Genomic DNA, 212,904 nt, shown 5'->3' with positions numbered 1-212,904 from the left:
ATCTTTTGTATATTATACTGTATATAGAAAGTCGTCGTGGCGCAGCGCCACAAGGGTGTGACTGTAACGCGACGGTTGTGAGTTCGATCCCCACTCGAGGAAATGAAATATTTATTTACGTTTATATTTCCATTTCTTAGCCCTGGCGTCGAGGCAAAGCCTGACGTTGCCACGCAACACGGAATCGCTCCAGAATTCGGCGGAAAATGGGGAACGGGAAGTGTCTTCATCAGAACGGGGAGAAGATTCCCTCTGCCTACCTACCCTGTCACGTACGTGATACAGCAAGAAGCTAAAAAATTACTATTGTTAGATCTCTAGATTAAAAACAATAATAAAAAAAAATTAAAACATACTTCTATAAGCCTCACATTTCTTTACATTCACCAAGTAATAGTGTTACCTGGGCAGTTACTCCTGACATGGCACGTGGATTGACTGCACTGAGGTCTCTGCCATCCACTTCAGCTAACAGCAAGCCTAATCTGAAAACATCTTGTGCACTCCAACTATATGCCTTGCCAAGTGCCTGACAAATTTAATAGCAAATTTACACAAATATGATTCAATATCAATTTATCCTATAAATTTTATTATCGGATATCATTTTAAGGTTTTTAATGTTGCATTTTTTAATAAATATATATAAAGGAGTGTAGATGTGATTAAGAAGATAATTCTTGTTAAAAAAAATTATAGCATACATAGATGTACCAATTACACAAATAATACGTACTTGAGTCCTTGTCATCATAGCAAGATAAAATCGGCGCTGTAATGGATCGCATGCTCGGATATGGTAAAACACCTATATATACATAGAGATACAGATATATATAAGATTATATATATTATTTTCATCTAAAAATCAAGATTTTACTTAAAATTCAAAAGTTTATATCTCTATATGCCAAATTTCAATTTTCTAAGTCCTGTAGCTTCAGCGCAAAGCGTTGTCTGTCAGTCACCTAATATCGGAATAGAAGAAGATTTTATATAATACTAGCGGCCCGCCCTCGGCTTCGCCTGCGTGAACTACGTTATTATTAATTTCTATCTCCATGAGTACCTACGTCCTCCTAGCATTTGTAGTAACGAAGTTTCATACAAACTTTCAACCCCAAAAACAACCCCTTAGATATCGAATATTGCAAATTCCCATCTTAGCGAGCACCTACGTCCTATAAATAACTCCTATGCAAAATTTCAGATTCCTAGTACATGTAGTTTCTGAGATTTCGTGATGAGTGAGAGACCTTTCGATTTTATATATATAGACTAGCGGACCCGGACGCGGCTACGCCTGCTTGAAATATAAGAATATAATTTCTATAAAAATATAATTTCAATCTAGATGAAATGCTAAAAGTGACTATTATATTTATTTTCATAAGGATGAATATCAAAATGACGCGGTAACGAACGCGGTCGCGTAGCGACGACGGTTGTTATTAACATGGCAGAATAAATTGCATGTCAAATTAGAAAGTATTTTAATTTATTAGTATATATGTGTAATGTAATATTATATAGCCTATAGCACTTCTGAAGAATGACGCTTTCATACAAAACAAAAACAAAGTAAATCGGACCAGTAGATCCAGAGATCTTAGCGTTCAAACAAACAAACAAACAAACTCTTCCGCTTTATTATATTAGTACTAGTGGACCCGGACGCGGCTACGCCTGCTTCAACTATAAGAATATTTATTAAATATATTCATGAAATTATTTTCAATTCTCAATAGAATTAGTAAGAAAATATAAGCTCAAATAATCAAAAAGAATAATAAGTAGATACACATTATTAGAAAAAAATATCTGAGTTATTGAAATGAACTAACAAAAGGATTAAAAGTAACTAAAGGATAGGTATTCTTAATATTAGAAAAAGTACCTAAAGTTTTCCGTACGTGCGTACATAGATATCGACTCTACGAAATAACTAAACATTTCTCTCTATTAAGTAGGATAATTTTAGCGGGCAATATCAAATAAAATAAGAAGAGAATCAAAGTGTATTTTAAATTAATTATAAACAACAAATAAAGTTCGAAAATGTATGAAAATTTATAAAACCGTCAACGTCATCTGCCCGTTCGCGTCGGTCATACTGTGCCGCCCGTAGGCTAGGTCATTTGGAATCAGTGACATCTCCTTAATTATTTATTAGTATGTTATACAGTAAACTATAATTTCAATCTAGATAAAATGCTAAAAGTGACTATTATATTTATTTTCATAAGGATGAATATCAAAACGTCGCGGTAGCGGTCGCGTAGCAACGACGGTTGTTATTAACATGGCAGAATAAATTGCATGTCAAATTAGAATGTACTTTAAAATATATTAGTATGTATGTGTAATGTAATATTATATAGCCTATAGCACTTCTGAAGAATGCAGCTTTCATACAAAACAAAAACAATGAAAATCGGACCAGTAGATCCAGAGATCTTAGCGTTCAAACAAACAAACAAACAAACAAACAAACAAACAAACAAACAAACAAACAAACAAACAAACAAACAAACTCTTCCGCTTTATTATATTAGTATAGATAGGTATTTACTTATATAGATTGATATTTACTTATTCATCGCTTGTCTTATACTAAACATATATTATACATATAAATATTTATGGCAACCACACCTGATGAGACAGTTGCAAGTATGTGCTCACGGGGAGCTGACGCATGTATGTCATGGGGACGCCGCAAAGCAAATTATTCATTAGATTCAAATATTTAGGTTGAGACCAACTTTTGTTTATTTCAATGTATTTGCTGGCTATTACTCCTACCTAGAAATTATTGAAATTTTAATTAGATGATAAATAAAACACTAGGTTCCCTCTGCCCACCTTTGGTATGCGGGATACAGATACAAATTTATATATTTTTGTTCAATTATACAATCTGTTTGTTATTTATATGTATAATATGTTGTGTTTTGTTCAATATTCTTAATTAATAAAGAATGCATTTCGCTTGAAATAACAGAAAAATATTGCTACATTTCCTTAAATAATAAAAGAACCAACTTGATGTCTGTTCAACCCTTCATGTGTTCCAATATAACTCAATATCCTATCATTACTCAGATTTAGCCTCGCTAACTCTCTTCCATTGATATATTTAAATAGTGGTCTGTACTTTTCGAGGGTTTCATACGTTATGTCAATTGTACGATTCGAACCCCGCACTACTTGCCACGTTGCTACTAGCTTCTCTCGTGCTATTTGCATCATAGATATGGCTCGAGACTGATTTAAAATATAAAATATTATTTAAAATATAAAACCTAAGCTATATATTATTTTATATTATGAATTTCAATTTATTTTCCTAATTAGATTTTTATTACATAATTAGGAAAGTAAATAATATTATTTTTATTATATATTGATATTTGTCTATAAATTCTATCTAAACGGTTATCATATTTCAGATATATTCTTAGTTTTTCAAATAACTCCAGAAATCTATGAATGTATGTTGACAGAAATTGATGAGGCTAGCGCGGTGCAGGGACTCAAGCGTGTGACTGTAAACGGAAACGAAAGGTTGTGGTTTCGATCCCCAATCAAGAAGATAAAATACCTAATATTTCCATTTCTACGCTCTGGGTGTCAAAACAAAGCACGACGTTGAATTCCGCCATTCAACTCGAAACAGACCTAAATCTTGCTAACAAAATGAGCTTAACTTATACCCATTGAAAGATAGGAGGGAAGGGGCTTTGTAGAGGGGATGGTTAGAATATCAACATGAAATATCAACAGATATTGTATTTTTCTAATACTCATACTAACAGATCGTAGCACATAATCAGCTGGTAGCCTCTGAATATCGGCTATCGATCCATAAAGGAAGATAGCAAACGCGTTGACCGCGGTCTGCATGAAATCTTTTGTGATCTCCAACTCACAATATCCACGATGCATCAGTTCTGACTGTGGAATGTGGACACCACTTCTGTTGTTGAATAACTCTGAACTAAAAATATCTACTTATTAGATTACGTGTAAAATAAATAGTTATTACATAAAATTAAAAGAAAATCTGTATGGTTACACAATACTCGATTTCATATATATTTTTTAAGAAAAGCAAAAAGAATCAAGTGTTAACACATTATTCTTTCCGCTTTCTGTGAAACTTTGACATATTCGTATACTCTGTAGATTCTCTCACTCTGTATATTTAAAATATGGACAAGATTTTCTTTAAAAAAAAAACTATTTTGTGTTAACTAACTGCATAAAGTCTCCCATAACGTAATGCAGCAAGCTGTCCGTGTTATTTTTATCTTGCTCAGGTAACTTTGATATGTTTTTCAATGAATCTATAAAATATTTTTCACATTTTTAAAATGTTATTCCACACTCAAAAAAGAAAAATACTTATAAGAAAACATAAAAATATGAACTTAAAAAGCTTTGAACTCGCGCTTCTTAGATATCTTCAAATGTTCCGACCACTAAGTCACACGATCTCATCTAGCTACGTCGCAATTCTTATATGCTCGTTACAACTTAGTTATCTACAATGAGTTTTCTCTATTAACCTCGTTAGATATACGTAATAGGAAAAAATAACCTACCAATTTCTTCTATTTTTTCGCCATAGATAAATGCATGCAGAAATCTTTGAAATATCTCAAAAGGATCTAAAATAATATATTCTTTTAATATTCTAGAACAACATTTTAGATTTTTTTTTAAAATTATATTGACATTGTATTGAGATATCGACTCGAAATTTAGATCTACGTCCCTTGATTTTTCTAAATTGTATTTCTACATTTACTTAAAAAGATATGACCAAAGATATTGCCATTTATTTTGCAAAAAACGTTTCGATATTATGGTCAAATGGTTCAAAATTAATAAGGTACTTCCGGTTGACCTAGAATTATGAAATTTGATAACTAGTATATGCAGATAGTACTATTCCAGGAAAAAAACCTGAAAACTATACATTTGTGGTTAATTCCTAAAAAAATCCTAGCCTTAAAAGCGGGGCAACGTTTGGTATTAAAACTGTAGTTAGTTAGTTCAAGTGAGGTATCTAAGCTTGAATTTCAGAAAAAGCTCGAGTCCTCCAATGTTTGTACGGAATCCTCGATAGACGAGCCAGACTCGTGCTAGTCCGGTTTCTATTTTTCTATGAAATCCTAAATTGAAACCCATTTCATGGTCTATATAAACTAAGGAATTATCTACTATAAGATATTCAAAATAATAAAATAAATAAGATATAATTATACTTTGAATTATCGTTTTAGTTAATTCTGTAGTTGATTTCGTCGTCGGTTTCAAAGCATCTTTTGGTAAAGCTTCACCATTGTTATAAATAAACGCAATCGATTTGTTTTGCACACCTTCATAAACAGCACAATTGTATTCTGCAAAAGAAAGTAAAGTAAGCCTAAGGATTTACATTAAAAAGGTATATATTATTATTATTCTTAGCTTCACGCTGAATCGCGTACATAGCGGGGTAGGCAGAGGGAACCTGGGAACCTAGTGTTATACTTACGGTCTCCACTTTCAGTGGAATTCTGACGGCTTTGCGTGTTGAGTGGCGGAACTTTAAGCCGCGGCTTGGAAGAAATGATAATATAAATATTTTATTTCCTCGAGTGGAAATTGAACCCACAACTTTTCGCCTCTACAGTCAATATGGTGATAATAGTTTTATATTATACTCAACACAAGAGTAAATATGAGATTTTACGTCACTAAGTTAGTTAGTATTAGCACTAAAATACAAAAGACGAAAAAATAATACCTTGAGGTTTGCTGTCATCAATTGATGATATTGTAAACAATTGGTTCTTATAAGAATTCACCATAGTAAATCCTAAGCTTAATATGAAGAATGATTTTAATAATATTTTCGTAGGAGACATATTTAAGTTGATATAACATCTGAGCCTAGATTAATCTATAGGGCTATGTATATGTAAATTTATGTAAATATTAATTAATTATAAGTGTATAATTATAAGGGAACGGAGTGTTTTAACTCTAAGTTCCCTCCGCTAACCTGCTGTGCAGGATACAGCGTGAAGCTGATTTATTTATTTTTTTAATTATCTTTAAGAAATCATGAAATAAAAGTACCTAATTGAGCTACTTAGAGAGAAACACGGCCTAGTTTCAAACACAAAATTACTGCGTTTTATTATTAAACTTAAGAAGACAGCGGGAAACCGCTGGATTCAAAGGGCGCAGGACCGGACGGAGTGGCGAGCATTGGGGGAGGCCTATGTCCAGCAGTGGACCTTAAAAGGCTGATGGATGATTATTAAACACCTATGTCCAGCAGTGGACCTTAAAAGGCTGATGGATGGATGGATTATTAAACACAGATAACAAATAATAAAAATAATTCAAATATTTTACTCAAGTGACATATATGTCAATCAATATAATAATATGTTTATATACCATTGTAATAACAAAATATTTCAGTAGTTTATAATAATAATTTAAAAATTTGAAGTTATGTCCTCATCAAATTCGAGTGAAAATGAAAATGTAGTTATTTACAGTAACTACAATACAAACGAGAGAACTCCGTGGTATCCAATGTTTGGTCAGCCATTAATATACTTTTCTCAGATTGTAAGTCATTTTGAGATTATAAAAAAAATATATAAGTTAAAAGTTTTTAACTTTCATTAAATAAAAACCTAGTTTTATTTTTGCTAAAGTTACAAGGAAAACATTCAGATAAACATCTAAATAGGCGAACGTTTTTATGTGTCAAAATAATTGATATGTATCGTATACTAAAATAATATTGGCAAAAATCTTTTAAATATACTTGTTTGATTTAGGTTTAATTTTTAAATTATTATTTTCTACAGCAATCGAAACGTCATAAAAGAAGCAAAGAACTGAAAAAGGACGCGCCTAATTGTTTTGTAAAAGCATTTCAGTGGTATACTCAGGTAAAATGGATTTTAAACGTAAATAAAACCAGGTTTCTAATGAAGCGCATCTAATTTAGTAAAATTATAATTAAGTATGAAATTAACAAAATTAGAGGAGGTGGTGATTGCTCAGAAAAGTACTTTAATATTTATTATCTGCACGTTTATTTACGAATAAAATTGTAATATAATTCTTATAAGTATTTGAATTTTAAGTAACAAATATTATAAGTATTTGATTAAAAACAAATAGACATAAATCTCCTACTAGATATTTCATTTTGAATTGCAGATATAATTTTCTGATCAAAATTTACAATAAAATACAGATATTACATAACATAATAATTACATACATATATCGTTAGATAAATTAAATATTACATATATTATTATATCCATAAATAAAAAAAACTCCTAAAATATTTATTGTATGGGAATATTATGTAAAAATGTATGTTATTTGCAATATTCATTATTTCAGGAACGAGTTCCCAAAAATAGAAATAGTAAAACTAATGATATGAAGGAATTTGCAAATTGGCTGGACGACAAATACGATGAATTCTTACAAAGTGGCCGTAATCAATATATTTTGAGGGAGAAATCTACTGTTGGCATAGTCAATTCTTTATATACTAGGTACAATTTTATAATAAAATATAATGTTTGCATAAATTTGAACGCCATATTTTTTTTAAGTTCACTCTGTATCCCGCAGATAGCAGCTTAGGCAAAGAAAACATGGGAACCGCGAAATTTTTGAAGCGAGTTAAGTGGCAGCGCTCAACGCCGCGCTTTCCCTTGTTACCAGAGCAAAGAAAAATATTAAATATTTCATTCCCCCGAGTGCTTTTCGAACACACAACCGTCGCATTTACAGTTGCACGCTTGTGTCCCTGCGCCACGACGGCCTATCTCCATAAATTAAATGCGTGCTTCTATGTAAAGCATTAAGAGCTTAATATAAATGTAGCAAAAATGCATTGATATAATAATTTTGATATTTTTTTATTTATAGACCAAAAGGAAGTAATTTTAGAACGAGAGATTTTAGGAAAAATTTAAGAGCCAAGAGGTAGCATTTTTTTATTATATTTTTATATTATACCTAAAAAGTAATATAAAAGTAATTAATATAAACAATAGTAATAGATAATAGAATAAAATCTAAGGGAAGCCTTAATTTCGGATCTAACTCGGATTTTTGGAAACTCAAATAAGAGAACATAAGTAGTATTTTTTTTAAATTAATTACATCAACTGCTCTCTTAAAAATGTATGTAATGTAGGTACTTACGATCTCATTTCTTAATACTTTTTATTGAAATCAAGTGGAATTAGCTTTTTATTTTTTTTAAATAAATGTTATTTTTTTAACAGATCGAATCAAAGTATCGAATTTATTTTAAATCCCAAGAATATATCGCGTGCTGCGTCAGACTCCTGCCAAAGGTAGGTTTTTTCACGACAGAGGTACATACCTCTAGGTACATACCTATAATTATTTAAAAGGACAATCACAAAAATACTATAATTGACACCTCGTTCTCCACGATTCCACTTCCAATTTATAAGTTAGCTTTGTCTAGCCAAAAGTAAAACGGGAACAGAGTGCCTTAACACTAGGTTCCCATCTTAAAAAACATTTGCCATGAATATTTATATTATTAATTATTCAATATTTATGTAATCGTTATTTTCAGATGTAAATCGCGTAACTATAATGACACAATTCAATCCGAGACAAGTGTTTTTGATAAAAGATTTAAGCCTAAATCTCAGAGTTTGACAAGTATTATTAAAGAAAGGGAAATATATGTGATTCCATTTGATACTATACCCGATGATAAGGTAGTAAGAGCTAAGTTTTTAACAAATTTCGCATTAGTTAGCGTTAGTTAAAATCTACTTTTTTGGAAATTGTTTATATGAAAGATCGTTTAATAAGTTATTTTTATATTGTATATTTTTGAATACTAGAGGAATTGCGTGTTAAGTGGCGGAACTCAACACTGCGCTTTGCTTCGATACCAGAGCGAACAAATGAAAATATTAAATATTTCGTTTCCTCGAGTAGGAGTCGAACCCACAACCTTATTGCCTGCCTCTACGCTACGACTGGTCTCTAATTTTGATACTTAAAATAAATATTATTACTATAAGATATCAATGTTGTCATGGGGCAGGTGAGATATGTTTAGAATGTGCGTCAAGGGCACAGCGAAGGCTTTAAATTTTTCAATATTAAAAAAAAAAACAATCTACATAAAATTAGAACGGAAGGCTATTTTACTAAATATGTAAGAAATGTATTATAGATAAAGAAAAATATTTCAAAAACAAAAAAAATAAAAATAAAAGAGAAATATTTATATTATATAATCACTATTATGGTGTACGACTCAGCATTAGTGCTTATGTAACAAAGTAAATGAAGATAATTTTACGCAAAATATTTTACAATAGATAGCTAGATAATTGATTTTTAATTTTAAGGAAATTACTGAAACTAAAAACAAATCTCAGCGCGAATTATCTAAGAAAGATTCTATAGTAGCTAATAAGAAAAAGTATAACAAAAACGTTGCTTGTCAATGTGTCTATACTGAACCAAAGAAAACTGACGCTTCGAGTCAAATTGGCGAGAAAAAGAGTAAATCTAACATTTCTTCGTATGACGATATGAAACCAACGGCCTTGCGAAAGGTATCTAATTTGCTTAATTACGAAATTATAAAAGTTTACTATGTAAGTATGTCAATAATAACTAAGGCTTTGCTCGTATTATAACATGAAAATAATTTATGTATTTGACCGGATGTTGGTTTGTCAATATCTAATACTTAATATTTATGTAAAACATATCACAGTTCAACTATTTAATTTAACTTTTGGATATTTTGATATAAAGATGTGAACGTTCTAGTTTTTTCATATTTTCAGAAACAAATTGTTCTCCAACCGCATCGAGTATCAATCCATAATGAAATTAATAGAAATGAAGAAGAATCGAAAAGAAAAACAGATACAAAGAATATTAATGAACCTTTAAATACTGCTAACAAGACTGGTGGCGTGCAAACTTCTGATTATAAAATAAACTTAGTCCAGGTAACTTATTAGCTAATAATTTTTACTTTAAAACTGGATCCATTTACTTAATATTTTTAATTTTTTTTTTAGGATATTGGTAACCCAATTTTTTTGAAAATGATTTGTACAAACAATTGCAATAAAAAAACGTTATAAAAAAATCATTAAATACAAAAACATAGTTTAAAGAGGAAAGTCAAACAATATTTAATGTACAATTATTCTGTATTTATTTACAATAAAAAAATATTTACAAATAAAATGGCAACAATTTATTTAACGAGGCACACCGTATGCTGCGGCAGGCTTTGCTTGAGGTAAAAATCCAAAACTACTCGAACTCAATGACCCACTTGACTGACCGCCGCTTGAAGAAGACGGTAAACCATAGTTGTATGACGGACCTGACACTGATAATGACGATGACGACGATGATGATGAGGATGATAATGATGACAGTGAACTTTGAGAAATTGAAGATGATTGCTGACTAGATCCTAAGTTCAGTGGAGAATTGTGTACGAAAGATAAAATTTCTACACTAGGTTTCGCGTTTTCTAAAGAAACTCCCGAAACTAGTGATAAATAACCAGCATCTTTGGCTGATGAGTGTTCGTTATCTTTTATAATGTCTTGTACACGTGACACTACTACGTCGTCCAAGGCGTCTCTGTGGACTTGCGCTTGCTGTCCACTGTATTGATTAGAGTCAGCTTGATAGCTTGATAGACCAGAGTTTAGAGATTGACTTGGAGCTGACTGCTGGTATGAATAGCCCTGTGAAATTTGTTGAGATTGAATTTGGATGGGGGCTGGTTGTGGCTGGGCTTGGATTTGCAATTGGGGCTGGGGAATTATAGCGGGAAGTGGTTGTATCAATTGGGGTACTCCATATGAAGTACTGGGTGGGGAGATGGGCTGTTGGAAGACGGGTAATGGTTGGGGGGCAATAGGTTGGGGCTGAGGAGCAATAGGTTGTGGTTGGAATATTGGCTGCTGGAAAATTGGTTGCGGAAGGGGCGCAATGGGTTGTGGTTGAGGAATTAAAGCCGGAAGGGGCCTGATTGGTTGAAATTGAGGAACACCGTATGACTGACTAGGTTGGGATATGATAGGTAAAGGCTGAGGTTGAAGTGGTCTAAATTGAGGAGCGGGTTGCGGAAGTGGTTGAGGATAAGAGGGCAAGGGTTGAGGTGCAGGTCTTGCTATCGGTTGGTATACTTGTTGGGGTTGGGAAATGAAAATAGGTTGGGGCGCAGGCTGGATTTGTGCAGGTCTTGCGATGGGTGCTGGGTAGCTGTAGCCGATGGTGTTGTATTGATTTTGTGAAGAACCTTGGCTGGCGAATTGAGAACCTTGTTGCGAATAGTTAATAACAGGCGCACTGGGAGCTGGGCGTGGTATGTGGTAGGGTGCTTCAGCCACGACAGCCCCAATCAGCGACAATAAAACCACCTGGAAAGAAAAAAAAACTATTTATAAACTTATTTATATTAATTAATAATAGCCCTATATTTATATTGTATTATTTAACCTGCACATATTCATATAACCAGTTAAATGATCAAATCTGACACACATCCAAAGATACGACAAATGTATTACTAATTTACTATTTAAATAGGCGGAAAGTTGGTCACGGTTTGTATTGACACCTAACGTTAGTTTTCACTTTCGATCGCAGTCACTCACCGCGTTCCTCATGTTTGGTCTCCTAAATGAGTGTGCGATGGAAACAGGCTCATCTCCTCTTTATAATGTCCACCTCTACATCAACTGAGATAGCGTTGCACAAACCCCGTTAGACTTGTCGGCTACTAGTTTAAGAAGATATTAAAAACACAATGTATTGTTATATAGTAAGAGCCTTTTATCGCTTCTATTCTATGGACTATGTACTTTTTTATAACAATGATTGTTTTTTTTTTTTAATTTGCATATCGGATTAGTAAAAGAAATCCAGTAATGAGACAATTTAAGTTTTACGAATAATCTTATATTAAAAATTTTAATATTTTCGCTTGAGATGTTTGAACCATCGTAAACAAAGCGTACAATGTAATGTATAACAACGAATTCAAATATTTCAGGTTTTATATTCTAATTTTATATTGTTTATTAAATTGGCCATGAGAGTATCCTTGCTTAGCGGAAGCTTCTGAGATGTCCTAAATACTAAGCATTTTAGATTTTAGAAATAATTTTAAAAAAGTGTTAAATGTTGATGATAACTTTTTTTAAAATTTTAGTATTAACATTTGGGAATGTTACTATTTCTGCCTACTCCGCGAGGAATTCAAGGAAATTATAATTCTAGAAAGAGATTTTAAGAAGTAGTATTTCAAAAGTTAGTATTTCAAAAGTAAACTAACCTTATTTTTACATAATGTCAGCTAATTCGTAAATACACAAAACAGTCTCAACACTCAAAACAAATAAAATTAGAGATTTTTCTCTATTTACTTATCACATATACCTACATATGCGTACGTAACAACACGTTGCTGATGTTGACAAGTTAGTTCATGATGACCACTCGTAAGTTTATTCTAAATTCCGAATTACATTACTAAAAAAATATTTGCAAAAATGAATATAATTTACTAAATTTGTGGCAGAAGTACTAGATTAGAATATTTAAATATTAATTAATTTAATGCATTTTAATATTCCTAATTAATTTCTCAGTATGGTAAATTCAATATTTTCTTTTCTTTGCTGGTCCTACTAAAAAACTCATAAAGTTTTTGAATTATGCTATTTATTTGCTATAAATATCATATTTACACAGACAAAGCCAGGGCCCTCTGATACTATATAATAAAACAAACTACTGTACTACTATTATTTCGCATTAACTCGTCATTATCGTATAATACAAACACTCCTGACCTTCAGAACAAGCAACAGTACACATCTATTGATTAATCCCAAAATTTCTCAACAAAACTTAGTAAAGGAAGCTGATAAATACACAAAGAAACAAAAAGCTAGTTTTATACAGGCGCTTTCCTCTATTTTATTTGAATTTAGATGAAATTCGTAATCATATGTGAATAGAGGCTAAAATCGTTTAAATACAACTTAGCAAGTCAAAGGTTGCAAACAATGAGGTAAGAGTGAAATTTGAGCGACACACGGTCACAATTTGCACCTTTGTGTACTCCCAACTTGAATGTCGTAAGTCAGATTCTTAGATAATAATTCACTTCTGAATACTATTGAGTGTTTCAAAATTTTTCTCTAAAGTGCAAATTATAATAAATATACCGCCATTGGACGCAGGTTACGTTTCTATTCATCAAGGTTGAATTAGCATCTGTTAAAAGTGATAAAAATCTCTCGTTTGTTTCCTTAAAAAGTTACAGTAGTTAAAGTCTACTGCCCTACTGCCAGTCATTATATTTCTACTAGTCAGTAGAAATATAATGACTGGCAGTAGATTTAAATATACAGTACTAGCGGCCCGCTCGCGGTTTCACCCGCGTGAACTATGTTATTATTAATTTCTGTCTCCATGGCTACGTCCTAGTGACGTCCATGCAAAATTTGAGACTCCTAGCATTTGTAGTAACGAAGTTTCATACAAACTTTCGACCCCAAAAACAACCCCTTAGAAGTCGAATATTGCAAATTCCCGTCTTAGCGAGCACCTACGTCCTATAAGTAACTCCTATGCAAAATTTGAGATTTCTAGTACATGTAGTTTCTGAGATTTCGTGATGAGTGTGTGACCTTTCGATTTTATATATATAGACTAGCGGCCCGCTCGCGGTTTCACCCGCGTGAACTATGTTATTATTAATTTCTGTCTCCATGACTACGTCCTAGTGACGTCTATGCAAAATTTAAGACTCCTAGCATTTGTTGTAACGAAGTTTCATACAAACTTATGACCCCAAAAACAACCCCTTAGAAGTCGAATATTGCAAATTCCCGTCTTAGCGAGCACCTACGTCCTATAAGTAACTCCTATGCAAAATTTGAGATTCCTAGCACATGTAGTTTCTGAGATTTCGTGATGAGTGAGTGACCTTTCGATTTTATATATATAGATTACTAGCGACCTGCCCTCGGCTTCGCCTGCGTGAACTACGTTATTATTAATTTCTGTCTCCATGAGTACCTACGTCCTATAAGTGACGTCCATGCAAAATTTGAGACTCCTAGCATTTGTAGTAACGAAGTTTCATACAAACTTTCAACCCCAAAAACAACCCCTTAGAAGTCGAATATTGCAAATTCCCGTCTTAGCGAGCACCTACGTCCTATAAGTAACTCCTATGCAAAATTTCAGATTCCTAGCACTTGTAGTTTCTGAGATATCGTGATGAGTGAGTGACCTTTCGATTTTATATATATAGAAAAGCTTAGAGCGAAAAGTTTAATATTATCTTTTTACACCGTCGCTTGTCGCGTTAACGTCGTCGTCGTGAAAATGATTGACCAAATACGAATAATACGCCTTGAAATGCAAATTAAAGAAATGTTTACATTCATTTATTTTTAATTCTGTAATTTATTTGGACAAAATATATGAAGCAGCTTTGGCTTAGCTTTCATTTAATATTAACATAATTATCAAAAATAAGCCACATACTCGTAGATTGCCTGTATTTTTAATTGATTATCTATATTTTCCTATATTAATTTTAGTTTAGTTTATAAAAATAAATTGTTTGTTATTCCTATTTTAATAACATTTAATTCGACAAAAATCCTCGTGTATATAAATATTGAGATATCTAGTAAACCAAATAAAACTCCACAAGTATTTAAAAATGATTTATTCAAAACACTTTTCCTACTAACTTAAAATTAGGTTAAAACATCAATATAATATGCATATTCAAATTTCTAATCGATAAATTAATTTAACTTTAACTGTATCTTTATTGGGCAAGATGTTTCTTTTCGTTTAAAAATCTAATTTTAACCCATTAATAGATAATAAGTGGTGATCGAAGAACTCTTAAGAGCTCATTATATTTCAATCGATAGTACTGGGTACAAATTCCATAAACAAAAAAAAACTATATTAAAAATATAGGTACTATTCTGTAGTACGTTTTCATAAAATTAAGTACGAATATAACGAACATCTAAGTAATGTCTCTAACAATATGTAATAGTTATACAAAATTTAATCAACGATATTAATTTAGATGAAGTTAATTTTTTTTAGGTTCCCGCTCTATCCCGCACCTATCAGGGTAGCCAGGCGCAACTTTTTATCGAATATTGGAGGCTATTTACGTGTTCAGTGGCGGAACTCAATCTCACACTTTACCTCTTCACTAGAGCGAGGAAAATAAAAATATTAAATAATTCGTTTCCTCCAGCGGGAATCGAAGCCACGACCCTAACCTCAAAATGAAAGTTCTTAACATAGCATTATTATAATTATTTGATATAAGCATACAAGGCTGTTTGACTTGAGACGTGAAGAGCTTAGTGTATGAAATGCTGTTCATGATAATATATAATAATTAATTTCAATATAATTATATGGAGGCCGGTTGTGGCGCAGGGGCCCGAGCATATGACTGTAACAACGACAGGTGGTGGGTTCGATTCCCACTTGACTTAATAATTTTGATCTGGTAACAAGGCAAAGCACGGCGTTGAGTTCCACCATTCAACACGAAAATTCGATGAAAAAAGGGGGAACGGAGTGTCTTAGTACTAGTTTTCTTCTGCGTACCCTGCTCTGTGCGGGATACAGCGTGATGCTAAAAAAATAAAACTAATTACTAATTATCTCGTATTTCTCTTATGTTGTGTACAAAGTACTCGTACGTGCATTAACTTTCGACAGCATTACGCGTGGCTGGCGTAACTGATTGTTAACTAAATGATGTTTCAAATTCAAATCTTACCCATATTCAGATTTCAACCCAGAACCCCAGATACTGACAGCAGTACATTAACTAAAAAGGCTGTCTTGGCGTAGTAAAACAATAAAAATGTGCATGTATTTTTTGTTGTTACGATATCTAGTCTTATTATCATGAAGTGGTAGATTTGGCTGGATGCGCTAATCTTAAGAACTAATGGTTAGAATTTAGAGAATACTTTTGTCCTGGATAGTCCGTCTATTGAGAAAGGCTTATATTAGGATTAATATTATATTACGCTATGATCAATGGGAGTGGAGTAACGTAAGTTTTCTATATTACAAGTAAGTACGTAGAACATAATAAATTAGAACACAAATAGAAATCAGTGTATTCAATAAACAATTATGAAGTTTAAGCAGGCGAAACCTCGGAAGGGTCGCTAGCATATACATACATTTATTGCCACCATTTAAAACGCGATGTCTGTAAATTAAGTGATAAATAGAGAAAATGTCTAAACACTATAATGCCTTTGAATGCTCTGTTAAGTGGGTTAAGAGTGAAGGTGACAAAAAAACTAAATACATATACACAGTCAATATAAAATTTAAATTAAATAATAACATTAGGTTTTTTTGCGACACTAGTATTCTTTGTAATGGGGTAATCTCGGACTGGGGGTGGCGGAAGCTTGCCCCCTTTCATTTCCGCGTCGCGCTGCATCCGTTTAGCCACAATACGCTGGTGAGTCCTCTTCATCTCTAAGATTTCTTTCATTTCTTCTTTATCTTCATCCTATAAATAGATCGTGTCGTGACGTGATGTCACGTTGTTATTTTTTTTAAAGTTTTTTATAAGTTAATGTTTTGTGCGCATATATCAATTCTTGATATGATATTTATTAAATGTATAAACTAAATAACAAGCAATTTTTACTTTAACAATTTTTAATATTTTAAAAAAATCATCTAAAACCTAAATCTACTACTACCTACTACTTGCCAAATCAATACTACTTGCCTTCTGATTAATTCTAAGAACAAGAGCTCTTTTCCCACTGGCCATTGGTTGGCTGTACGCCAGAAGCTGTTTCAACCTTTGAGCTGGTGGCACACCTCTTTCTACCACCAGTACTATGCGGGCCCACTGCCGTTGCCATTCGTTTCTGGTCTCCGCAATTTTCTGATACGTGTTTCCCATCATGGCGATTAACATGTTTACTAGTAATATCGCCACTATTATCATATAAATTACGAATAGCAGCTGGAAATATAAAATATATAAATAATGTTATATAATGTTATACAAGCTGCTGTTACATAAGCTACTACTAATATTTTAATTTCTTCGCTTCGCTTCGGTAAGAAAGTAAAGCGCGGCGTTAAATTCCACCGCCCAACATACAGCATCTCGAAAATTCGTGAGAAAATGGAGAATGATGCTATATGCCGAATACAGCGAGAAACTAAAAACAAATTATATAATATGAAATATATCTGTCAGTTCTCGCGAAACCATCTACCATGCTTATTAGCACAATGCTAAAATAAAAACTGTATTTTAAAACACTTCCATATAAGGGTCATAATCAGAAAAAGTGACCATTTTGTGTCTTTTCTTGTCCCGCTACTTTGAATGCGTTTTAAAAATACAATTTTAAAGATAGCTTAAATATTTTGCCATTTAAGATAAATTTACTTATTAACTTAAAGATTTTTGTAATATTTTAAATGTATTATGGCTAATAATAGTATTTTTTGTTAGTTGCAAAAATCCTTTCAAAATGCTTCCATACAATTTTTCGTGTCCCATTCACCACTTTACTTTTTAAAAATAGATTTGTTACGAATATTTATGGTTTTATTTGATTTCAGATGTGTTTATATTACTTTACATTATGCATAATATTAAATAGAACTACTTTTATTGATATATTATTTAGTAAATAGTATATATTAGTTAAGTAAGTTTGTCCCAAAATATTGTCTTTTTGTTACTCAGGGCTAGTAACGTACAATTAAATTATGAACGCAATTATTTTGAATGATATTTAATATTATTTTTTATTGTGGCACCATAATTCTTAAAGTCAATGCTGTCGTAACTACAACCAGTAGTGTTCTCGCAGCAGTTGAGGGGTTCAAATGTTTTAGAGGGAATGCGTGAAATTACATCTCAGGGTTATAAACGGCTTTTGGTAAGTATTCTATAATTTCGTTTTCTTGTTTATGTTATTTGCGTCTTTTTACAAAATCTCAAAAAAGAACTTCAGTGCTTGCACATGCAACACGTGGCTTATGAGCAAATATTTAAAAAGGTTAGAATTTCTCAGATTTTATTCTCAATTTTGTTATATTTCGTTACGTAACGGAACTGAGAAAATATGAAGCCTAGTTCATAATTACGTTACCATAGGAAGATTATGTATATAAAAAAAAAATGCTGGCATATGAAAAAAATAATTAGTGACTTTTGATAACGTGAAGTAACCAAAAATAATGATTTTTAAGTTTTTTGTCTGTTTGCTTGTTTGTTTAATGTGTTTGTGCACGCTTATCTCAGAACGGCTTAACCGATTTAGTTAATAACATTTTTTTATTCTTCCTGAAATTAGTTGTGATTTTGTAATTTTTTTTTCTCTGGAGATAGTGCATTAATAAATATGTAGCTCAAGCGGGTGAGGCTTTTATTTAAAAACAAATAGGTTCTGTACTAGACAATATACATGAAATATTATTAAATACCTATTGATAACTATTTTTTATTTTCAGTAAGCGTCATGGCTCCTATGTCAAATGCTGATAGACAAAAAAGATATAGAGAACGTCTTAAACAGACCAATCCTATTAATGAAGATATGCGAAATAAACACTTACAAAGAATTCAACTTAATTCCCGTGATAACGACTCAAATTTTGATATATTTTAAAGTGGGTTTAATTTTATCATTAACTTTGTGATTTCTAACTAGAAATATAAGTTTATTACGTTACGAACTAGCGTTATTATATAGTTAATATTGTCACTTTGTTATGTTTTCTTACATTTATAATCTATTAATTCAACGATTGAATCTTTAAAATTTTAATTTGTGTCTCATTAAATAAAAAAAACCAATAGTTTTATTCATATAATATTCTTATTTTGTTGTGTATAATGCCTTATAACATCAGTTTCGTAACAAACATTATCAGTATTGTTACTTATCAGTTACGTTACGAATTCGAAAATGTCCACTTTTCTGATTATGACCCATAAATTAGACTGTTAGTTTGAAACAAAGATTTAAAAAAGATTTACAAATAGAACTTTAGCTTTGACCTTTATATAAGATTTTAAAAAAATATTAATTAGGATCAATTATTTCATATAAAAAATATTGTTTTAAGCATAAATAAAGTATCTTTAAAAAAAAGGGCAAATATAACTAGGATTGTCACAAGACCACTTGCCGTAACAACCTCTCCAAAGGGCTCTTCAATGGTTGTTATTTACTCGTTCTATAAGAATACTTGACTTCACAAAAATGACAATGCGCATGGAGTTATAATTCTAGTGACCTATTATTATCTTTTTGGTAAAGTTTATACGTTTGTGTATTTGTATGTGAAAAAGATGTAGAGTTTGACCATTAATCTCTTTGCATAAAACAGTTAATCTATTCTAACTAAATACATTTATAAATAAAATTTAGTACAAAAGATATTATAAAACGTAAAACACAAAATATAGAATTATGAAACAAACCGAAATATCAAATCATTTTCACGCTGGATCCCGCACATACCAAGATAGGCAGAGGGAACCCTAATTTTTAGGGGCGCCTAATTTTTCGAGCCATAGCGGGTTGAGTGACGAAGCTTGAAGCTTTACCTTTGCAGCAATTTCATGATCCGTCCGTTCAAACGCACCAAAGTAATCAGAGAAAGAAGTCAGGGACATGAGAAACATCGCCATGATACTCTCCATTGGCGACGGCATGGGGTTCGATATGGAGTCGTCCACGCCCTCTGGCGTATTTGGATTGTCAAATGATAAGAAAATTACGTAGTATGCTAAAATAAGTTTTTAATATGAGTTATATTATATTTACACTTATATCGTAGGTTATACATTGTACATACGTGCTTTTTCCCGCATACGAGTATAACATGAAAAGGAGAGAAATCCTAGTGTTAAAGCCCTCTATTTTATCTACTTTTCGCACTAAATTTCATTGTGTAAGAGATATTGCGGAACTAAACGCAGCGCTCTATTAACAGGGCGAGGAAATAAAAAAATCTCCTATAGTCAGACAGGCAGTCATATGTAGTTTTATGATAAATAATTATTTACCTTGAGAAAATCCCATAACAAATACTAAATAGATACAGACAAATCTTAACAGATCTCCCATCACCATTCTGTATATCATTACTACGAAAGGACCAACTGTTTTGAATCCTCTGTAATAAATAAATGTGTTATAATTTTATATATGTATAAAATAAATTTATTATATTATATTCGCATATTAGTAATTTTACTGTAATATACATATTCATATATTTATATGAATATGTATATTTTAATAAACATTAATTATGTCAATAAGCTGTCATAACATAGAACAACAAGATTATCAACGTTGATTTTAATTATAATATTCTAATTTCATGAATGATTAGATGCGTAAACAGCTTTAAATAAAATCAAGATGTAACATAAATATGAAAAATTGCAAAGATTCAAATAATCCAGCAATTTGCATATCTAAATAAAATAATTATTATCAAAATATTAGCACTGGTATCGAGGCAAAGCGCGGCGTTGACTTTCGGAGCTCAACTAAAAAACTCAAAATTCAGCGGAAAAAGGGCAACGGAGTGTGTTAACACTAGTTTCTTTCTGCCTAGCCCGCTATGAGCAGATACAACATGACACTTTACAAAAATATAATAATATTAAAATATTAAAATTAATATAAATAAATATTTAACTATAGTAAACAAATTAAGCACATACCGACAAAAGAATAAAAAGTAAGGTGCCGTTGTAAGCATAATAATGACGGCCAAGTGGTCCTCCTCCTCATCAGCGCACCACAGACGTAGCGTCGGCAACGCGATCATCAGTAGACATGAGAATAAAAACATCACTCTGGAACAATTGTACTTTTAAATTAAATTTCAGTTTTAATAAAAATATATTTTTTTTGTTGTGTTTAGTAAGTAAGTTATCTAAGTGTCTAGAGATATTTTGTCTTCAATTATATTTTCTATTTCTTTTTATATAAAACTGAAACGTATTTTTTTAGCTAGGCTATTTTTAGTTACAAGTTAGAAGTTCCTTCTACCTAAGTGAAGCTATAAAAACCTAATAATAACTAACATTATTTTATGTATTTGTCTAAATTAGATATTATTATAGACTACAGGTTCATATACATGTGCCAAATATATTTTTTTTATAGTGTTAGTATTAAATCAACGGCACATTAAAATTTCCCATGAGATTATTTAATTTAGATCAGCATGGGTTTATCAAAATAATGTGATTTTTTGTATTTATATTCCAGTATCTATAGGTTTGTATTTTATATAACTTACCTGGATGGAACTGTGCTCAGGTTTTCAATGAACATTTTTATGCCTAAAAATCTAGCTTCGCGTAAGGCAGCTCCTATGTACGCCAAAGCGCCTACCCACAATAATAATTCAGCACCTATACGTACCTGAAATATATAATAAATAGCTTCATGCTTTTTCTCGCATATTAGCAAAGAGGAAACCTAGAACTAAGACACGTACACGAAGTTAAATGGCAGAGATCAACGACGCAACTTGTCTTACCAAAGCGATGAAATTAATATAATGCCTTTCCTCGAGTAAGAATCGACACCACTGAAACGCTGTCTCGCTATGCCACAAGGGTCTCACAAATTAGTAATTTAATAACATTTTATTATGAAACCGATATCTATTTTTCTTAATATAACGAAATGTTAATTTTCTTTTCTTACCACGGAAAATTTCGAAGCAATAACTAAAACCATTTTAAAATATTGACCCTGGATGAAACTTACTTTGGCTTGCCAAGTTTCAAAGTTCATCAACCTACACTCTTCGGTGAGATCCTCCCACCAACCCTCTACATCATTTTCTTTAGGAGCTTCAGTTGCTATAAATAAAGATTATTTTTATATTTCATTAAAATTTTACGTTGTTTTAATTGAGTTGGCTGTTATAAGATATTTCAGAAATAACACGAGCAATGGATAAACTAAAAAAATGGTGTAGAAAATGCTTAAATGAATGATGTAGGTATAATGTTAACTCATCTGTAGAGTTTTTTATAAACTTTCCGCTACCCAAAAATAAAAATGAAATAATTAAATTATTATTTGACAAGAGAAATTTAAGTGTTATTATTATTACAAAATATTTTTTAACTTTAATGTTGACGTATATTTTATTTTATATTTGTTTATATTAACCAAATATATATATATATATATAAAATAAGATAAAGCCTTGATATCGATGAATTGAATAAAAAAAATTGTCGCATTATATTTGAGTAAAATGAAAACGTATTTTTTTAGTACGAGTAAATGCAATATCTTCTAATGTTATTTCAGAGTAAATCTGAACTTACGTTAAAAGATACTGCTGTTTTTTAGTTAAATAAAAATAAATATCGAAATATAGACAAATATAGATAGAACAGATTCATTCTTTTAAATAAGTCATATTGTTAGTGTTAGTCCTAAGTTATTAACATCGTTAGAGTTTTGATACAAAGAAAAATTTTAAATTGCAATTTTTAAAAATATGTATTAATGATTAACTAATTGTTCCTATAAGTAACGTACGCTTCTCTTTTTCCTTCGGATGACTTTTGAACCGACTACAATGAACAGATTTTGTCGCATTGAAAACTTCCACAGAACCTGGATCAAAATCTATGCTAGACTTCGATCCTGGAAGCGTACAATTTTCTAAAACACGATTTTCTGAAAAAATATATTTTTAAGGCCTTAATCTAAAAAAAACACAATACCTACAGCAAATTACATTTGATATTTATAATAAATATTTACGTGGTGATTATATAATCACCATAATTTAAAAAAATTTGGCCGCTCTGGTAGATTGACAATATCTCAAAAATGGTCGTAAATTGGGGAACGGAGTGTCCTAGCACTTTGTTCCCTCTACTTGGCTTTTTATATGTTAAAAAAACAATAAACAAAACAATATAAATCACAACTGCTTACCCACATCCGGCAGTTCTGTATCATTACCAGAGCCAATTGTAGTGTTGGCGACTGTAGCATTCAAAGAACGATCAGGCGGCCCCGGACGTAGAGTAAAACACACGAGAGAAACGAGGAAGTAACAAAAGAATAAGAAAAACTGTCGATAGAAGCGAAATTTGACGAACGTATTCCACTTTGTCTTTAGTAAATCTATCAACATGCCCTCTAATAATTCGAGATGTTCATCTTTTTCCTATAAGAAAAAAAAATACTAAATGTTAAATTTTTTGAGCGATAATAGAAAGGCAAGAAGTACGAAATTATATGAGATTTCCAAATAGTATATTTCGTGAAGTAGTTTAAAATAATATTTTGGAACACTGAGACCATCTTCATACTTTTTATTTGTCAAAATGAGCACCCAACGTTCCTTTATACTGGGTGGTCACACAAGGCCTGGTAGTATTTTTTTAACTTACTTAAGTATCACCAATAAACCTTAAATAAAAACATTTTATCAATCCTAAGAATGAATACTTACTCCAAACACAACCAAATTCAAAGCGGAATCTTTGCTTATTAACCCAGTTTCCGTGTCAATGGTATCAACTTGTCCTAACGGGTAAGCAGCACAAGTAGTTGCACCTATTTGCCAATATATTTCTCTCTCAATATTTAAAATATGAAAAAACAGTTCCACTCGAGCCAACTTGGCAGCGAGAGTTAAAGGTGTTAAGTTCTGAACATTGCGAATGTTTAATGATGCTCCAACTTCGTACGCCATATCAAAAGTGCTCTAAAACATTAGGTTAAATGAACATAAACTAGATTCTGAACTAACTTCATCAGTTAGTATGAAAACATCTAATGCATATTTTATCCTAATAAACCTGTAATAATATAATTCGTTAATATTTCCTGGCAATAGTGTTAGTTAAATTAAATGGAATCTACTTTTAAACTAATTCAAATATATTTGTTATCTATGGAATTCTTCTTGTGAGATTTCAATCCATCATAGGTACCAACATACGAAGAATAATAATGCGGAAAAGCTCTTACTATTTTATCATAAATAATAAGCATATGCAACACAGTATTCCCATTAGTGTCTTGCTTGTCAGGATTAGCTCCCCGAGCTAGGATCAGCCTGTAACATTCCTCTTGGCCTAAACAGGCTGCGAAGCTTAATGGATATTCTCCCCAATACACGTATCTAGTAAAACATGCATGCATATTAATTTTTTTATTGTTTTCCATGTATTTTTAAATAATAAATATTGTAGTGGATTCTGCTGCCTGAGAGACCATAATCCTAAATTATCATAGATAATAGAATAGAGTGATACATCTCACTCACTTGTCACTCAGATAATATTTCTCGTTATAGTATTTTTTATAGCTTTACGCTATATTCCGCACATGGTAGGAAAAGGGAACCTAGTACTAGAATAATAGGAGCACCCCCATTCCATACTTATAATTATAATTTTAAATATAAGTGTTACATGGTACTACTTGAATATATTATTATCTTTTTTTATCCGTCGAAGTGTGTAAAATAACTCACATAACATCTTATAATAGTACGATATAAAAAAAGACAGCATACACAATTTAAATAAAAATATCTATAATATATATTAAATTTTAAAAGCGAAATTAAACTAACACAACTATGAAAAATTTAAAAAGTAGAATATGATAAAGAAAGAAGAAAAACCAAGAATAAATACAAACCCATCATAATTAGTATCTGGCTGTACATTCACCCATTCGTGATCAAATGAGTCTGTTCTTGAAGCTTTTTGGTCTTCCGGACACATGAAGTTTCCAAAGCACCGTTCGTGATAGTCAGCGCCGGCGTCCAGAAGAAATTTAACCATTGTAGGATCTTCATTTACTATTGTCATATGGAGAACACTCTCTCCTAGAAATTAATGTTTTTTTAAATTGCTGCGAAAATTTTACGTAAGTCTTTAAATTGATTGAGCTTATTATTATAAAATAATCTAACTTTCTATTAAGCTGATTTAGAATCGGTCTCGCATTCATTAGTTTAAAGTTACTAATGTTTATTTTTCTATAATCAAAATAGTTGATAACAACATTTTTTTTTATATTTGTATGATTAAGAACTAAAGTACCATATACTTTGGCTTCTGGCTTAAAAAACAATATTAGCTTTTAGTTAAAACACATTTAACCGCAATCTTTACTACTAAAATACAGAATGGAATCCAGAAAGAAATTCCTCCGTGTTTCATCCTAAATTGATGTCAGGCTTAAGTCAACATGTTTTTTTTTTATAGGAACAAAAATAAGTCCTGGGAGAAATAAGCCTACTAATCCAGGCTATAAACTAGACGAGCTCCAAATGTCATCCGATTCTATTTCCTTTTATTTTTTGTGAATGAATCATTTAATGAATATTCAAATACAAAAACTTTCATATTTATAACACTAAAATAAAAGATTAATTTTATGTCAACTTTTCCACAACAAAATGTCAAACGGGCGTTAATTTATACGGACGTCTAATACATCAATTTAAATGCTACAAGGCGGATTGTATAGTGTATAGGTTTCGAATTCGCAACAACATGAATAGAGTTTATAAAAAATGGGCGTTGCGATACACGGTCGATGGATTTGAATAGATTTTTTTTTTACTTAAATCATAATGGCGTAACTGTTATGGCAATAATAGTGAATGCATAAAGAACTACATATGTATTGTAACATGCAATTACTCATACTGTCAACAATACTCAATTTGTCGTATGTGCAAATGGAAGGGTCTAAATGTCCGCGGTGGTCACGAGGTCACATCTCACTTTGGGTTTTTTAACTTCACGCTGTATCACGTCTATAGCAGTTAACTGCGTGTTACATGATAAAAGTCATTTCTTGTTAACATTGGGCATGAGCGTGTGACTGCAAAAGCTATAAGTGTGTTCGATTCCCACTCGATTCCCGATTTTAAGAGCTCGATTCCCACATGAGGAAATGAAATATTTACTATTTTCATATTCACAATGGTTCCGCAGCGGATGGTGGACGGATGAGGCAGAGCGCAAGCGTAGAGTTCCACCACTCAACACGCAATGCCTAAAAATTCGACGGAGAGTAGTTCTCTACCAGACCTGTCTTAACTGCACTACAATCAACATGGCCGACGACTACCAACCCGAATATCGACACAAAGGAAACTATAGACCGATCTATATTCACTTAGCTTTTAAAAAAACCAAAACTTAAACAAGCAAAATGTACGAACAAGAAAGATACAGACGACTAAAGTCTATAGTGTAAGGCAACAAAAAAAATAGGTTCCCAGGTTCTCTCTGCCTACCCTCCTATGTGCATATATAAAGAAAAATTGAGATATAACTTCAAAACATTACAAGATATTGAAAAAAAATAATCGAACTAACTCCCTACGAATTAGAACTACTAAGCCCATGTGATTCGTTAAAATTAATATAATAAACAACCAACAAGGCCACGAGTTACGCAAGTTGTTTTGGCGTCATTTTGTCTATCATTTTATATATTATTTTATATATTATATTAAAAAACGATGTTATCTAAAACAATATGGATGATATGGGTATCGTGAAGCGTTAAATAATAAATCACTGCCAGTTCCCATTACCAACTTATCCGGTACTCTAGCAAATGAACACGAGAGAAACTATTAATTTGATAGAGTATATGATATGCTAGAGTGTATTGAATATGCGGACATTTTCTAGGCCAAATGTTAAATATGCGAAAAAATATATGAGAATATACCTTTATTGCTATATGTATGTATATTGATATATTATGCAGAATTTACTATTAGGCGTTAAAGAATAATGATTGCGCAAACAAGCATATATTCACTTAAAATTTGATATTTATGTCTGAGAATTATTGTTTTAAATAAAATACACATTTTAAGTAAAACGTAGAGTTTTTTAACTTAAAAATACGTAATAACAATATTTATATTTGACAGATTATAATTCGAAGAACTGCTCGAGAAAATTATTATTTTTTTTTGTTATGGTAACAAGAGCAAGAAAAGTAAAATAGCAATTGTAATATGGAGATGCTTGGGGAACAACTACCCTGGTCTGCTTACCTGCCTGTCTGCTATAAATGGGATACAGCATGAAGCTCAAAAAAACTATGGCAAAGAAAGAAAAGCTTGCAAAGAGTAGAGCTAGAGTAAAGAAAAGTTCTTAGGTGTCGAATTACAAGAAATAATCGCAGTAATAATTACATCACTTTAGATTTCATTCAACATCTTAATGATAGAGCATGACGATTTAAAAATTTAATTGGAAACAATGTTATTGATTGATTTGCTCTACCTACTCGCTACCTATTGATGTGGACAAGTAGGCCCGCGTTCAAAGGTCGTTGCGTAAAGTTCGTTAAAATGTCATCAATTGTGTAAGAAACTAAAGGCGGCCATCGACGGCCATGATTTTGAGGCTAAACCTAGTTGATAGTTTGCAAATTTTAACTAGTTTATGTCAAAAATCCGGCCGTTAAGAGGCCGTCGCAGGCGCAGCAGCACAAGGGTGTGACTGTAACGCGACGGTTGTGGGTTCGATCCCCGCTCGAGAAAGTGAAATATTTCCATTTCTTCGCTCTGGTATCGAGGCAAAGCCCGGCGTTGAGTTCTGCCACTCAACACGCTATGCCTCCAGAATTCGGTAGAAAGTGGAGAACGGAATGTCTTAACACCTTATTCATCCAGAGGATGTCCTGACAATGTGGGCATACGGGTACGCGACCCCGGATCCTCGAGCCGCCACTCTTACATCCTCATCCAGTCCGTAAGAATGGTGTCCTAACTCCCCCCCTTCCCCTCCTCCTTTCCTTAGCTCCCTCCTTTTACCTATCCTACCCCTTCTATTTTCCTCTCCCCCCGGTTTTTCCCCACAAAGGGGTTTTGGTGGTCAGACGGCAGTCGCTCCATGTAAAAAACCGGCATCCGCCGACATAATGAAAAGTCTCAGAAAGAAACTGGGTACGGCTAGGGCGTCGCCGCTAAACGACGCGCAGGCACATCGCCCTACACCTGCGATAAGTGGGCAAGGGCTACCGTGTCAAGTACGGGCACGGTTAAAGACGCGAGTACCCAGGCGGAAACTCCGCTTTGCAACGTGGAATATTGGCTCTCTAACCGGACGATGCAGGGAACTCGCAGATGTACTCATGAGACGTCGGGTCCAGTGTGCTTTCCTCCAGGAAACTCGCTGGAAGGGCAATAAGTCCCGTAACATCGGACAGGGTTACCGGCTTATATACACTGGGTCACCTTCAGGTAGAAACGGTGTAGCGGTAGTGCTTTCTGAAGAGCTTCAGAATGGGCTCCTTGAAGTCGACCGTCGCTCCGACCGCTTGATGCGAGTGAGGGTACTGATTGAGGGCGTTATCACAAACTTAATCAGTGCCTATGCTCCCCAGGCGGGATGTAGCGCGGCCGAAAAGGAGACATTCTGGGAGCAGTATGAAGGGGTGCTACTTGCTGTGCCGTCTACCGAATTGGTCTTAGTTGGGGGGGACTTGAACGGGCACGTCGGTAGGGCTGCTGAGCCGTATGAACGTGTTCACGGGGGTTTTGGGCACGGTCTTCGCAATGCAGAGGGAGAAAACATTCTGAGAACCTGTATTGCGTCTGATCTGGCCGTCGTGAATACGTTCTTCCAAAAGAATTCTCAGCACCTTATCACGTATAAGTGCGGGTCCCACTCAACTCAAATAGACTACCTATTGACCAGACGGTGTCATATGGGCAGGGTAACTAACTGTAAGGTCATTCCAGGCGAAAGCCTAACGGCCCAACATCGTCTTCTTGTCATGGACTTTAACGTCACTCCGAAGAAGAAAGTAGCCGAGAAACGTAGGCCTCGGATCAAGTGGTGGTTGCTGAATGGACCGATGCAGACCGACTTCCTGGCAGAGGTGAAAAGTCATAATCTTTCGACTAACACCGAGACTGCTCAGGATGCTTGGGATCGGGCTCAGTCGGCAATCATTGCGGCAGGCAGGCGAGTTCTTGGCGTTTCTAGGGGAGGACGTGTCATCGACAGGGAGACATGGTGGTGGAATGACGAGGTCCAGGAGGTGACTCGTGAAAAGAAGGCTGCCTTTAAGAAGTGGCAGGAATCCAACTCTCCTGAAGACAGACTGGAGTACACAGTAGATAAACGTGCCAGTAAAAGAGCTGTAGCCAGAGCCCGCAGTGAGAATTTGTCACCATTGTATGATAAACTTGAAACTGTGGAGGGGCAGAAGCTCATTTACAAACTGGCACGTTACCGGGATAAAGTGACGCAAGATATCGCAAAATGTCTTTGCGTCAGAGATTCCCAGGGCACGCTGCTCTGTAATCATGACTCTGTGAAGGAGAGGTGGAGAAGCTACTTCCAGGAGTTGCTGAATACTCAGCACCCATGCAGTCTTCATCACGACCCACCGCCTAACCTCGGACTTATTGCCCCAATAACCCTTGACGAAACACGTAATTGCCTTCGACGCATGAAGAACGGAAAAGCGGTGGGACCTGACGACATTCCGATCGAAGCGTGGAAATCGTTGGGCTCTCTTGGTGTGCTCATGCTTACTGACCTTTTTAACCATATCTTGAACACTGGTAAGATGCCGCATCAGTGGCGGCTTAGCTTTATTACCCCTATTTACAAGGGAAGGGGCAGTGTTCAAGATTGTGGTAGTTATAGGGGCATTAAGCTTATGAGTCATACCATGAAGCTCTTCGAGCGCATGATCGACCTCAGGCTCCGCCGAGAGTGTACTGTCTCTGAGTCTCAATATGGATTTCAGCCAGGATCGGGCACCATGGACGCCATTTTCGCCCTCAGAACTTTGATGGAGGCATACAGGGAAAAAGGGAGAGCTCTGCACGTGGCCTTTTTAGATCTGCAGAAGGCCTTTGACTGTGTGCCTCGTCAGTGTATCTGGTGGGCATTGCGATCCAAAGGGATCCCTGAGGCCTATATTGAGATTATCAGGGGCATGTACCACGATTCCGCTTCTATGGTTAGGACTGCTGTTGGCGACACTAGACCCTTCCCGATTACAGTGGCGGTTCACCAGGGCTCGGCTCTTAGTCCGTTCTTATTCAATGTAGTGCTCGACACTGTCTCGGCTCACATCCAGGACCAGCCTCCATGGCTGATGATGTATGCCGACGACATAGCACTCATTGCCGAGAACCGACTGACGCTGGAGCGTAAAGTGAACCTCTGGAAGGGTACGCTTGAGAACGGCGGTCTTAAACTAAATGTGTCGAAGACAGAGTACATGGCCTGCGGGAGCCGGGACTCGAGCACCATCCTTATAGGTCCTGAGCCAGCCGTTAAGTCGGAGAAGTTCAGGTACCTTGGATCCGTTATGCACGAGTCTGGAGGCATCGACCACGATGTCCATGGCCGGATAAGCGCTGCCTGGGCCAAATGGCGGGAGGTCACTGGTGTGGTCTGCGACCGCAGAATACCGCCCAAGCTCAAGGGGCTGATATACAAGAGCATCGTCCGACCGGTTCTTTTATACGGCAGCGAATGTTGGCCAGCACTATCTCGGCATACTCTGGAGCTTCACGTCACGGAAATGAAGATGCTGAGGTGGATGTGCGGCGTAACGCGGTCTGACCGCATACGCAACACATTCATTCGAGGTAGTCTTGGGGTCCGTGACGTAGCGGATAAGCTCCAAGAGCGCCGCTTGAGATGGTTTGGTCACGTTACGCGCCGGCCTAAGAACTATGTCGGACGCAAGTGCCTTGCTATACTAGTTCCTGGGGCGCGACCTCCCGGACGCCCAAGGAAGCGCTGGTTGGATGTCGTGATGCAGGACATGAGAGCCAATGGTCTAACCACCGAGGACGCAAAAGATCGTGCAAAGTGGAGTAGGTTAAGTAGGAAGGCAGACCCTGGTAACAGCCGGGATTAATGCCAGGAAGAAGAAGAAGAAGAAGGAATGTCTTAACACCTACAGGTTCCCTCTATCTACCTTGATGTGCGCGGGATACAGCGTTAAGCTATAAATTATTTCAAAAGTATGGTAATTTTTTATTGAGTAGGTATAAAACTTACCATAATATTCATCGCTCATATAAATATCGTTGATCAGTTTAGGATAAAATCTAAGCAACCTTTTAGCCAAATCTGCCAATAGGGATGTAGCGTTAAGTAAACATAAATGAAGAATTGTTTCACCTACAGCACCTCGTTCCTGTAATAATGTGTCAAATAACAAAAAATATATTATAATAAGTTTTAAAATTAAAATATAATTTTAAAACTAAATATTTTAAAATTAAAATAGTAAATTTTAAAATTAAAATAGACACCACGTATATTCTTAAAAGTTAAGCTTTGAAGTTTAGCATCTAGAAAGCAATGAGAATGAAACTTTCTTCAGCTATATTTAAGTAATTTTGTCTGTTATTTAACTTTACATTGAGAATATATTATATTAACTAAATCTAGGTACATTTACTAATACTATACAAGTGAATATAAAGCGAGCATTGATCTACATAACACCTTCCAGACGACGTGCCGGGACGCTTAAAAACAATCCATTGTTATAGCAAGTATTGTTATTCAATAGGTCATTCCCTAGTGGATAACTTGCTTAAACCCATTAAATAAAATTAAACACGTTCTTTCTATAATCTTTATCAGGAGTAAGTTAGTAATAGTAAATTGACAAGCAAGGCGAACAGAGAGCGAAATCATTTCTTATGCTATCTCTAATTTAGGTAGATATCTAAGAATTGCTATAAAAAAAATTATAAAGAAAAATTTTTTATAAATAAAGTAACTTTTCTCTAAGAAATGAGGATATTCTTTAAAAAACAAAATCATTGAATGCTCAGTTAATTACTTTTAAATCCCAACATAGTTCCCTGTAAGCGGAAGGTTTAGCGTCGTACTCCTCTTGTAGAACCGCTGGCCAATCCTTCTCGATGTCGAATTCTTCATCCGGATTTTCCATCCCACGCAAAGGTGGTAACTGGAAATAAAACAAATAATATCTTCTTTTATTATTATTATCTCTTTCATATAGGCTTTTTATTTAAAAACAAAAATATATTTTAATACATAGTATTTCAATGTACTTAGAAACATAATTGTACAAGTGAATTATCACTATTATAATAGGGATAACTCTCTCTCTCTCTTTATCTAACAATAAGAAATAGGGAAACAAATATTAAAAAAAAAATACATATCAAGCTATTACTTTAACGTGAACCACTTACCAGCTTGTGTCGAGATCTCTCTTTATTTCTCAGTAGAACCAGATGTGATATCGGTATGTATCGACCTTTGCCCTTATTATACAGAAAAGGTTCAACTTTAGTTTTTATAGCGTGATCGATCTCCGCATATTGCTTGTTCTGCACTGCCCTCTTCATCATATCCACAAGTAAGCCACCACCTAACAAGAAGTTATGTCTTTTGTATCTAAGTCAGTGGCTTTGGTCGAGAATGGTTATATTATTGTATGAAAAGCATGTAATCTCTATTTTATTTTGCAAGCTACAATTATTTATTAAGATTTTCATTTCTTTGATCTGATATCGGCGTTGAGATCTACCATTTAACTCAACACCTTAACAGGGAACCTAACCCTCTTCTCACCCTGTGTACGGGATACAGCATAAATCTGTGTCTAATAATTATTTTAACTTTAAAATGCATATAAATTTGTAAAGAATTAAAAACTTTTTTATACTTTACTTACTAAAATCACCTCTTTATCTTATTCAAATTTTAAACTTAATACCTATGTTACCTTGTTAAACTTAATAACGATGTTAAACAATGAAAATGTACGACTAACATAGTACTACAGTCTACAGTCCAATTATAATTATGCCTGAGCAATCCCTGAGGAGAAAACTGGCGAGCAGTATCGAATTTTCAAACGATAAACTGCTCTCGGCATTAGCAAATGTTAATTAGAGATAATTCTCTAATGAACAAATTAGTTTGAAATACAGTTTTTGGTATGTTGTAAAGATATATGGTAAAGATATTTAGTTTCTATCTTAGTATAAGATGTATATTAGGGAATTACGATACGTATCAGATATTATTTATTTAATGTGGAATGGATGCCATCGAATCAAGCGTCTCTTGTGTGAATAATTAAAAACTTCTTTGGCGGCGTGTATTGAGTGGTGGAACTCAACGGCCTTACCAGAGCAAATAAATGAAAATATTAACTAATCTCTCGAGTGAGAATCGAACCCACAACCCGTTACAGTCACACACTCGTGCCCCTACGCCACGACGAGTTCACTATTACGGACTATTGATAAGAAAAAAATATATAACCAATGCCAGTCTAACCTTTAACGTCGATAAGCTTATAGAGTTTTTGTTCTGATGTTCCAGCTTGCTTCTTAACTCCACTCGTCACGTTACTTTCTGTATTACCCATTTTCAAATAAAACCGTAAATTTGAGCTAAATGATATTTGATTTCCTATGCACTTATATACTTTTTAATACTAATAGTATATATTCGTTTTTACTTTCGAATTCCTATATAAGGTAAATGCATAGATATTCTTAAGGCCTTTTCGTATAGGAACTACCCAACCTTGGCGAGATCGACAAAGCGAGTTGGTTGCTATAACAATAGCGGCGCTATGAATAATCGAGCAAACAAGATTTCCTTCTAACCTCAATTTATAGCAAACCTGCAATTATATTTTATACTAACCTAACTTAAATATTCATTAGTTGGGAAATTCGAAGCAGAATATGTTTGTAGAATAATATTGTTTTTTTTTAAAATCAGGATTTGAACATGGTCCATGGTATGAATATTTCGGAAATCAATTGTTTTTCATATTATAAAAAATATATACGAAACATTATGTAAGGAATTTATTAATAAAACAATAAATTTAATATAATTTATTTCACTTTCTTAACATAAGATACAATATTTCTGCCAAACTTAATATTGACGCACTAAAAAATAAACCCACCATTCCTCCGACGGTTACTGCAATAAAAAAAACTATCAGAAGTTTTTTTTTTAATTTATTTAACCTTTTTTAATTCATTGGATTTAAAAATGAAAAATAGATAACTTTAAAAAAGCGACGAAGCGATGTGAAGCTGATTTATTTATTTATTTTATTTTATATTGTGGTTATTTAATTTTTTTATATGATACTTACCGACTAAGTCAGTATTAGTACGTAATAAATTTTGATGGAAACGCAAAGTAGGTAGTGCTAGCATTTTGATGTTCACAAGACTCCCTTCAATTGTGCTGTTACGTCGTCGTCTAAAATATTATTAAAATCATTGGAAAAATCGACAGAAACCTATTGTTTGGCTATAAGCTTCTTCTTCCGTCATTATTATATGTATAGACATAATTTAATTATCATAATTTCTATTATCAAACCTTCAAAACAAATCTTGTAACTTATGCCCGTAAAAATCTTAATTTATGGTTAAAACAGTAACCGATGGTTATCTTGACAACACCGTATTATAAGAATCTCTCCATCAATGCCATTTTTTAGGCATTAAAAAATTAACATATAAAATGATCATAAAATCAAAGGTTACACTAAGCTTGTATAACTTCTTAACGTTTTTCTTTTTATAATTTTGATAGAATTATTAATGAGCTTGATGTAAATTGTTACAAGACGTATATTCTAGGCTTTAAAAATTCGTTGCCTAATTCTATGTCATTGGCAACTTATTAAATTTATTTCATATTATGTCTTAGTATAAAATAAACTTGTCACGTTTGTCCTCATTTCTGTTTCGCCGTTACTTCTAAACCATGCAATAATGAAACTTTTTCGCCGATATGGTAGACAATACGTTTATTGACGTGCTTTTTAAATTAAAAAATATAAAATTTAATAATCAATAATGAAATTAAATTATACAAAATAAAAAGACTGTATATGAGTTATAATATTTTCATTTGCTCGGTCTGGTAATAAAACGCGTTAAGTTCCGCCATTCATCACAACGTCGCGAAAATTCATCGACAGGTGAGTAACGGAGTGTCTTAACACTAGGTTCTTTATTAAAAAATATACTTCGAGATATAAACGGTGGTAAGTTGACTTTCTACACACGACGGCAAGCAGTCCTCGGGATCTTCAAGATCTTCTTTGCCCAATTTAGTTCTTAGTGCTGCAACATGATTTTAACTAGTGTTATTGTATTATGAAATATACTTTAAACACACTTTTCAATAAAAAAATCTTTTCGTTGTCATGAACAAAAAATCTTTATATTGGTTATGATAAAGTACATTTTTTTCAACTCATGAAAAAAACCGGATAAGCGGGAGTTAGGCTCGCCCACCGATGATTCCGTACAAATATTGGATTTTCTCGAAATTTTTCTGAAATTCCACCTTACTTAAATTAGCGGCTTTAATACTTAATTTTACCTCCCTTTTAAGACAATTATTTTTAAGGATTTAACTACAAATTTATAGTTTTAAGATTTTTTCCTGAACTAGTACTACCTGAAAGATGCTAGCTGCCAAATTTCATAATTCTAGGTCATCCGAATATACCCTATTATTTTGATTCCTTTTTTAGTGTCCAAATACGCATTTTCTCCGATATAAATGGCCATATATTTTTGTTTTAAGTAAATGTTGAAATATGTTTTTTTTTGGAAGTCATGGGGCCGTAGATCTAAGTATATGATTCGAATTTCAACTCGATTTCTTTACGCGTTCTAGAGATAAAGGCTCTTGACACACAGACAGGCGAACAACAAAGCAATCTTATAAGGGTTCCTTTTTTCCTTAAAAGATACAGAACCCTAAAAATTGACGCTATTATTATATTAATTTCCAATAATTTAAGGAAGAAATAAAATAAAATATTAATAAAACTATTCATTTTTAGTAAGTACCTATTGAAAATATAAAAAAATATTAACAGAGAGTTTTTAACCTTTGAACAGAGTATATTGCTTGTTTATACAAAATATTATTTTAATAAAATGTCTATAAAATTGATTCCAAACACTATAAATATTTTAATAACTACTGTATCTTTGTTATTACCTTCGTAAGTAACTAAACAATTCAAGCCCGTGTAGTTGCAGTATATATTTTCATCTGAAAATTTTAAGAATAAATTACATTAAAAACACATATTGATTATTGCATAAAATTAAGCTAAACTTCTAAGTAATACATACCTAGCAATAATGGAATTTTTGACAAATGAAAATAGATTAAATAAAGATTAAATAAAGATTGTGAAAGATATTTATTAGGCGTGTAAAACAATGACCTAGTAATTCGACTACTAGTAGTTTTAAATTAAATTATTTCAATGATATAACAAATCTTGAAGCCAATCGTGGCGCAGGGTTGCGATTACAAAGGCGACAGGTTGTGAGTTCAATCGCGACTCGAGGTTTAATAGTTTCATTTCTTTACTTCGGTTTTGAGACGAAGCGCAACGTTGAGTTCTCCCACTCAACACACAATGCCTTCAGACTTCGGTGAAAAATGGGTAACGAAAGTGTTTTAATGGAAACACAGTGTCGTAACACTAGTTTTCCAGGTTCCCTCTGCCTACCTTGTTATTTGTAGAATGAAATTGAAAAAAAAGAATATATCTTACAATCTGTATCTCGTACTGGATGAACACAGTTGCATTGATCGAATATTTTTTTAATATTGTAAGCCGATCTACAAGCACCATATGAATAAACCTGTTAAATCAATAATGAACACTATATTTGTAAATATTTAATTCCATTCTGCATTTTATTTTTTTGTTTCCATTATGTAATTTTTATTTATGCATTCGTGAGGAGAAACTACTTTATATATTATCTGTTTAAATTCAGGAATTATATTACTGAAATATTTTAAATTGACTCCCAAGTCTAACTTCTGGGAGGTCTCAGAGGCCTCAGAGGTCTCCAGAGCTCTCAAAGATCTTAACTTCTCAGCAGATATACTGACGCTTATAAGAATGTATAACATCCCAAGATTTTCATGTCTGATTACGAATACAGGTTTGTGTCTACGTTTAAAACAATAACTCACCTTATATATATGCAAATGTTTTCTCGGTATTTCATCGTTGTATCGACATTTTCGTATGTTAATTTCTTCGTCTCTCAATAATGGACCGTTCTCTACTTCAATTATAGAGAAATAGTAATGTACATACCCATCAAGATTTGTTTGTACATTGAATCTTAATTTCTTATCTAAAACATTCGTTCTAAGTTCTTCCGAGCTATGAACTGACACCTGGTACATAATAGTTCATTAGAATATTTTATTTTAATGTTAATATTTAATTTTAAAATTAAATTTAAAGTCTAAAATTTATATATTTTAGATTAACTTAAGTATTTATCTTATGGGTAGGTACCTACATAAAATCTTATCTTTAAGGTTACAAAAATGTTACAATTTTTCAGAAACTACCAAAATATAAGAATTTTATTTTTTTTCTTTAACTACAATAACAAATATAAAATCTTTTTTTTTTCTATTATTTACTTACCTCAGAATCACTGAGAAGACGAAAATTCAATACTCCTGGTCCAGTACTTCTATTTACAACGAATTGATAATTATCACTATATCTATAATACCAAATAAGGAGGATTAAGACATCACTATAATTATTTACTGTTTATCCGAGCTAAGCCCAAATACGATCATGTTATCATAGCAAACAATGATATCAGCTGATTATATGAAACACGAATGTTCTACTTTCAGTATAAAAAGTACAATAGAAGAAATATAACGTCTACTGTAGTTTACCTATGAAATATTTAAAAATAATATGTGAAAAGTAGAAATAAACTGTAATAATAATTAATAAAATTTTGTGTTTTTGGCGTTAGTGAAAACTAAAGTGTTTTTATAAATGAAGTGAATAAAATACTTACTTGCTTTGCAAAGTGTTAAACGAGAAGCATGTTCCATATTCAGAATCAACTGCACTGAAATGGTTGCAGCAGGAGATGTTTTTATTATTAAAACGACAATTGGAAATCAGTTCATCGCACTTTTTGTGAACCTAAAAGTAAGTATAATGTTATAACCGTATTGATTCAGATACTGTAAAAATTATTACGGCTTCACGCTTTATCCCGCAGCTACCCTGCAGGCAGAGGGAACCTAGTGTTAAGACTCTTCGTTACCCATGTACAAGAGCGAGAAAAAGGAAAACAGTAAATATTTCATTTCCTCAAATGATTATCGAATCCATAACCTGTCGCATTTACAAACACGTGGTTGTGCCCCTACTGGCCTCATAATGTTATAATTACAAATTAATTATATTTTTTTATAATTATAATATTTCTTACGTTGTCTATTATTTCTCTCCAAGTGACATTACAAGGCACTAGAGTGCCACAAGGCTTACAAGTCGACCGACTGCAGGAACCTCGTCCGTATATCAAATCTGCCACGTATCGCTTAGAATCGAAATTTAGTGGCCCCATCAAATCTGCTATGGGATTGAATAAAAAAATATTAATTGAATGATTGACATTTTCAAAAACAAAAATAAAAACAAGAAACAATTTCTTAAGTGTTTCTAAATTTATTATGATTACTATTACTAGTCAATTAATTATTAATTCGTTATGCTCATTAATAGTATGTCTTCGCAATTATTAATTATTAATCCTACCCTCATTTCCATTAAAAAAAATAAAAAAACAAGTTAATAAAAAAAATAAAAACTATATACACATATATTTAAATTTAAAAAATCATTATATAAATAACATACGATATAAAGCAGACAATTTCTTTAGCACATTCTTAGAGGAGTATACTTCACAGATCGTTACTGCTGGAAATGTGGTAGTCCACCGTAAGTAGCGGGTGTCTGGCGTGACATTCACCGTGTCACCTCTCTGTACCACCGGCGCTAATTGTAGGCACATACATGCAGTGAATAACAGCATTATGAACAGCCAGATACATCTAAAATGTTTTAGTTTGATAATAAAACTCACTCTCTGTTCAAAAATTATCATATTTTTTTTTGTTTTTATTATATTGCATTATTCTTGGGGCCATGGCGTAAATAACAGGTTAGGCACATGGAACCTAGTGCTAAAACACTCTGTTCCACAATTTCCGTCAAATTTTGGAAACATTGTGCGTTGAATTGCAGAACTAAACGCCGCGCTTTATCTTCTTTCCAGAGTTATTCATCCCCGAATCGAACCTAGAACTGTCTGTCAGATGCTGTACCATTGTCCCATGATGGTCTCTATCATTTTTTGTTTTTCTTAACTAACATGACCAAATTTGATTAAATAACACAATTATTACTATTTCTTTATATAAATGTATATAGACGTTAACACCTTTATGTGTTGCTCTACTAAAAAAAGTATAACAATAATTTAAACTTACTTGCTTAATTTTGTTCCTTTTTCTTCGAAAACATATTTAAAACCATGAATAGTACTTTTGCGACCAAAAAATATAACTCTTTTAAAAACATTTGATATTAATTTGGCTAAAGTATTCAAGCACGCCATACTGTTACAATAAATCACAATAGAGTAAAAGTGATAATTACTTACGGTTGTGTAAAATAACTAATAGAAGGTTTAATTTAACTAAAAGCTCATTTACTGTATAAATTGTACTGAGCACTTTATATAATATACTTTAGTTAAAGTATCATTTTTAATTGAACATGTTTCGTATATAAAATGTAGGTGATTAATTTTCAAGTAGTAGTAGTAAGCAGATTTAGCAATTTTTTTTACAATGTGAATATTTAAAATATATATTAATTAATTCATATAATAACAATTATTGCCGATATTATAAAAAATATCTTTAAATATAAAATTAATTTCTTAATTGACGGATTTGGCATTTACAAGTTTTAGCTCAATTTAGAAATTAATTAAAGGTTTTGAAGAGATTTGATACATCCACTTTTTACAAGAATTAGTGATAAAATATTTCAATTTAATACATTATAAAATTATATTAGAAATATAATGTAAATAGTAAGTTAAGAGTTTTATAAAACTACAATACAAATAATGTACAAATTAATGTATATAAAATCGAAACTACTAGTATATTTTCATTATTCTTTTATAGGAATAACAAAATGATTTTCAAAAAAGATTTCTTCATATTCAAGAAATTGTAAGATATGAAAATAAGAAGAGCTTTCGAGTAACGAGTGCTACTCAGTTATAAGAGTGTAATACTTTTCTGTCTTCAGTTAATATCTACTCGGTGTTTTATGCTTAGGATTTTCGTGAAACTTACAAGATGTATGAAAATTCAAGTTCATTTTTTTAGTATCCCGCACATAGTAGGGTTAGCAGAAGGTTAAACCATTACCCATTTTCCATCGCATCTTGAAGGCATTGCGTGTTCAGCGGTGGAGCTAAACGCCGCGCTTTGCCTTGACATCAGATCGAAGAAATGGAAATATAAACGTTAATAAATATTTCACTTTCTCGAGTGGGGAGCGATCCACTCAACACACAATGCCTCCAGAATTAGTCAAAAATGAGGAATGAAATAATCTTAACACTAGGTTCCTCTGCTTACCCTGCCATGTGCGGGTTACAGTGTGAAACTGAAAAATAAATAAAAAATATAAATTGTACTGAAAATAATTTATTAACACTTATATAACATATATTTAAATAAACATTGATAACTTATAATTAATATTAAAAATTAAAATAAACTAACAAGCCTCCAAAACCAATTCTTTGCCGTGGTAGTGGTGACAGCACTGACTGTAGTCGTCTCGTCGTCCACAAGATCGGGATCTCCGTACGCTGACGTCACAGTGGGTTTGAATTTAGTGGATTGATCTAAACGGAACCCCTGACGAAGATCTCGGAGCAAATCGGGCATCAGTCGAAGACTTTCGAACTCTATAAAATAAAAATAATAAAATAAAAAGAGCCTTTATTTTCTCTGACCTGTTTACATAATTTGTTTTACTTATAACTAACATTTTACACAATATATGAAAATATTTACTAACATAGAATAGAATATTAATTGTCCTTTTTTCCAAATGTAATTTATTTTTTATTTTTTTTTTTTTAATTTAAATTTATTATTCATTATTATTATTTCTGCTAGTGTCAGCTACGAGGTCAGGCTGTCCCACGACATAGGCCTCCTCAAGTTCCCTCCACTTGTGCCTATCTAGTGCTGTCCGTCTCCACCCCTTTGGCAAGTCGTCTTCCCATCTTTTAATCTGTCTCCCTCTCCGTCTTTTTCCATTTCTTGGGTACCATTCTGAGACTTTTTTGGTCCACTTTCCTGCATGTGATCTCATTATGTGACCAGTCCACTTCCACTTAAGAGTTCTTGTTTTTACTTTGACATCCAACACTTTGGTAATGCTCCTGATTTTTGTTGCTTTGCATTTGTCTTTCAATCTTAGGCCCATCATGCTCCTTTCCATTCCTCTTTGGCATACTCCCAGCTTGTGTTCAATTTTCTGTGATAATGGCCAAGTTTGACAGCCGTAGATGAGGCATGGGAGGATACATGTGTTAAATATTTTTGATTTTTCTGAAATGGGCACTGATTTATTCTTCATTATTTCACGGAGAGACCAGTATCTTTGCCAGGTCTTATTTATTCGTCTGTCTACTTCCTTATTTGGCAGATCCTTTACTGATATTACTTGACCCAGGTATATATATTCGTTGACATATTCAATCTCTTCCTCTATTTCTATTTTGACTTTGGTCATGTTAGTCATTAATTTGGTTTTGCTGATATTCATTGATAGTCCTGCTTTTTTGCTTTCTGATGCTAGTTGTTGCAGCATTAGTTGTAGGGTGTCTGGATCTTCTGCAAACAAGACTATGTCATGACTATCTCAGATGGTGTAGCTTTTCTCCATTGATATTGATGCCGAAGTTGTCCCAGTTGAGTTGCCTGAAGATGTTCTCTAAGACTGCGTTGAAAATCTTGGGTGACAGCGGGTCTCCTTGTCTAACTCCTTTCTGAATTTGGAATAGATTTCCTGTTTTTTCTAGTTGTATTTTTGCTGTGCTTTTCTCATATATTTGCTTTATTATTCTTATATATTTTTGCTCAACCCCTTGGTTTCTCAATGAGTCCCATATGTAGCTATGCTTCAGGGAGTCAAATGCATTATTATAGTCGACGAAGGATAAGTAATACGGGCGGTTGTATTCGTTGCATTTCTCTATTACTTGCTTGACAGTGTATATATGATCAATTGTTGAGAAATCGGATCGGAATCCAGCTTGCTCTATAGGCTGATTACTGTCTAACTGTTTGGTCAGGCGTTCTAGTATAATTTTTATGAATATTTTATACAAGTTTGGGATTAAGCTGATAGGTCTATAATTGTTTATATTACTCTTGTCTCCCTTTTTATGCAAAAGTATGATTGTTGAAGATGTCCATTGACAGGGTATTTGTTCTGTGTCTAAAATTTGGTTACATATATGAGCAAAAGGTTTTATTATTTGTTCAATGGTTGCTTTTAGTAGTTCATTAGTTATCATCGCCAGGTGATTTTCCTATCTTTTGTGTTTGAATAGCCCTTCTTACTTCGCTTTGCAGAATCTGTGGGATTGGTTCTTGGTTTAAATTGTCCTTAAATGTTGTATCGTCTGTTTGTTCCTTTAGGTTGTCTGTATATAATTCTTTGTAAACGAACTCTATGATTATAGTTAAATATATATTTTCAAGGGCTATCAGCAGGGTAGACAGAGGGATCCTAGTGTTAAAACACTCTGTCTAATGAGCAATATTATTTACAAGTGACTGTTGTGGGTTATGGGTTAGATTCTCACCCAAGGGAACGAATTATCGAAAATTCTGCTGAACTAAAGAACGGAGTGTCTTAACACTACATCCTCTGCCTAAATTGCTGCATGCGGGATACAAGGTGTAGTTAAAAAAAATACTTACGACAATAAGGTTGTTTTTCGGAAGTCAATACAAAATAAGCGCCATCAGCTCTACGTAGACCGCGACCCCCTACAGACCTTATGCCCATCACTGAACATGGTGATATCAATTTACCGCATGGTGCTTGTAAACTAGTATTTACCCTGAAAAATTGTTTTATTTTATTTTAATAGTAATATATGTACCAATATTATTTAAAATTTTTGAGAAATTACATTTTAAATGAATATAAAAAGTATAAGTATTATAATGTAAACATTTACAAATACAATTAACACACAATTGTTATATTATTAAAAAAAAACATATTGAATTCGAATCTACTACAAATAATTATAAGATAAATAAATTTAATAATTAATTAAAAGCATATCCTACCCTTCATACGTTAAATCCCACTGGTGAGCTCTGAACGTACAGTTATCATTTATCAATGATTCCGTAAATAGCAAATACGCACGGCCGTGACTACATATTGCCTGTTGAAGCCCTATACGAGTGCATTCAATAAATTATTTAAATAAACATATATATATATTATATTAATAAACAATACTTATTAATTTAAATTAAACATAATGTTGCATATAGCCCAATAAGCTATAAAGTTAAAACAAAGACATACAATAGAATATTAATAAATAATAATACTATGTAAGTGTTTCTCTATTATAATACAATTTTCTTAAGAATGAAATATTCTTTATATTTTCAATAATGTTATCATGTTCAAATTAAAACCAACGTTAATGAGCTAAAAGTCCCAATTAAATATAAAATTTCGCCTTTTCTACTACTATTATATTTCAGTATATACTATTTTCACTTACAAATAAAATAAATATCTTACTTGACGGTGATATCGGCCACACTCTCGCCCATATAGAATTGGTTTTATTCCCACAGCCAGGTTGTTGCATACCGCCGTTAGGATAAAAGTCTGCGTGGCCTTAAATCATTTGAAAACTAGATTTTTTAATAAAAGAAATTAGATATTTTAAGTGTGGATAAATCTGGTCTAGAATCCAACTCTTTTCTACAACATAATAAATACGCAATGTTTTTTTATGTATACAATCAATCATCCATTTTGTCTAAGACATTAAAAAGATACGTGGGCGTTGGAATGTGGGGGGTGGGTAGGCCTTGCCCGCCTCAAAATAATCTGATGCCGACCCCAGAACTTCTAATAACAAAAAGTTAAACTTGAATAGTTATATAACATTTAAATATACAAAAATATTCGTTTTAAATTAACATAAATGTGAATATAAATATTGTCTGTAAAAATATGAATCCACAACCATCAATAATATTACAACTGCCCCACACAGTGGTTTTCAATGAAATAGTATTTTTATAGACCTATAGGATCAGGTAATCCAAAGCCAATTCTCTGCAACAGTCTTCCATTTGTATGTATGACGTCTACAAAATCAGCGTCCGTTTCGTCTAAGCGTTCACTTCTATCCGACGTTCTAAAACATGGCTGAGCTGGATCTAAGCCTATAAATAATAAATATAAAATAATAATAATAAATTATTCGTTTTTTTTTCAATTAAATAAATAATGATAAATTTTAATAATGTGACAGGTTTTTATTAAGTATGTGTAAGTTTTAAGTATTAAAATATTTGAATTCCATACAGAATAGAGTAACTCTCTTTACCATCAAACATAAATTATAATTTCAATATTTAACTATTAGGTGTCTTCAGAAAATACATCAATAATAATTATAACCCTCTTTTCTTCCATTCCTCGTAGCTATTTATAGCTCAGTCCTTAAGTTTGTTAATTATTTTAAATAAGTCAATATTATATAGAACCTATTTTATAGGAACTTTACCTGTGATCCTCGCAACTCTTCCAATATGAATCGAAACGTACGAAACTATATGAGCACCCAAACTATGTCCTACAAAATGGAAATCTTTCACTCTAGCTCCAGTTGCTGATATTAGTTGCTTCATAAACCTAATAAATAGTTAAGTTTATTTAATTTTATAGATATTAGGTATCAGACTGCAGGGTATATTAGGATTACACCACATTACTTCTAGTACCATATAAACCACTAAAAGTAGAGCAGTATAAGAGCAGTATACATGCAGACATTTTAGACACTAACTTAAACGTCTAACGGTTATTAAATAGACTCAATTGTAAATATTTTTCAGTTCCACGCTGGCAACTTTGTTAACTTTGTTTGCATTAACACCGACTCAACTGGGAATCGAACCGACAACCTATCACGCTTACGTTTATGGCCCTGCGCCACGCCTATGGCTCTTATATACATGTTTTTAGTGAAAAATTAATAATATAAAGAGCTATAACCGTGAATCAAATGTGTGAAAATGTAAATAATGGTTCTGATTATTAATATCAATTATAGGGAATGGTTATTTGCGGCGGTATATTGATTGCGTCACCAATGCAAATTAAACAAAAAATAACTATACAGTTTTAAAACACGTACATATATAATGTACGTGTTTTAAAGCTGTAAAGTTATAGTGTATTTAAAAACAAAAACGTAAATACTTAAAAAAAACTCAAAAACAAAATCTTTATCCGTTTTCTTCAAATTATATTTATAGTTCAAAAATAACCCGAAAAAATAAAGTGTATATTGCTTTTTACTGTTTATTATACCAGAATAAGATTTGTTAAATCATAATTATTTTTTAAAATGCAATTTTATTTATAATTAAGAAATATTATCATATTTACTTTGTGATATCAGAGCCGACCTGTCGTGTGTTTGCAACAGCCCGCCAATATTTCCAGGTATTACCTCCTTTGCTCCAATCTGCTGCTATTACATTCACATCTTCCTACAATAAATAGATAAACCTTTACTTAACTCAATAATTTAAAAAAATACTTTTAAATAAAATAATCTAAGTGGGGAACGGAGTGTCTTAACACTAGGTTCTCTCTGCCTACCATGCTGTGTGCGGTATAATAAATAAATTAATATTCTATTTAAAATGATGACAATGGAATTTTAAAACATATTGAATATCGTTATACTAATCCTACTTCCTAATATTATAAATGGAAAAAATTAAAATAATTATAAATTACACAATTTTAAATTATTATTAAATTAGGTACCCATTCTAGAAAGGCTTTCGTCATGTCCAGTACCCAGGAAGCATTGCTGTGGCTCATGAAACCGTGGACTATGAGTATTGTTCTTCTATTTGGATTAAAATCAACCCATTCTAACCCAAACTGGGATCCAGGATATACCTGTAGGAATTAGCAAACAAATATAATTATCGTTAAATATGAAATAACAACTATAATTATTATCGTTAAGATTAACAAAATATTACTATACTATATTATATATAATAATTATCATGAAAAGTATAAACGAAAATGGTAGGTATCTTACCTGAACCCTCTTAGGTCTTAAACGTGAGGAAAAATAAAAATGTGTATCAATATCATCCGAAGAATCCGGTCGCATATTAAACAGCCATACCTGACGTGTTATAGAGCCCAAGCCAAAACAATCTACTACGTCTGGAACTGGAATAACAGTGGCCGTTTCCTAAAATAAAATATAATGTACTATGATTTAAAAATACGAATATTTTAAACATATATAAAAACTAGCGGCCCGCCCACGGCTTCGCCTGCGTGAACTACGTTATTATTAATTTCTGTCTCCATGAGTACCTACGTCCTATAAGTGACGTCCATGTAAAATTTGAGACTCCTAGCATTTGTAGTAACGAAGTTTCATACAAATTTTCAACCCAAAACAACCCCTTAGAAGTTGAATATTGCAAATTCCCATTTTAGCGAGCACCTATAAATAACTCCTATGCAAAATTTGAGATTCCTAGCACATGTAGTTTTTTCGTGATGAGTGACCTTTCGATTTTATATATATATATATATAGATATACACAATTGGAAGCATATTAATAAAAGAGCACGACTTGTTGAACGTACGTTCTTGTCTGCTAGATGCTATGAATTTGAAATATCTTTAAAGAACATGTTACATCTTAAATTAAATATAAAAAAGAGAAAACAAGTAAGATGAATCTCACTTGAGCCATATTGATGTTTATACTATTTCCAAAAGTATATAGAACTTCTGGAAAAGTTTAAAGTGTTAAACATCGTCATTCAATTGTTTGCTAAATATAAAATATATTCTAAAACATTTTCCAAATTTGTAAAAAAATAGGTATACCACACTCATATACCTCAAAATCTGCATATTGCACCTCAGAAGCTGGTGTCGTTGTTGCTGTCTTGTTACTTTTCGCGCTCCATTTCAAAATCTCATTTATGTCTTCTGGACTAATATGATTTTCGACTAAAATTAATAAAATAATAAAAAATGTAAACACCGTCATATATAATAGGTATATATGCACACTATGGACTTTGGTCGTGGGTTCGATTTATTCTCGCAGAATGTTGCTTAAGTATAAGCATTAATTGAATTTATTAATGTTCTTCACTTTCATTATCATTATTGTAATAACCAATTATTATATATACTCGTATATATAGTTAATTAATTAATGATTCACATCCGTAAATCATTGTATATTTCCCAATAATCCAGATTTTCGCTGAATACGGCCATGTGAACCGGCCTTGGCAAAAAACCTCAATTGTCACTTATTTGTGTGAAACACCAAGCACGCCCAGTCAAGTACTTTTTCCTCGAAAGGATAAAATTAGCTTACTGTGACATCTGATCCTGACTTAAATGCAATACAGTGCTGGAACAATTTTGATATAGTCCAATGGATTGTCAGTATAAAAGAATCGAAGCCGTACACAATGAAATGATATTGTTAATAACTGTAACACGAACTGGTTGTCGGAAATTATGAAGAGTCAAACAGAATGTTGACCATAAAATCCAACGTTGAGTTGAGTATCTCTTGGAATCCTATACAATATACCGTTCCACATTCGCGGTGTATTGGAGGAACATAGCCCTCGCGTAACTATACCTAAGTATATAATTTTAATATGTTTGGCTTCTTCTTCCTATATATTTCGGGATAAAGGGTAACCTGTTTCCCCGCAACTTCTTGTGCTTCAGTGAAAGTCCCATAAACAAACAAGTCCAGTGATTCCGATATTTAGCCCGGATAAACAGAAAAATTAAAATCGTTTTTTGTCTTTAAATATTGTATAGATAACTATATTATGCACTTGAAAAACATAGTTAATCACGTACAGACACTTAAATTTTATTTATTAGAGATACATCTATAGGTGTATGGATTATTTTTAACCAGAATATTATTTTTAACAAACATTAATATTTTACGCAATTACGTCTTTTTACTAAAACACGTTTTTAAATAGCATATTAATGAACCACAAATATTTTAATTTTCAAAATATATTCTATCTACACGAAAGAAGTTATGAACTCCATTACTCGTTCTATAAAAACAATACCAGTACTGAAGGCCAGCCAGTTGTGGGTTCGATCCCTACTCGAGGAAATGATTTTTTTTTTTAAATTATATTTTCAATTCTTCGCTCTGATATCGAAGCAAAACCGCGGCGTTATATTCTGCTACTCAACACACTATGCCTCCAAAATACGGCAGAAAGTGGGGGGACAGACTGTCTTAACACTAGGTTCCCTCTGCCTACCCTGCTGTGTGCGGAATACAAAGTGAAGCTGGTTTATTTTTATTTGATTTTATAAAAATACTAACAATACATTATATACTTATGGCCCTAAAAACACTATATGACCCACTTATATATTGGGCAGTAGGTATCTCCAAGGTAACCCATCAACTTGGCCTAATAAACCCCAATAATCGCTCGCCAGCGTCACCGAGTGCACGCAATGTATTGTTTTAGTTAATTAAAATGAATCAGTGTTTTAGTTAATTTAATAGTAAACTGGGAAGGTCATGTCACATATAACAATATTTAGGACTTCGCAATATGGCAAATTCCAAAGTGATCGTATTTTTTGCGATGGAAAATTTTATACCTGTCGATGTTTATTATAAAACGCTTTTCCATCATTTAATAAGGTAAATATTTTTAATAAATATTTTTCTTATATTATTAGGTATTGTAAACATATGATATTGTTTAACAAGAATTTTATAAATAAATTCAACTTTTAGTGAATTTGTTCAAAACTTAGAATAGAATAGAATATATAAATATTTAATATTGTCATTTTCTCGCTCTGATCACGAGGCAAAGCGCGGCGTTGAGTACCACACAACACGCAATGTCTCCAGAAATCGGTGAAAAGTGGGGAGGGAAAGTGTCTTAATGGGAACGGAGTGTCCTAACACTAGGTTCCCAGGTTATACTGCTATGTGCGAGATACAGCGTGAAAAATATACCTTTATTATGATGAATATTTAGAAAAAATCAGCATCTCGTATTTACTTACGTTCATCAGTCGTCACCCAGATTCTCCCAGCTCTAACAATATTATTTCCAATCATTAGCAATATACACAAAAAAATAATTTTCTGATAAATACTTTCCATCTTGTTTCAAGTCACAAAATATAAAAAAATAACGCGAACACGACCGCTTCGGTCTAGCTATTGAAAAGTATTTCTTTTAATGAAAAAAAAAATGGCATTTTTTCCTTAAATTACACATTTAACCATTCCGACATCATTACATACTAATTGAATTCGAACAATGATTAAAAGATTTATTTGCAGGATGTACTCCTGGTGGAAACCGACATTTTTTATCAAATTGTCTGTTTAACAGTAAATTTGTTTTTCTCTTTGTTTTTTTTTTATATAGTAAATTCCAAGGATATGTTTAAAAATCGTACTTAGTTCCAGTCCAGTACATATAATTAAATTTATTCTGTTCATAATATAACAATGAGGCCGTCGTGGCTCAGCGGCACAAGGGTGTGACTGTAACTTGTCGACGCAAAGCGCGGCGTTGAGTTCTGCCACTCAACACGCAATGCCTCTAGGTTCCCTCTGCTTACCCTGCTCTGTGCGGGATACAGCGTGAAGCTGAAAAAAAAATATAACATGACCTTAAAACTATTATATTAAAATTAGATTACATAATTAAATACTTATTAATTATACATAATCATTATATTATATACATTATCACATACCAAAGGTAAAAACCATTTCTAAATTAAGCAGTATATAATTAGCAGTATGAGTTTATAATTATATATAGATTATTTAATAAAGCAAAGTAGTAGGGGAGACCGAGTTAGGTCGGTTAGTACGGAGTTGAAACAATTGAAGTTTTGCTACATATACAGGGTGAGTCATATTGAACTTTCCGGTTTTGGAAGGACGTTGCACGAAGAAGGGAAGGAGTAGAAGGGTGGGGATGGTGTCATTAGACGCGCCATGACATGCAGTTTTAGTGTGAGCAATGGCTTGGTCGGGACAACATCGTGCGTTCGTAGTTGAAGAGTTTATTAAAAATGGCGGCTCCGTGATCACAACACAGCGTGCGTTCCGTTTACATTTTGCTATTGGTCGACGTGATCCCATTCCCACTGGACCAACAATCAGAAATTGGGTATCAAATTTTAGAGCAACATCATCAGCATTAAAAACAAGACCACAAGGCCGAATTAGGACGTCAACGTCAGCGGAAAACGTGGATAAAGTGCGGGCTTCAATTCAACAATCCCCTCGGCGTTCTGTTCGGAAACATGCCGCTTCACTAGGATTATCTTTCAGTAGTGTCCGCAGAATACTGCATAGAGACCTTAAATTTCACCCATACAAGATTCAGGTAGTGCAAGAATTAACAGTTAGAGACTTAGACACACGAACAAATTTATGCCGCGACATTCAGCAGATCCCCCGCACTGCTGTTTTGATCTTCAGTGATGAGGCACATTTTCACCTCGCCGGAACTGTCAACAAACAGAATTTTCGATACTGGGCTGAGAATAACCCACGAAACCTACACGAACGACCACTTCACAGCCCTCGAGTGACAGTGTGGTGCGCTATTGCAGATTTTGGTGTGTGGGGTCCCTATTTTTTTGAAGAAGATGGTCAAGTCGTCACAGTTACCTCTGCTCGGTATTGCGACATGCTTGAAACTTTTCTGAAACCGAAATTAGAGGAATTAACGCAGAATCATGACAACGATAACATCTGGTTCCAACAAGATGGTGCTACAGCCCATACATCCAGGCGTTCAATGGAAATCCTGCGACAAATGTTTCCCGGTCATCTCATTTCTTTGCGAGGTGACGTTGGGTGGCCGCCGAGATCACCTGATTTAACCCCCTGCGATTTCTTTCTCTGGGGTTACCTGAAGGAAAAGGTGTACACGCATCGTCCCCGAACCATCGATGAACTGAAGGCTGCAATCACGGAAGAAATCAATGCTATTCCGCTGAATATGACTCGACGAGTAATGGACAACTTCCGGGAAAGGCTTCAGCAGTGTGTGGTCAATGGAGGTAGACATTTACAGGATATCATTTTTAAAACCAACTAAATTAAAACTGCATGTTATGTGCTTTCAAACAATAAAATAATTTTTACTGCATGTCGCTTTGTTTTTAATACACACCTTATTGAAATCGGAAAGTTCAATATGACTCACCTGTACAAAATATTATAAATATATATTATAGTGATTTTTACATTAAACAATACAATAGTTCGTTTCTAAATGTATATAAAGAAGATAAAGTTTCTTAAACTTTTAATTTGCTATATTTGTACTTATTTTTTATATCGAAGGATTTACTATATTTAAAAAGGTAGCAAGTAGCAAGTTAAATAATAAATAATACATATATGATTGTTACCATAAATAATGTTTTGTAATTGACATAACACTTGTCATTGATTTGGCGTTTAAAATATCCGTCTATGATTTGGTGGTTAAGTAATGGAGTACTATAGAATTATAATTATATTTAATAGATTTATAGAGTTAATGGTAATTAAATAATAAAAAATACATATATGATTATTGCAATAAATAATATGTTATAATTTATATTTGACACTTGTATAATTATTATAAAATTAATTAGTTTTGACATGTTCTAAGTTTGAAATTAAGATGCTTGATTTGCGTTTGGGTGTTTCACTTGTTAAAATATGTGAACTGTTTAATAAGCAATTATTTAAAGTGAAGAAAATCGTTAAGTCATTTATGGTAATGAACGAATACAACGAAAATTTTTCAACTTTCACATTGTATTATTTTTATTAGTATTACGGTAATGATAATCATGATATATCTTTTTGAAATCCTCGTATTGAGCCCTTTTGATAAACATATTGTGTTATTCAAAAGTTTTTAAGTTTTTTTTTCACTAACTCCAATGGCGTCCCACAGCCGCTATAATTATTTTTTATCCTCATCAATCTAAGAACACTTGGGCTGCTACAAATTTAACGATACCTCAATTATGTAAATCCATTTAGCGGTTCTAGAGATATGACGTAATAAAAAATATTACATACATACATATATACAAGATACATGCGAAAGCATAAGAGTTATGTTTTCGCAGCAGTCAGCCTTAGCAGTCGGGAATAAAAGTGTGTTACATTTTGATGGTATAATTATTAACATTCAGCATCTTCTTTTCCTCTCGCTATCAAAACGTAACAAGCTTTTATTATTTATTTTCATTTCAATTCATTTTATTAACAAATAATAAAGGCTTCTTTCTGAAAAAAGTTTTTTTTTATTTATTAACATTATTTACAAATATACTAACAATAAACTATACAAAAGAACTGTTCATCAGCTGTATTGCCAGCTGCGGTGTTGACTCGTAAAATTAAGGATTTCTGTCTGCCAAATCAATTTGGCATTTTATTTTATTTTTTAATTAATTTGGTAATGAGAAAAAATACCAATATTTAATCACTTTGTAAGTTTGTCTTACCTAATGTATTTCCTTATTGTCTATTGGCCAGGACAAAATATTTACTATGCATATTACATACCATTCTGTAAGTTATAAAACAACTTGGAATTCACGTATACTTTAAATTTACTTATTTTTTTATTAACAGTTAGTACATTTACAAATAAAAATTTAAAGATATGATAATTAATCACCTCAAATTGTACTGCATAATATACTAAATAATGATGATACATATTAAACCTGTTTTAGTTTTGTTAATGATAATAAAATTGACATATTTTTTTAAACGTTTATTTAATGAAACGTTCATTTAATGAAATGTTATTATCTGTCTTGTGACATACTACTGTGGTCTAAATTCTTATATAATATTTAAAAAATAGCAACATTTTTACAAGAAACAATTTCTATTGGGTGAAATAACATACCGTTAAATATAACTTAACTGCCATTCATATTCAAACGTCTTGCCGTTTGCATTACTTGAAATCTTCTTTGTAAATCGTCAATCGTTGTTGCTTTTGCTCGTAATTGTTAACTGTTATATTTTGTTTTATTTACATTTTAAGCTAATTCAAAATGACGTCTATTAAAGAAGATGAAAAGAAAGAAATTCCTGAAATTATACACGATCCACAAACAAACAGCACTTATCAAAGATTAAGATTCTTCGGAAAGGTTAGTTAAAGTTGTTAATGGCAGCCTATATAATGAATATATTATGCAATTAGTTTTATTGCAAATGAAATGTGTGCTTTCACATTTATTCGACATAAAGGTCTCTAAAATATTAAGATTGATTCTTTCAAAAGTATTAACGGCTTCATGTGTTGCAGTTTTAGTAATACACTTTAATTAATTTTAGTTATCCTCCAGCATAATTTTTGTTATATACGAATAATTTATTTTGCTAAATACCTAATAGGTCATAAATTAGTATATTTTTAAATATGTTTGTAACCAAACTTGAAATTTCAGGGTGGTTTTGCAAAATGCTACGAAATACAAGACATAGCTACAAACCAAATTTATGCTGGCAAAATAGTATCGAAACAACTTATGGTGAAACCAAGTCAAAAAGAAAAGATGGCACAAGAAATTTCTATCCACCGATCCCTGCTGCACAAACATGTTGTCGGCTTTCACAGCTTTTTTGAAGACTCTTTAAACATTTATATTATATTGGAACTTTGCAAAAGAAGAGTAAGTATTTATATGTTATTATATGTATAGTAGTAAATAAAACATTTATAATTCTAAATATCACTTTTAATTTGATTAATGTGAACAGTTATCATACAAGTCATGAGACATAAACTGGTATTTGATTTATTAATTGGTTTCATTGTTACTAATATCTATGACATAGATAGTAGTATTATAGATTCTATGTAACACAATTTTTTATGTTATAACAGTCGATGATGGAGTTGCACAAACGTAGGAAAGCTATTACAGAGCCTGAAGCACGTTTCTATATGCACCAAATTCTCCTTGGAGTGCAGTACTTGCATAGCAAGAGAATCATACATAGAGATCTCAAATTAGGAAATCTATTTCTAGATGATGATTTACATGTTAAGATTGGGGATTTTGGCTTAGCAGCTAAAATTGAATTTGAAGGTAATAAAGGTTTGATATATTTACTTAAATTTAAGCAGAATTTATAGGATGTTTTTTTCATTCCTTTTAACTTATATAAACACAACAAGAATATATCTGTACCCAGTTTAATAAGGTTGATAAGCGACTTGCAATCAATAACTTTAGAATTGTTTTTAGGAGTGAATTGTTAAAAATAATAGTTGATCTGGGTAGCAAAACAGACCCATTGATTTACTCATTTGCTCATTCTTAAAATGTATTTTAAGTTTACTTGTTTATTTGTCAACTTATCAATACCTGCTATATTCAACTTACATCATTTTTTATTAGAAGCACTATAAAAATAATTATAGAAGTATATAGTGAATCCTAACTTTAAAACATATGTTATTTTACTCAATTAAAGAAAATAGAAAATACTAACAAATCTAAAAATCCATTTCAATATTAGTGAAATGTTAACATTTAATTCATTTACAGGAGAGAGAAAGCAGACTTTATGCGGCACACCAAATTACATAGCACCAGAAATCTTGACAAAAAAGGGCCACTCATTTGAAGTGGACATCTGGAGCTTGGGCTGCATCATGTACACACTGCTTGTTGGCAAGCCCCCATTTGAGACTTCAACACTCAAAGACACATACAAAAGGATCAAGCAATGTGAATACAGGTGTGTAAAATACTGTAACAGATGTTTTATACTTAAATTAAATTTAAAATTGTAATTAATTTAACTTATCATATGATTTGGAATACTTCAAAAATAAAACAATAGAATTTAAGTGTAAAATTAGAAACCAATAAGTTTTTTTATTATTTAACTTACATGCTTATTGCATAAAGCAGATTAGTAAAGGGGTATTGGGAACCTATGGTTAAGATACTACATTACCCAATTATTATTAATTACTTTCGGAATATTAGCTTATTAAGTGACAGAACTCAATGCTGCACTTTATCTTATTGCGAGAGTAGTGAATATACTTAATTCCTCCAAATGAGAATCACACTAACAACTGTCACATTTACAGTTACAGACATTTAATATATAATTTGAAAATTTTTATTATGTTAATAGAATAATAAATGTAAATATAGAAGTTTAAATTGTTTCAATTTCCCAGTGAGGGGATAAACCTAGCTCTGCATGCATGTTTTGCTGGGCCATGGCAAGCTATTGGTTCTCGATACGCACAGGCTGTTATCAACAACAATACAATCAAACAGCGTTACAGGTTACAAATGTGTTGTGGTGATGGACAAACATACATTTTTTTTGTGATGTTAACATGTGTTCATTAATTTTCCCTTAATTATGTATAAACCATTAAATGCATTTGATTCTTTAAAAATTCAGAGCCAATATTATTTGTTTCTTATTCTTATTAATTATTATAAAGTTAAGTTTAAATCTTGTAGTACAAGATATACTATTACTATACTTTCTTGAAAATTTTGGTTTTCTTTGCTCAATTAGTGTTTATTATAATATCATATTATGCATTCCTATCGTATATAACAATAATTATTGTCACTTATACAGCTTTAAGTATATGATGTGGTTATTGTGTCACTATTTTCATCTGAGTTTTTGTACACAAGGCAATAATCATGTGTTTTTTTTATTTTATTTTATATTTGAGGCCAATAGTTTAGTGTGACTGTAAATACGACGGTTCTGAATTCGACCCCCACTTAAGAAAATTGATTATTTTCATTTCCTTGCTCTGTTAACACCTCTCAACATGCAGTCACGGAAAATGGACAGAGAATGGGGAATGCTATGCCTTTCAAAAATTTGTATTTCTTTGCTCTGGTGTCCAGGCATAGGCACCCTCTACCTACTTATAAGTACATACATAGTTTATTAAAAAAATGTTATTGCTAGTTGGAGATGTGTTATGTATAATGAACATCACAACACAAAATATTAGAGGCCGTTGTGGCTCTGTGACACTTGTGGTTTCAACTTCCACTTGGGGTGAATAAATTATTGTCTATCAATTTGTCTGGTACTAAGGCAAAAGCGCGGCGTGATTACCCCTATTCAACACGCAATGCCTTGAAAGTTTGGTGAAACATGGGAAACGGAGTTTATATGTTATAAATAATGATAAATATGTTCTTTGATACATTATAAACCATTGTGTATTATCATGTCAACTAGAATGTAATTTTATGGCTGCCTTGATATAATTTTAAATTTATTCTTTCCAAATTTATACATAATCAACAATTGCAGTAAGCATGTCTATGCCATATGAAAGTTTTTAATTCTTAATTAGAATAATAAGCACTATATATTTTTTTATTGTATGTGCAGAATACCATCAACACTCCGTAAGCCTGCCATATCGATGATTGTTCTTCAACTCCAATCAAACCCGACGAGCCGTCCATCCGTAGACAAGCTGCTCCAGCATGAGTTCTTCACTGCAGGCATCATGCCTGCAGCGTTGCCGCTGTCCTGTCTTACCACAGCGCCTAGGACCGATCAGCTTGAGTGCCTGTCGGTGCATAGACGGCCGCTGCTTGAAGTTAATACTAACGGTTGGTTTATCTTTTTTTGCACTCAAAATATTTACCCTAAAATTTTTTTAAAAAGTCTGATTTGCTCAAAGCTAAAGTCCAGGTACCCCTGGAAAATATCAGTATATATGATATCTTCATACTAAGTTTTCTCAGTGAAATAGGAAAAATAGAGTGAAGCTGTAAAATAAATGTATCATTTATATTTTTATTTTACGAATTTAGTTTACATAATTAGTTTACGTCTAGTACAGTTTCTAATATTTGTCTTAAACCAACAGATGCAATGGCGGTAGACTCACCAGTTAAAGGCGCGCCCGCCGCCGAGCCGCGAGCGGTTGAATCCACATCCCACAGACAGAATCTCATCGCGTTGCGGGATCAGCTAACTGCGTTGCTTACTAATAAGGTAAATTGCAGTTTATTTATAGGTATATGCTTAGTTATGTAATTTGTTAGTTTATTTATAGATGCTACTCACACCACCCACCATTTGGATATTTTCACAATTCTTGTTAATTAATTTAATTGAATAATGAAACCTTATTCAACAATTTTGTTGTTGCTTAAAGTACATAATTCTTATTGAGTATAATATTGATGTTGTCAGTTATAATATAAAAATTAAAGAATGTCTCCAGAGGCATTAGTCCAAGAAGAAGAACTATATGCTTATCTTTCTTTCTGTAGTGAGATTACCTTGAGACAATATAGATTCATTTTAAAAACATCTGAATGTAACTGTCAGTGAAGTGAGGTGAAGTTATATGAAAGTTTATAATATTTTTTTTAGTATATGTAAATGCATTAAATATAAAACCTAAAGTAAAAATATCAATTTCCAGCTAAAATGCCGTTACGAGTCCCTGAACGATGATATGTGCGATCCCGCCGCTCAGCCGCTAGTATGGGTGGGCAAGTGGGTGGACTACAGCGACAAGTACGGGTTCGGTTACCAGCTGTGCGACGAGAGCGTTGGAGTAATGTTCAACGATACCACTAAACTGATTATGCTGGCTAATGGAGTGTAAGTAGTAAATAAATAGTAAGTTTTAGCACCGGTTTCACTCATGTGATGGCCATTTGCACTAACATAACAAATAAGAAGTTTTTTTTGTTCCTTTTTTATCGTCATTGTTTGTTGTTCATACTATTCATTCATTTTTTTAACACACTATTGTATTAAAGATAATATTATTTTATATTTGCAGAAATGTGCATTACATCAACCGCCAGGGCCAGGAGCAGTATATAACAATGCGTGAATATCCACAAGAGTTGGACAAGAAGATGAAGCTTCTGACCTACTTTAGACGTTATATGACTGAACATTTAATGAAAGCTGGTTAGTACTCAAATTTATATTAATGTATATATATTTTAGTTAAGGGTTCAACCCCTACTTGGGCAATGAATTTGTTTTAGTTACTTGCTCTGACAAGACAGAGAACACAGTGGCTTGACACTAGAAAAGTGTTATGCTGTTATATATTATGTATAAACTGTTTATTTTTTTGTATATAAAATATCTTCTTTACTTTACTAGGTGCATCAGTGCAAGTGAGAGAGAGTGACGGTTTGTCTCGGTTGCCGCACTTACACCAGTGGTTCAGGACCACATTGGCTGTTATTATGTACCTGACTAATGGAACTTTACAGGTAAACTGACTAATAAATTTATACAATAAACATTTTTTGTTTGGATTCAAATCAAGACTAATACCGATAACTGATTAATATCAATTTTTATATTTAATAATATTTTAGAGAATATGAGTTATACAAAAATGTGTTTATATTTTCAGATTAACTTCCAAGATCACACGAAAATCATCTTATGTCCATTGATGCAAGCCGTTACGTATATTGATGTTGAGAAGAACTTCCGAACATTCCGTTTCAACACAATTGAGAAGTATGGCTGTGATAAAAAATTGTACAACAACTTGACGTATGCACTAGAGAAACTTAAGAGTGTACTGGCAAATAAATTATGCTAGCTACCTATTATAAAAAATGACTGACTCAGCATGTATGAATATGATTAAATGAATTGATTTGCACAAATATAAATAAAAAGCAAAATTTTGTTTATTTTGTGCACTCTTATATGTATTCTAATCATTTTGCATTGTACTGGATTCATTACCAACATCTCTATTTAAATCAACCAAATGCACTATATCCTAATAGATGACTCGAGTTCTGTTTGTAACAGTCATTCATTTACGTACAAGATGTGGTGGTGAATATGTGGTACAATTCATTATTAAGAAAGAAGAAATTAAGAACAGACCAATTATGATATGGCTGAAAAAATATCCGACTCTGGTCTATATCCGAATAGAATATTTACACTTGCAATTAATTATCGTACTTAGAATTATAAATGCATTCTGTATGCTCTATGTGCCAAAATTTTTAACTTTCTATTGAAATATAACATTCTATGTTATATTTCAATAGAAAGTTAAAAATTTTGTTTGGTTTCTTGTTTGACCATTGCAAAGAAGTAGTACCATGACTCAGCGGCCAGGTGCTAGCAACTTTTGATTATTTTCTATCTTTTTATTTAGTTTTAGAGATATTTTTAAACATTATTTTCGTGCTTCAGTAGCATCGTTAAATTAGAACAAAAACTTAACTGGCATAAAAGATTTTATTCCATTTCTTTTCTTGTGTCATAGCTACATTTTATTATAATGTGTTATTCACTTATTTAAAAAGTATCTAATGAAATATACCTACTACAATGCAAAATATCTAATGCTATATTTGCTAAAAGTATCTTTGTCAGTATTATATGTTATAAATTTGATGCTCTTGAAGCACTACAAAATTTGTAACTTAACTGCATGTAACATTTCACTTCTCATTTCATGTAACATTTGACAATAAAGTTTTAATACAAATTCAATTATTTTCAATCATGGTCTTAATCCTTATTGTTATTATATATTTTAAAAGGTGGGGTTATACAAATAAAAGAATAAACATAATTCATATAAATTATTTATTTGAAAAAAAAAAAACAACTTCACTTGCCAATTAAAAAAAAAGTCGGCTTCACACTGTATCCCGCACACACCGTTCACACACACACACTCCGTTCCCCACTTTCTGCCGAATTCTGGAGGCTTTGCGTGTTGAGCGGCAGAACTCTAATGCCGCGCTTTGCCTTGACACCTGAGCAAAGAAATGGAAATATAAATGTAAATAAATATTTCACTTCCTTGAGTGGGATCGAACCATCCGTTACAGTCTCACCCTTGTGCCGCTGCGCCACGACGGCCAAATCTTTACTAAACTATTTTTATACAAACAGTGGTTCGAGGCACTGTCAGAAATATTAAAGTAATAAATAACATTGAATAACAAAGGTTTTGAGCTAGATGTCAATATAAAATCTGCATGTAATAATCTCTATATATAGTTCATATTTACACAGATATAGATGCTTTCACAAACTTAAGAAAATGGTAGCAACAACATGAACATATGGAATTTTAAAGTATAATTTATAAATTGCCAGTTATACATTAATTTAAATTGATTTTAGATATGTTAAAGCTATTTTACTTTATACTAGCCATATAGCCAATTTTTATCAATAAATAAAATTTTTGGTGTAATTTATAATTTAAGGGAATTCTCAATTATATGATTTTATTTTCATATATGTTGGTGTTATAAAAACTCTTGATATAGATAAGTAATTTATCCCTAGCTTAATTTCAAAATGCAAAATAGTAAAGGAAATACAAAAAAAGAATATGAATAATTTATTTACTTATCCAGGTTGTCATCCATAAATATATTTAAATTATTGTAATAATTGTATGTACAACTTATAACTCAGTGTGTATTGCGTTTTGCATGTGTAGAAGGTTATCACTGGGATGTATAAAGAGTCCTTCTTGTGCTTGCCAGTCTGTATATGCTCCATACTGACCAGTAACTCCAACCACTTCTCCTTGACCACTAATAGGCCTTCCAAATGTTCTTCCTGAACCAGCAAGATACCTGAAGAATAGGAAAAAAGATTTAATTCAGTAATTTATTAATTTATATAATGTCCCCAGAGCTTAGGAGAAAATTATTTTTGTTAGCTTCACAGTTTGTCCTGCATGAAGCAGTGTAGATAAAGAGAATGCAGTGTTAAGGCACCATTATTTGCTTTCTGCTTAAACTATAGACACTATGTGTTAAGTGGCAAAGCTAAACATTGCATTTTGTCAACCAGAGTAAGTACTGTCCCATTGCACTTGCATTTTAAATGGCCTTCTTGAATAGAGCATGGATGAGAAAGGTCCACTAAATATAAATATTTTCTTGAATGAGAAAAGAAATTGAATGAGAAAGAAAAAATCAAAATGATAATGATAACTTTACCAACCCACAATGGCATAAGTAGTGAAATTATATTTTTTAATTTTACTAAGTATAAAATCAATACCAAATTTATTACAATCAAGCAAACTTTATATTAAATTATTTAAACTTTAAAAAACTCACGCTGCAGTATCAACATGTCTTAATTTAACAGCACTATCCCTCCTCCAGTAGTCATTGTTACAGACAACAGTCCAATTGTCCCCACTATCGCCTTCTCCATCTTCATCTCCATAGCAAGATACCTCTTGGTTCCCAGACAAGGGTGATGTAAAATAGTGTGAGTGCAAATTCTTTTTGGTGCTTACATGTTGCAATCTTATATTAGTATTACATTTGATCGGAGCTCTAAAACAAATATATACATTTTACTTACTTTATTACATACTTAATGCAGACCAAAAAAATATTCTATATATCTTAATTAAACATCTCACCCTCTTTTACATGGTTCTCCCATACCAGGTCGAACTAACCAATGACTATTGTGATCGTCAGATAAATCGAGCGCAGTAACCGACTGTTGACCTGATCCTGAACCATATTTTACATCATGTGAATGAAGCCGCAACCGCAAATCTGTGTTCATTATTTTTAGAATAGTCCCACATGTTACGAATTCTGCTTTCGAGCCTGTTATAAGAAAACAAAAGATTAAAGTATTATAAATAAAAGATGTGGTTTAATTTCAGAACTTCTCCTAATCCTCCCATAATATTAGGCCACGTAATTGTTAAGAGGAGATAAACAATCCCAATGCAATAGCAAAAAAATCATAAATGACGACCTCTGTTAAAATAGTTACATAAATGATAAATACCTTCAACTGTTCGTGTTGTCCATAAAAATATTATGAATAATAACACAGGAAAGAAAGTGTAAAAACTAAAATTCAAAAATGCCATTTTATATTTTCTAATAGAGCACCGTGCGTCGTGACAGATTGATCATTGACCGTAACTGACAATTGATAATTTATAAAGAAGAACAGAAGAACAATTATAGATAAAAATATACATTAGATTAAAAACAAAAAACAAATACTATAAAATAAAAATTTGCTTAATTTTTATTAACTTTATTTTAAATATGACCAATAAGGCAAAAAGTTAAAATTGAAAGATAAAAAGAGACACGAAGTAAATTTAATACTTTTATTTGATTTTAGTAAGCAATTATTTGTTGCATTATGTATGTGTAAAATTTTGGGTTCATTACTCTAAGCAAAAAGTTAAGCTGTGTAGTGTGTTTGTCAGATTTAAAACTCGTGTTCACTTACTATTTTTATAAATCACATCAAGTACACTTCATAATTGAAAGTTGTCATTCAATTTGACAATCGACGTATTTGCACTCAAGGATTACTGCAACTGCAATTGCAACATTAAAGTTAATGAAATTAACGCTTTATTTACGCCCTAATGAAAAATCATTAAATTTAGTAAAGTATAACTATAAAATAATAGTAAAAACCATGGAGAACTGTGATAGTGCTTCAATTACTAATAATAAAGGTATGAAAACCAATTAAATCCAGACATAAAGATAATATACATTAAAGTATATTTTCTTTAAGTAATTACTTGTTGATATTGTTTTGTTTTTCAGTATTGTACGATCCCGGTTGGAATGATCCACCAAAATTAGCTTACAATAGTCTCCAAACTCCTCCAAATCGTCCAAGAAACTTTCTAAATAAAAGAGTTGCTTTTCCTTTATCTGGTGGCGGTTCTGCTACCAGTGCGTCGCCTTCTACCAATATGCCGCCACTGCCTACGTGTCCTGTTCCTCCTGTTCCAAGTATTACATCTGAGATAAATTCTCAAGATAATATAGAAATTGACAGTGAAAGTACACTGAAGGAAGTGAAAGACATTTTACTATCATTATTAGATTCAAGTAGTGAATTAAGGTCTAAAGCTGATAATATTAAGAAGAGGATAGGAACAATGGAAGACATGTGGTTAAATGGAAAACTAAATAATGCAGTCCAAATACAAATGAAAAATTTAGCATATGGTAAGAACTTTATCTTTAATTAAAAATTGTCAAAATTGTTACATTAGTCACGAAATAATGTTCCAAAAAGGTTATAAATTACTTATTGTTAAAAAATTGTGTGACAAATATCTCTGATATGTTATCATTCTTAATAATTGATATGCAATTTTTTAGCTTCACTCTATATACTGCACATAGTAGGTTAAGCCGATTAAGATATTATGTTCTCCATGTTCTGCTGAATTCTGCGGACATTGCTTGTTCCGTGGCAAATCCTGCTTTGCCTTGACAACAGAGTGAAGAAATTAAAACATTAAAAAAAAAGTATATCCTCAAGGTTAATCAAACCTACAACCTCTCGTGTTTACAGTCACATGCTTGTCCCCTGTGCCACAACTGTCCTCATTATGCTTTATTTTAAATATTAATGATTGATATGCTATTAATATTTTAAAAACTTTCTTTCAGCACTAAGAGATAATACCCCTAATAAAGCTGATGACATTCATAAAGCTTTAATGGTAGACCATGTAAGTGCTGTCAGTGCATGGATGCCGGGAGTAAAACAACTAATATACCACTGTATTGCCCGAACAGAATTACTTGAAATGGACAAAGACTAGATTATACTATTCAATATATATATATTTTAATTAAGTAGAAAAGTGACATTATTCTAAAACACTAATTTTACAGTAAGGGCAATTTTTTAGTTCTTTTTTTTTTTAAGTTTAATATTAAATAGTGTTGGATATAGTTTTAAAGATATTTATCAAAAATTGGATGTTATATCTATTTTGCGTTTTTCATTAAAGGAATAAACAATATTCTCAATTCTCTTTAAATAAATATTGTGCCATCCCATGTTGTCAAATCACATTTAAAGTTGTTCTTCTTTTGAAAGGACAACCACAAATTAAAAATAAAGAATATTAATAGGCTCCAAAATATTCATTTTTCTATAAAAGTTGTTTCATCTTGGATGACAATTTTCTTTAACAATTTATGTTCTGTTATATTGTCATATTGCAACCTGTAGTAATTTTTCTATAGTCAAATTTATGGTTAAATATAAAATTTTGAAAAAAACAACATCTAGTAGATTTTGTGCAAGTCTTTTATCAAACAAGGCACAAACTGTTACTGTAAATGCAATTGGTTGTAAGATCGATCCCCACTTGACGGAATGAAATATTTATTGAATCTTATATTTTCATTTGTTTGCTCTGGTGTCGAAGCAAAGCGCGGCGTTGAGTTCTGCCACTCAACAAAGCGGCGGAAAGCGGGGATCGCAATGTTGTAACACTAGCTTCTCTCTGCCTACCTTGCTGTGTGCGGAATACAATGAAGATGATGATGATGATGATGATTTATCTTTTATCAAAATAAAAGAATGTAGGCTCATGTGTTCTAATATTAAGATTTTCGAAAATTTTAAATGATGTCACTTTTCTATTTAATTGATAGTAGTAATATGGTATTATTATTTTACATACCTAGCCTAGTCACATGTGATTTTATTATGAATATGTATGTATAATTCATATAAAATATATTTGTATATGAATTTGTGATTTGGTAATTATATTTAACCATCTATCTGTGTGAGCTTAATGGCGTGCCATTGGAGAGGCCTATGTCCAGCAGTGGACGAGGACAGGCTGATGATGATGACGATGATCTATCTGTGACTTCTGCTTAATAAATAAGTATAATTCAAATAAAAATAATAAATAGCCATATTCAAAATATTATGGGTATACATTGTAAATATATATACACAAGATTACTTAATATACATTTTATTTCAAAACCTCTTTATTACATAGACCAATAGTAAGTTTACTGTACAGGTTATAATAATGAATTGAATTTTATTTGATTTGATCACAAATATTCTTTTACTAAATGTATTTTTTTACTTAACATATAATATACTTAAAAATATATATGAGATGTTTTTCGTTATAGTGTTAAAGTCAAACGAAGAAAACAATTACTATACTACTAGATTTTAGAATAGAAAATATTTACTTTTTAATATTAATTTTAAAAAAGTTAATGCTTTACAAACGTCAACGCCAACGTCCATACCACGTTGAACACAATTTAGATTAATAAAATTAAGACTAAAGTGCAAATATTAACTAATATAAAAAAAAAAGTGTCTGTACAATCAATATATTCGTCAATAAACAATGTACGAGGGCTTAAAATAAGTAATAGAATATAAATCTAATTTTTAATTTTTTTGTCTGTCTGTTGGTACATGCACATCTTCCGAGTTCTTAACTACTAGACCGATTTGAATGAAACTTTTTCACTTTGTGGCTGTTATCTGCACACAATCTAGGCTATGTTTGATTTTGAAGGCTTATTTCAATTAAACTAAAAGAAATAAAGAAATGCATGCATAATAAAAGTTGTTGAAAACTTATACACAATTTTTTTATACAATTAATAATAGCCATAACCTATATGCCACGTTTAATAGGTTTGGGAGCTACAGTCACCCGGACAGGTCGACACAGTTCCACCAACGGTGCAGCTTCTCTACTACCACCCTCATCTACAGCCAGACATACTGATATATCAACACCACACGGTTCCGTCCACACACCGTGTGATATGAGAACTTTTGTTAGAAGACGCACGTTTTGAGTTCCATCGTCGTCTGGAATAAAAATGTTTATTTAAAGAAGTTGATAAATATCATACTTTACTCTGTAAGATTGTAGAAGACACATATTTACTGTTATCTTAAAAATAATACATTTTCTTCTTGTTAGTAGCTTAGTCATTTCTAGCACAGAAGGCAAACTTCACGCAGTGTTAAGACTTAAAAAAGAAATTAAAAAAATCTTGTTTATAGTCAGACACTCGCACCCTGTGCCTCAATGTATATCTTATTTGTCTACTAAAATGAATTATTAGAAATAAAATATTTAGTATTTTCATTTCTCTGCTCTGGTGTAAAAGCAAAGCGTGATTTTCAGTACTTAACACGCAATGCCTCCAGAATTCATACTGGATTACATACGGGATAAAGCGTGAAGCGGATTGATTAATATCAAAAAAGAAGTGAAAGTCCAACACATACTAGAGTCAGTATGGTCCAGCCGGCGCAGGTGGTCGCGCGGCGGCACAAGCGCGTGCACGCGCGTGTCCGGGTAGGCGACGCGCACGCGCAGCGCGGCCGGGTCCCGCACGCGCTGCACCTCCGCTTCCAACGCCACGCCCGTGATAAGCCCCGCGCAGAAACGGAGGACAGTGTCGTTATCCGTGGCCGGCTCGATGATGCTGGCTGAACACATTCGGATCTGTGAAGAAGAGAGAGAAAGAGAAAAAAAGTGAGAAGAACGAGAGAAAAAAAAGTATTTTTTATTTATATAATCTATTAGTTAACACTGTCTCATCTGTGACCAGTACGATGATGCTGGCGAGCACATTCGGATCAGTGGTATTCAAAAGATTTTTTTTATTTATATGGGTATTGTATTAGTTAACACTGTATTGCTGTGAGTGGTCACCTCTTTGATGCTGGCCGAGCACATTCTGATTTGTGGATATTTTTTTAAAAAAATTATATAGTTATTTTATTAGTGGACACATTAGTGTCGTCTGTGGCCACCACGATAATGCTGGCTACACATATTCTGATCTGTACATTAAAAAAAAATAAGACATTACTCATTACATTACATTACTTTTTTGATAGCAGTGTAATTTGGTTTAGGGGAGATATTTATGTATTCTATTTGACTAGCACGAATAGTTTATATCGCGTCTTTGTTATATTACCTTTGATTACTGATTTGTAGTTTTTAAAAGAAAACCTTATTGATAATCTGATGTAATATAATGAACAATGGCGTGCTTATAAACACGTACAAATAATAAATATCACTTAAAATAGACAATAATCGAAAAATCATACTTTAAGATTTGGTTTAGGTATAACAGGCAGAGGAGCCGACAGTAGCAGAGGTTGCATCGCCCTCGCAAGAGCTGAAGGTTTGTGCTCGCCACTTTGAGACAATTGCTGGAACACTGCTATTGTAAACGGATCAGGTTCAGCACCTGCAAAATAAATTAAAAGTAGTATTGTTATAAATATATTTTATTCCGAATTTAAGTATTATGTAAGCACTAAAATAATAAAATTTGATAGTAAAAAAATACACACTGCACATATTCTCTGATCAAACACAACTCAGTTTAAAGGAAATTCAACATACTAACTATTAACAATAATATGCCACTCATATTAACATAATTAATATGTTTTTAAGAATATTTATATAAAAAATATATATTTATTATTACCAGACTCTTTACATGGGCCTTTACTTCTGCCAGACGTCCTAAAGATTATTTAAAATTGGGGCAAATTAGTTATAGGTACTACACCCAACCCAGACCAATCCAATGAGTCAATGATCCTCCCAGACTTAGATATAACTTTATTTGGAGCTACCTTCAAAAGGGCCCCACTTTCAAGTAAGTAAGTACACATTCAATCTTAATTACATATTAGACTAATAGTCCTCAAAATTTCAGCTTTGGTAAAATTACGTAGGTCTGGGGGCACTGGGATTTTGGGCTATAAAAGATGAAGCAGTTCCATACCAGCGGACGCCAAGATCCTGTCCAACAGCTCGGCGTGGTGCGTGAGCGCGGCGGCGGCGGACAGCGCGCCCGCAGTCGGCGCGGCGCCTCCGCCCGGGACGGTCATGGGCGCGGCGGCGCTCTCCACCGCCGCCACCAGCCGAAGCGCGCACATGCGTAACGCTAGCTGCCACACGCATGCGTTCTCTTGCTCTGTTACACCGCTGAATTGGTGTTGTAATCTGTTAAAACGAAAATATTTTTTTAGTGTCACACTGCTTCTCGCAGACAGAGATAACCTAGTATTAAGATACTCCATTCCACACTTTCCATATTCTGAGGCAGTGACGGAAGCCAACGCCTCGATTTGCGTCGACACCAGAGCATAAAAAAAAGGAGAAATATTTCATTTCCTCAGTCCCGCCACGCCACGACGCCACTAAGATGAGGTGAGACAGCTTTAAATTCGGTATGTTGCTTCTGGACACGTTTTATTTGTTTTTAGCTTCGCGCTGTATTTAGCAGCTTCCCGCATTTAGCAGAACACCAGAGGAAACCTAGTGCTAAGACACTTCAATCCCTACCGTTTAATTTATCTAATAGCTATAGTCGAATCGGACAGCGGGATCCGATTCGACTATAGCTATTAGTTCATATGTAAGAATGTTAATTCTTAATGCTTCTATATAAATTGATTAAATGTGGGGAACTGTTTACTTTAGAATTATATCTCTAAGCCTAGTCAAATTCTTTGGCTATTTTAAAAATTGGCTAGGTTAAAAATATCAAATGTCAATATATATATATAGCCTGTAATGAATTAAATGCATTTTAATCTAATATCTGTACCTAAGACAATCAGTGGTAAGCTGTTGCAGAGCATGCGCTGGGGGTCCGTTTGTGGAGTTAAGCGTCGCGTGCAGAGAGAGCACACAGCGCGCAAACAGAGCTGTAAAATTGGCTGCCCCTGACACCATTGGCTCCATTTCCGACAATCTTTTAAGAATGAGAAGAAAAAAAAATGTATAATTTAAAACAACAATAATGCGTCCAAGTTTTATTGTAGACTAGCGGACGCGTGCAGCTTCGCATGCATATTTAAGGGTGAATTCTAATAATCCATGAAACATGTGTTCAATGAAATATTTTTAAGAGTCTAAATTTCAAATTTTATAAAAATCGGTGGCGATTTAAAGATTTTTTCCACACAAACTTTCAACCCCTTATTTGCACGCTTAGGGGGTGAATTCTAAAAAACCATGAAACATGTTCAATTAAATATTTTTAAGAGTCTAAATATCAAATTTTATAAAAATCGGTGGCAATTTAAGAATTTTCCCATGCAAACTTTCAACCCCTTATTTACACCCTTAGGGGGTGAATTCTAGAAAACCATGAAACATGTGTTTAATTATATACGTTTAAGAGTCTGAATTTAAAATTTTATAAAAATTGGTGACGATTTAAAAAAAATCTATACAAATTTTCAACCCCTTATTTGCACCCTTAGGGGGAGAATTCTAGAAAACGATGAAACACGTATTCAATTAAATGCTTTTAAAAATTTAAATTTCAAATTTTATAAAAATCGGTGCCGATTTAATTTTTTTTCCATATAAACTTTTAACCCCTATTTCACCCCTTTAGGGTTAAAATTTTTCGAAATCCTTTCTTAGTGGATGTCCAGATTACGAAAGTAAACTTTTGTCCAAATTTAACGTTTCTACGCACAGCGGTTACGGCTGTGCGTGCGTCTTACCTCAGTCAGTGAGGACAAGTCCTTTTATATATATAGATGTATATATCTTAAATTTATCGAATTAAAGATACTATTATAATATATATAAATTTACGGAATTATTCTTTAGGATTTAAGGATTCATATAAATTATTAATCATCAAAGAATAAATTTATCCACAATTCTGTTTAAAAATAGAATTACTTATACAAACATAAGATACATTCGCAATAATAAAAAAATATATATTGACAAAAAAAAATCTTGACGATTTAGATTTTTTTGTCAATATATACGTACATGTTGCCTATAAATGCAAAAGCAAAAGTTAGAGTAGCTATCTCTATCAGCATGTATAGAACGACATTTATAATATTTATCAATTATATGAATTCAGTAACAAATGTATTTACTTATTTAATTGTTCCTCGGCCGACTGCAACATTTTTAGACGCACTGTAGTAGAGAGGGTTACGTTATCTATATGTTGTAAGACCGAATCGAAGAACCTTCGCACGGCACTATCGTCCATTTCTGCCTCCCTCTTTTCGCCTCTTGATTGTTGGGCGTCGCCTAAAAATATATATTAAATAAATTGGCTTCACGCTGTATCCCGCACACAGCAGCAGAGGGAACCTAGTATTAAGACACTCCGCTTCCCATTTTCTGCCGAATTTTGGAAGCATTGCGTGTTGAGTGGCGGAATTGAAAAAGAACTCTTTGTTCATGACATTATGGCAGAACTAAACACCGCGCTTCGCCTCTACACCAGAGCGAAGAAATGGAAATATAAACTTAAATAAATATTTTACTGCCTTGAGTGGGGATCGAAATCACAATCGTCGCCTTACAGTCACACCCTTGTACCGCTGCGTTTATAAAAAAATTATAACTGTTCAAAGTTTGACTAATAAACAACACAATTAAGAGATTTATTAAAATTAAAAATAAATTTAAAATATATTTTGTCTATTCATATGAAACATAACGTTTGTCACATACTCAGGTATGTATTATGTAAAATATACACGACTTAATTATTTAAATTTGAAATTATTTTCAATTATTTGATTAATAAATACCACCTATTGGTAGATAAGGCACTAAATGTGGCATGGTGTCCCTCAAGTAGGTGTAATGCTTGACAGTGTGCTCTTCAAACAGAGGCAACATCGTAGTGCAATGCTGTGCTGCGTTCAGTACTAGTATTAGTACACACATATCTGTTTTTTTTGATAAATTAAGGATTATTTTGTTATATATGTAGTTTATTTACTGTATTATTATAGTAATTAATCAGGAAATTTATAATTATAGTTTTTGATGTGTGTTTCAATATAAGAGATAATAATTTAAAGGATTAAAAAATCTATGAATTCCCAAAAGACAATCCTATATTGCCCCGTTTAGAATAGATGTAACTCTAAATTTGGAAATTGTTATAATTTTGGGACATTATCAAAGTTTTAGAATAAATTTCTAAATCAAAATCTATAAAAGTATTTTCCGAAAAATGGAAGTTAATACTTATATTACTGAAATTCAGGCTTAAAGCTAAGCAGAGTTATCTTATAAGGGTTTCTTTTTTCCTTAAACTACAACCCTAAAAACTATGCATTACAAAATTATAATTATACTTCATATCATACAAAATGAGAGCATACTCCCCCTTAACTTAAATTAGTCAACTTTCATAAGTTGTACTTCTGGTTGACCTGCAATCCTGACAGGAAAACCTCGATGAGCTGGTCCAAAATCAAATATTTCATCATAAAACCACTTTAAAAAGGATACAAGCTGGATCCTCAACATCTGGTTCAGGCATATCGAAGAATGGATGTACTGCAAGTAGACGCGTAGTCAACGGCAGCACTAGAGTCGCATGTTTGCTACCCATTTGCTGTACACAACGGAATGTTGAACGCTTGTCCTAGAGATAATTGTATTTTTTTATAATTATGTTTTTTTAAAAATACATGCTGATAAACTGGTGATCATAATATAATCAAAACATGTATTTTAGTTTATACAACCACTTTATTGTATTCGAGACGCATGATTAAATTAAATTTAGTATAATTTTCATAATAAATAAGCAACTTTTGTTATCTAGTAATAAAATATAGCATATAAGTCGTACTTGCGGGTATCGTTTGACATTCTCTAATATTTTATCGATACACATTTCGAGGCATGTTTTTGAAGCAACAGTACAGGAGCCCAACATTCTGTGTAAACCTTCTCTGACATCCATTGAATAATCCTAAATAACAAAAAAAATATATATTACTCATATTATAGATTAGCAGACCTGACCGGCTTCGCCCGCTTGAACTATACGAATATTTATTAAATATATTTATGAAATTATTTTCAATTTGGGGGGTGAATTCTAAAAAATCGTGAAATAAGTGTTCAATTAAATATTTTTATGAATCTGAGTTTCAAATTTTATAAAACTCGGTGCAGATTTAAAAAAAAAATCATACAAACATTTCCAGCCCCTATTTCATCCCTTTAGGGTTAAAAGTGTCAAAATTACAAAAATCAGTGGCTACGGCTGTGCGTGCGTCTTACCACACAGTCAGTGGGAATATCTCCTTTTTATTACTCACATTATAGATACATATTTATAGTTTTATACTAATAAAATTTGTATGTAAATATAATAAATAACAGCTCTAAGCGACTAAGGTTTAAGTGACACTTAGTGACTGTTTTTTGATTTGATTATCATGAAAAGCTTACCTCTAAAGCACCTAAAATAATTTCCAACTGATCCTCTCTAAGTATGATATGATGGGATATTCTCGTTAGACTGTCAATAGCCCGCAGTCTAACATCTTCTATTTCGTCGTTAAACATATCCACAAGGAAATCTAACGACGTTGTCGCAAAGACTGGATACTCCATCGATAGTTGGCAAACCGCTTCCACCGCCGCCGTGCGGACCTCTATAATAAAATATAAACACAAACTTATATTACAGTACGGTTGACGAAACGTGGCCAATTTGAGCTTACGCTTTGTTCTCATTGTTAACAATGAGATTGGGGAGAAAATAATCAAAAGTTAGAAAAATTCTAAAATATGCTCTGAGCAGAAAGTTAGAACAACTTTACAACAACAATTTTAGAGCGGCAACGACTCGTTGGCCGCCTGCTCATATTTGATTTTAGGAATTTCCTTACTTTTGACTATTTTTATTACGAATAAACAAAACGCAAAAGCTCATTTTTTTTCTTCACGATTAACACGAGCCACAAATCGACTCACCCATCAGTTCATCTTCCAGCCCATGCACAAAGGCTCCGGCGGCACCCCCCGGCAGCAGCTGCACGGAGGCCTCCTCTATAAGCTGTCCGGGCGCATCATCCGCCCACCGCCGCCCGCTCGCCCACGCGCCCGACCTAACCAGTTCCGCTCCACGCTCGTGGGCTGTACGCTTTTTCTGGGGATAGATAGTTTTTTTAGTAGAAGGCAAAAGGTAGGAACACACGTTCCGTTCCTTACGTTCCCTTCAATATTCAGTTCAGTTCTTAGTTTACGGCGTTTCGAGAATGCCAGTTGAGCACAAATCCCTTGTCACGTTGTATGGTAAATCTTAATTCTCAAGATATTGCGTGTTGAGTGACGGAACTCGGAACAAAAATAATTTAATTTCCATAAATGGGAATCGAACTCTTATTCATCGCGTTTACAGTGTGACGCCATGCTGCTGCTCCAGGGGTATTTTAATTTACGGAAATTTTGTTAAGTTTATTGTTATAGGACTATTAATATATATAGGAATATTTTTGTATCTATTTAAATAAGATATTTAAATAGATATAAAATATTCTTCAATAGCGATAATAGAATCTACAGTTACCTTCATATTACTCATAAGCTGTTTATCCAGTGTTTGTAAAAGAAATCTATCTGACACTGCTCTAGTAGTCCCCAGAAGGGTGCACGCAAGGGCTCTCACTTGCATGCATAGATCGTTAACCGCTGAGCATATGCGGATGAACGCGTCGTCCACTAAACGTATTGTTGTTTCGCCATCTTGAAGGGTTGCTGAACTAAATTAAGTAATAAGTTATCTTCGTGCTCAACCAAGAATAGTCTAATGCCCACTCTAAAAATTTTACTAAGAAAAAAGAGCCCCGTAAAATTCAAAAACAATATTGAACATGAACATCTGTACTCTGGCTAAGGCTAGACTAACTTCTCATCATCATTAGAATCATAACCGTGTCTATAGTGTTTTCCCAATTTCTAAGCTACAAAAGCTTAGTTCCTGTAGCTTATAGGAATAAAAAAAATGATTTTTTTAATACAACTAATGCATGCAAATACATTACTTATTAAATCTTATATACTATTTATTTTTTTATCGTTAATGTATTTAGTTATATGTAGAGTAAGTTCCCTAAATATGGACCACCATGTCGTTTTCTTTTAATGAAACACAAATGTATAAAGATAACTAAATGGTTTTTAGTTAAATAATTAGATAAACTATTCGAGAATAACAATTTTACATCAAAAAGTAATAAAGGTACAAATTTTCTGACGAACTTACTAATTGATAGACGCGACGCGTATCAGATATACGCGAATTAGGAACTTTAACATACTTTTATTTATACTTTACGTATTAAAAATGGACCACCTAGTTTTTAATATGGACCTTATACAATTAATATGGTCGACCGTTACACACCAAAAGTTTTCGGCGCTTACCCATTATTTGCTCTTTTACAGCTAGTAAAGCCATAGTTATCGAGTCTTTGGTCCATTGCTGTTTAGTAGGTAACTTCTTTCGTTTATCTATAAGGAAAAAAAACAGTCTACAATTTGGACCATATGTTTATAATATGGACCACTGTTCCATATTTAGAATCACTTCACTAGTCCACATTACAAAAGGGTGACTTTTTGAGGTTGTTATATTGTATTCAAATTTTGAAACTAGGTTCTGCTACAAGTTACATAAGAAACTCCTCATACTATACCATCCCAATACTATGATGTTTGAAGTATATGCATCATTATAACTAAATAAATAACAACAACATTCTAATATTCTTAGATATAGACCAAAAATCTAGTTATGTTGCCTCATGGCGTGCGAACGGTACCGGTAAACGCCTAATCAGCGTTCGGCGTATGTAACGCGAATCCCCTCATGCCATGGGAAACAAACGTAGTGTTTTAATATTAATTATTCTATATTTTATTCTTTAGTCGATTAGAGCATGCACTTCTGCTCGGTCGATTCACTAGTTAAGTTAATTTTAAGTTAGTTATAAGAACATATACCTTTGTTCTTATTTTAATTAAAGTAAATTTAAATATAACTTTCTTAGTTATTTCTAAAAGCCCACTCGCGCTCCCGTAAACTTGTCTATCTTCATCAAAATTGTAAACAATAAAAAATTGCTGTGAAAAAAGTTGCAAGGGGATTAAGAGGTAAGGTGGCGATACGTATCAAAAGAGGATGGCGGTCCATATTATACGACTAGTCCATATTTAGGGAACTAACTAGGATATTCTAACTTTATCTATGTTTGACAAATCTGCCACATGGATTTCATTCAAAATCAATCAGTTCTAAGTTAATATCTTGACTAATGTAAATACTACCAAAACTTACATTAATACCAAAATAGTAGTAAATATTTTCTCAGATACAAAAAATATTCCATAATTGTATATAATTATATAATTTCTACTTACTTTTCTGGATATTTATTTCCAAGCAACCAAACCAGTTTCAGGGCAACTTCCCGTACTATCTCGTAGTCGTCGACAAGTGCAGCGCACGCCGGCTCGTACAAATCCGCACTAAGCATGAGACCGCGCTCATGTAATGTCAGTAAAGATTGAAAAGACTCACAACGTACCCTCGCATCCTGTAAGATGAAATTAATTAGGCTATAGTTAAAATTATTATGAAAATTAAGTTGTTAAAAAAGGAATTTTTCATTTCAATTTTTTTTTGCATAGCAGGCTAACGGTGTCTAGTGCTAAAAACAACTCGTTGTTCTCATGTTCCCATTGTTCCCATGCATCATCCAATTTTATTCTGTGCCGCTTAAATCCATGAGCGCTTTATCTAACAGAGTAGAGAAATTAATATAATCTATCTATATATATAAAAGGACTTGTCCTCACTGACTGAGGTAAGACGCACGCACAGCCGTAACGGCTGATGGTAGAAACATGAAATTTTGACAGATGTTTACTTTTGTAATCTGGACATCCACTAAGAAGGGGTTTTGAAAAATTTTAACCCTAAAGGGGTGATATAGGGGTTGAAAGTTTGTATGGAAAAAAAATTAAATCGGCACCGATTCTTATAAAATTTGAAATTCAGACTCTTAAAAGTATTTAATTGAACACATGTTTCATGGTTTTCTATAATTCTTCCCCTAAAGGTGCAAATAAGGGGTTGAAAGTTTGTATGGAAAAAAAATTAAATCGGCACCGATTCTTATAAAATTTGAAATTCAGACTATTAAAAATATTTAATTGAACACACGTTTCATGGTATATTAGAATTCACCCCTAAATACGCAAGCGAAGCTGCGCGCGCCCGCTAGTGTATATATAATTATTTCCTCGAGTAGGCAAAAGTTGACCCACTACTCCACAATGGCCTTCAAATTAAGTTGCCCTTATGATTTTTTTTCTTGTGACAAAGCTGAGTAGTGTGTAAATAAATGTTTTAAAAAAGTTGTTAAAAAAAAAACAGCTTTACACTGTATTCCGCACACAGCAGGGTAGGCAGAGGGAACCTAGTGTTAAGGCACTACGTTCCCCACTTTCTGCCGCATTCTGGAGGTATTGAGTGTTGAGTGACAGAACTCAACGCCGAGCTTTGCCTTGACACCAGAGCGAAGATATTAAAATATAAATTTAAATAAATATTTCACTTCCTCGAGTGGGGATCGAACCCACAACCGTCGCGTTATAGTCACTCACTTGTGCCGCTGCGCCACAACGACCTCAAATGAAAAAAAACGTTGTGTGAATGTTTTAAAAACAAACAAAGTGGTGTTAGGTTACACAATTTTTTCAGAAATAAGCAGAAAAGAGAAAGAAGAAATCTATCTAACAAATAAAAAAAACACCATATTTATAGTTTAATGAATAACATGTATGGATAAGGGTGATTACATTGCATCTTGGCATTTTTGCAGATTTATATACAATCGAAAATTTTGAGGTTTTTAAAAGATTTCTTAAGAAATTTTCTTATTCAATTTTCATAAGAAATTAATGATATTTTTGTTACATATAGAAGGATATTTTCAGATTATTATTATAAAATATTAAGTATGTATTGTTTATGATATGCATTATTGGGATTTAATCACAATTTTAGAATTTTGATAACTAATAAATAACTGAGTGTGTGACTGTAACTGCAACTGGTTGTGGTTTTTATCCCCACTCAATAAAATGAAATATTTTCATTTCTTAGCTCTGGTATAGTGACATAGCATGATGGTAAGTTCCACCATTCAACTCATGTCAATGCCTCAAAAATGCAGCGCAAAATGGGGAATGGATTGTTTTAACAACAAACATAATTGTAATTGTGTGAAGCTGAGAATATTAATAACTGATTTTTGTTGTACATATTGTGGCCAAGAACTAAGCTGTTTTGTTATTTAGATATAATAAATAAATATTATAGATTATTTAATACAATGAAGGGATTTGGAAGCCTTAGTCATGCAACAACTTAACATCTAACTATAAATGCAACAGCCTCAACTCAAAACTTTCCCCTACCTACCCTACTATATAAGGAAATAGTGTCAATAAAAGTCTTGAAAAAAGACCATAAGTTACCTCAGCATTACTATAGTCTCCAAGTAATTTAACAATAGCATTAGCCTCATTTATAATTTCTGTTGTTCTATCCAGTTCTGGTATTATTGGATAAAGTTCACTTATAAGTTGCAAGCATCGGCACTTCACTTGATGGCTGGTGTCCTTTAGATTGTCTTTCGCAACTGTCACTAGTCTCATCATGAGAATTTTGTCATCACTAAGCTTGTTGCCTAATTTAAGTAATGTTGCTATACCTTGAGCTATAACCTTAAAATAGGAAATATTATTTGATTTAATACCAGTATGATAGCACTGCAAGAATTAATCATTATTAATATATATTTTCCTTAATTAAAATAAAATCACAATGGCAAGTTCACACTTTTCTCTGCATAGCAACTTTGTGTTATCTGAACACTAGGTTGCCTTTAACTCAATTTTCAAAACATTTTACATCTAGTGGTGGAACTTAAAGCAGCACTTTGGTTACCAGAGGAGGGAAATGCAAAAGATTTAAATATCATCATTGTCCCACATGCCATCCCACTGCACAAAACATGCTCATCCCTGCACTTTGCCTTACCATAGTTGAGGTGGGAAATGAAAATAATGTTTATTAAAATAGTCAATGTGAGCCAATGGCAGACAATGATTAGTGCACAAGGCCACACCGCAATAAGATAAATTGACCAATGCTCCTGCAGCCATTGTTATAATTGTTGGCAAACAAATCCAATGGGCAGTGCGCATTTCATTGATGACTCCCTTCACAGTGGCAAGATCAGTGCATTTGCCGCATACAAATGGAGACTTGCTCAACAATATTTTGTTATAAACATCTTCTGCCCCAACAATTATAGTTTTATAATTCTTAAAATTAAAAAAATATAATATAATAATAATAATAATATTTCTTACTTTATGTGAAGTTTCATTCTTAATCAAATGTATTGTTTCATCGAGCAAATTGTTTAAATTTGCTCCAGGGCACTCTAGTCCTATATCACAAAATAACCATAAGATTTTAACCCTAACAACAGATTCTTCTTGGCTTTGAAAATGCTCAGATAACTTTTTAATAGCCTCCTCGACATCAGATTCTTGAAATTGAAGACAATCAGATATTCGTAATAGCAACTGCAATGCTTCGTCGCTCGACTTGCACTTTTCTAAAAGGCCAACAAATGCTGCCGCTGAACTACCTATCAATGGCTTCTTGGCTAAGTGTAGTTTTTTGGAGGAAGGGCCATCCTATATATTGAATATTAACAAATATTAGAAATAATAACTTTATTAAATAAAGTTATTAGCAGATATTAGAAACAATAAATAAATAAAAAAATTTCAAAATCACCTGAAATGATTTATTGTATTCTGCTAATGCTCTTTTTTTTAAAACTGCTGCCATTTTAACTAAGGTTCCAAATATAAATAAAGAATATTTTATTTATAAATCGTAAATATACAAAACGTAAATAAAAAGCAGCAAGGAACATAGACTAGACAGTTTTGAGTTTGACTTTTGACAGCTTGGAAAGCCTTTCGTGACTAGGGATGCCCGATGATCATCGATTTTCGATTAATTTGTTTTTATATTTAAATCCAGAGATATTAATATTAACCCCAATTAATGGAAATCTTTTTAATTTTAAAATTTATATTTTGTCACAGAATCACAAGTATCTATTGATATTTGATATCCAGGTAATAGGATCTGTTGATTAAACTGTCAAAGTTATGTCATAATTAATAATTGTCATTAAGTTATGAAAATTGTTCAAGGAGTTTTAAATTATAAATTCCCAATTCGACTTGAAATAAATAAAAAAAACTAAACATATCTTTAGTTACAAAGAGTTCATATTTAATGCGACTACCTGAGAAATTGTAAATTTAATAAAATAAACTCCATAAATGTAGGTTACCCGCAAAGAATGAAATTGATGAGGACAGAAAACAGTTTAGTTTCTTAAACATAATTATGTGTTAAAATATTTTTTGCAAATTAAAAGTGAGTAACAAAGTCTTTATTCGTAAAATTACATTTTTAGTTCTGCAAAATTCGTCATAAGATGTAATTTTTTCGGATATTTTATTATGTTTGCTTCTTATACATCTTTTTATAACTATGTTATAATATTTTTATAACTACTTATTCTGTTACTATTTTCTTATTAATTTTAAGTAATATAGAAATTAATTATATTTAAGGATGGCCTATATCAAATGATTTTATACAAGTGATTAAGCTATAAATCTGATATGTCAGAGCGCCAGATACTGGAGAGAACCTGTCTTAATGAGGACAGAATGTCTGTCCCAGTCAGGGTTAATAAATTTCAGCAGCATTGGAAAGAATTTGTATGTGGTGGTGGTGCAGCATTTTGTAATATTCTCATTAGTTACCCTCTCAACAAACTTATATTTAGACAGGTAACTAAGATTTTTTTACTTAATAATCTGTGTATCACAAATTCAATGTTTATTTTATATAATAATAAATATATAATAGTAATTATTTTTAAAAAAATATAATAATATAGCTTTGATTTATTTGAAAAGCTTTTCGTTAGTATATATATTTTTGTATGAAATAAGTTTATATTTATTACAGATGATGCATGGAGTGGAAGCAACATTTGCATTGAATCAGTTACAAAAAGAAGGGTTAGGGTACTTGTATCGTGGTATGCTACCACCGCTATTACAGAGGTCTATGTCAATGTCTCTCATGTTTGGTGTTTATGATGAATGCTTACAACCTTTGTTAGAGTACAAGACTAATCCATATGTTGCCAAAACCATAGCAGGCATGGTAGCTGGCTGTTTTGAAGCAACACTTTCTCCTTTTGAAAGACTCCAGACCTTATTGATTCATCCTAAATATCACAAAGAGTTCAAAAACACTGCCCATGCCGCTAGTCATATTTCGAGATACTATGGAATAAAAGAATTCTATAGAGGACTTGTGCCAATCTTGTTAAGGAATGGGCCATCTAATGCTATGTTTTTTATAATTCGAGATGAAATTCGTGAAAAGTTGCCTAAGCAAGATAATATTCTCTATGATAGTTTGCAGAATTTTATAGCTGGCGCTTCAATAGGTGCTTTTTTGAGTACATTGTTCTATCCTCTCAATGTAATTAAAATCACCATGCAATGTCAGCTGGGCGGTCCCCATAGGACACTTATTTATGAATTTAACTACATACTTCAGAAGCGAGGTTCTAAGTTCAAAAATTTCTACCATGGTGCTCTTTTAAACATTTCTAGAGCATTCCTTAGCTGGGGTATAATAAATGCTTCATATGAAGTCTTTAGGAAAATTTTATATTCCTAGTCATGCATTGTTTTTATGTTAAATGTTATTTGTTTTATAATATTTATTTCTCATCAAATGTGTATATTATGGTTTATTAATTGAGTATTATATATAAAAGTTGTTTTAAGTAGAATTTTATAATTAAGATGTACAGCATTTACATGTCTATAATGTGTAGAGCTATTTATTTGAATAATTGTGATAGTTATCATGGAATTATAGCTTGTGATAAGATTTTAAATGTTACGTGAATCAATCTTAATAAAATCTGTTATGAATCTATTTATTACTATCAAACAATTCTTATCTACAATTATAATTGCAATTTCTTAATAGGGGATAAAAAAAATTTACAATAATGTAAAACAATAGCCAATGAATGATTTGCAAGCATACTAGTTACTATCTTGAATATTATTTATGACTTACTATTTCAGTAGAACCTAAAAAGAAATAAAATTTCTTGCAATTAATAACGCGTTTTAATAACTTTTCTTAACATGTTAATAAAATGGGTGAATACATGAGTGTGTGTGTGTGTGTGTTAAAGTAGAGAGTAATGAAAAACTATAATTCTAATAATATTCGATTTTGTATTTTTTTATTAACTTTCATTATTATTGGTAAGAAATTTTACCTAGTATTGAATTATATTTTGTAAGAATATGTATATGTATAACAAATTACATTACAAGCTTAGCTAGTTAGTGTAACATCATCATCCGCGTTTGCGGATTAATATTGTACTTGATAGAATCATTGTATTCTAAATTTGGAAAATAGGATTTGACTGAATCAATTATAGTTGTGTTTTATTTCATAATGAATAAATGTCTACAAAAATATATATTTTTACTAACAGTAAATAAATGATAACTTTATAATGTTGTAACAAAATAATTTACAATAGAACAGACTCACATTTTTTTCTAAAGTATTTAAAATAAACTAGATCAGCTTCATGAACTCATAGCAGAATCGAAGAGGCCAAACTTTCGTGTGGACTATAGATACGAGAAGGCATTTGGCAATTTTTACAAATTGCATCCAGAAGCTGTAAGTTGGTATCACGCGCGTATGAGATGTGAGGCTGAAGGGACTGAGCTGCTTGTTCCGGAGAATCTCGATGAAGCTGATAGTGTACCTTTGCTCGCCGCTCCAATCTTAAATAAGTATAGCGGGGTATATGTTGGCATGCATGATTTATATTCTGAAAGAACTTTCGTCACCATCAAAGGTAAATAAATTAATACAAAAAGATGGAGGTAAGTAGTTAAATGAATAAAAAAGTGTAGATTTTGGCAAAATCTAATATTAAAATAAAACTACGGAATTAGAAAAAAATATCGGATACGATAATTAATTTAAATTTACGTTTTAGGTAGTTATTTACAAGACAGCATCTTGGAGTTACTATGGGAACTAAAGCAGCCCTTATATGGCAGCGGACGGTGTGTAGCGGCGCGTCGTAACGGAAGGCTATTTGTGAATCCTTGCTTAGATAGTCTGCCTTTTGTGTGTAAAATTAAAGCTTCTAATATAGTATATTATCCGGACTGCGATACTTTTGATTCACGTAAGCAACATTTTGACATGTACTAAGTTAATATAGATACGTGTAATTGTTCTCTTTTTCATTTTTTAATATTTTATATAACTATCTACTACTAATGATTACCCCTTATAACTTTATTTGCGTGGAGATTTTGTTGAGCTCTTAGGGTTTGCATATATAGTCTCTATGTTACCGAGGACTATATAACAAAAGTTTCATCGCAATCCGTCCAGTAGTTTATTGCATAAAACGCGATCAACAGACGAATCAACGCTAAGGCGTTAAGGTAAGCCTTTAGAAGTATTTCGTCTGTTTTGTGTACGTTTAGAATTTACTTATTTTGCAGTTTAATTTATTATATCTAAATATCTTGTTCTCGTTTTACTTCATTATATTAATTAAACTTTTTCGCATGGATAAACCTATAACTTGAATGTTAATAGTAGTGAATATGTAATATACATATTTAAAGAAACCTATCAAACGTTAGACTTACCTTTTGACTTACCTTCACGCTGTATGCCGCACATAGCAAGGTAGGCAGAGGGAAATGTAGTGTTAAGACACTCCGTTCCCCACTCTCTACCGAATTCTGGAGGCATTGCGTGTTGAGTGGCAAAACTCAACGCCGCGCTTTGCCTCGACGCCGGAGCGAAGAAATGGAAATATAAATAGGGATCGAACCCACAACCGTCGCGTTACAGTCACTCCCTTGTGCCCCGGCGCCACGAAGGCCTCACTTATTGACTTATTTTTTAGGCTGGAAATTAGGGTTCAACACAACTTGCTATATAACACATGTCGAACCACAAACGTGGTACGAAGCGTATGCAACCTGCTATTCGGCGGGGGGACATCTCGCCATATTGAACTCGAAAGAGGAAGCCGAGTACATTCGTGATGTGTTCAAACAAGTAGATCAGCATAAAACACCAGGGGACTTTGCTTTTCTAGGGTTCAGCGATTTATTTCAAAGATACCACTATCGAACTGTTCTTGGTAAATTTTTATTTTTTTTCTTATTTTTACTTTTATTTTAATCTCTAAAATATTGAGAGAGTCAACGATATAAAGTGTATATATAGAAAAATAGTTTATTTAAAGTTAGTAACATCCGTACAAAAGATGAACGATCGATATAATTTTGTGCGTAAATGACAACCAGAGCACCTTTAAAAAATACTTATTGTATTTATTTTAATAGTATCTCAATGTTACATCTGTGTTTATTACTTAAATATATTACATTAGGTACCTACATTCGAATGATTCATTTTTATTCAATTTTTTAGTACTTACATCTTTAAATTTCATTGGCACTACCTCGCATCTTCTAAGATTAATTTTGTTTCTTCAAGGATTGTCTGTGAGAGATTGTTAGCAATAAGACCGCCTTTGCATGCTCTGTATTTGTTTTTAATAACTTCTGCATTTTATTACATTGATTTTGAAAGCAATAAAGTTTATCTATCTACTTCAACAAGGTGAACATCTAGAAGACAGCCAACTGGATGGGGATTTCAAGTGTCCTGGTAACTTTTCGTCGCCAGAGAAACGTTGCGGCGGATTCAAGCGAAGTGGTTTGCTAGCGACTGGAATTTGTGACGTACCACACATGTTCTTTTGTGAAAAACCAGCAAGTGGCAAATTTAATACAAGAAACTTACGCAAACGACTCCCTCGTCACGATGACTATGAAAACGTTCCGGATTTCCCTTAAGCGGAAAATATTAATTAAAATTTGTATTTTGTTGCTGTTATTTGTGGTTCTTTCGATTTGATATACCTTTGTTGTGAAATTTTGATCTGTTTCTTTGCTTAGCTCAGCTTCACGCAGTATTCTCTGTGTAGCAGGCTAAGCGTAAGTGGCGGAACTCAACGCCGTACTTTGCCTCATTACCAGAGCGAGGAAATGAAAATACAAACTGTCAGGTTTATAGTTGCACGTTTGTGCTTCTACGCCACGATAGTCTACGCCACTTCTACGCCATGGTGTAAACATCAAATTACTAATATTATGAATTTAATTAATAAAATTCTATGAATAGATTACAAGACAGGTATTAATTTATTTATTGTGTGTAGGATTAATAATTATCAAGGAAAAAAATAACCTCTACCCTCCTGTTTACGGGATACAACCTCAAGCTAAAAAAATTATATAAATATTTAATTAAATAAGAATAAATTAATAAAACATTCGATAGATTTCTTGACATAAATTTCTTGTAAGTATATTTAAAAAAAACTGAGTATATTTAAAAAAATATAATTCTCGATACAGAATTATTGGCGTTGATTATCTACTTTCCAATAAACACCTTATCATATTTTGTTCCTAAATTAATGATTTCTTAAAAGTATTTTCCATAATGTTTGCTTCAAATGTATCAATTGGGCCCAATTCGCCAAACGGATTGTAATTTTCTAACTTAAGAATTTTAAGAGTTAAATCAAAAAATTTGAGTGCCTCTTCGTCGTCTCTGCATTGTTGACTAGGATCCTTGATTTGGCAGTCGCTAGAAATATTATTTTAACAACATTGTATTTTGCAACCCAATTGATGATTTATATAAATATTATATCAATCTATCCAAAAGACTATAAATAAGGTAATAGGCATATTTGTGTAGATTTCAAGATCATAGGTCTAAAAGCGTTGATTAACAACTTTAGCGGAAAAGGCCATGAGTTACAGTATTTGCTACAAATAGCCAAAAATTTTCTTATTTTACAGTTTCACGCTGTATCCCGCACATAGCAAATTAGGCAGGGGGAACCTAGTATTAAGACACTCCGCTCCCGTTCCCTGCTTTCCGCCGAATTCTGCAGGCATTGCGCGTTGAGTTTCGTAACTCAACGCTGCGCTTTGCCCCGCTACCAGAGCGAGGAAATTGAAAATATTGAATACTTCATATCCTCGAGTGGGAATCGAACTCACATCCTGTCGCGTTTACAGTCACACGCTTGTTCACCTGCGCCACGAATGGCCTCAGTCAAATAGCTACTTACTCATAATAATGGCCACTCTGGTTATCACAGGCTTCATCTACAGCACAGTAAATTGTGGTTTGTGCTCCGCATTGAGATGACTTTACGAATATACCCATGATGTTATTGTAGAACCATGTGCCGCCTGGTATTATTGTTTGGCTGTAATACCTGCTGAGTTCCGTACGAACTATTCCAGGGTGTACGCTGTATGTGTTAACGTTTTCTATTGAATGTTCCTGTAATATGACAGAAATGCTATAATTCTTTAAAATTTAGAATATTTATATATTTATATAATTCTTTATCTACTAATAAACACGATTTTGATAAGGGAATGAAAATAATATCAAGTTAATAATTTCAGATTACTGGTAGAATATATGTACCTATATACGTTTAGGATTTATGTAATAATAGTACCTACCATTTTATTTAGATTATACTTAGGTATACAAAAATATCTTCAATAATCAATTACTGAGTTGTTGTCTTTTATTTTTGTTCCCACCTCCTTTTTAAGCAAAGCTATTAAGGATTAGAATTTAAAACGACCTACTAAACACTCCCTTTTATTCTAATATCGATTAACTTTAATACTTACTCTTAATTTTAGATGAAGGGCCCGCGCAAATAAAATATTTGCAATTTTACTTCTCGCGTAACATTTAGCTGCTGAATACTGATATTTTTCACTATTTATATCATCGAAATGCAACTTAGCAACTAAAATTTGATTAGTTTATTATTAAATTAGAAATATTGATGTCCAAAAAATGTATAAAAAAATTTCGTTTTCAGCGTTTTTGAAATTTACTTACTGCCGCACATTTTTCGCGCATAGTGTTTTCTTATCGGAGTGAGAAAATAAAATTTATTAATTCCCCTGAGTGAGAATCGAACCCACAACCAGTTCGCATCGACGACGACGGGTTCAAAATCAATATTTTACTCCTTTTAGTATATCATAGCAATTTACTATTAACACAACTATATAGCCGGTAAGCTCATCTCATATTATGAGATTTTTTATCACGCTATTGCTATTATTAATACTTACAGTTATGTGCAACAGAAGATAAATTTATTATTTTGGAAGGTGCACTCATTATAATTCTTGGTAGTAGCAGTAAAGTTAATAATGCATGGCCAAAATGATTTGTTCCCATTTGCATTTCAAAACCGTCTTCAGTCGTATCTTTAGGGCACATCATCACTCCAGCGTTATTGATTAGTATATTAATTTTATTTTCTCTCCTTAAAATACTAAATGCACACTCTCTTACGGATTTGAGGCTACTTAAATCGAGTTTTTCAATTGTTATAGAACCCTTATGCCCCTCAAAATACACTTGCTTAATTATATCTTCTTTGGCTTGTGAAGCTTTTTGTATGTCTCGGCACGCCATTATTATATTTGCACCTGAAATTATATTTAAGAGTTATTATATTTCGATCTGTGTTTGGCATTCGCAATATGCATTGTCTTATAATTGAAAGAAAAGTGGCGAAAAGAACAGGGGTGTAGGAAGATTGGACGGGCCATTTGGTTCGTGCCCACCCCAGAATAGTCTGGTGTTGACACCAGAAAATTTACTAACAATAAATTTGGCCCAAAAAATTAAAAGTAAACAACATTTACAAGAATAGTCCTCCCGCAGTAAATATCTCTAGATACACGCCCATGGAAAAGTGTCTCTTAACTCTGGCTTCTCTGGTTTTTCTGTTTATAGTGTTGCGAGGCTGTAAATAAATATTTAAAATTTTTATTTAACAAGTATTCATGATTCTATCTAATACCTCTTTTATATAAATCAACACATGTATCCTTTCCAATCCCTGTGTTGCATCCAGTAACGATCGCCGTGTATCCCTCTAAACTTCTTTGACTTTGACACCAATTACAAAAGTAATCCATGTTTTTGAATAAAAAAAATACCTGAAAATAAACATTAACTCAGAATTTTAAATTATAAAATGTTTTCAGCAATTTTGTTACACCTACTTAAGTAATTAATAAATTATTGCAAGAAGGATAATAAAAAAATATATACCTATAAACCTTTTTAGAATATATCAAAATATGTTTGATAACTGATGATGTGATATTTTGAATAAATTGAGAAAGTAGGTATAAAAGAAAATTCAACGTTCTAGTTTGTATTGACAGCAGTTTATACTGCCATCACAGAATTCCTTTCGTAAATAAAGGAAAGTTAAAAGTATAAATATGCGCTTGACATATGATTATCTTCTGACAGGTCAGAAGGTATACTAATAATATTTTATGTTATGAACTTTAAATTATCAATAACTAGCGGCCCGCCCGCGGCTTCGCCTGCGTGAACTACGTTATTATTAATTTCTCTCTCTATGAGTACCTACGTCCTATAAGTGATGTCCATGCAAAATTTGAGACTCCTAGCATTTGTAGTAACGAAGTTTCATACAAACTTTCAACCCCAAAAACAACCTCTTAGAAGTCGAATATTACCAATTCCCATCTTAACGAGCACCTACGTCCTATAAATAACTCCTATGCAAAATTTCAGATTCCTAGCACTTGTATTTTCTGAGATTTCGTGATGAGTTAGTGACCTTTCGATTTTATATATATAGGTGGGTCCATGTACCTATAAGTAAATGTGTTCTGTGAAGACAACATTATGAAAATGTGCATGCACACGTTATACCTACTTAGGTCAGTCCGCCCGGCCTAAACTGAGCTTTGCATTTGTGTGAGTACGACTTGGAGCGCAGCGCTCCTCTTGGGTGGTTTAAACTGGTTCATGTTGTTTTTTGTCTACCGACCTGAGGCGCGCGCATCCCTTATGTGACCTAACTATACCTTATTCCTATCGACCGTAGTCACAACGCAGTTCTTGATGTAACAACAAAACAATCGCTTAGAACCTCATTAATCAAAAACTGAACTATACACAGACATTTTTTTTTGGTGGGCCCCAGGCTATTCTGGGCCCCCTTCTTCGTACGCCCATTAGCTGAACTGAAAACGAAACATAACCAACAATATTGACGGGAGTGAAAATAATAAAGATGCAAGTTCGGTGTAGAAGAATTGATATACCGCTGCTGATTCACTCCGTTCTCCTTAAGACACTTCCGTTTCTACTTCACGCCGAATCCTGGAGGCGTAGAGTGTTGAGTGAGTTGAGTGAGACTTTATTAATGACTAATAATAAATTTTATTTCTTTTTTATTCTTTTTCTGTCTCTACCTCTGTTTTTTTTATTACTCACACAATTGCAAAGGTTAGCTTACGCCTCGTGTATTTACTTCAATTTAGTTGTACGGTGTTGAACTTATTTTTTTTTTCTTTAACAATATTTTAATATTATATACCTTTATACCTTTAATGATAAAAATAAATGTATCTGCCATCGTTAGTTTTACTTAAGTATAGTGTCACCACCAATTTTCGTTAAAAGCTTGACTCATAAAACTAATTTAATAAATTTATTATAACTCTGCTACAGTTACCTTACCTTATTAATAATTTGAAACCCTTACCTTACTAATAATTTGAAATTGTAATTCTTATTTCTTAACGAAATATTAACTTCTTTATTTACGTTATAACTTTATTTTTGACATTGACATTAAAACGTATCGACACTAGAATACTTTACTCAAACTGTGAGAATCACGTAAATGGATTAGGATAAGATAAGATTCCATTTTAATATTACAGACTTATACATAAACGTAATTGTTTGTGACGTAAAAATATATACTGGCGCGGCGCTCGCGGCTTCGTCCGCTTGAACTATTATTTGCTAACTTATTATTAGAACGAAAGTTATGCAGATTACTTTCGTTCTAATATTAATATCATTTTAAAAATAATATCCATACCTTGAATGAAAAAATTGAAAGTAAAGGCAAAGGCAAAGGGAAATTGACCCTCAACAAATGGATGATCCAGAATTGATTTAAAAATGTTTTTATAAAATGATAAGAAAAACGGAAAAAAACAGCTTACCTTGCTGCAAGGAATAATACTATAAAGTGTCAACAAGTGCAAGTCAACTGTATATATAGTATGTATATCACACCGGGGTCAGCAATGTAGGCAAAGGATCGGAATCGGGATGACGATAATGATATGAGACTTAATTATAAAGAATATAAAAATAATGTTATTTATACAATAAATACATTTCGTATTATTAAGCCACAAAACAATAACTGGAAGTAATTTTAGTCTGACCCATTCAATTTAGGACAATAGGTACCTACATGCTTATAAATGTTTCTTTTAAATAATATTTCAGGAGTGTAGGTTGACAAGAAGTAAAACTTATTAAAGTTGACGAATTTAAATAGGCGGGCGTATTATACATTCATTTGTATGAAAAGAATGGCAATTAGAACTTTGCAATAGTTTTTTTCTGCATTATAAATATAAATATTCATTTTTAAGGTACCGTACTGCAAAAGGCAAAAACGGTAACCTTATAAAATCACTTTCTTACCCGTTTGTCGAAAGCATTTATTTAGAGATCGCGTGAATGTATCGATCTGAAATTATATCAAATATTCAGGTCTATAGTCCCTTAGAGCACAGAAAAAATCAAGCTTCTAAGTTAATGCAATCACAAAATACGTTTGGCTTTTATGCGTTATTGCTGCATTATGCATGAAATTTGCCGCGTAATGAAAAGTCTTAGTTTCTTTTTAATAACTAAATTTTTAAGATGGGTACTTAATCTTTTTGCAAAAGGGTAGGTACTTTATTACATTCACAATTATAAAATTCAACCATTTTATTTTATATATTAATATATATTCTATTTTATTATTTTTCATTACTTTGCTGTTTTATTGGTCACGAATCATTACCACGTTCTGTTTCGATTTTTATTAACTATTTAGCTTGCGAATTTGTCTGCATAGGAAAGTAAATTTAAAAAAAAATCGGTAAAATTATGATTTATTCTGTCGTTGTTAGTATACCATCATCATCATAGGTGCGAAATTTGGCAAAATAGTAAAATTTAGCTAAATACTACGTGGTTTTTTTTTACTTCTTGTGCTGCAAAATAGATACTGGATTTTTTTAAAATTTCATACTTTAAAAGAGAAAAACTTTAGGTAAAAAACTTTAGGTAGTAGGAAATTTCACGTTGACTGGTAGATAATTTTGAAATTAGGTAAGAGATAAGTAGGTACTTACGGTACAAATAAGAAGGAAATTGAAAAATTTTAAGCATTTTTATTACAGAAAAAAAATATTACAAGATTATGTCTGTAATCTACTCCGTACAAAAAGAGTACAATAAGTACTTACACCTGCAAACTTAACTTTGTCAACTTTTATAAATTGTACTTCCCGTAGACCTATGTTTCTTAAATTAATACGGGCACGAATCCATCTCGCACTTGATCGGTTTTCTTTTGTTTTTCATCATGCAAATATTGAATTTACAGGATATAAGTAGGCATATCGACAATTAAAGTTGAAATGATTGAAATCAACTAAATGAAATAGATATTATATAAGAATTTTGACCAGCAAAATATTTTATCATCATTCCATCTTTTTCATCTATAAGGTGATCGAAATAAAAAACAATTAAAACCATTATTTTGATTTCCATTATATTGATAACTGCAGAGCTTAGTTATAGTGGATTTTCTCGTATATCTTCCACGTACAAACATCAATCAGTTACATTTTATGATAAGTATTGATTAATATATCGGTGCTTTTTTACAGTTAACTATAATGCTATGCTATGGACTTGGAAGCGACTCACTACAACATCATAAGTTGTTGACCTCGAATTCTTCATCTGTGGTTCTAGTTTTAATTTCAAACTTATTTTTTTTAAAAGTAAAAATCACCTGTTGGAGAACGTCACTTGATCGGTTTATACAGTTTTATTAAAAGTTATTTAATAAAAATAATAATCATGCCTTTTTTTAGCGGCCGGTGTTATAGTAATGCTAAATTAGTAGGTAAAACAGCTATCGTGACGGGTTGTAATACTGGAATAGGAAAAGAAACTGTATTGGATTTTTATAAAAGAGGTAAAAAAAAACTTTATTTAATTTTTGCGTGGAGTTTTTATAAAATAATATTTATTGTTCGTGAAATGGTTGCTTGATGTTAAATTATTCTTTAAATTTGTATTTGTTATTTATAAAATAATTAAATAACTAATATTATGTTAAATTGTTTTTTTTTCAGGTGCTAAAGTTATTATGGCTTGTAGAAGTATTGAAAAAGCTGAAATAGCAAAATCTGATATAGAGGAAAGTTGCAAAGCCCTACCTGAAAAAGGAAATATTTTAATAGAGAAATGTGATTTATCTTCTCTTAAATCTGTTAGAGAATTTTCGAAGAAAATCTTAGACACAGAGCCACAAATAAACATTCTAGTTAATAATGCAGGAGTAATGATGTGCCCTAAAAGTTTTACTGAAGATGGCTTCGAGATGCAATTTGGTACAAATCATTTGGCACATTTTCTTTTAACTTTATTACTATTGCCAAGGATAAGACATAGCACACCAGCAAGAATAGTAACAGTCTCATCAAGAGCACATACTAGTAAGAATATACATATTATCATAATTATGTCCACTTATTTTAAAATATATCTATGGAAACTCTTACATTATAGTTAGGTAATAAATGCAAGTCATGTTTCTAACTTATTGTTATATTTTTATTTCAGGATATGATATATTTTTTGATGATTTAAACTATCAACAGAGACCATATAATGCTGGCGAAGCTTATTCACAAAGTAAATTGGCTAATGTTTTGTTTTCAAGAGAGTTGGCCAACAAGCTAAAAGTAATGTATATATCTCTTTAATTATTTTACAAACAGTAATTGAAAAATCACATACATTTTTACAGGATAGTTGACAATTTATCCTTTTCCTTATAAGATATTGTAGGTGTGGTCATTTCAACTTATATCATCATTGTCCTATAGTCCTAGTGCTATAGGCACAGATACGAAATGCACACATCCCATGATATCTTGATTTTTTTAATTAATTTTACAAAAGTATTAAAGTGGAAAGGACTGTCTTAATGGTCTCTTCTACCTACCATGCTATGTGCGGGATAAGAATAATTTAATTTATAATTTTTCTATATGACTATAGGAACAATTAAGTCAGAATTACCTCAGCTTTTTAACAGGAATTAATTTGATTACCCCATATATGATTTAAATAATTATAAAATAAATGTAATATATTTTTTAGACTCATAATATTGAAGGTATAAACACATACTGCTTACATCCTGGAGTTATTAAAACTGATCTTGGCCGACATTTAGATAAAGTGTTCTTCAGAGGTGCAAGAAGGATAATAGGTGTGATGTTTCATCCGTTCATGAAAACACCAGAGTTAGGTGCTCAAACTAATATATATTGTTCACTTGATGAAAAATGTGCTAATGAAACAGGATTGTACTACAGGTAATATTGTTTGAATGATTGAAATTTATAATATACATATTGAATGATTGAATTTTATAATATACAAAAATACAAGTAATATATAATACAAAGAATATGTGACTTCTGCTAATAAAGGTATTGCATGATTCAATACTCCATAGCATGCAATTGCGGTGTTTTGATGACCTTTTCCTTATAGTCAAATGGCCTTTTGTCTATTTTAAATTCATAATAAAATCTTATGTTATTATTACAAGTTATGTTTTATATTTATTATTTAATTGTGACTATTCATGTAACCCTTTCAATTATAGAATAAAAGTATTCTTTATATTATTTATTGTAGTGATTGTGCTGTAACAACGCCCAATCAAAAAGCCTTCAATGAGGAATATGCAAAGAAATTATGGAAAATGTCAGAGGAACTTGTCAAATTAGGAAACTATAATCCATTTACTGCAAGTGATCCTGGGAATGTCTCTGTGTCTCAATAATATTTCAAGAATTATATTTTAACATAACTAACAAAGTGCTATTAGATAGCAAATATACCTTTTGTATTAAATATGTTATTAATAACACTACACTCCGGTTAAACCTATTGTCAAAAGCTAGGTGGAAGAACGTAATAAATTATTATACTTTTGTTTTTTCCAAATATATATAAATATTTAGTAAATATTTAATTTATTTTACTTACTGATATTAAAAAACACATTACTTACAGATTGACAAATATTTATTCACATATAAACATATAAATATTTATTAAGGGAAATTCGAAAATCTGGTTCAAATAAGCAATAATACTAAATGCATTATACCTTAGGACATCTACTAGGAAATGTTGGTAAAGCACAAAACACTGCTTAGTTTCGTAATCATTAGCAATACCCGATTTTTGGAGTTATCTGAATGTTTTGAATAAATGGCTAAGTATTTATACTTCTTGTTTCAACAGTCTAAATCTTGCTTTAAATATTAATATAACTTTATCCTCTTCCAAGAATAAGTAGATATGATAATTTGTTTTTTATTTTAAGATTATTTAAATTTTATAAGGTATCTCAGTAATAATACAATGTTTAATTAATTTTTTATCAGGAATAAAGAATACGGATATAATTTTTGGTGTTGTGATTTTTTTATGCTTTATATCATAATTCATATTATTAAATAAATTAAAAGGAGATTGCACAGTTACGTTATTAATAAATGTACATTTTTTAATTATGTGCTATATATATATATATATATATATAGCACATAATATATATATATAGCACATTTATATATATATATATATATAAATGAATTAAGACCGTCGTGTTGTACCGGGTGTAAGCTTGAAGATTGTAGGTTCGATTCCCATTTATAAGAATAAATTATTTTCATTTCCTTGCTCTAGTAACAAAACAACGTGCGGCATTCAATTTGGCCACAAAAATTTTGAGTCTATTGGGAACGGAGTGTCTTGAACTCTAAACACTAGGTTCTCTTTGCCAATCATGTTATGGCATAATTTTCTCTTGAGTGGTGATCAGACTAACCACTTTCGATTGAGCAATCCAAATATAAATTTATAATTTAAACGTTAGTACGGACATTGTGACGAAACACTAATGCAGAATTACTTAACCACTATTATTTAAATCAAAACGAGAAAAATAATTTGAAATGTAATCATTTCCTCACAGTGGAAATCGAATCATTGACTAACTCAAATATATATAAATACTATTTATATATTATTAAATAGCATAAAGTATAATTATAAATGGCATCAAAACAACTTTAATTAACGTCGATTAAACAATTATAATAATAAGTACACTTGTACGAGTATATCAAAATGTCAAATGTCAATGTCACTCGTGATATGCCTTTGTGCATTGTTAAAATATTATTATTTAAATTTTATCAAAGAAAACGGGAGCGTTAAGCTTAATAATTTTATTATAAACGTCGGGTATCTTTTACGTAATTGTCTATATCTCACAACATTGAGAAATTATACTTGTAAATACAATACGTCAGAGTATATAAACTCATAAAAATGAAAGTGCAATATTGGTTTTAAGTAAAATTTCTGTGAATTCCATAGAAAAAATTAAAAGGAAAAATATAGAATACTAATATAAATATAAGAAATGGAATATGACAACGATGATACATGGCGAAGATCGAATTCGCCAAAGGAAATTTGTCATCCTATACCAAAGAAATCAACAACAGCAGCAGTGATTGTATTAGGTTTAGCAGTTTTAAGCTGTCTCCTTGGTTACTGTGTATTAAGCGAAACTTTACCTTATGAATCTAAAACTTTACGCTTAGTTATTATTGTAAGTAAAAGTTACAAAAGTGTATTATGTTTAGTACCTAAAGAGTATAAACTATACTTTGTGTATTATTTTTTAGTTTTTTCGTCATGGTGCACGAACTCCCGTATCTTCATATAAAAGTGATCCTTTTAAGAACTATCAATGGCCTGATGGGCTGGGTGGTTTGACAAATGTAAGAATCTATCACAATAATATTTACTCAATATGTTATGTTATTTTACTATAAATAATAATTTTATAATGTTACAGTTAGGTAAACTCCAATTATATGAATTAGGAAAGAAATATCGTAGCTATTATGCCAATTTTATCCCTGAGGATTACTATGAAAAAGATGTGTTTATTCGCAGTAGTGACAAATCTAGGTGTATGATGAGTGCATACACTTTTTTAGCTGGTTTATATCCTCCTTCAGAAAAGCAACTGTGGCATCCGGAGATACCTTGGCAGCCTATACCTGTACATTCACTGCCAAGAAATTTGGATAATGTAAGAATTATGTTTACTAAGCTCCTTCATGCAACCATTTTTTAGTGTCATGCTGTATCTCTCATTTAGCAGAGTTGGCAGAGGGAACTTAGTGTTAAGACACTCCATTTCCCACTGAATTTTCAAAGCATTATGTGTTCAGTGGTGGAACTTGACACGGCTCATTGCCTTGTTACGAGAGTGAAGAAATTACAATATTAATAAATAATAATTAATTTCTCACTTCAAGAGTTTAATCCACAACTGTTGTTTTTACAGATACACACTTGTGCCATTGGACCACAGGCTCAATTATTATTTTTAATTCTAATACAAACACTTAACATTATTATTAACATTAACATACATTTTAGATAGTTGCAGCAACTAAACCATGTAAGATATGGAAAGCTATGTACAATGAATTATTAGAGGAAACAAATTCAGACTCTAAATTTGCTGAACTCTTTGAATATTTGACCAAACATACAAATCAAAGTGTGCGCAGCATTCTTGATGTGGATTATTTATTCAGTACTTTACAAACACAACAGGAAGCTGGTCTAAAACTCCCTGAATGGACTAAAAATGTTTTTCCTCATAAAATGCATGTTCCCTTCATGTTAAGTTTGGCAATGCTCTCATATAATGAAACATTAAGAAAGTTTCATACTGGTAAGTATTGTAATAAAAAATAGAATTAGATTTTCTTATTATATTTTGGACATTTAGATTGTAAGAAGCGATGTATTTGATATAATATAATTTAACTAAAAATAATCAAAACAAAACTATAATAAAGACAAAAGTAAAAAATGAGACCATTGTGATGCAAGTTGTGTGTTTGATCCCCATTTGAGGGAATTAATTATTATTCATTAATATTTTCATTTCTTCGCTCTGGCATCAAAGCAAAATGTGTAGCGTTGAGTTCAAAAAATTCAGTTCAAAAAGTTTTGTTGAGCTCAAAAAATTCGGCAGAAACTGGGGAACAGTGTCTCAACACTAGGTTCCATCTGCGTACCCTGCTATGCGTGGTATGCTGTATACCTGAGAAAAAATAAAAACTTAAAAATATCTAACAAAATTCTGAAATTTCATACTTTCATTTCTACTTGCAGGTCCATTTCTTAGTGAAATAAAGCAAAATCTCAGGGAAATTGTTGAACATAATAATGATGATCGATCATTGTATGTCTACTCTGGACATGACATAAATGTAGTGTCACTATGGCGTGCATTCGGTTTTGAAGAATTGCTTCAACCAGATTATGGGGCAAGTCTAACCATAGAACTGCATGAGGAAGTGGAACAAGATAATTTTTTCATAAGGGTATATTTTATTTATTTATTAACTTTCTAAAATTCTTTAATTTTTTTTAGCCTTACACTATATCCTACTTCTAGCGAGTAGTCAAAGAGCTTTGTACCAACAAACTCAATTCTCTTCACTTTCCTCCAGAAAGCATTGTGTGGCGGAACTCATCTCCACACTTTGCTTTACCAAACCAGCAAATGGTGATTTAAACTATTACCATTTTGTTTATAGTCAGATGCTGATCCATTGCGTCATGATGGAATATCATAATAATAATAAAATATCATTATATTGACAGGTTTTCTACAGAAACAACACTAAAGTCGAAGTTCCAATGGAATTAAAGCTTCCATTCTGTAATGTTCCCTGCACTTACACCAGGTTTGAAGAACATTTGAACACTATGATTCCAAATGATTGGGAAGCAGAATGCCTAAATAAAAATAAATAGATGATATTAAATTTAAAAATAGTAGGTAACTTTTAAAATCTTATTCTCACACATTCAATATATGAAATATATAAAAATTACAAATTAAAAGTAAAACTTGCACCCTATTAAACAAAATGTAGCAAAATTTCAAATGTATAACTGATTATAAAAACAAAATATAAAAAATTGTAACAGACATAATAAATGAAATCTAAGCTCTTCTTTAATCTATTCTTGCTACTAATTATATTTCTAATATAACAGGGGTATCTTATAATCATATTAATGTTTAACATATAATTTAAATTCAAAAAATATTACTAGTTGTACTATATACCAATATTAAATTGTGGTGAGTACTTAATGATACTGTAACATTCCAAATATACGTAAATACTTTAGTAATTAATTATTGACATATGGTTCTATTCAACCATTTTTTTTACATTCCGAATTTACACTATACTTAATCTATTATTATCTGTGATGACTATTTACTCTTGAAATGAAGTGCAACTTAGTTTAATTTATAAATATTCAATTTTAAAAATATAGTTTTTCTTCAGAGTTTGAATTATTTTTTCTTTTAAATTAAATAGGTGTTGATTTTTATTAATATTCAACTCTATATAATTATTCAACTATACAAATCTTTAAATATTGATTTTATTGCAATTTTAAAGTTACCAACAGTTCTTTATTGATTACACCAGTAAATTTTCATATTCCATTGTATAGGATAGCCAAATATTTTAATAAAAATATTTAATGTGCCATAATGTTATTGTTAATCTAAAATTTTATTTTTTATTACAATATTTAAATTATAATTTTATATCTATATACAATGTCCATTTTATTATAAAATAATGATTAAATTACCTTTTAAACTTAAAGCTAACATTTATTAACGATCATTAAAATATTTATATTAATGAGAACTTTAAAATGTTTCATATTATAGTTTACGCTGTAATAGATATAATAGATATATAGATTTTATAGGTTTTGTTATTGTATATACAACTTGAACTTGAATATGGTTGATATTAAGATATTATTGTAATAATTGTTGTTTGTCAGTGTTGTATTTCCATTTACTTAATTAATACTTTAATATAGAGGAACAAATATAATTATTTAGTAAAAATAATTTTATATTCTTAGTGATACATATACATGTATATCTTTACTTCTTTTCTTCGACTGAGGTGTTTTAGTTTGTACTAAATAAGTGTCAAATCGTCTTTTACACACCATAAAGATTCTTATTATTCTATATAAGTATTTACTGTCAAATAACGGTTTATACTTATTATTTACATTATTTTTGCTTTGTAATAAATATGAGACATTACTCAGTCAATAATATTAATACGTAAGATTCAGAAACATGTAAAAATCATTTATTCAAGTTATATAAGTTTGTAAGTTCTTTTAATGTGATTCATATGAACTATGTTAAATTTTTGCTATTTATATAATATACATTGTAATGTTATTACGTGTTGTAATTTAAAATAAACGGTTTTATGCACCATTTTTTTCTGTATTTTGTTTCTCCCGTGTTTGTATTACAGTGAAACTAATATTTTTTGTCCTCTTTTTACTTCGTTTAACCGATCTGTGACAAATTATACAAACATGAAACCAAATTTATAAAGAAGGCAACAAGCGGACAGAAACGGACAAATCATTGTTTCGTGTAAGGTCGATGAAGAGAACCTAGTGCCAAGAAACTCCTGATTCAAGACATTTCTTCTTGAATGGTGTATATATAATGTAAGATATGCAAATATAATATTATATAATTATATGCAAATATAATATATTTTGTTAAATAATTTACGTAGTTTTGAATTCATTATAAACTAATATTATAATGCTTAAGATAAGAACATACAAAAAAAAACAATGATTTTAAAAATAATTTATTTCAAAAAACATGGACGGCACAATTGTTACTTAAGTAATTCATTAACCTTAAATTGTAATATTTAAATAAGAATATGTAAAAATATCTATCCTATAAAATTGTAAATTTAGGCACATAACGAAATAAGAGGTGGTATAAAGCCTTAACTACTATATGGATAACAGGTAAATGAATGTGTCGCGTTCAGTCTTTGAGGTTACTATTGTAAAACTTAATTGACCTAACTGTGGACTGGTATTAATTAATTGATTGTTAATACTATTTATTTTACTATGTTACTAATATAGTTTTACAGAGGTAGGCATAAGGACCCTGTCATATCACTCTGACGCTCCACACACTGCCCAATTTTCAAAATATTGCGTTTTGAGCGACGGACCTCGACTCCACTCTAGTAACATTAGAAAATAAAAAAAAATCATTCCTCCGAGTGGTAATCGAACCTACTCTATACAGTTAGCAACTGTGCTTGTGTCCCTGCGTCCCATCAACCTCAATTATTATTAACGTACTTAAAATAAATAATAAAATAAAAGTAGTTTCATATAAAGTACCTGAAATGGACATTAGTAAGTACATAATATGTACAGATGTCCAAACAATAAAATTTGAGTTTTAGTGTTTTATATTATTTGGAACTTTTAAAATTATAATGGTACCAAAAAAATATGTCGTACTTTAATATAAAAATGCCATGATTAGAGCAATTGCTAAAATGTGCAGTGGTATGAAAATAATAAAATATGTAAGTACGAAAATGTACTCTTAATGTCTATATAAATATAAATGCTTTTTCTAATAGAAAAAAATTGTATATAAGTTATGTTAAAAGACATTCACAACAGTGAATGTCATTTACTACAATATTGGTCACAATCTATTCAAAATATACATAACATTTTGATATATGACTATTAATTGTATACAATTAAACTTATAAATTATATAATTCTACAGAGACATGACATTCGGTCAGGTTCATTAGTATACAATAAAATACAGTAGTCGACTAGTTGTGGCCGCCCTGAAGGTAGCTGCAGATTTTTCGTACGGGGGAAGCGATATGCAAAAGTTCGGAAACCGTAACTTCAAGGTGGCCACAACACATCGGACATACTGTTATAATTTAATTTCCACAACATGTTAAAACATTTCTTTCCCTGTATGCTCTTAAAGCTGTGTGTACAGAAACAACTATCCATAAAACAACAGATAACCAAGAAGTAAAAAGAGCAATTTGTAAAGCGACACCTGTATTTATAAAGTCACCTCTCCGACTGTTTGGTGCATCTTTCTGGATATAGTCCATAAAGTCATAGATCGCTTGGCAGTTCAAACGGAAATGTATTGCAGTGGCATGGTCTCCTGTAGCATGTAGTTCCTGCGTAAAAAAATGTTTTTTGGTATACTTAATTTCTTTTCAGCGTCACACTTTATCCTGCATATATATCTCCTCTCAGGGAAATATAAATAATTCATTGCCTTGTGGGATGAGCAGAATTGAACCTAACCACTGGATTTACAGATAGATTTATTTTGTACTAAATATTAAAAATATTATTTCTTTTTATTCAGGCCAGTTTGAGCATGACTGTAAACACAGGAGATTGTGGGTTTGATTCCAACTTGAAGAAATGAAATATTTCATATTTCCATTCTCTTTGAATTGATGCAGTGGGATTTCAAAAAACTTTACTAATATTTTCAACATTTTCATTCTGTAAATCATATTAATTATTAAATAAGAGAATATAACATTTTCCATTGCACCATATTTTTTTTACAATAAATGAAATAATTATCAAAAGATTGCTCTTGGAATTATATCATTGGTTACCTTACCCTTACTAAATAACCTCTGTATTGAAGGCATGTTTTAAAGAATCCATCAGTCACAATAGCTGCATGTACAAGATTATAAATAGCAAAGATAGCTGCAATACTTGAAGTTGGTATCCAACAGTATATCACTGCATCATTCTGTTGAGATATCCTTGCCCTGGATGTTACTACAATTGTCTCACCTTCTCTGAAATATAATAGTTGTATTTTGTTTTAGCTTCATGCAGTATCCCGCATATAAGAGGGTTAGCAAGGCAAACCTAGTGGTAACACACACAACTCAAGGTATTATTTTTTGAGTGATGGTACTCCAAGTCGCGCTTGTGTTTTTAACAGAATCTATTTTCCCACTTTCTGACTAATTTCTGAATTACTAAATTTAAATTAATTATTATAATTATGAATTGCTTCTCATTACCGAAATGGGTAAATGAAAATATTTCATTTCCCCAATTTGAGCAGTAAAAATTTGGTATTACATAGTATAGTATATCAAATGGTCTAACCATCGAAGATGCAAAAGACCGTGCAAAGTGGAGTAGGTTGAGTAGGAAGGCAGACCCTGGTAATAGCCAGGATTAATGCCAGGAAGAACAAGAGTGTAGCATATCAAATAAATGGTGCATAACTTAAGCTTTATATGATGAAAAAACAAATGAATTTTTGCAAATATAGAATAGAAGTGTTTATGAGAAAAGGTTAGGTTTTTTAATTATATGTAAAATATTTTTTATAATGGGTGTATCACTTACATTTCTTCCATGGTTGTCGATTTTTCTCCTTCATATTGTCCAATATTATTAATACATACTCTATACATATGAAATAAAGCCATTACTAGTGCATATACAATTAAAGGTAGAGGTGCAAAGATAGCATAAAGGCAATAGGAATTTCGCCCTCCATTGAAATACTGGAATGTACTTATTCCATAAAATATGCAACCACAACTTAAGTTTTCGAGCCAACTTCCTGGGCAGACATCTAGAGTGGCTCTCCAGTGGTTATAAGGTATTGCTATACAGACGACCGACACTGCAAGTGAAACTGCTAGAAGACTGTAACACCAGCTTAGGCGACGCTCTGTTTCATATTGATTCATGTTTATTTACTAAAAATAATTCACATTAAATAGAGTACTCTCCAATAATAGATTATATGCTATTTATTTGTATTTTACATTATTCACTACTTACGGCTTATATTACTTTCTGTATAAAAAGATAACTACAAATAAGAAATTAGAAAAACGCAAACATTTTATATTCTTATCATTAATCACAGATAATACGATTCAACACATACTCGTAGTCGTAAGTCGATAAGAGATAAACTTTTAATAGTTTTTGCTATAGGTACTCTCGTATATAATAAACAACAATTAGTTGGCTCACTCAACCGCCTGACATTTTGTTGTTATCTTTGTCTCTTTGGATATATGTAATGTATTCTGTGTGTGATTCTGTGGTCCTTACTCTGTATAGGGATGCCCGACGATCATCGATTTTCAATGAACATCGATGTTAGTTAGCAGTTAAAACATCGATAATTTTCTTCCGATTTTTATCGAACATCGATGCTTTGGCTCCGATGTTGACATCGATATTTTTCTACCATCAGATATTCGTAATTCTGTATAATTTGAAGTTAAACACCAGTCAGTGACATTAACGTTTAAAAATGAAATAAAATAAATTCTAATTGATAAATAAAACATAAATCCAAGTAAATTTTTATATAGTTGAATTGAATTTAAGAAAATATACTTTTGTATATCCTAACTTGCCCATATATATAAGTAGTAAATAGATAAGAAGGCAAGATACATTTAATAAACGTCAAACTATTCTGAACACTGGCAAGTGGAAGTTTCAACCCTAAATATAATGTCAAAAGTTCAAAATTTCAAATGAAAACAAAAAAATCAAAATCCTACTTTGTAGGTTAAGTTTATGTGAAGTGAAGAAATACTAAAGTGTAATAGGAAAACAATAATTTAAACAATGGTCAAATCTATCATCATATTAAGAGTTGTCGCTTAAACTGCAAAAAATCTATAAAATAAAAAATGAAACTTAACGAAAATACAAAAATACTTACCACTAATATTATATTTGTTCCATACTTGGAACATCATGTTTTAAAGTATGCTTATCAATTATACACATTTTTTTAAATCATTTTTTATAAATAATAATGCATACAAATTATTACAAATTAAGTTTTTTATAGGTACCACAACTGGATGAAGTCAGAAGAATTACAGATGCTTACAGCATCTGAACCTTTATCATTAGATGAAGAATACAATATGCAAAAATCTTGGAGGGAAGATGAAGACAGTAAATGAACATATTAAACATTTTTTAACATTTGTTTAGACACTAAGGATCGAAAATATTTTGAAAAGTGTATAAGTATTTAATGGAGCTTGTACCCATATAACTTACCACTAAATTATATGTTAAAATTTTAATTCAGTTTCTGAAATATATTACTATAATAATATTTTGTTAATAATATAAACTTTGACTTTCATAATATTAAAATTCTGCTGATAATTAACCATTCACAAGTAATAAAATGTAATATCTATTTTCAGAATGTACTTTCATAATATTAGATAGACATATTTATCAAGATACACAAAATGAAATTGGTGAGCGTAGCATAAATTAAGCTGCAATTAAAACTTATATCATTTTGAGATATAATCATCTTATATCTAAAAATTTTATACACTATAAAAATATATTTTTTTACTATTACAGAATCTATGATTGGAGATGTAAATATCTTTATAACAAATAAAGAGGATTCTATTGGTGAAATAGAAATAATGGTAGCTGAGAAAGGTGCTCGTGGTAAGAAACTTGGTTGGGAAGCAGTCATAGTAATGCTGATATATGGGATAAGATATATTCACTTAAAAATCATAGAGGCAAAAATATCTAACACTAATGACAAAAGCATTAGATTATTTAATAAATTAGGTTTTTTAGAGAAGTCTCGAAGTGAAGTGTTCAAAGAAATAACTTTAGAAAAAAATGTCACTGAAGATTGGCTCAATTGGCTTGAAAATCAAGTAAAGTGGGAATTAAATACCTATCAGCTATTAAAGTAATTGTATTTACAAATATGTTATTTATTTATAAAAATTATAGAAAAAATCTATAAGCATAAATATAAAAAGATACTTAGGCCCTTTTTTATTTTTATGCTTATATTCAATAGGCGTTGAATTGAATTCCATCCAATAGGGAAAGAAAATATTTTGCCGCGTCCATATATTTAATTGTCGGAACACGACATGTTCCCTGGCAGTTCCCCTAAAACTGTTATTTTTAACCAAAAAAATTGTCATTTTTAAAACCAACGTGTAAAGCTGAAATTTTGCTGAGAGGTAGAAGCTTAAACGTTGTAATGCACGTTTATTAAAGTGGCATCTATGAACTACCCCTATTTATTAAAAAATCGAATTTGCAAAAAACCTGTTAATACGGACAATGACACTTAGTGTAGAATAATGATAAGCATCTGTCCGAAAATGATGTTGTGGTACCAACAATGATATATGTATGTAAAGAATTGAAATTAAATACTTTCTTACTTAACTTCACGCTGTATTACTAGTGGAAAAACAGAGAGCTTGGGAATATAATATCGATGATATAGACAAAGGTCACGAAAAAACGTGAGGAACCCCCGCATGACATATATAAAGAGATTGATGAGTGGTAATAGTGAACGAAGTGAAACATACAGAGAGCAGAGTTTTAAGCACCTCGTTCTCTCTGACTACCCCGCTATGATAAAGTGAGATGTTAAAAAATAAGAAAATGATGTTAAAGAAAATAATAAAGAAATGAAAACAACTTACCATTACCCCGCAATTTTATTCACTGGAGTGAATAAAATTGTGGGGTGAATGAATTACTGGAGTAATTCGGTAGTTTAAATTGTTGCTTTTGATTTGTTATAGCCCGTTTGTGAAGGTTTGCTGAGCTTCCACAAACAACGACATGTAAATACCTCGTGGCTTGTAATGGCTTGCTAGAGCTTGTCGTTGATCCTGACCAATATGGAAGTTGCCACAAACGGAGTTGGAAGTTTGTGAAGGTTTGCCGAGCCATCACAAATATTTAAACGCGGTGCTACATTATTAAAAAAAAACCATTAAAAAATTTAATTTTCTGATTTCTGGCAACACTGATTATTTAAAAAATGTCATTATCTCACTAATGTCACTTGGTCATTGTTTTATTCAATGAACATCATCATCATCTAGTATATATTATGTTCCTTGGTGAACATTATAGTATAATATGATTTGTTATTTGCTGAACCTTATAGGAGAACACTGTTTGTAGGATACTCTGATTTCTGAACTTCTAAATCAATTAAAGCTCTCCTTGGGTAAAAACCCGTAAAAGTATTTTGTAATTTGAAACGTTTTGAAAATTGCTAAATATCATATTTATTTTCGATTAATTTTATTCACCTCATTTATATAGAAAGTGCTTACTCAAATAATAAGTGTGTATAAATAATTAATAGTTAGCCTTACTACCTTATTATATTCAAATATAAACATGGCTTCCCGGCTGAATATTGTAAGTTACTTTTTATTATGTATTTCGATCGTTTTATGTAATAATGACGTTGAAGTAAAAAATGAAGAAGATTTAGGCGTAAAGTATGCCAATCGTTGTGAAGTTTGCAAAATATTAGCTACTGAGCTACAAGGGAGACTAGAAGAAACAGGCAAGATTCATGATGTTATTGAAATAGGATACTCTTTAGACGACGTTAAACCTAAAAAGAGAACAAAATATCAGAAATCCGAATTGCGGCTCATAGAATCTTTAGAAGGGGTATGTGAAAAAATTTTAGAGTACAATATTCATAAAGAGCGTCAAGACAGTACAAGATTTGCAAAAGGTATGAGTCAAACATTTAAGACTCTTCATGGCCTTGTTGATAAAGGTGTAAAAGTAGACCTAGGTATCCCTCTGGAACTTTGGGACAAACCATCAGCAGAAATAACAAATATGAAAACTCAATGTGAAAGTCTTTTAGAGGAAAATGAAATGGCTATTGAAGACTGGTATTGGAAATTTCAAGGAGAAATAGATTTAAAACACCATTTGTGTACAAAAAATGCTTTAAGAAATAATGATGACTCTTGTTTGTTTGAAGAACTTAAAGGTGAAACAAGTGAACGCAATGAATTGTAATATGTAAAACAAGTGTATTAAAATCTTCTAAAAATTTGTGACAATTTTTTTAAAAGTGAATCTGAAGAGCATTTCTATTATTGTAAGTTTATAATATTAATTATGTAAATCATGAGTAGCACCTCTATCATATGTTAGAGTTTATATAAGTTACATATAATTGTATAGACATTATTTTGTATACTTGTCGAGACTTGTCAATAGTTGTCAGTGAGTCATATTATTTAACTACCTGCTTATACTATAATTGTCAAAGATTTCTTATGAAGTGTTTCTAATTTGTATGTCAGTCTAGTCTGAGACGTAGCAGTGGACGATCGAATAAAGCTTTGTACTGAATTGTACTTTTATTCTGAGCCCCTTTATACATATTACATGAGTAACAAATAGTGCTGACATGTATAAAAACATATAATAATTAGTAAGGAATTTGAAGTACAATTAATTAAAATATATGTATGTTGCAATACTCAAATAGTCAAAATGAATTGTTAACAAAAATAACCATTTAAACAGTTCAGTTGAAGATAGATGTACTGTAAAAGCTTCTTATTCAGAGTACCTATTTTCATTGTTTGTATTTACCATAATGCAGTGATATGTAAAAGAAGCATTTGTAACTTTTACACCCAGAAAAATTTCTTCAGGTAAGTTTTAACAGAAATCGACTTAGCAGAAATGTTAAATTTGCAGTCATGAAATTGAAATCTTACAAACTTATAAAGAATATCTTTAATCTTAAAAATTTAAGTGATGGTTTACAGATTGCAAATGTTTGTACTTTCTTCATAAGAATTGATGTATAACTTAATTAAAAGCTTTTAGTTTATATCAGTATTTATCATATTATACAGAGCATAGAAGAAAAAAAAATTCTGTTATATTTAATATTTACATGGGATTTACCTCACTTAAATAAGGTTGCCAATTTTGGAAAACAATTGAAATTAACGAAAATCCGAATATTTGCTTTCCTAAGAATACTGATGTAATATAAAAAATATAATATGTTTTTTATATTCATTGTCTAATTTTAATATAATATGCATTGTAATCAAATCAATCAATCTTTTAGTATTTGCAATCTAGTATAATTTTCAATTATAATTTTATTACTCTTTTTTTTATCTATATTTATTGTCAAGATTTCAAAATCTTAACAATCTATTTTGCTTATTTGTTATTTTTATTAAAACTGCATGACTGTTAATCTATGATATATAAAAGATATAATGTGCAAGTATAAATTAAAACTTGTAATATTATACTTCTTTAAATTATTCTGTGTATATTATTCATTTAATATCTATGGGAATCCCTGTATTTGTAAAATATATTAACACAATCTTAATTATCAATATTTGTGAAATCAAGCATATTGTTATGCATACATATGTCCAATATTCAAGACATGGCATTCAATCAGCAGAAAAAAAAGAAAATAATCCATTCCCTTGAGTGGCAATAGAACCCACAACCATCGCCATTTTACAGTTAGACATAGTGCTGCAACTACAACGGCTCATACACTAAACAGAATTGTAAAGAAAACAAAAGTTGAAGGACAAAAAATAGACAAAATATCATAAAGCACCTCTTTAATCAACCATCAAAAAGTACTATACAAATAATATCTATCTGATACTCTGCACTTCACGGTGCCAACACAATTGCAGGCATTCTGCAAACACATATCTAACAAACAAAATGTACAATAATAATAATAATAAAGAAACTATAAATAAAAAAATGATTACAACTAATAGGATTAAATACATTCACTCATTATTTGGTAGAGACATAAGACATACAACTCGAGCAACATTTAAATAATTTATTTCGATGAGAAATGCAGTGCCTTTTTGCACTTTTATGTATTATTTTCTTTTATCTTTTTTCCTATAAATATGGTGTTTTTTCTATAGATACGGGCTGGTGTCTTGGTAGTCGTCGTCGCTGTCCGACCCGTCGTCCGTCAGCTGGCGCTGTGTGGTCTCTTCCGGGTCCCCAACGCATTCAGAGCTCGATGCATCTGTTATTTATTATCTATATTATATTTTTTTTCTTATAACAATATTATTCTAGGGTCACGCAGTATCGGTGGTAGGAAGAGATAAATAGAGTTAAGACACTCCTTTCCCCCTTTTTCCGCCCGATTTTCGAGATATACCGTGCTAGGTGGTGGAAATCAGCGACTTTTGTTACCAGAGCAACGAAATGAAAATAATTAAATCCCCTGAGTGACAATCGAACCCACTACGTCGCGTTAATATGATTAATGAGACACTGTCGCTGAGCCAATCATTAAAACGCATACATAGTAGTTATTACGACGAATAATTGTATATATAAAAATCATTTGTTTATTATATGCATGTGCATATTAAGTATTTAGTACATTTTATTTTTTAAATAAAAAAAAATAGGTATTTTTATAAAATATGTTAGAAGTTATAATTTTACTAAATCAAAATTAAAAGTTGTACTCGCTTTTCTAAATTATACAATAATCTCCATTGCAAAGTACTACAAAACTACTTTCTATAATATACTTTAGCAATACAACAGTTCCAAAAACTACCACATGGTTACTAATTACGTGCAAAATATATATAAAATGCGTATAGCGTGTTTTTTGTGTTATATATGTATATTAATTATGAAAATGGAAAGCATATAAAAGCTACAAATAATTACCCAGTTACCTGCTTGGTGTTCCCACAGCTCGTCACATCTTCGCGACTTTGGTGGTGGTGGTGACGGAGACCCTCTAGAAACAAATAGAGAAATTATTAACTATCAATTCTATGTTTGTCAATTAAAGTAGGTCATCATATTATTCATTCATAATTAAAAGCAATGAATACCTATGCTCAGGCGAATCATCTCCATTCTCGCTGGGCGGCGGTGACGACCTCGGCGAGGGCGGTTGGCTCAGAGCCTGCATCAACCTCCCCTTGGACTCGTTCCAGATGTTGGTCAAACGGCCATCGGGACCGAAGAGCAGAAGGAACGCGTCTATCAACTCGCGCGACTTCTCTTCCCATTTTGTTAATATATCCACTTTCTTTTCTCCTATGTTCGTCATTACCTGATTAACAAAGAAAGTAGAGTTAAATTGTTATTTTATCAAGGTCTGACTAAAAGGTCTTATGGTCTATAAATTAAATTACGGTCATTGTGATTATCTAAAACGAACCTAATGAACTCAGACTATGTACAAAATTAGTTCTGAATTTTATATATAATTTCGTAAAAGTAGAAAATAACGTCAACTTAAGACACGAAGCCATAATTTTAATATCTTCACTCTATCGAATTAACGATAACAATAATATCGTGTTAATGTTCTAACCATATCATTTTATGTTTATTAATAATTCACCTTAGCTACGATCTTAGACGATACAAAAACTTAATTTTATGTCAGCTTTCCACTTTTAGCAATATAGTAATTGTAATTCCATTGCTTTTATAGATACTCTACACATTATTTTATTTAGATTCGTAATTACATAATATATGAACTATATTAATTTTTATTATTTTCATATGTTGCAACTACTATCAACAGAATACTTCCTCTGTTATCTGTGAACGAGCTTAGCGGAGGCGGACTTATCCGTTATTACTTTACATAATTAGAATTTATACCACACCTATCACATTATCTGACAACCAAGTATTTTGTTATATATTACGGTAATAAAAAAAAAAGTTTTTAATAAGAATTGTAGGTCCATATAATTAAGGTATGTGCGAATAATACAAACAATTAACCCTGTATTCCGCATATAGCAGGAGCACTTGGAACCTAGCGCTAAGACACTTTGTTCCCTACTTTACGTCGATTTTTCGAGTCATTGCTCGCTAAGTGACGAAACTAAACGCCGTGTTTTGACTTGTTACCAGAGCGAGAAAATGAAAATAATATTATTTTCATTTACAACACTGCACAATTAAATTTGAGTGGAAATCGAACCCACAACTGCCCGCGTTTATAATCACACGCCACTACGCTACGACGACTTCGTAATAAAAACACAAAACAATAATTTTATAACATATATAAATAATATGCATTGTTTTGTATAATTTATTGTATTAGATATCAATATAATATAATAATTTATTATTTTATGAATTATACCAAATATGTACTTGGCCAATGTGAACGACATTCTGCTGTTCAATTGAAAGCGTATTATTGAACCTATTGAATTACAAGAGGGTATCAAATGCATACTGCAAACGAGCATGACATGCGTTTTATGTTGCTATACTTGAATAACGATGAGTTCCTGAATCATTTTCATACTAATTCTATTAAATTATATTTAAATAATAAAGAAATTAGCAAAATAACATATTTAAAAATTAAACATTTAAATTATTTATTTGCGACAACAAAATGTGAAAAAGACATATGTTATATAATAATTTATAATAATAACTAATTAATCTAACATAAATGATATAAATGAATCAATGGTTAGCTATATTTGTATACACACTTTGCGCGTCAATAACAAGATTAACTTACTTTCTTTCCTTTATCTTTGAGTTCGTCCATTTTGTTTTGCAACCTGAACTTCTTTTCATTTAGGAAGGACACATTGAGCTCCTTAGCAGAGTATCCTCTAGCGAGATTCCGCCTCACATATATGTCGTAGTCGCGCACTATCCGCGCGACGATATCTGACGTGGACACACCTGGAAATTACATATATTATTATTAATATTATCTTTTTATTTTCCTTAGAAATAGAAGTAGTAAGAGAAGATATCGAAGTTAATTCACAAAATCCCATATATAGAAGGGCAGGCAGATTTCCGCACAATCTTCCAGATATTGTGTTTTATTAAGGAGCGACTCAACGCCGCGCTTGTCTTTTTATCTGCGAAGAAATTAAAATAATTAATTTCTCCAAGGTGAAGTCAAATCCACACCCGTCATGCTCTACAGGTTAATGGACTTTATTATCGATATACGATGCTAATATCCTAATTTACTTCCAAATAATTTAATTAAAATAGGCTAAAAAAGCGAATTCACGTGTTTTTATAAAAACTGTTCATATCAGGTTTTATAATTTTTAGATAAAAAAATATAAAACAAATATGAGAACACATCCAAATATATTCACATATAATATTCACATAATCTTACGACATAAGGTTAGGGTTATTACATACATAATTAACTTATTCACATATTATTACATATATAGTAATAAAAGTCGAGTCATCCAGACCAGGCTAGCACTAATAGCACGTTATTTATGGCTAGTGTCGCTTAATCAGCATTAGGTCACACGATGTTCGATGTCGCGACCTAGACTCAGTTAGGTTTTGTAAACATATATGCACATTCTGGGAAACGTACCTACTATCTATAGGTGGATACGCGAGATGAATTAATGACTTTATTTTATATTTTTAGAGATGAATTAATGACTTCATTTTCTACTTTATTACAAGAACAAGTCTGAGTTTTAAAATTTTTTAATTTTTGAGTTCATCGGTCGAGGCGTAAGGTACAAGCGCAATGGCGACAGGTTGTGGGTTCGATTGCTACTTCGATTGAAGAATTGAAACATTTAATCTATATATTTCCTCGATCTGTTAATGAGGCAAAGCGCGGTATTTCCACCACTCAACACGTCATGTCTCCAGAATTCGGCGGAGAGTGGAAAACGGAAGGGTCTTAACACTATATTCCCAGGTACCCTGTCCTTACCCCGCTATGTGCGATACAGTGTAGCGATATTTCTTATATCCCAAAAATGTTAAAACATCCGATCTAAGAAATAAAAAAAATATTCTGCCTAACGATATAAGCATAACTTAATCTGTGCAACGGATACTTATAACCGCCGAGGAGACTCACATAAGTACAAAGAACATATCACAGTCTAGGAGAATTATGTTAAGTCTAAGTGAATTATGTTTAACTTTACTTTTAAATAAAATAATAAATATATTTCCTGCATTAATAACTAAGACTTACAATTTTTTGCACAAAAAGCTAAAAAAAATTTCCAAAAATGCTTTTCAATTCAAGGTGTCAAAAGTACACACACACACACAATTTTTATTTTTTTTCTGTTGGCAAGAACAATAGTAGATAATAGTATGTAAAATTATTCTTTAACTAAATTAGACGACCTTCAACTTTTGACGTCAATAAGAATGTTCATTATCAGATTCCGTATGTAAATAGAAACTAAAGATGAAACTTCGCGGTTGTTGCGTATTACCTAATGTATATCTTAATTATCACGTGCAGCCTAATTAACGCAAGGGGATTCAAAATTGCTCTATATTTCAACATTTTTGTAAGAAATGTTGAAATTTTATTACCTAAGTTTAGAAGTAATATTTTAAAATATTTCATCTAAGAATTCTATATTTCTGTTCTTTCGTGTGTGCTGGAAAGTATGATTATTAATAATTATTATATTCTATGATTCGTAAGAGTGTTCCAAATTAAATTAAGATAGATTAACAAAGAAAAGTATATTCATTTATTGATTTAAAATAATTTAAAATATAGTATTAGTTATTACCTAAATAGACAATACCGCACCAATATATGGAGAGGTTTATTTCGATAACACGATATGACATTTTTCACTCAATAATAACAAACATCGAATTAAACATTACCACAAAGCCTTAACTCGTAATATATAAAAATAAGACATATCTGTTACTTTTATGTATCGTATCGATCCAGTCTTACACAGTTGACACAGTAACGCGAGCTTCAAGTGTTGGTTTAACATTTAGATGCTTTCTCCGGTTAAATTAGAAAAGTGCAGCATTGTGTTACATATATAGTACTCTATTTAAAGAAATAAGAGTAATTTAATATGAAGTTACCTTCCCGAAACAAAAAAATGACAAACTTTTCCTTAAATATGAGGAAAACCTATATAGAAATGATAATTCATTAAAAAAAAATATTCGTAATTATTTACTCACCCTCCGTTCTCTCCGTCGCTACGAACATGTCCTTAGCTTTAATCATGGCATATATATCATCACAGTCCTCTGTAATGTAGGGTATGTCGTCGTGCGCTATGAAATCAATTTTGTGCTTCTCTAGAAACTCCTCGTCATACTCCCAGGGCGCGTCTCGTACAACCTTAGGTGAAAGAATGCAACACTTGTAATTTTAACAAGATAACGCCTAGTGTCAAGACACTCTGTTTCTGCTTTTGTGAACATTGAAAACCCATCGCAGCATTTTATTTGGCCAGAAATAAAAATAATTGTTTCCTCAGAGTTGGATCGAATCCACCGTCATACAATGTCCGCTTACAACAAAACGTTGGCTACGTACTTATCTACCATTTTAACAGCATTATAATTATACTTATTTAGCAAAAACATATAAAATTTTTTAACGTAGCGGGATTTGAACCCGCGCTTCTTAGAAACCTTTAAACGTTTCCTAAATAAGTATTTCTCGTTTCTAAGTGTGGAATAACATTTAAAATAATGTCGAAAGCATTATAATTGCAACTGTACATGGAAAAATTACAAAGAAATACTTTAAAAACTGTGCAGTAACTCATGTAAATGTGTTCTGGTTGTCGTTGACAATGTCCGTTGTAATATCCTGTTACTTAACAGGTAACACGATATCATACCGCACATTAACGATAGTAATACAAATTTTATATTGGAAATTCCCTATTGCAAAAACACAAACAATTATTTTTGCAGTTTTTGTTAGTGATGAGATAAACAAAAAAAATGGTCTAAAGCCTTAATTCAAAGTTAATTAAACCGACGTTTCTTATAGTGTACTTAATTTCTCTAGGCCTTTTCTTTATTTTTTTTAACTAAACTTATTTTTTTTAACTTTTGAATAAAGATAAACTAAATATAATATTTTCGATCATTAATACGTATAGCCTACTGCCATATATATTTTTCTAAGAATATCTTATTTACGCGTAGGTACACAAGATCTATTTAAAGCGTAGGTAGTAACGACGAGCATTCCTCAATTAGCGACAGAGTGTAAAATTGTTGTTTCGACGGTGTTCAGCGTACTACTTCAGGTAAAAACGCTTACAACGTATTCTGGCACGAACAAAAACAAGGTCAAAGATAAACAACCTAACACACAGTTCTATGAATTGTGTCCTACATATTTTAGCATCGTGGCAGAATTAGGTGTAACTATTTAAGTTTAACTTGACTATTTTCATTTCCTTCCTTCTAGTAAGGAAATAAAGCGCGGCGTTTAGTTCCACCACTCAACATGGAATTTCTTGAAAATTGGATGACGCTTGGGAAACGAAGGGCCTTGACAATAATAGGTAATCCCTGTCTACTCTTTTATATGCGAGATACAGCGTGAAGCAAATATAAAATAAAAGCAACTATTGGACAATTCTAAATTTAAATTGACCACAAGCAAAATCTTATATTGAAAAATATAGTGTCGTTAACTTATTATATTAACAAGAACTAAAAGTTTCTATTTCACATTGTACTTAATTTGTATTATTCCTATTAAAAATATCTATTTGAAATAAAACTTGTGTTAGAAAAAAATATATATATGTAGTTCCATAAAATACCTCATCAACATATCTGCAGTGTCGGACGGCCTCGTATCTCTCGTCTTCTGTCATCACTGTGCGCCCCTTACGGCTGTGTGTGAGTTTATCGTTGCATACTGAAAGAAAAAAAATAAAACGTATAGCACATCTCTATTTATAAATTGTTTAAAAAAAAAACTATTGACAGATACTTAGAAATCGTAACCATTTATCAACGTTCATAAAATGCAGATTTTAAAATATCTTTATATAGCTTATCATCATTGACTTTATAAATTAGTAATTTTCATAATAAATTTACCACTTTCGAAATGTAATAATTAATTTAATACAGAAAAATGACAACATTATATACAATATAACCTTCCACGTGTCCATTTTAAAGTACAAAAAATAAATATTTGACAACCTTGGAATGTTATTGTGAGAAAAGGCCGTATTAACTAAAGTATTTTTTTTATTTTATTTTCTGTTGTAATGTATAATAAGTTATTACAAATATACGTTATTACAGCGCTCTCAGAAGAGTAAGCAAAGGGAACCTAGTGTTAAAAAACTCTGTTTCCCACTTTCCGCCGGATTCTAGAGGCATTGCGTGTAGAGTGGAGGAACTCAAGAGCCGCGCTTTGCCTTCACACCCGAGGGTTTTTCGCTCATTAAAATATAAATTTAAAAAAATATTTCATTTCGTCGAATGGGGATCGAACCTACAACCAGTCGCGTTTACAGTCACACTATGTGTCTAAATAAGACGACTGGTCTAAATAAGACTATTTTTATATTAAGTAATAGTCCTTATATAGAGTTATATTAGTTTAAAAATAATTCTTATAATATGTAGTATGTGTGTCACTAACATTGACCTACAATATAATTATATAAAGTTAAGTGTGTCAACACTGATCAATAACAAGCAGTGCAGTGTCTGAACTCTGAAGCATCTTTAACACCGATTACCCTTAATAGCTAATATACTTTTATGCATTTAGCGAATTTAATGATAATACTAAAAGAGGGACATACATTTTTTTTATAGTACCTACATTATATATTTCACTTCCCTTTATAATAAAGAAAATAATATACTGATGGTATATTTATAATATACATTTAAAAAAAAATGTATTACACGAATTTCACTTCCTATAGCGATTTTTTTACTATCTGTATATATTATACAGTACTTTGAAAATAAATAAATAATAATAATATAAAACGTTGTAATAATGCTAGTTAAGCTATGATATTTATAATCTTTCATGTTTATATCTGTGGGTCTGATAACAACCTTTACATTATCCAATATAGATACGTAAAACATATTAGTTTAGCGGCTTTAGCACAAATGAGGTTCACGTGCTGCAATATTTTGTTAAAGACTTCGAAAAGGAGATTCCCAATTGATATACTTTTTGTCTGTACACCGATTCACACAAAATTCAATTCAATTTGACCCAGTAGCTTTTATTTTACGAGCATTTTTCTTAACTTGGATGATGTAATTTTCTTGAAACATTGTTTTTCTGTACACCGATTAAATAAAGATTTCTAATCCGATTTGCGTGATTGTTTTTTTGTTATAGGTAAGTATTGGAGATGTCTATAGACACGTGGGGGGTTTTTTTAACAAAATACATTACACCTTGCGTAATAAAAAAAATCAATTTGCGCTTCTATGACGCTATCTTATAATGCAGTTGGGGTTTTTGTTTTTTTAAATATTTTTTTAATTGTAACTTTTTTGTTAGGATCCATTACGGTAATGATAATCATAATATACCTTTTTGAAATCCCGAAAATAATACAAATAATAGCGATAACAAAACAGAAATAATTACTAAACAGAAATCTATTTTAAATTTAAAAAATTATTTCAAATCTAAAAAACAGATAACCACAACATGTAATTATCAAGCCGGGGCCGCTCATCGTCTCATGTCAGCACCAACTTATCAGGAGTACACAGCAAGGTTGCTCGATCACCGCGATAACATAACAATGTCTACACAATCGAAGATAATGGAATTTTGCGTATTTCGTAATTAAAATCGTACGATCAATGAGTCCAAAGTCCTATATCGTTAGAATTAATAGCGCTAACGCACATCACTAGTGTCACACGTAAGGAATGTGCTCACGTGGGCTTGACTATGCGGTTTGAATGCAGCGCCATTTGATAATAAATAATGTATATCACAAACTTGTAATATTTTAATATTCTATTGTCATTAAACATGTCCAATACATTATATTTAGCCTATCAGCCTGTTCGGATCCATTGCTGGACATAGGCCTCCCCCAGGGTGCGCCAATGCTCCCGATCCGCCGCCTTCTGCATCCAGTCGAAGCCTTTTATTTTCGTTTACTAATTTAAAAATATATTTGCGGTACAAATAAAATTCTCTAAGTTCTCAATTCACTCTCTCTTATCGCCGTCATCAAGTGTGACGTGCATATGAAATCTATTGGCTGAGAGGCTATACATATATCAAGAGATTTATGCAATTAAAATAAAACCGGCATTTCGAGATTGCAAAACAAGCGGGTGGAACGTGTTCTGAAAAACCTGTTTTATGTCCATGAACAATGGGTCCGCTTCTATTTTGCATAACAACTGTTAAAACACAAAAGGCACTGAAGTACGCGTTTGCAATGTTTCATTACAGTAACGATATTTGTATAGCACGTTCCGTACCAATTCATGCTCTAGATAACAAACATTATGCTATATATAAACTATAATAAGATAAATCGTGCAGATTTACAAAAGTGGATAAAGATTATATAAAATACCTAAGAAATCTTTAGTATGAGGTAATTTTTTTTAGAAAATTGATAATTATTTGTTAACAATTTGTCAAAATCGGTATGTATTGATCATAGATACTAAAATCAGGAAGTTACCAGATTATAATTGTGTAAATATCAATCAGCAATGGCGACTGGTGACTTTTGTTTGATATAATTCGTAGAGATACGAACGATCGCATTAACACTAACTCTTAAATAAATTAATTATACAGTTAAATATCTCACCTCCAACTATAAGATAGACATTGGGGAATACTGTCTTGGCTTGCTGCAGCTGTCTCGCATGGCCCTGGTGGAACATATCGTATATGCCATCCGAGTATACCCGCACTTTGCGGGACGCCGTGCCCGCTAACGCCAACGCCCTGGGTATACGGCCGTATGCGCATCTATCCCTCTCCGCTACCGCTGCGAAGTCCGTGCTGAAGGGAGCCGCTGTCCTTAATGACTGGAAATAAATGGATACATTTATTTTTTTTATTTTAAAAGTTAGCCAGAGAGCAGAAATGGGGAACGGGGTGTCTCAATATTAGGCCTATTGTCTTGTCCCGCGAAGCTTTAATCTTAAATTAAACAACTAAAATGATTTGCAAGACTGAACAAAATATTAATTATGTTCCAATATATTGTAATTTGTAACTATATAAACCACTGGATGCTGTACATACAAAATACAAGAACACGCAAAGTGATGGGTTAAATAATTATTTACAAGGAAGATATTTCAGTGGTTTCTAAACCAATACGTCAGCAGTACTGTGCAATATGTATAGTTATTTAACATTTGTGGTTTTAAATTAACGTCATTTCCTCAATAGTAAAAATTAACTATATTGTTAAATATGCTAACAAAGTGTAAAAGTGGGTAGATTTAGGTGAAAAAGACAATAAAAGCAGTGGAATTGTTTCAAACGGACACAGTTGCTTGTAGTCGGAAGCCCTGATTGAAAGGTATCTAGTGTGTAGTGTTGTTCTTGAGTGATACATGTCACTAATTGTAATTACGTGGAATCTGTGTGCGAGTACGTTGGAAACATATAGAGGGTATGTGTTTTTACCGTGTTTATTTTAAAAACGTTAACTTCTTCCGTTTTCTAACAATATCTTATATATATTATTGGTATATTATTACTTTCTGTTATGTAATAAGTATTATAAATTATTCGTTTATAAGACGCAATTTAATTATTAAATAAAAATTTTGTATAAAAAAAAGTAAGTAACCATCATCATATTTTTGTATGCCCTTGTAAAAGATATAGTAAATAGAAAAAACTTTTTCAAAGTTAAGCTTACGTAATAAAAACAAATATTTCATTAATAGATCCTGCATTTATTTATTACACCTACATTTTTTAAAATGAAATACAGATAAACTAAAAATATATTGAGTAGGAAGTGATAGCTGCAAATTAAATATAAAACCTAACTTCCTTTTTTTTTGTAGATACTATTAAAAATTTTAATTACATAAATAATGAATCGAAATTACTTTATAAATAGTATATTTGTTCGGAATACAGAAAAGAATTATAACAACGAAAATACCGTCGGTAATTAGCAGTATACTGTCTATGATTCATATATTGCGATGTCAAGGTTCAGGCACACTCGAGCGATAGTGGGGTGGCGTGATGTGACGCGAGCATCGAGCCCTATCACGCGTTATCACGGCGGGCCGTCCGCCTCGTGGTTGCAATGCTTGCAATAAATGCATGACTGTTTGTGCAACAAGTACCTACTTAAGCTTATGAGACAACCTACGTTATCATTATTGTTATCTGTACAAAACTTAAGATTAATTTTGTAAGTTGATCATACGATTTTAAGTTAATTTTGAGTTTCTTGCCGGCTCTTCTTCAGCAGAACTGCCTTCCGAACCGATGGTAGTTTTTTATTTATATGTACATTCGAAGATTCAAGCGCTAATAATAGTGTCTCTGTGAATAAAGAATATTTTGAATTTGAATTTTAAAAATAGAAATAATTGAACACGATCTTGTATTTATAATAATTATAAATAAATTTTAATGTGAATATTTTTTTAATTTATTTATTAAAGTGTTTGTATTAATGTTAATACGTTCTAAGAATTTTAATAGTATTAATAACTTTTATCAACTAATTATCCATAATGAGTTAATAGCGTCATTCCAAATATAAGTAGGTTAGGTATGATTTATGACTAATATTTAATTTGTGTAATAATTAGTAAACAGTAGTATTTCCGACATGAAGATATGAATGTAACTTATCATTCACTTTTCAAATGTTAAAAATACCATGAAGAATTAACAAAATATTAATTTTTGGGTAAACGCGTTTTGTAGGTTGAGACCGCGCCTCGGCATGCGAAGTGTTCCAATGTTCAGTGAGGTTTAGGACGACCTTTTTACTTAAATTGATTCAAATTCAAAATTCAAAATATTTTTATTCAAATAAACTTATAGTAAGCACTTTTGAATCGTCGAATGAACATATGAACAAAAAGCTACCACCGGTTCGGAAGGCAGTTCTGCTGAGAAGAGCCGGCAAGAAACTCAACAGTTGCTCTTTTCAAATTGGATTGGCAGAAGTTTCCTTTTTTTGAATTCCTTTACGCCACAGTTTCCTTTAAGTCATCCGTGCCTTACTTTTGTTTTTTAAGTGTGGGTTAAACATACTTTAAATTCAATAGATACAATTTAATTTTAATATACATATTATTATAGAATTCATAGAGTAGAAAATATCTACACTACAATCGTATGAAATATGTGGAACAACATCGGCAATACATGCCAATTATGTTTTGCCACTCTGAAACGACATTGAATTGTTTCGCAATCGCTCTATTTTCGATAATCACTTATTTTGTTAGTTCTACAAAGTAGTAAAATATGTAATATCACATATATTTTAGTAAAGAAAAATCACTAGCTAACTATTCGTATGTATTTAAAATCTAAATATTTTTATATTTAGTTTTTTTTAAATTTCACGCCGTATCCTGCACATAGCACTTTCCGCAGAATTCTGGAGGTATCGCGTGTAATGTGCCGCGGTTTACCTCGTTAGTCGTTATTAGAGTCAGAAAAATATTAAATATTTCATCAGCTCGAATGGAAATCGAACCCACAACCTGTCGCGCTTGTACCTCATATATTTAATGTACATAAATAAATTTAATGAGCATCATTAAAGTACATTGAAAAGTGGTGAGTAATTGTCGTAGTAATTAACTATATTAATAATTAACAAGCCAAAATTAATTACGAAGTTCAAAACCTGGCAAGTTCCTCGAATAAACACGGTAGAAACGCTTTTCGTGTCACGTGTTCCTCTGGTAAACATACTACTATATTTATTTTAACCGTTGCGTTGGGTCAAGCGTGTTGCCAATTAGTACGAGTTCGCGATGTGGTAATTTTAATACATTGACACATTTCATATATGCCTGAGCCGCCTAATCTTAACATATTCTTATGAATATGTCGATAAAGAGATCTGGGTAATATTATTAAATGAAAAATATATTATTCGAGCATATCACAGAAATATCATGAAGAAAATACTTTTTTAAAGTTTTTTTTGGTTTGTATAATAACTTATCATATATACACATTTATGTTTATTGAAATTATAAGCTTGAAGGTAACATAAGCTTCAAAAGGTAAAAAAGCTTCAAAATAATTACAGAAATACTCGTTACGTACGTTAGTTATTATTTACATGAAAAAATAAACTTTAATTATTTTAACCTTGAATGCGTTTTACGTCAAAAAATTACTATCCAAAAGGTCGCCATTCACAATTGAACTCGACTGGTGTTGTTACATTGCACATGTTGTTCATATTAATAAAAACCATTTACGTGTGTACCTAATTGAAAAAATATATATATTTTCATTTCCTCGCTCTGGCAACGAGGTAAAGTCAGGCGTTGAGTTTCGCCACTCAACCCGGAATGCATCCAGAGTTCGCCGGAAAGTGGGGAACAAAAGTGTCTTAACACTAGGTTCCCAAGTTCCAAAAAATCCTATTATATAGTAAATTGTGTAGTAATCCTCCGCATTATTATAAATTTCATAACAGACTAAAATACATTACTTTATAAGTTTGTCGAATTTTATCGAATTGTTTATTAAAAACATATGATAAATAATATCCTACGGTTAAAAGTTTATCATTAGTTTTTGTAATAAGATTATCAGAAGAGCGGTTCAAGTACCGAGGGTAATGTCCGGTTTGATTAACCGCAATGGAATATCGAATGTTAACTGTGTAGGGTTTCATACATCCATGTTTACAGAGCTATATTGTATAGAAACTTGTTAATATCAGTAGTATTAATAATATGTATAAAATAGCTTCACGCTGTATCCCGCACACAGCAGGGTAGGCAGAGGGAACCTAGCGTTAAGACACTCCTTTCCCCACTTTCTGCCGAATTCTGAAGGCATTGCGTGTGAGTGGCAGAACTCAACGTCGCGTTTATGTATAAATGTACTAAAAAATATACAATTATTTAATATAAATGTTTTCTACTATATTTAAAAATAATGACATCAGAATTACCTAAGAATTACTAAACTAAAACAGTTATAATACCTGTAGGTAGCATGTACCTTTTGTTGACACACAATACCATGAATCATGCATATGATAAATAAAATTAAATTAAAATCATACTTATTCACCGATATTAATATCGGTGAATAAGTATGATTTTAATTAAGTTACTCGAAGTTTCGAATGCAACTGAATGAAAAACACATAATGTTTAATGAGAAATTTACTTTTGTACATACCTACAACATTTGCAAAACTAAAACGATTCTAATGACGCAAGAGAAAATTGTTTATTTAAAGCCATTAAAAGTGAATAAATGAGATAACCAGAGTAAACATGGTAAGAATGTCTTTTATCAGCTATAACTAATTATTAAACTGTTTCATGTTTCATTTCTGTAAATCCATAATGTATGTATTTAAATGGTTTTGCGCGCTCAATGTTAAAAGGTCTATTAAGATATAAAAATTAATTCTTTTTTAATAAAAAAATAAATGTATATTTTTATATAAAAATATACATTTATTCATATTCCATTCTTATGAATATTTTAAAAGTATGTGCATTAGACGAGATCCATTGCCAGTCACTTATTTATTTTGCAATGAGTAAGTGACTGCAATGGATCTCGTCTAATGAACTCCTAATGTAAGTCGAACAATCGTTTCGGAGAAAAGCATTATATTTTTAATTAAAAGTGCTAATTTCCGTCAATAGGTACCGACTCTACCTAATGTAAATATTTTGATTTTAGAAAACTGACGCAGGTGTGTAGTTCATACAAAACTTTCTATGTAACTGTGCTGGACACTACGGAAAACACTTTCACTCATCGTAATGTAAAAGATGAAAACTCTTTTTTTCTTTAAACATATGTAGGTATATTTTATCGCACTTTTAACGCTAAATTCCCGTCTCACAATAAAATTTTGTTACATCATCTTTATAAACGAAGATATTTCAGTTCTGATTTTAGTAATAAAGCTTTCACGAATTTAAGAGGTATGTGAAAAGTATTATTTCAATAGACACTTACGCTACTAGAGCCCGGCATTTCTGATTTGACGTAACCATTCTTCCGGTAGCCTTTGGTGCCGTTCTCCAATTTTCCGTTAAGCTGTCCATTGGTCAGTGTCGTGGTCAGGGTGAGAGATGACATCATTAAAAATTATATCAGTTCTTTAACGATTGGGACACTATAAGAGTTCTGCTAGCACATATATTCACTGATCGACTGTCGCATCATTGGCGAACTGTCCAAATTATAAATCGAAACTGTCCTCGAAGTTAAAATTATATTTGTACCGAATTTTGTTTAAGCTATGTTGATTTGACAGAGATTTGCCGTCATCCAACATAGATTTATGACATGAACACTACGCGTACCCTCACAACAAGGACGTTGCACAGCCGACTGACTTTAGTTAGGTTAGGTGATGTGAAGTGAGTAAGCGAGGATTGTGTAGCGGTGGCGGGGCGGGCGCGAGCGGGTGGTGCGCGGGGCGCGGGGAGGGCGCCGGCGGTGGCGCGACGTCGACGTGGAAGCTCGTCAGACACGCGATGCGCCACGACCACACTCACGGGGGACGCTGGCCGTCCTCGACTAAATGTCATATAATTGAAATGAAATTATTGTTTCTCTGAAACTTCATCGCTAATTTGCGTATTCCTTTATCACTCTATTTATTTAATGATAGCTGTCATATATTAAGCTAGTTTCTGTTTCTACTTAAACAATTATACTCGTTGTTATACGGCAGCGAAACGTGGGCATTACAGAAGAATGAAAGAAAGATGAATATCGTGGAGATGCGATCTCTTCGTAGGATATGCGGAGTCAGCTTAGCTGATCGAATCCGCAATGAAGAGATACACAGAATGGCAAGCTTGAATTTCAGTAAAAGCTTCGCGACCTTCAATATTTGTACGGAACCTTCGGTGGCCAATTCCAACTTGCGCGTCCGGTTTTTGCATGATGCTTTAGTGATTATTCGTTCGATGATTTAAAAAATAGGTATAAAGAATATACCTAGATAGGAATATAAATTATTTATTAAAATTTGTGAAAATTTATTTATCATAATCATAGCATGGTATTCGCTTAACTTAACTTCACGCTTTATCCCTAGCGGGGTAGTCGGAGAGAACGGAGCGCCAAACGCTACGGTCTCTACATATCTGTTTCGCCTCGTCCACTGTCATCAACCTCTTCATACAAGCCCTCCGGGGTGCTCATGCTTTTTACGTGACCTTCCTCCAGTATCTTTGATACTGCGTTCGAGAACGAAGCTACAAATAGCTTAAAAGACACATTTGTTTAATAATCAATTTGAAAGTAAAACGTTAATTAATTGATAATAACAAGGACGCTTATTATCAAAAATTACATACAGTGAAAATTTACAAAAAAAAACTATATTATTTGAAGCGATGATCCTTTCTGTATTTTATTGAAAGTTTTAAGTGATAAATCTAAATGTTAGCTTTATGCTGTATCCCGCACACAGCTCTGTAGTCAGAGGGACCTGTGAACTTGGTGTTAAGACACTCCGACTGTTCCCATTAAGACACTTATAATATTTAGTATAGAGGTAGCTCTCCACATACCATTTCGAATATATTTTTAAATGTTCTTCAGTTACCACATAGAGTCGCGCTATGGTAACATTTACCTACGTGATAATAGAGCGCTGCGGTAATCTAGCATTAATATAACGGAGGTTATAACATATGTAGTAGCTATGTCTTATTACATTCAATTGTATTAAAATTTACAATTTTTTCACATTTAAATATGATATGGAAGTATGTATGTATTTCCCTCCTTTTAATAATAATTTATACTAACTTTCTATATTATATTGATAATTCGTGTGTTTATTCAATTTTTGAAACGAATAAAAGTGGCACAAATAAAGGTGGTACTTTATATTTAAAAAATAAGAAGATATCATGTAAATTTATTAAATAAAGATTTATAAGATAAATAAGAAGATATCATATTAATTAGCAACGTTTTTTTTATATTCATTCCATGTTTTAAGTAAAACTATATTGGCAATTGTAATATAGATATTATGTAGTATGATTATATATTGTAAAAGCTGTTTGTTTCCCAATATAAAATAAATAAATCTCAGAATTCGGCGGAAATATTTACAACGGGAGCGGATTGTATTAACACTAAATTCCCAAGTTCCCATCTGGCTACCCTGCTATGTGCGGGAAAAAAAATGTGACTCTTAATTACCAACAAAGCAATTATTATTTAAAACGTGTTTTTTAGTTAAATAGTCTTTAGACGGTTTAGGCAGTCTTAAATTGCGGCACGTTCTAGCTGTATTCGTATTTTTTTTCTTTCCTCTTAGCTGAAATGCGCAAAATTCTAATACAAGAGCGAGTTTCCTCCTAGTGCGACGTACATTTGGGTAAAGTCGCTCTCGTGTTATTTTGATATTTGCAAGATCTTGCAAAGAATTGACTAGACTTGTCTCCTAGTACCGTTTTATAGTGTAATACACGAAGATACGGCTCTCATATATTTTTTATTAGGCGAAAATCTCCATTGATTTTTTCTTAAATTTGCAAAGTCGCGCGCATTTTTTTTTGATCCTTCCAAATTTTGAAAGGAAATAAATAAATGAAGTATTCTTAATTCAAAATAAGAGGTAGCCAAAGTTTATTTCAAAATTTACGAACATACGAGGTGCATGCTATACAGGACTATAAAAAACTTTGTCCATTAATCATGAGACCGGTTTATTTTATAAATTATTTGACATCTTTTTCTTTTTTTGCTAATATTAAACAAGTTTAAATTTTTTAGTTAGAAAATATTAAGAATATTAACAATAATTTCTTTTAAACTCTTGTGGATTTACTAACTAGGTACATTTTTTTTAATAAGAAGCAGAATTTTTATGGCAATATTAATACTGATGAGCCATATCATTAGTATAATAAGAATATAGTTCATCATTTATAGTATTATATAACACATATAAAATATTTTAAGCCCCCTTACATACATTTTTTTGCAAATATATTTAATGTACAGGTAATCACACAATCATGTAAAAATTAATGTATCTCTCGCCTTAAGACGTAGTACGTAACGTCACATGTATATGTAATATGTATTTTAAACCTACTTCTACGCACAAGTAGACTGGCGGTGGCATGGTCAGTGATCACGCCACATACCTGGCGACGAGCCCAAACTCTTTGCAATTGGCTTTCGATTTTATATAGCATATAAGAACTGATAGGTTTATGTTGACTTTTTAATACTTTTGTACTTTCAATGACTTTTTATTTTCTTTTGTTTAGCTTCACGAATCCACTCCATATCCAACAGGGTAGAAAAAGTCGGCAAAGAGAATAAGTGTTCAGATTCCGTTCCTTGCTTTGCGCCAAATGGGAAGGTAAAAAGTGGAAAATTATCATAATTACATTGAGGAACTTAAGCATTACTCCCAAATGTTATAAATAATATGACCCAATAAATATTGTTATTTTTAATGATGACAGCATATTTTATATGTGAGTTTCAGCTCTTCACTTCTCTGGCTGACCAGTACCTGTGACTGGCTGACATGACATTGACATTCATTTGCTTATTTTGTATTATAGCACTTAGGTCAGTTCTTCCTCATACATGATCTTAATTTCACATTAGTATAGATCTAAAAGTTTTTTATACTAGCGGCCCAAATGCGTCTCCCCCGCTAAAAGTTATTATTTAATTATATCCAAATTATACTAAATGTTTACACAAATTGTAGCCACTGTGTTATTCTAATGTTAAAAGCTATACATATTACTGTAAAGTTTTAGTTCAGTAGTTTTTTGACGGTAGAACAAACATTGAACCTGACAAGCTTTCATAGTAATAATATTAGTAGGAAGTAGGATAAAAATAGCCACTATAAAATAACACTATAAAGTATTTATGTGTGGTAAGATGCAAATCACAAACATTATTAACAATACACAATAAATACTTGTTTCTCAATTTCATAATTTTGATAATAATTTTGAACATTTATTAGCCAGAGCATTTCAACAGTTTCATTTCAGTCGTCAGTTTCATTACAATTTTTATATGTTTTCTAACCTTTTTGTGGTGTGTGTGCCAAATTGATATATCAATGTATATAGATATTTATACAAAGAAAGACATACTTATAAATACAGGCACCTCATAATATAAGTTAAATGTTCATATTCATTATTAAGAATACAATTTTATATCATAAAGGTGATATACTTTGTTCAAGTTTTTCAAATGAAAATTAAAATAATAACTTTAAACAAACTCAGAAATTTTACTAAGAGTTAAAAGATTAATTGCTATATATTAATTGCTTGCTAGCTAGTAGGAAATAACTTTTAATATATTAACCCAAAATTTTCTTTACATTTTGTTATAAATTTTTTAGTTTCACACTTATCCTGCATATGGCAGGGTAGCCAACAAAATTTAATGTTTAAGCACTCCCTTCCCCATTTTCTGCCAATTTGTAAAGCTTTGCAGCACTTTCCTTTGGCAAAGCCTATGGTGCTACACTGATTATTAAATAAACTGAATGAAAAGAAAATTTGAGTAGTATGACAAAATTATGAGTAACATGTAATATGATGGGAAGTATATCACAGAAATATAAAGTAAGGAGCTTAATGTTGTTATATTGGATTTACAGAGTTAAAAAGAAATTTACTCACCTGGTTGGACTCCAGGCATACTTCGCTGCTGCTTTCAAAGCTCGTGACACTCCCGTTTGGTCCCTCCCCACTACCTGTTACTAACAAGTTTGTGTTCATTTCCTCTTCTTTTCCAAGGCGTGAACGCTTACGGGACATTATTTCATGGCACGCCGATTTATTAAGTGGCGCACATTTGATATAATAATTTTCTCAGTAAATGAAATCATAAGTACTAATTGTTTTAAATGTGTTTCACTTGAAAACCAATTTATTCACTCAAGAACCCAATGACTCCATAGCGTTGTTAAAATAGCAATATTATTGTGTCATAACCTCTTATGGAAAAAGGTTAAAATAATGCAGTGGACAAGTACATAGATTTTTAAACAATTGAATGATCATATAAATAATTATTGTAATAAGAAATTTTATAATTTAACTGTTTTATTTTGTCGTGTTAGACAAAATAACGTGACAACAACAAAACACGAATATAAATCTAAAATGAAATACACAGGAACAGACGAAAATAAAATAAACTGTCAATGTGACAGGCACGACGATCATGCCAAAGATAGAAAAGAAAACATAAATTACTATTCTTTCAAATTGAGAACATAACGTAAGTACTACTATGAAATATACAACACAATTAAAAATAATCCAATGAGGTTGCAGACTTACAGTTAGTAGTTTTAATATTCGGACACTAAGTAATTTTAATTATTATATATCGTGACTAGCGAGCGACCCTTGCGGCTTCACCTGCTTATCATTTATATAAAAAAACAAAATCCAACGACGCCAAAAAATGGAACCTCCTTTATAGAAGAACCTATCTCGCACACAGCATTCTATTCAGAGAGATCCTAGTGACAAGACACTCCGTTCCCGACTTTCCTCCGAATTATGGAGGCATTGCGTGTTGAGTAGCGGAACTCAACGTCGCGCTTTTGCCTAGATAACAGAGCGAAGAAACGGAAATATAAATTTAAGTAAATATTTCGTTTCCTCGAGCCCGGGCCTGATCCCAGTCAACAGATGCAGACCTGTCACTCATTTTTACCGTGGGAGCGTTTGAAAAATCTGATAATTCCTAGAAGCTACGACCTTCGACGACAAATCTTCGACTCCTTGTACTCGTTCAGGGTGGCTTTATTTGGCCACTAATGCTTTGCACTGCACTATTTGTCGTGAGGGGTCTAAGACTCTGTCTTGCCAGCGGCTCGAAGGTAGATCGATATATGTTCGTTTCCAAAATGTTCATATAGACGACGTTGACGGTTTTGTAAATTTTCATACATTTTCGATCTACTGTTAATTTTTAACTCCTAGATTCACATTCTATTGGTTATTTTAAGCCTTGCATATTTTTTTCATAAATATATTTAATGTACAGATATATTTTTTTTACTGTTTTATTATGGTAGGTATATTATATTTTGTGTTACTTTTAAATATTTATTTTACTTCGATTATATCTATACTTAAAATAAAATCGTAAGAGGGTCGGTGTCTGTACAAGGAACATATTTAAAAAAAAATGTTGTGGGGAGTCTTAATTACCGTAATAGAACCCAAAACAATGATTTTCAAAATTTTTGTCTGTTTGTCTGTGCGTTTGTAATCGCTAATCTCAGAATCGGCTTAACTGATTTAGATACGGTTTTCACTATTGGATTCTGGCTTCCGAAAACATTTAGGGTTTGTTTTATTACAATCGGTTCATAAATAATAATGTTGTCAATTTAAAGTTCTTAGTTCGACAAATTTGCTAATTGCCGTAACAGTTATTTTAAACAATTGTTGTACTGAATTAACTGAATCTTTAGTTTTCAATTTCTTTATTAATATCTCTATTTCAAGCGGGCGTAGCCCCGCACGGACCCGCTCGTTGATAATGTGGCTGGTTGTATTTTTATTATTTTTCTTTGGTTACGTTCACTAATAATTAAAAAAAAATAGTTAGGTATTTTTTCTAACATTAAGAATTTCCTTTAGTTACTTCGTTCGTTCGTTAGTATAGTTCAAGCGGGCGAAGCCGCGACTTACGCGTTTAAATAAAACAACCATTCAATGCCAATAACTTTTATTTTAGTTAAACAAAGAAATGTATATGTAATATTATATATTTTAATGAATAGAATTAATATGGTTCCTTACAAACAGACAAGACTCGCCCATTGCGAGCGAGAAACAGCTACCAATATCCCAACGCAGCCGAAATATGGCAAAACAAATTCAGGAATGTAATGGCCCAATTTTACTCATGACCTTATATATAGATGTGATCACATAATATAATGCAATGATAGATGAATGTGATGAATTAAAAATATTACATATAAATAAGCTATTAAAAGTATTGTATGCAAATATATGCATTTAAATTAAATAATAAAAAATACAGATTATATATATAAGTATAAAAACATAAATTGGACCATCCATCCACCAATTGCTTTTTAAGATAAAATATTGACATTAGAAAAAACGTTTAGAAATCACGGTAATAGAAATTATAGTGGAGCTACTTTCTTATGGCTGATCATCAAAATTAGTATAAAATATATCACAGCAATTTTTAACTCAAAAGATGAAAAGTTTATGAGATCGAAGAAGATAAAACAGAAAAGGAGGAGTAATATACAATTACAATTGCTATAATTATTATATTTTATACCAGTCATTTTATGCACTAGGTCCAAATTTATCTAGACAAACACACAATGTGTGTAAATATACAAACTTTTTTTATACTTTTACCATAGAGTTAATTACCGAACAGTAAATATTATAGTTTTATCATATTTTAGGCAGTCAAAGATACGTCAATCACAGGGTAGACACAGGGCTTGTGAACTGGCGTCGAAGGAGGCGGTGCGAGCGAGAGCGAGGGGCGTTTGATGAATAAATATAGATAACAAGTTGCATTGGCATTAGGTTGACAGCGCCAATTTGAGGGCTTCCTTATGCTCATTGCTTAGCGGCATCACGCATGAATTAAATAGGTCCGTATTACTCTGAAAAAAAAAAAAAAAAAATCTTTATAGATATTCTTTATTGCAAGTAATAAGTACACAAAGACATAATAAAAATTGTAAAGATAGTTTACAATGGCGGGCTTATTTGTCTCTATAAGAGATCTCTTCCAGCCAACCCATGGAAGTGGATGAAAAGCAATACTATGTTTTATGTTTATATATATATATATATATATATATATATATATATATATATATATAAAAAGATACTATGTTTTATGTTTATATATATATATATATATAAACATAAAACATAGTATCTTTAGAAAATGAACTATACATACAAACAACCATACATATTTACATAAATATACAATATACAAATATAATTATCTATATATATATATATATATACATACATATTCATACTAAATATAAATATACGGGTATATATAAAAAAAAACATGATCTAATGAGGTAGTCAAATTAAAGAATACTAAACGAGGTTAATCATTCACACTTGCTAATAAATGTATATGTTAGTTGAGATTTAAAGGACATTAAGGAAGGACTTTTCTGACACATGAACGGGAAGAACGGTAAAACGGGAACTCAGGTAAGCAAGAATTCTGGTAGTTGAGTATTTTAAAAAGGAATGTACGGATGTGCGTATCACGGCGAAGACGAACTGGGAGCCAATTAAGTTGAGCTCAAAATTGAGAAACATGGTCATACTTACGCAAACCATAAATAAAGCGTATAGCCAGATTTTGAAGGCGCTCTAAGTTTTTAAGTAACTCCTCAGTCACATCCAAATAGCAAAAGTCAGCATAGTCGAGAATTGGAAGGAGAAGACATTACGCTAAAATAATTTTGATTTTATGGGAAAGAAAATATTGGAGACGCCTAAGAGAATGATAAGAGAAATGCATTCCCTTGCTGATAGCATTGATATGAGGCATCCAAGACAAGTTGCAGTCGAAAATAAGACCTTAATTTTTTACTTTGTCACAATAAAGAATAATCACTCCAGAGTATTGAATCGGAGGGACGACATCCCAGTTGATTTTTTTGGGTTAATTAACAGACCGAAGGATTCGGCCCAAGTTTGAATAACAGCCAAATCGCTATTAAACCCCTCAATAACATCAGGCAGTTCGCTTAAATAACAGTGCCAGTAAAGTTACAAATCATCAGCATTAAGTTGGAAGGGAGTAGTCATGACTCTTGAGATATTGTTAATAAATACAGAAAAAAGAAGTGGCACACCGCCTTGGGGGACGCCAGCAGTAAGTTCAAGGCATTTTAATGTGACATCATTAGCTTTTAAACATTGCCGGCGACCGAAGAGATAAGATCGAAACCAATTTATAGCTCAAAAGAAACATTAAGTGCCCGAAGGGTGCCAAGAAGTATATCGAGGTCAACAAAGTTGAAAGCACTGCTGAAATCCAACAGTATCATAACAGTGACTTTGGTATTATCCATTGCACACCGTATGTCGTCAGTAATATTCAGCAGTGTTCCGACTGTGCTGTGGAGCAGTCGGAAACCGGATTGGAAAGGATAAAGTAGATTGTTGGATAAGCGAAAGGAATAAAGTTGGGTGTTAACTAAGGATTCAAGAACCTTAGATAGGACAGGGATGACAGACATGGGACGGTAATCTGTGACATTAGAAGGATTGGTAGCTTTAGGAAGTGGGATGACATGAGCACTTTTCCACTGTGAAGGAAAGACATTACGAGTCAGTGAAAAGTTAATGATGTAACCAATGTGGTAACCACTGGTGCAATGCTCTCCAACACAGGAAGAATCACATACCAAGGCTGAGATTTTCACTACCGAAGGCTTTGGAAGAAATGGAGTGCATACACTTATTAATATCATCCTCGGACACAGCGTTAAATGAAAAGGAAAATGAGTCTGGAGTGTCAATAAGCATGTATATATAATATGAATAAAATAAATAAAATAAAAAATAAAAATATTATAAAAAATAAATAAATATGTAAACCAAAGTAAGAAAAAAAAATAGAATAAAATAAACAAATAAAATAACATATTTATATAAATTTATATGAATTAAATATTTAAACTATAAAAAATATCCACGTGCACAAGTTGACTTTTAGAAAAATTTACACTTAACATAAGACAATAAAAAAAGGATATAAAAGCATAAAGAACAAAGATAATTAATGTGACATAATAACTAAATTATCTGTGAAAATTATATTATGAGTTTATGACTTCTAAGACATAATAACACATGTCAACTACTTAAGTGATTTAACAAAATAAGCAAACAAAATTAAGGTTAAGAGACAGATGAGATGACATTCCACAAATTATTACATATAAACCAAATAAGTTGACACGGTATAAACAAATAAGGAAACCGGCTATTTATTGACAATGGATTTTATAAGAGGATTTTGTTCTATTATGTTGTTAAGTTCCGACAAGGAGGAAATTTTGACACGGGATTTGCTTGAAAGAAGTATTACGATCATACCATCAGCTGACCAACAGTTTCTTATTCCGAAATGTTTTCGGGCTGCTATGAACACTTCTTAACGCGATTTGGTTAAAAATTCGGTTATCGTTATTTTAGTGCCTTTCAAAGTAGTTTTTGCGTTCCAAACGCTGGAGCGTACTTGCAGACTCGAAAACCGAACAATAACAGGCTTGGCCGAATCTTTCTTCGCACCAAGTCTATGGCATGACTCAATGGAAGTAGATTTTATATTATCGGACAATTTCATATGCCTGGACAATATTTCCAATGTCTTCTTTAAAATGTCCTCATCACTTTCCTCCTTGATGCCATGAAGCAGAAGCACCTTACGCCTTGACTGGGTCTCTAAGCGGTCCAAACTGAGTACGACCAGCTCGACTTGCGACTTGAGTAGGCCGAGAGTCTTCCATACAAAAGCTTTAAATGTGTTGAAATCAACAGTTAAAGCCTTTAACGTGGGCGCGGGGACTGAACTCGGCTGAGATAAGTTCTTTTCAAACTCACCGATGCGATAAGAAAACATTGACGAAGAAAGTTCATTCATGCTTCTTAACAGTTGCTCCACTAGTGTTTCCATGGTTGAGTTATTTAGTGAGAAAATAATGTGGGAAAGATAGTTGTAGCCAACTTAAGCACAGGTATTACTATTTTAAGAACACTAACTATTTTAAGACATATATTACTTGATTAATTAATTTTAATTAAAATAGGTTATTAGAGATGTTAAAAACACGTCAATGCACTTTCGTATCTACCCGCGAAAAAAAAGCAAATATGTATTTACTAGATTCTGTTATATGTGGTTTTCATAATACCCACAACTTATATTTTTTTTTATAACAAAAGTAACATTAAAGTAGGGTAAGTTGATATAATGCTCTTGTCATTAAATCAATGTAATAACAGTGATTGAGAATTAAAATAATGTGTTTAAATATAATAGTGGCGACGAGATAAACTTTTGTTTTCGTAAAATTCATGTACAAACATGACGCATTTACATTCAGTTAAAACTGTGTTGAACTGTATAGCGAAAGCAGGTTTGCGGTTAAATAAGGATAAATGTAGATTTGCTCAGAATAGTGTGGAGTTCTTGGGTTTTGTTATTGACGCTGAGGGCATACGTCCTGCGCCTAGTAAAATAGAGGCAATCGTGAATACTCCAATGCCTAAAAATGTGCAGCAATTACAAGCATTTTTAGGGCTTTATAAATTCTATGAGCGTTTTATTCCTCATAAGGCAACTTTGCTGGAACCATAGATTATTAGATATAAAAAAAACTAGTTGGAAATGGACTGAAAAACAATAAGATGCTTTTGATATGGCTAAGAATCAAAAAAGTATGTCAATCAAATACGTCAATATGTCAATCAAATACGCTAAGACATTACGATTACATAAGCCATTAATATTAACTTGTGATTCTTTAGAATATGGCATTGGTGTGGTGTTATCTCACGTTATGGAAAACGAGGTTGAAAAACCAATAGCTATGGGTTCCAGAATTTTACATCCACATGAAAGACGATATTCTCAGATAGACAAAGAGGCCAAAGCATTTTTACGATTACCTTATGGGTCGAGAGTACTATCATCACCGATCATTAGCCTTAGGGAATTTTTAATCCATCGATGAAAGTACCTGATCTGTTCTCACAGCGTTTAGTACGTTACTGCCTAGCATTGTCTGCACATGATTACAAGATCATATATACAAGCCGGGAAAAACAATAGGAAACGCAGATGGTTTAAGTCGTTGGCCGCAACCAATGGCTGCCAATAATGCTGATTTACCTGGAGAAATTTTATTAATGGCAGAGTCACAAGATCTACCTTTTGACATAGATGAAATGACTAAGGAAACATCAAAAAATGCCATTCTGAGTCGGGTTATGCAGTATATATTAAGAGGATGGCCAACACGAATGCAGAATGACGATTTATATACATATTGGTTGCATCGTATGGAGCTGAGTGTACAAGTTGGCTGTGTTTAATTGGTGATTGTGTGAATTTGCCACCTAACATGAGAAAAGATATTTTGCAATTATTACATCAGACTCACAGTTGAATAGTACATATGTGTGGTGGCCACATATGGACAAAGACATCGAGACAATGATTAGTTCTTGTGGGGAATTGTCTTGAAAGCACTAAAATGCTAGTGAAGACTACCTATGTGTGGATATCGCCAGGACGACCTTGGTCACGTCTACACATTGACTTTGCAGGTCCATTCCAGAATCAAATATTCCTAATTGTGGTAGATTCTTTTTCAAAATGGCCAGAAATAAAATTAGTAAATAATATGACATCGGCAACGGTTATGATACATTTAAGATACATATTCGCACAGCATGGATTATGTGAAACTATCGTGACTGACAATGGAACACCTTTGTGTCAAAAGAGTTAAAGATTTTTTTAGAAGCTAATAAAATTAGACACATAACAACGGCTCCTCATCATCCAACTACCAATGGCCAGGCCGAGAGAATGGTACAAACTGTTAATTTTTTTTTCTTTTTTTTTAATTTAAGGTCATCATACGATCAGTCCGAAGACTATGAGCAGATTAGTTGAAAGATTGTGGCGGGTGAAGCTTGCATCGCATTAGATAAACCTTCGCATAGAGTTTAACTACTGTGGCGCTTGTAAAATGTAGCGTCTCTTTAGCTGGCTTGTCATGTTCTGGCTGATTAACTGGGTAGCCAGTGGATTTGGGTGTTTGAACAATCTGGTTTTATATTTAGAAGATAAAAATAAATTAATGAAAATGCTAAATATGCCTTCGTACATAAACTCCCTAAGATTTTGTTAAGTCTGCGAGTTACTCCTTGTTCAGCTACAAACAAAAGTCCAGCAGAGTTATTTATGAACAGGCAATTAAGAACATTATTAGATACTGTACATCCTAATATTAGTAGAAAAAGGAAAAGAGAACAGCAATTTGAAAGGAATGTGGAAAAAATGCAGAGAGAGCTAGACATAGGAAATGTTATGTAGGAGGGAAAAAACACAATTACATGCAAGAGCCCCTTATGATAGACCTTCGAGATGATTGTATGGTGTTAGTTATTATATATGTAATTGATATTATAATTTAAAAGTTAGTGATTATTTCTATGAATGTATTTATATTATTTGTTAACTTGAGGGAGAGATATGTTATATATGGTTTTTATAGTACCCACAACTTATGTCATTTTTTATAATAAAAGTAACATTAAAGTAGGGTAAGTTGATATAATGCTCTTGTCATTAAATCAATGTAATAAAAGTGATTGAGAATTAAAATAATGTGTTTAAATATAATAGATACAAAATTAAATTAAAAGAGTTTTTTATTTTTAACATAACCAAATAAAGCTAAATAGTGCTGAGGATCGAGTGTGGTGGCGAGAATTGGGGAAGGCCTATGTCCAGCAGTGGAGAAAACATGCTGCAAACAGCTGCTGATGATGATGATGATGAACATAACCAAGTTTTGAATTTTAGTTTTAAATGACCATTAGAAAAACTTAGTGATCATAGAATTAATTACTTGTATTTGTCTGACAAGGGCCACCATTTGCGCAAAAACTGGGTTATCATCGGGAACAGCATCTCGTAAGAAGGCCTCTGCTATTGTAGCTATAACCCTTTGAGGTGCATCTGGAGTCGCAAGAGCTTCGTGACCACTCGCTACCAGCTCACAGAGTAATGAGTAAACATGAGGCGCTTCTTCTGTATCTTCAACAACTGGTAGCCATGTCAACCTATATCATAAAATTATGAATATAATTTCTACTCAATATTAAAATGGAATATTAATTGTAGTATATATATTGTAATCTTCTGGTGTCGAGGCAAAGCGCGGTCTTGAGTTTTGCCACTCAACACGCAATACTTCCAGAATTTGGCACAATGTGGTGAATGGAGTGCCATAACACTAGGTTCCCTCTGCCTACCCTGCTGTGTGCGGGATACAGCGTGAAGCTGATTTATTTATAATTTTTATTATAGGCAGTAAACTGAAAAATAAAATACAAACTTACCAATGCCTAATAATTTCGTCCCTATTAATTTGGGAGTGGTTATATTTAATAATCTTGGTAACAGCGGAGATGGCATTTTCAGTAGCATTTAGATTTTCTACGGAACGAGAGTCCGGCTCTGCAATGAGGGCAGCCAATAGCGGCACAGCTCTAGCGCAAGCACTCGCAAACTGTGGTCCACCAAACTGAGCTAGTACTCCACATCCGTAGGCAGCAGCTTGTCTTACTTCAGGTTCAGGTTCGCGTAGTCCGTTTAGCATAGGTTCGAGAAATATGTCTTGATATTTTACACATGCAGGACCTAAAATATTTTGGTATTAGATAAATTATAATTTCTGAGTTATCGAAAAAAAAAGCAAATTTTATTTTGCTATTGTTAAAGAAACATTAAAGAAAATCTCAAAATATTATTTGTTAACAACAGTATAAATTTACCTCCAAATTCAATGACATCATCGAAAATACAAATAGCCCATTGTCGGTCAGCATAGGGGCGTCCGGGTCCTAGCAGCTGTACAAGGTGTGGTAGAAGTGATTCAAGGTGTGGGAAGAAACTTTCGTGGTATGCGGACATGAGGGCGTGAAGAACATCGGCTACACGGGACAATCCATATACATCTTCATTGTCTTCATCTGCTAGTTGTTCTTCCACTACCTACAAATTCAATAAAAAAAATATTGGTTTAGAAATGTTATTAATATTTTTTTTCGTGTTTAAATCTTGTTTATCTGTCTTCTTCAACTATTCAAATATTGGTCACCTTTAAGTTTAACTTAGTTCTTTTTTTTCACAAAGACTCAAAAATTCAATATCTTACAAATTATATTTCTAATACATCTATATATATATATATATATATATATATATATATATATATATATATATATATATATATATAAAATCGAAAGGTCACTCACTCATCACGAAATCTCAGAAACTACAAGTGCTAGGAATCCCAAATTTTGCATAGGAGTTACTTATAGGACGTAGGTGCTCGCTAAGACGGGAATTTGCAATATTCGACTTCTAAGGGGTTGTTTTTGGGGTCGAAAGTTTGTATGAAACTTCGTTACTACAAATGCTAGGAGCCTCAAATTTTACATGGACGTCACTATAACGTAGTCATGGAGACAGAAATTATAATAACATAGTTCACGCGGGTGTAATCGCGAGCGGGCCGCTAGTATATTATATTTTTTATAATTGAAAAAAAAAAAAAAACTTATCATACCTCATCATAGTCTTCATCAGCTCGTTTCTGGCGACGTTCAGTGGCACGCTCGAAATGTTCTGTGAGAAGTTTCTTTAGGATACGAAGAACTTCAGCCATCATTTCATCTGCTAAGCATCCGCCACCCAATAATTCTATACACTGCAAACATCGAGTCAGTCAGTAAAAAAAATACAAAAATAGTTTATTCTATATAAAGTAGATATTTCATTACTTTAGCTAAACTGTTGAGTAGCTCCACTTGCACTTCTTGTTCTGGTTCAGAGTCGATGGCTTTCAATAACTCCGGCAGTATATAAGCCCACATACCCTGTATGTACTGTGGGCCACGAATGCGGGCACACTCTAGCAGATAGGGGAGGGACTCGGCGGCCGCCGTGCGGACGTTGTCGTGGAAATAGAATTTAAGCATAGGCACCATTAGCTTTACTACATCTTCAGCATATTCTGCAAACGCCTCTTTAAGTTCGCGGGCATAGCACACTAACATGTCACAGGCAGAGGCTTTGTCTTCCAAACCTAAAACACAATGTTCATTATTTAGTGTAAAATCTTATTTCTTTTAGCTACATGCTGCATTTCGCACATAGCAGAGGGGATCTGAGTACCTAGTGTGAAGACACTTGGAAACCTTCCGCCAAATTCTATGGCATTTCACGTTGAGTAGCTCAAGGCTGCACTTTCCATTGACAACCGAGGGAAGAAATCAAAATATTAAATATTAACACAAGTTTGTGCCCCTGCACCATGATTGGCTTCAATCTTAATATAATTTCCTACAAGACCATAACAATTAATTATACATTTTAAACAAATATGTGCCAATGTAGCTGGAGACTTTATAGATATAAAAAAAATAGTTTTTATTTTTTTTATCAATTTAAATTACGTAGTATCCCATAATAAGTAATTGTATATAAATTTCAAGTCAATTCTAAAATATTTAAGGCATATAGATACCTCAATCTAAAATATTTACCTGCAGTTTTGATGCCAAAGTTTTGCTGTTCACCTAATGTGACAAAATGCCAGTCAAGATCTCCCTCAATTACCTCAAGATCGTCATTGTCTAGCAAAGCCACCTCTGGTTTCATAGCAGCAGTACGCATTACTGGATCCATAACCATGGGCAGGTACTGCGCAAATTTTTTGCCTGTTTAATTAAAAATATTGGGTCATTAAAAATAGACATAAAAATTATTACAATATAAAACTTTATACTTCCCGATATCAGAAAACATATTAAAATTTAAAGTAGCAGGATTTGAGCCCGTTTTTTAAAATACACATATCTAAGGCGTCGAGTTTTGTTCACATCAAATAGTGCTCTAGTATGTATCTTACCCATTATCCTGCAAATTCTGGACCATGCTGAAATAAGGTAAGATGTCTGTGGATCATCAGCTGGCAACTGCTCTCCCTCTGTATGTGTTTTTAAAAGTAAATCCATTACTTCAGAGGCATCTGACATAAACTTCTCTTCTCCTACAGCCAAACCTAAAAGTAAACAATACAAAATACTTTTTATTATCAATGGCAACAGTGGCGATTCCTTTCTATTCAACAATATAATTCCGGGCCCTTATGTCATGACACATACTTTGCGTTTCGTACTTCGATTTTAAATGATATAGTATGTTCTATTTAATTATCGGAATCTAAGAAAAAAAGGAAAAAATAATATTCATTTACGTTTTTCTGTTAAATAATAATAAGAATTAAGAACAAAATAAAAAAAATAAAAACCTAAATTTCGGGCCCTAAAAATTACGGCCCCTAGGCAGTTGTCTATGTCGCCTAGGCCTTAGTCCGCCCCTGAATGGCAAATATTATTATGTATAAAAACATACTTAAATTTTATGAATATTTTAATATCTTATAAAATTATTTTCACTTTTTGCTTTAGAAAAAATTAATGCCGTAGGTTAAGGTAAGTACTCATTTTAAGAGACCCTTTACAATAAAACATGCGAGTTTTTGTATAAATACCGTATTGGACTTTGTACGCGTTATACAATATCCAAAAATATACATACCAATAAGACTGACACATTCAATAGTTTTCCCTCTTAACATTTTGAAATCATCAGTTGTTGCATTGGCGATTATATATTTCAGGCATGGCATCAATCTGTCATAGTAATCCACAAAGTCTTTCTCCACTGTGTCGGCAACTGAGGCTATTGTGGTGACAATTTGTTCCAATACAAGCTTTGTGCCACTTTCTACTAACTGAAATAGTATGAATTTTGTTTATTAAAATGTTACTATAACATATTTAAAATTACTATATATATATATATATATATATATACTATAACATAATTAAAAGTAAACATAATTATTGTGTGTAAGTGAACTGAGATCCCTAACTAAATATAAAAGATAGAAAGGGAGCAAATGTCACTATTAATTTTCCAATGTTATGGAAATGGCCAAATCAAGTTATGTAATTAGCCATTAACGAACATTGGATAAAACTAAAGTATATAAAAACAGTGATATTATATAACTATTAAAGAATTATATAAATTCAATCACCTCTTTGAATTTAGCAGTAAGAATAGCTTCCAGCTTGTTCATCAATGGGCCTAAATACTGAGTCAAGATAGGCTTTGGACAGTCTTCACTAAAGTTTACCAGAGCAGCTGCTGCATGAGCCTACAAACAATAATATATTAAAAATAAAATACAATATTTTAAGGAACAAAAATGTATAAATAATATGACAAATCATTACCTGCACGCGAGGATTCGCATTATCTTCAAGAACCATCAATAACCCAGGCACAACTTTGTCGTGGAATTTTTTTTCAAATATTGGTGCAAAGTCAGTTGACATCTGACCTACTGCATTACATGCAGCGTAACGGACTCGTGGGTGCTATAACAGAATATTCATATCAGTTTTTAAAATAAAGTCTTTTGAAAACTTATTCACAAAAATATACTTAGTAAGATAAGAGATAACTTACTGGATCAGTTAAGTAGTTAAGAACTGCCGAGACAACTTGGTCAAGCATTTGTTCCATCTGTTTGTGGCATCCCTCGCCAGCAGAGGAGACCGCCATCAATGCCGCGTGGCGTCGTTTCCAGTCTTCCGAACTCAACATTTCAGGTACCTGGCCTACAATAAGTCCCAACATAATCTTGCCGCCAAGCCCACAACACATTCTGTCTAGAGCTGATTCCGCAGCGACGTAATTCCTGTTAATAATTTAATATTTATAAGCATTTGGGTTGAAATTGGTTTTATAAAGTAATGTATAATAAAGCAGGTTCACAATTTTTCCCATGAAGCATTGGCAGGAAAAATCTTTTAATTTTAAGATATTTCCCATTTTCCCCCTGCTTCATACTACATGGCATGTTGACGGGTAGAATTCAAGAAAATGATAATAATCTTAATATAATTATTGTTATTATTCCCCACAGTGGGGATTAACCCACTACCACCTTATTTACAGTCAGATACTAACCCGCTCAGCCAGCTCAGCCAGCTCAGCAGATGGTCTCAACAAATTAATGTTCAGTAAATCATGTAAAAGTTATTATACCATTATCAATTGTACAAAATTTAAATATTTAAAATATAAATATCTATATAAAATATATGTAATCAAGGGACTGACATCCAAATGTATAAGGAACATAGGATGCTAATTATCTTGGTAATTGCTCTTGTAAGACCCTTTGTAACCTCATAGCATGTACTTAATGAAGCTAATTGAATGAATCTTACTAAATATGAAACAAAAATAAAACCCAATTATAAGAATGGGTATATGTATATTAAAAGAAATAATCTTTAAAATGATCTCTAACATACTAACAGTTCATTGTCATCATCAGCAGCATTGTCTTGCACAGACCAATCAGGTTCTTCATCTAATTCACACATCATCTCCAATATAAGTGGAGTGAGGACACGAATTGCATTTGGTACAACCTTTCGTACCATTGCTGGTGCTGTCTCACATAATGTTATAAGAGCTTCCAGAGCTAGCTGACGCCAGTTATCTTCTTGATCAGTGTCGCCAATTAGCTATGACAAATTGTTCAATGTATTTATTTTTTCTAGCTACACACTGTGTATAGCACAATATTGGCAAGAGGGGATTTAGGATTAAGACATTTCATTTCATATTTTCCTAGACATTGCTTGTTGAGGGTTAAGAACTCAACAGAGTGAGGAAATGAACATCTGTAATTTCTTATATACATTCAAAGATAGGTTTCACATAATTACAAAAGAGGATTATTACATATGCATAAACTTATTTTATTTGCACAATAAATTGTATTAAAATAATATAAATAGTTACTATGGTAATACAAGACTTGTTAAAAATAAGTTTAACTATCTGTAATTACTCAATATTAGTATGACTGATTTATGATTAGTATGACATTTCATACTAAATATTTCACATAAATATTATGTACAAAATAAATTTGTTTGGATAATATAAAGAATTTGACTTACTTTCATACAAACTTGGAATATAGTTTCCATTTGTGGACGCAAGAATTTAGGTGCCGATTCAGTAAGTTCAATAAGGACTTTAATAGCTGCATCATCATCAGCTTTTTCAATTGATTGAACTACAACCTGTAGAGTATATACTAAATTGAGTAAAAAAACGTAAAAATATAATATTTCTTAAATCATTTTTGAAAAACATTTGTTTTGAGGGCTACTATCAAACTCCGATCTATAGCAAGTTCGGTGTTAGCGAAATCCTCTATTTAATATAGCACACTATGGCAGTATACAAATTATAACAAAATGTACACGTAGGAGTTTGTGTGCTAAAATAAATTAATATTATAAGAACAAAATAATAATAGATCTTATTGATTAACACTGAATATGTTAATACATTATAGGATAATTCCTATATCACACTAAAAAAGTGAATTTGTTACCCAAAACTTTTTAACATATTTTTAAACATATCTTCAAACTTCATTCATGTTATAACATACCTGCATAAAAGGCAAGAGCAAGTCACTAAAGTGTTTCTGAATAGCTGGCTCCTTATCGTGCAGCAAGATGAAAGCCCCCACTGCCTTGACCGCTTGCATGCGCAATGCTTCAGACTCTGTTGGCTGTAGTGCTGAGAGCAACATTCTCTTGATGACATCTAAATTTTCATTTTGACGATTACCAAAAACTCCTGGTACTGATCTGTATTCGAGTAATTTCCCATTAAGATTTTTTTTCTCTATTAAACAAAATATATTAACAGTGAAATTTGTGTGAAATATACCAATGAAGCATTATAATACTTCACACTGTATGCCACATTACCCTCAATTTTTGAGACATTGCATGATACTTGTTGGAACTCAACTTTGGGCCTTGTTTCATTATGAGACTATGGAAATGAAAATAAGTAGTACACATGTGAGTGGGAAACAAACCCACACCTGTCATGCTGTATGTGCCATGATGGCCTCAATTATTTTTATGTTTTTATAAAAATAATAAAGTATTAACTTACGTAAACATCCTAATGCCAGCTTCTTTAATATTAGGATCTTGTGCACTAGCACAATTAAACATAAATTGAAGAAATTCAGGCCATTGATTAACTCCATCATCGTCAATGTGATTTCTTGCTAACTCTGATACTACATCACATATCTAAAATGAGGCATAGTATAAATATATTATTAGTAATCAACCAGATAGCTATTATAGGCCAAAATTAGATTAAGGTATAGGTGCTCACCTATTGAAACACATTTTATGAGTCATGTTTAAATTAAATATTTGCATTGAGAGATATTGAAAATAAGACCAACATGGAAATGTGCAACATTAAAGCCTATGATTTCGTTTTAAATACATACAACCATTTAAAATAATAGCACAATATAATACATTGTTACATCAGTATAAATATCATTAATTGCAGACATAATTGTTTAATGAATGTAACTAGACAAGACAATATATTTTTATGTTTATAAGCTTTATTAAACCAATTTTGGATTTAATTTGTTTTTAAAATATAATTAATTACCTTTCGTCTTAAGCTTTGGTTAACATCCATTTGTAGTGTAAGGAGAAGTTGTTCTCTGAGCATGGCTTGTTGTTCAAAAGGAAGTTTTGGGAAGAATTCAAAGAATTCTGCACTAAGCAACCGCCGTAAGAGTACGGCAGCTGTTTCCCTACATTCTTGTCCAAGATCCGCATTTTGTATAGCACCAACTAAATGGACTACTTTTGTTTCTGTTGGTATATCATTGTACACTTTCTGTCGACATTAAGAAAAATGTTTAATAAAAACTGACTTCAAAAACTAGATGCATTAAAATTAAAATATTAATAAACAAACTTTCTAACCAATAATTTGGATTTTTGTGTAAGTAGTCGTATGTAAAATTCAATAAACAGTAAATATAAAAAAAAAAACATCAAATAATTCTAATTATAAATAGTTTTGCCTTTCAATCAAATTAACCATTTCAAAACTTAGAAAACCACATGTACCGACTTGCCGCTAAGATTTGGCTAACGTGGTAGAAAGATAGACAAAACGTATATATATGCGTATTCACAAATAAAGAAAAAAATTATAGATATAAAAGAATAGCGAATGAATAAATAATGGATATACTTTAACATGAAAAGTAATTAAATTGTCTATCCTCCATGACCACGTTTTGACACGAGGCCACAACTATCAAGTTTTTCCTTTTTTTCATATAAGCATAGTTTTAACCATCCAAATATTATTTTATTAACCATTAATATAAATAATACTCACTTCTGCCTGGGATCTGATGTCATTATCTATAGACAATATTGTATTTAGTAATTGGTAAAATTGCGCCTGATCTCCTGCCATGTTGAACCTCTTCGAAAAGGCTCAGATTTTTTTTATAAAATTTTATGCGGTCGGCACTATTTAACGTGTTGCCAGTACGATTTTATAACAAAAAGTAAATAATAAAAATAAATATATTTATAAAATAAATTAAACACAAAAATCTATTGATTGGCAATATTAATATCTTTAAATTAATTATTATATACGACAACCATTAAATTTATACTATGTAATATGTTTGAGTTTACATGGTTAGATCTAAACAAATAAAATTTAATATTATAAACAGCTTTTATTAATAATGGAAAATTACTGTAATTAAATTCTTATATTCTTGCTTTTAGTTTCAATCTCTATCTTGAAATAGTTGTAAGCTAAGCTATAGGTAGATCTATGAAAGATGATATCAAAATTCAAATATACAGACGTGTGTATGTATGTATATTTGATTTTTGTATGTTTTTTTAATATAGTAATAGGCTACACAGCCTATGACCTAATTGTAGAAGAAAACATATTTAAAAGCCGTATAAAAATGCACATAAAATTAAAACTACCGTTCTTTCAAACTCTTCTCAGATTTCCTCCTTTCCTTTCTTGATATTAGCGCCATTTCGATTCGAATTTTGAACTATAATTAAATGTCTACTAACGGACACTTTTTCCGATGAAGTCTGAGATGAGATAACGCTCTTTACCTTTCATATTACAAATTGCTATTTATTTTTTAATAAAACTACATTTACTTTTTATTTTTTATACTTTATACTATTTTAATTTTATCTGCAGCAGCAGATAAAAATAATATAAATAGCAATTTATGATTGCCATAGTGACATTTAAAATTTCACAAATGTCAGATTACTTAGAAAATTTAAGTCACATTTGTATTACGCACATTTTGTGATGAAATTGACCAAATATATAAAATAAAAAAATAAATGTATGAAATTAAGTGCTTGTTATATTAATTTATAAATTTCGTTTCAATATAAGATTTTTAAATTAGTTTTATGAATTATTATATACGTAATGGTATGTGATATAAACTTCAAGGGAACTTAAATATTACTAATTAAAGTATTTTCAATTAAATAATCAAAAAAAATATTTATTTTCAGGCTAGCTCTATAATCTTAGCTGGCTTAGGTATGGCAGCAGTAGGTTTTGCTGGTAGATACGTTATGAGACAAATGCCCAACGCTTCCGTTAAATTTGCAGAAGCTATGAAAAATCTCCCGAAGTTTGATACTGAAAGTTTAGCAAATTCTAAATATTACAAGGGTGGCTTCGAGCCAAAAATGACAAAAAGAGAAGCATCTTTAATTTTAGGTGTTAGTCCTACAGCTAATAAATCCAAGGTTCAAATTAAATTTTACATTTTTTTTTCCAATTACAGATACGTAAATATATAAAGTATAAATGTAAATAATTTATATTTTCTTTTAGATACGAGAAGCGCACAGAAGGATAATGTTGCTTAATCATCCTGACAAAGGTGGATCCCCATTAATTGCTGCCAAAATAAATGAGGCCAAAGATATATTGGAAAGTGGAAAATCATAGCTCTTTACTTGTTGTAGTTCTAAATAATGTAGATATCCAAAAAATAGATCCTCCTATGTGTTACAAACAAAGTAAACATCAACCTTAAGAGTATTGTGTTTATGCCTTGTTCCTTGAATAATTTATATTCATAATAATCAATTTTAGTACAAGAAAATAAAGATAAAATCTAACATCTCAATAATTTATTATATTATTACAAAGAATTCACAATTTTACATTTTATAGCATGCTAAAACATGTTAAGGAAATCCTCACCATTAAACAAGCTAAGCCTAAAACATCAAGATTTATAAAATTGACTGATAAGCGGTGTCTGCAATTATAAAAATAAATACAACGCAGTTGTAAATATGCATAAAAAATATTCTGAGGTTAGAGTTGTTTTTCATTTCATATTTTAAACAGTACAAAGTACAAGAGTACAAGTTCAGTTGCATTAATATGTAGATAAATATAGAGAATGAATAGTTTGGAGTATAGAGTGAGAGTAGTTATTATAAGTACAATTAATAAATAAAAATAGTTCTTTTATGAGGTGTTTTGGTAGTGCTTTTGAATTTATATAGTTTATAATCAAGCTATAATGGATCTCACTCATGGGAAAACTTACATAGAAATAAATACATATTTCTTCTATAAATAATTGGTATTATGTAAAACAAAATAATTGAAGTATTTTATAATTACACATCTAGATTCTACCTGATAAGTTGTGTTCTGTAAACTTAAAAAACACATTATAAATATGTTTATTTCAATCGCACATTATAATGTGCAGTTGGAATAAAAAAGGAGTTTGCTTATAAAAAAAACATGGCTTTATTGGCCTTATATAAATTATAAAAGTAACTTAAATTATAAACACATTTCAAAATTATATGACATTAAACCATTAATACTATCCTGGTCCATAACCACAATATAATTGTCATAATAAATATTATAATCAATAAAAACAAAAGCTTTTATTTTTTCATATCAAAAAATACTAATTATAAATAGTACATAGGACAATGTTAGCCAAAATATAGATGACATATTTTAATACACTGAACATTTATGTACTATATTCAAACAAAAATAATAACTACTTACAACTGTACCATGTGCAGTGCTTGATAAGGGATTGTCCAAGTAATTATGTAATACGAGTTTTGTTAATATATTTTTATTTAAAAAAAATGAAGTTTGCCTCATAAAACAGAAATGAAAATGCAACTGGAGAGATTTATTTCCCTAGTTTTAAATAAATAAGAACAATGTTGCATAACACCTTTTTTTGAATACTTCTCCAGTTTCTGTAACACATCATAATGTTTTACAAAACTGCTCGCTTTCTCCCAAATTGTGTTACATGAACAACCTCTTAAAATTAGTACACAATTATATAGCTCTGTTAGGTGGGTGACAAAAACATACATATACAATATGAAAAAGTTTGATGTTAATAAATATAGTTTAGAATATTTAATTCTAGTATTCTTTATTTGGGTATTTTAATCTATATCTCTGTAATAAATAAAAAGATACAAAATAAAAAGATTATAGAATTTGGTAAATTATTTGAAAAGATGAGATCAAAAGTTTCTTGGGTCACATTATAGCTCAGTTTTTCGCTCACCGAGGCTCTTTTTGTTGCTGCTCTCGACGTTGCTTCGCAAAACGGGATCTCAATTTTAGTATTGTAGCATTTGATAAAGTCCCAGGTACTTTGAAAATTGACTAAAAATACACAAGTAATATTAATTATATATTTTAATACTGATTTTTAAAATAGTGTGCCTAATGATTATTCTAATTATTAAATCTTTTATATATAATAAAATATTTTTTAATAAGACCAAAGGCTTTTTAAGCTGTTCAATGAATAATAAAAGTAGAAAAGAAATTATTATAAATGCTAATATAAAGCTAGAACAGAAATATTGTCTTGTATATACGGACTATAAAAGTTAAAACAATTAGTTTCCTGCTATTCTAAACAACAAATGCTACAGACCATGACTAACTGGTTTGTAAATCTCGTAATTATAATCATAAATGGATATTTTAAAGTCAGTATAGAAGTATTTACATAAATTTTATACATTATTATAAAATATATCTTTTAATTATGTTTTTATCATGTTACCTGCATAAACTCATGGCAGTGCAATGCACTAGCATTTTTTACTATGGCCTTAAAACATTCAGCCAAGGAAGTGAAATCATTACAAGCCATTATGGAAGCTCTGTTGTTTTTTATGAGTGTTAGACAAACTCTAAATAAAATTTTGGAGCCCTCGTAAAAAAGGCAATCCCATATGCGTAATACGGTTTCTATAGGTAGTACTTCAGCAAATAGGCAGACAAACCACTTGGTAGTTATAACTGCCCAGGGTAAACCTTAAAAAAAATGAGTTTGTAATTTAAAATATAATATAATTTTGAAAGTAACCATCCAAATAATTTTTTGTCCATATTCACCAATAAAATGCACTATAATAAACTCTAAAATGTATTTATCTCAGACAAGCAAGGAAAGGATTGTAATCAAGATCATTTTCTACAAAATATTAAATTATTAGAAATAAATGTCATTAAATAAAATTACATTAGTCACTTAATTTTCAAATATTTTAAACAAAATAATTACATCTCTGTAATAATTTAACTATGTAATTATAATTACAGAGTTATAATTAAATTATAATTGTTATTATATAAAATTGCTGGTGTCATTGGTTCTTTAAATATAAATCATATTGATAAAATCAGCATTATACACATTTAAATGTTATAGCATCAGTTTTTTCCTATCAATGATAGACCATGAGTAATCTTTTATGATAAAGAAGATAACAGTGTTGCAAAATATGAGTACATACCTAAGTTAATCACATGTTGGTGGACATCAGGGGCCTTAGATTTCACTAATTCAGACAATACTTCGATATCAACAATAAGACCATCCATAGTTTTTGTATAGTAGTCAGGGAGTATTTTTTCTACTAACACCTTTAAAAGCCAAAAGGATGTCTCCTCACTTTTTGTAGCCAATAAAAGCAAACCTTTAAAATAAAATGTTTCATAATATAAATAGGTGTACCTACTTGTTTCAAATTTCAATATTCATGCCTATTAAATATTCTAAAAATTAATCATAAAGTAAGATCTACTTTACTAATAAGGCTACTGTCTAAAGCACTACTGTAAACACTATTTATATTGGTAAAGTAATTTATTACAATGTTTTTACTTAAAAAAGTTATTTTAAATAAATTTAAAAAGAATGTGTACCAGCAATATAATTCAATCCTTGACAATATCCAACTACTCTGTTATTATGAGCATAAGCAATAAGAACATTGAATAAGTGAGCTTGATGGTTAGCTTCTTTGGAAAAATATATATTATCAGGAAATGTACGGGGCAAATCTGTTTTCACAAGATCTACTAATTCCTTTTCAAAGGGACTATCTAGAATTTTTTGGTATAAGTCTGGATTTTGATCTTTCATTTTGTCTGCCTCTGAAATTGCCATCCATACAGATGGGCGGTGCTCACCTAGATAAAAGAAAAAAAAGTCAGTACAAATCTTAATTAAAATAATAGAGCAACAACTTTATTTTATAATTTAGGGGAAAATGAAGATACATTTGCTAATAAAAAATGTCTTAAAATAAATGTTAATTAGTTAAAGTGTATATTTACTTGGGATGCCCTTGCGTACATATCTTTTAACCGTATTTGTTCGCTTGACCGACTTTCCTTCTCCCAATAAAAGAGACCATTTTTGTGCTCTAGACGCCAAAACTTTTAAGTAAACAGACATGAATTCTTCATAGCTTTCATAATCAAAATCATCGTGTCTCTCGAAACCGTATTCATCCACAGTACTAAAACATATCATTTTATAAACATTGTGTTATATTTTGAGCAAACACAGTGAATCATTATGAATTTTACCTGAAGCTAGAGTGAGCCATTTCTGTAGTTTTATAAATATTTACTTGCTTGTGTCAAAGATAAGCATACTCCATGATTATTGTTATTTTTAAATTGATAAATGTAGCTACGCCCCCAAAACACCCCACTTGCGCTGTCGAAGATCGAAGTATCACGGATCAGCCCAACATGACAGCTATCAGCGATGAACATTGCCCAATTTAATAGCCTTTACGCCTTATACCTATCGACTGTTGACATTTATGACACTTAACCCATTGACGGTTGATTGAAAAAATAAAATGAAAAAATCAAATATTATATTTATTTGATAAAATTTTAAATCAAGATTAGAGATATAAAAAATAAGCTAATTATAATAATTAAAAACTAAATTAGTATTTTTAACAAAGACGTTATCTTTGCTACCTATCGTTTTCAAAAGTAGTAAAATTTAATTCAAATAAAATGTATTATTAGCTTTATTTGACATTATTATGTAAATATGTAAACGAATTATTTTATATTATATTTTATTATGGTTTTATGTTTCATGGTTCTATATAATTTAATTACGGTTTGGAGTTACCTACGGTGCATGTTCAACCCTAAATCCTTATTAGTAAATAGATGACAATTCTTTTGACATTTGCGAATTGACAATTTGATTTGTTATAAATATCAGGCAAACAGTGTTGTCAAACATTTTTCAATTTAAATAAACTCAATTATTTTAGAAGAAAATATAAATCAATTTCTTCAGTATATACATTAATTTTTATACTAATGGGGCCTCCACCTGTTGTAACTGGAATTTCCCCCAAAGAGGGGCCCCCTGGTACTAGAGTAACAATCCGAGGGGAGTTCTTAGGAACAACTACAACTGATTTGATAGGTATCTCTTATTCGCTGTACTATATAACATAAACGATAGCCGAATTATTTTAATGTGCATTAAATGTTCTTTTTTAGGCTTAAAAATTTGTGGATGTGACTGTTTGTTATCAGCAGAATGGAAAAGTAAAAACAAGATTATAGCTAGATCTGGTCCATGTAAAGGACGTGGAGATATCATTGTCACAACGAAGTCTGGTGGTGAAGGGACATCTACTGTACAATTTAGAGGTATACTAAATAATAATTAACTTGTTATTGTAAGAAAAGAAATTGACTAAAATTGTTTCTTATCTTCAGGGTATCATGAGTCTATAGGGCCTGTGAAGGAGAGTGCAGTGTGGGTGGAAGAAGCTGCACCACCATCTTTGCCATGGGGTAGGAGACCAATGTCACCAACAGCTTACACTCCCCCTGATCCTCTGGGTTTGTCTACAGAGGGAGAAGACTGTAAATTTCCAGAAGAAGAACTACATGAATTATTTCCTGATGGGTAAAATTATAATTATATACACTAAATATAAAAACCTATATATACAAAAAATCATATTTATTTAAAATATATGTATTTTAATATATGTACTTTAAGTGCTGTTAATACCAAATAAATATAAATTATCTATTTACACATGACATGTTATATGAATAGGTACTACCTAGGCAAGCATGCTCCACCTTCATCCGCACTGTTCGGCACTTACCACCAGGTGAGATAGTGGACAAATGCTTGCCTATCAACAATAAAAAAAAAAAAAAACATTGGAACAGAAACTATAAAATCTGTAAAAAAATTCTAAATAAAATCAATCACAAGTAGTTTTAATTAATACTCAAATTGAATGTAATTGAAATATATTTTAGATCAGGAAATCTGTCTGATGAAAATTTTCAACCTGGATGGTATCTGTTGGAACATCATAGCAATACATCATTTGAAGATCTTAAGGCTGGGATGGTGTTTTTACAAAGGAAGGTAGAAAATTTTAATAAAATTTAGTACATATATATAAGTAGCCGGCCAGGCAGACATTTTCCAGAATGGAAAAGAAGCCTAGTTTCAATTTTTTCTACATTTTCTGTAGCTATTACAGATTATATAATCTCAATTACCTATAGTTACTCAGAGATGGATCTTGGATAATGCCTAACATTAATAGATTTTTATATTCTTTAAACGTGTCTCTATAATGTTGGACATGCCTTCCAAAAGATTGAGTTATTTTGAACCCTAGGATTTTTAAAGGGTAATATAATGATGCAATAAAAATTATATTCTTTTAGGTTGAAGGTCAAAAAGAAGGTCAACTTAGTTTTTTAAAAGCTAACACAGGTGCTGTTATGGATCAATTGGACAGATTAGTTCTGTTAAAGAATATGTATGAAGATGACCAGAGAAAGAGCGGGAAGGAGCCCTTACCTAGCCTTCAAGCTGCTATAGAAGGTTTGTTATAATCTTTTAATTAATTTTATTAAAGTATAATAAGGGCCTTGCAACATAAAAATAAATAGTGGACTTGTACAGTTTACAAAAACAATTGTCCACAACAGTCGCATTTACAAGCAGAAGCCATGTTGCTGTGCCACAACTGCCACATTTATTTTGTTTCCTTTAGGTTTGCTAAATTTAATATTATATCTTTATATATTTTGTTATTACAGAATCTATTTCTCTCGCTGATTCGTTATTTTCCGAGATTCTGTCTCGAAAAGAAAATGCAGACAAAACTCGGGAAGCTCTCTCATTACTTACGCGACATAAATTTCTTTTTCAACTTCCCGCTTCAATTGACAAGAACATAAGAAAAAAGGAATATGACTTGGTAGTCAATGATTATACAAGGGTGAAGAATTTATTTGGCAATACTGATGTTAAGGTATGTTTACTCAAGGAATGTTTTCATTGTAATGAAAAGTTTAAAACATGTATTAGGGAAACACGGGAGAATCGGAGCCACGGGGTAATGAGAACTACTTCAGTTAATGTATATGTGAATGAGTTAGATCCTGTTTTGCTATTACATATCATAGAAGGACACATATCATAGAAGGACACATACCATAACTGTTTATATTATCGATAGTTATCTGTAACGGTGACTGATTACCATGCTGGTTACGGGATACAATGTGAAGCTGATTTAATTTTAATCTTTACAATCTTATTTATTTACATTTATACAGATTTTGTACAAATAACAATATTGCATATTTCTATATTAATAATCGTCATAATATTACGATATAAATTAACTTTTTAAAATTAATCTTTGTAGCTTTTTCAAAAGATTCTTGTTGAAATTGATAAGAAAATAGAAGATTTAAAAGAGAACTTACACACTAGAATGAAAACAATGCCTGTAAATGTTGAAGAACAAACCAAATATATAAGGTATGAATTATTTGAATAAATAACTTGGTCACTTAGTAAATAACTTAAAGACAATGTTTTACTGCCTATTAACTCATGTTTTGTGGAGTTATTTGTGTTTTATTTGTATTTTAAACCTTAATTTATCAATATAAATAAAACATATTTACTATCTTGTTTTGTATAATTATTATTTTATTGTTTTAAAATAAAATTGTGTAAAGTAATTTACGTATATGTAGAAAAACAGTTTTAATACATAAAACAATTGATAATATTGAGCTTTAGAGTTTCTTTTAACAACGAGTTAGGCGAATAAAAGCTTAAGCTTCTAATGCTTATTTTATAGTACAGTCGACAAGTGGTAGTCGCTCTTAAGTTAGGCTTTCTGAACTTATTGGCACATTATTTACTCGAGAAGAAAATTCAAAAACAAGAAAAATTTGAACTTATTGGCACATTATTTACTCGAGAAGAAAATTCAAAAACAAGAAAAATTCAACTTTCAAGAATCAACTTCATTCGGCCGCAATTTTTAGACGACGAGTCGCGGCTTTCAATGTTCAAAAACAAATTTGATCAAAAACAAAATTGAACTGTTCTAGGTTACTTATTAGCCTGAACTTCGAAAAGGACGCGGCGTGGATCGCTATCACTACTCGCAAGGACTATCTAGTTAGTCTCATGAATAAAGTGAAAGAACATTTCAAACAAAAAGAGGAACAAGAATCTGGCGACAAAGGTATACTATTATAAAACGGTTAAAATGTTTCTATACATTAATGTATTTGAGAGAAAAATATGTGAAGAGATGTAAAATGCTAATACAATATGTCGCTCTGTTTTTCTTTTTGTTTAGTGAATAGAAACGCAACGCAAAGTGAATTGTATATGGATTTTTTTGGAATTATTAGATGATTTTGAATGAAACGTTTTTACATCACAACTATTAAACCTGGATAGGATATAGTTTATAATTTTGAAAAAATGGCTAAAAGGTCAATTGCATTTTAAAATTGTGAAAGGTAAGCGGAAGCGCGACGCGGACAGCGAGGGTGCGCACAGTGCAACGCGCGCGGCGTGGTGCGGCGCGGCGTGCGGCGCGCTGGCGGCCGAGCTGCACGCGCTGTGGCCTCTCGCTCGCCGCTACTTCGCGGGCGAGCTGGCCGGCGCGCCCAGTGAGCCGCAGCGGCATGCTGATCTGAAGGTATTGAGTTCAACCGTGAAAGTTAGAGATTTCAAGAAAAGTTACTTCCTTGAAATGTATTTATTACTTGAAGAATAAGTCAGACGAAAACCAATACAAAACATAAAAAAATATTTACTTTTTAAATAAAATTATTTCACTCAGAGAATGAAATATTTTAAATTTTCATTTCCTCGTTCTGGTAACGAGCGCAATGTTGAATTCCGCTATTTAAAAAAGAAATCCTCTAATATTTTACGGAAAATAGACAAGGGAGTGCCTTAACACTAAGTTCCCTCTGCCTGCCCGGCTATACACGAAATAATAAAAAATGCCTTCAAAACTAAACTAATCTGCTAAATAGTTGAATTTATAAATAACTTCATGACTGGGGCATAATTATGTTTACTTAAGTACGGATTTTTCGACAGTACGTCATCAGTACTGCATTTGATTAAATCATTTATCTATGATCACCACTACTATGTTTAGTATAAATAATGCATTAAAATAAAATGAAATGTTCAATTATAAATAAAAAAAATGCATTCTCTTGTCAATTGATCATTCTTAGCAATTATCTTTAAAAAACGAAAATTTGTAAAAATCTCTAACAATTTAAACAGTACATACTGTAAAAAGCGTATAACAATTTCGACGTAGCTTAATAAACCATTTGGTCCATTTTCAAGAGGCATGGATGGGATGAGGTTCTACTAAGTTTACTAAAAATATTTGTGAATATAATAACATATAATACGTATACCTAATTATAACATTTTTTTTTAGGAAATGATAATAGCACTAGTGCAACAGTTCTCAGAACAAATGCGGACATGTCTATTGTCCGGGGGCGCGGCACCCAACGCTGAGTTGTTACGCTCGCGCCTCCTCGCCAATCTGCGTAGTCTCCGGGAGGCCTATGAAAGCTTGCTTAAACTGGATTTACCTTCTCAGGTATAATGTATATAAAAAATAAGAAGAACTCAGTACTCCACGGTTCTCTTTCCACCACATATAACCTGTCGCATTTACAGTCGCCCGCGTGTGCTCAGCACGACTGGCCTCTGGCTTCAAAATATAAATATAATACCATAATTTTGGTTAAACGATACTTGCATTCACTTTATTTAATCATTACATATATACTTTAAAATCTTGATTTGTAGAAAATACAAAAAGTAATCAGCAATTTACTCTAATTTTTAACATTCTTATTATCCTACCAGCCACTAAGTATAGTAGAGAAAATAATATTCGACTACCGAGTGCACGGTATGACGGTGTTCCTGCAACGCGCTCACAAACGAGTCAGAGGCTTACCCGACAAGGAGACGTGGAAGATACAAGAGTTCTCTGATTATGGAGCTATTACTAATTTGGTAATTTGCTTATCTATTTTTTCACGCTGTATCCCGCATGTAACAAACAGACCTAACCTAGTGTTAAGACACTTTGTTGCCCACTTTCCGCCCAATTCATGAGATATTAATGAATAATAATGTAGTTCAAGCGGGCGAAGTCGCGAGCGGGTGGCTAGTTTACTACAAATCTGTTATTTCTATTTACAGCCACAGCTACTTGAGACATACATAAACGATGCATTGTCATCCATTCATAAATGTGTATTCACAAGCGGTAGACGTGAGACAGCACTTTTGGCTGAAGGTAGTGAGCCATTGGCGGTTCTGCAAAAGCATATACAGCAAATATTGCTTACATTTGTTAATGTATTGCAAGATCTCGCTTTGCAACACGATAATCAGGTATGATTATTTATAATTATTTGAATTAGGAACTCTTGTTTTTATTGTATTTCTGCTCGAGTTGACTTTATTTATTATTTAGTCATTTACTCATAGTTTTTTAAAAAAAACTGACGATATGTTTTTTCACGACATGAAATTATTTTACACAATAATAAAATAAAGAATTTAAAATAATTAATGTAATAAAACTGTTCTATAATCTTATAATTATAATGTTATATTATATTAATATATAAAACATTTGATAATTACAGGATTTCAACAATACAAGTCTATCTGTAGCTCTCGACCAGCCATTGGAAGAGCTGACCCACTCTCTAGGAGATAATAAAGCTAGATCTTGGCAACAACGTTTACTCATAGCAGCTGCTAACGCTCAGTATACGCGACGTGTTATATTAACTAATATAAATAATTCCTTTGAGAGGTGAGTTGTGAAAATATTTTGTTATAGTTGGTGGTACTTGTCTTTCAATTTTTCATTACGAGAATAAACAACACAGACGAAGAAGGGACTGTTGTAGTGCAGCGGCACATCATATGACTAAACCCAAAGGTTGTGATTTCAATTTCTATTTGAGGGAATAAATTATTTTCATCTTCTCGCCCTGGTGAAAATAGCTATACGTTACTACGTTAAGTTCAGAACATCATATTTTCATTCATCTCTAAAAACTAACTAAACTAAAAACTAACTAAAATTTCCTTGTATGCAATCTGTCATCATAACTATATTGTGTTCAGTCAGGCCAAAATAATGAAATAATAAAAACGTGCATGTCTAATAATAATTGAATGCAAGTAATATGTGCTACAGTATAACTTACGTTTTAAATGTAGTAAAATTAAATAACTCCAAATGACCAAATTCCATTATTCCAGCTACGAGTTCCCAAAGCCAACATTAGCAATGCAGACCACCAAGGAAGCACTAAGTAATTTAGAATCAGGGATAGCAGAAACCTATTTAGAACACAAGGGTGATCCTTTAGTGGGGACGATAGAGCCTAGCATGTATATGGGCAGACATAGGATAGACCCAGATGCAATTGTAGACGATGCAAGGCCTTATGTATATGAAATAATTAATAATTTGATTGCTGTTCATGCTGAGGTGAGTCTAATTTTAGTAGTTTAAGTAAATTTAATGATAATAATATTATTTTTTTTCTTTTATATTTTTCATGAAATGAAAAAAAAACTATAAATATTTTGTCATAATATGTAATGCAAAGAATTAATAGAAAAGTGATATATGTATAGTAGTAGAAGTAATTTCATTTAAAACTAAATGTTTTAAATATAAAATTAGCAATATAATAATTATTATATTTAAATAAATATAATTTTCATTCTCATAATGAAAAAATATAACTTACAAATGTTTCAATAGATGGCGTTAGTGGTAAGTTAAATCGCGATATCGTTTGGTTGCAATGACTACAGATATAGTTTTGGCGTCCAAAAATGAATTAACTTTGCGCAGAGGCAATATCGTAACCAATGAGGTTAATCCGAGGTGCGATTATTGCTAGTTGAAAACTTTACCAATACCCCGCCTTGTGGACGTGAAATACCGTCCGCTCTGGCAATTTTTGAACGGCTGTAAAGGCCTAATGAATAAAATTGAATAAATAATGAATAAAATTGTATAAATAATGAATAAAATTGTATAAATAATGAATAAATCCATAAAGAAAAAGGGGGAATCTTTTTTAAATGTAGATTGGGTTATAATCCGCTTCACGCTGTATCCCGTTCCCCCACACAGCAGGTATAGGCAGAGGAAACCTGGTGTTAAGTTAACGGAGTGGCGTTCCCCACTTTCTGCCGATTTCTGGAGGCATTGCGTGTTGAGCGGCAGAACTCGAAAATAATGAGGACAGTCGTGCTGCTATGATGGCTTTGAAAAACCAGTAATAATATGTAAATCGTCAGGTGGACAGCATATGCGGCGCGGCGTGCTCGCGCTACGTGCGAGACATCAGCGAGACGGTGTGCGAGGAGGTGTCGCGCCTGTGCGCCTCCCCCGCGCCCGCTGCACCCCCTTCCCCCGCCGCCGCCTTCCGCGCACGCCTCGAGACCACGCTGCTGCGACTCGCCTCCGCCGCGCACCTCACTAGGAAGGCTGAGTTAGTGCTGTTTGTGTACTGTTGACTCAGAAATATAGTCTAGTTCTGTAGTCTAGAAGAAAAGTTTATTGGGTTAGCTACAAAAGCCGCCTTCCGTGCGCGCCTCCGGCCCGCCTAGTTACGGTTTGCCTGAGTCGTGCTTGTGACTAGGGAGCCATCTTTATGTACTGTAAAGCTTGATACAATCCACAGAATTAGAGAATAGGGAAACTCCCAGTCCGCTCGACGACCGCAAGCCGAGGTTCGAGCCCCGCAGGGGGCGCCCTTGCGTCGTCGGCACTACCCACAGGCAGCCACACAGTGCCTGCATATTTTCAGGGACAGAGTACCCTCTTCCCTACCCACCCGGTGTCGCTGTAAAGGCCAGTAAGGCTAACAGCATTAAAGTCAAGTCCGAAAAAAAAAAAAACAGAATTAGCCTTTTCTTCTTTTTCTGATTTTATTTCGAAATTCGAAGTGAGACGTGTTAACTCGTTATAGTTACAGCTTGTCATTCGTGGGTTTGTCAACGACATTTGTGCATAATCGATTATTTCGCTTACACAATGAATTGAATTCAAAATTGAATTTTTTAATACGGTTTCTTTTATTGCTATGATAACAGAAATGTGTTTTATTTAAAAATACAATAAAATAATAATCCTCCTTTCAGGAACTACCTAATTGAAACATTAGCAAGTATTCCGCCGCTAGAGACAGATGAGGAGAAAAAGTGAGTATATCTTTAAATCTGTGTTTAAAGCATTTTCTTTTTTTTTTAATCTATTAACTTAACCTAGCCGCACGCAGCGGGGTAGTCAGAGATCGGAGTACCAAATGCTACGTCTCTACATACTTCTTTCGCCACTTACGTCAACCTACCTTCCTATAAATGCCGTCCGGGCGTTCCTAATGTTTTTTACGTGACTTTCCTCCAATATCTCTAATACTGTGTTTTCGAAGGTCAACCGAGGTCTCACCCTATCTCCCTTACCGCTCAATTTCATCATAAATCTTTTTTGCCATTCTTTCATCACTCATTCGTCCCACGTGCCCAAACCAGCTGAGCACGTTCTTCGTTCACACCGCTATATTATAGTTTAATTTTTCATTTTAAATATAAGTCTAACAATATATAGCTAATTGTGAAACAACAATTGGTACTTTATTTATAAAGACAATCTTAGAATTAATTATGATCTATTATATTTTAGAATTGACGTTATGACACATTTTATTTTCAGACGTATGGACAACATCATACAAGGCTTTAAAAAGCGAATGGAGTTACAATTGGCAAGCCTCAACTGCAATATAGAGACTGTATAGTAAGCTCTTTTTGTCCAAATAAATATTATATACAATATCCGAGTCCGGACTATTTAGATACACTGTTATATTAATTTATTTTATTAAATTAAATTATTTTTATCTTAAATATAGTTATGTAAGATATTTTAGGGATTGTTTGAAAACGTCGTCGAAATGAATGAAACATAATCGTGCATTAACTGTTATTATTTACTCAATTAAACATATATTATGTTATATTTAAATAATCAACTACAATAATCGTGAATACGAAATATATTTATAAATATTGTTAATTTTCTTGTTTTATTTTAATGTAATTCTGTAAAGAGATAAAATATTATAATAATTATAATATTTTTTACAAATACATACTTTAGTATTAAATATTGAAATTGTTTAAGACAAATACTGCAAGTATTCTTAGCTCACTTGAAAAATATATGTAGTAATACATGCTTATGCTAACAAAATAATGTTTTCGTCTTACATTCATAATTTTATAGCGAAATTGTGTATTGACTTACATCAGCGGCCAGCTTATGTAGCATTTGTGTCATGCCAGAGCCAGTTTCTGCGACCATTTTGCGGAAATAACCCTTTTTGTTTTGCAACAGTATGTGCGGATGATCGAACTCTACGAGATGACCCGCATCGAGAACTAATATCTGTTTAACATTAAAATCATTAGCATAATATACAGAAAATATATAGAAAAAAAATATATATATGGATACTGGATAACGTATATTTAATGATTGCTAACTTCACTTTTGTGCCATAGTATTTTTTTTGAGGATAATAACTCCATTTAACAGGGTATACATAAGAATAGTGTTCCGCCCAATTTTGCAGACATTGCTTGTGCAGTGGCGGAACTAAATAAAACGCGCCTTGACGTGTTAGCGAAGCAAAAAAATGAAAATATTTCATTTCCGCGAATGGAAATTGAACCTACATCCATCTTGTTTACAGATACACGCTTACACCACTGCCCCATAATGCCCCCACTAAATAAATGTAGATAATAATGAAAAGATTACGATGTTACATGTATGACCCTGAAAAGTTTAGTAATTTTAACCTTGGCTTTATTGTTATAGGGTCATCAAATTTTAAGAAAGATTTGCAAAAATTAATCGTTCTATTTTCTCTAAAATTAATAAAATTTGTTCAGAATTAACTCGCCGTTATAAAATAACGATATAAATAAATACCTTATCAGAATCTATAACAGTGTGCAATCTATGCGCTATAGTAAGCACAGTGCAAGTCTTGAAGTAATCTCTAATAGTGTTCTGTATCAGGGCGTCAGTTTGTGCGTCCACGTTGGCCGTGGCCTCGTCCAATAGTAATATTTTGTCATTATTGACTATAGCCCTCGCCAGGCATACTAATTGTCGTTCACCAACACTGAAGTTTGATCCGCAATCTGATACTTGTTTGTAGAGTGCGTCTAAAGATATTTGTCATTTTGAGTATGTTGAATTTTAAGATTTATATTTACATAGGGTAGAGGGACGTAGTGTAAAGGCACTAATTTCCCCACTTTCCGTCGAATTCTGGAACCATTTTGCCTCGACACTAGATGGAAGAAATGAAACTGATATTTTATTTTGTATTAAATAAAAATAGAATTCTAAATTTTTTCTGAAACGACCTAATTGCAGGTTTTAAAAATTAATATTAAATAAGCTTAAACTAGCTGGTTACGATTACTATTATATTATATTTTTCATTCGATTATTCATAGTTCGTTACCAACTCCGCCATCTTCTGATAAAAGTTCTACTTTGTCAAGGGCTCTTAGTAATAATTCGTCCGGATACTCATCAAATGGATCCAAATTCTTTCTTAGAGTTCCACTAAATAATACTGGTTCCTACAATTGTATATTGAACGTAATAATAAAGCCAATTTTTGATAATTTATACTGTATTGGGAAAATTACTTATAGCTGTTATACATTATAATGAATATCACGTTTAACGTAGTTTATATTATTTATTTGTATATTTTGTAAGTACCTACTTTTTCGCCTTTGTGATCTTTAAACATAGATTTATAAGGCCTGCGGGGCGTAGGGGAACAAGCGTGTGACTGTAAATGTGACAGGTTGTGGTTCGATTCCCACTAGAGGAAATTAAATATTTTTATTTGATAGCTCTGGTGTCGAGAAAATGGACAGCGAAGTGTTTTAACACAAGGTTTCCGCATGTAGCAGTATAGCTGCTACATGCGGGATACTATACATGAAGCTGAAAAAAAAAAGATTAAAAAAAACAAATTTATTCGTTTTCTCTAAAATATAATGTTAAATACATATCAATATTTTAATGATTATATCTACATTATTAATTATAGACAGAAGATACCAAGGCCATTTTAAATCTCATAAACTATGTAGTACATATTCCTTATTATGTCTTTATATAAAGATATTTCGTCTCACCTGAGGAATGATTGATATTTTTTGTCTTAGATACTTTAAATCTATAGATGTAATATCAATATCGTCAATAGTGATCGTTCCATCCAAATATGCCAAACGGAACAACGCTTGTATTATAGAAGACTTGCCGGCTCCGGTTCTGCCCACTATGCCTATCTGTTAACATATTAACTAATTATAATTATGAGAACACCTGGGCGTGGGGATAGAGGAGGCGGGTGGTTAGTGCTCACCCCAGAATCGTCTTGTGCCCATACCAGACGTTTAACTAATAAAAAAATAGCTCTGAAAAATTTAAAAAACATTCGTATCAACAAACCTTTTCTTGAGGAAGAATGTTAAATTCTAAACTATTTAAAACGAAATCCCCATTAGGAATGTACTTTAAACTTAAATTGTTGAAACTTATTGCACCTGCTGTCGGCCAATTTTGTGGTGGTTTTTGGGCAGATATCTGAAAATTATATTTATATACGACTGATCTATTATATTTTCTTTCTAAAACTAAATATTAAAAGTTTAAAGAAATTTAATTAGGTAATTTGCAAGAATTTTGTGAAATATATAGGTAAATATAAATATATTTTATACTAGAGACCGTCTTCTCTTAACTTACAAACACATACAAATAAGTGTATTTTTATGTGTTTCATGATATAGTTAACTTTTAATTTTTAAAATGTCATACAAAAGCAAGTAAGAAAAGGAAAATATCCAGCTATGTAAACAAAATAACGTAGCATAGTATTACAGTAGACTCCTTAGGTAGTTTTGTGTATTCTAAAATTCTTTCAACACTCGTCATCTGGTTCTCCATTTCAGCGGACTGTCGCATTCCCCATTGGAATATACCAGTGAGCGATATAGACTGCGTTATAATAAGGCCAACATGGCTGCCTTCGATATCTATTAATAAATATTTAATTATTTATTAACAAAATTTTAATTTCTTTTACTTGAATACAAAAGTAGGATGCTAGTGTTGAGGCTTCCGTTCCCCATTTCGGCGAATTCTGGAGCCATTGTGTGCTAAGTGGCAGAACTTGATTTTGCGCTTTGCCTCGAAGCGAAGCCAGAGCGAAGAAATGAAAATATTAAATATTTCATTTTCTCGAGTAAAAATCGAACACGACAGGCATCAACTTGAATTTAGTTAAAGAATAAAACTTTCTTAAAACTTATACAAGAGATTAAGCCTAATAAGTGTGACTTTAATTGAAGTGATTAAAAAAGTTAATAATATCTAAGTAAGTTTCAAAAATGTTTTTAAAATAGAGTGTAGGTATATCAAAGCCGTACCTGTCTTCATTAAGCAAGTGAAAGTAACACATATTATAAACAACAAGCATATGACGTCAAGGAAGTATCCAAATGCGCGGCTACAGGTGATGAACAGGTACCACGCTGAGCTATGGAGATCCTGGTGGCGGTCGAACTCCTTGGCAAGAAGTATTTCGGCCCCAAATGATCGAATTGTAGGTAAGCCCAGTATTGTTGCATTGACATGTCCAAATACAGGACTTCGTGCTTTGAATTATGAAATACGGAACTTTAAGAATATATATTTAAAAAAAAAATGTTTTTTCTATATAAAATATAATTGATCATTAAGATAATTATGATGCCAGTTGTGGCAGGGGCACAATGTGCGAGTGCAAACGTGACAGTTTATGGATTCAATTCCAATCTGAGAAATGAAATATTTAACATTTTCATTTCCTCTCGTGGAAAGCGCGACGCTTAATTCCGCCACTCAACACGCAATGCCTTCGGAATTTGGCGGAAAGTGGGGAAAGTCTTAAGGGAAACGGAGTGTCTTAACAGTTCTCAGGTTCTTTTCAAGAATGAAGCAAAAAAAAATCTGAAGCACAATTCTTGATGCAATGGGGTCTGGTCCGTCCGTAATGGTGATGGATTCGATTCCCTCTTGAGGCAAAGGATAGTTGCTCTGCTCTGATAAGATAATAAGTGTGCCGTTGAGTTCCTCCACTCAACGGCCTGAAAGGGGACACAATACAGCGTGTAGGGGAAAAAAAACTTGAAAACTTGAATTCCAAACTAACTGATTCCTTCCAGGCGTTTGATAGCACCCGTCGTCCTTACGTAAATCAAGCGGAATATATAAAATACTACGAGAGACGTCGCAATTGGTATAAGTAAAGCAACTTCGGTCATTAGAATGATCACAACAACACCAACTAAATTAAAAATTATCTGTGTAGAAAAAGTATAAAATTATCTTTAAAAATATATATTTAATAGAGACCTACTCTAAATCTCGAACTACTTTTGGTCACACCATAAGGAACTGCTAACTGATATTCATTAATAAATATCTCTAAATATTTAGATTTAAATATAAATATTTTTTACTTGTAAACAATCTAGCATAGCTTGAGGAAGCAACTCGTCAACTGAACCCATATCTTTGCTAAAACGGTTCAGAATTCTTCCTGAAGGATTAGCATGAAAAAAGCTCATGGGCGATAGTGAAATACATTCAAACATCATATCGTGTAATCTGTGGAGAATTAAAATTATCATATTTATATAGGGATATTTAAGGAAAATATCTTATATTCTTCACTATGGTAGCAAGACAAAAGCCCGGCGTTAAGTGTAATAAACACCCCATTCCATAGTAGGTTCCCTCTGCTACCTTACTGTATGCGGAATGCAAGCGCAAAGCTGTTTTTTTTTATCTATTTATTTCTATTTTAATCAATTCTTAAATTTTCTATTTTTAACTTTGAACTTCAAATATATACAATCTATATTTCTTATACAAGTTGATATAAATATTTACATTCTTTTAGCTTTACGCTGTATCTCCTATATAGCAGGGTAAGCAGACGGAATCTAGTATTAAGATACTCCATTGCCAACTTTCCGCAGAACTCGAGACATTACGGTCTGAGTGGTGGAATTCAACCCCGTGCCTTGTCTTGTTACCAGAAGGAAGAAATGAAATTATGAAATATTTCATTCCCCCGAGTGAGGTTGTGGGCTTGGGCCACTTTTATTGAAATTGGTGTTACTTACTTTATTGATGACCTCATACACAATGTGAAGAACAAAAAAGCTCGGATCAAAGCAATAGCTACTGTTGCAACTGTCAGAACACCAAAAATAATGACGAAGTCTTTCCGCGTCAATCCGTACTGCGACCATAGCAAATTATCCATAGTCGCGTCACCGGTTAAGTGGTCTTCTGCATGACTCCTAAAAACAATACAGAGTTTTTTTTATTATTTTAATAGGAGTTATATTGATTTAATTTACATATTTTATATATATGAGGCCAGTAGTGGCGCAGCGGCCATACGTATGTGACTGTTAACACGATTGGTTGTAGATTCGATCCTCATTCGAGAAAATGAAATATATTATATAAATAATTAGTTCCACTCAACACACAATGCCTCCAGAATTCAGCGGAAAATGGGGAACGGAGTGTTTTAACACTATATTCCCTCTGCCCACCCCGCTATGTGCGGGATATAGCGTGAAGTTGATATTTTACATATAAATAATTTTCATGGTAGTTCTTTGTTCGTAGCTTCTTAGTTTTCGTAATCACAAAGTATTTTTATTCTATTTACCATCGACATATCCAATAATCGCTCGCACTAGCAAAGAATTGTGCTAATACGAACATTATTAGAACAATAGAGAACAGGCAGCAGGTTGTATCGGCCAAGAAAAAATCCTTGTAGATTGAGCCTTGTACCCTTCCGAAAGTTTGAATTTCCGCCTCTTGCTTTTGGTCCTGCGAGGAATATGTCCATTAATTTAAACTTTTGCAATTATTCAATTTCATTTAAAAATTAAATATTAAAATTAGCTTCACACAGTATCCAGCATACTACAGCGTAGGCACAGGGAACCTAGTGTTAAGACACTCCATTCCTCAGTTTCCGTCAAATTTTTCGAGGTATTGCGTGTTGAGTGGTGGAACTCACCGAGTTTTTGCTTGGTGCAAGAGCGAAGAAAAGAAAAAAAATAATAAATAATAATTCATTCCCTCGAGTGGGGATCGATCCCACAAATGTCTCGTTACAGACACACCATTGTGCCCCTGGGTCATGACGTCTTCAATTTCATTAGTTGTAATAAAATATTTCAGTTTAATTACAGTAAAGTTGAACATCAACGACCAATGAGACCAACGTGATGGCTTTAAGCTTATACCACTTGTGGGTTGTATCAGTGTGATAGATGATGAATCTTCTTTTCGTATTTCGTGAGACTTGTCTTGCATTAATTGTACAATAGGTAACTCCAGTTTCTATAACAAAAGAAAGTTATTATTTTATTTGATGAATTTATTGTTTTCATCATACCTATTATGTTCTATGTTATAAGAATAATTACAGAAAGTTCATCATAGCTTCCTTCTGCAAGAATTAAACCATTCTCCATCACAACTATTTGATCTACAGATTTTATAAATTGCAGCTGATGTGTCACCAGTATAACAGTTTTATTTCCTAAGTATCTGGAACCATAATATATGTTAGTTTTAATTATCTTTTAATTGTATTAAATAAAATCGCATGGTTAGTTTTCCAAAATAAAGTATTAACGATGATTTTTCTAAATAAAGGCTTAGAATAAATAGAAAAGATTTGCAGTTTTGTTTCTGAACGGAGTTTATGGAATTGTTAAGTGTTAAGTACCCTTTAATGCAATTTTCAAATATATGTCTTGCTACTTGTGTATCAACAGCCGACAATGGATCATCTAGCAAGTAAATATCAGCCTGTAATTACAAAGATCTATTAAAATAGTATATTGTTTACGTGCAATAAATGTCGTACCTATCTTTGATAATAATATGAAACTTTCAGTATAAACAAAGAAAATCCGAGAATTGTAAAATGAATGTAGAAAAAAAATAATTACAAACTAATATTTGTAGCTCATTTTGTATCTCCCTTAATCTTAGCATCTTTCCCCTATATATATCTGATAAGCGAAATAAGAACTCTTTCCTACCTCCTTGTAAACTGCTCGAGCTAAATTTATTCTCGCCCGCTGTCCTCCACTTAGAGATACACCACGTTCGCCAACTATGGTTTTATCGCCGTGAATGAACAATGAAATGTCTCTTTCAAGCGCACATACTTTACACACTTCCATATATCGTGATTTTACAAAAGGCTGACCAAATAAAATATTCTGGCGCACGGAACCTTTTAATAGATTTTTTTTAATGTAAGAACTTTAGAGGTGTGGTCCACAAAACCACACAGAATTCCTCATAACCTTGGTTATAAGGAATTTTGTGTTAACGTTGATAGGCTTACCCACAAAAAGCCATGGATCCTGGCTAGCATAACTGACACTGCCTATCACTTCCATGCTTCCCATTAGACAGGGAAGCTCGCTGAGAATCATGTGTAATAAGGTTGATTTGCCCGAGCCAACAGCTCCAATTATTGTTGTTAGCGAACCAGAATATACCTTGTAAATTATGAAAAATATTTGAAGAATCTATAACATGTGCTAGGGTAATAACTAGAAATAAATATTAAATGTTTTTACTTCCAGGTTAACATTCACGACATCGTTTTTCTCTGATGACATTATCCAACGACTGCATGATCCATCAAATTTTATAGCTATCTGATCTTTACGCAAATCTATATAACAATTTGATTATTAACGTTATTTGCTACAATTAATGTTATTTATATACAGTAAATTTATTGATTGAAAAACCTTTAATTTTTTCTTGACTTTTAGATGAAGAAGCCCGCGGTTCGTTTCGCGGTGACCGCCTAATCGGTGGCCGTACGGGATTGACTTAAAAAATATTTTATTAAATATAAATTGCTGAAATTTATTTATGTTAGATATATATTGGTATGTATATAAAATATCTTACGCGGAATAAAAACACGTTTCTTAGGTTTTTCTTGAACTTCTTTAACGTCAACTAGTTGGTCTCTAGACGGCAACTGGCACTCTTCAATTAATAGGAATGCATTAATTCTTTGTATAGCGACATACATTTCAGCGACCTACGATCGAATAGTCAATATTACTTTTGTTAGAGGCCGTCTTGGCGCAGCGGCACAAGGGTGTGACTGTAACGCGACGGTTGTGGGTTCGATCCCCACTCGAGAAAGTGAAATATTTATTTACATTTCTGGTTCCATTTTTTCGCTCTGGTGTTCTGCCACTCAACACGCAAAAGCTCCAGAATTTGGCAGAAAGTGGGGAACGGAGCCTCTTAACACCCTCTGCCTAACCTGCTTTGTGCGGGATACAGCATGAAGCTGATTTATTTATATAAATATTTCCTTGTAAATTTCCTTCTTACCTGCCCTACGGCTTGCGGAAAGAAGAGTGTCATCGTTTGTTTCAGAATGTTATAATAGCATGTAAGGAAGAACACATTTTCGACTGTGATACGGTTGATATACATCACGTAAAGTAAAACTGTGATGAAAATACTGAACCGTGATGTAAACATTATGAACGACATCACCACTCCTCGAATGTAGGAAGTCATTTTAATAAAATACATTTCCTGTCTGATAAAAAACTAGTTGATAATTATTTTAGTCTATACATATATCTATGATTATGATTATTTGTAGAAAAAAAATTGCTTAGAAAGGATAGACAGATGTTCTGAGCCGCAATGGCGTCAGGCAAAACTCATTATAAGATACAGATATCTCTTCTGAGCGACATTCAGTTTTAGGTACTTGTACAACATTATATTTGTACTTTTTCTTAATATACTTTCCTTTAACCCGAATATCTATTTATATACATTTTGCCCATATTTTGCAATTTGCTACAAAATTTGAAAAGGATTGGCACACGTGTCTATTTTTTACATAGTATGAATGTCTTTACAAGGACAATCGGAGAAACAAGAAAATATTTTAACCTATCAAAGTCATATATTCGATTATAAGCAGAAAATATAAAATAGTTTAATAAAAACTTAATTGTACCGCACCTTCTCACGGTATCTATAATCTTTCTGAACGGTTTCTCCCAAGTGTACATTTTTATAACCTCCATGCCCATTATAATTTCTTCCATTAATCTGACTCGTTCATCAGACTTTAACGCTGTTCTTCGTCTATAATATGCCGTACGTGTGCCAAGAAATACTATAAAATGATTAATTATTTATTCATTAATACAAATTTATTTTTATTGCTTTAAATTTAAGTATCTTGTTTTTCATTAAAATAATATTTACCCTGAAATGGTACAACTGCTATAACAATCAGAGCTCCATACACTGCCGATATACCCATTTCCCGATATAAGTAAAAAGTCATCAGCTATAATAAAATGTCATTAATTTAGTATAAGTAAAATTATTGAAAGATGCTCCCATAAAATATTTTTTTATCTTGCAATGAGTATGGCTTACCACGGTCTCTAAAGGTCCTATCCAAAGGTAATGAATAAAAAGTGGACCAGAGTCAAAACGGTTTACGTCATTAGCCATAAGATTTACCACTAGGCCTCCACTGTTTTCAGACATTGCTTGAAGATTAACTTTTAAAGACTAAAATTGAATTATGTACTTTAGTAATTATTATTCTTTTTATCGCTATTTCCATCATGTAAATAAAATCACACCTTTCTATAAATAAGACTGCAAACTCCGACTCGCATTTTCATTCCTATATGCATTACACCCATCATGAACGGATGCTGGACCATAACATTTATCATGCTGCAAAAAACTACTCCAAAAGAAAAAAATACTGCCTCTCCCCAAGTCACGCCACTGGACATCTCATAATATTTATACAAACGAGAGAAATAAGTGTGATTTGTTCTAAAATAAGAAAATACATATTTAATTTTGAAGTAGTAGAAATGAATAATCATTTAAAAATAAAAAAATACTCAAAAGTAACGTACACGTTGTTTTGTAAGTTCTGTGCTGGACTGTAATAACGAAGCAGTAGACCTAAAAATAAGGGCTGCTGCAACCTGGCAAAATAACTTTAGCGTCAATTTGAATATAATATATTTTTACTTGTGTTCAAATAAGCTAATTAAGTATATAGTTACCTGAGTATAAACTCCATTGCCGCCAAAATCAAACCGTATAACATTAGTTCACAACCAAAAACTTTTGTCAATGCTTTCATTAAACTAGGCTTGCTATTATCATCACGAATCCTATGAGTTTCTACTTCTTGCTCCCAAGCAGCTTGCAGTGTGTCGCCTATTGGGAAATATTTATACTAATATTTTTTAATGTGAACAAAGAAAGACGTCACACGTATATAACTAGAAATTAAAGTCTAAATATACCTAAAATATCAGATCGGTGTTCAGGTAACGGCGCATATAGATCTTCTTCTTTTATATCTCTGGTGTAGCCCAACATAAACGTTTCCAAGGTCCATCTGAATATTAAAAATATAAATATGTATATAAAATTAAACAATTTTCAATATAACAGAGAAAAAAGAAACTCCTTAGCGTTCCCTAGATTTAAACGGAGGGGTTCCAGGCCCATGGGAATGTAGGTAGACAAGCTCGGAGAAATGCTTGAGATTTATGATCAAACACATTCATCAGCCTTTCTTCGAGTGGGAATCGAACCCTTTTCCTATTGCGTTTACAGTCATGCTTATCTGCCTCTGTGTGACGACTAGCCTCAGTAATAATGTACCTAATGGCCACAGTAGGAGGTAATTATTAAATTAACGTACCCAAAAGTGAGAATGGAAAATAAATTTGCTTTGTAGCGTGGATTTACATGACGTCTTTGTTTTGGTCCAGTATCCATTTTACTTCAACAAACTAGGTATAGAAATAGTTTAGACCTAGATATTTTTCACAATAGATGTCTTTGAAAATATATGAAATATAAAATCGTGTTGGCTGCGGTGGCGTTAAATAATTATACAAAACTTAAAAATTATAAAAAATTATATTAAAAAAAGTCAATATTTTTCCTGGCAAGAGGTGTCCATGTGTACACATGTATGTAGCATTTTTTTTAAACAATGTCAAGTATGGTAGAGGTTTAAATTTAAGTTGAAATTTCTTACTTTACAACAAAAGGCCTATTGTTGTTTTTGTTGTTGGTTGGTAGAGGAAGAAGAAAAACAATAAGGCCCTTGATATATCAACTTACCTATACCATATATAAGTGTAGACAGCGTTCGCTTTACAACGTATACCGTTGTCAGGAAATACCCACAATAATGTATAATGATAATTAACTGTACGTGCAATACAATATGCCAAACGTTTAGGCGATAGTTACTTACGCAATAAAGTAATATAGCCCAGTAAGCAGACACACAAAGGTTTTATCAATCTGAAGAAATATTTTTGTAATTACTAAAAGCCTCAAGCCTATATATAAGGGTGATTATTATAAATATTGTGAAACGTACAGTAAAATGGGTCGAAAAGGCTTAATTACTCTTTCGTGCTTATTTGTTTTTATAGAGGTGAGTTAAATAACAATAGTTTTTGCAAACTTAACCAATTTTTATTTAACTTAACCAATTTAATTTTTTACCAAAAGAGTATGCGATAATGGACTTATTTATAAAATTATAAAAAAAGCTCCCTTAGTTAATAATAAAACCAAGTAAACATTCAAATTATAACAATATATTCTACGTTCTTGGCAGGTTTCTCGTGCACAATGTTACGGCAGAATGAGAAACTTAAACCAACTACATAGAGATCCTTACATTTGTACCTGCGAAGATCTATTGTCCCTGATAAGTCTGACGCGAGGCCTAGAAGAAAAAGAGACCGTTCCAACTCAGACTCAACCAATAGGATATCCAAGTAACTTTGAAGAACTAATAATGAAATTAGTTAATGCTCTAGTTTACACTACAACACAGGCGACTCAGAACAAGTGTCATTGCTCACATTCGTCATCAGCATCTACTCCTCCAAAAAATGGTCACGGAAGCTCTGGTTCATCAACATCAAACAACTCGGGCTACTCTCAATCAGGCGGCGGATTAATTGACCTCGGTCTTCTAAATTCAAACAAAAAGAATAATGTTTTGAATCTGGACCTTGGAGGGTCACATGTTTTAGGTGTGGGTTTGGGAGGAAGAGATCATAATGGTGGCCCTCAACGTTCATATAATAATGGGGGGCGACATGACGATAGTGGCATAAATTTGGATCTTCTAAATACAAATAGTAAAAATAATGTGGCTGAGCTCGACATTGGGAGACAAAATGTTTTGGGTGTCGGATTAGGAGGAGATGACAGTCGTAATAACAACGCAAATGCAGGGAGTGGACTTGTTGATTTAAATTTGTTGGATCCAAATCAACAGGGTAATGTTGTTGACTTAGATATTAATAACCATCATGTATTAGGTGTTGGATTGGGAGATTAAAGATTTTAGTGTCACATATGTTTATAAATATTATAATATTTGTTACTCTAAATATTATAATATTTGTTACTAATGTGATATATACTTAAATACGTGTTTCATTATTTAATTTAGTTGTATCGACAAAAAATATATTTATGTGAAGACTTAAGTCCTTTGAAAATTTAAAACGATAAATTATTAAACGGAATTTTTTATACAGATTATAAATAAATAAAACTTTAACAAGAGTATTTTTATTTAACATTATTTAATTACAAATAAGGGAATGTGTCTATAGTGATTTATTGTTGTTATTCTTTGTTACTAATCACTTCGCCAATATAACAGTAATTTATAAATTAGAGAAACGACTACAAAATTTTTCACTATTTTTTTTTATTTCCATTATCTAGATATCCATCTAAGGAAAATCCTCTTTTTGCAACATAATTACAGCAAAATATTGTGAATTTTATGAATTTTGAATGTGTTTAGTTATTTATTAATAAAAAAATAACGATATATTTTATAAGATTTTGTAATAAACAAAGGTCGCTTGAATGCTACTTTATAGTTTATAGTTTTATACTTTATGCTTATTGCTTATAGTATATATTGTTGGCAGATGTCAAAAATTCGATTTGACGTTTTCGTACGTTTAATATTTGAAGATTGTTTTGTATTCGAACAAAATATTTAAAATTTTGTTAATAAAATGATATTTATAAGGTAGCATATATTTCAAAACTTTAAGCTTACATATTGACTACCTCACGAAATAGTGACAACATCATGGCTTCTGAAATTGACGCTTTAAAAACAAATGAAGTTTTACAAAGACGGAAGTTAAGACTACAACAAGTAAGGTTTTATATTACTAAGAAGAAAAATATACATCTTTCAACGACAAAAAATAATTTCATTTGATTTTAGGTTAGGGAACAATCAAAAGACATTGCTAAGAAGATTAGAGAACGCGCTAAAGTAGAAAAGTTGCGACATGTAACAGATATTGATGCTAAGAAAGAAAAAGAATATATTGATTGCCAAGAGAAATTAGTTCGACGATTAGAATTATTATATTCTAAAAGCTTAAATAATGTGGGTACCAGTCACAAGACTGCTTTGGATGTGAACAGTCAAGGTAAGTCATTTCATGTCATCATATTTAGAATAGTACAATAAAATCTGGCACTGCCAAACTGGAGGGTATCAGATACTAGAATGTTTGGATTATATAGTAATTACAATAATAAATAAAATAAAGCACTTCATAAAGTTTTACAGGTTTTTTATATTTACTGTAAATTTTAAAATGATTATTATTAGAGAAGTCTGTTTATGTGCATATTAAGCAAGCAAAGACTTGCTTGAAAATTATCCCTTACATGTTTCAAAGAATTATATACAAGGGACAAGATTATTTTATTTTTAAATTTATTAATGTTGAATTAGCATATAAGTATCAATTACTTTTATTATATATTTTAGAAATTCTAAAAACAAAAGATTTATCAAAGTTACGTGGCAAAGAAGCTGTTGCTGAAGTAAGAAAGAAAAAACAAGCACAATTAGATAAGCAAAAAAAAATTTTAGATAGAAAATTGCAAGCAAGGTACATTTCTAAAATTTTTATTATTTAAAAAGCTGTCATTAAGTAATATTAACATTTATTATTGTTATTATAAGCATAAATTGAAATGTTACATTGATTTTTCCAGGGAAGTTGCAAATGAAATCAGTAGAGAAAAATCATCTGCTGTTGTTAAAAATCTAATGAAACAATCTTCAAAAACATCTGAGGAACCTTTGAATAAAACAGTTTCCAATACTGATGACATTGAAAAGGCAAAAGATTTTCAAATTACAAATATTACAGGAGATAAATGTGATAAAGAGAAAGCCGATATGGGTACCCAATGGGAGTGTGATGAGCTACTAAATGAGTGGGAACCGAATGTACCTCTTTTATCTTTACCTAAAGAGGATAGTGCTAAAGAAACTGCAGCAGAAAATGAAAGATTAGATAAAAGTAAAAGATTAAATCTTTTTGCTTTAAGTGATGAAATGCCCTCAAGTCTCCGTGGAGGCATAACAAATGTTTCCGGAAATATTCCAATTAAATCATCTTTGACGCTAGTTTCTGAATATTTACAACATAGAAATTTAAAGCTAAGACAACCAGAGCCATACAAAAAGTCAACAGATGATTTGCAAAGTATAAAACAGACAATTCAACATACTAGGTCGTCGAGAATTGATGGTAGTATAATTGATAATGTTTGCCATGTCCTTAACGAACAAATTATGCCAGTGCCATCATGGCATGCTGAAAACTCTTCTGGCCCTATTCATAATAATATATATACGGATTGTTCACACAACTTTAAACTACCTTTAAATAAGATATGCACTTCTACATTTTCTAATAATAATGTTCAAAAAAATAAGCACTTTAAAAATACATGCACTATACAGAAAAACTGTAAATGCAGTATTTATAGCCAAAAAGGTGACAAAATTATAGTAGATGTAGTAGATGTAGTGTTTTAGTGTCATTAGTATTAATGTCACTTTCCATTTATATTTTGTATTTCTATACATTTGGTTTTTGTATTTGATCTAGCTGATGTGTAATATAAACATTAATCATCTAATTTAATTAAGAAAATTATTTTTGTCAACTTTTATCATATAGATGTAATTTTTTTTATTTATTTTATTATCCTGCAAAGCAAGGTAGATTATCAAACACTCCAGTAGGTTGTTTCCAAGATTTTGTGTTAAGTGAATGAACTGATTGTCGCACAATATCTTGGTGAAACATGGAAATGAGAATAACTCATACATCCAAGTGGAAATGGATCTCACATGCCTCACTGAGCTACTGTGGCCTCTTTATATTTGAAATTAATAATTATAAATATGTTTTTCTGTTACAGATAAAGACAAATCTTCTAGATGTACTGAACCTGAAATATCTTTAAATAGAAAGAAATCCGTATCAGTTTACAATCATAATACTAGGGATATATTAGACATACAATATAGAGAACAAAACTTAGTTCAAAGAGATGGTAGATCTGAAGAAGATGCATACTCACAAGCTTTAAAAGAAACTGGTAACATAAATGATATTTCAAAGGAACAACTTAATAAGAGACAGGAAAGTCTAAGGAACAAAGTGGCAGTAACAAGGCACAATGTTGATAAAGAATATAGAGATACTCTAGCCTTTTTAAATTCTTTGCCTAAAGACGAAGGGAATAGACCTATTGTAAGAAATTATATTTAATATATTTATTATCCCTATTTATATAGGTTAGATAGCTTGTTTACTTTGTAAAAAGAAAAAAAAAACAGACACACACACACAGAGTATACAATAATACTGTATTCCTTATGCAACCCAATCCAATTTTTCAAAAATTGTGTGTTGAGTGGTGGAGCCTAGTGTAGCATTTTGTCTTGTCAGAGTGAGGAAAGGAAATCAATTTCATTCGCCTTAGTGGGGTTGAATCCGCTATTTTTTTATGTAATCATTAAATGAGTATTTTTAAGTTCAGTATATTATTATATAAATTCAATTTATTATTTCCACTCCTACTTTTTGTCTTCAAAAAAATACTATATAATTTATATGTAATAATATTCCACATATAATTTTAGACTTAAGTAAAATATATTATTAAGCAAAGCTTACCATTCAATGCTACTATAATGATACTGTTAATGTTCATTTGTAATGCTAATGGTGGTTATACATCTATTGTAAATTAAATTTGGAAAGAGCAATAATTTCTTGCTGGTTCTTCTCAGCAGAACTGCTTTCCGAGCTGGTGGTCCTGTAGGACTAACACTACTTAAATTTCTAAGCAACTTGACAATTCAAAAGTGCTTGTAATGGCATAATTTTTAATATTGTAGAGAGTAGCATATATGGGAGATGAACAGCAACAGGCTTTAAATGACAAACATCAAAGGAAATTGCAACAAGAATATAAAAATATTGAAAGAGAACACTTGAAACATAAGTGTTGTAAGGTGATATATATATTTTATATTGCATAAAAATATACATATTATGTGAATAGTATCCATATACATACATAAAATATAAAAAAATATATATTTTGTAAATTGTTTTTCTTTAGCATTCAAAAAGAAAATCACCAACATTAGGAAATGTAAGAAGTAAATCAAAATCTCCAGTGAACACACAAGTTGGTAGAGATTTTGAATATTCCTGGATGCCGGTACCGGAAAGCGATGGAAGCCTTGCAATACATACTATACCTAATACTAGAAAACAAGGGAATTCCGTGAAATTCAGCGGAACTGACAGCTATCATGAATATAGATCGCGCCATAAACACACTCCACCTACAAAAGAATCAAATGCTGATAAATCACATAAGAGACTAGTTGAAACTGTTATACTACAAAATGATTCTGATTACGAATCTTCGTCACGATCTGAAACAAGTTCTGTAGAAAACCTGAGTTTAGATAAGACTACATCGAAAGTTAATTCTAATATTGAGGACGCAGAGAGAATAATTATCTATAAGATTTTGGATTCAAAAAAAGATAAGAAGAGTAAAACAAAAAATGGTAATTTGTCTAAAGCGGGCAAATCTTTAAATAGTAAAGGTGATGATTCTAGACGAAAAACTCATGATAGCATTAAAATACCTCAAACTATAGAAAATACTAAAGGTATTTCTGTTGAACAATTACATGAAGGTAGGTCTAGTTCCTTTCTTACTATTTTAGTACAATTTACTTATTTGACCTTTGTGAGTTCACAGAATAGTTTTCTATAATTTTATTCATGTAAAATTTTGGTCTGTGATAACATAAATTAAGTTAATTGTTAGTTACCATACTATTCTTGAAAAATGTTTATATACAGCCAAATCATCATTGATCATGTAAATTATTTATTTAATTGACTCAGTATTAAAATTTTAATCACTTTTTGGTTCTAGGTGTGTACAAAGCTGTGAGTAATGACGGGTAAGTTATTTTTTTTTTTACTAATATTATTACTTTTTAATCCAGTCTTATAAGAGTGTTAGGTATGTAGTAAGCAGAGACATGTAGTTTCAAATCAGTCCATTCTTCACTCTTCACCCTAATTTGTGACATTGTGTGTTAAGTGGCGGAAATTAACGCTGATCTTACCAGGGCGCGGAAATAAATATAATTAATTACAATTGATTATGGAATTGTACCCACTTCTATTGACTTAGAAGCTCCCATTGTGTCACAATTTTCCAATCTTAGTCCTGTCACAAATATAGAATTTTTTTTCTCTCAAGATCTTTTAGCGTATAGCTTTAATTTTTTCCCCTGCTATCTTTTATCTATTATTGCCTTTGTTCCTTAGACTAACATACAATGTGACAAGTTGTTACACAGCAAATGTAGAAATGTGGCAAACATCCGCTGAACATAAGCCTTGGTGGTAATAATATTTAATATACTACAGTATATGTACTAAAGATAACTCAAATATTGTGTATTAGTGTTACGGGGTTTTTCTTAAATTAAGTTATATGGGTGTAGCCAGGAGCAGAGTGTCATAACACTAGGGCTCCTTCTGCCTTAAATTATATATGTCACTATTTTTACTATCTAGTTTTGGTAAAGATATAAACGCCGTTAGGTTCCGCTACTCTACGCAATGACTCGAAATAGGGCGGAAAGTTAAGGATGTAAAGGGTTACAACACTAGGCTGTCTCTGCCTACCTCGAAACTAAAAAAATATGTGAATACGTAGAACTCATTCACTCTTTACTAACTTTTATGTATTAGAGAATACAGACTGATAAAAAATTATTGTTTGACTGAAAACTCATATGATTAAGTGAAAATAACGTGTCAGTCAGGCGAAATATATGTATAACATATTTTTAAAAGTACTTTTTTTAGGGACAATATAACTTCCATGTACTTCCCGGAAGATCCAAAGAGTGACTTCAGAAATAATTGTAATGAAGATGAACAAAGTAAGGCAGCTAGAACTGAACAGTGCAATTGTGGCAATATCCTGAATAACAAAGGTATTTGTTAAAATTACTTATTGTTTACTTTATTCCAGGCGAGGCCAATCGTGGTCGGTACAAGCGCATCAGTGTAAACGCGACAGGTTGTGGGTTCGATTACCAACCAAGGAAATGAAATGTTTAACATTTTTCATTTTCTCTCTCTGGTAAGGATGCAAAGTGCAACATTGAGTTCTACCGCTCAACACGCATTGCTCCCAGAATTCAGTGGAAAGTGAGGAACGGAAGAGACTTAATGGGAATAAAGTGTCTTAACAGGATCCCAGGTTCACTCTGCTAAAAAAAAATCCTACTACTCGTAACTGAGAATATGTATTTAAATAACTTCCATTTTATCATTGAGTAACATAAATCTTATATTTTAAATTGTATTTTGAACTTTTTATTTTTATTATGCATATATCCGTTTTTATTTATGTTTTAGATCTTACAAAGGAATGTGGAGATAATTTTGAAAGGTTAGTATAATTATTGTATTTATCTTTGATAAAATAATATTTTATAGTATTACATTTCCTTGAATATGTTATATAAATACAATTATTGTTTTAGAACAACATCCGTAAATAAATGTAAATGTGCAAACGAAAACATTAATTTAATGCAGTCATCAGCAGCTACATCCACCACATCGTTTCAGACTGCACATAATAAAGCTCCTAATGCCATCTCAGATAACGGTTTTCTTAAATTATTAGATGAAGGAGGTTTAGAAACGGGTAAATTTTATATCGGCGCCTCTGGGTTTATTAAAGACGATAATTACGAAATGGTTATACAGTTAAGAAAGAAGGAAGCAGAAAAGGTAACTGATAAAATTGGACCGCAAACGGAAGCCTCTATAAGAACAACAACAACTGATGAAAATAAAACACAATCTGGAAATCATGAAAATAAAATATCAAAAGTGGATAATATGACCATACCGTCGAATATTACAGTGGATAAGGAAGTGCTCACAGAGAAAATCAGTGCAGAAATAGTATTGCAAAAAGAAGAAAACAATGAACAGAATGTAGTTGAATCAAATCAAACTAATAAATGTGAGAAGGCAGTGCATACTTCTTTTCAAGATAGTTACCCAATTCCTATAGAGGAACCTAAAGCCGATCCTATACAAAGGCCGGCCACATCAACTTACACCCAAACTTCGTTTAATTCTTCAACTCAGCGACCGGTTTTCATGCACATGAGTTCATCAACTTCTACTGCATACATGAGTCCACCAGATATAATTCTGCCCAAGTTCTTAAGAAACAACTATGTTTTAAGTCAAGAGGAAATGTATGAGTCAGAAAACACTATTAGTCAATTAGATTCACAGTACGAAATTATAGAAAGTAGTAATTGTAAAGAACACAACGAAAATCGATTGAAAAAATGTACATGTCCTAAAAAGATCATTCGAGAGAGAAATAAAATCGATACCCCACCAAACACGCCTAAGAAACTTAAAAGTAAATTACTTAGTGAGCCCACTGAAACAAAAAAGCGGAAGTGTAAATGTCATAAGTGTAAAAGTCAGAGTGAGACAAAAATATGCTCTAAATCCCACAAGAGAAAATCGAATAGTTCTTTATACACAAAATCTTCAAAAGAAGTTTTCCATATTAACCTAAAGTCACCTGCGTCAACATTGTCTAAACACAAAATTTCTAAATCGTCTACAAAAAAACAATCTGACCAAAAAATTAACCCTCGTTTGAAGACATACATTCATAAACTACTAGCTCTTAATGAAGAAGGATTAAAAGCAATAAAAATAATAAATCAAGATTGTAGCATTCCCACAACGCCAGGCAGTTCTATAATTAACTTACCAAGCAACAAAGATAAGCAGCCACATTTAGAAAAGAAAATATCCCTTGAACAAATAAAAAATACTCTAAAGAATCAAATTTTAAAAGATAATCTTGATAAAAGCCAAGATTTTACGAAAACATCAAGTACTAAAAATACTGAGAGTCAAACTGATAAAGCTCATATAAAATCGACGAGATTAGTGAAAAAGAAGTCATTACATAAAGTTAAATCTCTTAATATTTCAAGGCACATACAGAAAAAGAGCAAATGTCATACTCAGCGATCTGCAAATTGTTCTAAGACGATGACATCGACTTCTTCATGTACAAGAGAGGGTAAAAATATTGAAAAGAATATTCAAAGCAGAAGTAAGTCTTCCCCTACACCAAGGCCTTATGAAAACACCGAGTACAATAATAGTACAAGTTCGGATATGGCAGATGGACTTCATATAAGAACGTACAAAAAGGTTGGCAAAAGTCGAAACGTTCAAGCTGGTCCCGGTAATTTTTTATCAAAATCAACTTCAAAACATTCATTAAAATATTTTCCATTACCACGACAAACAATGGCGTCTCCAGTGTCATCGGATTGTGATATGATCACTACACGACAAAAGCATGCGAATGTACAGCAACAAATACCACCAGTTTTGACTAATCAAACAAACGATACAACAGATACTGAAATAAATTTTATGAAGCTCGCAGAAGACAAACTTCAAAACATGGAAAAAATAGCTGATTTGACTGATAAATGTACTAAACGCTTATCTAACTTAGCAAAAGTACTGGAAGAAGTTAGGAGAAATAAATCTTTAATTTACATACAAATTTCTACTTCTGATTCAAACTCAGAACCAGAAATTAGATCAGATAAAAGCGAGATAGCTATAACACCTACTCTTAATTCTAATGATTACTTGCACGATAAAGGAGTACGTGAAATTAATACTTCATTGACAACGAACTTATCAGAAAAAGGTTTACATATGACTGATCCTACAGAATGCACACCATTTTTAAAAGATATTCCTAAACCTAGCAGCTTCAAAATTCCTTCTAATGCAACATCTCCTACAAGTCACACAAGACATAAAATAAATCTGAATGCTGACCACAAGGGTCCAAAAACAAGGGGAAGACCACCTCCTGCTTTAACAAGGGTGAATCTCAATAGCGAACAAGAACCTTATGTAATACCCCATGAACTCTCAACAGTTATAGAAGTAGATTCTCCCATGAGTGTTAAACTGAAGAATCAGTCTTCGCGTCATGATACTAAATTTCAAACACCTGAGAAAACAAATAAAAGTAATGACGAAACTGATAACGTTAAACACATGACGACGGGCACATTTACTAAACACAATGATCAACAAGTAAATCCGGATCTATTGCAGACTAGCGTTAATTTATCAAAACGTCAATCTAAGATAACATCCAATGAGTCGTCAGATGACTCTAAAATACGCATGATGGATATGAAACAATTTAATGAAATCATGTTAAAACCGTTCATTAGTTTGCAAGATTATGCAAAACAATGCAATATTGGGCTAGAAGAAGGATCTAATCTGGAAGATGCTGTAAAAGATGGCCCTGTGAACGATGAGTTAAGTTCCCTCCAATCAGATGGCAGCTTACCCGATGTAATTGCGGAACTATTGAAACGAAATATTATTAGCGAACCTTTCAATTATGACACAACCTCTAATGTCAATTCTACTACAATATCGACAGAGTCCACTTTGTCCCTGATAGCATTATCGAAAGCAAGAAAAACGAAAAAGAAATCAGGTATACTATTAAAAAACAAAGAACACTTGGAAGAAACCTCAGAATCGTTGAGCTTATCTTCTAATCCTGACTTGGAGCATGCATTTAAAAAGCTCGGTATGGGATGGGCTTCTTCTACATTGAAGAAAACTAAAGAAAGATTAGCACTGTCATCGTCTTCAAATACGTCTAGCTGTAGCTTGACACAGTTTAAACTTAAAAGTTTTAGCCAGGACGTTCCCGCATTTGGATCAGATTCATCATCACCATTAGCCGACGTTTCAAATAAGCGAGAAAAGAATAAATCGCCTACAGAACAAAAAGAGAATTCAAAAAACGGCGTCCAGCAGACGTCGTTAGCTAATTCGATGACCGTTAAAGAATTCCTAACAAACGTCCTCGCCAACAAAATAACTTTTAGTAACAAATCTGACCGCAACGAAACGAATCGTACCAATCCTGAGTTCATATCTCTTTACGAAACTAAAATGCCCGAAGATATTAAGCTTACTAAGCTTCGAAACGAGGAGGAGCAATCGAGTGTATCAAGTGCTAATAACAACAGAGCTCGAACTTCCACTCCGGTGCAGATTTATAAATCCACAGTGTATCAATCCAGCTCCAGCTCCAATATGTCCAACGGCTTGTTCAGTAACGCTGACGACCTATCGTCTGTTAAAGTCACATCGACCTCCATGCGCAATCATTCCACGTCCGACAAGGATGAACTTACCATTCCAAATTACAGTTTAAAAACAAGGAAAGGTTTCTCTGACCGCAGCAAAAGTGATTGATATTTTTCTAAATTATTTTTTAGTTATTTATGTGTTTGTAGGTATACAATTTTTTTATATAAAGCTTTTTATGGCATGTTACTTAAAATGGATTGTTGTAAATTATTTTTATATGTATATTATGAATAAAATTATATATGGTTGTATTAAGTTCTTTGATTTATCTCAAATCATTTCTTAATCTTTTTATTGATCTTTTAATTTATTAACTTAAAAAATAAGTAATAACAAAGCTAGAAAGTCACTAAACTGTCATGTAATATCAATTTAAGCATTTTAAATTTATTAGTATTTCTTAATCTTAATATCTTAATTATAGTCATAAGATAAAATTACCATAATTATTATTATATTATATATTAAAAATGTTACAATTGCTTGTTTTTGAATGGATTCAGTCAATAAATATTTATATTTTGGAAGTATTACTTCCAGAGGCATTGCATGTTAAGTGGCAGAATGCTGCATTTTGTCTTAGTAATGGAGTGTGGAAACGAAAATAGTAAATATTTCATTTCCTTGAGTGGGAATGGATCCCACTACCTGCCTTCCTTCATATTCCTCTATAAAAATGTAGTATTCTTATCAAAAAATAAGGTATATATAAATTATATTATAACAATATTACAAATAAATTGACATGGAATTATAAATAAAAGCATTACTATATGAAGCAAAATTTTTATTAAAATAGTTTTGAAATTGTAAACATAATATTGACTTATTGTTTAATTATTTAAAGATTTCAAAAATCCTCCCAATCTGCACTGCATGTAAATACATAAGGCCTGGCCTAGTATTGTATCTTCTTTTTATGTGGTAATGTTACATAAATTATTAATTGTTAACATAACTGTTATTATATGCTAAGATCACAGAACACAAAATTAATTCCTATGCTAATAATAAATTAACTTAATAATAAATTTCCTACTTATACAAATTGTGTCCAACAGATTTAAACTGAGATTGTCTTGTATTGAGATTGAGATTTAGTAATAACTCTGTCAAAATTTTATTTACATAATTTAACTATAATAAATAATTGAAGCTACATTTAAAATTGTCTATAAGTAACCTTGAAGTTTATTCTTTCTTTTCATCCTTATGTAAGAATCGTTGGGTCATGGAATAACCAATACCTATTGTAAGTGCTGCTACAACAGTTCCTTGGGCTGCAACTCTTAGTTGCATTAGAAACACACTTGTGCTCATTTTGCCTCTACTCTTGAACTTATAAGCACCATACCCACACACACCTATCAACCCTAATATACCTGAAAATTAAAAATATATCTTTTAAAACTACATAGATAAAATAATTTATTTGGAAATTCATTATTTTCATTTCCAACTTCTCATTTTCACTCTGACAATACAAAACAAAACTGAATTGTTTTCAAAAACAATATTATTTAACACAGACAGACTGCTAAATAATATTAAGCCCAGAAAAAAGCCCAGAGACATGTATGTTTTATGACTTGGAGGTATGCTGAATAGCCATACTTAACAAAAACGATTGTCTAATCAGATTGATAGTTCATTACCATTACATAAACAATATTTCTAAGTGTCATTATATGATATGAACTTAGAAGTACCTAATGCTAAGAATTTATAATATCAGAAAAATAAATACCTATAATCATAAAGGGTGAATCCTTCGATTTTCTTGCAAGGCGGTCTGCCTGAGATTCTTCATTATATTCAAATATTTTTTGTGGATTCATTTTGAGATTCAATCACACTAAAATACAGATCACAATGTTGTAAAAAAAAATATTTTCTCATTTAAGTAATTAAAACAAATATATTTTGTTTTTGATTATATAAGCGTAAATTAAAGTAAAATTGTAAAACATTTTACTGGCACATACTCAAAATATTGTTAAATATTATTTCGTAACACTATATATTCTTTGGATGCAATTTGAAACAATTATAAATTTGTAATTTTGTACCTCTAGCCAATTCAAGATTCCCTTTATTATATAATTTTGAATAGGAACTCCAATTTTTAACCTTGCTCAAACTCACTCCATTTCTTCAGGACAAATTACGCAAGGTTTGACATTGACATTAACGATTTTTACTAATCACAGAACACATTTACTCATTTACTTAATTAGTCCATGACAATTATGACATTCAATATAAATGTTAAAATATTAAATAGGTCGTATACATCGTATCTTAACACGATTAACAACGACGATACTAGTAAACTGGGATGAATAGAAATACTGAATATAACATGAAATGGTAACTATCGTATGGTATAACTTTACCTTTCTGTAAGTTTCATACGTAAAAACTATTTGAATTTTAATTTGTAGTAACAGGTGAAAATGCTTAATTTATCGTTTGAATTTTAGTTTTTGTATTTTGTTATAAGTTATTTTTATTTGTAACAATTCAGTAGGTCCAAATATTTTTATTATTTATTTTTTTATATTACATATTGATAAATATGGCGTTTTATAAATAAAACAATAAAAATATGTGATTTAATGAACATTTAATAAATTATTATATTTAGTAAAAAATATAGAGCAAAAATAGCTAAAAGTAAAATGGGTTAAATATAAATTGTAAAAAAAATGTAATTACTCCTATTCTATAATAAACTTTTACAAAAATAATGAAAGTAGTACTCAGTGTACGTACTGAATTGTAGATAGTAGAGACACTCTTTTAGGTTAATAAGATCAAATACTTATAATTAAAAATGTTTCTCATGGTATTTCATTATTAAGAATACAATATAAATTAACAAGGCAGTAAGCAAATTCTTAAGCACCATTGATATGAATTCCATAAATATATATTAAACATATAAAAAAGTACAAAGTATTTTATAAAAAAATATACGTCATTAATTGTATAAATATGCAAAGTACCTTATTTCATAGGTTATGCAACTAAAGATTTGTAAGCAAAGTAGTTATACTTAGTATATTTTATTTGGTCCCAGCAACCATATGTATTTTTAAACTTATAGAATTTTATGAAAATAACTTGCTACTGAGTATTATAATTACGAATAATATCTTCTTATTTCTGCTAAAATAACTTCATAGCTTGACTCATCAATAATAATAAATCTTTTTGCTCGCCTACTGAAATAATAAATATCTCCTGTATAAATATCAAACCACAGTGCATGAATGTGCAAGTCGTGTTTTTCTAATCGTTTTTTCAACATTCCGTATGAGGCGATGTTTTGAAGTTGTTGTAGAGTATTCACCTAAAAACGAGAAATAGGTAAACATTTTCTAAATATTCTATCAATATTTTTAATTAGACAAATGTTTGGTTTTCCAATGAACTTGCTACTTTAAAATTATGTATTATTGAATTTACCTGAGATAGCTTATCTTCAATACAAAATCTATTTTCAGGGTCGATGTATGCCACAAATTTTCTTTGTGGTGTTTCACCAGTAAAAAGCATTGGCTTCTCAAAATCACCTTTAATATCTAAGAACTTATTTAAACTTGTTTTTCCATGTGTACAAAGCCATGATTTTAGTGGGGAGATTCTTCTTTGTTCCTGATATTGAAAAAAAAAAAGTTTTATACTTGTACTATCTTTATATGAATTTAAAAAATATATAAGGACTCACAAGATTGGATTCCTTGTCACTTTTTAATTTGTATAATAGATTCATTGCTTTACAATCGCTATGGCCACAAACTATAACATGTTTTATATCATTTATAATACAACTAAGTTCTAGCCCGGCAGGTTCGCAACTCGTCATTTCATCTACGAAATGCTCGGAGTGTGGTATGAGATTCCCTGCGTTCCTTACTGAAAAACAAATATAGTTTGATACAGTACCAGTCTAGTTTTATGTAAAACGCTTGTTATTACTTATATGTATAAAAATAAAAGTATGTTTTACTACGTACCCACAAACATATCGCCCACAGAAGTTTCTGTAAATCTAGTTGGAATCATTCGACTGTCCATACATGTATAGAATATAGCCTTTGGCTAAAATCATACAAGAGTGAGAATATTTTGCTTTTAATAATATTTTCTTAGTTTATTTTACATACATTTGGGTTATGCCAGTTGTTTCTGGCAATGTTTTTACGTTTTATATTTTGTGGCTACTTTTATTTTCTATCTGTGTTGGCAAATGTCAACTGTCATGGTGTCATAACAATACATTTTAAGCGCTAATAATAACTATATTTATCTTAAAAAGTCCATATTTTAAACAGTTAAGCCAATAATTAATCAGAGTTCTTTAAAAAATTTTAAAAGAATATTAAAGGTTAGTTGAGACAACTTACCACAGGATTGTCTTTGACTTCTTGAAATTGTTTCACCATGCTCGCTCTATCCAAAACACGATATCTCATTATGCCTCGTAAAATTCGATCCATTATTTGAATATAATTAGCCTATCTAGGCTAAAATTACGCCGTAAATTAATAAGTCCGAGCATGTGTATTGTCGCTACGTTTGACACTTCTGACCTTCATTAGGCAAGCTTATCGCGGTCACTATACTCGCATAAGTAAAGAATTTTAATTCAAATGCGAGTTCATGCTACGTTTAAAGATATGCGATTTATGTAATAGATGTGGAAAAATAGATTTGATGATAACAAATATTGTATAGGTGGTAAAAAAATATAATTGGGACTTTACACTTAATGTATGTGAAAATAAATATAAAGAATCTAATATGTTTTTAAAGCATATTTTTTTAAATTTCATATAGATGAATGCAGATAGCATCATTGGTGATGGAGCTAAACAAGAGAAAACAGTTCCTACACTTCCTGTGAATCATCGCTTTCTGGAGCCACAAAAAGCTGTAAAAACAATAACTGATATGGCTATTTGGGAAAAGTCTGAAGCTTATATGGAATACACAGGTTTTATTGCTACTTTAAATGAATCAATTAAAGGAAAACCTCTTTCAGTTGATTGCAAGATCTCGAGCAATGTGACAAAAATAGTTGATCTGCTTCATAAATTTGAAAAAATTATTGATGAATTTCCACCAGTTGAACAACCACAAAGATTTGGAAATTCTGCATTTCAAGACTGGTTAGCAAAAATAAAACAGATTTCTACACAGTTTCTCCAAGAAGCATTAGACATTCAACTGCATTTAGCTATTGCAGAAATAAAAGTGTATTTAGAAGAGAGTTTTGGTAATGCCACAAGGATTGATTACGGCACAGGTCATGAAATGTCATTTATTATGTTTCTTTGCTGTCTTTATAAAATTGGATATTTGGATACTGAAGATAATGTAGCTACTGTATTTTTAATATTTAATAAATATCTTCAAATTGCAAGAAAATTACAACAGACTTATAGAATGGAGCCAGCCGGAAGCCATGGTGTTTGGAGTTTGGATGACTATCAATTTGTTCCATTTATTTGGGGAAGTTCTCAACTTGTAGATCAACCTAGAATATATCCTCCCGGTAAATTTTTAGAAGATGATATAATTGACAAATATTCAGATGAATATATGTTCCTTTCATGTATTAAATATATTAAGGAAGTAAAAAAGGGACCATTTGCTGAGCATTCTAATCAATTATGGAGTATTAGTGCTGTTGGATCTTGGGCTAAAATTAACCAGGGCTTAATAAAAATGTACAAAAAGGAAGTACTTGCTAAGTTCCCAGTCATACAGCATGTACTGTTTGGATCTCTTCTACCTATCCGTAGATTCTCAATTCAACACTAAAGTAATATATTTATTTAAAGTATCCATTTATAATAATTTATAATTCTCAACATAAGTAATTATTTTATGTGTTTATGCATATTTTTTACATATAAATATTTAGACAAATAAACTCAGTATTATAAAGAAATTTGCATATTATAAAAATTTATGTATGTTATATTGATTTAAATCAAATTGTCAAATGTGATATTAAACTAGATAAAGTATTGTGTACAATTTTACTTTTTTTTTCTTATAATTATGTGTAGGGCTCATGTTGGACTAATTCTGATACATATCATATTTATATTTTAAAATTTCTTTTCATTACATAAAAACTGTTTAATTATTGTTATTATATCAGTGGGACAGCATCTGATAGGTGTTTTTACTTACTTAGATGAATAATTGTATTTTAAATGAAACTCTTTAATCAGATTAAATTAAATTTAGTTATCATGTTCTTCATGCAGGACATGAGAGTTGATGAACTAAGAAAAATTGTGCAAGAATGTGCAGTGTTGTAGATCAAGTCAGAGCTCTCTGGCAATAAAAACTGGGACTAATATCATATATTATAAGAAAAAGAACAATCGCGTATATTTAGCAATATACGTACAATAGAAACTCGATTAACCAGACTAATTGTAGTTATCCGTATATTCGAAAGGATTTCATTGGATAAAGCTAGTAAGACAAGAAACACGTTTGCGCAAGCAAATTCGTAAATTGAGCAGCTATCTACAGCTAACTTAGCAGTAAGCAGAAAAATCTGGTGCCCACCACAAAAATTTTACAAACAAAAAATTTTCCTTTAAAACTTTTACTTCAAAAGTCCGGCTTGCATAGAAAATTAATTCAAAGTACATCAATAACAGTACATATTTTGTTTTTTTAGTTTAACTTACTCCAATATAAATATTATTGGTGTAGCTAAAATATAATATTTAATTATTTAGAGTTTTACTTAATTATGTTTTTAAAACAATATTATAAAAATGTTTAGCCCTACCTAACTAGTTTGAATTAACTAGAGCTATGACGTCAGAATATGGCGCAAAGTCCATTTTGTTCTTATTTGAATAGCAATTAGCATTACAGTTTTTGCTTTTTGACGGAATTTATTTCTCCGTATCTGTCCCGGCCTGTATTTTTATATATTAAAATAAGTAATAAATATTTCAGGATAAGGCTGATAAATCCAAAAATCATACATATAATGTTTCGCAGTCAAACACTGCCTTTTATTTAATAAATAAAGCTAACACAACATCTTCTTGTGCATCCTCTCCTAATAAAAATAAGAAAGTTTTTATAACTCTTTTATATTTTTATTAAAAGAGTAAGAATAACAGAACTATTTTTACATATAATAATATACAATCAAAATATATTATACGATGTAAATATTTTTCACAAAATTACAAAAATATACGACAGTACCTCCAATTTATTGTCAGTATTTGCAGTTACTTTTTTTGCTATCTCTTCAACATTTTTTTTAATTGTCGTTTAGTAATCTGATATGGCTATATTAAACATTGCCTATGATAATATTATAATATTGTATCTATTATCACATGATAACAAAGATGTAATAAATAATTAGACATAATTTATTCGAAAAGTGGAAAATGCTTTGATGTAACTTAATTTCTACTTTGTAAATATTATTTTAAAGTGATTTTAAAATACAAAACAAATCCATGCTCACTTCAATATGCAATAGTGTTAAAAAAAAAACTAGGTATTCCTTAATATGCATATATCACCACATTAGTTGGCTTTATTTTTATTTATTTAGCATAAATTAGGAAATCAAGAATCTCATTCTGCACTTCTTGTATCATTTAAAATTTAAGTGTTAATTTCTAAGATGTTTCTTTAGTATCTCCAACTGACTTCTACATCACGTGTAACACGTAAAAGCGTTTATTTCTTCTGCCTTTAACTGTGCTCAGGACGGTGCCGTTGTGCCTTACATGAAATTATCTTGTATAGTTCAATAAACGCAAATCATTCCAATTAATTAAGCTTTGGAAATAATCTAATAATACAGCTTTACTCTAAAAGTAATTCTAAAACATATGACTTAGTGCTCGTTACTGGGTAGGACACTACTGCTAATTGCTTTGGGTTTGTTGAAATGGTTGTTATAGAGAGTGTAAGCCATGCCAGCGGTGAGCGCGCCCACTACGAGGCCCTGTGAAATGACACGGAACTGCATGAGGTAGACGCTGGTGCTCATCTTTCCTCTGTTCTTGTATGCGTAGGCGCCATAGCCGACAGCAGTTGCCAGGCCAGCCAATCCTATTGAAAAAAAGAAATATATTAATTTCTCTGATCTGATAGAACAAAGCGCACTGTCTCTAAACTAGATGGAAAGTGGACAATCAAAATGTCCTAACAATAAATTCATCAATCATTATCTTTCCTGCTATACTTATGTGGGAGGTGCGTGTTAAATCTATTGTTATTAAACATTTTATTATAAAATCGTATAATATGTCATAATTGTAGTTAATTACGTTTAAGAGGAAATATCAAGGCGACAAGGACGTTCATGATTGTAAGCATTACGCCTGCACGTGACCGATGTAATCTATTTTTGTTACATATACTTAGTACCTATATGTCAATACTGTGGTCGTGAAATAACGCAAGCTATCGTTAAAACAGCCGTACAGGAGTTCCTATTAAAATCTTATTTCCTATTAAAACCTCCAAAGTTCCCGCAAAATAAAACGTCTTTGCTATTCTTCAGTGAATTTATGTAATAATTCTTACAAAATATGTTTGTTATTTATAATAATATAATAAACTATTATAAATAGAGGCCATCGACGCGCTGTGGGGCAGCGTCTTATTGTAAACGTAATAGTTGTAGTTCCTATCCACATTCGCGGATATGAATTATTTTCATTTCTCATTCTGGAGTATCTTCATAAAGTACACATAACATGTCTTCATTACTTTTAACTAATAACAGTTTATATCACTCAACCAGCAAGCCCGCCAAATGTATTTGTTTAAAATAGTATTCCTATGTAAGCAAATTTGTAATGTAAATACTTAAATACAATTTGTTTGCCGTTATACATTTACGCAGCCGCTATAATTTTTTTATAAATGAAAAATAATTTTATGTTTTATGCATTTAAAAATTTCCATAGTTTATCCGCGAGCAAAGCGTTTCCTGTGGACAAATTATACTCGTATATCTATTTGCCTGGAAATTCCTTGCACTAAACGGAATTCCCAAAGTACTAAAATTAACAACTCGAGCCAAGCTCCAACAATAAATACTAACATTAAATTATACTTATATAGAGGCCAGTAGTGGCGCAGGGGCAAAATTGTGTGACTAAACGCGACTGGTCGTGGGTTCGATCCCGACTCGGTTAAATAAAATATTTATTTAAAATGTATATTTTCATTTCTTCGCTCTGGTGTCGAGGCAAAGCGCGGCGTAGAGTTCCGCCACTCCATAATACGGCGGAAAATGTGGAACGGAGTGACTTAACACTAACTGCAGGATATATACAGCGTGAAGTTGATTTAATTTTTATTTAATTACCTATAATTTGTTTAATAGAAGAAAGTTTGCGTTAAACGATACGTGTTACAATATTATTGTATTACATTTGCAAGTAAGAACCAAGAGTTCTTGAGTTATTGACTTTTTCATATGTACACATTGCGCGCTTGGTAATAAACGCGTTCAGTCAAGACCCCCCATTTACAACGATTGCGTCATCATTACTCTAAAGTTTTATATTATATAAATAATAATAAAATCCAAATGCTATATACTTCTATCAATCCGAGATTACCTAACTGATGGCTTTTAGCGATAGCCGGCTTGTACGTTTTTCCTTATCAAAATGTGTTTAATAAAGTACTTATATTTATATAGAACTAGTGTAGCGTTGTAATGTTTCAATCAACTCTAAATTGTATCAATATAATACCATCAGTAGCTAATCTATAATTTTCATGACGTCAGTATGACTTTAACAGGAAAAATATTAATAATATTCAGGTATAAGAATGCGAAGTAAAAAGGTGTAGGTACAAGATAATTATAAAATTCAACTCACCAACTACCATGAAAGGAGATTCTTTAGTTTTGCGCGCTAATCTCTCGCCCTGGCTTTCCTCGTGGTATTCAAAAATAGGTTTGTCTTGAGCCATTTTTGTATCTGTAAAATCCAAATTAATGTTATTAAGTAACACTCTTATTCAAATATACTAAAAGTAAAGTATTTAATGTTCTATTGTATTTTATTATATATGTAGATATGACACACGTTCCTACGGCGTTTTCCAAGAAAGGTTATGCAATTAGTTAACAAAATACAAGGCAAGACCAGACTACACCATTAAAGCCACTTAAAATGGCCGCACAAATTTAAAAATGTTTCGTAGGTACTTAAATGTTACTTGAATAACTTTACGAGCGAAGGCTATTAGCCATTACAGTTATATAATAGACTAGAGTAGAACCTAGAAACACTTTTCGATCGATAGTGCACCCATAAATCAACTATACCAACTTCAATTAATAATTAATTTGAACGTGCAACAGAACAGATCAATGATTTAATTGATCCAGGTGTAACAGCAGCTGTAAGTTACAATTTCATATATCAAGCTATAGGAAGCTATAGGTAGGTATATACCTATCAGAACAATGATTTTGCTGATCCGGAGTGTAAAACACCAGTTGCAAGTTATAACTAATTTCATTATAAATTGAAGCCCACATCCTATATCCATATAAAATATATATTAATAATTTAATAATAAGAATTAAAACTCACTGTAATATGAAGTTCAAAGTCAATAGACTGGAGTTATCACCTTCAGACACGACAAGATATCACTGAATGAATTGAATTGACACAACTCGAGCTCGATATACGTCCGCGAGGCAGTCGTGTACCGTGTGAAATAAAAAGGAAACTTCCCACCCGTGGTTATAGCAAATTTTATCGGATGACGCAAGCCGTGTGTAATACTGCGCGTCTGAGGAATAAACTTGCATTAATATGAAATGTACGTTTGGCCGCTTTTTTTAATAAAGATTGGTTAATGTTTGTATTGCTGCCGCTATAAATAATCTGTCAAGTCGAGCGGGAAACAAAGAACTGTCGTACCATCCTTTTTTGGGTCCCTTCTGACATAATTAAGAACGTCTGGATAGAATTACAGTTAATAAATTCATCATATTACTAAGTTATAAAAACTCCAAAATGTCAAACTCATATATTTCCGATGTTATGGGAAAGCAAAGTTTTAATTTTTCGACACTGATTCACTCATTCACTGATTATCAAAATAGAACTTCCCATACTTAGACCAAGAGAGCTGATATCAAACAATATCAAATATAGGAATAACGAAGATCTGGAGTACCTGGTGACCCTAGTGAGAAACTGTAACTACCCAAGCTATTATACCTAGATATTGGCATACTTTAAAGAATTTATTGGGCGTGTTGGGTCTCTTCTTTTGATGTATAAAAATTTAAGGTTTGGAGTATCTGATGAAGACCCCTAAGAACTTGGCTAAACTATGAAAGTGCAGCGAATCAGGAAATATAAAAAAATACGTTAAATATAAACATTCCTCAAAATGGACAATCAAACCCACAACTATTCCGACTACAGGCACCTGGCAACTAAGCTACGGCGGCGCCTATGACCCTCAAAATCCAAATATTTATCCGAACATGAGATTGGCATCATTCCAATGCCGGCTTATGTTTATAATATGCATTATATACTTTCATTTCTGCGAAGCTCGGCGCTCGTCCATGGGAATACCCCGTACGTAATATAATTAGCAATGTCGTCTGCATTCGGTAGTTCATTTGTAACGGGAAAACGTGTGAGTCATCGAGGTTATTTTATCAATATATTACATATATAAAACATAACTGCGATAGTTGCAAAATTGCTTGACGATTTAAAAAAATGTGTAACTTAAAAATGTTATTGAATTACTTAATAATGTTTTTAATATTAAACCATATGCTATTGCATCTTTCGTGATAGGACTTGTGAATTTAGCTTGAGATGAAGCTGTTACATTATGATATACCTTTATTATGCAAAGAATAAATTTTACATTTTTAAATATAAGTTATTATAAAAAATAAATACATTTAAAAATATAATTTAGCTTGAGACGGAGCTGTTACATTTCTTATTATAACACCAATTGCCAAATTAAAAATGTCGTCATCTTTAAGCACTAGTCAGTGAAGGTCAAAGTCATACTCGAATACGTAATAATACTGCCTACGTATTATTAACTGACGAGTACAGACTCGCTCGCTGTTTCGCATGCTTTACTTTCGTGATATTCTACATTGGTACAACTTTCTTATATATTCACCGATAAAAGAAACACTAAATGTTAAGTGAAAATTGCCAAAATACAATAGTGAAAACGATATTTAAATCGGTGAAGCAGTTTCTGATTTTTTGAGATTAGCGTGCACAGACAAACAGACAGATAAAACAATGTTATGGATTCTATTTATTACTTTGATAATTAAAAAATAGATTTTCTTACATATCTTCCGTATACAGATAGCGACCAGTTACAATTTTATTATATGTGTAGATGAGGAAAACCTTTACAATAAATAATTCAGATGTGATTTTTATAATGATATAACAGTAGCTCCGTTAAAATCTCTTTATATCCAATATTATTGTCAGAAGAGAAATGAATTTTAGTGTGTAATGTCTCTTTATTAATTTTTAAATGTTAGGTATGGTATATTTAATTCTCCATATAAAAAAGACAATTGTGGCGTCGTGGAATGTGGAACGTTTCACTGTGACCGCAATAGTTGTGACTTGTGGGTTGGATTTCACTCGGGCTAATGACCTATTATCATTTCCCCACTTTGATAAGGCAACCTGCGGCGTTGAGCTTTGCCACTCAACACGCAATATTTCAGACATTGTGGGCGGAAAGTAGAGAATGGATTGTCTTGATTCTTACTTTCTTAATATCTTTTCCAACTTCACAATCCGTATCCCACTTTTCACTATTTTTTCTCGAGACATTGCGTGTTGATTGGCGGAATTCAACGTGGCGCTTCTTAAATAATAATTCATTTTACTAAGTGGGAATTAAACCCACAATCACATCATACGGTTGTGCTCCTGCGCCACGACGGCCGCTAACAATCTTTTGTCTATAGCCATGCACTAGCGGCGTTAGCGGGCGAGCGGGCGAGGCTGGGCAAACGGCCAGGGGCGCCGGATAAAAAGGGCGCCGTAGAAGCCCGTTTAGGGCGCTTTGCGCAAAGATGTCTCCTCGCTGCAATGGCGTAGCTAGGGTATTTGCTGCCCGGTGCGGCTTATGGGACTTGATGCCGTTTAAAATGGTCTAAGATCTAAAAAAAAAACAAAGTGATTGTCGACTTTGATATATAAAAAAAAAAAGTGATCGTCGACTTTGATATCTAAAAAAAAAAACAAAGTGATCGTCGACTTTGATATCTAAGTGATCGTCGACTTGGTGCCCCTTTCCTTTTGATGCCCTTTAAAATAGTCGAAGATCTAAAAAAAAAAACAAAGTGATCTTAACAACTTTGAAATAAAATTGCAGAAAACATAGACTTTGAATGCCTAATAAAAGAGTTCGCAGATAGAAAGGGTATAAGAAGTGAAATTTTGTTAGTTTTTTTCATTATTTTTTTTTTAAATAGATGGTTATTTCGTTGTACCCATTCCCTTTTTTGTATGTTATTGAATTGTAGTTAGGGGGGCTCCGAAAATATTTCGCCCAGGGCGCCGGTAGTGCTAAGACCGGTACTGTAGCCATGAGCGTAGGACGGGGAGGAGTCGGGTGAGCCGTGCCCACCCCTGAAGCGTAAAGCTACAATAGACAAGATTTAAATAATAGATTCAATGTTCCATATAGGCACTCCCATGACATTTAAAGTTAGGAAAACTATTTCATATTTACTACACAAATATTCCAGATATATCAACTGGTAATAAAATTTGTCAGATAATTCTTAAAAAGTCTTAAAGTTAAAAAAATATCTAAAGGGATATAAAAATGGTCACGGAAGACAAAACATAATGAATGACTGTCAATTTTATAGTCTATCGTTTATCTTATTATCTCTGAATATAGAAAAAAAACCAACTTATCTATTCAATCGCATTCAGGCATACATTTTTTTAGATAAAAAATATTAATAAAAGATAAACTGTTGCTAGTACATGCTGAGAGTCAATATCGTTATGCATGGTGTAGAATTCATTTATGTTATAACTGTAGATGGAATGTTATTTGTTTTAGATTCATCTATCTATATTGAATTATTTTTACGAATCTAATTTGTATAAAGTAATCATGTAATTAGGACGTATCTGTAAAGGTTATAGTGGTATATTATAATTTAAAATATTTAAAATCATTTTTTTTTACTGGGTCCCTTCGGTCTATCCCGATACGACGATAAAAAATAGTCTAATCAAAATGTGGTTCACTATTTTATGATGACAGTGATGAACGCGACTAGTTGTGGGTTCAATCCCCACTCAAGAAATGAAATATTTATTTAAATTTATATTTCCATTTCTTCACTCTGGTATCGAGGCAGTGTGGTGTTGAGTACCGCCACTCAACACGCAATGCCTCCAGAATTCGGCGGAAAGTGGAAAACGGAGTGTCTTAACAGTACTGTGATGAAAATTTTAAATATTTAATTCCCAGATTTGATCCCACAACTATCGTTATTACAATCTTGTGCCCCTGGGCCACCACGGCATCTATAAAATATGATTAATAAAAAACACCAAATTTTAGATAATCTATGTATTTTAATATGCCAAAACATGTAACTTTAAACTAAAATAACATTTTCTTATAAAAAACAACAATTTGAAACGTAAAAATAACTTTTTGCCAAATATTATAATTAAACAATTTGAATAGCAATTTTGAATACAATTTTAAACATATTTAAAATCTTCTTGTACACATATGATATGAAATTTTGTTTTAATATAAGAAAGTACTTTATATAGGTACAAGGTAGTTAAAAAGCAATCTATTTAGGTATTTATTCACATTAAATATGTTTGTTGCCTTTTTATATAAAAAAGTCAAAAATGTCATTCTTTCATTTTAAACTCAAATCATTATAGGATGATGAATTTAAAATAAACCAAGTACATTGAATTATATTGTATTTTAATTGTAATTGAATTAAAAAAAAATTGATATGACCAACGTTAATCAAATTGACTTTAGATATTAGTAGATTCATAAGAACATAATCGCAAAGAAATTTATAATTTTAATTTGCAATCATTATTTAATGTGAACAAACTTTTAAAGAATAAGCTATTATACAATAAAACAATTATAGATCACAGATCAAAACTTATGTTTATAATGAATGAATTACTAATTATTATTTGAATGTAGGTGATTTAAAATACCTAAACTTAATTAATATAAAAAATATACTACGGTCAACAAGACTCGGTTGTCCTAGAAGGCTGGGCAGATTTGATTTCAATATTTTTCTCACTTTTGAAAATCTTCTTTGCAAGCGAACAATGCGCGTAATTTCGGAAAATCCTAGCTGTAGGGCGGCCACAACTTGTTGACCATACTATATATAATATTAATTGGATAGTACTACATAATGTTACACAGCAGGTATATTCTCTATATTATTTAAAGAGTACGAAAACTGAAAATATTAATTAAAATATTATAAAATTTAATGAAATTTATATATAACTATTTAGAAATATGGTATGATATAATTCTTAAACTTAATAAACTAAAAATTTAACTAAATACACAAATAGCTACACAAATTAAATAAAAAAATACCAGGTAAATAAATTGTGTAAATTTTTTTTAAGAACTCTTCAATAATCAGACTGTCTTATATTTTTTTGTAAAAATGTTGGGTCACACAATATGTCTACTTCTTAACCTTAAATGAAGCAAAATAATTGTTATATTTGTTAAAGAATTTAAATTTTTAAAGTATGTTGTTTAATGTAAAACATTATGTTGTGGTAATTGTGGTGTATTAAGAAATTACATAAGAGTTATTATTTTTTTATTTTATAATTATATAATCTATGCATGTGGGATTCCCAAAGTTATATAATAATAAATAAATAATTTGAATCAGCATATATCAAATAAAAACGGAAACTAATTGTTTTATCAATATATTACATATATTCAACAATATTTACACTTTGTTCCGTAAAATTTTAATGATATTAAAAAAAATAAAATACAAAATATAGTACGGTCGACGAGTTGTGGCGTCGTGAAGTTATGCTTTCTGAACTTTTAAACATTGTGTACTCGGAAAGAAATAATCAAAGTAAGAATATACTTATAGTAAGAAAATGTGTAAGAATTTGATCGTAGTGGGATTTGAACCCGCGCCTCTTTGTATGTGTCTTCCTAAGCGTGGTATAACACCTTAAAAATGTTAAAAAATAAGTAAGAATATTTCTAAAATCAATCTTAGGGCGGCCACAACTCTTCCACCGTACTCTATATAGGTATATACAATACTTATTATACCATGAAAGATATATATTTTTCATGTATGTTATCCCTTTAGCTCGTAAATTACTACATATACATTTATGTAATATAGTACATTTTAAAATGAATATTATCCACCATTTTGAATCGATTTATTTTTCATTTCCTTTCATTGATACTGGCTCGGGGCACTAGAAGAGACTTTTTCTAATTTTTCAAAATGTTTTCTTGCATTTCTTATGTTTATTAAGGTAGCTTCAGATGGTATTTTTGGGTCCGACATTTCTACCATCACATACGTGTTGCTTGTAAAGCCATCTATGAAAGCTGCAAACACACTGTTTCTCACCTGAAATATAAAGGATAATATAAAAAAATTGTATACATTTTGTTGAGTTTAAATTAATTTGAATGTATGATAATATAAGTAATGTTTCATCACATTATTTCAATCATTTCTTTGTGAAAAAAATGTGTTTTTCACTTTCACTTTACACTTGAACCTTAGAAAAATTTGTGTTTTATATTTCACATATTATAAAAGTATTGTGTATCAGCCGGTGTAACAAAACGACGAGTTGACGCCGTAATTGTGTTTATACTGAATTTAATTACACAAAAAGAAACACATAAAAAACCTAATAAAAACATTAAATAAATAGCATACCTCCATACTCTGAAACTGAGCAGCAAGTTTAGAACAAGAAAGTTTAAATTGTTTTACAATATTAGATACTTTTTCAAATCGATGGGCGTCGCGGTGCGGCCGCCGTTGACAATGCGACACTACTAAAAACGTCGCACGCTCGAACAATAACACCTAAAAAGAAAAAAAACTGGTGAAAAACACAAAAAATATATATGTTATTAATATTATATATGTGAGAGCTAGTGAAAATTGTGTGTAGAGAATGGAGTGTCTTAACACTCCTTCTGAATACCTTCCTATATGCCGGATACAGTGTAAAGCTAAATAAAACTAACCTCATCTGCATCAACTATAGCAGCAAACTGTTTGAGTGACGACTCTAGTGCTTTGACATTTGGTATTAATTTGTAGACTATACTAGACCAGGCCCTGGAAATATTACGAAAATATGTTTAATAAATAACGAATATAATTATATAACTAATAGTATTACTAGGAGATTTTAGTTAAATCTTTTGTAATAAACAAAATGAAGCTCTTAAGTCTTTCTATATTTAATTTTAAATCAAACAAGAGCAACAACTTAATGTTAACGTAACAGGTTGTGGATTCCCCACTCAGGAAAATTATTTGATGTTACTGACAATTGAAATTAAAACTTTATTGATTTGACATATATGAAATAATTACTTGTAAAGTGTTTCATCCCATATACTAGTTCTAAAGCAGGTACATTCTAGTGGTTTAGAGAGCCTTTTTAAATCTTCCTCACGAGTTTTGAAAATCTCTTCTCGTCTTTCTTCAGCAACTAGATCCATTTTATGTACTAAACAGAATATTCTGGCTTCTGGAGAGTTCTATAAAAATAAATATTTTATATTTATTTACATTTATATTTTCATTTCTTCGCTCTTGTGTCAAGGCAAAGAGGTCCCAGGTGGGCTAGGTAATAAAATATTAATTAACTAACTTTAGAGTAAACAATACCTGCAAAATGGCTTCAAGACATGATTGATAGTAATGCATATCTTTCTCCATCTCCCTGCTTTCAACATCAAACACATATATCAAGACTTCTACATTTCTGAATATATTATCTCTTTGTGATGCAAAATAATTCTCCATAAACGCCTCCTGACCTCCACAGTCCCATAGATTGAGAACCAAATTACCCAGAAAACGGACATGAGAATGTTCCACATCAACTGAAAGCAAAGAATTAAATTGTTTGAACTACATCTCACTCATCTCAAAATTACACTCAAGTTGAGTAAATAGTAAAATTAAGTTTGTGTTAAGTCTGTTCCCAGCTTTCTTACTAATTGTTGAGACATTGCTAATCAAGTGGCAGAATGTACACACCACACTTTGCCTTGTAAACAGACTGTGGAAATGAAAATAATTCATTCCCCAAATAGAAATCCAGCTTACAAGCATTGTGTTTATACTCAGACACTGTTCAATGGAGCTTAAGCGAATATTTATAGATAAATTACTATTTTATTATTGGTAATCTAAGAATGTAAAAGACTCGAGGTCATCATGAAAATGTATCTAATTAATTGTATCAATTTTAAAATCAAAATATATAATATTTTCATATTTACTTGTAGCACCGAGTCTTCGTGTGTCTCTTGCTATATAATTAGCAAATATTATGGATCTCATACTGGTTTTACCAGATCCACTTTTTCCCATCAAAAGAACCTTAAATAATAAAAAAATATAGTTTTATAATAATTAAAATAATTTAACATTATAATTGTTTTTTGAATAAAACTTTTAGATTACCTTTTTCTTCATGGTGTTATATTAAAATATCTTGTATGGGGATGATCCAACAAATTTTATGATTTTTGTATAAGATCACTTTTCCTTATAATTTGTTATAAATAAGCTAATAAATTTAGGTGGTTCAACAATAAAGCTGTATTAAAATTATAAAAAGTTAATTTTATACATAGTAATCACTGAGGGTGGATAATAAATTTGTGTTACGTTTTTAATTATTGAGAATTGATATCATTACAAAAAAAATGAAATATGACAATTTCTGATTTGACACTTTTGAAGCATCTATGTTGCACTTGTATACAACATACAACTATGATACAAAAAAATAATAAAAAATAGATACGGTATATTTTTCCTAATTAATAAATATAAAATAAAAAATATTTAATATATTGCATATTGAAAAGTATTTAAAAATATTTATAATTTAAGTAAGAAAAAACTAAAAAAACAATAATTGGTCGCAATAGTCGTTCTTATAGCTTTTGCAGGAACAATACAATTTATAAATGTATACCGGTACCGAATAGTATGTAATTTCTATGTTATTATCTATTAATTTTATAAATTATTCTTAAACGAAATCAGAAATGTTTTTATAACTTTTAGAAAATTCCGTGTGGACAGATGACATTGTCTGTCAAAAACATACTGAATAAAAAATCTAAGAACGTGATATTTATAAGCTTGAGACTGCAAATAAAACAAATATGACTGTGTTAAACACCTAGAAAATAAATATATTTGGACTTAAATATGGCGCGTCACAGAAATGTAAGAAATCGAAATTATTCGGATGAATATGACTACGATGATGTGTATGGACATTCTGTTGAAGAAGACAGCTGCTTATCGCCAAGTGATGCAGCTCAGTGGTTGTATGATCGTTCTGGTAATCAAAATGCTATATCAAATTTTTTAGACAGTCGCAACGATATTCAAGAAGAGAATGAAGATCCCGATACTACAGTTCCAGTTTTGGAACGACGGGAGTCTATGGACCTACGCGGCCTAAATTTAAGTGAAGATGATGAAGCAAAACTGATGTCATGTCTCGATGAGCTAAGAAATATTTTAGGAGATACAATACCAGAAAATATTTTAGTGCAATCTGTTTTGAATCATAATTTTAATTACAACAGTGCATTAGATGAAATATTGAATAATAATAAAGGTAAAAATTCTGAAGTGGATATTGCTAAGACAGCTGCACAGCCTGTTCCTGTAATTATTGAACCTAGTAAAGTTCCCAATGTAGTTGACACTACACCTAAAGTTATTACCACAAAAGTAGAACCAAGTAAAATTGGGATTGTCAAAGGCTTTAAATTAGGAGATGAGAATCTTGGAAGTCAGCCTGGAACGCCAAGAGATCAGTCTCCAGCCTCTAGAGAAAGAACTCCTTCTAGGACAGATCAAGTAGATGACAATAAAGTTATTATGAAAGTAAAAGAAAACAAAATTGATCCAAAAGTACAGTACACAAATGAAAGAGGTTCAGAAAAAGACCATTTATATATAGTTGTGATAGGGCATGTGGATGCGGGAAAATCTACTTTGATGGGCCGCCTCCTCTGTGATTTAGGTGAAGTAAGTCAGAGAACATTGCACAAGTATGAACAAGAAAGTAAAAAAGTTGGGAAACAAAGCTTTATGTATGCCTGGGTGTTAGATGAAACTGGTGAGGAAAGATTAAGAGGAATTACAATGGATGTAGGAAAAGCCCAATTTGAGACTAAAACAAAGAAAGTCATTATTCTAGATGCTCCAGGTCACGCAGATTTTATTCCAAATATGATCACAGGTGCGGGGCAAGCTGATGTTGCATTATTAGTAGTGGATGCAACTAGAGGGGAGTTTGAATCAGGTTTTGATCTTGGTGGACAAACAAGGGAACATGCTTTGTTAGTTAGATCACTTGGAGTTAACCAGCTGGCTGTTGCAGTGAACAAATTAGATACAAGCAGTTGGTCTCAAGACAGATTTAATGAAATTATTAAAAAGCTAAAAGTGTTTTTAAAACAAGCGGGGTTTAAAGATTCTGATGTGACTTATGTTCCCTGTTCTGGTATGATTGGTGAGAATTTAGTGAATGCTCCAAAAGAACCTGACTTACTAAAATGGTATCATGGACCTTGCTTGCTTGATGTTATTGACAAATTTAATGTTCCACAGAGACCAGTGTCAAAGCCTTTACGCATGTCAATTAATGATATATTTAAGGGCACTGGCTCAGGATTTTGTGTGGCTGGACGTATTGAAAATGGACTTATTAACAAAGGAGATAAAGTTCTGGTTTGCCCTACAAAAGAAATGGCAGAAGTAAAAAGTTTGAGTATCAATGACTTGGTGAGCAATGTAGCATTTGCTGGTGATCAAGTTAGTGTCACTTTATCAGGAGTAGAGATGCAAAATGTTGCTGTTGGATACATACTAAGTGACCCAATTCAACAAATACCAGTGACTTCACGATTTGAAGCTAGATTGGTGGTTTTTAATGTAAAGGTTCCAATAACAAAAGGTTTTCCTGTACTAATTCACCATCAGTCATTGGTAGAATCTGGTAATATAGTAAAATTAAAGGCATTGTTGAATAAGAGCACAGGAGAGGTGTTGAAAAAGAAGCCTAGGTGCTTAGGCAATAATTCGGTGGCTGTTGTAGACATAGAAGCTAGCAAGCCCATATGTATAGAGAGATATAAGGATGTCAAGGAATTAGGACGAGTCATGTTACGTGTTGCAGGAGTTACTATAGCCGCTGGCCTTGTGACAGATATTATTAGCATTTGATTGATCTGATACGTAGCAAAATAATACAGCTTCTGATATTAATTCTTATTTAATAAATAAAATTTGTGCCCTTCAGGTGCTGAGACATTATTATAAAGAACATGTGAAATATTATTGTACAATAATGTATTGTGCTTTACATAGAAATGGTTATAATTATTGCTAATAATTACTATTTATATCATGCTAATAAATGTTGATATAGTTGTTTGTGACTTTTATTTTAAAAAGAAAAATTTAATATAACTTACATTTTATATTAGTCATTTAATTCTATTCTATTCTATTTGCGTTTGGGTGATTTAATAATTGTTAAAAGTTAAGGAAATGTTTTTAGTCACTTATGATATTCGATTTCTAAAAAGGAGGATAAAAAATTATATATACATAAGTTCTACAGACGTATAGTATCATTTACAATGCTATCAGCATATTACTGTCATAGTTATTTTAATAAAATAAATTAACTCCATTAATTGTGTCATATAAAGTAACCCTTTTCTGGATTGTTTACCTCTTATTCAAGACTACCTGAATAAGGTATTACTTATTTAAAAACTATTTTTTATTAATTTTGCTATAACGTGTGCTATAATTTTGCTATCAATATTGATAATAGATGGCGGTACGATCGTGGCTTAGGGCGAAGTGCAAAAGGAAGACAGGAAGAAGTGGAATATGGACAAATTATACCCATATAAATTGAATTGTAATAGTAATGTTAATAAAAAATACTTTTTGAATTTTATGAACAAAATTAGAAACAGACGCAAAGCAGCGGAGCAAAGGAAATCGATTTGCTTTATTATGTTCTATATAAAAAGTTCACATTTGTTAAATCATTTTGTATAACAAAAAATTGTAATGTTCTTTCTTTTCCTTGTTTCCGTCAGTTTCGCAGCATATTTGACAGCGAATCGGGACGAGTGTCGTGAGTGTAACGAAATTTAATTTCCTTCTCATTTCCCAGTAGAGGCTGTTTTGTTTGTTTGGTAAAATTACTTGTTCCAGCTATGTATGCTCATTATTAATATTACGATTACGATATTTGGGCTTTATAAATAAGACATCTTACGTTAAATTCCGCTTTTGTTTAGTGGTACTAAAAACATGTAAAAAATAATCTGAAATTAAAATAGATGAAATCTAATTTGAAGTCTAAATTGTGTCGTTTTCCTTCTGAAAATACAAACACGTACAATTATCATCTATTTTTATAGTATTAGTGTCGAAAAGTTGATAAAAAAAAACGCCTAGTTAATATTGATAGCAATACAACTAACGAATATTTTAATTTGCATTTATGTAAAGGGTACGTAGGTAGGCTCAATACAGGATGTGTTTATATAATTTTGAGTATATACTCAACTAAAGAGATTTGCTGGTAGATTGAGCCATTTAAGTATACGTAACACGAGAGACACAATACCTAAAATCCTTGCTACAATGATGATGGCGTCGTTTCTTTGCCTTAAAACTTTCAAAGCTTAAAGTAGCTTACAGTAAGGCGTATATCCCGTGTAAGTCACAGATTTAAAAAAACGTAAAATAAGAAAAATATATGTTAATTTATTTACTTTAGTATTTCGTCTGTATAAGTGGGTGTTTAATTATAAGTAATTTGAAGTAGCTGCAATCAGTCCCATAATATACCAAAATAAATTTAGCATTCAGATTGAAATATCAAAACGTTGCGGCCATTTCCTAAGATTTGTGTATTTAATTATTTGTACCGGTTAAGCTGTAGTTGACGTCGCGATTTATTACCTCCCAACTTATTTATAACATGCTTATTTACAAACAGAAATGTTAATTAGAGCTACTCTACTCTACGTCGACGGTTCAACGTAGAAATTAAAGCGTATTTAATTAACCCTCTCGTGGAACAATATGCTTGAATGTTTGCCGTGCTTACCGAATTTAATGTAATTAAAATTAAAACCCGCCTACATATGAGAAATACGTAGAAAATATATTTCTATTTTATTATGGTATATATTAGGTATGCACAAAGGGTGTGAGTGTAAACACGACGGTTGTGGGTTCAAACCCCACTCGATGAAGTGAAATATGTATTTACGTTTATACTTTCAATTCTTCGCTCTGCTTCTGCCACTCAACACGCAATGCCTCGAGAATTCGGCAGAAAGTGGGGAACGGAGTATCTTAACACTAGGTTCCCTCTGTCTATCCTGCTGTGTGCGGGATACAGCGTGAAGCTGATTTATTAATGCAAGTACATTGTGGACAGATCATAATTATATTTACTCTTTGGTGGCAGACAGGCTACTCGTGGACAACACGGTGACTGATCGACTGTCTGTTAGTGAGGGTCTGTAATATTCATTATTATATTATTCTTATACAGTTATATTCCTCTATAGGTATTTACAGTGTAAGTTTTCTTATTGTTTATTTGTTTTTATAGTTTTTCTAGTAATTTTTTTTTTATCTAAGATTTTGTTATATTTTCATCTATAAGTAATCCTACCTGTGGTAGGGTAAGCAAGGAAAAATATAGTAGGAAATGATATCAATCCGTTTCCCACTTTTCCTTAATTTCGATTTGTTAAATATTAATATATTTAGTATTTTTATAATTAGGTCTACCTTTAGTTTACATTTTTAATAATAAATATTTATTATCTAGATAATGAGATATAATGGGATATGAAGATGCTTTTTTCCCTCTCCCGTTTTTAATGAGCAACCCGCATTTACGTTATACTCGAGAAATATAATACGTACATGGCGGTATTCAATAACGAAAAGAAAATTAAAGTCTCAATAGAAAGCCAATTAAAATTAATTCTAATGTACTTAAAAAGACCCTCCTTTACATAATAAAAATATAATTATCAATGTTTAGCTAATTATGTATTTCACCTAAATTATTTTTATGTTTATTGTAGTTTTTATGACATCCAGTTGCTTAGCGATTATACCTACTTTCTTAAGTGTCTAATCTGAAATTAATATCTTATCCAAATTTTAAATGCTGAATAGCTACGAACAAACAATTATCATCAATAAATAATATATAGGGACCAGTCCTTGTGAGTTCGATTCTCACTCGACGAAATGAAATATTTTCATTTCTTCGCTCTGGTGTTGAGGCTAAGCGCGGTGTTGAGTTCCGCCACAACACACAATACCTTCAGAATTCGACGGAAAATAAAGAACAGAGTGTTTTAACTCTAGGTTCCCTCTGCCTACCCTGATGTGAGCGGGACATAGTGTGAAGCTGTTTTTTTGTTTTTTTTTAAAATAATATCTTGATGACTAAGTATACCCCATGGGTTATAAATATAATAACTCCAAAAATAATACATATATTTTTTTTTATATTAACTAAGACGTAATTCTGTAAAAACACTGTGTACACCACATACAATTATTAATTGGCATGCTGATACTGTCATAATCCAAGCTAGCATGTAGATTGATTAATCAACTTAACAAAGCGGTCCAAGAACTAATTAGTGCCCAGTGTGCTTAAGGCCAGGTATGCACTTAGTAAAGCTTGACCGCCTAATCTCGTAAGGGCACTTTGGGACTCTTAACTCTATTTTGACGTTGTGGACAAGTTTTAACTTGTTCTAACTGCTAAGACTTAATAATTGCTTTCTTTGGCTCGATTCTAGTTAGGTAAGTAGTTAGTTTATATTATACAAGTATAGTTATAGCTGATACCTTCATTTATCATTTCTATTATATGTTTATCCCTAATGGGGGAAAGATACAAAAACGTTTACAATATAAATTGGTATTTTAATGTATAGAATATTATGGTTAATTTCATTTTCATAATAAACTAAGTATTATATACATATATAATGAAATATAATTTGTGCTTAGCGACATTTACTTATCTAGATTAACCTCTCTCGATATGTATGCGGATTTCCCTCTCAGGAATCTAGTTCAGCTCTGGAGATGCTAAATTGAATTAGAAAATGCCATACGAGTATGGCATACATTCAACTTTTATGTTCGAGAATATTTAATTAACACTTTCGAATATATATAATTTTTATCCGCTTCACGCTGTATCCCGTACACAGCAGGGTAGGCAGAGGGAACCTAGTGTTAAGACACTACGTCCCCTATTTTCCGCCAAATCTTGTAGACATTACGTGTTAAGTACGATTCTAAAAGCATACCATATTTAATAATTACAGGATGCTCTGCGAGGTTTTCAAATATAATTCCAATGTTGATGAACGTCAAACTCGCGTCGCCTCAAAAGCGCTACGACAGCGACAGTAACATTCACACTATGACAAGTAAAGTTAGCAAGATGGAATCTATACATTCTCAAGAAACTTCAGACGGCAATTAAGTCTTGACGTGTAAATAGCACTTTAACCAGACTCCCCCATTAACTTCCCATGCACTTCCCAACTTGTGTTTCAGCTTGAATCACTTATCGACGGCTCCGCACTGGAATGCTCTACGTTTACATTATATAGCGATTTACTCGTACCTTCGAAAGTTGTTTCAGGTTGAGCAGAATTGCTTTAACTTTCCTTTTATTGTTATTAGCTTTTACGTTGCCTGCTTTTTGTTTGTCGGTTTATTGATATTGATTATGTATGTAACATTTGCAATTAAATTAATTATATTCGCAAGAAATCGCAGGAAAGTTAGAAGCGAAGAGTGTTCACATTAGGCTTCCTCTACAAATATACGATTTTTTCTAATTAGTTAAAATAATTGGTATTTTCTTTATGATGGGCAAAATTTTTAGTTCTAGCAGTGCTTAAATTTACACAAGAGACAATTATTGAATCGATTATATAGATTTTGGCATTCTTTTCTGACATTATAAAACAGTTAAATATCTCTACATTTCCTATCTCTACCAACGATTTTCACAAATACAAATATCACCAAATATATTACGAAATAAACACCAAGGATGTATTGATTTTGTGATACACAGGTGCTACTTACAAGGACACCTTCATTACTAAGTATTAGAAGACGAAGGAAACAGTAAACAAAGGTGAAGGTGTGCACCAAGTGGGATCTTTTCAATCTCACACGAATAGAGGTGTTACTCAGTAGGGATTTATCTTCATGCATCTTCATTCTTTGTTTCGATTTCAACCGGCAGGTATCCTGTAAACTTTTGTCAGCGAGGCCCTTGTGGCGCAGTGGCGTGTAAATTTACAGTCGCACCGGTTGTGGGTTCGATTCCCACTCGTCAGATTATTATTTATTTATTTTTTATAAATATTTTTATTCCTTCGCTCAGATAATAAGGCATTCTTCAAAGCCAACGTTGAGTTTTGCCACTCAACACGCAATGCTTCTAAAATTTGACGAAAAGAGAGGAATAGTGTCTCAACACTAGGTTTTTTCAAGAATATACTATAATAAATTATGTATATTTGCGTTTTTAAAATAAGCGCTAAAATGTTTTAATCGTAAATTTCTGAAACTCGTAATACTTGTTCTAAGCCTGTTGAATGTTGTGTTCAATTAAAAAAACGACTTAAAATCTCGTTACGAAATTCCGCATATTGCAGTTAATAACGCGAAGTATTTCCTTTCATCTACCTACTTCCATAATGTATAATGATATTACCATTTTTACTTATAAGGATTTTTTTAAAACTTAATGTACTTATTTACCACCTATCCTTTTAAGACTGAAATTTCCAATTTTTGGATTTTTTGTCAAATTGATTTTTTTTTTGTATGTTTAAAAAAAAATTTGAACTTTTTTTATTAATCCTTAGTAAGTAAGTAAGATTTTTACTTCATAGTATTCATAAAAACAAGCACTAATATCTAGTAATAAGTAGTTTTCTTGGGCCGTCTGGCGCAGTGGCACAGCATGTCATTGTAAATCCGACAGTTAAGGGTTGAATTCTCACGGGGATATTATTTATTTAAAATCTTAATTTCCTAATAAGTAAAATAAATATATAAAGGAAAAATAAAAAAGTGTCGACGGTAACATTTGTTTTTTTCACACTCAATTAAGAGATAAAAAACTAATTAAAATGTTACAATTTTATATTTTAAATATTCGTTTAAAGTACCCGCCGTCTTAATAATATAATTTTAATACATCTGTATCTGTAAGTAAACATTTGCAAAATAGAATTTAATTTATCGGAAACTATCTTATCTAAGATATAGTACGAAAACCCATTCTCACCTGATTATTTTGGACAGAAACCTCGTTTCGCTGATACACCACATACATCAGGGAGATCCTCTATCTGCATTAGGTGGCAGGTGATATATCGTGCTCCCAACTGTATTACCGGGGATTCCTTGGCGTAGAAATATCTAAAGCTGTTTATTAAGTAAAATAGTAAGTTTTTTTAGGGTTATTATCTACAGGTCAGTCAATATTATAAGTACTCGTCCAAAATTATACTCTTACAATATATTTTTATTTAAAAACTAATAAAAATGTTTTTAAAGCTTTACAGAATTCTTTAAGAGGCCAGTCGGCGCAGGGGCACAATGAATGGGACTAGTTGTGCGTTCTATTCCCATTCGTGGAAGTGAAATTTTAAATATTTTCATTTCCTCGCTCTGGTACCGAGGTAAAGCGAGTGGCCGAGTCTCCAGAATTCGTCAGAAAATGGGGAACGGAGTATGTTAAAACTAGGTTCCCTCTGCCTACGCTGATGTGTGCGGGATACTGTTTAAAGCTGAAAACTTCATTTACGTCATAATTGTTTTTTACTTAAATTTTTCGGCAAATTATATGATGAAATAATTTAAATATAACATTAATTGAATTGATTGAATCAATATAAAAAAAAACAAAACATCCATAATTTTTCCAATTACACAATTTGAAAATACTGTTACACAACTAATATGTATACTATACAAAAAACAAATCCTTTTAGAATATTTTTCATATCCGAATCCAATTACGATAACGTTTTTAGAGGGTTCAGCCCGCATTTCCGCGTCAAATGCAATTCGGCTCTATCGCTACGTTCCCATGCATGTGAACGTCTCGTCTCTGTCCACTCATGCATCAAGAGACCGCTCGTATTAGTAACAAGGCAATCAGTCTATTACGCAAATTAGATCTGGTTCTTCGTATCATAATTTACCCATATTTATCAATTGCTTTCATTTGTGGCT

General features: G+C 31.8%; 29 protein-coding genes and 1 non-coding gene across 42 annotated transcripts; 14 read left to right on the top strand and 16 right to left on the bottom strand.

Moving 5' to 3' along the window:
* Positions 1 to 10,280: 10,280 nt before the first annotated feature.
* Positions 10,281 to 11,747, bottom strand: LOC146534402 (uncharacterized). Its single transcript, XM_085193276.1, has 2 exons — positions 11,736 to 11,747; positions 10,281 to 11,498 (listed from the first exon to the last, which is right to left on the bottom strand). The coding sequence occupies exons 1-2, from the start codon at positions 11,745 to 11,747 to the stop codon at positions 10,320 to 10,322; spliced, it is 1,191 nt and encodes a 396-aa protein (XP_085049402.1). The 3' UTR covers positions 10,281 to 10,319.
* Positions 11,748 to 15,510: 3,763 nt separating this feature from the next.
* On the bottom strand, positions 15,511 to 33,746 carry nan (transient receptor potential cation channel subfamily V member nanchung). Its single transcript, XM_085192809.1, has 16 exons — positions 33,512 to 33,746; positions 32,416 to 32,594; positions 32,037 to 32,165; positions 31,241 to 31,379; positions 24,864 to 25,053; positions 24,186 to 24,339; positions 23,665 to 23,919; positions 23,142 to 23,376; positions 22,737 to 22,877; positions 21,948 to 22,042; positions 21,472 to 21,596; positions 20,888 to 21,022; positions 20,219 to 20,328; positions 19,757 to 19,938; positions 16,904 to 17,146; positions 15,511 to 16,678 (listed from the first exon to the last, which is right to left on the bottom strand). The coding sequence occupies exons 1-16, from the start codon at positions 33,600 to 33,602 to the stop codon at positions 16,496 to 16,498; spliced, it is 2,586 nt and encodes an 861-aa protein (XP_085048935.1). The 5' UTR covers positions 33,603 to 33,746; the 3' UTR covers positions 15,511 to 16,495.
* A 342-nt stretch (positions 33,747 to 34,088) lies between these two features.
* LOC146534400 (degenerin del-1-like) lies at positions 34,089 to 38,692 on the bottom strand. The gene is made up of 9 exons (XM_085193275.1): positions 38,515 to 38,692; positions 38,092 to 38,222; positions 37,698 to 37,779; positions 37,229 to 37,438; positions 36,798 to 36,888; positions 36,230 to 36,283; positions 35,241 to 35,337; positions 34,353 to 34,462; positions 34,089 to 34,174 (listed from the first exon to the last, which is right to left on the bottom strand). Exons 1-9 carry the CDS (start codon positions 38,650 to 38,652, stop codon positions 34,089 to 34,091), a joined length of 999 nt encoding a protein of 332 aa, XP_085049401.1. The 5' UTR covers positions 38,653 to 38,692.
* A 2,111-nt stretch (positions 38,693 to 40,803) lies between these two features.
* On the bottom strand, positions 40,804 to 50,110 carry LOC146534399 (pancreatic triacylglycerol lipase-like). Its single transcript, XM_085193324.1, has 11 exons — positions 49,546 to 50,110; positions 47,354 to 47,466; positions 46,528 to 46,686; positions 46,242 to 46,379; positions 45,855 to 45,958; positions 44,968 to 45,095; positions 44,483 to 44,623; positions 43,968 to 44,066; positions 43,496 to 43,607; positions 43,118 to 43,260; positions 40,804 to 41,085 (listed from the first exon to the last, which is right to left on the bottom strand). Exons 1-11 carry the CDS (start codon positions 49,643 to 49,645, stop codon positions 40,883 to 40,885), a joined length of 1,440 nt encoding a protein of 479 aa, XP_085049450.1. The 5' UTR covers positions 49,646 to 50,110; the 3' UTR covers positions 40,804 to 40,882.
* A 3,326-nt stretch (positions 50,111 to 53,436) lies between these two features.
* Positions 53,437 to 60,059, top strand: polo (Serine/threonine-protein kinase polo). Of its 2 annotated transcripts, XM_085193322.1 has the most exons (11): positions 53,437 to 53,688; positions 53,989 to 54,213; positions 54,429 to 54,633; positions 55,096 to 55,288; positions 55,743 to 55,853; positions 56,942 to 57,168; positions 57,429 to 57,556; positions 57,993 to 58,174; positions 58,359 to 58,492; positions 58,694 to 58,806; positions 58,953 to 60,059. In XM_085193322.1, the coding sequence occupies exons 1-11, from the start codon at positions 53,590 to 53,592 to the stop codon at positions 59,145 to 59,147; spliced, it is 1,812 nt and encodes a 603-aa protein (XP_085049448.1). In that variant the 5' UTR covers positions 53,437 to 53,589; the 3' UTR covers positions 59,148 to 60,059. The 2 variants fall into 2 exon arrangements, with proteins under 2 accessions (XP_085049448.1, XP_085049449.1); XM_085193323.1 differs by lacking the exon at positions 55,743 to 55,853 and having other exon boundaries at positions 53,439 to 53,688.
* Positions 60,060 to 60,143: 84 nt separating this feature from the next.
* LOC146534397 (stromal cell-derived factor 2) lies at positions 60,144 to 62,519 on the bottom strand. Its single transcript, XM_085193328.1, has 4 exons — positions 62,360 to 62,519; positions 61,977 to 62,172; positions 61,663 to 61,887; positions 60,144 to 61,170 (listed from the first exon to the last, which is right to left on the bottom strand). Exons 1-4 carry the CDS (start codon positions 62,442 to 62,444, stop codon positions 60,996 to 60,998), a joined length of 681 nt encoding a protein of 226 aa, XP_085049454.1. The 5' UTR covers positions 62,445 to 62,519; the 3' UTR covers positions 60,144 to 60,995.
* A 377-nt stretch (positions 62,520 to 62,896) lies between these two features.
* Positions 62,897 to 65,334, top strand: LOC146534396 (steroid receptor RNA activator 1). The gene is made up of 3 exons (XM_085193327.1): positions 62,897 to 63,053; positions 63,148 to 63,558; positions 64,009 to 65,334. Exons 1-3 carry the CDS (start codon positions 62,933 to 62,935, stop codon positions 64,161 to 64,163), a joined length of 687 nt encoding a protein of 228 aa, XP_085049453.1. The 5' UTR covers positions 62,897 to 62,932; the 3' UTR covers positions 64,164 to 65,334.
* Positions 65,327 to 79,243, bottom strand: IntS4 (integrator complex subunit 4). Of its 2 annotated transcripts, none has more exons than XM_085193319.1 (16): positions 79,072 to 79,243; positions 78,636 to 78,968; positions 77,736 to 77,984; positions 75,612 to 75,787; positions 73,759 to 73,951; positions 73,164 to 73,338; positions 72,636 to 72,841; positions 72,028 to 72,150; positions 71,682 to 71,817; positions 70,970 to 71,110; positions 70,301 to 70,460; positions 68,998 to 69,144; positions 68,170 to 68,390; positions 67,478 to 67,620; positions 66,641 to 66,860; positions 65,327 to 66,214 (listed from the first exon to the last, which is right to left on the bottom strand). In XM_085193319.1, exons 1-16 carry the CDS (start codon positions 79,123 to 79,125, stop codon positions 66,015 to 66,017), a joined length of 2,877 nt encoding a protein of 958 aa, XP_085049445.1. In that variant the 5' UTR covers positions 79,126 to 79,243; the 3' UTR covers positions 65,327 to 66,014. The 2 variants fall into 2 exon arrangements, with proteins under 2 accessions (XP_085049445.1, XP_085049447.1); XM_085193321.1 differs by having other exon boundaries at positions 70,973 to 71,110; positions 79,072 to 79,242.
* Positions 79,244 to 79,440: 197 nt separating this feature from the next.
* Positions 79,441 to 84,354, top strand: LOC146534394 (uncharacterized). Its single transcript, XM_085193330.1, has 7 exons — positions 79,441 to 79,728; positions 79,929 to 80,150; positions 80,332 to 80,968; positions 81,992 to 82,276; positions 82,421 to 82,615; positions 83,354 to 83,593; positions 84,079 to 84,354. Exons 2-7 carry the CDS (start codon positions 79,980 to 79,982, stop codon positions 84,312 to 84,314), a joined length of 1,764 nt encoding a protein of 587 aa, XP_085049456.1. The 5' UTR covers positions 79,441 to 79,728; positions 79,929 to 79,979; the 3' UTR covers positions 84,315 to 84,354.
* A 448-nt stretch (positions 84,355 to 84,802) lies between these two features.
* Positions 84,803 to 90,244, bottom strand: LOC146534393 (retinol dehydrogenase 11-like). Of its 2 annotated transcripts, none has more exons than XM_085193326.1 (6): positions 90,082 to 90,244; positions 87,386 to 87,524; positions 86,646 to 87,008; positions 86,190 to 86,311; positions 85,607 to 85,824; positions 84,803 to 85,113 (listed from the first exon to the last, which is right to left on the bottom strand). In XM_085193326.1, exons 2-6 carry the CDS (start codon positions 87,501 to 87,503, stop codon positions 84,933 to 84,935), a joined length of 1,002 nt encoding a protein of 333 aa, XP_085049452.1. In that variant the 5' UTR covers positions 87,504 to 87,524; positions 90,082 to 90,244; the 3' UTR covers positions 84,803 to 84,932. The 2 variants fall into 2 exon arrangements, with proteins under 2 accessions (XP_085049452.1, XP_085049451.1); XM_085193325.1 differs by lacking the exon at positions 90,082 to 90,244 and adding an exon at positions 89,117 to 89,263.
* A 1,154-nt stretch (positions 90,245 to 91,398) lies between these two features.
* On the top strand, positions 91,399 to 94,157 carry LOC146534392 (retinol dehydrogenase 12-like). Its single transcript, XM_085193093.1, has 5 exons — positions 91,399 to 91,639; positions 91,800 to 92,162; positions 92,290 to 92,411; positions 92,833 to 93,050; positions 93,379 to 94,157. The coding sequence occupies exons 1-5, from the start codon at positions 91,522 to 91,524 to the stop codon at positions 93,524 to 93,526; spliced, it is 969 nt and encodes a 322-aa protein (XP_085049219.1). The 5' UTR covers positions 91,399 to 91,521; the 3' UTR covers positions 93,527 to 94,157.
* Positions 94,158 to 94,870: 713 nt separating this feature from the next.
* On the top strand, positions 94,871 to 99,135 carry LOC146534391 (prostatic acid phosphatase-like). The gene is made up of 6 exons (XM_085193310.1): positions 94,871 to 95,374; positions 95,451 to 95,546; positions 95,624 to 95,863; positions 96,217 to 96,517; positions 96,964 to 97,175; positions 97,459 to 99,135. The coding sequence occupies exons 1-6, from the start codon at positions 95,183 to 95,185 to the stop codon at positions 97,609 to 97,611; spliced, it is 1,194 nt and encodes a 397-aa protein (XP_085049436.1). The 5' UTR covers positions 94,871 to 95,182; the 3' UTR covers positions 97,612 to 99,135.
* A 373-nt stretch (positions 99,136 to 99,508) lies between these two features.
* On the bottom strand, positions 99,509 to 102,812 carry LOC146534390 (uncharacterized). The gene is made up of 4 exons (XM_085193312.1): positions 102,568 to 102,812; positions 102,124 to 102,482; positions 101,372 to 101,558; positions 99,509 to 100,910 (listed from the first exon to the last, which is right to left on the bottom strand). Exons 2-4 carry the CDS (start codon positions 102,471 to 102,473, stop codon positions 100,656 to 100,658), a joined length of 792 nt encoding a protein of 263 aa, XP_085049438.1. The 5' UTR covers positions 102,474 to 102,482; positions 102,568 to 102,812; the 3' UTR covers positions 99,509 to 100,655.
* Positions 102,813 to 103,037: 225 nt separating this feature from the next.
* Positions 103,038 to 104,985, top strand: Mnat9 (microtubule-associated Nat9). 3 transcript variants are annotated; one of them, XM_085193315.1, is made up of 5 exons: positions 103,038 to 103,229; positions 103,315 to 103,516; positions 103,604 to 103,713; positions 103,974 to 104,030; positions 104,143 to 104,985. In XM_085193315.1, the coding sequence occupies exons 2-5, from the start codon at positions 103,440 to 103,442 to the stop codon at positions 104,493 to 104,495; spliced, it is 597 nt and encodes a 198-aa protein (XP_085049441.1). In that variant the 5' UTR covers positions 103,038 to 103,229; positions 103,315 to 103,439; the 3' UTR covers positions 104,496 to 104,985. The 3 variants fall into 3 exon arrangements, with proteins under 3 accessions (XP_085049441.1, XP_085049440.1, XP_085049442.1); XM_085193314.1 differs by lacking the exon at positions 103,038 to 103,229 and having other exon boundaries at positions 103,236 to 103,516; XM_085193316.1 differs by lacking the exons at positions 103,038 to 103,229; positions 103,974 to 104,030 and having other exon boundaries at positions 103,236 to 103,516.
* Positions 104,986 to 105,129: 144 nt separating this feature from the next.
* On the top strand, positions 105,130 to 107,885 carry CNPYb (FGF signaling regulator protein canopy b). The gene has a single exon (XM_085193313.1). It carries the CDS (start codon positions 105,964 to 105,966, stop codon positions 106,606 to 106,608), a length of 645 nt encoding a protein of 214 aa, XP_085049439.1. The 5' UTR covers positions 105,130 to 105,963; the 3' UTR covers positions 106,609 to 107,885.
* A 304-nt stretch (positions 107,886 to 108,189) lies between these two features.
* On the bottom strand, positions 108,190 to 128,795 carry LOC146534387 (choline-phosphate cytidylyltransferase A-like). Of its 3 annotated transcripts, none has more exons than XM_085193309.1 (8): positions 128,278 to 128,795; positions 118,227 to 118,449; positions 115,209 to 115,306; positions 113,596 to 113,758; positions 111,152 to 111,321; positions 109,476 to 109,699; positions 109,306 to 109,378; positions 108,190 to 108,640 (listed from the first exon to the last, which is right to left on the bottom strand). In XM_085193309.1, exons 1-8 carry the CDS (start codon positions 128,413 to 128,415, stop codon positions 108,584 to 108,586), a joined length of 1,146 nt encoding a protein of 381 aa, XP_085049435.1. In that variant the 5' UTR covers positions 128,416 to 128,795; the 3' UTR covers positions 108,190 to 108,583. The 3 variants fall into 3 exon arrangements, with proteins under 3 accessions (XP_085049435.1, XP_085049432.1, XP_085049433.1); XM_085193306.1 differs by having other exon boundaries at positions 109,314 to 109,378; XM_085193307.1 differs by lacking the exon at positions 128,278 to 128,795 and adding an exon at positions 123,590 to 123,997 and having other exon boundaries at positions 109,314 to 109,378.
* On the top strand, positions 118,938 to 161,307 carry Sec5 (exocyst complex component secretory 5). 2 transcript variants are annotated; one of them, XM_085193305.1, is made up of 17 exons: positions 118,938 to 119,045; positions 152,345 to 152,497; positions 152,567 to 152,759; positions 153,128 to 153,239; positions 153,548 to 153,707; positions 153,926 to 154,140; positions 154,540 to 154,655; positions 155,240 to 155,376; positions 155,660 to 155,841; positions 156,610 to 156,777; positions 157,050 to 157,202; positions 157,392 to 157,586; positions 157,844 to 158,016; positions 158,472 to 158,703; positions 159,528 to 159,721; positions 160,374 to 160,433; positions 160,945 to 161,307. In XM_085193305.1, exons 3-17 carry the CDS (start codon positions 152,656 to 152,658, stop codon positions 161,027 to 161,029), a joined length of 2,286 nt encoding a protein of 761 aa, XP_085049431.1. In that variant the 5' UTR covers positions 118,938 to 119,045; positions 152,345 to 152,497; positions 152,567 to 152,655; the 3' UTR covers positions 161,030 to 161,307. The 2 variants fall into 2 exon arrangements, with proteins under 2 accessions (XP_085049431.1, XP_085049430.1); XM_085193304.1 differs by lacking the exon at positions 118,938 to 119,045 and adding an exon at positions 152,020 to 152,267.
* Positions 130,332 to 146,001, bottom strand: Karybeta3 (karyopherin beta 3). Its single transcript, XM_085193303.1, has 18 exons — positions 145,814 to 146,001; positions 145,067 to 145,300; positions 144,542 to 144,684; positions 144,024 to 144,225; positions 143,521 to 143,646; positions 142,868 to 143,079; positions 142,010 to 142,241; positions 141,775 to 141,918; positions 141,576 to 141,695; positions 141,071 to 141,266; positions 140,379 to 140,531; positions 140,014 to 140,187; positions 139,249 to 139,553; positions 139,035 to 139,175; positions 138,238 to 138,457; positions 137,803 to 138,103; positions 137,310 to 137,523; positions 130,332 to 131,282 (listed from the first exon to the last, which is right to left on the bottom strand). The coding sequence occupies exons 1-18, from the start codon at positions 145,892 to 145,894 to the stop codon at positions 131,199 to 131,201; spliced, it is 3,282 nt and encodes a 1,093-aa protein (XP_085049429.1). The 5' UTR covers positions 145,895 to 146,001; the 3' UTR covers positions 130,332 to 131,198.
* On the top strand, positions 146,677 to 148,406 carry LOC146534385 (mitochondrial import inner membrane translocase subunit TIM14). The gene is made up of 3 exons (XM_085193317.1): positions 146,677 to 146,911; positions 146,998 to 147,237; positions 147,326 to 148,406. The coding sequence occupies exons 1-3, from the start codon at positions 146,909 to 146,911 to the stop codon at positions 147,440 to 147,442; spliced, it is 360 nt and encodes a 119-aa protein (XP_085049443.1). The 5' UTR covers positions 146,677 to 146,908; the 3' UTR covers positions 147,443 to 148,406.
* On the bottom strand, positions 147,613 to 151,609 carry LOC146534384 (growth hormone-regulated TBC protein 1-A). Its single transcript, XM_085193311.1, has 6 exons — positions 151,394 to 151,609; positions 151,139 to 151,323; positions 150,725 to 150,991; positions 150,313 to 150,495; positions 149,577 to 149,830; positions 147,613 to 149,167 (listed from the first exon to the last, which is right to left on the bottom strand). The coding sequence occupies exons 1-6, from the start codon at positions 151,411 to 151,413 to the stop codon at positions 149,063 to 149,065; spliced, it is 1,014 nt and encodes a 337-aa protein (XP_085049437.1). The 5' UTR covers positions 151,414 to 151,609; the 3' UTR covers positions 147,613 to 149,062.
* LOC146534383 (U4 spliceosomal RNA) lies at positions 159,064 to 159,202 on the top strand. The gene has a single exon (XR_014878492.1). It is a non-coding gene; the product is annotated as a U4 spliceosomal RNA (small nuclear RNA).
* Positions 161,308 to 161,446: 139 nt separating the features above from the next.
* Positions 161,447 to 171,964, bottom strand: LOC146534381 (putative multidrug resistance-associated protein lethal(2)03659). Its single transcript, XM_085193318.1, has 27 exons — positions 171,768 to 171,964; positions 171,522 to 171,678; positions 171,369 to 171,440; positions 171,081 to 171,282; positions 170,869 to 171,006; positions 170,692 to 170,776; positions 170,443 to 170,599; positions 169,792 to 170,005; positions 169,354 to 169,489; positions 169,188 to 169,271; positions 169,011 to 169,108; positions 168,773 to 168,929; positions 168,462 to 168,658; positions 168,143 to 168,225; positions 167,838 to 167,961; positions 167,599 to 167,751; positions 167,066 to 167,232; positions 166,506 to 166,685; positions 165,837 to 165,984; positions 165,527 to 165,677; positions 164,763 to 164,990; positions 164,215 to 164,369; positions 163,783 to 163,917; positions 163,464 to 163,619; positions 162,773 to 162,893; positions 162,229 to 162,467; positions 161,447 to 161,679 (listed from the first exon to the last, which is right to left on the bottom strand). The coding sequence occupies exons 1-27, from the start codon at positions 171,841 to 171,843 to the stop codon at positions 161,512 to 161,514; spliced, it is 3,981 nt and encodes a 1,326-aa protein (XP_085049444.1). The 5' UTR covers positions 171,844 to 171,964; the 3' UTR covers positions 161,447 to 161,511.
* Positions 171,965 to 172,753: 789 nt separating this feature from the next.
* Positions 172,754 to 173,932, top strand: LOC146534380 (uncharacterized). The gene is made up of 2 exons (XM_085193057.1): positions 172,754 to 172,921; positions 173,108 to 173,932. Exons 1-2 carry the CDS (start codon positions 172,871 to 172,873, stop codon positions 173,840 to 173,842), a joined length of 786 nt encoding a protein of 261 aa, XP_085049183.1. The 5' UTR covers positions 172,754 to 172,870; the 3' UTR covers positions 173,843 to 173,932.
* Positions 173,933 to 174,464: 532 nt separating this feature from the next.
* Positions 174,465 to 184,417, top strand: LOC146534379 (uncharacterized). Of its 2 annotated transcripts, XM_085193301.1 has the most exons (11): positions 174,465 to 174,685; positions 174,758 to 174,968; positions 175,316 to 175,439; positions 175,546 to 176,087; positions 176,767 to 177,101; positions 177,752 to 177,868; positions 177,979 to 178,570; positions 178,816 to 178,843; positions 179,763 to 179,893; positions 180,321 to 180,354; positions 180,449 to 184,417. In XM_085193301.1, exons 1-11 carry the CDS (start codon positions 174,617 to 174,619, stop codon positions 184,269 to 184,271), a joined length of 6,006 nt encoding a protein of 2,001 aa, XP_085049427.1. In that variant the 5' UTR covers positions 174,465 to 174,616; the 3' UTR covers positions 184,272 to 184,417. The 2 variants fall into 2 exon arrangements, with proteins under 2 accessions (XP_085049427.1, XP_085049428.1); XM_085193302.1 differs by lacking the exons at positions 174,465 to 174,685; positions 174,758 to 174,968; positions 175,316 to 175,439; positions 175,546 to 176,087 and adding an exon at positions 176,094 to 176,336.
* A 519-nt stretch (positions 184,418 to 184,936) lies between these two features.
* On the bottom strand, positions 184,937 to 186,526 carry LOC146534378 (HIG1 domain family member 1A, mitochondrial-like). Of its 2 annotated transcripts, none has more exons than XM_085193300.1 (3): positions 186,152 to 186,526; positions 185,914 to 186,021; positions 184,937 to 185,548 (listed from the first exon to the last, which is right to left on the bottom strand). In XM_085193300.1, exons 2-3 carry the CDS (start codon positions 186,002 to 186,004, stop codon positions 185,358 to 185,360), a joined length of 282 nt encoding a protein of 93 aa, XP_085049426.1. In that variant the 5' UTR covers positions 186,005 to 186,021; positions 186,152 to 186,526; the 3' UTR covers positions 184,937 to 185,357. The 2 variants fall into 2 exon arrangements, with proteins under 2 accessions (XP_085049426.1, XP_085049425.1); XM_085193299.1 differs by having other exon boundaries at positions 186,236 to 186,506.
* A 255-nt stretch (positions 186,527 to 186,781) lies between these two features.
* Positions 186,782 to 188,720, bottom strand: CAHbeta (carbonic anhydrase beta). 2 transcript variants are annotated; one of them, XM_085193297.1, is made up of 5 exons: positions 188,579 to 188,717; positions 188,189 to 188,360; positions 187,900 to 188,087; positions 187,638 to 187,826; positions 186,782 to 187,521 (listed from the first exon to the last, which is right to left on the bottom strand). In XM_085193297.1, exons 2-5 carry the CDS (start codon positions 188,247 to 188,249, stop codon positions 187,312 to 187,314), a joined length of 648 nt encoding a protein of 215 aa, XP_085049423.1. In that variant the 5' UTR covers positions 188,250 to 188,360; positions 188,579 to 188,717; the 3' UTR covers positions 186,782 to 187,311. The 2 variants fall into 2 exon arrangements, with proteins under 2 accessions (XP_085049423.1, XP_085049422.1); XM_085193296.1 differs by having other exon boundaries at positions 186,789 to 187,521; positions 188,189 to 188,273; positions 188,579 to 188,720.
* LOC146534376 (serine/threonine-protein phosphatase 2A activator-like) lies at positions 188,379 to 191,665 on the top strand. Of its 2 annotated transcripts, none has more exons than XM_085193292.1 (2): positions 188,379 to 188,559; positions 189,012 to 191,665. In XM_085193292.1, exon 2 carries the CDS (start codon positions 189,012 to 189,014, stop codon positions 189,996 to 189,998), a length of 987 nt encoding a protein of 328 aa, XP_085049418.1. In that variant the 5' UTR covers positions 188,379 to 188,559; the 3' UTR covers positions 189,999 to 191,665. The 2 variants fall into 2 exon arrangements, with proteins under 2 accessions (XP_085049418.1, XP_085049419.1); XM_085193293.1 differs by lacking the exon at positions 188,379 to 188,559 and adding an exon at positions 188,773 to 188,909.
* Positions 191,198 to 194,961, bottom strand: LOC146534375 (HIG1 domain family member 1A, mitochondrial-like). The gene is made up of 3 exons (XM_085193298.1): positions 194,804 to 194,961; positions 194,081 to 194,182; positions 191,198 to 192,290 (listed from the first exon to the last, which is right to left on the bottom strand). Exons 2-3 carry the CDS (start codon positions 194,172 to 194,174, stop codon positions 192,073 to 192,075), a joined length of 312 nt encoding a protein of 103 aa, XP_085049424.1. The 5' UTR covers positions 194,175 to 194,182; positions 194,804 to 194,961; the 3' UTR covers positions 191,198 to 192,072.
* Positions 194,962 to 198,818: 3,857 nt separating this feature from the next.
* RagA-B (Ras-related GTP binding A/B) lies at positions 198,819 to 203,325 on the bottom strand. Its single transcript, XM_085193294.1, has 7 exons — positions 202,987 to 203,325; positions 202,803 to 202,902; positions 202,183 to 202,400; positions 201,886 to 202,052; positions 201,531 to 201,624; positions 201,214 to 201,366; positions 198,819 to 200,895 (listed from the first exon to the last, which is right to left on the bottom strand). Exons 1-7 carry the CDS (start codon positions 202,996 to 202,998, stop codon positions 200,716 to 200,718), a joined length of 924 nt encoding a protein of 307 aa, XP_085049420.1. The 5' UTR covers positions 202,999 to 203,325; the 3' UTR covers positions 198,819 to 200,715.
* A 272-nt stretch (positions 203,326 to 203,597) lies between these two features.
* Positions 203,598 to 205,987, top strand: HBS1 (translation elongation factor EF-1alpha (GTPase) HBS1). The gene has a single exon (XM_085193291.1). It carries the CDS (start codon positions 203,746 to 203,748, stop codon positions 205,777 to 205,779), a length of 2,034 nt encoding a protein of 677 aa, XP_085049417.1. The 5' UTR covers positions 203,598 to 203,745; the 3' UTR covers positions 205,780 to 205,987.
* Positions 205,988 to 212,904: the final 6,917 nt, after the last annotated feature.

This window comes from Heliconius melpomene, chromosome 11 (assembly GCF_056956725.1).
Source record: "Heliconius melpomene rosina isolate 202511_hmr_F chromosome 11, ASM5695672v1, whole genome shotgun sequence".
Classification (NCBI taxonomy): domain Eukaryota; kingdom Metazoa; phylum Arthropoda; class Insecta; order Lepidoptera; family Nymphalidae; genus Heliconius; species Heliconius melpomene.
Note: the sequence above shows the minus strand (reverse complement) of the source record. Positions and strands in the feature narration are given on the sequence as shown.

What these genes read in the sequence shown, in the direction of transcription:
- nan (XM_085192809.1), bottom strand. Translation starts at nt 33,602, where the DNA reads ATGGGTAATACAGAAAGTAACGTGACGAGTGGAGTTAAGAAGCAAGCT. An exon ending in AACTATGTTGGGATTTAAAA is followed by an intron (nt 31,380 to 32,036) that starts GTAATTAACTGA and finishes ACATTATTACAG; the next exon opens with GAACGAGGTGCTGTAGGTGA. An exon ending in TGAATTTGGTTGTGTTTGGA is followed by an intron (nt 23,377 to 23,664) that starts GTAAGTATTCAT and finishes TTTTTCTTATAG; the next exon opens with GAAAAAGATGAACATCTCGA.
- LOC146534400 (XM_085193275.1), bottom strand. Translation starts at nt 38,652, where the DNA reads ATGGGGCCACTAAATTTCGATTCTAAGCGATACGTGGCAGATTTGATA. An exon ending in AACATTTGCATATATATAAG is followed by an intron (nt 36,889 to 37,228) that starts GTGAGTTATTGT and finishes TTGATTTAACAG; the next exon opens with GTTTATTCATATGGTGCTTG. An exon ending in TACTAATACTGACTTAGTCG is followed by an intron (nt 34,175 to 34,352) that starts GTAAGTATCATA and finishes TTTTTATTGCAG; the next exon opens with TAACCGTCGGAGGAATGGTG.
- LOC146534399 (XM_085193324.1), bottom strand. Translation starts at nt 49,645, where the DNA reads ATGGAAAGTATTTATCAGAAAATTATTTTTTTGTGTATATTGCTAATG. An exon ending in TGCAATATGCAGATTTTGAG is followed by an intron (nt 46,687 to 47,353) that starts GTATATGAGTGT and finishes ATTTTATTTTAG; the next exon opens with GAAACGGCCACTGTTATTCC. An exon ending in AAGAGTTGCGAGGATCACAG is followed by an intron (nt 44,624 to 44,967) that starts GTAAAGTTCCTA and finishes TATTATTTATAG; the next exon opens with GCTTAGATCCAGCTCAGCCA.
- polo (XM_085193322.1), top strand. Translation starts at nt 53,590, where the DNA reads ATGACGTCTATTAAAGAAGATGAAAAGAAAGAAATTCCTGAAATTATA. An exon ending in GATTAAGATTCTTCGGAAAG is followed by an intron (nt 53,689 to 53,988) that starts GTTAGTTAAAGT and finishes TTGAAATTTCAG; the next exon opens with GGTGGTTTTGCAAAATGCTA. An exon ending in ATTATGCTGGCTAATGGAGT is followed by an intron (nt 58,175 to 58,358) that starts GTAAGTAGTAAA and finishes TTATATTTGCAG; the next exon opens with AAATGTGCATTACATCAACC.
- LOC146534397 (XM_085193328.1), bottom strand. Translation starts at nt 62,444, where the DNA reads ATGGCATTTTTGAATTTTAGTTTTTACACTTTCTTTCCTGTGTTATTA. An exon ending in GACAACACGAACAGTTGAAG is followed by an intron (nt 62,173 to 62,359) that starts GTATTTATCATT and finishes TTCTTATAACAG; the next exon opens with GCTCGAAAGCAGAATTCGTA. An exon ending in GGAGAACCATGTAAAAGAGG is followed by an intron (nt 61,888 to 61,976) that starts GTGAGATGTTTA and finishes TATTTGTTTTAG; the next exon opens with AGCTCCGATCAAATGTAATA.
- LOC146534396 (XM_085193327.1), top strand. Translation starts at nt 62,933, where the DNA reads ATGAAATTAACGCTTTATTTACGCCCTAATGAAAAATCATTAAATTTA. An exon ending in TTCAATTACTAATAATAAAG is followed by an intron (nt 63,054 to 63,147) that starts GTATGAAAACCA and finishes TTTGTTTTTCAG; the next exon opens with TATTGTACGATCCCGGTTGG. An exon ending in AATGAAAAATTTAGCATATG is followed by an intron (nt 63,559 to 64,008) that starts GTAAGAACTTTA and finishes ACTTTCTTTCAG; the next exon opens with CACTAAGAGATAATACCCCT.
- IntS4 (XM_085193319.1), bottom strand. Translation starts at nt 79,125, where the DNA reads ATGGCAGCAGTTTTAAAAAAAAGAGCATTAGCAGAATACAATAAATCA. An exon ending in ATGTCAAACGATACCCGCAA is followed by an intron (nt 71,818 to 72,027) that starts GTACGACTTATA and finishes AATTATCTCTAG; the next exon opens with GACAAGCGTTCAACATTCCG. An exon ending in CAGGATCTTGGCGTCCGCTG is followed by an intron (nt 67,621 to 68,169) that starts GTATGGAACTGC and finishes TTTATTTTGCAG; the next exon opens with GTGCTGAACCTGATCCGTTT.
- LOC146534394 (XM_085193330.1), top strand. Translation starts at nt 79,980, where the DNA reads ATGTCAGAGCGCCAGATACTGGAGAGAACCTGTCTTAATGAGGACAGA. An exon ending in ACAAACTTATATTTAGACAG is followed by an intron (nt 80,151 to 80,331) that starts GTAACTAAGATT and finishes TATTTATTACAG; the next exon opens with ATGATGCATGGAGTGGAAGC. An exon ending in AACTTTCGTCACCATCAAAG is followed by an intron (nt 82,277 to 82,420) that starts GTAAATAAATTA and finishes TTTACGTTTTAG; the next exon opens with GTAGTTATTTACAAGACAGC.
- LOC146534393 (XM_085193326.1), bottom strand. Translation starts at nt 87,503, where the DNA reads ATGGATTACTTTTGTAATTGGTGTCAAAGTCAAAGAAGTTTAGAGGGA. An exon ending in ATCTTCTGTTGCACATAACT is followed by an intron (nt 86,312 to 86,645) that starts GTAAGTATTAAT and finishes ATCAAATTTTAG; the next exon opens with TTGCTAAGTTGCATTTCGAT. An exon ending in CCCTTCATCTAAAATTAAGA is followed by an intron (nt 85,825 to 86,189) that starts GTAAGTATTAAA and finishes GTCATATTACAG; the next exon opens with GAACATTCAATAGAAAACGT.
- LOC146534392 (XM_085193093.1), top strand. Translation starts at nt 91,522, where the DNA reads ATGCCTTTTTTTAGCGGCCGGTGTTATAGTAATGCTAAATTAGTAGGT. An exon ending in ATTGGATTTTTATAAAAGAG is followed by an intron (nt 91,640 to 91,799) that starts GTAAAAAAAAAC and finishes TTTTTTTTTCAG; the next exon opens with GTGCTAAAGTTATTATGGCT. An exon ending in CTCATCAAGAGCACATACTA is followed by an intron (nt 92,163 to 92,289) that starts GTAAGAATATAC and finishes TTTTTATTTCAG; the next exon opens with GATATGATATATTTTTTGAT.
- LOC146534391 (XM_085193310.1), top strand. Translation starts at nt 95,183, where the DNA reads ATGGAATATGACAACGATGATACATGGCGAAGATCGAATTCGCCAAAG. An exon ending in GGCTGGGTGGTTTGACAAAT is followed by an intron (nt 95,547 to 95,623) that starts GTAAGAATCTAT and finishes ATAATGTTACAG; the next exon opens with TTAGGTAAACTCCAATTATA. An exon ending in AAGATAATTTTTTCATAAGG is followed by an intron (nt 97,176 to 97,458) that starts GTATATTTTATT and finishes TTATATTGACAG; the next exon opens with GTTTTCTACAGAAACAACAC.
- LOC146534390 (XM_085193312.1), bottom strand. Translation starts at nt 102,473, where the DNA reads ATGAATCAATATGAAACAGAGCGTCGCCTAAGCTGGTGTTACAGTCTT. An exon ending in TCGACAACCATGGAAGAAAT is followed by an intron (nt 101,559 to 102,123) that starts GTAAGTGATACA and finishes ATTATATTTCAG; the next exon opens with AGAAGGTGAGACAATTGTAG. An exon ending in ACAGAGGTTATTTAGTAAGG is followed by an intron (nt 100,911 to 101,371) that starts GTAAGGTAACCA and finishes TTTTTTACGCAG; the next exon opens with GAACTACATGCTACAGGAGA.
- Mnat9 (XM_085193315.1), top strand. Translation starts at nt 103,440, where the DNA reads ATGAAACTTAACGAAAATACAAAAATACTTACCACTAATATTATATTT. An exon ending in TTGGAACATCATGTTTTAAA is followed by an intron (nt 103,517 to 103,603) that starts GTATGCTTATCA and finishes AGTTTTTTATAG; the next exon opens with GTACCACAACTGGATGAAGT. An exon ending in AGATACACAAAATGAAATTG is followed by an intron (nt 104,031 to 104,142) that starts GTGAGCGTAGCA and finishes TTACTATTACAG; the next exon opens with AATCTATGATTGGAGATGTA.
- CNPYb (XM_085193313.1), top strand. Translation starts at nt 105,964, where the DNA reads ATGGCTTCCCGGCTGAATATTGTAAGTTACTTTTTATTATGTATTTCG.
- LOC146534387 (XM_085193306.1), bottom strand. Translation starts at nt 128,415, where the DNA reads ATGTCCCGTAAGCGTTCACGCCTTGGAAAAGAAGAGGAAATGAACACA. An exon ending in AGCGACGGAGAGAACGGAGG is followed by an intron (nt 111,322 to 113,595) that starts GTGAGTAAATAA and finishes TGTAATTTCCAG; the next exon opens with GTGTGTCCACGTCAGATATC. An exon ending in GCTGTGGGAACACCAAGCAG is followed by an intron (nt 108,641 to 109,313) that starts GTAACTGGGTAA and finishes AATAAATAACAG; the next exon opens with ATGCATCGAGCTCTGAATGC.
- Karybeta3 (XM_085193303.1), bottom strand. Translation starts at nt 145,894, where the DNA reads ATGGCAGGAGATCAGGCGCAATTTTACCAATTACTAAATACAATATTG. An exon ending in ATGCGAATCCTCGCGTGCAG is followed by an intron (nt 141,696 to 141,774) that starts GTAATGATTTGT and finishes TATTGTTTGTAG; the next exon opens with GCTCATGCAGCAGCTGCTCT. An exon ending in TACTCAACAGTTTAGCTAAA is followed by an intron (nt 139,176 to 139,248) that starts GTAATGAAATAT and finishes CGATGTTTGCAG; the next exon opens with TGTATAGAATTATTGGGTGG.
- LOC146534385 (XM_085193317.1), top strand. An exon ending in CTACAGCTAATAAATCCAAG is followed by an intron (nt 147,238 to 147,325) that starts GTTCAAATTAAA and finishes ATTTTCTTTTAG; the next exon opens with ATACGAGAAGCGCACAGAAG.
- LOC146534384 (XM_085193311.1), bottom strand. Translation starts at nt 151,413, where the DNA reads ATGGCTCACTCTAGCTTCAG. An exon ending in CCAACATGTGATTAACTTAG is followed by an intron (nt 149,831 to 150,312) that starts GTATGTACTCAT and finishes ATTTTTTTTAAG; the next exon opens with GTTTACCCTGGGCAGTTATA. An exon ending in ACTGCCATGAGTTTATGCAG is followed by an intron (nt 149,168 to 149,576) that starts GTAACATGATAA and finishes GTGTATTTTTAG; the next exon opens with TCAATTTTCAAAGTACCTGG.
- Sec5 (XM_085193304.1), top strand. Translation starts at nt 152,159, where the DNA reads ATGGGGCCTCCACCTGTTGTAACTGGAATTTCCCCCAAAGAGGGGCCC. An exon ending in GAACAAACCAAATATATAAG is followed by an intron (nt 154,656 to 155,239) that starts GTATGAATTATT and finishes GAACTGTTCTAG; the next exon opens with GTTACTTATTAGCCTGAACT. An exon ending in AGCGGCATGCTGATCTGAAG is followed by an intron (nt 155,842 to 156,609) that starts GTATTGAGTTCA and finishes ATTTTTTTTTAG; the next exon opens with GAAATGATAATAGCACTAGT.
- LOC146534381 (XM_085193318.1), bottom strand. Translation starts at nt 171,843, where the DNA reads ATGTTGGGCTACACCAGAGATATAAAAGAAGAAGATCTATATGCGCCG. An exon ending in TCGTGAATGTTAACCTGGAA is followed by an intron (nt 168,930 to 169,010) that starts GTAAAAACATTT and finishes ATAATTTACAAG; the next exon opens with GTATATTCTGGTTCGCTAAC. An exon ending in AAATATCAATCATTCCTCAG is followed by an intron (nt 162,894 to 163,463) that starts GTGAGACGAAAT and finishes ATACAATTGTAG; the next exon opens with GAACCAGTATTATTTAGTGG.
- LOC146534380 (XM_085193057.1), top strand. Translation starts at nt 172,871, where the DNA reads ATGGGTCGAAAAGGCTTAATTACTCTTTCGTGCTTATTTGTTTTTATA. An exon ending in GCTTATTTGTTTTTATAGAG is followed by an intron (nt 172,922 to 173,107) that starts GTGAGTTAAATA and finishes CGTTCTTGGCAG; the next exon opens with GTTTCTCGTGCACAATGTTA.
- LOC146534379 (XM_085193301.1), top strand. Translation starts at nt 174,617, where the DNA reads ATGGCTTCTGAAATTGACGCTTTAAAAACAAATGAAGTTTTACAAAGA. An exon ending in ACGAAGGGAATAGACCTATT is followed by an intron (nt 177,102 to 177,751) that starts GTAAGAAATTAT and finishes TTAATATTGTAG; the next exon opens with AGAGTAGCATATATGGGAGA. An exon ending in TGTTGAACAATTACATGAAG is followed by an intron (nt 178,571 to 178,815) that starts GTAGGTCTAGTT and finishes TTTTGGTTCTAG; the next exon opens with GTGTGTACAAAGCTGTGAGT.
- LOC146534378 (XM_085193300.1), bottom strand. Translation starts at nt 186,004, where the DNA reads ATGAATCCACAAAAAATATTTGAATATAATGAAGAATCTCAGGCAGAC. An exon ending in TTCACCCTTTATGATTATAG is followed by an intron (nt 185,549 to 185,913) that starts GTATTTATTTTT and finishes TTTAATTTTCAG; the next exon opens with GTATATTAGGGTTGATAGGT.
- CAHbeta (XM_085193296.1), bottom strand. Translation starts at nt 188,671, where the DNA reads ATGGATCGAATTTTACGAGGCATAATGAGATATCGTGTTTTGGATAGA. An exon ending in AAGTCAAAGACAATCCTGTG is followed by an intron (nt 188,274 to 188,578) that starts GTAAGTTGTCTC and finishes GTATGATTTTAG; the next exon opens with CCAAAGGCTATATTCTATAC. An exon ending in TTGAAGATAAGCTATCTCAG is followed by an intron (nt 187,522 to 187,637) that starts GTAAATTCAATA and finishes TCTCGTTTTTAG; the next exon opens with GTGAATACTCTACAACAACT.
- LOC146534376 (XM_085193292.1), top strand. Translation starts at nt 189,012, where the DNA reads ATGAATGCAGATAGCATCATTGGTGATGGAGCTAAACAAGAGAAAACA.
- LOC146534375 (XM_085193298.1), bottom strand. Translation starts at nt 194,174, where the DNA reads ATGGCTCAAGACAAACCTATTTTTGAATACCACGAGGAAAGCCAGGGC. An exon ending in ATCTCCTTTCATGGTAGTTG is followed by an intron (nt 192,291 to 194,080) that starts GTGAGTTGAATT and finishes TTTTTTCAATAG; the next exon opens with GATTGGCTGGCCTGGCAACT.
- RagA-B (XM_085193294.1), bottom strand. An exon ending in ACGAAGACTCGGTGCTACAA is followed by an intron (nt 202,401 to 202,802) that starts GTAAATATGAAA and finishes CTTTGCTTTCAG; the next exon opens with TTGATGTGGAACATTCTCAT. An exon ending in CTATAGTTGATGCAGATGAG is followed by an intron (nt 201,367 to 201,530) that starts GTTAGTTTTATT and finishes TTTTCTTTTTAG; the next exon opens with GTGTTATTGTTCGAGCGTGC.
- HBS1 (XM_085193291.1), top strand. Translation starts at nt 203,746, where the DNA reads ATGGCGCGTCACAGAAATGTAAGAAATCGAAATTATTCGGATGAATAT.